This window comes from Myodes glareolus, chromosome 6 (assembly GCF_982192425.1).
Source record: "Myodes glareolus chromosome 6, mMyoGla1.1, whole genome shotgun sequence".
NCBI lineage: Eukaryota > Metazoa > Chordata > Mammalia > Rodentia > Cricetidae > Myodes > Myodes glareolus.
This window is the reverse complement of record NC_142031.1, coordinates 14,513,716-14,802,073: the sequence shown is the minus strand read 5'-3', so window position 1 is coordinate 14,802,073 and position 288,358 is coordinate 14,513,716. Positions and strand designations below refer to the sequence as shown.

The 288,358-nt window shown below is 51.4% G+C and overlaps 1 protein-coding gene across 1 annotated transcript; it reads right to left on the bottom strand.

Moving 5' to 3' along the window:
• Positions 1-57,989: 57,989 nt before the first annotated feature.
• Positions 57,990-281,437, bottom strand: Igsf21 (immunoglobin superfamily member 21). The gene is made up of 10 exons (XM_085690366.2): positions 280,892-281,437; positions 188,311-188,423; positions 137,922-138,043; positions 96,702-96,820; positions 69,988-70,103; positions 66,690-67,164; positions 59,898-59,983; positions 59,217-59,409; positions 58,864-58,902; positions 57,990-58,217 (listed from the first exon to the last, which is right to left on the bottom strand). The coding sequence occupies exons 1-10, from the start codon at positions 280,962-280,964 to the stop codon at positions 58,144-58,146; spliced, it is 1,410 nt and encodes a 469-aa protein (XP_085546492.1). The 5' UTR covers positions 280,965-281,437; the 3' UTR covers positions 57,990-58,143.
• Between the last annotated feature and the right edge of the window lie 6,921 nt (positions 281,438-288,358).

Here is a 288,358-nt window from a genome sequence, read left to right as displayed (position 1 = left end):
TGAGAAGAGGGTTTGTCTCTCATGGTCTGCAAGAGGAGCGGGAGAGTCTACCCTGGGGTGGGGGGCGGCTCCAGGAAGGTCAGAGCACAGAGGGAGAGGGGAAGTCAGGGCTGAGCATTGCTAGTCGGAAGGTCAGCAGCCACGATTCATGCAGAGAAGGCAGAAGAAGGAAGGCTCTGGGGTCCCTGGAGGCAGCATCTCCCTTCCAGGGTGTTAGGATTCTAGTTCAGGCCTCCATCTGCAGGTGAACACACGCTAACTAAAGGCCATAAATTACAGACTTTTTTTTTTTAAAGTCTCCGTTTAGAGAAAACCGAAATGAATAAATGAAGACAGAAGTGAAATTAAAAGATAATTGGAAGCTTATATCGGGCTTCTGTGGATGCGCCTGCCCGCCACCAATCTGGTCTCCTGCGTGCTCAGGCAGGATAAATTGAGAACTCTCATGGTAGCCCCAGGGGAAGGCTGAGCCCCCACGTGGATGCCACACAGATCAACAGGCCCATTCTGAGAAGGCAGTTTTGCATCCGCTAGGACTCTGCTGTGCCCAGCTCAGTTTTCCAGGGTGGAGCTCGCAACCCTGTTGACCATGGTGGGTTAAACCCTGAATAGAGAGCCCAGGACTGAGGAAGGTTGGTGTGGAGAATGAGGGGTGGGGACACTGGAGAAGCGTGGAAGACAGATGTGTGCCCTCTTCATGTACAGTGCGTGCCTTCATGTGCCCAGACACATGAGGAAAGGTGTGGGGGACCTTAGGAGTGCAAAGGTCAGAGATGAGGTAACCCTGGTTTTGCCAATGGGGAAACTGAGGTTCAGAGTGTATGGGCCAAATGTGGGGGCTCACTCCTGGAATCCCGGCACTAAGCAGTCAGAGGGAGGTGAATTCAGCCAGCTTCAGTTACATAGTGAAACTATCTCAAAATACACACACACAATCATCCTCTCAAACCCTCATAAGTTCAAAAGAACTCACACTCAGTCACACACACTAACTCACACATTTATATACTCACATTTAGACTCAAAAATGAACAGCTTGTGCCAGAGGACCCGGGTTTGAGTCCCGCCTGGCGCTAATAGCTCTAATAACGATCGATACATCGATAGATCAATAATTGATCATTATCAATAATCGGGGAAAAAAAGTTTGGGTTGGAGAGATGGCTCAGCGGTCAAGAGCATTGCCTGCTCTTTCAAAGGTCCTGAGTTCAATTCCCAGCAACCACATGATGGCTCACAACCATCTGTAATGAGGCCTGGTGCCCTCTTCTGGCCTGCAGACATACACACAGACAGAATATTGTATACATAATAAACAAATAAATATTTTTTTAAAAAAGACTCAAAAATGCCAGGCAATGGTGGTCCACCTTTTAATCCCAGTACTCAGAAGGCAGAGGCAGGTGGATCTCTGTGAGTTCAAGGCCATCCTGGGCTACAGAGTGTGTTCCAGGGCAGCCAGGCTACACAGAGAAACCCTATCTCGATAAATAAACAAACAAAAAAGAATCAAATTCCTTTGTGTTCACAATACTTATACACTCAAATAAACACTTCTCACACAACATTCACCCTCACACACACACACACACAGACACACACGCTTATTGAATCACACTTTCAAACATTTATAAACATCCTCACAAACACACTCGCACATCACAGACATGTGCTCACACATACCTTTTTACACACTCACAACACCCTCAAATATACACATGTTCACACTAACACACACGCACACACATTGTTAAACAATCACACTCACAATCACACAACCCTCAAACTCTCTTCCTCACACATAATCATAGTCACACTAACACACTCTCACACATGCATAATATTGCACACTTAGGCACACACTCAAATGCCAACACAGTCACAGAGATACATGGAGTCTTGCATATGCGCAATTCCCACACAGACTCACAGCTCACATCTATACACATTCAGATATATACTCTCAGATGTATACAAGCACAGTCTCACTCACTTACACACACAGCGACATGAATTTACACATACACAATGTGTGTGTATACACACTTGCCCTCCACACATATTCTCACATTCAAAACATACACAGACTCTCACAATTCACACAAGTGTATTCAACAGAACCACATGAAACCACACCATCGTTTACACTTACACAATCTTACACACTCACATCACACTCACATAGTCACAGGGACACAGTCTTTACTAACATGCTCTGACACACTCGTGTCTGCCCACAGAATCACATTCTCATACACTTGTATATACATGAACTCACACAATACTCGCTCGTGCCTTCCCGCTTACACTGACACGCACCCACACAAAATCATATGTACAACCACACACAATGGGTCTCTCACACACAGACCACACTGCCACACACCATCACACACTTGTGCACCCACACACTTGCACCCTCACTCGGTCTCATGCCCATGTTCTCTTGGGCACATCCAATGGGTGCTGGGGTTATAGATGCAGGTCGCTGTGCCTGACTTTTGACATGGGCGATGGGGATCTGAAGTCAGGACCAAGGCTTCTTCAGCAGGCACCACACCAAATGAACCATCACCCCCGTTAGAGATGAAGACATTGCAACTCCTAGGAGACAAGAATGCCTCCACATTCAAGGTCTCTCGCGGAAGTTAGTTTCTTCTTTGACCTTGGACCCACACACGCACTTGGACCATAGACTGTCCACGTCCCAGGTGAGTACAGATCAGCAGCCGTAACACCAGGACTCAGGAAAGGACAAGGCATGCTGTGGTTGGTGAAAGGGGTCCTGGCCTGGAAAGAATTTCCAAGTCTTGCCATGAAGGGCTGTGCTGCTTAGATTTAGGAAATAAAATAAGCGCAGGTGGTGTGTGCCTGTGAATTTGATGGCGAAACTGACTGTGAAATTCATGGTTGCCATAGGAGACAGCAGCCTGTGCCCTGGTGTTTTCTTCCTGGGGCGGAAGGAGGTGAGGGCAGGAAACATCTTGAGTGGGAGCACGAGTCAGTCAAGTCTCCCTATGTGGCCAAGATCCCTCTTCACTGTGGACTTGGAGCCTGAAGCCACGCTAAAAACAGTAGCCAGAGCAGCGTTCACTGGGTTCCTTCCACCATTTTGGCTCCAGGCTTGAAGGAGCTGCAGACGCCACCTCCTTCAGCTCTCAATGGCCTGGCCAGGCTGTAGATTTACCTAGTCCGCTGCTGAATAAATCATCCCACGAGCCATTCTTGAGCAAGTCTTGCTAATTGCCCCAAAGAGCACAGCCTAGAAGCTGGTTAGCATGATAGACTTGGGTTCCACCATTGTCCCCCAAACCAAAAAAGTCTTCTTTTTAGATCCTGAATGAGTCTAGGGAGGGACCAGAAGTACCCAGACAGATGTCCAAGTCACCATGACCCTGAAGATCAACTGCACGACCCTGGAGATTGAGAGCACCTGTGCTGTCCCCCATCCTGAGGCAGTGGCTCCTAGATATTTGAGTTCTTGTGTGGTCTACTTCCTTTTAAATTTATTTATTATGATGATTTTTAAATTATCTAAAGTGCATAGGTGTTTCCCCCACTTGTACATATGTGTACCACACACATATGCATGTCTGGGGACTATGGAAGCTGGAAGAGGGCAGTGGATCACCTGGAACTGGAGTTACAGATGGCTGTGAGCTGCCCTGTGGGTGTCAGGAACCAAATTTCCGTCTTCCGGAAGAGCAGCCAGTGCTCTTAACCACTGAACCATCACTCTAGCCCCGAGTTTTATTATTTTTAATTGTGTGTAGATGCATGTGTTTATATGTGAATGTGAGTGTAGGTGCGTGCATGTGTTTTTATGTGCCTGTGAGTGCAGGTGCGTGCATGTGAGTGCAGGTGCATGCATGTGTTTATATGTGAATGTGAGTGCAGGTGCGTTCATGTGTTTTTATGTGCCTGTGAGTGCAGGTGCATGCTTGTGAGTGCAGGCGCATGCATGTGTTAATATGTGCATGTGAGTGCAGGTGCCTTCAGAGATGGTGGAGTCCCTGAAGAGGGAGTAGTAGATGGTTGTGTGCTGTCCCATGTGGATGCTGGAAACTGAACTCAGGTCCTAAGAAAAGCAGCCTTGGCCACCGACCCATCTCTCCAGCCTCATTTCCTTTCTCCCTCCCTCCCTCCCTCTCCTCTCCCTACCTTCCCTTCTTTTCCCTCCCCCCATCTTTCTATACAGGGTATTTTATAGACCAAGTTGACCTCAAACCGGTTAAACAGCCAAGGATGGCTTTGAACTTCCGATCCGTCTGCTGTCACCTCCCAGGTATTGCTTGTGTGGTGCTAGGGGGATCGAACCTTGGGCTTCCTGCATTCTAGGTAAACTCTCTACCCACTGAGCTACCTCCAGCCCCTGCGCCCCGTATCAGGAACTGCTGGTGGAAGTGTTCCTCTGGGCCTCAGTGTTTCTCTGTCCCTCAAACAGGTGTCATGGTCCCCATTTTGTGGGGTTGTTTTTCAGGAAACAGGTTGGTACGACCTAGAGGACTCACGGTGCCAAGCAGCCAGTACACAAGTGGTCTTGGGTAGGTGATGGGTTAGAAAGCAGTGCCCAGTCCTATGTCGCGGGTCTCCTGGACAGGATTTCATATGGACTTTCTCCCATGAATCTTCGCGCCTGCCCAGAAGGCAGAACAAACTCAGACACAGATGATAGATAGGTTGCTTACCCAGAATTGCACAGTTAAAGAGCAGGCAGTTGGGGGAGGCAAGCCATGAGCCTCCCAGGGCTACAGACTTGTTCCCAGCAGGGTGGCCTCCTCCTGATGTTTTGGTCTTGTAACCTCCTAGCCAGGACAAAGATGGTTTAAGGAGACACTGCTCTCACTCTGGCTACCAAACTATTGAAACGGTGAACCCTGGGATCCTTGGAATCTCAGGCTGGGAGAAGGGAGAACCTAAAGCTTGGGCCAGCAAAGGAAGAAAGTGTTCTTCTAGGAAAGAGCTTTACAATTTGTCAGACCACCTTACAGGAGAGGTAATGATGAGTCAACAGTGGGCAGGACCGCAGCTTAACCTGGACTCCTCAGATGTACACATCTGTGGCCTCTCCCTAAACATTAACCTCACATCTGGACCCTAGAGATGGACTTGGGGCTGTTATTGGATGTCTTAGTCCCTCTTCCCGATACGGCCATATTGAGAAAGTCTCTGTTTCCTGTTTTTACTATTAATTTGGCTGCTTTAGTTGGCTTGCCAGGAGCAGGTGGCTGAGTCTGGCTTGCTATGGCACAGGCTGTCTGTCACACCCAATCCAGTTACTGTCCTTCCTCTACAGGATCCCTGATGCCTCCCACCCCGCCACGCTGGCCAGCTGCACAGCGCTCCCTGGCCTGGCTCTTCTCCCAGACGTCTTAGGACACCTTTCTTCGGTTCCAGCCTTGCCTTTTCTGCCACAAGCTGGCTGCAGAACGTCCCGGGGCTCCCCAAAGCCTCTCCAATCAAATCTAAATGGCTGGTCCATTCTCCCCAGTCCCTGTGATGTCCTGGCCTCATTTGTCACTGTCTCCAAATACCCGTTCTGCTTCAGCCAAGCTCATCTGTTTACTGCCCCGTTGTCTCCGCCACCACACGGGCCATTTCTCTACTCACGGGGCTCCTCCCCGGATCTTTGCTGTACCACATTCACATTGGCAAAATCCAAGCTTGAAACTCATTTTTGTCCTTAGGGCCTCACACCAGGGCAGAAGTTCTCCACTCACTCAGACCCAGCCCTTAGCCACTCTGAGTATATCCTTAGGTGCCGGGTTGTGGCTGCAAAGATGAATACTCATGGAAGATTTTGGAGCAATTCTGGAAGGCTCCAGCCCTGTGCTAAAGGCAGGCACACATTGAATTCTTGAGCAACCCATATCGGATTGAGCTCCTCAGAGGGGTGGTAAGGTTTGAAGTATGAATTTTGGATTTCCTTTCTGCATGAAAAGGCCAAATAAGTTTAGAAGCACTGCATTGAGACCCCTGGGCCTCGATTTCTCCATCTCTAAAATGGGGCCAGTGAGACTTGCTACTAATGGTTGCTGTTGCAATCAGTTAAGGATACTGTGCCTTTGGGGTTCCAGCATCCTGTGGAGGGGCCGGGGAGGCATCCATAGCCAGAGAAGCAAAAACTTTCTGGGCTCTACATGACATTAAGGCTTTAACATAACACAGGTTGGCCACCAGATCTGCTCCAGGCCATTGTAAACCAATGCTTTGCAGAGGGAAGGTGCAGGGGGCAGAAGGTAGAGAGTGTGACTAAGTGAGAAGAGGAATAAGGGCTGCAGGGGGGACAGCCTAGACGCTGGCCTTGTGCTAAACAGCAGAACCTGCATTCAACCAGGAGGCAGCAGGCTGCAGAGGGGCCTGATCCCATGGGGACTTGATCCTTTGGGGACCTGGTGCTGGCAATGGAGGAACGTTGCTGAACACCTACTATGTGCCAGGCCTTTGTTGGTCAGTCCTCATGACAGGCCTGTAGCAGACATAGGACCAGTGTCCATTCAGTTATGGTTCAGATGGGTTTTCCTGGACAACCAGAGATATTTTATTTCCCAGACTCCTTTGCAGCTGGACAAGAGGCCTTTGGCGGAGTCACAGCCTGAAAGGGACAAGCCGAAGTGACCAGGTGGCTGAGTCCACAAAGGGAGGGGCGATTGTTTTTCACTCTGTCTCTCTCCCTCTCTCTCCTTCCTGGTGACAGGAAGTCCCCACCCCACTGCTACATCCCCAGTCCACCTTGAAAATAGCCTACTGTTGACTTAGTCACTGAGGCACTGAGCTTGCTGCTTGCAGAAGCGTCTAGATTGATATGGAATTCTGTGGTGGGGGTGGGATGCGATGGGAGCTGAGTTTTAAAGGATACATGAGGCCCTCTCAAACCACATCTGTTTGTACAAAAGCAGGAGTTGGGTTAATGGGCCCCTGTAGAAGTGGTCAGAATGAATTCCTAACTGGGTGGAATGACAGGGAATCAGGCAAACAGTGGCCCTTGAAGCAGGAAAGATCGAGGTGAGAACCAAGGGAGGTGTCTGAGGAGACGGCTCAGTCTGTGAAATGCTCCCCATGCTCCGAGTTCAGTCCCCAGACCTCATGTAGAAAGCAAGTCCATGGGTGAGCACCTGCAACCCCAGTGCTGGGAAGGGGAAGGCAAGAGGACCCCGGGCTGGCCAGTGTAGCTCATCAGTGAGCTACAGGGTCAGTGAGAGACCATGTCTCCTAACTGTGCTGGAGAACAGTTGAGAAAGATACCCGATGCTGACTTCTGACCTCCACACACATGCACACACATCAGAATACACACACACACACACACACACACACACACACACACACACATACACACACACGAGAGTGAGAGAGAGAGAGAGAGAGAGAGAGAGAGAGAGAGAGAGGAGAGAGAGAGAGAGAGAAAGAACACCTGGGAAGTAATTTATTTATTTGTTTTTTTGGTTTGGAACATTCCAGAAAAACCCAGGTCTGGTGGTTCCCTCAGCAGTCACCAAGCACTGGAAGGAGACCAGAGAAGTAACAGCTATGCCTGAGGAGAGGGGACAGTTTAAACCACAATCCCTTGATCCCTTGTTCAAGGTCCCCAGATACTACCCTAGGTGGAGATTACTTTTGGTTTTCTGGGTCCCAAGTTTTAATCATTTCACGTTCAGTAGCTAAAAGATAGCATTCGGCTTGTGCTTGTGGCTGCCTGCTGGGTGGGTTCTTCCCATGGCCGTCTAGGTGGAAGCAGATGCACACTGCCCATCTGACACTGTGTCTTCCAGGGCAGTGGTTTCTATCTGTGACACCAGCCTGCCTGCCTGCCTGCCTGCCAGCCTGCCTGCCTGTCACAGTTCCTAGGCAGCCGCCTCTCCTCAGTCAGAGCTTCTCCAAGCTGGAGTGACCTCAGACAGCCCAACCCTGGGACTGCTGGTGGGAGAGCAGAGCCCATGCAAAGGGGTGGCTTGCCCCAAGTCAGTGTGTCTGCCAGGACCATTGCTCCAGGACCCTGCAGGCCTCACTTACTCATGTGCTCTGGGATGGATCTACCCCTTGGTTTCTGCCCTATTCTCCAGATAGGCACCCCCTAGCTTCACGAAGGGGAAAGACCCAAGAGCAAAGAGACTTTGTCTGAGTCTTTTCCAGGAAGTGGAGGAGCTGGAGTTCATGCAAACTATTGTTCTCCTGCAGGATTCATCTCTCAGGTGCCTTCCCCCACCCCACCCCCAGGAGCAGCTGAGACAGAGCCAGGCAGAGGAAGTGACACAAAGCCAGGCAGGCCATGCCCGCAGGCAGGACCTGACTCCTCCTTGGTTGCTGATGAACACTTGCTGAATAAACAAATAAGGGTATTGATGCCAGACCAGGAAGTCTTTTAACAATCACCAGGGCCATGGGCGTGAAGAGCCCAGGACAGAACTCTATGATCCCTTTAGGAACTGAATGGCTGTGAGCCTGTGTTCCCAGAGCCAGGATCCAGGGGGAGGGTGGGAAGGTCACGGACAAAGGGAACACCTGGCCCTGACTCTGGGAGACTCTGCTTTGCCCAAAGATCATGGCGGAAGGATAACCTGGCCCAGCCTGCCCAGAGACTCCAAGATAGGAGCCAGAGTAGGTGCAGCCACAGAAGGGCGAAGGTGAGTGTCCATGGCAAGGACGGAGGACAAGAAAGGCTGAGCTTGCTGAGGTCTCTGAGGTCAGCAATGCGTTCTTTCAAAAGGCCCTCAGGGAGCACGAGGGGCAAGCAGGTTGTGCGGAGTTGGATGTCAGAGGAAGCTGAGAACAACCAACAGACGAGGTCGGGAATACGGTTTGGCTGGCGACGTGCTTGCAATTTGAGGGTGAAGATCTGGCTTCTATCGCCAGCACCCATGTAAAAGCTGGGTGTGTTTGTGTCTACCTGTGTCCCCAGCAGTGAGACGGCTGAGTCAGGAGGATCCCCGGCTCGCCAGCCTGCTCAGCGAACTCCAGGTTCCAGTGAGACACTGACTCAAAGTACAAGGGGGGCAGCTCCCAGGGAACTACACCAGAGGTTGACTCATGGCTTCCACACATGCATGGACCTCAGCCTACACACACACACACACACACACACACACACACACACACACATACACACACACACACTCTAAAAGACAGCAAAGCCACATGCTCCTAGGAGGGTTGAGCAGATTTGAAGAATAGAAATCTCCAAATTCAAGATCACCTGCCATTTGCTTCAAAAGCAAAAGCAGGCGGTGGTGGCACACACCTTTAATCCCAGCACTCGGGAGGCAGAGACAGGAAGATCTTCGTGAGTTCAAGGCCAGCCTGGTCTTACAAGAGCTAGTTCCAGGACAGGCTCCAAAGCTACACAGAGAAACTCTGTCTTGCTCCACCTCCTGGTCTGAAGTGAGTGGAGAGCTGGCTCTTCTCCTTTTGCCTGCAAGCCCCGCAGCAGGACCCTTCCAGGGACAATGGTGGGCAGTCCCAGGAAGGTGTCCAGGCTTTCTGCTCCTAGGGTCCCTGGTTCTGCTCCCCTGTGACAGGGGCTGCACTGGTCTTCCAATTCTAGAACCTGCTCCTTTTGAGTATTGAAAAAAAAAATCAGCACAAACAAGGACAATCATAGCCAGCCTTGTGCTTCCCGGCTCTCTAAATCCTGAACAACAATTCTTAGGGTCACATGCTAGGATGACTCTTAGGGAAACTGAGGTTCTAAGGAGCTGGATGATATGGAGTAGAAAGAAGTAGAAAACCTAGATGTGTCTGAAGTCTGCAGTCCCTACAGCACCTGGATTGAACTTCAGCTGATCTGTAACCCCCAAACTGGGCATCAGGCCATTGTCTTTCTGTGGCTGAGTTAAGGCTGGACTAGGATGGTGGCCAGCCACAGCAACCTGTAGAACCAGTTTTTCTTGCTGTGTCTTAGCTGGAGGCTGTCCGTGGGTTAGACTGCTTTTCCAGAACTTTCTAGACACACAATCTCCTTTTGTCTCTGTGTGCTGGGTGTGGATGCCTCTGTCAATGCCTCTGTCACCTGTACAGATTCATTGTGTTGGGGGCTAGGGAGCAGCTGTATGACTGGGTGGGAGTTCCCCAAGCTAGAATGGGCATTGCCTCTCTCACTCACCTTCTGAGGTTGCCGGCTCCAACTCTTTCCATGTTGGCTGCAGTTTCTATCTCTAAGTCGATGTATCCGTGATGGGTTCCTGTGGGTTCAGCCATGAATATGGAGTAGGTCAACCCAATGGTGGGTCGGGTGTGTATGGGCACTGCTCAGAAAAGAAAGGGAGGAGTGAAACTGTGTGTGCGCACACATGTGTGTGCACACGCGTGCATGTTCGTGCGTTCGCACGTGCTGATGGAAGAATTGGGTGTTCTCAGGTCTGATGGATTGTCACCTAAAATAAAGATGATGCTTGAGTGTCGCTCAGTGGTTAGACCACTTCTCTAACATACATAAGGCCCTGGGTTCGAAGTCCAACTCTGACAAAAAGAAAGAGAGAGAGAGAGAGAGAGAGAGAGAGAGAGAAAGAAAGAAAGAAAGAAAGAAAGAAAGAAAGAAAGAAAGAAAGGTGTGAGGGGTGACGGAAAGATCCCCAGATGGACACTCAAGAAGCCAGGACTTCATCCCAACTATAGGGCAAACTTGCTATGTGTCCCTGGGGACTCTGCAGGCTTTGGCTGTTTTAAGCCACTGTGTCAGAGATACCCAGGAGTGACACTGAGATACCCGTTAGGGCTAGCAAGATAACTCAGTGGGTAACGTGCCTGTCGTTCAAACATGAAGACCCGAGTTTGGATTCCTAACGCACACGTAAACAGCAGAGCGTGGCGCTCACATCTGCAATCCCAGCACTGGGAGAAGGAAGAGACAGGTGGCTGCTGGGAACCCAGTGGTCAGTCAGTCTCGCCCATCAGAGAGCATCAGGTTCATTGGGATTTTGTCTTTAAAAAATAAAACAGAGAGTGTCAGAGTAAGATCTCTGGCTTCTGGCTCGACATATGCACACACAGGCATGCACACCTACATACTAAGCCAACACACATGGTCTACATGCATACACATATAAGATATCCCTCTGTCCAGAACTCCTGTTATTATTTTTCCCCAGGGAAGCAAGGATATCTTGCTGACTCCCACTCACAAGCCCCTTTTCCATCTTAGCCTACCACACACCTGGGTTCCACACCTCAGTCAGGTTGGACTCCGAAAACTCCCCAGATCCTGAACCCCTGGCCTGCAGGGCTGGTCCTCAGCTGGGTCTGCAGGTGAGCACCCACACTTCTGCATCTCTGTGGGGTTGAGGTTATGGTGGGATTCCCACCCTCACAAGGCCAGTGGCTTCATTGGGCCTTGGAAAGCAAGATGTAGGATCCTTCTGTAGGGACAGTGGCGTGAATACTCAATGGCGTACAAAGAGAGGACCCCTAGATCGGCCCAGGGTGGGAGGATGGAGGAAGACTTGTTTGCACAAGGCCTTCAAGACCATGAAGTCCCCAGAGCAGCACATGGGGAAGATGGGAGTCGTCTGTGAAGAGGGAACAGGAAGAGTAGCTATGGGGAATAAATAAATGCAAGCAGGAGACTGTTATCTCCTGCTGTGAAAGCAGACCCATAGGCAGTAGCTGGGGACACACGCCAGAGGTGGCTCTGGTTTCAGCTCAGTGAGTGTTTGGTGACTTCTCTGCATATACTAGACTGCATATAGTTCTCTTGCAGAACTCTGAGGGTGCAGAGTGGATACTGCCTTTGCTCTATGGGACCATGTATGTAGCACAGACATAGAATTTATTCATCCATCAATCTATCCAACATCCATCCACCCATCCATCCATCCTTCCGTCATCTACCCACCACACACTTATCCATCTATCTATCCATCCAAACACTCATAGAACCATTCACCAAATGTGAATGCTGAGTGCTATCCTCTGACCACAAAGATAATTCATAAGTGAAATGGATAGAGCCTTGGTGGAACTCCGCAGCCCAGGGCAACCAGCCCTTCATCAGAGGCCTGCTCCCCTGAGGGAAGGGCCCCACTCAGGTAGGCTTCACAATGCTCCTCCAGATAGAAGCCTCCAATGGAATGTTATGTTGTTTAGCCTCAGGGTCCAGAGAACCAGGATGACTCTGCCTTCTTGCAAATGTGACCTATTGGACACAATGTCTTCATAATCTGATTCCCACTGTTTATTATCCTCTTTGACTTCCTTTGGGGATAAGTAGAATTTACTGGAAAATGTTTCAAGCCAAGGGAAGAGAGAAGGAGGCAGACACGGGCAGGAGGATGAGCTGAGTTACACTTCTGACTTCTTAGAGGTCCCAGTGTGTCCTCTGGGGGCTGCGGCTCTGGGAAGGCCCTGCAAAGTGGTCCCAGCTAGGGCAAGAGAAAGAGACTCCCCAGACTAAGCAGGAGCCTAAGGACTGTCTCCTTTGTGAGCTGGCAGTTGCAAAACTGCCTCATTGGGAGGAGCACCTAGTCTCAGCCTTGCAGGGGGTGACCTAGCCTGTAGGACACACCACAGCACCAAACTCTAGCAGAGACGAGCTGACGTCTTTATTTGTTTGTGACATGTCTTACGCTTTATTGTTGCTGCTGTTTCATGTTGCCAGGGATCAAACCCAGTATCTCAACGATGGCAGCCAAGTATTCTACCACTAAGATGGATATGCAAAGGCTTTGGGGTAGCTGGAAAGTACATTAAGCAAGGTCTACTTGGGTAGCCAAGGTTAGCCTAGAACTCTCCCTTCTCCCATCTTCACCCCTCCAGAGTTGGGATGACCCACCTGCGCCACCACATCTGGCCAGGAGTGTGAGTAAAATGGCAAGGAAAGTTGAGGGGCTTGACACCAGAGCGAGAGAACAAACGTGGTAATGAACAAAGGCGGAAGGGGGTCAAGCCATGCACAGGCTCGCAATGAGATGTTGATGTCACAGGGAGACCTTGCAGACTCTGCTGGCTTTCAGGGGGCCAAGATTGAGGCTGGGGCGGGATTAATCTTAAAAAAGAGCTGGTTGGTAGAATAAAACAATTCTCTAAGGCTGATCATCTGTGCCAGGTACCCTGGAGCCCTTCATCTCCCAGAATCCCTTGTGCTGGAGTAGCCAGGAGCCTGGTCCAAAAGGAGGAAGCTTGCATGGCCAGCCAGGCTGTGATCTGCGCTCAGACAGCCTGGTGTTTGGCCCCTCGCTCTTGACTGTGCAACTGAGCAGTCCCTCAGCAGGCGCCTTTAACCTTTTGACATCACAACATGACATTGTCATTAACAGAGTTCAGGCTTCAGAACCGCATGATTAAATTAGAAAATAAAACTGCAGAAAGAATCCTTACAATGTCTTAAGTAAGCTTAGGATTTTATGTTGGGCTGTGTTCACAGCTGTCTTTGGCAGCATGGGACTTGTGGGTGGAGGGTCAGGGGTGCCTTCAGGGAAGCAAGACTTGCAGGCAAAGCTGGGCCCCAGCTGGGTTTGCTGAGTGAGTATCTCCCAGGGCGAGGCTCCCTATGGAGATATGATCCTCGGGAATAGGCCGCAAGGATCCCCAAAGCATTTCTGAAGGATTTCAGAACACTGCAGCCTCCCCAGTGGGAGCAATGACAGGCTGAGAGGCACAAGCTTACCCTGGGGCTGGAAAGCAAAAGCTCCCTCAGTACACAAAGCAGCCCCAGGAGCCTGGGTGCCTCTAATGGAAAAGTGTGTGCGGTGCTTTGAAGATGATAGGGTTGTCGCTATTTGGGCTTGACATGCCCACCCCCTGCTGGGTGTCCTGTGTATGATGAAACAGCACTGGCGAGCTAAGGCCAGAGAACAGTGCAGGGCTGCCTGTGTGTATCTGTCCAGGTAGAGCCCATGGAGAAGCTATAAGTGGAGCCTGAGTTCCCAGTACACGAGACAGTCAATCCATGGCCTCACAGAGACACAGGTATCGCTGGACCTGGGTCTCCCCTCAGTGTGGTGCTATCTTGTTTGTATTCTAACAAACAAAGCTTGCCTGGAAATCAGAGGGCGGAGCTAGCCTCTAGCTAACCATAGAGGTCTGGAGGTCTGTACAGACAGACAGGAAGGGGTGTGGCTGGGCAGGGAGAGGAATATAAGGTGGGAGGAGACGGGGGGGGGGGGGGGGGGGGGGGAGGAGACGGGGGTGGGCTTGCTCTCTTTGGTCTGAGGATTTTGCTTGTAACTGGCTGCACTGCTTCTCTGGTCCTTCAGCTTTTACCCTCTAATGTCTGACTCCAGGTTTTTATTATTAAGACCGATTAGAATTCACGCTACACTCCAACGCTCCTGACTTGCTCGCGGTTCGCAGACATTGGAGCCCTTGCTGCTTTTTGTTGGGATTGCCCTTCCTCCAGAGCCTTTCATGGCTCCTCCTTTGCTTCTTTTGGACATTGGTTCTATAGCTCCTTCTTAGAAAAGACTGCCTTGACTACCCATGACAGAAACATGATACCTTATCCCTCTTTAAAAAGAAAAGGGGTGTGTGTGTGGTGTGTGTGTCTGTGTGTTCCGGTGCCCCCCAAAGCTAGAAGAGTCAGACCTTGTGGGGCTAGAGTTATAGGCAGTTATGATCTTTCCAACATGGGCGCGAGGAACTGAACTCAGGTCCTCTGCAAAAGCAGTATGTGTTCTTAACCACTGAGCTATCTCCCCAGCACCCCTTGCCCCTTTTAACTGAAAGCAAGAGAACCCAGAGTGTTAGCTGACCAAACAGTTAAGCAACAGCGTGAAGACTGCTTCCCACCCTGCCTGAATCAAGGCATGGTATTCCTGTAATCTCAGGCCAGTGATGCGTGAATAAGGTGTGAATGTCTTCAGGGCTTCTCCTGAAGGGAGGACTGTTGGCCTCTTCCAAATGATCCTTCTGGCAGTCTACACTGAGGAGAAGGTGGTGAGACAGAGTGAGTGCTCCCAGGAGGCACAGTCATGACCTGGAGGAGGAGCAGAGCCCTGGTGATGATGAGACAGAAAACTTAACAGGTTTAGAGAGACAGCTCAGTGGTTAAAGAGCATTGGCTGCTCTTCTAGAGGACCTGGTTGGGCTTCCAGCACCTGTGTGGGATGGCTCACAATAACTCGTATAATTGCCTATAATTCTAGCTCTAGGGCATCCGATGCCTTCTTCTGGCCTAAAGAGATATTGCACACAACATGCATGTTGAATATACACATACACACACACATGGGGGGGAACTGGTGGGGAGGGAGGGATGGATGGAGGCAGGCGAATAAACTTCAGTGTGCTTTAAGCACCTGTCAGTTTGGACTGTGGCTACACCAGATAGGCTCCTACTTTCTAGAACCGTCTAAGAACCTGATCCAAAGGCCCTGGCATCTTGTACTTTCCTGATGTTACATCATGCATTTACCCTATTTTCTTTTGATATTGTGTGTCCCCTGCCTCCGGGGTGCTAGCCAGGGGAGGACAGGGACTTGTCTCTTCCCCTGTTCCCTGTCCCCAGCTCAGTACAGGTCCCCCAAACACTCCTGCAAACAAAAGCTGAGCATGCGCCAGACACTTGGCTTGTGGCACTGGAACTGTTAAGCACCATGCTCTTTCCAGAACATTCTTACCCTGCTCAGTGGAAGGGAGGACGAGAACTCGGAACTCAGGGGACTTTCAGAGAGCCCCAGGTCCTCAAAGTGGTCAAGCCAAGATTTAAACACAAATCTGTTTTTCCAACAAATAAATTCCTCTCTACTCCCCAAAGCAATTATGAGACTGTGGCTTTGGTAGAAAAAAAAAATCCAGGCTCCCACAACTCAACAGCAAGACAAATAAGCCAATTAGAAACGGGCAAAAAGCTTTAATAAATATTTCACCAAACAAGATAAACAACGGCCAATGAGTAAAGCACAAGACACTCAACACCATTTGTCATCAGAAAAAGCAAAATTAAAATCACAATGAGAGAGAGAGACTTCCCACGGGTTAGGGCGGCTCTTTAAAACAGAGAACCAGTATAACCAAAGGTGTTTACTGCCAAGCCTGAAGACTTGAGTTCGATCCCTGGAACCCACCTGGTGGAAAGCGAAAACTCCTGAATGTCGCTGTCTGTTACACACATGAGACGACACTTGACCCTCTTCATGCTCCACCTCTGATTTTAAGATGCAATTTAAAAAGCCTGAAAATAAACAAAGACAACTGTTGGGTGCAATGGCTGGTGGCACGTACCTGTGACCAGGAGGTGGAGGCAGGAGGATCAGGAGTCCAAGGTCGTCCTCTGCTACACAGCAAGTTCAAGGCTAGTCTGAGATACAAGGAACCCAGTCTCCTAAAACCAAATTCAAACAAACTGAAGCAAACCCAGATCTTACATGGTGCTGGAGCAGTAGAGGAAGTTGGAATCCTTATACAGGACAAGAGGGATTGCACAGGGGTTGCTGCCTCTCTGCTTATGACTAGGCAGTTTCTCTTTTTCCTTTCCTTTCCTTTCCTTTCCTTTCCTTTCCTTTCCTTTCCTTTCCTTTCCTTTCCTTTCCTTTCCTTTCCTTTCCTTTCCTTTCCCTTCCCTCTCTTTCCCTTCTCTTTCCCTTCTCTTTCCCTTCTCTTTCCCTTCCTTTCTTCCTTCCTTTCTTCCTTCCTTCCTTCCTTCCTTCCTTCCTTCCTTCCTTCTTTCCTTCCTTCCTCCCACCCACTGTGGGCGGCACCATTTCCTGGCTGGGATCCTGAACTGTCAAAGACAGAAAAAGGGAGCTGGGCAGCAGAGTGGTTTCTTGAGCCGCAGGACTCTGTAGACCTGATAGGTCTTGAGGATGCTGTATTGTGGCCTATTTTTTTTTTTTTTTTTGCATCCTGAAGCGGTGTCGTCAGCATTTTGTTTTGCTACTTCAAGTTCCTGTAGGCCCCTAGCAGCACACTCTTCACCCACCAGAATGTGTTTGCCTTTACTGGATAGTCTATTCCTTCTGTTCTCTTTTTCTCAGTACAGCATTTTCAGACTCCCTGGCAGGGGAGGAGGTAGGTACAGCCACCCCCCTGGGTATGTCTGGCCTGTGCTGGCACACCTGACCTCATATTGGTTGTCCATCAGCTAGAGGAGGGTCAGGAGCTGGGGCAGCAAGCATCTGCCCAGAGCTCTCCTGCACGTTCCCCGTTACGTCCTTCAAGGCCACACTGTTCTTAGGCATTTTGTGGAGGACCCAAAGGCGGTGGACTGAAGGTAGTCTGAGTTCCCTTGGAGACCGGCCCATTCCCACCCATGCTTCTTTCTTTCTGCTCCTGGCTGCTGTCAAGGCAAGGACAGAAGACTTCTATCTGCTCAGTGACATGCTGATGTGTGCTTCAGAGAATTGTACCAACCCCTGCGACTTGGAAGGGCATGGGGCTACAAGCCTGGGCTGCTAGGTGAAGTCATTCCCAAACCTTCCCCCGGACAGATGCCAGTCCCCAAGGGACCCAGCTCCTGGAAACCTGTACCCCTTTTCATTTGCATCTCAGGAGGTGCTGGCTGAAGCAAGGCGTAACCTTAAACCAACCCCCTCATAATTGTCGAATTTTCTTAACAAAGTCGATGATTTGAATTTTAGTTAATTTGCCTTTCGTCTGTAGCATAGAGGGACCCTCCTGATGTGCCTTGGTTCCCAAATGGAAAACTACTGGTCCTGATCACAGAAAGGAAGATTCCAGGGAGGTCCAAAGGACCCTTGGAAAGCCCCTTCCTGAAAGCCTCTGCACTGAGACAAAAGACGATGTCCTTGATTTTCTAACGGGCCTAATAAATATTAAGACCCCACCTGAGCATTGATGGACAGTAGGTGGCACTTGTAGGTCAAACACCCTGACACAGCAGAGCAGTGTTCATCGGATCCAGCTCTTTTCTCCTCTCGGGACCTATAGATGACTGTATTTGCCCGATGCTCTGATAGCTGGGGATCATGTGACTTATTCCAGTCAAAGGAATGCAAGTAGATATAATAGAAGCCAATCTTAGGCCAAAGCATTGATAAAAGCACACGTGGAAGGTAGGGATGTGGTTCAGTTGGCAGAGACCTTGCCTAGCTTGCCTAGTGTGCAGGAAGCTCAGGGTTCAATTTCTAGGATAACATACACTGGGCACGGTGGGCACACACCTGCTAATTGAAGATCCTGGCTGGAGGAGGAGAGTCAGAGACAGGAAGACCAGGAGTTCAAGGTCAACTTCAGCTACAAAGTGAGTTAGAGGTCAGCCTTGGATATATGGGAATTCTGCAAGCTCTGCTTTTCCTTCCTATATGTTGGGGTAACAGCATCACAAAACGAGGTCCCTCCTCTGACCCTGGACCCCTGAGTAAATGGGACAGAGACGCCTGCGAACCTGCACCGTATGAGTGACACGGGAAGAGGATTCTTTTCCATGCCGAGCCCCAAGACCTCAGGTGATCTGTCACTGCAGACTTGCCTGAGCTGTCGGTGACCAACGCAAGTCCCCAGCCCTGGGCCATGTCCTCATAGGTGGTCACACCTTCTGCCTTAGTGGCTGACATGGTGTCACACTAATGTAGAAGGTCAGATACAGTGAAGAAATTGCACCAGCCTGAGAAGTCCTTTCTGCCCTTCTGCCCTGCTGAGAGCCTCAGGGCTGCACACTGCCAGGTTCTAAGAGAAACAGGAGAAAGGTGCCTTTCGTTGGTAATAACTGATTGTTTTAGCGGTGAGTCCTGATGAGGGTTGTCTTAGTTAGGGTGTCTATTGCTGTGAAGAGACACCAGGACCAGGACAACTCTTATAAAGGAAAGCTTTCAATTGAGGCAGTGACTTACAATTGCAGAGGTTTAGTCCATTGTCATCATTGTGGGGAGCATGATGGTGCGCAGACAGACATGGTACTGGAGACGTAGCTGAGAGTCCTACATCTTGCAGGCAACAGGAAGTCAACTGAGTGTCACCCTGAGCTAAGCTTAAGTAAAAGAGACCTCAAAACCTGGCCTACAATGACACCCCCCCTCCAACAAGGCTGTACCTACTTCAGCAAAGCCACACCTCCTGATAGTGCCACTCCCTATGAAGGCCAACTACATTCAGACTACCACAGGGATCTATGAAGTCTCAACTTCCTCTTCAAAGTCCCCTGCCCAGCCTTCTCTTGGACGGCCCTAAGTAGGCTTCGACTGCTCTGTCCTCTCCTCAGGAAACACACAGAACTGTGGCTCCCAGGTTGTCAGGACTGGACAACTGGACAATAATTAGAGATTATTCCTAGAGATGGGAAATAGGGCTTATGCTGGCTGAATTTTCAACGTCAACATGGCTAGGCTGTGGTGCTTGGCTGTTTTGTTAAACCCTAGCCTGCATTTGTCTATGTGATTGAAACCACAGCCTGCGTAGATTCACGGCTGATAGTTGCAGGTACTTATCCAGAGTGTCAATCATACACAATTTTAAAGCCATAACTTACAGAGTAGCTCACAGATAGTCTGTGAGCTCTGGACGTTGCCAGCTGGGCCTAAAACAGAAGCCTAAATCAGAAACACTTCTAAGTAGAAACAAGCAAGCAAAGAACACCAGCTACAGGAATGGAACTCAGGGCCTGCCATGCCAGGCAAGCCCTTTTACCCCTCAGCTATACTCAGGTCTTCTGTTTCGTTTCGAGGGGGCTCGCTATGTAGCCCAGGCTGGCCTCAAGCTTTCTTTTATTTTTTCTGCATCTCTTTGTGGGTATGTGTATGTGTGTCAGGGTGCCTTCTGAGGCTAGAGGGTGCCAGATCCCTGGAGCTCCATTCCAGGCAGTGTGAGCAGCCTGATGCAGGAACTGGGAACTGAACTAGATTCTTCGCAGCAACAGTATGGACCCTTAACCACCGAGCCATCTCTCCAGCCCAAGGCCTCAAACCTTCAATCCTCCTGGCCTAATGCCACACATAGAAAGCTCACATCCTGTACAAAATAATTTAAAATATTTTCATAAGATAGCGTGACACACTCTTGCAACCCCAGAACTTGGCTGTGGCAGGAGGATCATGAGTTCAAGACCAGCCTGAGCTACATGAGACCCTCTCTCAAAAACTTTTATACACACACACACACACACACACACGTGTGTGTGTGTGCTGCCTTCAGGCTATGCCTTTCACATGCAAGGTAGTCATGAAACATAAATGAATTTTACTCTTAAGTTTGGACTTCCTCCCCCAAGACACCTTATTAATTATGTATACATAAATCTTTCAAACTCTGGAAAATTCCAAATTGCTCTGAGTCACAAGCATTTCAGATATGAGATACTCAAGCTTCACTATATAATTCCAATTTTACAGTCAAGGAAACTGAGGCCCAAGAGATTACACACACTGACCAAGGTTATGGAGCCACAGGGAGCTAACCCCAAGGTGCTCGCGCTCTCTCTCTCTCTCTCTCTCTCTCTCTCTCTCTCTCTCTCTCTCTCTGTGTGTGTGTGTGTGTGTTTTGTTTTACAAGACAGGGTTTCTCTGTGTAGCCCTGGCTGTCCTAGAATTCTCTCTGTAGACTAGGCTGGCCTAGAACTCAGAGATCCACCTGTCTCTGCCTCCCAAGTGCTGGGATTAAAGGCCTGGGTCACCATGCCCAGCTAACCCCAGGCCTCTCTAGTCCACTCTGGGAAACACTCTATTCTGCATGTGCTGCCCAGAGCCCAGGCCTTTGCCTAGGGTGACCGGGCATTTTAGTGCCCTTCCACTAGGTTGTTTATTCTTGTTCCTATTGTCCTGTTAACACAGCAGCTCCCAGGGGACCCTGTGGTCCCTTCTGTAGGTGGAGACCAGCATCTCTGCCTCATGAGGAATGGTGTGGCGATTTACGGGAGCTCACAGGGGAAACACCCTGTGAGGCACAGGAGCCTTCTTCACATTCTTTGGATTTCCTACAAAGCCTCACAAGAGCTCTTAAAGGCACAGCCTTGGCCAGTGGGAGGGGTGGTCATTAAGCAAGTGGAAAAAAGCAACTTGGCATTCTTCCTCCCTGGGGTAGGTGTGGGGAAGCCACCAGGTCCAGGGCCTTGGCTTGGAGCGACCTTGAGAGCTGCAGTGTGATCGGGCTCTTTCACAGAGAGATCTCAGAATCAGGGTTGCCTGACAGGTTGTGCAGGGGTTCTCAAAAGGCAGAGGTGGCTGAGTGAGCACCAGCCAGGACCCAGGATGAGGGTGACACTGAGGTCAGTGCACTTTAGCATCCTTACACTGGCTCCAGGATGCACCCGCCCCAGGGATGAGGACCATGGCTTGAATGTGCAGCCACAGATCCAAGAAGAAGGGAGAGATCCATGTTCCAGCTGCTGCTCGGGTGAGGCCTGTGAGTTCATAGAGGCCTCTGAATAGACGCCAGCTGCTGGGGCTGCTGAATGGAGGGAGAGATGTGGGATTTTAGGATGCAGGGTCCTCGGCAAGTAATTGCAGCTACTCAGGAGGCATAGGAATTTAGAGTCACCCTGGGCAATAGAGTAAGACCCTGTCTAAAATTAAGACTTTAAAAAATATGTAAAAGGGGCTGGAGAGATGGCTCAGAGGTTAAGACCTCTTCCTGAGGTCCTGAGTTCAATTTCAAGCAACCATATGGTGGCTCTCAACCACCTGTAATGAGATCTAGTACCCTCTCTGGCATGGAGATCATGGAGATGTACAGGCAATAGGAACATTCTATACTATATATATATATATATATATATATATATATATATATATGAATTAACCAGAGGGCGTCGGCACATGACTTTAATCCCAGCATGCAAGAGGCAGAGGTAGGTGGATTTCTGAGTTCTAGACCAGCCTGGTCTACAGAGCAAGTTCCAGGACAGCCAGCGTTACACAGAGAAACCCTGTCTCAAAAGAAAAAAAGAAAAAAGAAAAAGAAAAAGAAAGAAAAAAAGCACTAAATAATAAATAAAAGAATTGTGGGTTCAGCAAGTCGGCTTAGGGATAAAAGCACTTGCCAAGTAAGCCTGGCAACCTGAGTTCTAGCCAAGAAGCCCTGGTGAGGGAGCAGAAGGGAAGCAATTTCACAAGGTCGTCCTTGCTCTCCGTATGCATGCCGAGGCATGCGATGACTTACACATAGATAATATATGTATTTTAAAGAGTGCTGGGGATGCTGCTCCTTGTGTGCTGCCTTCTGGCCAAGGACTTGCAGCTTGTGCTGCCTCACAGCCTGGTGACACCTCAGCAGGACAACTCACCGTTTCTTTAACAAAGCAGTGACCTTAACCTTTGCTAATCTCATTTTGAAAATTCCGTGTTTGCTGGGCGGTGGTGGTGTAAAACTTTAATCCCAGCATCTGGGATGCAGAGGCAGGTGGATCTGACCTCTGGATTCGAGGTCAGCTTGGTCTACAGAGTGAGTTCTAGTACACCTGGGGCTGCACAGAGAAATCCTGTCTCAAAAATCAGCGAAAAAAAATAAAAGGAAAGAGAGAAAGAAAGAAAGAAAGAAAGAAAAGAAAGAAAGAAAGAAAATTGCATGCTTTTTTTCTCCCCTTTCCTTTTCCTTTCTTTCTTTTTCTTTCTGCCTCTACCTCCCCAGTTCTGGGGTCCCAGGCATAGACTGCCACTCCCAGCTGATGCAAAGCAGAGACATGAACCCAGGGCTTTATGCATGCTAGACAAGCATTTTGCTCAGTGAGCTGCATCGTCAGCCCCTAGAACCTTGCTTTAAACAAAAGCACGTGATCAACTACTCTGACTTTCTTGGGATACAGAGCACTTGAAAACCAAGACCATCTGAGGGAAACTAGGGGTTAGTTGGATCATTCTCACCTGCCTGTGGCAGCCAGACTGAATAGATATGTCTATTCTATGGTCAGGCCCGAGTCTGTCTGATCACCACTATAAAGCTAACACCGTCAGGACAAGGGCTTTGAAGAAGGGTGTCAGGCTTGCTCCAGTATACCTCTGAGGAAGACAGTGGACACAGCTGGCTCGCATGAAGCCCCTAGCGGCCTGCTGGACACCGCTCTCCATTACCTCAGTATGTTTTTCTCGTGATTCTCCAGCGTCCTGTTGGCAGGCCTGCCTTCTGAGAGTGGGACTCAGCTGATGGTAATGTGTGCAGAACCCCTCCGCTCTAACCCAGGCCTCATCTGCAGGGTGTGAGGACTCGGGAGCCTTCAGGAATCTGAAATTTTAGCAGGTGCTTACTGCGGCCAGTCATGGTTGTTGTCTGTGCACAAGTAGGGAAACTGAGTCTCAGAAGGGAGAAGAGCCGGCCAAAGTGATCATAATGAGCTGTAGAACTGGGGCCTGGAGGGATGGCTCTGTGGTTAGGAGTACTTGCTGTTCTTCTAGAAGACTTGAGCTTGGTTGCCAGCATTCATGCCAGGCAGCTCCCAACCGTCTATAACTCCAGCTCTAGGATTCGGGTGCTTTTGGGGTGCACTTGCGTCCACATTAAAATTAACTAATTAATTAACCGAAGGGTTGAGGCTAAGCAGTCAAGCCAAGGTCACCAATCCCTGGCTCCCACACAACTCAGTGAGTGGGGTGCATAGTACTCAGTCTCAGCCCCGACAGGGACTTGGGGGTGCTCAGGCTTGAGTATCAAGGCTGCCTCGCTCCCCACTGCAATTCCACTCTCCCAGAAGCCAAGGACACCCTGGAAGAGCCGCGGATCAGCCTCCCAGAGCAGTAAGTTTCATTTGCCGGAGTTGGAGCCGCGCCATCCACCTGCTTGAGGAGCCGCTAATAACGGCTGCGTTTTAATGACGTTAAATTAGCTGCAACAATATTGAAGCTCCGGAGGCTCCTGGAATTGAGTGGGGCGGGGGTGGGGGGGGATGAATTCCAGAGTGTCTTTGCCTCGGAGCTGGGAAGGAGGAAGGGGAGGGAGGAAAAGGGCTGCTGCAGACAGGAGACCAGACGACAGGATGGAGTCACAGTTCAGATGCCTAACCCACTCCTTGACTGTGAACCTTTCTTTCAAAATAAACACAATAGCCACGCTGAGAATCATAGCTGGCAGCTGATGGCTCATGAGTTGCCAGGCCCTGGTCTAAGTGCTTCCCAAATGTTCACTGATGGACCTGATCTTTATGTCTCTGAGGTACCAGGTCAGTCTGCACTGGTGGCCGTTAGAGAACACGAGCGGACTTGCCCCGATTTTGAGGGCTGTCACACAACATCATTTCTGCCTTCTTCCCTGAGTATGCTCCAGCCTCTAACTGCTTCCATACCCAGAACAGAGCAGAAAGGTGTTGAGGAGGCGACTCAGTTGGTAGAGCGTTTGCCTGTACAAAGGCCTGAATCCCATCCCCAGCGCCGCTGGGTGTGGGGATGCACAGCTGTAATAACAGTCCTGGGGAAGGAGAGGCGGGAGGAGACGTTCAAAGTCATCTTCTACTACAGAACAAGCACGAAGGGCCAGCCTGCGATGCGGGAAACTCTGGGTGACGGCTGGGGTCAGTTGTCAGACTGAGAGGATCCAGAGTCACTTAAGAAACAAGCCCCCTGGTGGACCTGGGAGGAATTGTGTGGATTTGGTTCTCCGAGGTGAGAGGACCCACCCTGCAGGTGGGCAGAACTCTTCGACCTAGGATCCTGGGCTGCAGGAGAAGGAAGAGTGAACATTACTAGGCTTCCTTTGCTCGCCCTTGCCTGACTGTAGAAGGCTGCAAACTGCCGCAGCTGCCTCAGGCTCCTGTTGCCTTGCCATCTCCTCCATGATGGACTGGAAGCGGATATAAACCTCCTCCCTCCCCACCGCCAATTGCTTCTGGAAGGGCTTTTTATCCCAGAGACAGATAGGTAGCTAAGACATTCTACCTCTCAAAATAAGTACGTCAAAAATAATAAAAGCATAAAATTAAACATTAACATAGACAAGGAGCTGTAGCAAGGACCCCGGGTTTGAGGTCTCGTCCTGTCATTCGCAGACCGTGTGACTGGGGCAAGGTTGCTATGCATTTCTGGGCTGTGCCTATATATGTGAGATGCAGCAACACGCCCTTCCCGTGGAGATCCCAGATGCTCAGTTAGATTGCGCGTGTAGAGTGCGCAACACAGGGTCTTGGCAATTAGCTTCCCCATCTCTTACCTCCACATTCAAGTCTATCTGCACAGCCCCTCATATCAGCTTCTAAGAGGGGACAGGCCTACAAACTATAAAACTATGAAGATACACCACCTTCCAAATACAGGAACATCTGGGAAGCTCAGTGCACAGGGCTTTTATAGATAGGGAAGGGAGAGACGTTCTTGTGACAGAATGAACCTGAAAGCTTGTGTTGAGTTGTTTCTAGGTGTATGGCTTCAATTTTAATCCAGCTGGTACATCACAATTGATTCCTGGATTATTTTATATGTATGTATGTATGTATGTATGTATATCCCTGGGATATATATATATGTATATGTATATGTACATAGACACCATGTGAGCATACAATGGCAGGTACCTTGAATCTCCACTTTTTTTTTTTTTTGAGGCAAAGTCTTTCACTAAACCTGGAATTCCTTGGTTTTTGTTGTTATTGTTGTTTGTTTTTTGGGGTTTTTTTTTAGGCCAGCTGGCCAATAGGCCCCAGGGATCCCCGTCTGACACAGGCTGATACACTTCCTGTCTGACACTCAGCTTTTCTGTAGATGTTGGGGATCCCGACTCCTTATGCAGTTCCGCACCGAGCCAGTTCCTCAACCTACAGAGTTTTCAGAGAAATCTTCCATCTGACATGGTGCCGAGGATTAGGAGCTTCCCGAGAAAAGGTGGCGGGAGGACGGCAGGCGATGAGTGTCAGGTGAGTATGAGTAGACAGTGCAGACACCGTGAACCTGGAGAACACAAGGCTGTGGAAAGTGACCATAGGGACACACCACCTCAAAATATGACTATGGATCATATGTCCCTCTGGCAAAATGGCAGTTTTGAGCTGGGTCTTCTGAGAGACAAAACCTGCCTTGTTTCCGGCTCTCCTTCCAGCCAGCCCCAGCCTCCCTCAGCCTTTCTTTTTCTCTCATTTCCATAAACTTGGGTGTTGAGGCCAGAGGCTTAAACGTCCCTGGAGAGCCACTCTAGAGAGTTAGGGACTCCTCCCAGCATGCAACAGGAACAAACGTCAATCAACTGCGGTTTGTTTCTCTCTTGTTAATCTGTCTTTTGTTCCTGAAGCCCCAGTTAATGACTACAAAGGGAAATGAGGAAATTATTTTTCTTCACAGTAGTGGGAATTGAGGGTAGAGGGGGTCAGACAGCTGGGGCTACTGGAGCCTATTGTACTCCCTGAGTGATGAACTGGTCCGGCCCATCCACAGATACAAGCAGGTGATCCAGTAAAGAGAAGACACCACAGGGTCCACATCCTGCTGACAGTTGTCTTGTGGTCTAAGTGAGGAGTAAGTACTTTTCAGCAGAAACAAAGCACCTGCTTCATGCCTTCATTTCAGGAAGCTGTGCCCTGCAGGCCGAAGGGAAGAAAAAGCAAGGAGCTTTGGTTAGACTAGACGGTGCCGGAGTGCTGGAAGTCTTTCTCCCAGGGGATTGTGGGTAGAGTCGGGGGGGGGGGGGGACAGGAGAGCATGCGCAATACACACCCCTCACATCTGTTCAGGTGAGCAAGGGGCGTGGCGGGGGTGGGGGGAGAAGATAAGGAGAGCATTTCAAGGTTCTTGTTTGTTTGTTTTTTGAGACAGTATCTCCTCGTGTAGCACTGACTGTTCTGGAATTTGCTATTGGTAGACCAGGATGGACTAGAACCTAAAGAGATCTACCTGCTTCCAGCACGTCTCTGTCTTCCCGGGTGCTGGGATTAAAGGTGTGTACCAAGATTCTGAGTTTCTTTCGTAGGCATTCAGGCTTGGGGAAGGGGCAGGTACCAGGATGAGTGGAGCTGGCTGGGTCGGCATCACATGGGGCCACCTGGAGGTGGCTTTGCCATTTCCCAGGTCCTTCATGGGAACAGCAGGTAGATGGTTGGTTGGTACCTTAGTCAGGGTTATTAAGGCTGTGATTAAACACAAATAGTGAGGGCAGGAACACAAACAGGGCGGGAGCTGATGCAGAGGCCGTGGAGGGGCACTGCTTACTGGCTTGCTCCTCATGGCTTGCTCAGCCTGCTTTCCTGTAGACCCCAGGACCACCAGCTCCACTCACAATGGGCTAGACCCTCCCCATTGATCACTAATAAGAAAATGCCTTATAGCCTATAGCCTGATCTTATGGAGGCATTTTCTCCATCGAAGTCCCCTCTTTTCAGATAACTCCAGCTTGTGTCAAATGGATATAAAATTAGCCAGCCGACTTGGAGCCTTTTCGGGAGAAGCCCCAGCTGGAGTTTGGGTGGAAGTTGAAGCCACAAGGAAGGATGAACCTACAGAGCAAGGACAGAACCTTACCAGTGGGTGGGGGAGACCCTCCTCAGCCCAGCCTCCCGGGAGGGAATGACATTTCAGCACTGGTGATTCTAATTGAATTTAATTGTCTCCTCCAAGTTACGCTAAAACCTTTTCAAAGTCCCCTGAAATTAGGGACCATGGATAACAGCACTCCTTGGGGGCTTTAATCCATGTCCTCCCCAGAACAGCGATTAATATTTTACAAGCTAATCATATCTTTCAGGCCGGCTGTCAGCAGAAGATCCGCTGTCTCTCATCAATAATAAAGTGCTCCCAGGCCCTCACTCCGAAGCCTCCTGCATAATTCACCTAGAAAACCTCAAACAAAGGAGCCCACGGCCCAGGCTCCTAATCGGTGTCCTTCCCAATTATCCACAGAGTGGGGAGGGGTTGAGAGGGGTGGGGCGGGGCGGCCTGGGGAGGGGTGGGGAGGGTGGGCAGGGAACATAAAATCTGATTGATGACACACATCTGGTTCTTCTTTTTAGCATGCACTCACCTGCCTCTGCCTTCTGTCGTCCGTGTGCAGCCTTCCCCCTTCCACCTCATCTGTACCCATCTCCCTCTCTACCCTGCCCTTCGTTGTCCTCTGGTTTCTTCCTAATCACAACATTGCTCATGGTCTTGGCCAGCTCCTGCCCACAGCATCTGAGGAAGTCCAATGGATTACCATGGTACCCCTCAGACAGATGAGTAAACTGAGGTCCACTGCTCAGGGTCACAGCTGTCAGACAGAGCCCATAACATCCCAAGCCTGTGCTCTTCCCCTGTGAGTCTTGTGCCAAGGGAGTGACATACCTGAGCATGGAGGCTAAATCAGAGCCTCTGACGTCTTCCCTAACAGCCGCAGACAGCTTGCCCCTTGTCTTAGGGGGTGGTAGTGATTGTGTACAGAGCTATCCATGGCTTCCCTTAACCTGCGGTTCCATATCTGGTTCCAAATATCAAAACCAAATAGGCCAGGGGCAGGGCGAACTATGGGGAAGTGGAAAGGGTTTGTAGAGTCTCTGGCCTCCATTCTTGCTGGGAAGCTCAACTGGGCATATTTCAGGGCAAGAGCTGTTCGGGTGCCAGAGGACACTGGAGCCCAATTTCCTGCGTTCAAGATTTGAGCAAGAGTCCAGAAGGCCAGAGAGCGAGGCTGCGGGAGCATGATGGAGTCCAAGTTCATCTGAGCCATCTTAGTCCATGGAAGGAAAGCTGTCTCCTCCGTGGACGCTCTCTCATGGCTCTCTAGGTCTCTATGGCTGTCTCCAAATTTGTCCTGAACAACAGCACAGCCTGATGCCTGGAACCTGATCCCAACTTGCTGGGAACCGTTGCCCATCTCCTTCCCATTTGTAAGGTCAGCTGGAAGGAAGGACAGACAGAGGAACAAGTGGCAGCCATTCTAAGGAAAAGCTGTGTGAGGAAGGGGATGTCTCTGGTATGAGCATTAGAGCCCCCCATCTGTTTACAAGTTGGGGTGCTTATGGACAGAAAGAGGATGGATGGGAAGGAAGTAGAAAAGTTTTCTTTTTGACCTATGTCGCTAGGGGTAACCAGTGTCTCGTCATGGGCAAACATCTCTCCTCCTTGGCCATTGCTGGGGGCAGGTGGTGTCGATAGGATGAGAGATCAACAGTTTGGAGAAGTTACTTCAGCTGTAAAACCAAATTAGTCCTGAGAATTGTCACAATTCAACCGAAGTGGAGGTGTTGTACAGAATGGCATAGCCTTAGCTAGCACCATCCCGCCTCTGTCTTATGCCTGGGCTAACCCAGCAGAGATGGCCTGTTCGGTTTTCCCCAGGCACAATGGGTCAGAGAGAGCCGCAGGCTGGAGAGTGGAGCGTGAGGAGCCTGGCCAGTGTCTGCTGCCTTGGGTCTGTTTCTTCAGGGACACCGGTGGCCTTAGATGGCTTTTGGCCTGACTCCCTGCTCCTTCATGGTTGCCTCGTGGAACATATGTGGTAATCCTGAAAGTCAACTTGTCAAGGCTGCTTAGCAGAGGAATTGAGGCCATGTGGACAGACTAAGCACAGCCCTCAGATACTCAGGCTCAGTTGCTTCCCTGGCCATGGTCCCTGGTACCCCGCAACCCCCCCCCCCCACACACACACACCTTACTGCATACTGCCACAGATAGCCCCAACTTGCAGGCTTGGCTTTGAAGGACTTTGTAGTGTAGCGCCTCCTCAGATTGCCCCGCCTACTGCTTGGACCCTGAACCCCTTAGTTCTTGTCTATCACACCCATTTTAGATCCCACAGCAGAGGCCCAGAGAGGGCAAGTTTCTTACAAAGGCCACACAGGAGCTTAGGAACAGAGCCCAGAGAGGTGACTACGTGATTTGGTGAGCCAGGGAGTCTTAGGTTCAAATCCTGACTCAGGGCTCCATCCTCTTCAGTGAATTCTATTGGTGCTTCTTCACCCTTTTATTCTCAAGTTCTCTTTTAAAGATGGGATGCCGTAGAGGGGTGCGGCACCTGCCTAGTGAGAGGCCCTGGGTCCCACCAAGATCCCTAACATTAAGAAACAAAAACAAAAAGAAGTGAGTGTGTGAAGACGACCCCCAAATCTGCCTCGTAGGATCTAGGGGCGGGGAGGAAGATGGCACCTTGTCAGGCACACAGCGTGTGGTCAACAAGTCCCACTGTGTTCTTTGACCGCCTTCGGTGACAGATTCTCTGGGCACCAACTCATGGAGGTTCCCTGAGGGACCTGCTGCTATGTGCCAGAGGTTAACATCTGCCCGTGGATCAAGCTAGGAAGGGTGCCCGTGGACAAGGAGAGGCAGGACATTCACCCTCCACCTGAGGGCCTGGCCCTGCCTGCTCCTGGCTCTGGCAGGTGTCCCGGCTTCGGGATCCACTCAAGGTGACTCAGCACCTCCCGAGCAGTAAAGAAGCAGAGGAAGGCGGTGCCTTTAATGCAGTGGGACCCAGTTCCAGCCTAGAAGCGACATTTGCATTTAAATGGAGGTCTGGAAGTCTGTAAATCTGCATTTCCCAACCGCAGAGCCCTAATGGTTGTTTAATCATGTTTAGATGAACCCCCTGGAGCACCCGGGGTTGCTGCAGTGAGTCTGAGATCTGTTACAGAGACTGAGATCAAACAGGGCTCTCAGGCGGAAACTCTTTCCTCACACACTCTGTCCTGGACAAAGCGGTCATTCCCGATGTGCACTAAGCCTCCGCCCCTGCCAGGAGGGCTTTCTGGATTACTCAGAAGTAGGACTGACTCCAAAGTCCCCCAGCTTTGCCTTCTTACTTCTGGAAGAGGTAACGGTATTACTGAGTTCTTCCCCTCATTGACTCCCGGCAGAACCGGGCATTCCTGGTTCCTGGATCACCTCAGAAGAGGACAGGGCCAAGCCTGTAAAATGCCTGGAATGAAGTAGGACGTTTTAACCCGGTGGTCAGTGTAGCTCCAGGTTGCCCAGGATCAGCCTTCCTGGGACTTGCTTTGTGACTGTGAGTCTTGGCCTTTCAGCTGGCCTTGAAGGAAGCTCATTTCATAGCACCTCGGTTTCTCTGGGATGCAGACCCCCTTCAGACTGACAGGAGAGTGTTCAGCTCACTAACAACACCCTCCTGGGGTCTCTTTTTTTTGTCATTGAGTATGTCCAAAGTAGGGGTCAGGTTCGACTTGCCCTCCATGGTTCCCCAGTGTGGGCAGCACCAGGTGGCCCCACTGTCCCCAGGACACCTTGAGCATCCTGTCATCTAGTGGGGTCCCCATCACACTCTCATCTTGTGTGGGAAGAAACAGTATATGAGAGGGAAAGCAGCTTGTTTGAGGTCACCCAGTGCTCAAGCCCCATGGGTACTAGGCACCTGGGGCCGGTGGCTTGTGCCTGGGGCCGGTGGCTTGTGCCTTCAGCTGCCTCCCAGGCCTCACACCTGAGCTCCACGGGAGGAAGGAAGGGCTCAACTCTGCTCTATCTCTAGAGTCCTTGGCTCTTGGAGCCCCACTCTGAGCACTCAAGCTGCAGGTAAAATATGGCTTGGGGGTGCTCAATCCCTATGCCTCCCACTTTGGAAGTTGGGGTCTGCTCCTCCTAACCCCTACTACCTGTTTAGACCTCAGACTTTGAGACAAGCTAGGTGATCTTCAGGGGGTACCTGATGCTTTAGTTCCCTGAATTACCGGTTGCTCTCACCAGGGACAGCCAGGTTGGGTGGGTCAGCCAGGAGCCCCACACATGATTCCTCAAGAGCCGCCGTCTGACTGCAGATGTAGATGGCTCTGAACACCACCCACCTGCCCAGCCTCCGAGGAGAGGGGCAGCTGAAAAGTTTCTGTACCCCGATAATCCTCTCCGCCAATGCAGCAATCCAAATCATACCAAATCAAACCGAATTTTAAAAAGTCCAGATTTAATGGGTAAAACACTCCCAGGTGACTTTCTGCCATCTCCCCTCCCCCGAGAAGAGAAGGAAAAGAGACAGAAAAACCACATATCTGTTTTCTGGTGGATAGTTTAAATACCCTGTGAGAGTGGTTTTGAGCATCTCTGGGAGTGTGGTCATCATTTGGCAGGCTTTTTGAGGTGTGGCAGAATTTGAAGAGAGATGGGAAAGGGGGCTTTGGGTGGAGCTTCTACCAGAACATCCCAGACTCTTTGGGTATATGGATGCCAGGGACCTTCCACCAGAATATTCCACACCTTTTGGGTATATGGATGCCAGAGTTAGGGTGGACCTTCCACCAGAACATTCCAGACTCTTTGGGTTTGCTACATCACACTGGAGGAGCTGAGCCCCATGTATAAAGGAAGAGTGACAAGGTTCAAAGAAATGGGCAGACAGCACTGAGCAGGGCTGGCACATGCTCAGTGCACAGCCGGTGTGGCTCTGTCTACCTCAGACTGTAGAGTTCATTGGCACTGAGCAAGAATGGCGGTGGGGACAAGGTCCAGGCTTTAGGGTGGCAGTTAGGGGGAGTGGCTGACAAACAGCTCCCTACCACCGTCACCTGCCATCTTACCATTCGAGACCCGCCTCTGAGCCCCTCTTGCCCAGGCGCTGGGCTGCTGTGAGGAATTTGCTCTGACATCTCTATTTGCCCTTCCCTTTCCTCATCCGCTGTGGGCCCCTGTCCTCTTGTCTTTTCAGACAGAACTTCTACGGAGCGCTGACTCTGCTGACTCTGTCTTCTCCCTAGCTGCCCCAGGCACAGACTAAGTGCTTAATGAGCACTTGGATACATTGTTACTGGGACATGTACAGTAGCACCCAGAATGCCGTGTAGCTCATCAGTGTTCTACAGTTTAAAGGCATAGTCCTTGACATCACACAGGTCTGGGTTTGAATCTCAGCCTCGCTCTTATTAATGTCAGGAAGTAACCAGCACCGAGCAAGAGCTCAACCGTGTGCCGTGTGGGTTTGTTGACTCTGGATCCGCAGGATCTGGGCAGACAACTATTCGTGCCCCTTCAATGCTCTCAATCAGGACATGGTAGACAGGGCTAAGATTGGGGGGGGGGCGCCCAGGCTTCAGTGAAGGACCTTGAACTCCTGCCCCTCTTGCCTCCACCTCCTTAGAGCTGGGATGCCAAGCCTGCACCACCATCCCTGGCTTATAGAGTACTGGGACTTGAACCCATGGCTTTCTGCATGTTAGGTAGGCACTCTACCGACTGAGCCACAGCCCAGTCCATCCTCGGTGCAACCAAAGATACAGGTGAGAGTTGGTCAGCCAGGTCTCAGCACCACCTTTACAACGTAGCCTTGACACAATTGGCCCATACTGTCAGGAGGGTCACCTCTCACGTCCCATTATCTCTTCCCCAGGTCGTGGTCCAGCCCTGCCCAGCTCCTTGGCCTGACACAGTTGACTGGAAATGTGTTCTTTCTGAGCCTCCCCCCCTCCCCCCGCCCAGACACTTTCCCCTCGGAAAAAGCAATTAGACCGTGTTTACCGGAGTGCGTGGTTGCAATCTGTCGTTCCCATCATATCCTGTGCACTGGCCCACTTCTCACTTGCTTCGCTTAGGCCTGATGGGAGATTTGCATAAGCAGTAAAAATAGAACTGGGGAAAAGCGGGGGAGGGATCAGTGTGCGACCAGAGAGTTATGAGTACAGCCCCGGGCATATGTATGAGTATGGGGGAACTGATGGTGGGTGCGGGGTCTTCCCTAACTCGGGTGGGGGGCTTCTTGTATGATTTGATCTTTTGCCTCTGTTGTGTGGGCAGTCAGTCCCTATGAGAAGCCCTGTTAGGCTCTATGCCGGAGGCTCAGAGCAGCTGGAGTTCTCTGCGACATCCCCGTCGCTGCCTACAGCCCTCAGTAGCTCCCTGGTGCCCCGTTCACTCTCTCCTGTTCCTCCCAGGGGCAGAATTGAGGGCATGCGCGGGATCCCCACTTTGGGCTCAGTTCCTGCCTCTAGTTTTCTCAGAGTTGTTCCGAGACGCTCCAGGGAGCAGGAACATGCGTCTAGGTGTGCAGTGAGGTGGTGTAGAAAGTGCCAGGGCACAGAGAAAAGTCCGGGACAGATGGGCATCACGGCCATTGACTCCCAGCTGTGGATGGTGGGTACCAGTCCTCCCAGGACACTGTGAGAGACTGCTTGGGAAAGGCATTGGCATTATCCCTCGGGGTGAACCGAGTGGAAAGGCTCCATCCCTGGTTGTCAGAACCGCGCCCGCCCTCACCCCTCTCCATGGGTTCTTACAGAGGCTATAAGGCGGCTTTGGCCAATGAGACTCCAGTTTACTTTGAGCTTCCCCATTGGCTCCTCCCACAGAGGTTCTGGGCGGGATGATGAGGCTTGCTTAGGATATCAGCTTAATAGGATATCAGCTCACCAACAGCTTTTCTCTATAGCTCCTCCCTAGGAGCCTCTTGGCTGAACCCTGAGACTTTGCTTCAGCCTCTGGGACATAGGCAGACATGAAACTTACTGAGGTTTCCGGAGGTGGGAAACTAACTTTAAACCAAAGATCCTGTTGTCTCCTGTATCTCTCTAGGCAATGACGTCCTCTCAGACAGTACTTCTCAACCTTTCTAACGCTGTGACCCTTTAATATAGTTCCTCACGTTGTGGTGACCCCAGAGGGTAAAATTACTTCGTTGCTACTTCATAACTCCATAACAGTAATTTTGTTACTGTTATGAATCATAATGTAAATATATCTGACATGCAGGATATCTGATATGTGACCCCTGTGAGGGGGTCGCTTGACCCATGGGGCCGTGACCCACAGTTTGAGAACCATTGAACTAGGGCTGGCAAGTAAGAAGCTTGGTATCTTCTGCCTGCTGGAGAGGGAAGCCATACAGAGGAGACTGAGGTGCCCAACCCACAGCTGCTGTTAGCAACAGACAAGGAAATAAATGGGATGTCATGGACCATCCAGTCCAGGGGAGTTGCCAGATAACCGCGGAAGGCTGGGTGACAGCTGTGACAAAGCTTCCATCTGTGCCACCCAGAGCAGATAAGCCAACAGGTGTGGTCAGCCGCCAGCGGTAGATACCCGACACCCCCAACAACGCCAACCTCTTACCTGATCCTGGCTGCACCAGGGCCTGTACCACTTACCTAGTTGCTTCCACCAGTCACCCTACAGGGAAGTGAATATCCAAATGAAGCTCTCAGTCAGGGAGGTGTCCTCTCTGAGGCAGGCACCCCTGAGTGGTGATGCAGCCCAGCTGCCAGTGGCTTCCTGCTGAGTGGTGAGAGGAATGATCCAAGAGGCTTCCTGGAGGAAGCCATTCTGAGAACTGAGCTCTAGGTCTCAGACTAGATCTCTCCATTATCTAGACAAGCACCTGGGTGGAGAGAATATCAGATGGATGCATAAATAGGAACAGAAGGTGGGGGAAGAGAGGAAATGGCTCAGAGAACAAGGAGGGGGGTGTTGACAGAACAGGACTGGGACCGAGCAGTGGGGTTAGGGTGCTGCAGGGGAGTTCCATGCAGTAGGGGTGGAGGTTTGGGAGACCAGTTGGGACCCCAGAGCCATACAGAGCCAAGGAAGACTGAGCAGGGAGAGATACTTTATCTAATTTATTGTAGAACGGATGGCGCTGGCTGCCTTGTGGAGGAAAGGCCTGGAAGGCTGAGGGGGATGTGGGAGGCTCTGAGGTCCAGGCAGAGGGGACAGGGCTTGGGATGGTAGGTTTGGCAAAGAAGCAGGTGCTCACAAAAGGGAAGATGGCCTCATGACAGATAGGAGGAGGCCAGCAATGATTGCTGCAGCCTCCAGTCTCAGTAAGATTCGTTCTTCTCTCATCTGGAAGTGTCTCCCTGTGAGCTTTCCCAACACCCACCCAAGGACTCCAGTCCAACCTGTCTGAGTACCAGATGTGTGGCTATTTCTTTTTTAAAAAAAGTTAAAACGTTTTTACTTCTCTATTTATGAGTGTATATGTGAATGCGTCCGGACACACAGAGCTCAGAGGACGCTTCCCTCTCAGGAACCTGTTCCCTCTTCCCCGCTCTGGCTGGGTTCAGGCATTTAAACTCAAGTCCTTGGGCATGCAAGGTCACCTTCTTCATTCCCCCCTTCCCCCCAGCCATCTGGTAGGCCTAACTGATTGCCTTTCCGTCTTACTGAGCCTCTACTGACCCACCTGTAAAATGGAGGTGTTTCCGGCAAGGTGGGTTTGCAGGGAGCAATTTTCAGCTGGAATTTTTCTGCACAGGCAGAAGGGGCCAGCCTTAGATTGGAGGGAGGCCCAGGGAGACAGTAGGGCCTGCATCGCTCTCTTCTCTCCCCTCCTAAAGGACAGCTTGGGGCTCTGGGGCTGTAGGATCCCCACTTGTCACATAAGTGAGGAGCTGTCCCAAGCCTGGGGGTGGTGGCCTATTTTCATCCATGAAGCCACGTAAGAGGAGGCAATCTTTTATTTTTTAAATTAAATTGAAAAAGTTTTTTTTTTTGAATCTTTGAAATGTTCAGAGTGGTGGCTTTTTTAAAATAAAAGAAAGGAAAGATAAAGAAGCCTTCCAGATCTTGGGTCACACTGGGACTGCGCGGTCCTGATGCCATTTGAAATGACTACTGTGGGCGTATATCCAGGGACACGCTTTGTTGTGGGGAGAATCCCAGGCCTTGTTATAGGGGTCACCCATGAGAGCCCTCTCTGGAGATCTCTTCCAAGGAACTCTGGGCAATTTGGATTCTCTGCTGTTTCGCTTGTCAAATCCGCGCCTTGATAAAGCTGGTCTCTGACGCCTCTCAGAGAACGCACGAGTACATTTTGATAATGTTAAAAGCATTCTACAAACGTAAGGTTCTGTTAGCAGTGGCCGCCATGCCTGGAGAGGGGAGGTGATTTTTTTCCCAAGGTCACAGAAAAAGTGAATGGAGGAGCCAGAAAGAGAAGCCCAGGGCCCTTTGATCCTCAGGGTTCAGCCGCGGAACCAGGGAGGGAGCAGAGGCAGGAGCCAAAGATAGGGAACGATAAGGAGCCCTGGGGTGGGAAAGGGACCTCTCATCAGCTGAGAGTCAAGATTCTAACCCAATTAGGAATCCTTGCTGTGAAGCTGGACAACTGGAGACAACTGGCTTTTTATACAGAGATCTTTCACATAAGATTGTTAAAGTAGCTCGGTCAGACGGCTCAGTGGGTAAAGGCGCTTGCCGCCAAGCCTGACGACCTGAGTCCAGTCCCTGGAACATGGTGGAAAGAGGAAAGCGACTCCTGCATGCTGACCTCTGACCCCCATAACCACACCATGGTGTCTGCTCTCTCTCACGCACAAATAAACGCCATCACTGCTTTTAAGGGAGCATTGCAGGAGCAATGACCTGCTCTTGGAGCCCTAGCGCGCATGGTCTCCCTCCTTCCTCTTTCAGAGGGAAAATGTGATTTTTTTTTTTTCTAAGTTTCTCTCAACTTTCTGGCAGCTTGTTCCAGATGCCAGGAAGATGTTTCCGGAAATGCCGCTGGAACTAAAATCCGAGTGCATGATGGACCAGGTTAATTTTAGGGCCCGTGGCAATATGTGGCATCTCCCTCCAGGATTGCTTGGATTAATGAGTTAATTTAGTCCAAGCTCCCAGTGTCTCAGGCCTTTGGTGCTGAGGGCGGAGATGTGAACTGGAGATGGGGAAGCTGATTCCGCACAGAACGTGTTTTGGGACCCTCGGGGACCTCAGAAAGAGGCCTGCATGCTCAGCACTGCAATTAATTAATGATGCTAATAATGGTTCTATGGTCAATCCCAGTGAGAGGAGCTTGGGAAGTTGGGTCCACATGCCTAGAAGACCTACATTAACTGCTTCAAGGATGGGAGTGGGTGGGTGGGCGAGGCAGTCCTGGGGAATGAGTGGGAGGGTGGGTGGGTGGGCAAGGCAGTCAGTCCTGGGGAATGAGTGGGAGGGTGGGTGGGTGAGGCAATCCTGGGGAATGAGTGGGAGGGTGGGTGGGTAGGCGATGCAGTCCTGGGGAATGAGTTGGTGGGTGGGTGGGTGAGGCAGTCCTGGGGAGTGGGTGGGTGGGTGGGTGGGCACGGCAGTCCTGGGTAATAGAGCGGTGCCCCTCTGAGCTGGCAAAACAAGAGGACCAAGCACAGATGGTTCAGCTGGAACCTCAGCCATGGATAAGTTGTGTGACACGGGCTGGTTCCTTGGTCTGAGTATGATGCTAAATCATGACTGTCAATGCAACAGGATCTAGGATCACCATGGAAACATATCTGAGCACATCTGGGGGGGGTTCTAAACTAGCTTCATTGAGGTGAAAATATCCCCTCCATACTCCCCAAAATGTGGTGAGCACTGTTTCATGGTCCTGGGCTGAATAAAAAGAAAGTGAGTTGAGCTCCAGTCTTTACCCATCTCTCTCTTTCTTTGCTTCCTGACTGTGGATGCCATGTGGAGGCCGCCTCATGCTTCTGAAGCCATTCCTTCCCCACCGTGGTGGATTGTGCCTTCCAACTTTGAACCCAAAGAAACCCTTCCCCCCTTAGCTGTTTTTGTCTGGTAGTCTGTGACAGTAACAGGAGAAGCAGCAGATGCATCAAGCCTTCCTCTCCTCCTCTGCAAACGATACCAAAGCTCTCTCTCTGTCTCTCTGCCTCTGTCTCGGTCTCTCTCTCTGGTGTTTGTTTCTCTGACTCTGTCTCTGTCTCTCTGTATCAGTCTCTCTCTGTCTCTGTCTCTCTGTCTCTGTTTCTCTATACCCATCTCTCTCTGTCTCTGTGTGTGTTTCTCTGTCTCTATCTCTGTCTCTCTGTACCGTCTCTCTGTCTCTCTGTGTCCATCTCTCTCTGTCTCTGTCTCTCTCTGTATCTCTCCCTCTCTTTTGGAGTCATGAACATGGACTGAGTGGCCAGTGGTGCTTGGCCCGCTGTCCTTGCGCTCTCGGTACATCTCGGACTCCTTCCTGTGCACTGATACTGAGCGGGTGTTTCCTCACCCACACTTTTCACTGAAGTGTGGCGCACTCACAGCAAAGTCAGTCTGCCATTTTTGTTTCTAATCTTAAAATTTATTTCAATCCTCCCAGGACTGAAAACATGACAGAAAAAGAAGGAAAAAAATCTGAAAGGAATTCTAAAATGTTTTGCTTTGATTGTTTTAAAATAGTACTTCAGATGGTTTCGAAACAATTTAAGTCTCCCAGATTTCAGAAATGGAGTTCCCACCAGTCCAGCACCTCCTGTGATGCCTCCGACAAACAAAGGCAGGTCAAACTTGAAGCAGAAACCGACTGCACAGTTGTGTGTGTGTGTGTGTGTGTGTGTGTGGTGTGGTGTATGTGTGTGGTATATGTGTGTGTGTGTCCAAGGACACACAACCTTGTGGTGTGGCAAGTGCAGCCATCTCACTTTTTTTGAAACAGGATCTCTCGCTGAAACTGTATCTCGATGGTTAGGCTAGGCTGCCTGGCCAGCAAGCTCCAGGAAACTCTTCCCTCCTCCCCGGGCTGGGGCTGGGGTTACACGGGCTGGGGTTACACAGGCTGGAGTTACACAGGCTGGGGTTACACGCATGCACAAGCATTTTGTTTTACAAAGACTCTGGGCCCCAAACTCAGCTCCTTAAGCTTGTGTGGCAAACACTTTACCAATTGGGCTGTCTCCCCAACTTTTGGTTCCATACTCTTAACTAGACCTCAAAGCAGGCAGCTCAGTGGGTCGTATCAGAGGGGGACAACCCTGTAATCAGCACCCAGACTGAACAAAACCATCGTCTGCACCCCACATTGCTCCCCCAAGTCCACTCCCGGGTCCATAGTGGAACTTGACCTCCAGTACCTGGGGTGACCCTGTGAACCTAAGTCCTGTCTCCCCATTTCTGCTCTTCTCAGTTTCAGGTCAGCGTCATCCTGTATTGGCTGTCACTCTTCCCACCCCTTTGCTTACACAGGATGTAGGGACACAGGCCCTGTCCCATCCCCAGCTAGCCTACATGGAGCTACTTCCTTTGGGCACTGTTAGGAGATTACCTATGTCCCTCCTCCACCTCCCACATCCATACGTGGGCACACAACCCTAAGGAGCTTGGACTGTGACTTTCAGGAAGGGGGTGAATTCAGGAGGATCAGCTGTCACCCCATCTTGGCTGTGGGACACTGGCCACAGAAAAGGATGCTGGGAAGGACCAGCACCTCCCAGATTAATATGGCCCCCTCAGGAGAAGAGCCTCACAGCATCGGAGACCTGAAGAGTTCTAGGCCTGGCATATAAGAAGGAGGATCATTTGCTTTTGGGGTAACCAGAGTTCAGTGATTAAGTGAGATATCTCAGACTCAACCCCATCTGTGAGTTCAACCCCCAGGACCTCAGGATGAGTATTTGAAGACAACTTCTTTGAGAAGTAAACTAAGGAAAATGAGGTCTTTGAGGGTGGTCCTGACCCAACAGATAGAACTTTAAGTAGGAATTAGAAACCGAGCGTAGCCACCTGTAACGCCAGCACTGTGGGGGAAGGTGGAGAGGTCTGAGCTAGCCTGGGGTACTGTGGTGCCTCATCTTGATGTTCAACTTGACTGGATTTAGAATCTCATGGGAACGTGCCTCTGAGTGTTTCTGTGAAGATGTTTCCAAAAGGGTTGAACCGAGGAGGGCAGATCCCGAGTGTGGAACCCCAGTCCAATAAACCGGGGTCTTGACTGGATGTGCTGTCGCCAGTCACCGCCACTCCTGCTGCCATCCGTCCCCCGCAGTGATGGGCTGCGCCCTCTCCAGCTACTTTGGTTGGGTGCTTTATCTCAGCCGTGGGAAAAGTGAACCCGACTCACAGTGAGTCCCTGCCCTCCAGGTCCAGGAATGCGTGTCTCAGTCTTTCTGTATGGCAAGGCCAGACGTCCTACATCCCTGAGTTTCTTCCCTCCCGTGGAAGGGACAGGGACAGGGTGGCAGGTGCCCACTGGTATGTTTTGTGGGACATAGAGCAAATGGTGAGGTGCATGATGACAGAGTCTGGGTCAGGAGCCCAGAGGAGCTAGGCGGGAGCAATTTTCTGAGGTCATTGACAAGCAACTGGTTTGGTGGTGACTGACAAGAAGGTGTGGTCAGACCAGAGGGCCCTGTCCTCTTCCTGTGATCATGGTCACCTTGGCTTCTTCTCACTATGTACAGGTGTGCCGTGATGCTTCATCAGTCAGCTGCCGCTATGGGACAAACATCTCTGCAGCTCAGACGTGTTCAAGAGCGCTCCAGCCTCTGCTAGTCTGACTGGCTGTACTCATGGCTGAAGGTGCTGCTTCATTTACTTACCCCTTGACCTCTCTGGGTTGGGAAGTATTTACTGGACCTTGGTTGAAGTTAACCTTTTCACAAAAGAAAGACTCCGCCCACCCCAAAACACTCAGAAGTCGCAGCTTGAGCCCACTGCCCTCAACAAATCTCATTAGGACATCATCTCAAGCCAGTGTCCTTCCTTAGGGTCGCAGCTGACAGCCCCACACAGACGGCCTGACTCATGTTCCCCACCGTCTCCCACTGCTGGCAAGACCCCACCAGGACCTGAATGCGTGTCTGATGTGGGGTTCCCCTCTGTATGCTATGAATATGTTTTATCGCCATTGGTTATTAAAGAAACTGTTTTGACCAATGGTTTAGCAGAGTAAAGCCAGGCAGAAAATCCGAACAGAGATAGAGAGAGAAAGTAGACAGAGTCAAAGAGAGGCCATGTAGAAGACGCCAGCCAGACCCTTACCAGTAAGCCACAGCCTCGTGCCAACACAGAGATGAATAGAAATGGGTTAATTTAAGGTGTAAGAGTTAGCTAGAAATATGCTTAAGTTAATGGTCAAACAGTATTGCAAATAATACAGTTTCTGTGTTATTATTCGGGTCTAGGTGGCCCGGAAACGAATGAGCAGTCTCTGCCTACACATGTGTACTCTGCTCACTTCTCCAACAAGTTATCCAGAGAGTATGGTTACATGTAAGCAACAACAAAACCACTTGAGCCACAGTGCTGACCTGTGTCTTGGTGACCAAACGGCACTGAGCGGCTTCTAAGCTGACCCAGACTCCTGGAAGTCAGTACAGAAGGTGTTAGCGGATACTGCTATCACCCGGCCACCTGCCACCCCTGAAACCCAGGAAGAATATTCTGTGATGTCAGCGTTCATCCCCTGCATCAGCACCAGCAGACTCCCAGAGCTTGCAAAGCCACTCCCCATTCTGTCAGAGCGGGATGCCCAGGTTGGCCTCTCCCAAGGAACTTTCTGGGAGCCTTATCTACTTATCCACAGTCAGAGCCTTGAGACCACGGCCCCTTCCCGGGGTGTCTCCCAGGCATGCTGGTTCAGGCCAAGGAGGAGAAAAGCTGCCCCAAGGCCCCTGGCACACACCTAGGCACAGTGCTGAGTGGCGAGAACCCACGTGCTCTCTCTGTCGCAGCTCCAACCCGCTGGCTGGCGCACTGCAGTGAAACCACCTTTGACTTAATATATGCTAATTAGATTTTAATGGGATTCAGATTTCCAACAGTAGTACAGCGTTAGCCATGGTAAGTTATAATCATATCTAATTGGTAATTCTAACATAACAAATTTCTTGGATAAATTATTCTTAGTTAATAGTCCCCCAGGAACCACACACACGCACGCGCACACTTACACACACACATGCACATGCACGCACGTTCACACACACACATACACACACACACGTCCCTATTTTAGGGGAACTCAAGGGAAAAAAGACAAGGTCAAATCAGGCTCATGCCACTGCTGAAGCCTGGTCTCCTTCAGGCCCCCACCAGTACCATCCATGGATACCCTAAGCCATCAGAAGCCAGGGCTGTATGCAAATAATGCAGGACCTAGGTGCACGTGACACACATCCAGACTACTGCTTTTGAGGGAAGTGGCTGCAGCAAGGCCCATCCTTGGACCTTAGCACAGAACTAGCTCTTTGGGTTCATCCTGGCTATAGGGATCCCCTCCCTGCAGAGCTGGAGCCCCTCAGAAAAGTCTAGACTCCAGAGAGACCCTGCTGAGTTAGCACCTCCTGTGCTGAGCTGGGCTCTATTCCCAGATGAAGGTTGGGGTGGCCCCCTAGCCTGGGCAAACCCTGGGAGGACCTCTGAGAGTGGCCCAAAGCCTGTCTCCCTGCAGTGAGATGGGCTGCGGTTGCTCTGTACACCCACAGGTAATAGCTCTCTTTCCCTGCATGTCACTCTGTCCCACTGTGTCTGCCACTGGCCACAGTGTGACTCTCTGCCTGCCCCTCTTTGCTGGCTGGCTGTTTTGGGGGCCTGCAGAGGGTAGGTGGGTGGTGGGGAGGTCTGTGAGCATTACCCGAGGCTGGGAGCAGGAGGAGTGGAAGGAAGCAGCAGTGTGTGGGGGGGAGGGATTCTTCGAGTGCCTGGGACTCCTACCCAGCTCTCCACATGCCAGCTGCACTGTGCCCTGCAGGTCACCGCCTGTTCCATTTGCTAAGTGACAGGAATTATTCCTATCTTCTGCTGCTGTGCTGTGGACAGGCACAAACAACCCTGTAGACAACCTGGGTCTGTGAATGTAAGTTCTCCACTCTAGGTTTTTTCTTTTCCTTTTTTCTTTTGCAGTGCTGGGGGGGGGGTGGACCCAGGGTCTCATCCTCTGTGCAAGCAGTCTATCACTGAGCTACATTCATGCTCCCCCACCCCGCACCCCGTGTTCTTTCTTCTTCTCTATTCTTTCCCAATTCAAGGGCACAAAGCGACCTTAGGGGACAAGGAAGGAATCTTATCTCTGATCTGATTAGGGAATGGAGATTAACGGTGGCACCTCGGGCTGCGACAGGCATCGTTTATTAGGCCCTGCTGCACTTTAGACATTTTCTTAAGTTTTAATAGTCACTCTCTTATCAGCTTCCATAGCAACTGCAAGAGGAGGAGGATTGCTCTTCCCACTACTTTGACAGACAGGCTCAGAGACAGTGTAAATGGTCTGAGGACACACAGTTAGTCAGCAGCTGCATTGGGATTTGAACCTGGGGAAGCTGGATTTTAGAGCTCAGTTCTTTAGCCACTGTGTGGGGTTCTTTAGACACACCAGTTGGGGGACCGCCAGGACACGGAAGAAGCCACAGCCTTGGGGCAGCACCCAGGGAGAAGGAGGAGAGGAGAGAACATTATGAGTGCTGTCCTGGGGTTCTCCCTAGGGCAGCAGAATTTCCTGGGGTATCATCTCTACCCACAGATGAGCCTCCACTGTCTGTGTGATTGTGGGCAGGTTGCATAACCTCTCTGAGCCTCTGTTTTTATCTATGAATAGAGAAAATGCCTTCTGTATGCAAGATTTCTCGGAAGATCAGGATGGAGGGCACACATCTGTGGAGAGTTGCCCTGCACGTTCCCAATTATGTCTCTACTTGTGTTCATGGAACTTTGTAAACACAGAAATATTGCGGGAGGAAGAGGAGAGGGGACACCTGCAGACTGAGGGCTTCATGTCCTGACTGGTCATCTTTTAGCAGAATTTCCATGTGGAAGATTTGGGCTTTCCCAGGACTTTCCTTCCAAGAGCACCAGTTCCATTCACAAGGGGTCATGTCGCAGAAGCTCAACTCTTTCATCCCACTGCCTTGGATTTGGTGGGAATGCACATTCCGAACCTGTGACTGCCCCACCTCTCTGCCCCAGGGCCGAGGGGATGCTGAGGGACACTAGCAGGTGCTATCTTGACCCCTCAAAGCCCACAGGGGTCACCCACAGTCTGTAAGCTTGTGTCTTCCTGGCAGAAGCCACATGAGATTTTACTGTGGTTTCAGGTTCTGCTCAAGGCTCGGTGGGGGCAGCAGTGCATCCAGACTGTTGGATAGGTGGTCCAAGGAGAACACTGCAGAATCTCAGAGCTGCTGGGACCAGAGTACAGGCTGTAATACAGGATGGGAACTCACACGGCACTTTCTGGGCTCTTTTCTCAATTCCCACTGTGTACGCTGCATTCCGTAGACCATCCAAGGCAGCTTCTTCATCCCAGGTCTGGTTTTAGGGTAGGCCAGACCAACATTGCCAGCCATGTAAGGCTTCAGTGTCTGGGCCTGCTGGAGTGGTGTAGGTAGATGGGATGGCCCAATCCCAGAGCTGCCCCACATGTTCAGCTCTGTGTTCTTTAGCCAATGGCAAGCCTCTTTGAGCTGTCACTCACGAGTCTGAGACACGGGGCCATTATCTATCTTCAGAGCTATCGAGATAGAGTGTGAACAGTCAGCGCTTAATGAGTGCTAGTTGCTTTGAAGCAAATGAGTTCCTAAGCTACAGGATGCTGCTGTGGCGTGGGGGTGTCTCTTAGCCCTTGTGATGGCTGTTCTTAGTTGTCAACGTGACTACATCTGGAGTTAACTAAAATCCAAGTGGCGGGGTACACCTTGAGGGAATTTTTCTTTTAATTAAATTATTTGAAGTGAGAAGACCCATTTTTAACCCAGATCTTTTGAGGTGGGAAGATTCACCTTTAATCTGAGCCGTATGTTCTGCTGGAAGCTTATATAAAGGGCGTGGAAGAAGGAAACTATCTCTCTCTCTCTCTCTCTCTCTCTCTCTCTCTCTCTCTCTCTGTGTGTGTGTGTGTGTGTGTGTGTGTGTGTGTGTGTGCCCCTGCTTGCTCTCGCTGGCAAGTCCATTCCTTGACTGGAATTAGAACCTGCTTATTCTGGTGTATTACTGATTCTGGTGTATACTGAAGACAGCAAAGACATCAAGCCTCATGGACTGAAAAATTGTTGGATTCTTGGATCTTCTGTTAGTAGACAGCCATTGTTGGACTAACTGGACCACAGCCTGTAAGTCATTCTAAAAATATGTATTATTCTTATCAGTTCTGCTCCTCTAGAGAACCCTGACTAATAGATTTTGGTATTATTAGAAATGGTTCTAGAGCAACAGAAGTATAAGGATGGATATTTTAAGTGTTTTGGAATAGGTTTTCAAATATGCCAACACTTACAATTCCTGAAGCCACTCCTAAGAAACTCAGAGATTAGTGAAAGCCCATGGTGTAGACTATTGTACAAACCTAAGGACACAAATACATTTTATTATCCTGTAGACAGAAGTTTCTATCCTGCCTGGTTCTGCAGCCATTCAGTTCCAAAAAAAACACACAGAGCTTATATTAATTATAAACTGTTTGGTAATTAGCTCAGGCTTATGATTAACTAGCTCTTACAACTTACATTAACCCATAAATAATTCTTGTATATGTTTAGCCATGTGACTTGGTACTTTTTCTCAGTAAGGTATTCTCGTCTTGCTTCCTCTGCCTCTGGCAGGTGACTACATCTCTGCCTTTCCTCCTCCCAGAATTCTCTTAGTCTGTCGCTCCACCTATGTTTCCTACCTGTCTACTGGCCAATCAGCATTTAATTAAACCAATATGAGTTACAATTCTTTACAATGTACAAGAGCATTATCCCACAGCATTATCCTGATTCACCAATTGTGAGAGGCAATGGGTTTGGTCACTCTGTGTAGAAAAAAAATTGATAATTTGTAGAAATAGAAGGAAAATGATGATGCTGGTTGGTCACTCTTGGCACCTCTGGATAGATAAACTGATAAAGGAAAAGAAAGGGCCCTGTGATAAAAATCAACCAACTTCAAGCATCTCAGGATCTGTCAGCAATGAACTCAGCTGTCAGTTCCAGATATGCACAGTCTGAGCTTTAGACTCCAAAGTTTTCTGAGTGTGCCCTGAAAGAGAATCTTCTCTCCAGCAGCCACAGAGCTCAAGTTGCAGAGATGAAACTGAAGCCCTCATTATAAGGTTGGCTGAATTACAGTGAAAATTCAAGTCCCAGCCTCAGAGGGTGTCAGTGATTAAAGTAAGGGCTTTAATTGATAAAGAGTGGGAATTAGGAGCTTGGGATGGGGATGTGTGGGAGGACCCTGTTGAGGCTGAGAACTCTGATTTCTCAGGTTTTCAAGGGTTTATCTCAGCTGAGGAAATAGTCTTTCCACCCTCAGCGATGTACTCACACCCCACCTCTGGAAATACTGCCTTTGCCACCTTTGACTGGAGAAATTAATCTGTCATTGTCTGCTAAACCAGCAGTGACTTTGTCTGAAGGAGATGCCAGCCGAGGTAATACTGATGCCCGCAGGGCCCACCTACGGTGGCCTCTAGACCTATAACCAGACATAAGGCGAAGCAGGTTCCTGGAGGAAGACAGAAAGTGTAGTCTGTGAGGAGGAACACTACAACACTAAAGAGCTTAATGAGTCTGCTGATTCATTCAAGCAGAATTTGGGGGAATATGTATGGGAATAGATTTTAAGGCTACAAAATAATGATAGAAGGGACATAAAACTGAACCAGGCAGAGTTTGTTGATACGGGCCCACTGAGGAGAAACTCTAGGTTTAATATGAAATCTTGCTCGGTTATGAAAAAGGTCTCAAAGGTTTGTGTGAATGGTTGGCTGAAGCGTTTGTTGAAAACTGGCCTGCTGAAAACTAGTTGGAGAAGCCTGATAGCCCTTGGCTTAGTGTTGATGAGGGGATTTTAAGGCTCAGGGAAACTGCAATGCTAGAGTGGGTACCCTGTGTCAAACCTAATCCTCCGCCATGGGAAGGCCCAGAAGACATGCCCGTCACTAATCCTGCAAGATGCAAAATGGTGAGAAGGCACTGGCACATTTGAAGAGTTTTGCTGCCGCCCTTTTTCCTTGTGCCAGACCTTAGGTTGGAGAAGCTGCTGCTCAGCTGGATGAATTAAACGCAATGGGTTTAATTAGGCCCTGAAGTAGCAGGGGCCAGGTGGTAGCACTGACTCTCTAAGTCAAGGTGATCGTAGTTAGCGTAATAGGCAGCATAGTTGAATCTTTGTCCGTAACGGCCGAACCTGTAATGGTCAGCCCAGGAAAAGTGAATTCTACGGTGGCATGACTCATGCAGACCTCTGGCGCTGGCTAATGAATCATGGGGTTTCCAGGCATGAAACAGATAAGAAGCCTACTACATTTTTGTTTGATCTGTATCAACAGAAAAATTCTCAAGCCAATGAAAGAAAGGAGACACTGGATAATGGCAAAAGGGATCTTGGCCACAAACGTAAGGGTTTTACTGCTAGCCTTTCTCCATTTCTTCCCCAGAGGGGCCCACGAGGGCTTTTACAAGGGTAATAACTGTACACTGGGGGAAAGGCAACTATCAGACTTTTAGGGGTCTGTTGGATACTGGTTCTGAATTGATCACACTGATTCTGGGAGACCCCAAGAACCACTGTGGCCTTCCAGTTACAGTAGGGGCTTGTGGAGGCGGGAGATTGATTAATGGAGCTTTGGCTGGAGTCCACTCACAGTAGGTCCAGTGAATCCCGGAACTCATTCCAAGGCTATTTTCCCCGTCCCAGACATACTTAGAGACAGACATACTTAGAAGTTGGCAGAATTCTCAGATTGGTTCCCTGACCTGTGGAGTGGGGGCTGCTCTGGTTGGAGAGGCTAAATGAAACCCTTTAAGAGTCGCCTCTGCCAGGGAACATAGTGAATCAAAACCAGTTTCACATCCCTGGAGGAACTGCAGAAATTAGTGCCCCCATTCAGGACTTGAAAGAGGCAGAGTGGCGGTTCCCTCCCCATCTCCCTTTGCTCTCCTAGCTGACCATAGCAGAAGACAGTGGAGAATGACGCTGACTGTTGAGAACTCAGGTTGTGACCCTCATTGCAGCTGCTGGACCAGATGTGGTGTCCCTATTTGGGCAGATTAGCACACATCTCCTGGTCCATGGTAGGCAGTTATTGGTTTAACAGATGATTTTTTTCTCAGTACCTGTCCATAAGGAGGACCACTAGAACAAGTTTTTCTTTCTGTTGGCAAGACCAGTAGTATCCCTTTACAGTTTACCTGGGGGATAGATTAACTCTCCAGCCCTGTGTCATAACTTAGAAGGGATCTTGACCGTCTGTCTCTTCCACAAAATATTGCACTGGTGACATTTTGCTGACAGGACCAAGTGAGCGGGAGGATGTGACTACTCCCAAATCATTTGTAGCACATATGCACGTCAGAGGATGGGAAACAAATCCACCAATACTCAAGGGCCTTCTACGTCAGTGAAATTCTTAGGAGTCAGTGGGTGGGGTATGCAGAGACATTAGTTCAAAGGAGATAGGTAAGTCATTGCGCCTGGTCCTCCCACCACTAAGAAAAAAGAACAATGTTTATGGGCCTCTTTGGATTCTAGAGACAGAGCTTGTACTCTGGCCCACACACCAAATGACTGGGAAAGCTGCTAGCTTTAAGTGAGACCTGGGACAGGAGAAGGCTCTTCAGCCAGTCCAGGCTGCTGTGCAGGTTGCCCTACCACTTGGACCACATGATCCAGCAAGACTCAATGGTCTTTTAGGTGTTGGTGGCAGATGGGGATGCTGTCTGGAGCCTTTGGCAGCCCCTATTAGTGAATCACAGAAGAGCCCTTTGGGATTTCGGAGCAAGGTTCTAACTTCATCAACAGACTATTCTCCTTTTGAAATACAGCTGTTGGCCTGCTATTGGGCCTTAGTGAAAACTGAATGTTTGACAATGGGCCACCAACTTGCCTAATGTGACCTGAACTGCCCATCATGAGCTGGACATTATCGAACTCATCAAGTCCTGAAGTAGGATGTACACAGCAGTAATCTATTATCAAATGGAAGAGGTATATACTTGATCGGGCCCTCCTGAAGGCACAAGCAAGTTACATAAAGACGTTGCCTAAATACCGTGGTTTCTACTCATTGCAGTGCCATCTGGTGTAGGAGTTCCTTCTGTTTGCGTGTTGCTTTCGTTGCTTAATGAATAAAGAAACTGCCTTGGCCTAGTTTATAGGGCAGAACTTAGGTAGGCGGAGAAAACAAAACTGAATGCTGGGAGGAAGAAAGCAGAGTCAGGGAGAGACACTATGGATCTTCTGCCTGAGATGGACGCTGGTTAGAATCTTGCTGGTAAACCACAGTCATGTGGCGTTACACAGATTAATGGAGACGGGTTAAATTAAGAAGTAAAAATTAGCTAATAAGAAACTAGAGCTAATGGACCAAGCAGTGTTTTAATGAATACATTTTCTGTGTGGTTATTTTTGGGCTAAGCTAGCCCAGTGGCTGGGAAGAATAAGCAGGCCCTTCCTTTGCAACACCCATCTGCTGCCAAGCACTCACCTGTAGAGTGTTCGCTACAGTCGATTGACTAAAGAAGAGAAGTCTATGGCCTGGTTTGCTGATGGTTCTGCAGGCACCACCCACAAGTGGACAGCTGTGGCATTACAACCCTTTTCTGAAAGAAATCAGTTAAGGGAAATCCCAGTGGGCAGAACTTCGGGCAGTACACATGCTCATACATTTTTTCTGGAATGAGAAATGTCCAGATGTCCAGCTGTTCACTGAATCATGGATGGTAGCCAATGGATTGGCTGGGTAGTCAGGGAATTAGAAAGAGCATGATTGGAAAGTTGGTGAGGAAGACATCTGAAAAAGTGTATGTGGACAGATCTCTCTAAAGGGTTGAAGGATGCAAAGATACTTGTGTCCCATGTAAATGCTCATCAAAAGTGATTTCAGTTGAGGAGGAGTTCAATAGCCAAGTAGATAGGTTGGTCCAGTCTCTGGACAGTAAGCTTCTTTCTCCAGCCATCCGGATCATTGCCCAATGGTTGCATGAACAAAGTGGCCATGGTGACAGAGATGGGGGTTATGCATGGGTTTGACAACACTCACCAAGGCTGACCTGGTTACAGCTGCTACCGAGTGTCAGAGCTGCCAACAACAGAAACCAACACTGAGCCCCAGATATGGCACTATTGCCCAGAGGTGTCCAGCCAGTAACCTGGTTGCAGGTTGACTACATTGGACCGTGTCCTCCATGGAAAGACAATGATTTGTCCTTAGTGGAGTAGATCCTTATTCTGGTTACGGATTTGCCTTTCCTGTATGTAATGCTTCTGCCAAAACCACCATCTGTGGACCTCTAGAATGCCTTATACACCATCATGATATACCACGCAGTATTGCTTTTCACCACTGAACTTACTTCACGGCAAGAGAATGCAACAGTGGACCCACAATCATGGAATCCACTGGTCTTACCATGTTCCTTACCGTCCTGAAGCTCCTGGCCTGGTAGGATGCTAGAATGGTCTTTCGAAGATGCAGTTACAATATTAATTAGATGGCAGCATCCTGGAGGGCTGGGTCAGGGTTCTCCAGAAGGCAGTATATGCTTTGAATCAGTGTCCAGTATATGGTCTGGTTTCTCCCATTGCCAGGAGTCACAAGTCCAGGAATCAAGTGGTGGAAAGGGAATTGTTCCACCCATTATCACCCCCAGTGATCCACTAGGAACATTTTTGCTTCCTGTTTCTGAGACTGTAAGTTCTGCTGGCCTAGAAGTTTTAGTTCCAGAGAAGAGAGCACTATTGTCAAGAACCACAACAAACATTCCATTGAACTTAAAGTTCAGACCCTAGCCACATTGGGCTTCAGATGCCCTTAAACCAACAGGTCAAGAAAGGAATAAGTGTTAGAAGGGGTGATAGGTCCAGATAACCATAGGGAAATTGGATTGCTTCTCCTCAGTGGAGCTAAGAAGGGTGTCTGGGGTGCAGGCAATCCTTTAGGTGCTACTGTGCACTGTGATTGAAGTCAGTGGAAAACTGCAACCACCTAATCCAGGCAGAATGACAAAGGCACGGGCCCTTCAGGAATGAAGGTTTGGGTCACTCCTCCATGAAGGAAGCAAAACCTGCTGAGGTGCTTGCAGAGGGCGGAGGAAATACAGAATGGGAAGTAGAGGAGGGTAGTTTTCAATATCAGCTAAGGCCACGTGACCATTTGCAGAAACAAGGATTATAGTTGACGTGAGTGTGTCTGTCATATTTTGTTAAGAATGTATTTGTACAGATGTTTGTGTTTTCTTTCTTTGATGTATCGTGTAATTTAACATCAGTTAAAGGAATATCAGCGGTTATATTTGAGATATTAAAAGAATGTCTCCCAAGGGGCATTGCCACCTATTCTAAAATTTATAATGCGTTAGCAGTTGAATAAGGGATAGTTATATCATGTTAGGCATAATTATGACCTAGTTAAATATATAATGTCATTGCAATTGCACGTGGGATAGTTATATCATGTTAGGCATAATTATGACCTGGTTATTGTTTTCATTTGGGAAGAAGATACCATCAGGGGATATGATGGTATATCAGATTGACAAGGGGTGGGCTTGTAATGTCTCTTCCTGGTTGCCAACTTGGCTATATCTGAAATTAAGGCAGCTGCATGCAACACTCTGGGGATTTTTTTTCTTAATTAAATTATCCAAAGTGGGAAGACCCACTTTTAATCCAGATATTTTGAGGGTGGGAGATTCACTTTTAATAGGGGCAACATGTTCTGCTGAAAGCCTGTTATAGAAGAAGGAAGAAGGGACATTTGAGAAGGTATCCCCCCCTCTCCTTTGTCTCTCTGCCTGCTTGCTCTCACTGGCAAGTCCATTTCTTGACTTGCATTGGACCCAACTTCTATAGGACTCAGGAATATGCTGAAGACTGGTAGAGATATGCAGTCTCATGGACTAAACTACTAGCTTCTTGAACCTTCCCTGGGTAGACAGCCATTGCTGGATATATAAATTCATTCTCTCAGTTCGGTTCCTCTAGAGAAACCTGACTAACACAACCCTCAAGACTGGCTTGTTGACTGTCTTGCTGTGTATACCTCTTCGGTCATCCTCCATCGGTAAAGACCAAGGCCACCCCACCCTCCATCAGTCACCCGACACCACCTCCTTCCTCATCCCCATAGCTGCTCAATTCTTTGTCGTCAGCCCTTTCTCCCATGCCCAGCTGTCTACCTGGGCAGGTGGCTTGCTTGCTCTCTCTGAGATTTCCCACCTCATCAGAGGATAAGGCCTGGAACTTTCGGCCAAGCTCCAGGGGTAACCCTGCTTCTGTTCCAAGGGCGCAGAGTTCCCCACCCCAGGACTTCCCACATTGTTCTGCTCTAAGTGCCTTCTGTGGTGCTGATGCCCAGCCTTTGTTCAGCTGGCACCCATGGCTCCCTGTTGTTCAGCACAGATCACACTAGTTCATGTTTGCTGCATCCTTACTGACTGCTGGGCACGGCAAGAAATACTTTGGCTTCATGTCTTTGCTGAGATCTCTGAGGGCAGTGACAGGAAGATGGGTACCCCACTTTCACAGAAAAGGAAACAGAGGCACAGGGAGGTGAAGAAAGGAGGTCGAATAGCAGAGCTGGCGGGGACTCTGATGTCATGGAAGGAGCCATTCCTGAAACGACAGCCCGACTGTTTTCTGGGATGCTCCACTTAATAGCTCACTCCTCCACCGGCCATGGGTGTCAGAACTGGTTCCATCTTAGCTGGGCACGGGAGTGTTCCGTCCCTCCTGCCTGGGCCCGGCTCTCTCACTTTCTCTGCAGCATCTCCCTGTGTCTCTGCTTTTTATTTTTTATTTTTTGCATTACTGTGATAAAATACGCTGACAAAAGCAATTTAAGGGGAAGAGAGTTTATTTCAGCTCAAAATTCGGAGTTACAGACCATCACAGTGGAAGATGTCCCAGGGGCAGGAGCTCAGGGTTGCTGCTCAAGTCTCCTTTCCATCCAGTCTGCGCTCTCCCATCTCTGGTACTCTCTGCCCCTCTAGCTCTGTCCCTTGTCTCAGTTCTGTCTCCTGTTTTCTCCACTTCTCTTGGCACTTCCCTCAATGCTGATTGGTCTGTCCTCTTTCTGTCCCCCCGGAGCTCAGGTGGCACCTTTCTCCCCAACTCCTCATGCGTTCAAGAATCCAGCTCTCTCTGTAACTGACCCAGGGCAGCCTGATTCACGATGCCCCAACAGCCCTTGATGACTGATATCCTCTCTCCGTCTTTGCCTCTCCCACATCCCCCACCCAGCTTGTTCCTCATTTTTCCTCGCTCTCTTACCTGCCTTCACCCCACTTTCCTTCCCCTTCAGGTCCCACCAGCAGGTCGGGGCTCCGGAAGCAAGTATTCCTGATACCGGCCTATGCATCTTGCCTGAGTGGAAATGTCCAAAACTTTGTCATTTCCCACGGCATAGCCAAATCCCAAGGACCCTGGTTTTTGTTTCCTCTGTGCTATGTATACATAGACTCTTAACGAAACCCACAGATTTTTCTGGATCACGAGATGTCCTATGTGGCTGTCTTGTGGGGTCCTTAGAGCCTTGTCCACTGCTCCGTGTCTCCCACAGACAAGGTGACTCAGAGTGGAATTTGTAGCCAGGGTCACTGTCACCTTTAGAAGACTAGCAAAAGCGCTAGGTAGTATAGAAAGAAGCCAGCAGTGCCTATGTATAGGGGCCTTGGGGTGATGGAGCAGGTGACTCTGACTTGCAGTGGGCCTGTGGGTCCAGAGGCTGCTGTCTTGGACTGAGGAGGGACAGCGGCCACAGGCTTGCAGCAGACAGACAGCCAGAAACTAAGTTTCAGGCTCCAGTCTGGAAGGGACAACAGAGAGACACAGGTCATGAATGTCCCCGAATGCTTGCTCCAGTGGGGAGGGGACCCCAGGTGCTGAGTATGGACAGCTGGCCTGGGAGCACCTCTCCCACTAAGTGGCTGCAGCGGCTGCACATACCCGTGACACTTGTTCATGAGCCCAACTCAGAGATGAAGAGAAAACGAAGCTTGGTTACCCTTCGCAGGTGCGACTTTGGAGGTGGGCCTGCAGCCATCCCTACACCTGCTGGACACACTTGAAATCCTCCGAAGATCACGGGGGATCTGTGGTGACAGTAGCCCGGGGCAGGAGAGCAGCAGGGGCCTCAGGGAACTGTGGCTGGTGAATGGGGAAGGATGAGCTCACTGGGACCTGGTGTGGCAGCAGCTACGAGTCCAGCCGAATTCTCTGTGCTTCAAAGGGGTGGTGGCCTCGGGGAGTCGGGCACAGAGAGCAGGAATCTGAGATCTTCTCCCACTGCCCATGTGGGTCACAGCTGAGGTACCTGGGCGAACGTGGGGCCACCTCATGGAGGGGTAGAGCTGACTTCAGTTGCCCCTCTGATCCTTCAGGACAAGGCCACCCCCACAGGACAGCATCCCTGTGGGTGTCCCCTCCTCACTCTACTCCTCCCGCGGAGCATATGGCACAGAAAGTGGCGTGCAGCCCTTCTAGCGGGCTCAGCATTCCAAAGGGTGGGGCCTCTTAATGGCAGAACCTACGCAACCTGGCCGGTTTCTTCTCTGGTCCAGCTCAGGCCCTGGCTGGGGAGACTTGGGGTTTGTGGGATGGATGAAGGCACCCACGGGAGACTGCTCACAGTCTCAGCTGCAGCTGGGCCTTTTCGTCCCCTTTTCCACCCTAAACAGCAGCCTTGCAGTCCTTGTACAATGCCAAAGCAGATGGCAACCCCTGCTGCCTCGGCCCTGGAGCCTCTCGGCTAGCCCCCCTTCCCCAGCCCTCCACCACTTCCCACGGTTCATCTGCTCACTACTGAGCTATTGATGCACTTCAGGGGTCAGTGGAGCCCAGCAACCCTGCTGCTAATAGGGCGAAGCAAGTCCAATTTCACGCCTACGTGGCCTTCCCTCTAAGGAGGCAAGGAGAGAGAATAAACCTACGTATTAAAATTTCTTGGGAAAACAGAAACCTCTGGAAGTAGGGGCCTTACATAGAATTGCTGGACAGCGGCGGCGGCGGCGGGGGGTGGGGGGTGGGGGGTGGAGGGGCAGTCGGTTCATGTGAGCCGAATCAGGACTTCGAGGAAGAAGGAAGTAGGTGAAGGAGGTTGATGGTACTGTGTGGTGGTTGTCTGCTCGGCTATCTTGGATGTTTGCACACAGACGGGCGTCTGAGAGAATCATCAACTTCACTACTGTTGCTGACTGACTGGCCAGACTGGGGAAGGTAAATATTTACTGTATCAATCATTTGTATCCGATGTATTTCAAGCACCAATCGGTGGGCAGAAGAATTTGAGCTTAAATGAGGACAAAAAGGCACAAGGGAAAGCCAAGACTCTGGAATGTCAAGTTCAACAGTTGATTTGGGGGAGGTGCTAATGCTGAGCCTCTTGCAGAGGACCCGGGTTCAGTTCCAAGCACCCAGATGGCAGCTCACCAGGGTGTGTGACTCTGGCTCCAGGGCATCCGGTGCTCTCTTCTGGCTTCCTTGAGCACCAGGCATGCATGCAGAACACCCGTACACATAAAAGTAAATAAATCTAAATAAGTAAGTAAATGGCTAACTGTTGGGTTGAGGAAGTGGCTCAGTGGGTGAAAGGGTTGGCCACATAAGCATGAGGACCTGGGTTTGAAACCAATGAGCTCATGAAAAGCCGACCATGTAGTAAACGCCTGCAGTCTCTGAGATTACAGGCGCAGGGCACAGGAGAATCTCCTGAGGCTCTGGGCCAGACAGCCTGGTGTGCAAAGCAGAAAAACAAGAACAAAGGTCTTGCCTTCAACAAGGTGGAAGGCAAGGACCCACATCTGACGTTCTTTCCTGACCTCTACAGGAACACTGTGGCATGTGTGAGCCTGTCCACACACATATGAGAGCACATGAACACACATGGATGCACATGTGCAAATATACATACACACATGCACACACATGGAAAGTAAAACACAAAGGCAGATTGTCTTTTCTGAGATAGGGTCTCATGTAGCTGAGGCTAGCCACAAACTTACTATGTAACTGAGGATAGCCTTGAACTCCTGGTCCTGCAGAGCCCATCTCCTGAGTGCTGGGATCATGGTCCTGCATCCAAGCCTAGCATAAACTTCAAGTCAGAACTAAGGGCTGCTGTATCGTTCTTACCTGCACAATCGTTCTTACCCCGCTCTTGACTCTATATCCATGTGACCTCTCAGCTCCCATCAAAGGGGGCTCTAGTTTTATTTTGAATACAATAGAAATGGTGGTGTGTCAGCTTCCCTGGGGTCTCCCAAGACCTGTGTGCTTCAGCTCTCTTGTTACCCCACCCTCACAGAGCTGACCCTGATAGAGCCTGAGAGACCACCAAGCACAAAGCTGAGTCACCTTAGCCAAAGCCACTGGGGGCCAGCTCACCCCCAGGGACCCCCCCGCTCTTAGGGTCCAAAGGAAGATCCAGCTCAGAGACATCAGATCCGGTCCAGATCAGCAAGTCCTGCTCAGGTGCTGAGGGCGGGACATGGGCATCTTTGGAAGTTATGATTCTGCTTGGGGCAGTGGCCTTGGAGCCATCTTCTTCCATCCGGGATGCTCGAGAGAGCAAGGGTGTTACTGTTCACTAGAGGTGGGAGAGGGTTACTCAACAGCCTCGGACTGTCTGTGAGCTCAGGATAGATCTTCAGGGTGTTTAGGGTGCGAGACTCAGGCTCACCACAGCATGCCCATCCCATACCACTTTATACCACCCTGACCCATGCCACCCTACCGCTTCTGATATGCCCCAGCTTCCATCATCTTTGTGATCCTGGGAATGGGCTCAACCTCATCTCTCATCTGGCCATGGGATGTGCTTTGGCTCAACCAGGGTCCACAGACAATGAGCCAGGCAGAGGCTTAGGTTTTCCTCACATTCTGATGATTCCCCCACGTTCTAATTAGGATAGTCATTGTCTCCCTTAGGTCTGTGTACACAGGCCTGGTCCTAGGATGGCCCTATTGGGAGGTGGTGGGGTTGTCAACAAGTGGAATGTGTTCTCAGAGGGGATGTGGGACCTGGTCTCTTCCTTCTCCTCTCTGCCTGTCCCCTGCCTCCCAGTGGATTGCCTCTGCAGCTCCTTAACCCCTTGCCAGGATGTGTGATCTCATGAGCTCTTCAGAACTGAGAGCCCAAAGAAACCTTTCCCTTTGATAGGCAAATTGTCTCAGCTGTTTTGTTACAGTGATGGAAAGTTGACTGATACACATGGAAAGAGGATCAGAGGTCAGGTAGCTGCTGTCCCCTTTGCTCCAGCTCCAGGATAAACAAACAAGGAATTTCATAACTCCATAGTGGAGACCAGAGGCCAGTCTGGAGTGTAGCCTGCAGCAGGGGTTATGCAGGGGTGAGGAAGGTCTGTTACCTGAAGCTAAGCTGTCTGGTGAGCCTGGATGAGGACATCTGGACCACTGCTATCTATAAGTAAGTATCCATGCCTGCTGTTGTCTGTTACCAAGATGTGGGTTGACTTGTTAGGCAGCAGTATTGTAGCTACAGCTGACGGTTACATTTTCTACAGCCATTCCCCACACCTGGCTGTTTTTAAGACTGAATAAGACAGGAGCTGCATGTCTACCCATCCTCAGAGGAGTGCAAACTTTGCATTTCCTTTGTCATTCTATCTCTATGCCTGTCCCAAGAATGGATGCCAGGAGGTACCCAGTAGCTACAACTAGACTAAGGAAAGACAGAGCCAAACACCAAGGTGGGGAAAATTGGTCCGTTTGTTTTAATTAAACCCAGTGAAGAAGCCAAGACATGGGCAAAGACTAAGAACAAGACTGGAAATAGTTTAGAAAAGAAATGAAAATCGATCGCAGAGATGCCAGGCCGCTGGAGTGTCGGGAGGAGGCGGCATCTTCACGTGAGCTCCAGGACCACTGTCAGGGCAAGCACCAGGGTGAGCCGGACGCCAGCGAGGCCAGAAGCAGAACCTGTGAGAGGCAGAGGCGGTGTCACGGCTGCAGCCTGCCTGTGTGTTACAGGGGGCCTATTGGTGTGAAACTGAGGATTTTCAACCGATGTTGAAAAATGGTTCCCAACAAAGATGCTAGGGGGCAGCATCGGGTGATCAAACCTCAGCTCTGCTGGCTGCCTGCCATGGGTCCGGTGCCCTGTATCCCATACAAGCCTGCTGGACTGAGGCCATCAGGATGGCCCAGCAGGCACCAGGAATGGGATGCTTCATTGAGAACTGTGAGATTCACTGTGTATGGGTAGTGTCTGCACCCCATGAGTGGTTCTAGGTTGGGGTGGCTGAAGGAACAGCCTGGGGCATCTGACTATATTCTTAAGTGTCCCATGGAGTTGTCAGAGACCCACACCATGGTCAGCACCAGACACAGTTTCTTGGGGTCTGGATAGCAATGTGAGGGGACACACTTGACCCCTGCTATCCCATTAGCTGTTTGGGAGTATAGTGCCTTCCTTGCTTAATCTTGACCCTGCCTGTCTGAGGTGATGGCTTCCTGAAGGAAAGGAGGGATCAGGGGAGACATGTTGGCTTTAGCAACAGATGCTTTCTGGGTGCCTTGAAAAGCACTCTCTTTTAAGGGTGCAGTCTTGAGGCTGGAGACTTACCACGGGAGTCCTCTGTTCCTCTTGGGATATTTGGGTTTTCTGTCAGAAAGAAGCAGAGAGAAGCAGAATGGTTGGCGCTGAGTTCTGAGCTTGTAGGACCTTCCCCAGGTACCCACTATGTGGCATTGTATGCATTGGGATGGTGCTCCCCCTCAATCTCTCCATATCCGACCATGTTACAGAGGGGAAAAGAGGCCTGGCAGAGCCGAGATGTGAACCAAAGTCTCTCTGATGATAAAGTTGTTGCAATTTTAATCAGTGAATAGAATTATCTCACTGAGGCAAATTTAAGGGTCTTTTGAGGACAACTTTGAGCCCGGCCCTATCCTTGGGTGGTCCTGTAGGGTCCCTACCAAACACGATGAGCCGAGTATGTGTATCGGTGGAGCCCAGTGGATTCTGGGCAGTGCAGCGATACATGGAGCCATTGAGCTCGGCAGGAACCCGCTCCAGCACCAGTTCCTTCCCGTCAAACTCAGCGCTGCCATCCAGGAGGCGGCTGCCCACTCTCGTCCACGTGAACATGGGTTCTGGGAAGACCTCATTCTGCGGGCCAGAGCAGGAAACAGTGGAGTCATCGGGGAGCACGCTGCCAACACAGGAAGGCCAGAGGCTTTCCAGGCCCCCGATTCTCATCCAATAGGCTTCAGGTAGCACCTTAGAACCCCAGGAACGAGGCTGGGGGTGTAGCTTAGGTGGTAGCATGCTTGCCTCGCACACACAAAGCTCTGGGTTCCAACCCCAGCATCGGATAAACTGTCATGCCAATAATCCAAGCACAGACGAGGGGGCGGGAGGAGGGTTAGAAGATCAAGATCCTCCTCAGCTAAATAGGGAAATTGAAAACAGCCTATCCAATAGGAGCCTAGGTGGTGAGGACTCTCAGGGGTTGGGGCTAGAATAAACGCAAAGACAGAAGATTGATGTGAACTGCATTTGCTTGTGGGTATAGGAGAGTAAGCCAGGAATGCTGGTCCATATTGGATGTCTCTACCCACCCACCACTCCACTCAACTACCCAGAGAGAGGCTGACCTGAAATCCGTGGACTAGAATCCTCACCGTGTCCCCAACCCGGGCTCTGCTGGGTGTCATCACGATTTTGGGTCCTTTGGGAGCAACTGTATCAAGAGAAAGAGGGGTGGTGGGTGGGTGTGGTCAGCATGGAGAATGGGGCGGGCCAGGAAGCAGAGCATGTTCCAGAGGTTGGTGTCCTAGACACTGGCTGCTTCTCAGGAGTTCCAAGGGGGCTCACCCATTCCCCCACCCGTCATGGATGCCTCCCTCCATATTTCCTACAGCCCTCTTTTGTGCTCCACCCCAACTGGGATCTGGGGATTCAGTGGCACACAGAAATGCATGGGTCCCTGAGTTTGTAGGTAATGTCACACACGCCAGTGGGGGAGAAAGATAACGACACCATCCATCACTGTCCCCTCCGTCCAGCTGAGTTCACAGAGGCCCACTGTGCTTTGCCAAAGGTCACACAGAATCCTACTGCCAGGGGATGTCTCAGAATCTCTGGGTGGAGGTGCGTGAACAGTGGGAAGGTGCCACCTCATTCCCTAGCCGGCCTCTGTTCTCCCTGCCTCTGGTCCTGTCATGCCCAGTCCAGTCGTCCTCAGCGGCTTTGTATATGCTGAGGAGACAGGATGCCCTGGGTACCCCTTGCCTGTGGGAGGTCGACTGTCTGGGCTTCTCTTCTTCTCAGGGTGGGGGGACGGGCCCACGCATAATAAAGAGGCTTGTCCGAGGTCCCTGCAGAGTCAATTACACATGTTTCCTGACTCCCCGCCCTCATTAATTCATTTGTTCACTCATTCAATAGTAATTACTGAGCTGGCCATATGTCAGGCTTTGGAGCAGGGCTAGGGACTAGTAAAGGGGACAATGATTAAAGTCAAGTGTCTGCAACTTATCCGCTAACGGGGGAGATATTTAATTTGCAAACAGACTCAGCCAAACTATGACCTGTAGTGTGTGCAGGGTGCCAGTGGAGGTGGTACACAGCTCGTGTGTGTGTGTGTGGGGGGTGCAGTAGTCACAGTGTCTCAGAAAACTGAAGTCTACGAGGAAGGTTCCTCAAAGCAGAGGAAGCATTGAGGACACGGTCAGTCAGAGAGATGGCGGGGCTGGGGACAGACTCCACAGAATTTCCAGGGCTGTCCCCACTTAGCTCACAATGGAAATCAGAGCAGCAGGCAGATGTGAGTAAGCTCCAGGCTCTGCCAATCTCGCTCTCTGAGAATAAGACCAAGGCACCATTAATTAACCACAAGGAAGACATCTGAAGGACTGCCTGGGCAGAGGGAAGGGCCTGGCCTGCTGAGAGGGAGGGCAGCTTGGTGAGGGGAGGAGAGGATGCTTCCGCTGCTGCTGCGTCCACCTGCCAGCTGCATGGAAGCAGCGCTGGCCGGGGACATTGGAGAAGTTCTAGTCTATTCGGGAAGATGACAGTCCTGGAGGTGGAAAGGCTCCGCCTCTGAGCCATCCCCCCAGACTTCACCTCTGAGCTATCCGCCATCCCTCCATGACTTTTGTCCGACATCTACAGGCTACGTCTTTCATTCAACACTTCATATTTTGTCTCTTTTCACCTTCCAGCCTTTATGTCCTGCAAGCCCAGCAAGGCACAGAGGCTAAGGATCATTCTTGCCTCCTCCAGTTTCTCTTGGGTGCCATGGAGGAGGTAGGTTAGCAGATGGGAAGCCCTAGGGATGGTAGGACCCCGGGTTGGTCTGCTCCACTGCCAGTTTCAACCAGCAGAGGGCGTGGAAGGGCCTCCGTTGCAGGAGAAGGCAGGGCTTGGAGGTCAAATGTTTCAGCAGAGGCTCAGAGCCCAGGGCATCTAGCCTGCAGGTCACACAGTCTTCTGGGCTGCCCTGTGCTGTTTCTAGTGGCTCCTATGTGAAGTTGACCCTGAGGAGCACAGAGGGTGGCCTAGGAGGGGTCTGCTACGCTCTTGTCCCTCGGAGCTCCCCTGAACAGGGATGTTTGCAGATATCTTGGAGTTCCCGCTCACGTCCGTCAGGGCTTCTGGGCACCCCTTGCCAGCTGCTTGCACCGTCCTACCCCACCACCATCAGGAAGTCCATTTGCAGCTCCTGACAAGAAACACCTGGTCCCCTGCCTGCTTTGAGAACACAACCCAGAATGCCAAGCAGAGGTGTATCCACAGTTTTGGGGTTCACTTCTCTCACCCTGGCTAGAGCACAGAATGTGAGCTCAGGCCCTCTCAGGCTGTGGTGTGGAGTGCCAGCTCTGTCTGTCTGCTCACCTGTTCATCACCTGCCTAAGAGAAACTCTGAAAATGACAATGGGGAGAGGGATGAGGCCACAGAGTGAAATCCTGGCTCAAAGGAAGGCAGAAATTCCCATTATACCCCCACCTGTGGGATTTTGCTGTCTGTGAGGACGGCATGTGTGGACTCAAGGAAAGGCTCCTCTTAGACTCCCATGGAATTCCAGAGTCTCATTAAGACAGACACTCATCCATCTACCTAACCATGTACCATCTACCCAGTTCTCCCTTCCGTCTACCCAACCATCCACAATCTACCCAACCATCTACCATCTACTCAACCACCCACATCTACCCAACCATTCACAATTGACTCAACCATCTACAATCTACCCAACCATTCAACATCTACTCAACCATTCACAATTGACTCAACCATCTACAATCTACCCAACCATTCACAATTGATCCAACCACCCACAATCTACCCAACCATCTACCATCTACTCACCACCCACATCTACCCAACCATTCACAATTGACTCAACCATCTACAATCTACCCAACCATTCAACATCTACTCAACCATTCACAATTGACTCAACCATCTACAATCTACCCAACCATTCACAATTGACTCAACCATCTACAATCTACCCAACCATTCACAATTGATCCAACCACCCACAATCTACCCAACCATCCCCCATCTACCCAACCATTCACAATTGACCCAACCATCCACAATATACCCAACCATCCCCCATCTACCCAACCATTCACAATTGACTCAACCATCTACAATCTACTCAACCATTCAACATCTACTCAACCATCCCCCATATGCTCAATCATCTACCATCTACTCAACCATCCACCATCTACCCAACCATTATTTATTCATCCATCCATCTATCTACATCTCATCCATTTATTCATCTATCCATCATATCTACCCATCTATCTATCTACTATCTACCCACCCAACCAACTACCCACCCATTCACTCACTCATCCATTATGTATCCATCCAACCTCTCCACCTATCCTCTCTGTCCATTCATCTATCCATCTAGTATATTCATCCATCTAACCATCAAACTTTTCCAACTATCCATCCATCCATCCATCCATCTTTCTTCTTGTCCTTCCTTCCTCTATGCCTATTCATACATTCAGTCCAATCAATCCAACCAACCTTACAATCCACCTATTTACCCACCCACTTTCTCAATCCATCCATCCATCCATCCATCCATCCATCCATCCACCCATCCATCCATCCATCCACCTATCTACCTAATCCATCCGCCCATCTATCCCTTCCATCCATCTATCCATCTACTCAACCATCCCTCCATGTGCAATTGTTGGGTCTTAGGAATGAGGTGTTTATTATGTTTGAATATGATATTTGGATTTGAATATTTGGATTTTCTAAGGATCAGTACCATTTTATACTACCGTGAATGATGCAGGAGTGTTCTGATGGTTCTGCAGCCTTATCAGGATTTGGTATTGGCAATTTTTAAAAGTTTACCCAATCCAGTAGTTATGCATGCTATCTCACTGAAGTTGTAGTCTCCATTTCCCTGATGAGTCAGTGTTTTAATATGTCTACAGGTGACTTTAAAAGTCAGATATCATGGGCTGCAGATGTGACTTAGTCAGTGGCTGAGCACATGCCTAGCACACGTTAGGCCCTGGGTTTGATCTCCATTACTGAAAACAAATTTTGGTTCTCTCATGTATCTACTAGTGCCTTTCGGTTTTATAAGATTTTCTCTTTTTATTGTTTCTAATTTTGTTTTGAGACATGACTTATGTAGCCCAGACTGACCTCAAGCTACTCACATAGCTAAGGATGACCTTGAACTTCTGATCCTTCTGCCCCCCACCTCCTAAATGCTAGGATGAAAGGCAGGCACCGCCATGTCTGGCTTAGGTTTTTGTTTTATGCATCCTGAGTACCAATGTTTCACAGAGGACTGAGAGAATTTCCCCTTGTTCTCATCTTTTGGGGATGTTTTCTTATGAGCCAAAGATTTGAATTTTGATTCAGTCCCATCAAACAATTTTCAATTTTTCCTCTAGTGTTTTTATTTTTATATTTTATGATTGCTTTAAGGGATGTTGGCTACCTCAGCTCCATAAAACATTTTTTTCCATTTTGTTCCAGAAGTTTCATGACACTAGCTTTTACACTGGAGTCTATCAATCATCCTCAGGTTAACCTGTGTGTGTGCCAGGCAGGGGCCAGGCCCGCCCCTCCCTTTCTCATGTTCTCTTGTTCCAGGGCCATGTGCTAGAGAACTTATCTTTACTGTCCGAACAGCCTCGGGGGTCTCCGTCAAAATCAATCGAGTTTGCCCGCAGGTCTACTTCTGGGCTCTCCTCTCTGCTTCAGCCTAGAGTCTACACCGGAGGGTCTGGACAGCTGTTACCTAGGTTTTGAGCTGATTTTTTTTTTTTTTAAACTAGATCAGTTGGAATGAAGAATAGTATAAGGCAAACAACCAAAATCAAAACAAAACAAAAACCAGCAGCAGAGGGACCAGTTTGGAGGCCATGCTGCAGTCCAGGGGTGGGTGCACAGTGCTTGGGTGGGTGGTTACGAGAAAAGGACGAACAGGGTAGGTCTGGGAAGCATTCTGAGGCTTCGTGGCCTGGCGGGAGGTGACCTGGACATGAGGAGACCATGGGAAAGTGAGTAGCCCTGACCAATGAGAAGAAAGCATTTTCATACTGAGATGGTTTTCAAGGCTGCCCCCCAGAGAGTCACAAACCCAGGAAGAGGGCCTTGAAAGAGAAGTAGCCAACCGGAGGGACCAGGGAGACCCAAGCAGGCTTCCTGGAGGCATCCCTGGAAAGGGAATGCAGGCGAGAGCAAGGCCCACTGCAGAAGTCAAGCCCAACCATTGGTGGCCTGCTCTTCAAAGTCCCTGCTGGGTGTTGTTTGAATTCTGTGCCCCAATTACCGCTTTGTTCACTCCATAGCCTTTCTCAGAGTGTGGGGGCCCTCCCTCTGCCAGGTCACACTCATGGCTCAGTGTGCCCTTGACCACAACCCTAGGTAGCTTACACTAAGGCAGTGATTAAGGAAGTGGACTCTGGGAGTGTAAAGCCCCAGATAACCTATCAAAGTCATGGAAAACCCAGGTCCATCATCTAAAGGATAGGAGTAAGGACAGCGCCCTCAGTGGCCACCCAGGGTACTGCAGGGATTCAAGCTGGGCTCCTAGTATGGGATTACACCGTGGTTGCTGGCCCGTTTCAGGCCAGAAAACAGAGGCCGAGGGCAGTCTAGGTACAAACAAAGGCTAGCCCAGGCTAGCCCATTCACAGCGGGAGTCCTGGATATCCTTTATGTCTCCACTTCCCAAGGTTCATAGTGTGACCGTGGAGGCACACTACTTGTGGTTGGGCCGACCTTTTCCTTCTTTTGCTGGGAAAGGTGTCCACAGAGACCATGAGGTGAGGGGGTCCTGGGGCCAGGGACAGAGCAGGTCTGGCCAGGAGTGGCACACACGCTGGCCGTTAAAGGCTTCAAGGGACTTTATTGTTCACCTCTCTTTCTCGGTGGGGTTGGGATAGTACGTGATTTTTATGGGCAAAGCAGCCAGCGTTCCAGAAGAGATGGAGGGTCCAGAGAGGAAAAAAGGCTGGCAAAGCAGGAGGCTGAGGGAAGCGTCTGGGCAGGTTTAGCCATGTCTATGAAACGGATAAAGACCTGGAAGGTATCCAGGGAGGTTACCGTTGAGTCCTCCCTAAGAACCTTAAGCAACTCAGTGAACCTCTCTGGGCCTCAGTCTGCACATCTGTGGTCTGGGACAATAGCCCTGCCTGTTCCGCTGGGTTCCATAAACCTTTGCTCAATGAATAGAAGGGAAGCAGTACATGGCATTCAGGCGTCTCAGAAAACAGCCCCTCTCTGTAGAAGCTGAAGGAGCCTGCAACCACTAGGAAGGGTCTTTGGGGACTGACTAAGCCAGTCAAGGGCACCTGGCTTTGGGGGTGTCGAAGGTGCCAGCAGACAGGACTTAAGAGCCCTGTTCTGCTGTGTAAGACCTAGTAGCTCACTGGGCAGTGGTGGCACACGCCTTTAATCCCAGCACTTGGGAGGCAGAGGCAGGCGAATCTCTGTGAGTTCGAGGCCAGCCTGGTCTACCAGAGCTAGTTCCAGGACGGGCTCCAAAACTACAAAGAAACCCTGTCTCGAAAAACAAACAGACAAAAAAGGAAGTAACTCAGGACCAGTAGCTTAACTGGAACTTCAGCTTTGCTTTTCTGAAAAATGAGACTCCGTGTTGAGCTTCTACTTGTGACCAGCAAATCTCTACTGAACACCATACTCTTAACCCTACCTAACAGGTACCCCACTGACCTCTCAGAAACTTCCATTTTCTCCAGTCTAACAAACAACCTTCCCAAAGACCCCTGGCTCTCCCCTGGGCTGATCTGACTCCATTTACTTCCCTACCCTGGCTTCCAGCCGCCCAAGTCTCCCCCACCCCCCACCCCCCACCCCATTGCAGGGTTACAACCTCTTATCTCTGAAGGACTGCCCAGAGCCTGCTAGGTCTTACCTAGCGTGACCTCCGCCTGCATGGGCATGGACAGCGCTGGGTGCTTGACCTCACAGCTGAAGAGGGCCTCATTATCTATCTGCGGGTTGAGGGTCCAGGTGAGCAGGGCTCGCACCTCCACCGTGCCATCGCTGCCTGGGGTGCGGCTGTGGCGCAGGAAGTAGACGGGTTCTGCGCTGTGTACCCAACGGGGGAACTCGCGGCTCACTACTGTCTCTGGGATGTTTTCCGTGGTGGGCTGCACGAAAAGGCTGGGGTCCTGGGTGAGAGTGCGTGAGGGACGCTCCGTGTAGGGACGTCCAGCCCGGTATTCAGTGTCTAGGAGGGACAGTGACTTTTGCATTTTGGTGTCGTCCACATCTCGATGCAGAAGGCCGCGGAAGGGCCTGCTGTCCTGGAGGGGGCCGGAGCTGGTTGCCGGCAGTTCTGACAGGGGTACCGCATCGATCAGTTCCCCATCCCGTTTGAAATAAACCTATAGTTGTAGGCAGGACAAGGGAAGGGATAATGAATTGATGGTTTCCTCTCAGAATGGATTCTCAGAAGAGCCTGGGCCTCCCACTCCCGTTCTTCTCCCTCACTCCCCTGGAGAGCTATGAGCCAACATGGCATGATGGGAATACACACAGCGCTGGAGAGAGATGGCTCAGCCTAAGATCATTACTGACAAGCTGGGGGAGACTTTTAGCCTCAGTTTCCCCACTTGTAAAGAGAACTAAGACGATTGACTCCCGGGAGCCATTAAGTGACTTCACTTAAATGAAGTCACATGGGGAGATTGGTTTTAGATACCACTTAGCTAGCACCTGGGTTCCAGCATGGTCCATGGCTGACCCGGGGGCATGAGGATGAGGAGAGAATGTGCGGGGGGGGGGGGGGAATGAGCTATGAGACAAGGAAGACAGAAGGAGGTGTGTGTGTGTGTGTGTGTGTGTGTGTGTGTGTGTGTGTGTGTGTGTATTCTGCCTGCTCACACACTTTGGCAATTTAGAACCTGCTATGCAGAAAACAGGAGCCTGTGTGGGAGACAGCTAGGTGTGGGGCGTGAGGCGAAGAAGCCATAGTCTCCCTTTCTCTGCTAATAGGGAATTCAGGTTTTGAGAGGCGGCATTTAATTTAATTTGCTGTCTTCTTATTTTGGTACATGCACCCAGAGGCCTTTGGGGATTGGGTGTAATTTTTAATAAATCATTATAAATAAATCGATAGGAGGCAGGGAGAGAGGACAGGAAGCGCCATGTCATGGTCAGGGACTCCAGGGACTCTGTGGGTGCCAGAGCAGAAGCTTGGGGATGGGTGGGTGGGGGAGGGGCTGGGGAGCAGGTAGGGGTGCTATGTGGGTGTGGAGGACCTGTCAGAGTTTAAAACTCCACTGAAAAATCTGCACACAATGGTCCGCTTTGGGGGTTTGGGTTTTCTTTTCTTCTCCTTTCTCCGCTTTTCTTCTCGCTGTTTTTCTGAAAAGTGCTTCAAAAGTAGGTTTGTAATTTATATCAAAGAATTGCTTTCAAGTTCTGCTGCTCCAGACAGGAATGTCAGGGAATGAGGATCTCTCGTTATAGACAGAGAGGGGGGAAAGAGAGAGAACGAGAAGGGAGGAGAGGCCAGGAAGAACAGAGCGAGAGGGGGGGCGTTTGTTATCGTCTGAAGTGACAGCCAGAAGGTGAGGTGGGAAAGGGCTGCTCTCCTGTAGCCCCAGGGCCAGGAAACCCTCCCCTCAGGTCCTCCTTTTCCCAGAGGAACGACCAGCCTTCCTGATTTGGGGGAGATTGGACATCCTTGTGAGTTCTGATGGGGAGACTTGGGAAGACTCATGAACCGTGACTTCAGCATTCAGTGACTCTGAGGCCACCTTTGTCATCTGCTTGCTTGAGACTGCAGCGTGACTCTAAACCTGCCCACTGAGCCCTGGCCACAATGCCTCCATGCCTCACTCTCATGGCTATAACTCTGTGCCTCTGCACCCCTGGCCCCTGACCTCCATGTCTTTAACCCCATCCCCTGTGCCCTATAACCTTACCCCAAACCCTTATGTCTCTGTACCCCTGACTTCTGACCTCCATGTCTTATATCACTGACCTCTGAGTCCTGTACCCTCACCCCAGACTCCCATGTCTCCATACCCCTGATCCCTGCCCCCCTCCCCCGTCTGTACTCCTGCACCCTCCCCACGGGGCCTCTCTACACATAGCCACTCCCCTGTCCTACAGCAGGCTCTGGCGTCTCAGGTTCTGAGAGGGGCTAGTCAGATCCTCAAGTCCTACCAGTGGCCAGCACATGAGAAACGGTCACTGTGAAGGAGGAGGTCACTTACCTCTCCATCTGGACTCTAACTGCAGGTCCTCATTGCTCCAGCCTTATCCGTTCCCCACCCCCACCCCCATCAAATCCAAGGAATGTGTGGAACTCACTGGGTAGAGGACTAGAGTGTTCTAAAATGCCCATGGTGGAATTTCCTCCAAGTGTAGCTCCAAGGCTCTGGGCTGGGTGCACAGAGATGCCCCAGTGACCTTTGAGGGTTTTATATCCCCACATTAGAAGTTGGCCACATGAGGTTTCTTTGAGTAAACTCCTTGGACTTGTATCAAAACTAAGACGGGGGGGAGAACTCTGCTCAGGATCAGTCCTGAGGATTGATGGGTGTGCCCAGAAGCACACTTAAACCAGGAGGAGCTCATGGGTGCTCACCCTTCAGCATGACTGAGAACCCCACTCTGTCTTTTCTCCTGCCCCCTTCTCTCTCTCTCTCTCTCTCTCTCCATTCCCCTTTCCTCTCTTCCTTTTGGGGGGCTTTCTAAACCCCATGGAGGTTTGGGAGGAGCAGTGGGTCAAGGTGAGAACATGAACTTGGGACCCATATCTATGGAAATATCAGGGAGATTATGCAGAAGATCCTTCCCTCCTCTGGACTCCCATTCATTGGTCCCCATCCCCCTCTGGACCCCATTTATTATTCCCCATCCCCCTCTGAACCCCATTTATTATTCCCTATCCCCCTCTGGACCCCATTCATTGGTCCCCATCCCCCTCTGGACCCCATTTATTATTCCCTATCCCTCTCTGGACCCCATTCATTGTTCCTTATCCCCCTCAAAAATCTAGGGTACTCAGAGTGTACTGGGTGGTGGGCCGTCCTGGAAGACCCTCATTGTGAAGACCCAGAATTGCAGGGTGGGGCAGAGGAAATGAGAGAGGTGCTGAGCAGACCACTTCCTGTCTGAGTACAGAAGTGGTATCTGAAGAGGGCTCAGGGAGCAGGAGTCTTGGCGAACTGAGGACTTGGGCCCCAAGCACTTACCATGGGCGCTGGCTTCCCTCCTGACACGATGCAGACCAGTGTGAAGTTCTGGGCCTGGTACCGACTGAAAGGGGCAGGTGAGTCAGCAGCCACAACTTCGATGGAGGTGGGAGGAGCTTCCAAAGGGAAGAATAGGAGACTATGACTCAGTTGGGGGACTCAGAGTTCTGCTAGGCACCACAAAAGGGGCTGCTGCGGGGTTGACTACAGCAAGCATGGCGACTCTCACTGGGGACACAGGAGACATCATCTTTGAACTCTGTTTGGGGCAGGCTGTCCATTCTTGCTTCCCTGGTCTTGGGCCTGTGCACATTGGTTGGTGGGGCAGGGGCGGCATACAGCATACAGCAAGAGAGGCTGGAGACCTTGCCTTCCTGCAGGGGCTTTTCACCCCAGTTGAGTTTAATTAAGTTCAGCAAGCATTTCCTGACACCCGCCAGGTGTGGAGGCTTGGTGCCAGGGGCCCATTGCTGGCATCCAGCCAGGAGGCAGATAGAGTGCAGAGACGCCTATTGGTGGATGAGGGTGGCAAGCATGGGGCTGCTCTGTTTCAGGACCCAGTGAGACGGAGCCAGGTATGAGCCATCATTTCATTCAGGCAGCCACACATGCTGGGGGCAAGAGAAAGGAAGCGAGCAGGGAGCTTGAGAGAACAATAGACGGAGAATTGTAATTAAGTGGAAGATGGCTCCAAACAGATGGTAAGTGGGGTAGGAATTCGGGGAACGGAAATGCACACCAGAACACTTCAATTACCCAGAAGTTGCAAACTCCGCAGTGTAACTTTTACAGAACAGCACTGAAAACCAGCTCGTACAGCAAGAATCAGCCCACAGCCAGCTTCCGTGAGCTGACTCTTCAGCCCCACCATTGGCCTGGGAGGTGGGTGTGCTATTCCCCTTCTACAGACGGGAAAACACGAGATGTACGGAGAGACCCCAACTTATGTAGTCAGTGTGAGGTAGAGTGGAGATCCGAATGGTGGCAACCTGGCCCTGCAGCTTAGACTCTCTGATTGTCTTGTTAAGTAGCTTTGGCTGACCAAGATCTGTCTATATAGAACAGGTTAGCCTTGATTTCTTAGTGATCTACCTGCCTCTACCTCTGTGTGCTGAGATTAGAAGTGAACACCATCAATGCCTGACCCAGAGTCCAGATTCTCAGGCAGCTAATCCAGCCTTCAAAGAGGCCGGCGTCTGTCAGTACCTCTTTGCCCAAGTGCAAACTCCAGTGGCTTAGAGTTCTCATTCCCTGACTTTGCAGCATCTCCAGAGGCCTGGTGGTCCAGTTTCCTAGGGAGCTGCTTCTAGTCCTGTTGTCCCAAGGCTGAAGATTCTCCAGCCAGAGTTCAGTCTGAAACACTGTGCCCTGAGCTCACTGTCTATGGTCCCTGTCACCTTTAGTGTCCTTCTGACATATCTTTCCCCTCTTCTTCCTGCACCTCCATCCGTAACTCCATCAGTCACCATCTCCATCTTCAGCTCCGTTTCCATCACCACCCCTACCTCCACCGTTATCATCACCTCCCAGCCTCATTCTCATCTTCACCTCCAAGATGTGCCGGTTAAAGTTCACCCTCCAGAATGCTGCTGCACCAGAAAGGGAAGGTGGACTCTCCAAAAATCACCCCTTCCCCATGTCACTGGATTAGTTAAATTCTCTGTTGCTGAGGTAAAACGCCACGACCCAGGCAACTGATAAAAGAAGGTATTAACTGAGCTTATGGTTCCAGAGGGTTTGAGTCCACGAAGGCAGAGCAAAGGTGTGGCGGCAGGAACAGTGGAGAGCTCACATCTCAAACCCTAAGCTGGAGGCAGGGAGCACACTGGGAATGTCAGGAGGCATTTGAAACCTCAAAGCCCACCCCCAGTGACGCACCTCCTCCAACAAAGCCACACCTCCTAATCCTTCCTGAACAGGTCCACTAACTGGGACCAAGGATTCAAACGTGAGTCAGTGGTGGCCAGTCTCCTTCACACCACCACAGACAACTTTGCTGAGGTCACACTGAGGAGAACATGCCTGACAGAACTGCTCAAGCAGTAAATGAGCCGGTGACTACAGGGCCCCTGACACGCCCGCCAGTCATGTTAATGAGTGCTGCTGGCTCCACTACCTTTTTGCCAGGCTCATGAAGGAATCTGGAGCCTCCTGCACACCAGGCAAGTGCTTCACCCCAGAGGTACACACCCATCCCTGCCTCATTAGAAAGAAGGGTGCTTAAGATGGACTGTGGATTCCAGACCAGAGCATTCAAGATTCAGAGACCAGCCATAATACCTGTCAACTGTGTGACATTGGGCAGGTGACTTACACTCTTTCCCTGTGTTTGCTTACCTGCAAAATGGAAGGGGCCTTGTGGAGATTCAATAAATAGGACATGCAAAAATATTTTGGAAGTATCCCCAATAATAGCAATAACTGCCCTTGCTGGCAGCCCTCCCTGGTAGTTTTCTTTGTTTTAGGCTGCTCTGGTCTCTGCTTGTATGAAGTTTAGCAAGGAGACCATGAAGTGCTTGATGCGTGCATGCTTGACCACAGCAGGCACCTGTACCCTGTAGCATTCAAGCTCCCCAAATGGTGCGTGTTCAAGTAAAGAGGAAACCAAATTTCAAAGACTTAAGTTTTAAAAGAACATTGCAAGATGGCTGGAGAGAGGCACATACACTCATGCACACACACACAGAGGTACACACAGCAGCACACACACACACTCATGAACATACACCCATACTCATGCACACATACAGATGCACACATAATCATGCACGTACACAGTGGCACATACATACTCATGCATACACACAGATGCACACATAACCATGCACACACAGTGACACACACACTTATGCACATACACAAATGTACACATACAGTGACGCACACATGCATGAACACACACACTTATCCACATACACAAATGCACACACTCCTAAACACACAGATACATCTTGTTCTAGAGCCCTGCATCTGACCCATGCAGAGCATGGGAGCTGTGCTCCATCCCTGTCCCCCTGCCCCCCAGCATTTCTGAGCATGTGTGAACAGATCGTCGAGCTCATAAGACCACAGTGGTTGTATGGATGATGACACACAGGAGCTGCCAGCATCAGTGGACACTTGCCCACCAGCATCTCCCAGGCACCGTGCCCTGGGAGAATGTCACTCTACATTATGCCCCTGTCGCCCCTTGGAAGGCTGAGTGCAGCCAGAAAGCTGTCTCCACTCTGTCGCTGTGTCCCTTCTCCTTCCCTTCCCTTGACTAGGCCCAGCCCTCTGTCCTAGACAGACCCCTGCTTCCTAGGCTCATTGCCAGTGTCCTTTCACCCTTGATCTCCCTCAATAAATTCCCATCCCAACCTCCATCTTCACTTCTTTTCCTGTCTCCATGCATCTTCGTCCTCACCTCCATCTTAACTCCCTCTCTGCTTCCATCTGAATTTCCATCCACGTACAGGCCCAGCCCTGGCCCCACCTCTGCCTTCAACTCTGTCTCTGTCTGACCTCTGCCTCCATCTACATCTCTTTCCATCTCCACTTCTGCCTCTACCTCCATCCTCCTCCCTCCCCAGACTCCTCCATCCCTTCTTCGACCTCCACCTCCACTTCCCTCTCCATCTTCGCCTCCATATCATGTTACATATCAGTTACATGTCATGTAACTGAGGCACTCCTTGAACTTGGTATGTAGTAGAGGATGACGTGATCCTCTTGCTCCTACCTCTTGAGTGCTGGTATTGGAAGTGAGCTCATGCCAGGTTTGTATGGCACTGGGATCAAATTCAGAACTCCATGCATGCTAGGCAAGCACCCTATAAACTGAGCTACACTCATAAGTCTCTACCACCACCACCCTTTTTTGAGACAGAGTCTCATTATGTAGTTGACCTGAAATTACTATGCAGGCCAGGCTGGCCTTGAACTCATAGAAATCCCTCTGCCTCTGCCTCTGCCTCCTGAGTTCTGGGACAAAAGGTGTGTGCCCCCATGCCCTGTTCCCATCTCTAGTTTTAGCTCAATTTCCACCTCTACCACTGTTCTCACCTTCTTCCTATCCCTGCCTTATTTACCCTCCCTCCCCATCCCAGAATCCAACCCCATCTTCAGTTTCATTTCCTTCCCCAATAGGCCTCTATCAAGGTCAAAACCAAACAGCCTTTTATGGGTCTTGGGCCTGAGATCAGTCTCCGTTCATCCAAAGACAGCCAGCCAGTGGAGAGCACAGCCGTAAAGTTCCTGGGACCCCCTGGGTAAGAATAACCCCGTTCAATGACAGGCTCAGAGTGAGCAGTGTGTAGGGGCGCCTGGCCATGTCCCGCTGTACCCAGGCAATGGCTAATGGAGAAGAATCGTCATTGGAGAGCCTGTTTCATGCTTCTTCCCACGCCTCTGCTACCTCCACTGGACAGTGGTGTCCAGCGCTCCCGGCAGCTCTTTGGGGACATCTGTAAGGGGCACAGCCGTGTATAATCAAACCCTCTGCATTTTGTGCCCTGCTCGGAAATTCCCCAGATCCCTCGACTGCACCCCACAACCACCCAGCCAGCAGGCTTTCTGGCTTATTTCTCACTTTGTCTTAAGAGGAAGGCTCTGCTTCTGGAACTTTCCTCGGTTAATTCTGTGTGCAACTGTCAAGGCACAGCAGCTTCCAACCAGACACCGCCTCACAGTCCCGCTAGCCTCCATCACCCTGTCCCACGGCCACGGAGGGAGGCAGGAGGTGAAGTTATTTTAGACTCAGCAATTCATATTGATGGAGTATGGTGATGCTCGGTGATCCATTTTATGAAATTAATCCTGAAAAATGGCCTGTCTGTATCTCGCAAGCGGAAGTTTGTTTCGGGCTCCGTAACTCACTTGTGAGCTAGGGCAGCCACTGGCTGAGCTCTGTAAATTATCTCTCGGTCTTTGCAAGGGGACACAGTGAAGAAACACCAGCAACACGGGCAGGTGAACTTCCCGAGGTGTGTTCACCTGTCCCCCCACCAACTCACCTTCCTGTAGTGGTATATTATTTGTATTTGATAAATAAATCTTGAAGACCAGAGGCAAAGCTAAAGCCACTAGAGGTCAGGCAATGGTGACAACACCTTTAATCCCAGGATTTGGGAGACAGAGTCAGATGGATCTCTGTGAGTTCAAGACCACCCTGGGCTACACAAGATCGATGCAGAGACAAATCCAGGGGTGGTGGCTCACACCTTTAATCCCAGTGCTAGGGAGTCACATGCCTTTAATCCCAGCACTGGAGGGAGTATAAAATGGGAGGAGAGAGAGGCTGAGTCTGCTTAGTCTGCACTCACCCAGCCTTGGTAAAAGTAAGACTTCTCCAGTGACTTGACTGCTTTGCTTTTCTGGTTTTCAGGCTGAACCCCAATTTCTGTCTCTGGGTTTTTATTATTCATTCTACACCCTCCCTGTCCTGAGGTACCCACTTTAACAAAAGCAGAGCAGAGCTCTATCCCCAGACTGGGTATCAATATCCTTAGAGCTTTGGACCAATCAGCTGCCACCCCCTCCAGCGTCAGCCTTCCTGTCTGTGCAATGGGTTGGTTCTGACACATTTGCCAACATCCCAGCTCCCGGGTTTTTTGAGGGAAGCAGAAGAAAAATGGATGTTCTCTTATGAGAGTGTGGGATGCTGAGCTGGCAGAAGGGTTGTTTTAGCTCTCATCCCCTCTTCCTGCAGCCCTTCCTCTTGCCTCAGGAACACTATTGTCTTCAGGGAGGGATCCTCCCGCCTACCCTCCAGGTACCACTCTTTGAAGGTGCTGAGCCTGCTCCAGTCCTGAGAATCATTTATCACAGGGAGGGCATCAATTAGATTTGGGGGAGGGGCGGGAAGAAGGAACGGACAAGTTCAAAATTATATTATTTGCAAAAAATCCATTCTTCCTCTCAGCATGCCTGCTCTATCGACTGCCTTCCTTTTCAATCAGTGCCCAGCCATTATGCTGTATTTCAAACACCAGAAAACTAGCCTCTAATATAAGTGTCCATGAATATACATGTCCCGTGTGGTCCACCTTCATTTCTTTCTTTGATTTCTTTATCTTGTGTCTCTGCTCCTTTTCCATTCTTTCCAGTCTCCTCTTGCTTCACGATGTCACTCAGTACAGCGGTTCCTCCAGGAAGTCCTCCGAGCTGCAGCTTCTAGGGCAGCCCGGCACAGTCTCCCTACCTCACCCTGGGCCTGGATACCTTCCCCTTCTGACTCCGTAATCTCGCAAGGCTGGCCTCAGGTGTGGCCTCCTCAGACAGCCCTCCAAACCTGGCAAGGCCTTTTCTCTGGATGCCCAGAGCTGGTCACCCTCAGGCTACTTGTCACAGAAGCTCAAATTTTATTCCTGTTGGTGTCTGTCACTTCTGTGAGCACAGAGGACACCAGCCAGGCTGTGACAGGGATCCCAGGAGACCCTGAGAGCATCCTGGGCAAGTCTGTCTTCATCTCCATCACATACCCACCCTGTCGCCATGCTCCAAACACACCGAGCTTGCCTTGCCCTGTCCCGTTCTTCCCTCCCTCCCCTCCTTCCTTTCCCAAGCACCCAGAGAGGAGGACTCTTGCCTTCTTACACCACACAGGATCACTCCAGAAAGGTTTGGACCATGGGCAAATGGGGGAAGGGTCCAGGTGCCACACCCTCCAGTCCCTGCCCCATCTAAAAGAGTGGAAATCTACTCCCTACTCTTTCCCAGTGAAGGTTCCCAGTAGAAGTGGATCCTGCCAGTGAAGAAATAGGAGAGGGAGGGAAGGGCTCAAGTCTGCAGTTTAGGGAAAAATTAAATATCGAGCTGAATAGTCACAGTCCCATGCAGGAGCAAACACAGCAAGTCCCCACACGGAGCCATGATCAGTGACAGGAGAGAGACAGGGCAACTGTTCCTACATAGACCACAGATGCAGAGCTGAGTCCCCCGGCCCCCTCCCCTTTAGCTGTGGAATCCCTGGACTGAGGCAATGGTCAGATGAGGGGGGTTTCGTCCCAGGTCATTGCCAGCACGGACACCTGCTACCCTGGGGTCTTTCTCACTCTGAAATGGGGACCCCTCTGGGCTTAAGCAGGAGCCCAACCACATCAAGCGTTATCTGCTCTCCTGAGCCTGCTCTGTGGAGAGCTTCCGGCAGTGCCCACTCATCTGCTTGCTCCCTCCCCTGTGATGGGTGGCAGCCAGTTGAGCTGGAAGCTTGGCCAAGTGCTCTGGAGAGCAGGGCTACCCCGGGGGAATAGTGAGGGAGCAAACTCGCACTAGGGAGGCCAGCGCGCGGGTGTGTGTGTGTGTGTGTGTGTGTGTGTGTGGGAGGCGGGGAGGGGAGAAACCCTGCCCACACTTCAAGGGGAGTGGGGTGCTTCCTGTTGGATCCGGACTGTCACTCTAGAGCTCTTTTGATTGTGTGTATGTGTGTGTGTGTGTATGTGTGTGTGCGCGCGCGCCATGGCATGCAGAAGGATGTCAGAGGATAATTTGTGGGAGCTGGTTCTTCCACCTGTGTGTCTTGGGGACATCAGGCCATCAGGCTTGGCAGCGAGAACTTTTATCTGCCGAGCCATCTCACCAACCCTCCAGAGCTGTTTCTAAACCATGCCTTCAACCCACTGGTTCTCCAAATGTGTTCCCTTGGACCAGCAGTGACAGCATCCTCCGGGAGTCAGTCACCACTGTAGTCCTTGGGCCCCTTCCATACCCAGCTGCTGGACTTTCTGCTCCTCCAGACGACTCCAAGGCGAGTTCCAACGCCCCAGCTGCTGCCTTGGCCTGGGTAAGCTTCAGTGGCTTCACCCCTCAGACGGCCTGTGGACAGAGGGCTTGGTACATAGTAGATGCTCAGTAGACAGTGGGAGAGGAAAAGCAGGCTTGAGGGGATAGGAGAAGGCCAGTCTGGTCTGCCAAGTATCCACACACAGGGCTAGGATCTCCCTCACCCTCTACACTGACTGGATTCAGGACTTCATGCCCCAAAGTCCCGCCTCCCACAACTGGGGCAATTTTCTAGCATGCCTGGATTGACTGCTTGTCAATAACCCAGGTTTTAGATTGGCCTTCAAGGCTGCCAGTCTCATGTCGTAGATCCTCCTGTGGTCCTGGGGTTCTTTGGCCTGAGCCTCGGTGACCCCGTCCAGTCCCACACTGCTGCTGTGTTTTGCAGAGAGACTGCAATAAAGGCCTGCTGTGGGTGCAGAGGTGAAAACTGGGGGTTGCGCGACAGATTCATTTTATAGCAGCAGGGCTGGCCAATTTGGGGGGCTTTTTCAGTACACCCCGCAGGTGCCTACTACATGCTAGTGCAGTTTCACCCTGTGCCATACACACGAGTATACTAGCAGCTTCTGGAAGGCTGTGGAAACCTGGGAGGTGCTGGAAGAGCAGATGCATATTGAAGTCTCCTCCACTCCCATCAGAAGGCTGGGCTGCTGGCCTCCAGGAAGTCCACTCAGGAACACCACTGTCCCATTAGCTGAGATACATCTCTCCAAACACACGCAGACCCTCGGTGTTGGTGACTGGGAACAGGGCTCCCCGCTGCCTAGATGCACAGGACTCAGGAACCCCAGGTGGGAGGCTGCAGTCTTGGCTAGGAGAACTGTATGGCTGGGTAGCTGGTAGGACACGGGTTATATGGGCACTGTCTCTGGGAGCAACTTGAGCACCTCAAGATCGAGATGGATGGTCCCTGGCTTAGGGTTTCATCCAGGAGAGCAGTTCACAGTCAGTAGAGTCCATTCTCAGTGGAATTTGGGTTCTGATCTTGCCCAGGGCTAGGAGTCTTCAGGGTGTCTCTCCCGACTGGACCACTCTCGGGAGGGAAAGGACGAGCATTCAGTGTGTGGCCGCTCGGCTGCCACACATGGACTCTGGCCACTTTTGCTCTCTTTGTTATTGCTCTTAACCACGGAGCCATCTCTCCAGCCTTATTTCTTATTGCACTGGAAACAAAGCTGCCGGGGGGAGGTCAAGGGCTAAAGTGTGTGGGGGCTTTGACTCTGATCTCTAGATGGCTTCCCTTTCCCTGTCCTCAGTTTCCCCATCTAACCAGTGCCACAGCAGACGATGGTTGAGGGGTCATGCACACACCCACCTTCCATAGCAGTCAAAGCTCTCTTGGCTGCCCACCCGTTCAGCCCTCTGGACACCCTCAGTCTTCCGGAAAGAACCATGGTGGGTTGTTCGCCTGTTCCTGACCCCACACACCAGCAAAGACCCTTCCTTCCCTGCAAGGTGAATTATCTGGGCGGCTCGAGTCCACTGACTTTCACATCCTATGAGCATTTTAGGATTGATTTCTAAGTTGGAGGCAAATAAGTTATCTGTTTGGCTTGCTGTTCATAATGCAGTTTTCTGGAGGAGCTGCAGGGTGGGTATCCGGTGGGAGGGGTCTCCCACACTTCCTCTCCGACAGTTCATAAGAAAGTTCAATCAGGGTTGGGGAGCTTAGTGGTTAGAATGGTTGCCACACAAACATGAGGACTCTAGTTGGGGTCCCCAGAATCCGTGTAAATGCCAGGTGGAAGTGGTGGTTTGCCTGCAATTCCAGCCTCAGAAGGCAGAGTCACAGGATCTCCAAAGCAAGCTGTGGTGAGACTGGTGATATCAGTGAGCTCTGGGTTTGATTGAGAGACCCTGCCTCAGTGAATGAGGTGGAAGAGCATTTGAGGATGATTCCTGACATCAACCATGGGGCTCCACATGCACACATGTATGTGCCCACACACTGCCAAATATACACACACACACGCATATCCCACCACATACACACACACACACACACACACACACACACACACACACACACACACACACACACACACAGTGGGAAAATGGGGGAACATTGAACCATTGTTAGCATCCAGGCATTATGCTGGCCTGCCCTCGGGGACCTAGAAGAATAGGTCACCAACCACAACCATTCCCAACGTGCGTGTGCTTGCTAGCATTTCAGGCATCACGCTAGCCAGCCCCCAGGTTCCTCAGCTTTAACCACTAAGGGCATCACCTGCACGCATGCGTTATCAGCATTCAGGCGGATACCTGGCCAGCCCTGGGTCCTAGGGCTGTTATGTTACTATGTAGTCTGTGTGCATGGGCTAAGACCACTTTTTAAAGCGAGTTCTGCCCGTTCCCCATTCTTTTTCGTGGTGCAGGTCTTTGCCTCTCCCAATCCCATGCTTCCCCCTTCTCCCTTAATAAACCTCCCGTGTGAGAGTTCTCTTGTATGATGTTCCTTCTCTCCTTTTTTTTAACAACCATGAATGTAGAAGGAATGGCGGGCTGCATTCCCGCCAGCCACCCAGCTAGCTTTACCCGAAATAATTACACGGAAACTATATTCTTTTAAACATTGCTTGGCCCATTATCTGTAGCCTCTTATTGGCTAACTCTTACATATTGATCTAATCCATTTCTAATAATCTGTGTAGCACCATGAGGTGGTGGCTTACCAGGAGGATTCTAACCCGCGTCTGTCTCAGAGAGGAGAGTCATGGCGACTGCCTGACTTCCCTTCCTCCCAGTATTCTGTTCTGTTTACTCCGCCTACCTAATTTTCTGTCTGATCAAAGGGCCAAGGCAGTCTCTTTATTGACCAATGAAAATAACACATAGACAGAAGGCCCACCTCCATCACATGAATACACAGGCGCCTGTCACTCAGCATCGACCCTGAACATTCCATTTCTACCTCTCTCTTGGATCTGTGGAAGAACCAAACAAAGTTTTATTCTAGAAGGTGCCCCACTACAGACCAGGAGGAGGGGCTTGGCTGGAGCCCCAACGGTCCAGGGTCTCTGTATGCCTTCATAGCCTTCCCAGTCCTTCCAATCCTTTCAAACAGTGCCACTCCTAAGTGACTAAGGATTCACATCCAGGAGCCTATGGGGCCATTCTTATTCAAATTACCACAAGCAGGGAACACCCCTGTATGCTATAGCATAGGGAGGGAGCATGCTAAGTACCGGGGCTTCAGTCACCTGATTCACCTCTGATCTAGGAATCTGGCTGTTTGGAGTCATGTCTTGATTCTGACACTCAGTAGTTAGGTGACATTGGCTGGTCGCTTATCTTTGCTGAACTTCAGTTTCCTCATCTGTAGAATGGGACCATCATAGTATGGGCTTTACGGGGTGGGGTCCTGTTGAGCACTATATAAAGTATTGAGACACTTGGTTGGCACCTGCCGAGAGCATGGCTAGTATCACTGATTGCCCCTTCCCACGTCCCAGCATAGAGGGGTGTGGCGGTTTGAATAAGAATGGCCCCATCATATATTTGAATTCTTAGTCACCAGAGAGTGGGACTATCTGAAAAGATTAGAAGAATTAGGAGATGTGGCCTTGTTGGAAGAAGGGTATCACTGAGACCGGACTTTGGGGTTTCAAAAGACCACACCAGGTCCAGATCCTCTCGCTCTGCCTACAGACCATAACGTAGCTCTCAGCTACTGCGCCAGGGCCTGCCTGCATGCCACCATGCACTCCGCCATGAAGATAATGGACTAAACTTCTGAAACCAAGCGAGCCCCGGTTAAGAGCTGCCTTGTCACCGTGTTTCCTCCCAGCAAAAGGAGGCTCCACACTGCCCTTCCCCTCCTCCATCCGGCACCATAGGATGCTTCCACGGCTAGAGCCAGCACCCCCCAGGAAGCAACTCCTGCTGGGATGTCCACGCCCATCAGCTTCCCCCATCACACCCGTTCCCAGTCTTCCAGGAACCTATGTTTCTGCCTGGCTCCCTACCAGTCATGGACTCCTGGAGGAAGAAACTGGGCCTTCCAGCCCTGTGTCAGTCCTGGAGCTTGGAGGTCAGGACACGGCACACGGCAGCCCATGGAACCTTTGAGCCTCAGTTTCCTTTTCTGTAAAATGGGAATAATCCTACTTGTCTCCTCATATCAGCCGCTGTGAGACTACCCCTGAAGAACTCTGCCCAATGCCCGGCTCACCACAAGCCTGTCAGCCGAGGCTGTAGTGACTGGGAGTAAATGAAGGAACTATGCCTCCTCCTACGCAGACGGGGAAACCAAGTCCAGGAGTCCACTGTGGTCAGATCAGCAGTCAGGACTATAAACCTCAGGGCAGAGCCCACTTGCAGCATGAGCTTGGTCTCAGCTTCCCCTTCAACACACAGCGCCAGGATTGTGTTTCCCCAGCCCACCTCCCCTCAGGGCTGCAGCTGGCTTCCACACCGCCAGCTTCCCATTGCTCCAGCTCCAGACTCTCCTGCTTCTCAGACGGCTTAGGAAGACAGAACCTCAGCCCTCTTCTCTCTTTACAGCTCTGGGCCTGAGGCACAGCAGTTCGGACATCACCTATCACTGGTAATTAAGGGTCCTGTCCCAGGGAGGGGAGTTTACCTTCCGTCAGAGACACTAAATCCTGCTCCCGGTGGAATAAAGCATTGTGCTGACCTAACACTTGTCAGGGCTTAACGGTGCTCCTGCAGACATGCTCAGATGGGGATCGGGAGGCAGAGCAAAGCACCTCTGCGAACAGACAGTCACTATGGGTGGCAAGATGCAGACGGTCCAGAAGGTCGGGGGGGGGGGGGACTTGGATGCTGCAGCCACTCAGTTAAAAAGAGATGAGCTTTCTTTGTTTGTTTGACTCCAGAAGGCAGGACAGGCATCTCAGTGAGAGGCCATATGGAAGTTTCTGGAATGAGGCTATTGGGCTCGCAAACAAACTCTGCCACTGACTCACTGTGTGACCTTGGTCATGATATATAATCTTTCTGGGCCTCAGCTTTCATAGCCGCTGAAGTGCCGGAGGCCTGTGCCTCAAGGGTTGTGAGTTACTACATTTAAAGTACTTAGGGCAAAGTCTGCCACTGATAACCACACTTACTTGTTGACCCAACTGGCCCTCCGTAGGGAGACTAGGACTCATCCCTTCAATGTAGCAGGAGTGCAGGAGGTCTGGTAGTAGGAATGTAATTGTCCCCCATAAGCTCATAGGGAAGTGGTACTGTGAGGAGGCGTGGCTTTGTTGGAGTAGGTGTGGCCTTGGAGGAGGTGTGTCACTGCCAGGGCAGGTTTTCAGGTCTCCTATCCTCAAGATATGTCCAGCATCTCAGTTCACTTCTGTTGCCTGCAGATCAAGATGTAAAACTCCCAGTTCCTTCTCCAGCACCGTGTCTACCTGCGTGCCACCATGTCCCACCATGATGATAATAGGTTGAACCTCTGAACTGTAAGCCACCCCAACTAAATGTTTTCTAAGAGTTGCTGTGGTTGTGGTGTCTCTTTACAGCAATAGAAGCCCTAAGATGGGGAGGGGGAGCTTGCAAATGTGGTTTGAATTAAAAGGAGAGCTTGTGAGATGAGGGGACACATGGCTTGTTCTCTTCCCCTTGGGTGCTGAGCTCCTCGGGGAGCCGAGGGTGCCCTGAGCTCTGTGGTTCCAGGGGGTCTACAATTTGATCAAGCTGTCTGCTCTCCCACTCACAATCATGGAAGGAATTAAATCAAAGCACACCCAGTGTGGGCTTTGACAGCCACATCTCCATTTTCGGCTTAAGCCTCAAGTCCCCTGTGGAGAAAGAATGGCATCAGAGGGTGACTGAGTGCCAGCTTGGTATTCCGAACTGACTCAGTTTCCCCTGGACCCTCACCTGTTGACTCCCAGTCTGCTGGAGTACCAGCTGACAGCGTGCCTGGGCATCTCATGCTGTTCATAGTGAGAAGAGGCTTGGTGTCTGGTGGGGACGACTTTTCACCCAGTGGCCATCTGGCTGTCATGCTTCACCCCTGGCAGAATATCTGCTGTCCCACTTCCCTTGAAAGGTCCACAGGAGGAAGAGCTGGATGGCTGAGGGGATGAATGTGCTGGGTCTGTGAGAGGTGCCCAGTGAGCTGCTGTCAAGGGCACCCTGACTTGGCAGAGCTATGTTCTCAGAGGGTGGGTAGGGATTCAAGGATCCTGTGCAGAGGCATATAGCAGGCTCAGACCTTGGGGGCTGCAGCTGGGAGGTGACTGTCCTTGCTAGATGACTCGGTTCACTCTGAAGTGCTCCTCTGAGTTCAGCCCCATCTGTCTGCCTATTCCACACTGCTGCTCAGCCGGTGGCTTTGGCGACAGAGGCCCAGGGGCGGGCACGTGGGTGGAGGGACACCAGTCCTTCTCCAGACCCCCAGCTGGTTCCAGGCCCTCAAGACAGCAGTGACGTGCTCTAGACATGCTTGTATCGAGCTTGGAGGGCCTTGGTCCACCTTGCTTGAGTACTCTGGCCTGCATCCCTTACTCTGGACCCTCACGGCAGCCACGTCGAGCAGCTATCTCAGGCCCTGCACTGCCCTTCTTAGAAGATCTATCCGGTCAACAGGAAGAAGGACTGGAAAGGTGCCCAGGGCATCCATTCCATATCCCTGAAGCTGAGCGCACTGACCGAGGTCTCATAGTTGTCCTGGCGCCTTCTCCGAGAAACATCTCAATCCTGTGCTAGGTCCTGCTAAACAGTTCCCGCCTGTCCCCTCTCTCCAGTTGGTCCCCGTGCCCGAGGGCTGCTGTGCAGAACGATCCTTCATGCCCAGATGCTTTCCTTACTGATCAGTCCTGGGTCTGGCTTGTGTGGTCTCAACCTTTTCTATGACTACTCTGCCCCATCGCAATAGTAGTGTGTGGTGTGTGAGCCAAACGTTTCAAGCAGGCTGAGTGCTTCCTGTCCACTCACGGCCACCATGATGTCTGTACCTTGCAGCAGCCCCATGGGAGAGGAGACCTGGAAGAGACTCACTCAGAGAGGAAGTAACAGGGAGTCTGGGTGGGGTACTGGCTCCATGTGCTTCCATCTCTTGGCAGCCAACACACTGTAACACCCTGGGAGGGGATGGAGTTGCCACCATCCTGCTGAGACATCTGCCCCCAGCTGTTACCATTTCATGCAGCTGTCACCTGCCCTGCTGAAGCTGATGCTAACAGGGGAGAGTGCTGGTCCAAGGGGGGAAGGAGAAACTCCTTCCTTGTGAGCCTGGGCCACAAGACTCTATTTATTTGACAGTCACATGCTATATCCCAACAGGGGAGATGGTGTTGCAACCCCCAGTTAGCAGGAAGGAAGACTGAGGCCCAGGGAAATGAGGTAATATTCCAGGTCACACGCTCCATAGAAGGCTGAAGTGGGGGGCTCAGTGGTGAGGCAGGGGGATAGAAAATAGCAGAGGAGAAAATATCAGAGAGCAACACAGGAAAGGCGATAGAGAGAAGACCCAACCCTCTCTCTATGGGGGCTGTGTTAGCCAAGGAAGTGTGCTCAGAAAGTCTGCATTTATATGAACTTGGGAGGAATGAGTATGTTAATGACCCACCAAAGTCATTGGGGACTTTATCTCACCCCTTTCTTGCTCTCCTGCAGCCAAGCCACAGGTATGGCATGACATAGTCCCAAACTTCTTTGTGTCACCCTTTAATGAACTGTCCCCTCTGCTGTCTGTACAGTTCTCCATGCGATGAGAACTCAGCCTCTGCCATTCAGACTCAGCCCCCATCCACACACCTTCACAGGGAGCCAGCACACTGCCCTGGCTTCCATACTAGCGGGTTCAGCGGCTCTCAACCTTCCAAATACTGTGACTCTCTAATACAGTTCCTTGTGTGGTGGTGAGCCCCCAAAATGCTCCCATTACTACTTCATAACTAATTCTGCTGCTTCTGTGAACCATGAAGTAAATATCTGATATGCGGGATGTCTAATATGTGACCCCTGTGAAAGGGTTGTTCCACTCCCCCGAGGGGTCGAGACCCACAGATTGAGAAACGCTGTCCTAGCTGTTCTACCCTACCCAGACCTGCATCCCCCCGGGCACATCTCCCTCAGCTTGGTTTTCCCATTTGTAAACTAGGAAAACAAATGACAGACTTCGCTTAGAGAGCTGTTACCCAAGATCCAGCCGGTGCATGCCTGGTGGCTGATAAACACAAACTGCATCAGAAAATGTATACCCAAACACCAAGCCCTCCGTGTCTCTCATTGTAGGTGTCAACCCCCTCTGTTAACACAGAGTAGTAGGAAGGGGGACAATGAAAGGGGAGAGAAGTCACAGATCTGGCCTCACCAGGATTTCTGGTTGACCCAAGACTCCAGGGGTTTCTGAGGCAGGAGGTAGGAGTTGGGGTTCACAGCCTGACTTCCCAGTGCCTCTTGGTTCTGAGTTCTCCCCAGTTCTCTGCATTTCTGGCCTGGATTCCAAACTGCCACATCTTCCTCCTCTGTAGAGCACCCAACCTTGGCTCCTTGGGTCTGTACTTTAGAGATTGCTTAGGGCTGGTTTACTGTAATTAGTGTGTGCCCAGTGGGTGGCTCATCCCCTTAGGCTCCCAGACAGGGGCTGGAGTCCATCATTTTCCTCCCAGCAGGCATCCTGGGATGCGTGGTCCTGCTGCTGTGAGCCCTGCCTCTCAGCAGCCCCTGCCAGGAACCTCGGAGTGGTGCCCACCCACTGGTGGGCCCCTAACCCCCTCTCCTGCTCCATGAGATGCATACATTTGAATGCTAGGTCCCCAGTTGGTGGAACTGTTTGGGAAGGATTAGGAGGGGCTGTTAGAGGAGGTGTGTCACCGGAGGCAGCCTGTGAGGTTTCAAAAGACTCAGTGCCATTCCCAGTGTCTTTTTCTCTCTGCCCCAAGGTTGTATCTCAGGAGATGAGCTTCCAGCGATTGCCTCAATTCCACACCTGCCTGTCTCCTGCCATAGTCCCCACCATGATTGTCATGGACGACTCTCTGAAACTGTAAGGCCAATTAACCCTTTCCTCTGTAAGTTGCCTTGGTCATGGTGTTTTGCCACAGCAGCAGAGTAATAAACCAGACAAGAGGGAATTCTGCAGACAGCACTGTGCTCTAGACACCTCTAAATAACCCGTTTGGGGAATTTGCCTTTCTCCTCTGGGCTGATTCGACAAAAAGCCTGTGCTCTGGCCAGACCTCAGGGAGGCAGGTTGGTCTCCATCGATCCTTAGGAACTCCTGGTTTCTTTCTTCTGGAAGCCTCCATCTACCCAGGGCAAGCTTCTCTCTATGGGGAAGCTGGAGGAACTGGCTATTGGGGAGCATCCTGTGAACCCAACGCCAAACTCACATGACTGCCAAGCCAATCACACGTGTGCATCAGGGCCAACACAGAACTGTGAGACAGAATGCAGAGTTCCAGGAGCTAAGGGCTGGATGGGGTGGAGGGGGGAATGGCTCTGCGGGCAAGAATGCTTGAATCCAGATTCCAATGTCCACATAAAAAGTCAGGTGTGGGACTGGAGAGATGGCTCAACACTTAAGAGCTTACTGCTCTTGCAAAGGACCTATCTGCATTTAATTAAATCCCCAATGACCCTATCAGGTAGCTCACAATTGCCTACAACTGCAGCTCTAAGGAGATCAGGTGTTCTTTGGACCCTGTGGATACCTGCTTGCAGGTGGTATGCATAAGCTCACACAGAGGCATGCAGAAATTAATTAAGTAAGCAAACTTAAAAAAAAATCCAGGCATGTGAGAAACATGTGTGTGTGTGTGTGTGTGTGTGTGTGTGTGTGTGTGAGAGAGAGAGAGAGAGAGAGAGAGAGAGAGAGAGAGAAATGTGGCTTGTCCCACTAAGAGACAGTATTTCATAAACCTCCTATATTTTGCCCAAGCCCTGGACATTTCTGAGACTTGATTCTGACACACCCTTCCCCTTCCTACGTCAGATGGTGAGGTACAGCCCCCACCAGTGGGGTGAAGTACAGTTACCACCTGAGTAAGAATCGAAACTAAGAGGCCTTCCTACCCTAGAGCGGGCTTGGCAGCTGGATTCAATGGGGTGGATAGGTGCCGCAGGAATTTCCTGGGTAATCTGGACCCCCTCCCTCTCACCACCAATAAAATAACTCAGTATGCGCTGTCTGCTCAATGAAAGAGCTAAAGTCATAAAAACTCTTAGAAGAAAACTATGTGGTAAATTGTGCCTGGCATCAGTGAATGGCTCACTAACTGAGGCACGAACACCAGGGCAGTAAAAGAAAAGCAGATCAAATAGAATGCTGGAATCAAAGGCTTTTGTTCTGCAGAGGTCACCCACTGAAAGTGAAACCCAGGAAAGGGAGAGGGATGTACAGATCAGATAGCTGAGAAGGGACTTGCACCTAAGGAGATAAAGGACCACAACACAGGAGCAAAAGGTGTGAACTGGAGGGTCCCAGGGGAGGTACTGATTCCATGGCCTAGAGCCTCCTGCCTGAGGCACAGTTCAAACCTGCAAAGAGGTGCCACCTCCCCCCACCCAGGGGCCTGCCAGGACTAAAAAGACCTCTGGCTTTTAGTAACGAGTACTGGCAAGAACTTGGAGGCGCTGGGTACTTCATACACTGCTGGGAAGCATAAAACGGGCGTGTTGGAGTCGCACAAAAGCCCAGTGCTTGGGAGGCTGAGGCAGGAGGATTGCAGCGAGTTAAGGTAACCTGGGTTACAGAGTGAGACCTTGTCTCAAAAACACTAATGAAATAATAACAAAAAAACAAAACAATGGCAGAAAAAGAAACAACCCTCCACCCTCAACCCCCCTCCCCAAACTGTATAGCATCCATGAAAACTTTCCACAATTCCCTTAAAAGGCTTTGAGTCCATTCACCATTTGCTTCAGCAATACGCTTCCAGAGGAGAAGGCAGAAACTACGGTCATTCAAGAACTCATTCACAGGTAGTCACAGCAGCACAATTCAAGAGCGCCACAAGGTGGGAACAGCCCAATGCCTTTCCAGACAAAAGATCCATGAATAAGGGAATCCATACAGTGGGCTACTGCTTAATGCTAATATACAATGAAGCGTTGCTGCATGGCAAGCCATGAATGAACTGTGAGAACACTCATGAAAGAAGCCAGTCACAAAAGCTCCATATATTTTATATGATTCTGGCTGTTTGAAATACCCAGAGTAAGGAACGCTGGGGGGAAGTCGGATGTGCGACCATGACCACAAGATTTCTTTGGAGAATGATGGGAACATTCCAGAACTGACTATGGTGGTGGCTGCGGGGCCCTGGATGTAAATGGGACCCCCTACATGATTGGCTGTGTGGATCACCACTCAATAGAACCATTGCATGAAATGGTAAGGAGGGTGGGTGTGAGTACCAGCCACAATGAGAGCTGTGCAGAACACTCTGGAAGACAAACATGCCAGGTGCCACACACTGGCACTGCTCGTGGGTACTCCAGGTATGGAAAGCGTTTCACTTTGGCCTGGGGGTCCAAAGGGTCACTCCATCTGCCATCTTTATTGGAAATGGGGGGATCCCTGAGAGGAGGATTGCTCATGCTTGCTCTTGCCAGTACCTCATGTAGCCCAGGCTGGCTTCCATCCCGCTACATTATAGTTGTAGTCTATATAACATAGACTTTAACTATATAGCTATAGGTGAGGGTGGCCTTGAACTCCTCGGACTCCTGAGTGCTGGGAATATAAGAGAACTCCCATATCCAGTTTGTGTGGTGCTGGTGATGGAACCCAGTGCTTCGTCCTTGTTAGGTGAACATTCTATTCACTCCAGTTCCCCAAGAGGAGTTCTCTTGACAACCTACCAAGGCCTTTTTGTCTGAGTTCCCGCTGCTCCGTAAGCTGTGGATGGTGTGGTGGTTTGCATAGGAATGCCCTCCATAGGCTCATAGATTTGAACACTTGGTCACCAGAGAGTACACTATTTAAAAAGATTAGGAGGTATAGCCTTGTTGGAGGAAGTGTGTCCCTGGGTGTGGGTTTTGAGGGTTCAAAAGCCCAAGCCAGGCCCAGCGGCTCTCTCTTCCTGCTGCCTGTGGATCCAGATATAGAACTCTCAACTACTTCTCCAGCACCATGTCTGCCTGCACAGGGTCATGTTCCCCTGCCAGGATGACAATGGACTAAACCTCTGAACTATAGCCAGCCCCAGTTAAACGCTTCCCTTTGTAAGAGTTGCTGTGGTCATGGTGTCTCTTCACTGCAATAGAACGCCGACTAAGACCGGTGGTTAGTTATGGCATAGGATAAGTCTTTGCTTCCCACCCCCTCCCCCCATTACTGGCTGGGGAACGCAGGCAAGCAACACCACCTTTCTGTTTCTCTCTGTCAGAGGGAAAGTGGCAGGATTGCCTTTTTCAATGCTTGAGTGTCCTCAGGAGAACACACGAAGAGCCGAGCTTGTTATGTTAGGGCTTGCACAATGGCGGGTGGCCATGTCACTGGGAACCCAGAGCGGTGGCTTCCCAGCTGCAGCCTCCTCCCTCTGTGCTCCATTACAGTCATGGCTTAAAGCTGTTTCCCCAAACATATGGTGAAGTCTTAAGCCTTAATCCCTGAGAGTGTGACCTTCTTGGTGTAATTAGGTTGAGATGAGAGTGTCCTGGACCAGGGCGGGTCTTAATCTAATGACTGGTGGCCTCTGAAGGAGAAAGTGTAGGGACTGGGGATGTGGTTCCATAAGTAGAGTGCTTTCCCAGTGCATGCAAAGCCTTGGGTTAGATCCCCAACATGTATGTGGTGGTACACGCCTATAAACACCCACCATCTGGGGGCAGACACAGGAGTATCAGAAGTTCAAGGCCATCCTTGGTTCCAAGCCAGCCTGAGCTACGTGAGACCCAGTCTTAAAATAAACTCTAATAAGATAAAATCAGAAAGAAAAAAAAAGTAGACAAGGTGGCACAACCTTGTGGAAAGAAATACCACGTGGCACAGAGACCGATTCGCATGAAGGAGGACTGGGTCACGGAGCAAAGCCATGAAGGCCGTGACAGTCACCAGCGACCAGTCACTGGGACCATAGTCTACCAGCTCATGGTCACAAACTCCAATGAGCACACTTTTGAAGGTTCATGTGTGGATCTCAGGCTGTGTCGTCCCTGTTGAAAGGCAGGTCACAGGGTGAGGATTCTGCCTTGCTCTACACTGGACTCCTAGCCTAGAACAGGGTTGGGGCTGGAGGCTGCTGAGAAAGGGACTCTCGAGTGGCCATTGTACCTTCTCCAAATGCCATCTTCTCCAAGGGGCCCTGTTCAAAACAACCCACATCTCTGTGCTGGTCCCTGACCGCTATGCCACATTTGCACACGCTGTGTGACAGTGTGGCACAGGCTCAGAACCCACATTCTGGGCTGCACCTGAAGTCCGTGGCACTTTTGTCCGTTTTCTTCCAGTGCACAGGATGGTACCTAGAAAGCGTCACAAACGTGTCTGACTTTTTGACCTTGCCATATGACGCTGTCATCTACAAACTGCAAAATGTATCTCACAGGCTTCAAGGAAGTTCCAGGTCTTGGTGGGCCACATCCATAACTATCCAGAGCCACACACCCTGCCTGTGGGCTGAGGGTTGGACATGCTTGCTAACTGCTCACTAAACACTTGCCAGATGAAGATTAGACGAGAAGTGACCCAAGGCAGACAAGGGAGTCATATTCTGATCTCTTTGGACAAAAAAGACCTTCTGGGCTCAGCTGGTGAAGCATTTGCAGAGAAGCCCTGAGTTCTATTCCCAGTACCTCATACAACCTGGCATGGTGCATGCCTATAACCCCAGCCCTTTGGAGATGGAAGCAGGATGATTAGAAATTCAAGAGGCTGGAGAGATGACTCAGTGGTTAAGAGCACTGGTTGCTCTTGCAGAGGACCTATGTCCAATTCTCAGCACCCACATGATAGTGAGCAACCATCTGCAACTCCAGTTCTAGGGGACCTGGCGCCCTCTTCTGGCTTCTGAAGATAATGCATGCACATGCTTCACAGACAAAACACACACATAAAATAAAAATGTATACATTTTCTTAAAAGAGAAGGTAAAGGTCATTGCTGGATACACACTGAGTTTGAGGATAGCCTGGACGACATGAGACCCTGTCTTCAAAATAAGACATTATGCATTATTAACTATTAAATACTATTTTTTAACTGGAAAGGAAGTTGAATGATATATCAGAAGAAGACACTAACTTAACTGGAGTTTGTCCCCAGGACTTCAAGTCCAGTGCACTGCTAGGAATGGTTGAGTGGAAAGGGTTGTTCTGGGCAGCAGAGGGGAGGTGTGAGGGAAGAGGAATGGAGGCAGTGTGGATGTTTGCTCTCCCACCTCTAAACTGCTATGCTGCAGAATAATCCTTCTGTACACTGTGACTATGTTTTACTCTCATTGGTTAATAAAAAACTGACTGGCCAGTAGCCAGGCAGGAAGTGTGGGTGGGACAGCCAATCAGAGTGCTAGGAGGAAGAAGGGTGGAGGCAGTGAAGTCGCAGGAGACCCAGAGGGAGCAAGAGATGCACAAGGACAGGTAAAACCCTGAGCCATGTGGCAATACATAGATTAACAGAAATGGGTTAATTTAAATTGTAAGAGCTAGTTAGTAATAAGCCTGAGCTATCTACCAAGCATTTGTAATTAAGCCTATCTGTGGTTACTTGGGACTGGCAGCTGGGAAAGAAAACTCCACCTACACTCCTACATCCTCACCTGGGTACCACAACCCCACCTGAGTCCAGTGCCAGATGCTCCAGCCTGGCCTCTGTGAGTGAGGCCTCTGTCCTACACCCTAGGATGGTGGGTATTTGGGTTACAAACAACCTATGACAAAGGTAAGGGGTGTTCCCTTGGGAGTATGAATGGAGTTAAAGCTGCTGGGTGTGAACAATGCAAGCCAGATAGGACCTCCTAGCCCCAGGCTCTGTCACTCATAGGGCAGGTCTCTTAACTCTCAGGGCCTTTGCTCCCTGCCCTGTAAAACAAGGACAACCATGTCAATAAGAGCCCTTGGAGGGTCATGTGACAAGCTTTGGCGTGTGCACTGAGCTGGGACCAGCAGAGGAAAGATGCTATGACCTGAGGGGGCACCCCGGCCACCCAGGAGGAAGACTTCAGCCTCGACAGGGGTGAAGAGCCCAGGCCTCATTATGTTTAATTGCTTGTAACGCAAGCCCCTTAACACGCTCACCCCCATGACCTGCACCTCCAGGAAGCAGCTTTACCATCCTCCCGTGACTGTGTGCAAGCAACTTATTCCCAGAGCCCAGTACGCAGCTCTCAAATTGGCTCACGATTTCTCGGCAGCTTGGATAAAAACATTTTAATGGCCGTGTGCAGCACACACCCTGAGTGTCGCTCACGGGCCTCCCAAATGTCTTTTCCTACCACATAGCAGGATATGATAGGCGTGAAATTACAGCCGCTCTTTCAGGTTTATCTCCACCCAGAGGCCTCTGTGAGATGCTGTGGCCGACCGACAGCGTGCGGTGACTTTGATGGAGGTGGCCTGGGCCCTGTCCACAGTCTCGGCTCCTCTCCTCACTATCCTGGGAGGCTCTCTGCACTCCTAGATCTGGGGTCCCATCCTGCCTCACTATTAGCTGTCACACCCTCATGATACAAAGGGGACCTGGGCATTGAACGGTCTCTACTCGCTTGGAGGGTCTCCGAGACACCAAGAAAGGAGCCAGGCATGGTCAAAGATAAGATATATTGTGAGGGCCTGTAATTTTGGAAACTGACCTTGGCACAGACATATTTGAAGAAAGTTGTGGAGTTGGGGGAAGCATAATTAAAAATAAACAAAAAAGCAACAAACAAACAAACAAAAAAGCCTCTCAGGGCTGGGGAGGTGGCTAACAGGTTAAAGACCTTGTGTTGCAAGCATGAGAAATGGAGTTCAAATTCCCCAAATCCGTGCAAATGCTGGGTAGGTGTGGTGGCCCACCTGGAATTCTCCAGAACAAGCTGGATAGACAGACTGGTAATAGCAGCAAGCTCTGTGTTTGATTGAGAGACCCTGCCTCCGTGAATAGCAAAGAAGGGCAATTGAGGATGACTCTCAGCATCACATGCAAATGCACCCACGTACATGCACTCATCACACAAGCAAACATGTACACACACAAACATGGAAAAATAAAAGTAAAATCTCTTTGAGCTGGGTAGGAGTGCTCATTCTGTGGTCACTACCCTGTGGGAATGCTGGGGCTTGGCCTTGACCTAGCCTCAGTGTCTCTGTTTTTCTTATCAAATAACAGTCGTCAGGACAACAAAGCCTGTAATACTCTGGCGATCAAGGAGAGCACAAAGGCAGTAGTTAAAAAAACCTGCTGTGGACACGTGAAGACTGGAGTTCGAATCCCAGTACCCCTGTTTAAGCTGGATATGCTCTGAGTGTGCCCAACACAGAGGCAGAGAAAGGAGGACTGTTGGGGCTTGCTGTCTGCCAGTCTAGCCACAAACTCAAACTTCCAGTCCATGGAAGGAGCCTGCAACTGGGCCAATAGTTATAGAAGCACCTGATGCCTTCCTCTGGGCTCTGTGTGCACACATGGGCAAGGACACCCAACACACCTATCATCATACCCCCCCCCCCCGCTCCAATTTTGATTGACAGTTGCTGAGGCACTGGGTGCAGACCCCACAGAAAGGAAGGTATACTGTCATAGTGACCTCATGGGTGGGTGGCATGCAATGCCACTGAAGGGAAGACTTCTGCAGGTGGCATAAACAGCGGGTGGCTGCTGCCCTTCTCAAGGCTACCGCAGCTCCTGGCTCCTCCTCCCCGGTGAAGTGCAGAGACAGGTGGACTCTAGATAGGAGGCCCTGGGAAGTCAGAAAGGCAAAACACTCCCACTGTCCCTGCTACTACCAGAAGCACTCCAGGCTTCCAGAACTTTCACTCCTCGGATGACTCATAAACACTGTAGTCTACGAAAGAGGCATCTACAAAATATTCCTCAAAAGTCCAGCTGTGTTGCTCAGTGGGTGGAGCATGCGCTTTGCAATCATGAAACCCTGGGTTCAGTCTCAGCACTGGGGAGGCAGAAGCGGGAAGCTTAGGAGTTCAAGGTCGCCCTTGGCTAGACAGAAAACTAGAGGTCAGCCCGGGCTACATAAAATCCCGTCTTGAAAACAAAAATAAACAAACAAAATGGGGTTCATGATAGTCTTTCCTGCCTGGTTAGTTGTAAGGATGGAAAGACATGGTCCGTGGGTATGTGTGAGCACCTGGCTAAGTGCCCAGTGGTCGCAGAGGGACTTGGCCTCCTCTGGGGCCCCCCATCCTAATTAACACGTCCTCCTTCCCGTGTCCTCTTTGCCCATTGCCCTCCTCTACTTCCTGCCAGCATCTGTCAGACACCTGCCATTGTATTGCTTCATCTGCGCCTGTGTCTGAGGCCTGGCTCACACCCTGCACTGCAAACACACCAAGGACCGGGACGTAGGTTTTGTTCAAAGTTTGTCCCTGTGTCTGGGCCCGGAGCAGGTGCCCTGGATGCTCCATAAACATTTGATGAGTAAATAGTGGGACCTGTCTCTCTCATTGAACTGGGAGCCCCTTGATGATGCAGGCTGAGCTGTGTTTCTTCCCTGGGGTGGTCAGCGCAGGGCTGAGCTCTGAGCATGCTCTGTCAGAGGAGCCGGCCGGTCTGCCCAGCAATGCCACCTCTCCCCAAGCCACGGTGGTGGGATCAATGTTGCTCCGGAGGTCTGGCCTTTGGAGGTTTTCAATTTCCCTAGATCGAGGACTTTCCGCAGGGCCTTTGTGTTCTCATTGATTGCCAGAGTATAACAGGCTTTGTTGCCCTGACAAATATTATTTGATAAGAAAAACAGAGACACAGAGACTGGGTCAAGGCCAAGCCCCAGCATTCCCACAGGGGAGTGGCCACAGAATGGCGGTTCCTCTGGCAAGAGCATCATGCTGGTGGGACTTCTGGAGACCACTCACAGCAAGGTCTTGCATTTCCAATGGGGAAACTGAGGCTGGGTGAGGGTTGATCCAGCCAATGTCACATCAACTAGACACAGATACTAGTACTCTGTCCCCTGTCACGGCTGCACAAATTAAGGCACAGAGCCAGGGTGAGAGCCCTGGAGCCCCATACTCAACCCAGAATGTTTTCTGACTTTCTGGCCTTTCTACACCCCTAGAAAATGATGGGGAAGCTCAACCAATCACATCTGGTTAGGGTGTGGCCACCTGGAGTCCGAGGTAGGGTAGGTAGGCGCACCCGCTCTCAGACCTCCCATTCTGGTAGCGTGAGTCCCCCCGCTCCTTTTGTAATTATTAAAAATGTAACTGTTGTTCTTGAGCTGGTCTGGTTATTTATCGTACCGACCAAATACGTCAACAAGAAAAGCCCTGGGAGGAGCACGGGGGAGGGTTCGTATTACAGCTGAGGTGCTGGGCTCCTTCCTTTGAGGCTCCTGGGCAGTCATCACCTGTAGAAGATGCTCAGGGAACGTGCTTCTCAGGGCTTCTGCTGATACAGCCTTGGCCTCCGCTGGGGAAAGCAGCTGCAGTGGCCACAGACTCAGGGCCTCCCTCCGCTAGCCATGCTATGCCACAGGGCCTACAGCTGTATGGCTCAAGGGACGACATCCCCTGCCAACCTTCTATAAATGTGGCTCAGTGGCTGTGGTAGCCTGCTGTCTCAGGACAGCAGTCATTCTTTCCTCGGTGACTCATTTAGTCTAATCCATAGGCAGCCTGTCACACGCCGAATACATGAGGATCAGGGACAAGGCACAGGCACAGGCTGGGAAGAGAATGGGTCCTTAGCAAGAGGCTGTTGGGACCAGGTTCCACAGTCACAGCCTTGTCACAGTCTGACCTTTTCCTCCTCCCAGCAGTAGATGGGAGAGGGTCCCGTACACAAACCACAGGGATTTGACAAAGGGTCCCGGGACAGTTCCTGTGAGCCTGCAAGTGTGTGCATGCACACGCCCACGTCCCTCCTTCCCGAGTCACTGACTCACCCATGACATTGAGGAAGATGTTGCCTGAGGCGAGGACCACCTTCTCCCTGGTGGCTCTGTCGTAGATACCCACGTGGCATTCATAGGGACCGTTGTCTGAGATCCGGACCTCAGGCAGCCTGCGGGGGAGCAGGTGAAAAGGTTAGGCTTGTATCACAAGGATGAGCAGACAGTGTGCCAGGAGGCCAACCCCCATGCACACTTGTTTCAGGCTCCACTCATCCACTCGGTGAAGACTTTGCACACCTGTGGTCTGGGCTGGGAGGATGGGCGGCATTTATGCAGCACCTACTGTATACAGGCTCTGTGTCCGGTGCTGCTAAGGGGGACAGTGAGTGCTATGTTTGCCCTGAGCTAAATCTGTGCCCAAGAGCAGCTGCTGGGCTGGTCATGTGACACTCTTAGGATGCCCTGTGGGTGACGCAGGTTTCGAGGGTGACTACCAGCATGAGGCCTGACCCCACTCGTTCCTCACAACTACCATTGTCTTACTGTTCTATTACTGTAAAGAGATCCCATGACCAAGGTAACTTCTAGAAGGAAGCATTTACTTAGGGGCTGGCGTATTGTTTCAGAGGGTGAGTCCATGATCATCACGGTGCTGAAGTAGTAGCTGATCTGAAGGGAGGGGGCATGGAGAGAGTCTGGGCCTGGCATAGACTTTTGAAACCTCAGAGCCCATTGTAGTGACACACCTCCTCCAAGGCCACACCTCTTAATCCTTCCCAAACTGTTCCACCAGCTGAGGACCAAACAACCGTTCCCATGTAACCTATCACAGCCACAATACAGGGGTTGATCACTACATTCCATAAAGAGGAACACTATGGCACAGGACAGTCATGACTACCCCACCTTATACAGCTAAGGTGTAAGATGTCACCATGAGACCTTGGAGTCCTGCCTTCATACTGCCATACTGCCATGGACACCATATGCCCAGTTCCAAGGACACCAAAAGAAGCACAATTATGTTTCTGTCTCCAAGGAACCCCACGCCCCACCCCCCGGACAGGGACAGAGGAAAACTGACCAGTGCTCACACTCATGCTTCAATATGTGTGCTTAGCAGAGGGTAAGAGGACTGAGGGTTATTGGCTCTGCCTCCAAGGTCCCCAGACCTATTGTGTGGGAGTCCCCCCTAAACTTCCTTCTTGCCTTTGCATTGGAAAGACTCAAGAGCAAATATCTCAGGCTTTGTTCCCCATTGAAGTTGGTCTTGGGGCTGGGGAGATAGCCTGGACCTTTTACAGAGGACCTGAGTTTGGTCCACATTGGATAATTCATAACAATTTATAACTCCAGCTCCAGGGGAATCTAATTTGACATCTCTGACCCCTCATGTGCACACCCACCCCCAAGACACAGAAACACATAGGCAGATTAACACACACACACAAATACACACATGCATGCACACACACACAAATGCACAAACACGCACACGTGTGTGCACACACACACATACACACCCTTGGATGTTGGGAGGGATGAATCAATGGTTAGGAACATTTGTTGTTCTTGCAGAGGACCCAGGTTCTATTCCCAGCACCCATATGACAGCTCATAACTAACTGTAACTTCAGTTTCAGGGGATCTGACTCCCTCTTATGGCCACTACAGGTACTGCACACACATGGGGTACATACATATATGCAGGCAAAACACTCATACACATACAATTAAAAAACAAATCTAAAAAAAGTCTCAAATCTGATCTCTTGTAATTTTTCACTGTTTCCTCACAACACACAGACAATTGAAGAGAATCTGTCAACCAATCAATGTGCAGGGTTCCAACAAAACTTTATTTGTGATTATCAAGCTTTCTGCCACTCAGAATGTTCATGTCATAGAATATACTCACACTTTTTTTTCTCCTCCAACCGTTTAAAAATTGTTAAAACATTCTCAGTTCACAAGCTGTGTCTAAACAGACTGGAGTCTGATGACTCCTGTTCTAGATCTTTCTACAGGGTCTACAGGGTCAGGTCATTCTAGAATAGATTGGTATGCCATTCTTTTTCCTGGGGTATGGTCATAATCAGGGCACCCCTTTCTGCTATCTAGGCTGCAAAGAACCGAGTTCAAATGTTGCTTCCCCCTGTGTGGAATCCATGGAACTTTGGGAAAGCCATACCTTTGAGTACCCTCTTTCTTATAAAAAAATGGAGATGACACATCCCGGGACTGAGTGAAGACAGACTTCGAGAAATACTTGCTAGCACTGCACCCACCTGTCCAGAGGCCATGGGTGACCCTCACCCTGTGATGCCCCCAGAGGAGAGAATTCCTGCCAAGGAGTATCCAGGAACTTTGGTCAGCAGAAGCCTCAGCCTGGTACTACACTGGGCAAATTCAGATCTCATCACATCCCAACCTATACTGGCCTCTTTCTGAGCACTCTGCATTTCCAGAGCAGGGAGAAAGCCAGGGGAGACACCCGTATTTGTTCATAGTCCTCTGCCACCTAAGCAGCCTAGCCCTCCTGCAGAGGCCTATGGTGGGAGGGGAGTGGAGAGGCCTTTATCAGCTCAAGGTTCTTCCCGGGCGGGCGACTCCTGAACTGGGAAGCTCCTTCCGAGCAATCCTTCCTCCCCCCCCCCCCCCTGCCTGCTCCGAGCTTCTCTTTCATCTTGTAAGAGCAGCTTAACCTCAGGTTCCAGCCTGTCTCAGCTTCTTTTGCTTATGAGTCACTTCTATGCCCCCCCACAAACCACTCCCCCCCCAGGCTCCCAGCCTCTTCCTAGGCTGTTGTCACTTTGAGCTGAGCCAGCTCCTCTAGCAGCCCCTCCCTCGCACAGCGCCCAGCACTCATTAGCATAAACAACACCCTTATTTCCATAGACTCCACAGAGGTTGCCATCTGGTCTCCTCACTGTCAGGAGGGACTGAAGTGTGGGAAGCGCCCTTTCCGTGGGGGGGGGGTTAGGAGTGATGCTGCCCCCGCCCCTTCCACTCCTTCTCTCAGAAGGAAGTGCCTGCCTTGACGGTGGGAACAGCAGGGAACCTGTCTCCCCTGGGAATGATTCCCTTTGTAATGCAGCTAGATTGAGAACAGCGACGTGCTGGCTGCGCCTGGGAGCTGAGTGACAACCACCCTAAGTGACATGTTTCGGCTATCCTCACAGGTGTCTATTATGCAGTCGACCTGCTTAAGTGACTTTCGAGGGAGACAGGTGCAGGGGGTGTGTAAAGAAACGGGCTCAGGGGATGGGCTCCCGGGTGACGTCACCAGATAGTAGGGGCACGGCGGAGGCGTGCAGGTGACCAACCCGTGGGCGGCTATGCAGATGTGTTGATGTGACCCCAGCACTGGGGACGTGTTTGGGAGTCACTCCGCTGATGACATGCTCAAGTAACGGTAACACAAGCCATGTGTTTGGGTGATGTGTGGTTGACACCTCGCAGGTGGTGTGGGAGACAGCTCAGCGGACACGTGGTGGCACGGTGCTTTTAAAGAAAAGACAGCTTCCCATCTGGGCCTGTTCCCACAGCTCCACTCGGTGCTCCTCCCTGGGCTCCAGGGTTTCTGCCTGGCCTGGCTGGACCGTTAACCAAGAGCATTCGCTCGGCACAAGCGTGACGGTTCTCATGTCCCACGCTCCCAGGCAGTGAATGGATAGGTTCTGGGCGTCCACCTCTTCTCGAGTCCTGAGCTGCATTGTTTCCCCTTCTCCACTCTGTCCCTGCCCCCGTTCCCTCCTGCAGCCAGGCTCAGGATTTAAGTGGGGCTTCTCTGTACCTTTTAATGCCCCTTCCCTGCAGAATCCAGACCAAGTACTCCCCTCTAAACCGCTCTGAAAACCCGCTTTCAGCCTTTGGAAGAAAATGGCCAAGAACTTCCCACAGAGCCTCCTCAGCTACCACAACCCCTCCCTCCCCTCCCTCCAGTCACAGTCCCTCTGTTCTTGGTCCTTTCTTCCCGCGTACACCTTGTTCCTGCTTTATAAGATAACATTTTTACTTCGGATAATCTTAAATCATGGGAAAGTAGCCAAGATAAGAGAGTCCCCGGACACCTTTCTCCTATCTCAGCTACCATCTGAATCCAGACGCAGCCTCATCCCCAGGCTCGGCCCGGCTCTCATCTCCGATCCGAAGCTGCCAGGTCACAGCTTTGATCCACACCTCACCGCCTGTCTCCTTCATCAAACCCTGAGATCTTGCTTCCACCGTTGTCCTCGGAAAGTGGATTAAGTGGCCCAGAGCCCACCCCGCCCCCAGCCCTGAGCCACATTGATCCGGAAGGCTGGGTAGAAGGTCTTCCGCAGGCAGCAGGGGGCCGAGGGGGTGGGGAGGAGGCCGCTCTCATCGGTGATGGCCCGAGATCAGATCGATAAACTATTAATAACCACGGCGTTTGTGTGCAGATAGGGGCAATGCAGTTTAGCGGCTGGAGTTTACTAACACTGACGGCGTCTCTGAAGGGCGAGTAATTGTGTTTGTGAAAAGCTGGGAACGGGGAGCACAAGTGTTGCCTTTGCTTGCTGTTCTGAGCCTCATCCTGGGGAGGATGAAGGCTGGACACTGCAGCGTGGAATGGGGCGGGGACAGGCACCGAGGGCCACATCTGCACACAGACTTAGACCTACTGTGTGACCCACATCTAGACCTACTGAGTGAACCACATCTAGACCCACCATACGTCCAGGTATCTCAGTCTATCATGTACTCTGATATTTGGATAAGCTGTGCACCTCAGGATCCAGGCCTACCATGTGGCTTGGACTCTAGACCTACTGTCTGCCCTGATCTATGCTTATGGTGTCTAGACCAACTATGTGCCCTAGCATTTAGACCTACTGTGTGCCTCTCAAGGCTGAGCTTGTGGTGGTGTGGAGATATTCACCAGCTACTTTATCCGTACTCCGAGAGTCTCCCTCTTATCAGAGCCTGTTGAATCAATAGCGACTCCCAGCTCAGTCTCAGCCCCGATTGGGACCTCCCAGGAGAGCATGCGACTTCTGTCAGGCTCAGGGCACTACCTAGGGCTGGTGCCTCATGAGTATCCAGTGACATAGATCCTAGAGGCAGGTGGAGTTCCTGAGCCGCCTCTGCCAGGAAGGCTGCCCTGACTGCTCATCCTTTGTGTGGACAGACCCAGCTCCCTCCCTTCTGTGTCTGTAGCCACCTCCATCCACCTCCCTTCCCAGCCCAGGGGGCCTTTCCAAAAGCTTCTTGCCTTCTAGCTAAGTGCTCCTAAGTGTTTGGGAGACATGCCACGGCTGTTAAAAGCCAGAGTCTCTGGTCAACCTGGCCAGCTTGTGGTGTTGGCAAAGGCTGTTTGGCCTTCCCATCTGATGATTGGGCGTGACAACAGTGGGTGGGCTTTTAGCCCCAGAAGTGCTGGTCTGTACAGATTCACAGGGGAGTGTTCTCAAGGAGCATTTCCCCAACTCATCAACTCCTACAGCAGGGCTATGATCTCCCACTGCTGAGACGAGGAAACTGAGGCACGCAGGCATGATGTGGCATGATGCTAGCTAGTCACAAGGTGAGCAGGTAGATGCCCTGGTGTGAACCGAAGCCAGAGGTGGCAGATGGGGGGGGTCACATGCACTCCCTGCCCCCTCCACACTCTGCCCTTGCACTTCCCTGAGCTCCTCCTGAGTGATTTGGCCTCCGCTGCCCTTGTGTGTTTCTATTCTGAGCCTGCCACCTCCCAGGTAACAAGAGCCATATGCTTCCTCCCTGCTGGAAAGAGAAGGATGGCTTTTTGTTTCCCTAAATTCTCTGCTCTAAGCTTTCAGGGAATCCAGGGTATCTCACATGCACCTTGTCAAGTCCTGGAAGGCTTTTAGCCTCTCTGCTCACCTTGCCAATCTTGGCTTTGATTGGCCACAGAGAAGAGCCTCAGACTCTCATAGAATACGGGTAGTGGACTTAGGAGCCCTAGCAGGCAAAGGAAGGCCAAGTGTGTGGCCTCCTTCTGCCTTGCTGGGGAACCAGGAGACCCAGCGATTAATCTTTACAAAAACTCAGTGAAGGAGCACACAAATGCACACAGAACTGAGCCAGGCAAGTTCTAAGTGCTTGCCCTCCTGCTTTCTCCTATGCCATTAATTGATTAAAATTTTAAGACAAATTATTAAGCCACCGCCTCACACTGTTTTCAATGTTTAGTCTATAGCCAGGAGCCAGACAGAGAAGCATGCTTGAATGGAGACTCTGGGAACTTGTTTTGCTGTCTTGTCTGCATGCACACCTCCCTCCTCAGAAGAATTGAGTTGGACAGTAACGAACCTGCCTCAGGAACAAGGTCATCATTTTAAAAAAAGGTCAGCCCCACCTTGTGGCCTCTGGGCCTTTTGCGATGCTCTAGGTGAGTTAGCATTGCTCTGCACATCTTCAGAAGCCTCACTGTCCTGCCGGGCTTTTCTATGCTTTGAATTTTTCTACATTATTATTCTTTGTTATTAATTACGTGCATGTGTCTGTTCGCAGGGGTGCAGGTGCCCAAGGAGACCGAAGGTGTCCGATGCCCCTAGCAGGAGCTACAGGTGGCTGTGAGCCAGCTGTTTGAACTGGGGTCCTCTGGAAGAGGAGCGTGTGCTCTTAACCACTGAGCCATCTCTCCAGTCCCCTATTTTACTAGCTGCGTTTTTGTTTCTTTGTATGTGTGCATGTGTTTGTGTGTGCTCACATGTATGTGGGTGCACATGGGTGCGCGTGTATGTAGAGACCAGAGGTCAGCCTTAGCTACTGTTCCTCAGGAGTCAGACAACCTGTGTTTTGAGTCTGGGTCTCTCTCACTGGGACCTAGCACTCTCCAATCAAGGGAGGCTGGGTGGCCAGTGAGCTCCAGGGATCTTCCCATCTCTGGCCTCTCATCGCCGGGATAGCAAGTGTGCACCACTGGGCCTGGCTTCTTATATGGATGCTGGGGACCAAACTCAGGTCCTCACGATCGCACAGCAAGGGCTTCACCAACTGAGCCACCTCCCCAATGCTTGCTGGTTTTAAGTTTTGTCCTGAGCTTTACTGAAGTGCAACGGATGAACTTCGGTGTTGGTGTATTTAAACTTGACAGACTTCACAGCTTCCAGCATATTAAAACTAGGGCTACCATCAGCATAATGACCCCCACGCATTGCTCCCAAAGCTTCTTCACGCCTTTTTGCAAGCTACTTTCCCAGCCTTAGAAGACCTCAGATCTGTCTGTCCCTGTGAAAGCCACTGCCCAGGATTTGCTATAAGTTGTCTTCCAGTGCCTGCTGCCTTTTATTGGCTTTCTGCTTCTTCAACAAAACACCTGAGACAATCACCATAAATGAAGGCATGGTTTATTTTGGCTCTGGTGTTCCAGAGATTTCAGCTCATAGGGTTTGGCTCTGATACTTAGGGGCCTATGACAGAACACTGCAGCTATCCCAGAGGAGACAAAGGAGGAGGAAGCAGGTCCCACTCTCCCCTGTAAGATACTCAAACACCACCCACCAGGCCCCACCTCTTAAAGCTTCCACATTGGGCTGGGAGATGTCCGTGGGTAAAAGTGCTTGCTGCCTTTGATTCCCGGACCCATGTGAAGAGCTGGGCACAGCAAAGTGCATCTCTAATCCCAGCATTCCCAGGGTGAGGCAGGAGGCAGAGACAGGAGGATCTCCCAGAAGCCTGTGGGACCACTAGTCCGGAGTGTGCTGCCCAGCAGCAGAGGCAAGAGTGACAGTCCTTCGCTGTGGTGGAAGGAGAGAGCTGACACCTGAAAGCTGTTCTTCAGCCTGCATACGTGGGCTGAGCCACATGCACTCACACGCTCTCCCCACCTCTCTCATTGCTCTGTCTCTGTCTTTGCTACCCTCTGCCTCACGTACATATACTAAAAAAATATTCTTTTTAACTGGGCATAGCATCAAACTGGGGGCAGAGCCTTTAACACACAACTTCCAAGCCTCTATTATCTTGCTATACACATCTGGGTGACTCTGTCCACACCAGCTCCTTCCTGGTCATGGCTGAGTCACATCCTATTGCGTGGCTCTGGCTATGAGTGTCACCCCACCGTCGGGCATCTCTATCTCTTTGCCCACTGACATGCATTTACATTGCTCTAGGTTCTCACCATTAGGAACGCAGCTGCAATACATCCTCGGATACTTGCTTTCATTTCTCCTGGGCCATCAAGGAAGGACAGCATGACTGGTGTGTGGCTCACTTTAAAAGTCACGGCCTGACTTTCCTCTAAAGGGATCAGACAAGTCCCCCTCCCCACATCAGTGGCTTTCTGCCTTTATTTTTTATTTAAAACTTTCGTTACATTTATTTACCTATTGTATTGCATGGGTGTGTATGAGCATATGTGTTGCATGACACGGGTACATGTGTGTAGAGGTCAAAAGACAACCAGAGGGAGTCAGTTTCCTTCCACCACAGAGGGTCCTAGGAGTGGGAGGACTCAGGTTTGCAGGTCTGGCAGCAGGCACCTTTACCTGCTGAGCCAACTTCCTGATTCTCTCAGGTTTAATTTTTATTTTAAAGCGTATCATTTTGCACGAGTGAGCGAGTGTACATGATATGTGTTGTGTATGGGCGTGTGTGGCGCTCAGGGGACAACTCTGTGCAGGCATTTGTCTTCTGCCAGGAACGGGACTCAGGCAAGCACCTTTACCTGCTGAGCCAGCTCATCGGCCCGAGCTCTGCCTTTCTCTGTATGCTACTCAAGGGCCTTCTAGAAGCACCCCTACCTTTTCTGGACATCCGATCTGCTCCTACATCTAAGGAGCTGTTTTCAGCGAGCTTTCCACTCAAACTTCAAGCCCAGGTGGCAGCAGATGTGTGGCATGGGTGGAAAGGCTCCTGGGCTGTGGGCGAACCCCAGTGTGCACTTACCATGCCCGAAGGCCCGGGTTTCTGGGGTACCAGCCAGACAAAACAAAACTTAGGAGAGTGGTGGGATCTGCGGGTTTCTCTATGAGACTCAAGTGGGTTCTTCTGCCCTGTTCTGCTCCCTTCTTTGCACAGGTAGGGTACATTCGGGGACAGGCTTCTTTCCTCCCTCCATCTTGAGCCTCTCTTGCATGCAGGACCTCTCTTTTCTGTTCTTCCTTCCCGCCAACCTCCCCCAGCCCATCCAGCCTGTCCCACCAGTACCCTGCTGCCATGGTGATCTGAGCACGGGGATGCAACCCATCCCTTCCCACAGTGCAGCCTCCTCCAGGCTTCCTTCCACAGAAGGATCAAGCCCAGGCTAGCTGCAAGCTCAGATCTGGCTCAGGCCCAAAAAGGAGGATGGAAGGAACAGATGGAGAGAAGAAAATGGCTTGTGGCCTCACATCCCTTGCCAAAAACCCAGCAATCGAATGAGGAGACTCTTCAGGACCAAACTTGTATAATGCACTCTATTTAAAAGGCATTTTGTAATTCAAACGTCTTCATTTATACACACGGCACCTCGTTGCGGGCTAGGAGTGAAGATTCAGGTAGCAATGGGTCCTCTGAGGCCGAGCTTTAATGAAGAGATGAGAGCGCCTTTTCATTTGGACAGCATTGTTTGCATGGAAACAGAGCCTCTTAGGGGATGGGAAGAGTTCTTTCTTGCAAGTAGGTTAAACACACCCCCTGCAATCTTATGAGCCCAGAGCCTGCCAGGGCTCTGCCATCCCTCATCCCTGCTGGAAAGAGACCAAGTGTGAGGTCATGAAGTTTTTACAGCTCTTGAAATCACCAGGCTTCTTCCATTGGCTGCTCTGCCCCCACCCCAGTCCCCATGTCTCTCAAACACCTGCTCTCTCTTTCAGTTCAGGGTCATGCCCTCTGATGCTGATGCCCGCTCTGCCCGGGCGGAGAGACTTGGTGAGGCAGAGCTAATAAAAAAAAATGGCTGTAAAGTCTCTGGCAGCCTTGACTGCTGTTGGGTATTTGCTAATAAGAGCTGCCCACTTCTTGTTAGAAAAAAGGGGTGGAGTGAGGTCCTTGCCCTGCTTCTCATATTTGTACCTGTGCAATTGGAAGAGTTGGATGGGGAGCTGGGAGTGGTTCAAGGAAGGACCAGTGGTCCAGACGTGTAACTGCTCAGCCAGTTCCAGCTGTTTCCTATCCTCCCAGTCTCTTACCTTCCTCTCAGAGGCAACCTCACTGTCCCTCCCAATGCCCCAGACCTGGGAGGAGACAGACTGGCTACTGGTGGGAGCATTAGACCCAAGGGAGATGATATCTGGGGACAGAAAGAAAAGATGACCACAGCTTAGCTGGGAATGGAACTCCCCAGTGAAGACCTCAGGAGGATGCTGAATGCATGGCTTAACCCTAGGCAAGCACAGGAAAACCCCTCCCTTGGAGTTCTGCCAGCTAAAGTTGGGGTGAAGGCTTTGCACAGGCCCTCAGAGGGAAGCAGAGGATGCAGCTGGCCAGGAAACACATTCGGAGTCTCCTTGGCTCTCCTTGCGATCTGGGCTTATCCATCTGTTGACGCTTGCCCACAAAACAGTCCAGGTGGTTCCTACCCATGGGCTTCTCCAACCCCCAAACTGGAACCTAGAGCTTAGATGTGCTTGGATCCTAACAGGTGCCAAGGGACAAGATTAGATGGCAGATGTCACAGATCTGCAGGGGTCGCCTCAATTGCAGAGGCTGTCACAAAACTAATCACATATACACTACAGCCTCCATCCTGCTCTCTGAACCCTTTCTATTCCTATGCATCTCTGCAAGCTTCAGCGCCTCCTGGCTTTCATGGCCCCTGGAGGTGGTTTTGTGCTTCAGCCTAGCCTAGAAGAAGCAGATTCCAGACCCAGGCTGAGCACAGCCTGTCTGATCTGACTTGACTAAAGCCACCTGCAGTCACCCTCCACCACGGTGTGGGTCTATATCCCTGAGCTACTTGGCAACAAAGAGGGAGGTCTAATTCTCAGAAGACAGGGCAGAACAGTCTAGAATTAGAAATGAGCCCCACCCCCAACACGCAGTACACCTCTGTGACACACCTTGATTTTTCTCCTTCAGAAAGCCCTTTGCAAAGAGATCCATGGGAGAAGAGTGGATTCATGAAGGAGACATAGGGCAGAAGACAGACGGGTGAAGAGGCTGTCCCAGGAATTGGGAGGATGCTTCAGTAGGCAAAGTGCTTGCCTTGCAAGAGCCTAAATTCTACCCCAGAACTCATGTGGGAAAAAAAAAGCCTTGATCAGATGGGGAGCATTTGTAATCCCAGCACTAGGGAGTTAGAGACAGGAGGATTACCGGTGTTGCGAACTAGATTGGTATGATAAGTAACCAGGCTAGCTCAAGAGTAACAGGAACACTTTAATGGTTAAAGAGGGGAAATTTACACTATAAGAATGAGAGTTCCGGGGGCTGGAGAGATGGTTCAGCGGTTAAGAGCATTGCCTGCTCTTCCAAAGGTCCTGAGTTCAATTCCCAGCAACCACATGGTGGCTCACAACCATCTGTAATGAGGTCTGGTGCCCTCTTCTGGCCTTCAGGCACACACAGAATATTGTATACATAATAAATAAATAAATAAATAAATAATTAAAAAAAAAAAAAAAAGAATGAGAGTTCCGAAATCCGATAGGTCCAGTGGGCACCGCAAAGAGAGAGCACGCACCTGCATCTCCCGGTTTTTCTACCTGGGCTCCAGGTGGCCACACCCTAACTAGATGTAATTGGTTGTTAGTTTCCCCATCAACCCGGGGTTTGATGGCCAGTCTACGCTAATGGATGAACTCTGGGCCAATGAGAGACCCTCTCAAAACACAAGGTGGATGGCACTAAGGACCAACACTGAAGGAACAATACACATGGGCGTGCACACAGAGCCTGTCCCTTGAGCAAAGGTACCTGTCATATAGGCATGGCCTGTAGATAGTTTTGTCCCTTCCCTACCAGACCACCTAGTACATGCTCATCCAACCAGGGTGGCCATCTAGTCCTGGGGGTCCCAGCCTTGCCCAGTTTCAGCAGAAAGCCCTCAGGTCCAGCATGCCAGAATAACTAGCCACCTAATGCTTGACAGGCAGAAACACTAAGGAGAGGGGTGTGGCTAGCCCGAGGCCAGACACTGGCCAGCAGTGGACAGAAAGAGGTCAGGGCCAGCCACAGGGCCCAGCAGATGAACACTCCCTGGAGGTACCTGCGGAATGGTGGCAGGATGTTGATGTCTGATGATGGCATCAGGAAGCCCTCCTACAGGGGTGGACGTATAGTGGCAACTAGGACCCCATGACAGTGGTTGCTATGAGTAGAGGTCTCCATGAGACAGGCGAACCTGTGTTCTCACACAAGCTGATGAGTTTGGGTCCACTTTGTCCCACAGCCCCTTCAGAAAGGACAAACATCGCTTAGAGCTGTTGGTTTGGGGATGGCAGCCCCCTCTCTCTAGCTATTCCCCCTGCAGGAGTGAAGGGAAGGCTCTCCTCCCAGGCACTAGAGGTTTTATGAAACAAAATAGCAAGGAAGAAACAAAGACGATGAAACAAAGTAGCAAGGAAGAAACAAAGACGCTGGGCCGCTATGAAGCTAGACACAAGGGCACACACTGATAGTCTCAGCAGCTCAGGAGGCAGAGGCAGTAGACTCTCTGGAACCCTGGAACCTGAAGCCTACACCCTAAAATGAGAACCCCATCTCAAAAAAGCAGACAACCAACAAATCAATAGGTCTGGGAAATGGTTCATTTGGTAAAGTATAAGGATTTGAGTTTGGTCCCCCGGAACCAACATAAACATATCTGGGGTTGGTGCGGGGTGGTGCGTTTGCAATCCTGGGGCTGGAGAGATGGAGACAGATCCCTGGGTCTGGTTTGCCAGCCAGGCTAACTTAACCACTAGAACCCAGGTTAATGAGAGGCCCTGTCAGTCCTGGCCAATATTGAGGACGGACGCCTGAGTCTGAGCTCTGGTATCATACCATATGCACTCCACCCGAAGGCACATCTACACACCCCTGAGTACAAACACACTCCAACAAATAGGGAACTAGAAAACAATTCGCTGGTTCTTGGGGACATCAAGAAAGGTGGATGTCCAATGACACAAGGAGGGTCAGGCGCTGTGTGCCCTTTTCATGGGGGACAGGAGACATGGGAAGTCCTAAAGGCAGTAACTGATTCTTTCTTCCTGAGACAGGGTTTCTCTGTGTAGTCTTGGCTGTCCTGGAACTCACTGTGTAAACCAGGCTGGTCTCGAACTCACCAAGATCCACCTGTCTCTGCCTCCCTAGTGCTGGGATTAAAGGTGTGCACCACTACTGCCTGGTTCTCAGTAACTTGTTTTTAAGGAAACTGGGGGGCTTGACAGAAACCAGTCCTTCACAGATGACGCCTTTTGTTAGTGAGTGGGCTTTGGAGACAGTGGATGACGTGTGTGGACATTTTCCTGCCGCATGAGTTTAGTTAATATGACCTCAGGGAGTGGACAAAGACTTTTGCTCTCTGTGCTATTGGGTCTGATCTTTGGGCACACAGGAACAATGGAGCAAAATCTGCTTCAGCAATGGCCACACCCAGGTCAGACCAGACCTATATCCAGCCATGGCATTAATGACTACAGGGATTATGCCCCAGTGTGATGCCAAACTGGGCACAGGTGAGGTCTAGCCTCAGGTGCTGGTAGTAGGCTGTCCTGGGGCCCGAGCTGCTCCTGCTGGGTACTCAAGGCTTTATGACTGATTTGGATCAATTGGGCAGGGGCGGACCTGTTCGGGCTTCAGAAAAGCCTGCCTCCCTGGGAGCCTTGGTACCATTCGGTCACCGCCTCCTCTTTTCTCTCCTTTCCTGGCAGAGGCTGTGCAAGCGCCTTTCCCGGAACCTTTAAAACCTACCAGTGCAATTTTCACCCTTTAAACCTGAGAAGGGTTTCTAGCTGCTCTGTGGGTACCGGCCCTGAAGGCATCTATCTAATCGCATACAGGCTGGCTGGACAGGGGGCGGGTGATGATGGAGAGGGACAACAGGGCAGGGACATCTAGAGAGGATGACCACCAGGCTGTCCCTTCCTTGCCCTCTCTGGGGACCTTTGGAGGACCTTCAGCTGCCACAGGTGGAGGATACTAGCAGAACTGTCCTGGAGCATTAGGCCCCTTCACTAAGAGTTTGAGGTGTCTGATGGCTATGGCTCTCTGGCCAGCCCCTTACTCTGCTATCTGAGGAGAAATACCCAGAGGGGGCTCCCTGGGTACAGACAGTCTCTGTCAAAAAGGGCTGTCTGAAGTGCACAGCAGGAAGCTGGGTGGGACTGTGCACTCTGAACCTTGGCTTTTGCCTCTTAAACGGAAGAGAGCCCTATGTCCTAACCCTGAGTGTGAAACTCCTATGGTAGGGTAAGCCTGGAGGACACCTCCTTCCCACCTGAGGGGTATTCTAGAGACATGGGCCATGTTTTGCCTATGGGCAGCCTGGCCAGCACCTGCCTCATCTTGGAAATTCCCATTTTATTTTGCCCAAGAAAAACCACAGAGAGCCAGTCTGGGGACTCCAAGTCCAGGAGGGACCCTGGGAGGAGACAGACTGGAACCACTTACAGGCCTCGCTGCTCTGGTCTGTTATCTGTCTTGACCCTTCCTGCTTTGTGTAGCTGATACCCCCAGCCTTGTACCCTTTCCTCCCCTTCCTCATCCACTCTCTGCCTCTCCTGCAGACCCCACCCTGCCTCTCTCTTCACTGCCTCTCCTCCTGCCTCTCCCGTTCAGACCCACCCCACCTCACTCCCTGCCTCCTCCTCTCCAGGCCTCTCTTCCTGGCCTCTTGCTGCTACCATGGAAACCATTTCCTCCTCCAGGTCCTGATGGATTCATTTAGCCCCTCACGGTCAGGCTGCTCATGCCTGCCGGCTCCAGGCAGCAGGTGGCGGTGGATAGGAGTACGGTGGGGGCAAGGGATCACAAGGCCCCTGCCCTTTATTCTTCACCCCGTTGCAATTGGGCCTGGCAGGCAGTGTGGGGCACAGGCTCCACAGGAAAAGACACTGGGTAGAGACACAGACTAGAAACTAGGCAGCTGGGCAAAGAGAAATCAAACAGAGGGTGCTGGGTATCGAGGGAGTCAGAAAAGCCAACGGTGTGTGTGGCCTACTGGCCGCTCCTTCCTGTCCCTCGTGGCTATTCTGTTTCTTTGAAGGCTCTGTCTTTGTCCCCAAATAAGCCAGTAAGAACAGGTATAAGGAAGGTAAAACCTGTTGACGGGAGTTGGTGGTCAGCAGAAGAAAGGAAGTGTGGGGAGACCCTCATCCTCCCTTCTTCCTTTCTATACTGGTTATCATGATGACTTTGCTCAATGAATACAGCCACACACCTATGTGTGCGAGGCCAGAATGAGGTCACCCGTCCTCAGCACTCTAGAGGACACAGCGTGCATTGTGTCCCTGAGCCTCTGCTTCATGACAGTCCTCTGTGAGGACTTTGAAAGCTGAACTCTCTGCTCCCCCCCCCCACAACCTCCGGCTCAGCCACAGGACAAATCAGATATCGGAGTTACACTGGAAGTTTCTGTGAGTGGGGAACACCCAGGTTACTGATGAGTGTCCTGGGACAGGTTATCTAGTGTCTGTGCCTTTCTCCCATCTCAATCTTCATGGCAGCCCCAGGAGGAAACTGAGGCACAGGAGTTTCTCTTCCGAAGGAACCATAATCCCCAATGTGATGGTGACAACCAGCAGGCCTGCAGGGGGTACTGTTAGGGTAGATTCTTGCCTTCCTAACAGAGGCCCAGAGAGTTTCTCCCAGGGGAAGGTATGGGGCCAGTGACTGGAGGAACTCACCCATTCAGACCAGAGAGAGTCGCAAGGCAGCAGAAGAAACACAGACCATGGGGTCATGAGGCAGAGGATTGGGCTTCTATGGGAGTCTCCTGGCAGCCTCAGGAGCCTGGGGCCTGGTGCACAACCTGGCTCTGCCTATGGTCACTGTAGGGACCACACCTTACTTTTGTTCCCGAAAGTCAACTCTAACAAGACACCTTCACACGAACTCCTCTGATATGGGACAAAAGCACCCACAGGCCATTCTACTCAGCACCGGTGGACAAGGGATCAGAAGATAGGCTCAAAGGGAAGGGGCCTGACTCCTGGCCCAGCAGCAGGATGCCAGGGCGGCACATTTCAGAGCAGGCTTCTTGGGAGGGCTAGGTAAACCTGATGCAGCCCTGCTACATGACTGTTAATCATCTCAGCTGCCTGCAGGGACACAGGTTCTCACGACACAACCTCAAAGCCTGAGAAAACCCAATGGGCAGCCATGGCATCTTCGCAACGGGTACCCGCCCACCCCCAGCCAGATCACGATGAGAGCACTGGTTGAATTGATTGGGGACAGTGACACTGAGAGGCACTGTCAGAGGTCACTCGGCTAGCAGCTGGGGCAGGAGCGTGGGTCTGGGAAACTCAGAAGTTCACAGCGCCAAAGTTGGGGGTGGGGGTTTGTGGTGGACCATGGGGGAGACAGGGTCTGTATGGGACCAATTACTCAGATCAGTAAAGCAAACCTTAGCTCTGCCTGCCAGCCCCACTGCAGCTGGGCCTGGAGCCCCGCAGGAGGCCTTTCCCAATGAGGTCAGCTGATGGGTGACCCCAGGCCGAACCCAATTCCTGCTGCTTCATCAAAGCCAAGCTAAAAACAGCCTGGCTTTGGCAGTGGAAAATTGAAACTCCCAGTTCCCTCTTAAGACTCTTAAACAGGTCATCCCACCAAAAACCCAATCCTTCAATCTGCGTTCTGTTAAAAAGTAGGGCAGGCCAATTACATTTCACAGTCCTGAGCTACGCGCTGCCAAAGGCAGAGAAGGGCAGGCCGGGGTGCCCAGGGCCACAGCAGATGGGAGACAGGGGGGCCTCGCTAACCTCTCCCATCAGCCTCTTTGTCAAAACAAAATTAAAATGCCTGGACTCTAGCCGGCACCGAGATCCCATCCGCGGTAATAGGTATTTATCTTAGCGTGCTTGGCACTGGGCTCTCTGCCACGGGGAGCCGGAAGCTGAAAGGTTGCTGGCTTCTTGGTCTGCCTCTGACAATGAGCAGGGCGCTCAGTGCTGGAGGAGGGAGAGCATCCCGCCATTCATTTATTATTCCATCAGCATGCTTTTACTGGGCACCTACTATGTGCCAGCCTGCCTTAGGGCCTGGAAATACAGCCGCAAATAAGGAAGATTTTAAAAAAAAAATAGTGATCCCACTGTCCAGTCAGATAAGGTGACTCACATTAATAATCCCAGTGTTGACAAGGAAGAGGCAGGAGGATTTCTCCAAGTTTGAGAAAAGCCTGGTTTGAAGAGCAAATTCCAGGGTACTTAGGGCGAGACAGGGAGAGCCTGTCTCAAAAGCTAAACCCAACCCAACCCAACCAACCACTGTCCACTGGAGCCCACGGTTTAGGCGCACATGGCAGATATATGCAAAGTAAGCTTTAAACATATAAACCGGGGGCTGGGGGAGATGACTCAGTCAGTTAAGTGTTTGCCTGTGAGCATGAGGACCTAAGTTCAATTCCCAGGACCCACGTAAGAATGCCGGGCGTGGCGGCCTGTGCATATGGAGACCTGTGCTTGTAATCTCATTGCCAGGGAAATAAGAGACATGAGGCAAGAGACGAGGCTCGCTAATCATCCAACCTGACCCAATTGCCGATTTCAAGTAAATGAGAGACTTTCTCAAAACAAGGATGATGGCTTCCGAACAGCACCTAAGGTTGTCCTCGGCCTCCACACACACATACATGTAAACAGCTTGTCAAATAGCATGATCATATTACATCCTATAGAAATAAGGACTGGGCATGGGCAGGGTGTTCTGAAAGTAGAGGGGAAACCTCAGTGGGTGGACCCAAGAATAAACTCCTGATTTGAGGGGTGGTCCTGTGACAACTGGAGGCACGCATGGACGGAAGCAGCAGTCTCTATGTTTATATTAATAGTCTATATGTTTATATTAAACCCCACACGCTTTACTAGTCATTCTTTGGGCCCTCCTGTCCTTGTGAGTTCTTTGGAACAACTTTCTGAGATGAACAACACTGTAAATTCCCAGGATTGGCAGGCGCTGAGAGGCCAGGGCAGAGGCTGGTCTCAGGCTCGTGAGTACCCAGCCTGGGAGAGGTAGCCGCAGGATTCAGCATCTCATCTCTTCACGGCTACATGGGCAGAGCATCCCTAATAGGAAACTCTGGGATCTGAGGTTCGGAAGTCTGGAGCTTTCTGAGCACCCGCGGAACACCCCTGTGGAAAATCCGACACCATGGAAACTTTGCTCCGTGAACAAAATTGTTCAAAAAGAACACTATAGCAGAGAGCTGCCTTGGCTCTGTGTATGTCAGGAGACCGGGAAACATGGATTACATGCTTAGATTTGAGGCCCATCCCCAAGATATCTCATTAATACATATGAAAATATTCCAGAATCTGAGAATTTTCCAAACCCACAACAATTGTGGTCCCAAGGGTTTCCGAGGGTGATTCAGCCCACAGTTACTATGGATACATGCTGGCTGAAATGAAGACTACATTTCCCAGGCTTGCTTGTAGCAAGGGATCATGTGAGTGAGGAGAGAAGTTAGGTACAAATTCCAGAATATTCTACCCCCACAGAGACCGTAGGCTTAGACTCCGTCCTGATAGGGTGGGGTAATGGGGGCTGGTAGAACCCTTAAGAACTGGCAAAGAGAGAAAGGAGGTTGGGGGGGCTAGGGAGTATCTTCAGAAGGGAGACTGGGACCTTGTTCCTCCTCTTCCTGCTCTCTTTTCACTTCCTGGCCTTGGTGACCTGAGCGGCTTGCTTCAACACACACACACACACACACACACACACACACACACACACATACACACACACACACACACCATGTTCAGCCCCACCATAGGCTCAAAGGGTAGAGGCAGGAAACCATGGACTGATAGCCCAAGAAAGCTCCGCCTCCTCTGAAATTGTCCTTCTCAGGATTTGGTAACAGAGAAAGCTGACTGAGACATTGGAGTACAGATGCAATGGCTGGAGCTAAAGCAGCCGTCGCAAACTTTGAGGAGATGAGGAGATCTTGACAATGGAAATACCAAGAGGGAAGTGACTTGTACCCCTGACACACTGGAGCCCTAAGATACATAGGAGAGAGAAGAAATTGGCTTGGGTTAAACTTTCTTTTCTTTTCTTTTTCCGTCCGTCCGTCCCTCCGTCCCTTTCTCTCTCCCTCCCTCCCTCCCTTTCTCCCTCTCTTCCTCCCTTCTTCCCTTCTTCCCTCCTTCCCTCCATTCCTTCCTTTCTGTTTAACCTCGAACTAATTCTACAATGCACTGCTGTGGACAGGGCAGATCAAGGAGGCCATTGCTTGATTTAAAGCCTCTATTTCCAGTGATTGGGGACTATAATTTGGAAATAACCACTAAAGAAAGCTGTGTCTTTAACCTCCTAACAGAGATCCGACACATACAGATTTTCACGTGAAATTGCTCGATTTTCCAGAGTTTGTTATTGATTCAATTAAACAGAAATAATCGATGTGAATCACACAGAACTTGACAACCGACCTTCCAGTTCCTGGCTGGTGAGGGAGGACTCACAGGAGACCAGGAAAGGGCAAGAGAGGAAGAACCAGAGGGGTTGGGTGTTAAAGTGGGCACCCCTCCACAGAACTGGGAGCAGTCATGTGTGCTTCCACTGTGTGTCCCCTGGGCTCAGCCACCTGTGCTCTCACTGTGTGTCCCCTGGGCTCAGCCACCTGTGCTCCCACTGTGTGTCCCCTGGGCTCAGCCACCTGTGCTCCCACTGTGTGTACCCTGGGCTCAGCCACCTGTGCTCTCACTGTGTGTCCCCTGGGCTCACCCACCTGTGCTCCCACTGTGTGTCCCTTGGGTTCAGCCACCTGTGCTCCCACTGTGTGTCCCCTGGGCTCAGCCACCTGTGCTCCCACTGCGTGTCCCTTGGGATCACCCACCTGTGTTCTCACTGTGTGTCCCCTGGGCTCAGCCACCTGTGCTCCCACTGTGTGTCCCCTGGGCACACATTGTTAGAGGGAGTCACTTGGATTCTACCCAAAGCTAAGATAGAAACAGCTTTGCTTAACCAAGCACACTCTCACACATGCATGTACAAACATATACACATTTGCACACATATGTACACACACACGACCATCTCGTCAGCAGAGACAAGGCTTTCAGAAGTGAGCAGCGGCCAGCACTGACACACCACTCAGCCAAAGCCCCTGCCATCTGTTTTGTGTTGAGAGCCAGGATGGGAGAAGGGCTCTGTGGCAGTGTTGGGAAGCTAAGAACAGGGGAGGGAGGTGAGCCTGGGAGCTGTCACCTCTCATTGTAGCGACTATGCCATTTACAGCCTGGCTGGCCCTACAAAATGCCAGCGCCTGGGTGTGGTGCAGCCCACCGTCCTGCTGGCTGTAAAATCTATTTAACACTCTCACTACCAGCTTCAGGCAGGTTAAGCTAGTGACCCTTGTAACTGCCTTGGAATTCAACAGACAGGGGAAAAGTTGAGGCCCCACCACAAGGGGGCGCCATGACCATTGCTGAACCCCACCTCTAGGAGGCGCTGTGACCGGGGGCAGTTCAATCTAATTTGTAAAGTTCAGCTCTCTGCTGCCAGCTGTGCAGGAGTGAGAGGGCGGTGTGAGAAAGACTAGAAGTTTCTTTTCCTTGTCATAGACCCTGGAGTAGCCTAAGTGAAGATCCTGGAGGAGCTGGTGATTAATAGCAGCCACAGATTACTCAAGACTGTATGAGTTCTGAGGGCTTGATTTGTGGGATGGTTAGTCCTCACCCTGACCCTGAAGAGCAGGTACGAGATGCAAGGGAGACCCCAGGGAGTGGTGGAAAGAGATGTACAGGGGGTGGAACCAGTTGGCATTTGCCCCGCAACTAGCGCTGACATCAGTACATGATATGGTGCCACATTCTCTGAGTAGGTTCAGAGGGAGCTCAGGGAGAGGCAGTAGTTGGGGAAACTGAGGTACAAGTTGCACATTCTGTAGAACACCCTAAGAATGATGCGTCCCCCTCCAATGTGAGGCAAATGAAATTAGACTCTTCCCAGCAACCCTGAGAGGGGTTGTGGATAAGAAGCAGGGGCAGTGGTGACATCAGGCACCTGACTGTAGGGCGAGGTATGGGGGCTCATATGTCATGGGGACAGCTGCCCATACTGGTGCTGGGAGACTGAAAGGGCTGAGACACGAAAGCCCCCCTCTGAGGTTCTGAGCAAGGGAAGAGTGGTTGCAGCTTCTGGCAAGCTTAGGGAGGTTGCCCTGTCAAAAGGAGACATTCCTTCCCCAGTCTTCAGCTCTGTAGCTCATGCGCTTTGGTCGTGGCACTGGCCAGGCCCATGCCAGGAAGGAGAGGCCAGGGGATAGCTCTGCCTTGACAGGGCCAAGATCCCCAAGGCCTGGCCCTGCTGGTTGGCATCTTGCCTGGCAGAACCCAGACCCAGAGACTGGCATGGCTGACAACCCCAATTGGCTTCTGTCACGCCTCAGGTTTGGGGTTGGCTTTGGGTCCTGATTTCCCATCAAAGGCTCTGCCTTCCAGAAAGAGAGCAGAAGAGGAGCCGGAACCCTGAGTTAGAGCATGCCTGGACTCTGCTTCAAACCTCACAGACTTTGCTATGCCAGTCATGGGATGAAGTTTCTGCTCAGGTTCTCAGCATATCTCCAGTGCAGCCATCCATTTGTCCATCCATCATCCATCCATCTGTCTATCCGTCTGTCCATCCATCTGTTCACTATCCATGATCCATCCATTCACTACCCACCATCCACCCAGCCACTATCCACCATTCATCTATCCATCCATTTACTATTGACCATCCATCCATCTGCTATCTGCTATCCACCATCTACCTATCTAGTAACCACTATCCATACACTATTCACCATCCATCCATCCATCCATCCATCCATCCATCCATCCATCATCCATCCATCCACTAAATACCATCCATCTGTCCACTCTTCATCCATTCACTATCCACCATTCCTTCATTTGCCATCCACTCTCCATTTATCTATCCAACTATCCCTCTACTCTCCATGCATTATCTCTTCATTAATCCATGCACTAATCCTTCTACCTAATTGCCCATCTACCTACCCACTCATCATTTACTATTCGTCTATCCGCTTACCATCTATTTACTGTCTATCCCCTCATCTATCCACTCATCTATCTTATCCATCCTCCCATCTTCCTCTAGCTACTTATCCATTCATCAACCCATGCATCAAACAACCACCCATCCAACACCAACTACTTATCATCTACCCTTCTGTCCAAAGACTCACCCACCTCCATCTACTTGTATCTACTCATCTGTCCATACACCATCCATCCATCCATCCATCCACCCATCCATCCACCATCTACTAATCTTCTACCCTTCTGTCCATACACCTACTGTCCACACAGTAACCATCCAGTCAGCCAGTCAGCCACAAGCTACTATCCCTACCTCTATCTACCTACCTATCTACCCAACTATGCACCCATCTTTTTGTTTGTCCATCCATCCAGCTTCTTCCCTTCATGTAATAATCCCATTTAGTTTATGTACGTCACTCCACAGTGCCTAGGGTAATGACTGGGACAATGGTGACAAGAAAGTCATGCTCCCAGTTCCAATAGAGTTTGCTTTCTAGTGCTGCAGGCAGGAATGGAAGGAGCCACCTAAGCACACATCAGATTAACAGTGTGGTGGGCATGGAAGGCTTACCCAGAGGAAGTTCTACCTAGCAGGACAGTCAGGCAATGCTTAGGAAGAAAAGGTCCTGGGGACAGAGATCCCAAGGTCTCCACAGGGTCACTGATGACAGCCTGGTAGAGGTGGGAGAGAAGGGTAAATGCTGTCCTGACTGGGATCCCCCCATGCTCACCTAACTTCACTGCAGCCAGCGATCCCTGGACACCCCCCTCGGCCTACACCTCTGCCGTGCATTCCCCCCAGAAGCTGATTTCCTCTTTATCCAGCCTCATCTCAGTCACTCACCAACTATGACCTCGGGCTAGTGCACTCAGCCCTTTTTCCTCCCTCACCTCCACCAGCCAAGTAAAGATGACCACTGTGGACTCCTGGGATCTAACAGTCATCTCTATCAGGCGCCTGCCCCTGAGCGCAGACATAGCCTGCTTGTCCAGCCCTGTGTCCTCCTCCCAAGGGTATGAACACCTCCCCTGATCTCAAAGACTGGGTCTCCTAGCAGGCAGGGTCACCAGTTGTTTGCTAAGGTGGACCTATCAGTCATCTACATTGATATGCAAGAGGCAAGGCATGCCAGTTGTAGAGACTAAAGCCTATCCAGGCCCCAACTCTACTGTGCCATGTTCTATATGGCCCTATGAAGGTTGCTTGATCCCTCTGATCCACTCTTCTCTCTTCCAAAGTGGGGCTCATCATAGATGGAACCATGTAGGGGTTTTGGTCAGAACCCTAAATGAATGTCCATAGACATCAGAGCACAGGTCTCACACGGTTCCAGGGACATGTGCCACCCAAAATTTGTGTCCTGTTTATCTGCGTGGATAGCCTACAAGATTCACAGACAGAACAACCTGGCCAGGCAGGGACAGCCGCTCTTGGCTAGGGACCAAGTCTCACACTACAGAGCTTCTTTGCTTTAGCAAACCCTGGATGGGCTTCCCTCCCAAGGAAGCAAATGCATGAGAATGGACTCCTGAGGTGCCTTCAGTTCTACTGTAGTTAAAATAAGTCAACCGAATGTTTACAGAGTGAGTTATGCCTTATTAGAGGCATGGTGAGCTGGGGAAAGTTGGCCAAGGCGAAATTTGAGAAATTGGCCCCGACCGGGAAAGCAATTACGGCGATACTTTAGCGTGTGGTCCTGGCCAGTGATATTTTCATTTGTCTAATTTATTAGTTTATTAGCTTTGTGGTGAATGGGGAAAGTTACGCCACAACATGGGCCTAATTTGATCAAAGCCAAATTTTCACATCATCCCTAGATGGTCATTACAGGGGGGAGGGGGGAAAGAGACCCCTGCTTAGGAACCACATCCAAGTTTTTCAGTAAGATTCAGGGCAGAGTTCCAGGGCTCTGAGTTACCAGCTCAGAGCATCACAGCTGAGAGTGAGGGTTTGCTATCCACGCCGGCTCCTTGCCTTTTTGGCGTGTGTCTCCAGGCAGGTTCTCGGCAACTTCAGGCCTTGGTTTTCTCCCTCTATGAAATGGAAGACAGGACAATCTCTACCCATGTGATGAAGGGGAGCCCTGGATAGCTGGATTTGTGCACAGCTGTCTCCCTGAGCCCAGCACCATGCCTGGCCCACGGTCAGCTAGGGTCACTGTTTCCCGAAGGCTTGAGGCTCACACACCACTCACCTGGAAGTCAGTACTAAACTAGCTTATTTCTTCATGCGCCTTGGGCCAGCCCTGGAGACAGCCTGTCTCATTTCTGCCTGTAAGCCCTCTGCAAATAGGTACCGCCACTGCCATCTCCACTTCGGGGATGGGGAAACTGAGATCCTGAGAGATCGTGACTTGCTCAGGGCTGCACAGGAGTTAGTGGCAGATCTGGGGCTCAGAGCCTGGGGCTCCAGAAAGATTGCCATGTTATCTCTTGTGATAAACATCCATTATGTATTGGTTTAATTACATAGCTGTCCCATAGGTACTAGGAGGGAGCTGCGTGAAGGGTATTGGGGTAAATCCTGTCACTGTGAGCCCCATCTCTCTTATTTGACCTCTCCCCCACTTCCCTCTTACCCCCCTCCAGCCTCACTTTTCTCCACCAGGTGAAGTCTCACACTGGCCCCCCACAACATCTTCAGGGAAGACTCAGCCCCACAGATGCACAGCAAATGGGTCCAGGCTGACTCAGTGGAGCACATAGGTGGGTTATTGGGCTCCTGCCCCTGAGACGCCATGGGGCTTCTGTGCCACACCAGACTCCGTCAGAGGAACTAGGGTTGCAAAGGGAAGATGGGAACACCCCCAGACCCAATGAGGTCACCTTCCACGGGGGAGGCAAATGTGGACACTGAGAGCTGGTGCTACAATGATGCCCACAGCTGTGCTCTGCGGGGACAGAATAAATAGTGTCCCTTTTAGAGATGGACCTGTCTGAATATGTCACCTCCTATGACAAGAGGGCTTTGCAGATATGATCCTGCTGGATTGCCCAGGTGACTGATGGGATCACAGAGGTCCTTGCTATGGAGAGGTAGGGGAGCAGAGTTCAGTGGGTTCAGGGAGAGCCAAGAGGCAACAAATTGGGAGTCACAGGTCATAGGCTCCAGCCTAGGAACGGACACGGCAGGTGTTTGATTTCTCGGTCATGTGGTACTAAGTCGACTCTTCTCATTTTTCTTTTCTTCCTGAGTTTCACATAGCTCAGGCTGACCTCAAATCTGATATTTAGCCAAGGATGACCTTGGACCCCAAAGCCTCCAATGTCCAAGTCCCATATGCTGGGTTACAGGCATGCATCACTATGCCCAGTTTATATAGTGCTGGGTGTGGAATGCAGGGCTTCATGAATGCCAAGTGTGCATCCTACCAACTGAGCCACAAGTCCAGCCTCAAAGATGCTTTGTTCCAAGCGTGCATCAGTATGGGATGGCAGGCGTGGCCAGAGTCTGGGACAGTGGACACCTACCGAGTGCCCAGCTCCAGCCTCACCAGCTTGTCATCCGTCAGCCTCCTTCAGACAGCCCTCCAGGGCCCCCAGCGGCTGCTGCCTCATATTAGCTTCTCCCTGCTCACTGCAAACACGGCATGGACAGCCCCAGGCAACCTTCCAGAAGATAAGGGTGGATCAGAGAGAGGAGAATGAAACAATCCGTTTCCAGAGAACAAGCCATTGAGGAAGCTTCTGCTGCACCAGATCAGTGAGTAAAGGGTTATGGGGAAACCAGGGGCACTGCAGAGATGATTTTACACACACACGTATGCACCCCCCCCCACTGAGGCACACACACAGAAGCATACACACAGAGGTATACACATACACACACATACACAGGCATACACACACAGGCACAGGCACACAGGCATATACACACAGGCATACACACATGCACACACAGGCTCACACACAGAGGTACACATTCAGCGGCACACACAAGCACACATACACACACACACAGGTGCACACACATAGGCGTACATACATGTACACACAGGCACAGGCATGCACAGGCATACACACATGAGGTGCACATACAGGGGCACACACATACACACAAGCACACACATACACACAGGCATACACACATACACACAGGCATATACATACAAGCACAAACAGGCATACATACATATGTACACATACAGAGGCACACACAGACATACACACACAGGCACACACACACACACCATGTATGTTTGAGCCTGAGGTCGATGTTGGGTGTTCTCATCTTAGTCTTTGAGAGAGGGTGTCTCTCTGAACTTAGAGTTCTCTGCTTAGGTTGGATGGGATGGCTAGAAAGTCTCAGGGATCTGCCTGCCTCTGCCTTCCCAGTACAGGGATAATGGACGTGTACTGCTGTGTTCAGCTTTTTATGTGGGTTCTGGGATCAAATTCAGGTCCTTACGTGTGTACCACAAGCGATTTACCAACTAAGCCATTGCCCCAGCCCAGGATGTTGCTTTAAGACAAGGAGGCCAGGGAAGGTCTTCCCTCAGAGAGGGGACATCGGAACAGAGGCTGTGGAGAAATGACGGAAGGAGCTGTTTGGACATCTGGGCAGTGCTTACTCAGGGGGTCTGAAGGTCAAGCTGGCTACGGCTCACTGAGCCTTACCAGCCACACAGTACCGAGATCTGAGATGCTCTGGAGTGGCCAGTGAGTAGAGGGTGCAGGGAAGACTGCCACGCTCTGCCAGGGCAGACACCCCCAGGGGCTGCTGCAGTCAGAGGTGGGTTAACTCTGGCTTTAAAGGACAAAGGTTTTAAGAGGCAAAGTTGGGACGGAAACCACATCAGCTGCCTTCAGCAGTGAGCCACTATATAGCCAGAAGAGAGGTGCGTGAAGGATGGAGACCATCTCAGCTCTCACGTGGGCTAGCAGGGGTATGGACAATGGGCACACACTGGACAATGGGCACACACTCTGGTAGAGCATGAGACCACATGGTAGGTTGCGCCCCAGAGATATGTTGAATTTCTGATGACTATGTTTGCAAGTGTGACTTCACTGGAAACGGGGTCTCTGCAGGTGCAGTGATGAGGAGGCCCTGGATCAGAGTGTCCTCCTTAGGAGAAAGGTGGATAGAGACAGAATTCCACAGAGGAGATGGCCACATTGATGGAGACAGATTGGAGGAAGACAGCTACGGGATGGGAAGCAAGGCAGGCTTTCCCGGAGTGCACGGGGAAGCACAGCCCTGTGACAGCGGTAGGTCCTATTTCCAGCCCAGGACTGAAGTAATAAACTGTTGTTGCGACACCACGAAGTTTGTGGCATTTTGCGACAGCCACTCTGTAGCAGAAACCACAGGGAGCTTCTGAAGAACCTGATCACTTGTCTGGCTGGAAAGTCTGCTTGACTTCCTCTCCCAGGGACATGCTCAGATAAACCAAATGCTATGTTCCAAGCGGCTTTGCTTGCTGTTGCTCAAAAATGGAAGCCGTGATTCCAACGACCCTCTCTGCGAGCATGGATAAGACACACTTCAACAAATCCGTTCAGTGGGATATTACACAGCAGTGACCAACGAACCCCTGTTCCGTACAAACAGAGACAAAGCTGCCAGACATTACAGTGAGCAAAAGAGGCCAGACCTAGAAATTGTGTACCACAAAGACAGAATATAGAGGCTAAAAAGATGCCAAGGTCAGAGGAGTTTGCTCATCTAGAGGGGAGGAAACTAGTGGTTTGGATGAGAACGGCCCCCATAGGCTCATTCGTTTGCATCCTGGGTCTCCAGTTGGTGGAACGGTTTGGGAAGGATTAGAAGGTGTGACCTGGCTAGAGAGGGTGTGTCACTGGGGCTGGGCTTTTGGGATTTAAAAGATGCAGTTCATTCCCGGTGTGCTGCCTGCTTCCTACTTGCGATCAAGATGTGAGCACTCAGCTCAGCTGTTGTTTCTGCCACGCCTTTGCTCCGTCATCATGGACTCCAACCTTTCAGAACCATAAACCCGATTAAACACTCTCTTATACAGTGCCTTGGTCATGGTGTTTTGGCATAGCAGTTGGAGAGTGGTTAAGACAGAAACCCTGTGAGGGTGATGCCTCATAATATTTTATTGTGTACATGTCACATTTTTGTAAGGTAATAGGAAAATGAAGAGATGGGAACCACACAGAGAAGTGGCCCCCAAGGGATGCTGGTGTATGGCTCCACTGGCCTCTAGAGGCGGGGCTGGGAGGCCAGAGATGGCCTGTGCATCTGAGCCTGAGGTGTTTGCAGCTGTGGGCAGAACTGGGGGCATTTGGTGCCTACTTGTCCTAAACAGCAGCCGGTGGTACCATAGAGAGGCCGCAGTAAGGAAGGAGAGTCTACACGCTGGCTTGTTTGCTAGGTTCCCTTCAGTTCTCATGGGCTCTGGACCTCCCAGGGCACCCCATGGCCACTACTCTGCACCCTACCCTCCTGCCCGTGTAGAGACAAAATGAGGGGCCATTAGCACCTGTCGGAACAAAGGGATTGGACACCCAGCATGGGAAAGAATTTTGCTGAAAACTCTGTCTCTGAAAGTGATACAGGGTCTGAAAGGTCAAATTATCTGCCTGAGGTTTCACAGCCCTGAAGAGGCAGGTGTGGTTTTCCCTGGACTGAACTCTCAAAGCGGGGACAGTGTGGTACAGTGAGAAAGGGCACCATTCTGGACTCTGATTGCCTGGGTCCAAATCCTGGTTCTACCTCTTGTCTCGCCCAGAACAAGATATTTAACTTCTTTGACCCTTCAGGTTGCTCATCTCCACAACGGGCTAACAGTGGCACCTTTCTTGTGCAGCCCCGGGCCCATGGATGTGTGACATTGGCCTCTCGGGACAGTGAGGCTGTAGAGGCTCAGCTCAGGCTTGTGCTGTAAAGCCTTTTAAGAGACAAGATGGAACTCTGCAGAGACATCCTCTTTCCTCCACAGTGGCTCTGCTGGGGCTGGGTGGGTAGGAGTGGGCACAAGGTGAAGCGTTTTCTTTGCCCTATGGGATACTGAGGCACAGACTTTAGCTGCGGCTTGTCCCTGGGTGAGGCTACCAGCCACTGTCCAGATACCTCCAGTTTGCCATTGCACTGGTGAGAACCTGCCAGGGTTTACCTCAGCTTGAGGCCTGATCAAACCCTGGGCCTACCCTGCAGGCTTCCTGGGTAAAGAACATGGCCTCAGGGGCTGCTGGGCCTTAGGCACACACCCTACCTTCACATCACTCCGTGTCTGGTCAGAGGGAAGGGGCTGTCTGGTTCTTGTCTGGGTTCTCTAAGGAGAGGGTGGGTGGGGACACCTAGGTCGTAGCCAGACACAGGTCCCTATAATGGAGGAAGTACAGCTTATCAGTGGTGCCAGAGCTGGGATAGAGCCTCTGAATAGGAGGGGCAGAACCCAGAAGAGGCTCACCTGCCACCCAGCTGCATTCTTGGAGGTGTGTGTGTGTGTGTGTGTGTGTGTGTGTGTGTGTGTGTGTGTGAGGGCCATGAGAGGATCCTCAGTCAAGATCACGGGCGAGAGCTGGGAGCAGCTCACTCTGCAGGCGCGTGCATCTGCCATTCAGTGGCTTCCCCCACTCTTCCTATTACATTTTATGGCACCTAATTTGTCCTATACAGAACATGGAACACGAGGTAAGGCTCAAAACACACTATAAAAAGCAACTGTGGTTGTCATCCTCACAGGCTTGCTTGCCCAAGGCCAGGGAGAGCATTTGTAAGATAAGAACTCATCCAGTCCCCCACAGTGGCGTGACACCCACCCAGACCTTGCCTCTTTTTCCCAGGGAAGATGCTTCACCTCCCATTTCCCTGCACAGCCTCACCACAGACTGCTCCTGGCAATGCTGGACCTCACCAGCCCACCTCAGGCAGATCCCACAACCTCTCTGAGCTTCATTTTTGACCCGTGACAGAGGTCATAGCAGGGGCTGCTTTGTTGTGACATTATGAGGGTAGATTGATAAATGTGTGAACATGGCGTCACACGTCCCGACGTGACACTACAGCTCCGCTCCTTCAGCCTCAGGACACAGGGCGTAGATGGCTCCCAAGCAGGAAGCAAAAGAGGCAAAGATGTTAAGTTAGAGCACTCAAAAGTCTTAAGTGGGGCTTAGGAGCGGATCAATGACTAAACTTGGTCCTGTGTTCCCCACAGAATACACAATTGCATGGTAGGGAAGAAAAGCAAAGGCGTGCCCTGTGTACAAAGGAAGAAAAGACTGGAAGTAAGTGTGCCCCACCTCCCAACAACACCACCAACATCTGCACAGGTCACTGGAAAGTCGTGGGCATCGGCCTTCCACGGATCAGCCTCTGGCTCCAGCAATGGCTGCGTGCGGCTGCAAGCTACGGAGGCTCTTATTAGCTGCCCCCTTTCCTCAGCTGTGCAGGGAAGCAAAAATGCCCTTCCATTTGTGTGAGGGGCGAGTGGAAACTGAGGCTCAGACGAGCTGTGTGGCTGGCTGAGTCTGTTCTGTCACTGGGCCAGATCCATTGGTTCTCTGGTAGGGGTCTGCTAGCCAGGTCGTCTGCCAGGGCTCTCTCATCTGTATATGAAGTATCTCTCAGTGTCTGGATGTGGAAGTGCTACCTGTTGTCCCCCTGGAAGTCTGGCAGAAGGGAACCAGAGTGAGCAGGTCATGGCCCACAAGGTATGCACATTAGCAGGGTCAAAAGAAAATATTCTCTGGTAAGTCAGATTGCTTGTCAGAGAGCAGCAAACTCAGAAGAGACTGGTGACCCCCTAGGGAGTCAATGGGACCAAGAAACAGCTGAACTGCTTGTGGGTGACCCAGGGGCTCAGGGGACCATCCCTGCCAAGATGGTATCTGATCTGAGATGGGGATAAGAGGGTGCATAGTGAGAGAAAAGCTGGAGCAAATGTCCTGGGATGGCTACAAACCTGACAAGAAGGCCTGGGTAACTGAAGTTTATACGAAGGATCTGGAGGAGCCCAGCCAGGAGGGTGGGTCAAGTAGGCAGAGGTGGGGAAGAGCTGAGCTCTGTGCCCAGAGAGTGTGGGGCCCTTGCAGGGTCACAACAGCAGGTGCATGACATGATGCCCCTTTCGGAAGTCCCTCTGCCTGCTGTGGGCATGGAAGGATGCTGTACAGTGAGGGCCCACGATGCCTGCCTGGAGAAAACCAGAAAGAACCAGAAACAAACTCACAGCCCCTGTGGGCATTAGAAAGCCTGGCCCCTGGTCCAGCTCCATCATCTCTGGGCTGTCTGACCTGAAGCTGTCACTCAACGTCATTTCTGGTCTTTTCTTTTCTTCTATAAACTGAAGGGTTGCCTGTTTTTCCGTCTGTGAGGTGGTGTTTACAAATTGAGGTGATGACACCCACTTTGTACATAGGACCCAGTGGCTCACCAGCCTCAGAACTTTGTTTCTGTCAGTGGAAGTCTGATATGAGCTTTTCTCTTTATCAGCTCATCTGTCCATGACCCATGCTTGTGTCCAGGTATGTCCATCTTTCCATCCATCCATATGTGGATACCTACCCAGTTTCCAACCATCAAATCCCCATCATCCATCCTTCCATCTGTCCATCTACCCATCCATCCTCCATCTATCACCTACCCATCCATCCTTTTATCTAAAGATCTACTTGTCCGTCTATCCATGTTGCCAGTCATCTAACCAATTACCCAAGCATCTATGCATGCATGCATCCATTCACTCAACTATGTACTCATCCACTCAACCATCCATCTGTCCATCCATCCATATATACACACAATCATCAACCCATACATACATCTATATTTACATCCATCCACCCAACTCTCCATCCACCCACTCACCAGTCCATCTTCCTATCTGTCCACCAGTACGTCTGTGCTAGCCCCACTCCATCAGCCTCGTCAAAACTCATCACTACAAATACAATTGCTTTCCATGGCAACAGCGCTTCTCTCAGAACTGGGAAATGTTATTAGGCCTCAATAACATATTAAGAGGCAGGTCTGAACCACCCGGAGCCCCTTCTCGTGTGCTGCAACACCTGCGTGACAAAGACTTTGTTCTGAGCTGTTTACTAAATTAGGCCTTTCCTGGACAGTTTCAGCCTTCAGGTTTTTTTAATACCAGCAATAAAATGGTTATATAATTAGTAGTAAAGCTGGCAGCCTGTTATTGGTGTTTTACTTAGAAGTAAAAAGACTGTGTGTGTGTGTGTGTGTGTGTGTGTGTGTGTTTATGTGTGAGGTTTTCTGACTGCAGGTAGATAAATTATTTGCTATATCAGCAACTCTGTTCCACAGGCTGGGCCATGGAGGCACCGGCCTGGAAGAGACTGGAGTTTGAGTCTTGACTCTGTTGCTGACTTGCTGTGTGATCGTAGAGAAGTTGTGCTCTCTGAGTCGTGGCTTCCCATCTGGAGAATGTGAGGGCTGGCCTGGGTGATACCAAAGGCTGCTGGCAGGCCTGAGGGTCTGGGAGGGGATGGTGGCTCTAAGTGGCATCTGTGTCAATGTTTTGAGCACCTTCTTCCCCACCTGTGTTTTCAGTGGTCTCTTGGTTCTCTCCAGTGCTATAAACCAGTGTGGCACAACGTATCCAAGCAGCGCTTGTAAACCCAGCACCAAGCCCAGTCCTCACCAGTTCCCAGGCCAGGAAAGAGCCCCACTCTCCCAATCCCAGGGCTTGGGCCGTGCCCCAGGAGTCACCTGACCCTCTCCTTCTCATGTCCTCAGCTCCAGTCAGGGCTCAGTCAGGGTTCAGTGTGTTCTCCCAGGTCCACTTCCTCCTTCTGTTTCTGCCACTCCCCTGGGGACCCTTTACCTTTCAGGGGTGTCAAGTTGTAATGAACTGTTTCAGGGGCTCCTCCCCACTCTCAGAGTGCAGCTCAAGATCTCTCCTGCATGGCCCAGAATGTTCTAGACAGTTGTCCTCATTCTGCCTGCTGGTTGGACTCAGCCTGGTCTAGTGTGACCCTGACACCTGGGTTCCTACCCCTCTGGCTAATTTGATGTCTTGGAACTCAGAGACTTTTGTCTGTTTGTTTTTTGAGATGGAGTTTTATTCTAACTCAGATCAGCCTCGAACTCTCAACAGTTCTCCTGTCTCAGCCTCTCAGAAGAGGCTGCTTGGGCTTTGGATCAGCAAGGCTACCTTCTCTGGGCTGCGGTCAGATTCCAGAAATTTGGGCCTGGTTCAGAAGTTGCATTTCGATGGAAGAGTCCATACTACTCCACAACAGCTGGCCTTCCAGCCTCCCCTGGCTCATGACTCAGCAGGGACATTGAGTCCCCACCCTCAGGCTGTCCCTTCTCCAGCCCCTGACCCCGACTTGCAGAAAGGGGTGTTGGCTGCATCACCACACCATGGGAACCATGGGGTCACAGAGAGACTACACCTCAGACAACAGAGTCCAGTCGTCTCTCACTCTCCGCTGTTACCAGTGCAAAGCTGGGAATTTCCACTCCAGGGGACTGGGCCCTGACTTCATGTCCTCTCAGTGCCGCAGTTAGCAAGGAAACTTTTCTTAAATAACTAGTTCTGAGGCAGATGGCACATGGCAGGAATCAAGGCCAGGTTCCCACCACTCACTCAGAGCGCTGTCTAGTGTTGGCTTGTGGTTCCTGACAACTCTGAGGGACCCCTGTCTCTAGGAGACCCTCGGTTAGAGGTGTAACGCTCCCCAGAGGAGAGATGGGGCTGCCCGTTAGTCTCCACCCATAAGCTTGGGGCTTGGGGCAGGCTGCTAGGGAGTCAAGCCACTCTCTCCTCAGCTGAGCTGGAGTCACGTGAAGGAGGCCTGAGGGCTGTGTCACGCAGTGAATGTTGGATTTAATCAGATGGTGCAAGCCAAAGACAGGCTGATTGCAGAACGAGCGGTAGCTACCAGCTCATTAGCCTAACAACCCTTCACCAAACTGCTAGCCGAGCACTGAGGTCCTAGAGACAGCAGTAGGCAGAGGGTGCCTGCCACTCTTAGAAACCAGGCCTGTCTTTGGAGACAGGGGTGGGCAACATGTGAGCCCCTACTTGTAATACCCCAGCTCTTCACCAGAGGGCAGCAGACAGCTTTGTAGTGTGTTCTGCCCCCTGGCTCTATGGATGAATTGAGGGAATGTAGGAAGGTAGAGGAGTTCTGTAAACCCAGTGGTCTCCCTGGGGCAGGTGGGTGGGCGAGGCTGCCTAATGGAAGTTGTGGCCTCAGCAAATACACTCCATTTTCCTGCCTCAAAATGCCTCTATTCTCCCAAGATACAGAGAAGACATGTCCTGGCCCTCCTGCCAACCGTGGAAACAGAGGCAGGGGCTGTATTGCCAGCAAGATGCTGGGACCATGGAGTCACTTACTCCAATCCAGAGATGAAAGGGTCGTACATGCAAGTGCGCACACATGTGTATGCATACATGTTTGCATGCATGTGTATGTGCATGCACACATGTGAGTGAGAATGTGTGTGCTCTACATATAGACAGACATACCCCAGGCAGTTCCAGGGCCCTGGGTAGAAGAGAAATAAAGAAAAATATTTGAGAAAAATCAAAGAAGGCCGATGTCAGGGAAGGAATGGCAAATGTTCACTTTGGGGATGCGTGGAGAGAGGGAAGGAAGAGGTGCCAAGGAGCCGCCTGAACTATGGAGGAGACAGGGGCTGCCCTGCAGGGCTGCTCATGACCCAGGTCAGCAAAGGGGCTAGGAAATGATAGCAATTGGCTTGGGAAGCTGAAGGAAAGACAGCAGGCTTCTTGCCTTAAAGGAAAGATGGATCCCACCTGCTGGTGAGGGACAGGGAAGCAGCTGAACCAAATGAATATCTGAGCTGGGCCTGGAACGCTTCTGGGTGAAAGGGCGGGGGGGGGGGGGTGCTTTCTGAGGAGGGGTCAACACCCTGGGCAGGAACAGGAACAACAGGGACGGAGGAGGAAGGGGCCCAGGAGGGGACAGCTCCATGGGGACCTGGACAACACAGCCAAGGGCTCTTAGGTGGAACTGGATGGATCAGCTGCGGCAGCAGGGAGGCTGGGAAAATTGCATCACTCTCCCAGCATTTGGCTTTGGTTTGGTTTCCTTTCCTCGATCAGAGCATCCAGCAGCTGTGTGTGTGTGTATGTGTGTGTGTGTGTGTGTGTGTGTGTGTGTGTTTGCACGTGCATGTGTGTGTGCACGCACCTGAGTGAAGATACCCATGGGTCTAGACATTAGATCCCCTAGAGCTGGAGTTACAGGTGGTTGTGAGCCACCTAATAGAGGTACTGGAAACCAAGCCCTGGTCCTCTGGAAGAGCAGGCAGTGTCCTTAGCCACTGAGCCATCTCTACAGCCCCTGTCCATGGATCTCTTGCTGCTAGGCTCCACACAGGAGCACGTGGATGGTGTGTGGTGGTGGGCTCTTTAAGTCTCGATGCCAGCATTGGTTTAACACCCGGCTTTCTGGTTCCCTAGTCTAACTCCGGGCTGGAATCAAAGTCTGCCCTGGTAGTTTTGGGGAATTCACACTTTTAGGTAACTTCCAAGCAGATCTCTAGGCAGGTGGTTCTGATCTGGCCTGTTGGTGGTGGCCCGCCCAGCTTTGGCTCAGGAGATGCACAAAGGCAAGTCCCTGAGAGCTCCCCTAGTGTTCAGAAGGGGAACGGCAGCTTCTTCTAAAAAACTTTGACTTTGCCATAGGGACTAGCAGGACTCCTACTATGGTTGAAGGCTGGGGGTTTCCTTGTTATGATTAAAACAGATGTCAACTGTCAAGACTGACATACTGGGAGGGGCCCAGAGTTGTTCTCACCACAGAATTCTCACCTGTTTTTCTCGAGGATCTGAGCTGGGAGAGAGGCACAGTTTCACAATGGCTGCACTGGGTGTGCAGAATCTGGGGTGGCCATCTCCAGAGAGGCGGAGTTTAATTTTGTCCTATTGCTCACGCCCAGCAAGCTCTATACACAGTAGGTACTCAATGTATTCTTACTGAGAGGCAAGGAATGAGTAAGTGAACGGGTGACCACCCAACAGGCAAGGAGTTCCCATTACATGCATTTTTGGGGAAAACGGATGCATTGCTTATGGTGGCAACCAGAGGACTAAGGGGCCAAGAATTCAGGCTTCTAAATCATCGAGACTGGGACCACATTTTCTTTATACTCACGGCAAGACAAGCATTCAAGCAATCCACATACTAACATACAGCCTCAGGGGAAGACGTGTAAGGTCTCGCAGGGCCATGGATGCCCGGCTCTTTGGACTGAGCTGTTAATGTGTCTATTTAAAACCCAGAAGTGTGTTTTCATTAGAGCAGACTCCAGAGGGTTTCTCTGTAAAGACCATTGTCTGCCTACTTGGAGTGGCCTTGTCCCTCTCCGGGTGCCTTCCCACCTCCTCTGAACACACTGTCCCTTCCACTTAGAAACTCTGTTCCGAGATCTTTTTTGTCTCGAAGCCCCTTTTGATTCAGGATTCACTTTCAATGCCGCCATCACCACCATCTCCTCGGCCTGACCAGCTGAGTCATCTTGGCCTGTGTCTGAGCGACTCCTCAGCTCTGGCACACCCCCCCCCCCCCACTACACAGTACCCCTCTCTAAATATCAAGCAGATTCTGGGTGCTGAGGTGGGGAGGATGCACTGATCCCTGGGGGATCCTGCTGCCTGGTGAGAGCATGGGGAGGAAGGGGCAGGTTTAAAGCCCCAACCTCTTTTGTATACCGTGGCTCTGCCGCCTTGGTGACCCGAAACCCATCAGAGCCCTCAGGGACAGTCAGTTCCTTTAGTGTCTACCTGACAGTGTCCACCCGCACCCTACCCTGCTCCCTGCTATCAAAGCCTGGGAGGGTAAGGCTGTGTGTTCATTTCTCCATGGAGCCCCACCCAGGCTGTGCTCAAACAACCAGCTGTTCTCAGCCATGTGGGTGAGAGGACACGTGTTCCCATGTGTTTGTGGGACTCGGAGATCAGGTCCCGCCTCCTCCCTGGATCCCTTTGTCTTTCTTCCCTCTGCTCAGTTAGCCAGTGTGAACTTTCAAGTATGGGTCACAGTGGGCCGCAGCCCTCAGTGACTTCCAGGATGCTGAGGGTAAATTGCTTCTTATTTTGTTGTTTCTTATGCCCTGGCCCTGCTCCATCTCAGGCAGCCCTTCTCACCTCAAGGTCTTCGTGTTTGCCGGGCTGGCAAGTATGAAATGACCCCTGCTTCCTGCCCCACCCACTGATGCATGACTGTCTATACTCAACTTCTCTGCTTGGACATCATCTGTGTCATGCAGTCTCCCCATTCTCACCCCCACCATGTTCCCTGAGACCCACCCTCTCTGATCAGGAACGCCCTTATTTGCATGACCCTCATTTGCATAGCCCCTATTTGCATGCCCTTTATTTACATGGCCCCGATTTGCATAGCAGAGGCTGCACACTGGAAATTGCTTGGATAGCTTAAACTAAACCTTGCCAAACTGTGCCCTGGCCAAACCTGGCCTGTCCTCCTTGCCATAGTGTGTATTATATATCAGGAAACTGCACAGGAGGGACTCACTCTCAACATCCTAAAATACTTGTTCTGGGGGCTGGTGAGATGGCTCCGGGGATAAAGCAATTATTACGGTGGTGTGAGGACTGCAGTCCAGGCTCCCAGCACTTGTAGTTACAGTAGCCTGCCTGCCCGGAGTCCCAGCAACCCTAGAGGCAGACATAGGGCATCCTCAGAGCTAGATTATTAGCTGGACTAGTGAAATTAAATGAGCTTTCAGCTTAGGTGAGAGACCCTGCTTCAGTGTATAAGGTAGAGTGAGTGACTGAGGAAGTGTCACCCTGCACACACGTGCGTGTACCCACACAAGTGAACTTACACACACACACACACACACACACATACACTGCTTTTTGTGGCCCATCACTTTGCATGGTAGGTGGTCCTCTAGCACTTAGTATTAATACTCCAGTACTCTTGCCCTACACTGCAGGGTCCTCTCCTCCCTGCCCAGCCCACCCCCTACTACTCTGGTCTGAGGAGTGAACTGCTCTGCTGCCCACCAGTCCCTTCCCCAGTGCCCGAGTCCATCACACATTGAGGGACAGTAACATGGCCCAAGGTGACACTGCAGGGAGGCACACCTGCACCCCCAGGAGACAGGCACCCTCTCTCTGCCCACCAGCTGCAGACAGGCACGGGGAGTCCCTGGGGCTCCTTGAGGCTCCCCAGGAAATTGTTCTCTGCCGGTTCCTGGTGATATTCCCAGCCTCATTCTCGCCCCTCTTTCCCAGCTGAAGAGGAAGCAGCTCAGACAGCTGCAGAGCTGGGACTCTGGGCCGAGATGCATTAATTTGTAAATATCTTCATTTATATGTAAATGCGGAGCCCGGAGCCCCACCACCAGCCCTAATGGGGCCTTGCTGCCTGCCTGGCACCCGCGGCAGCTCTTTCTCCACTGCCTGGGCATCAGGAGATGCTCCCAGCGCCGTCTCTTCCTTCACTGTCTCCTGGTATCCCCCAAGCATGGTGGCTCTGCTCCCTGGGGTACCCTCTCTGCTCAGGAGCCCCTCGTGTCTCGGCTCAGAAAGAAGACTGCAGAAACCCCACATGAACATGGGGGAAGAAAGGCGCCTGGACCCTAAGCCCTAAGACTGGATCAAGTTGCTGCTACTGTGTGACTTTGGGCAGGTCTTGTACCCTCTCTGGGTCTTGTGTTCGTTAACTGTAAAACAAAGACGGCACCACAGTCTAGGTGTAGGAAGAAGTGACTTGAGATCTAACCAAGTTCATGTCCTTCCAGTGGGAGACCCTTGACCTTACTGAACTTTGACCCCTTCTATAAAGTAAAATGCAGAGCCGGGGTGTAGAGAGCTGCTACCTTTCCAAGTCCCAGAAGCTGTTGATGAGGAGTGTGAGGTACAGAAGAGCAAGTGTGCACACAGAGACTTTAGGGGGGTCTGGCACAAGGTGGGGCTTGCCTTGTGGTGGGGACAAAGGGTTACTTGAGACTCAGGGGTGAACATGCTCCACTCAACCATGTTTAGAGACCAGGAAACTAACTCCAGGTCACCTGCAGCCAGCATCTGACTTTGGGTCATTGGGCATCAATTTCTACCACATTCCACAGTTCAGGAAGATTAATTTGATCAGCCTGTTTTCCAAGGGATGGGGGGGGCTGGTTTAAGGGCAGTAGGTAAACAGTGGCTGTGCTGGGATTTGAACCCAGGTCTTTAGGCACCTGCTGACTTCCTGAATGCCGGTGAACAGGGACAGGGGCATGACTGTAAGAGGTGCATGCATGCGGGAGTTGGGTTTCCTTCTGGCTAAGGGATCATGGTGTGCGTGGGGGTGTGGGGACCATGAAGCTACACCCGTGACTGGGAGCAGTGGGTCCGCCAGTGCTGGGTGCTGGGTGCTGAGTTACCCACCCCTCTCATGACTGTGTTCAGGGAAACCTGGCTATAAGCCAAAGAGTCCCCAGCTGAGGGACTCTGTGACTCCCAGGGCAGTGCTTATTTTCTTTTCCAAAGTGCTTTTTATCTCTGCTCTCATCTTGATGCTAACTGATTTATCCTTGCCATGAGCTGCTTTACAGAAGGGAAAATACAGAGAGGTACCTGCCTGCCTCCTGGGAGCCCAGGGCACCCTTGCTGTCTGCAGGCGCTCCAAGAAAGAACAGCTGGGACTGGGGTCCTAGTTCAGTGCCTGAGAGGGGGAGGGACCAGCTCCTGGAGGAGGGTCAGGACAGAGGCCATCAGGGGCTCACAGCCACCTCCTGAACCTCATTCAACCGGTAGGGGGTCCCAGCTGGATCCCCACTGCAGAGCCAGTAGCGCCTTTGGCAAACAAAGCATTCTTGTTTCATTCTGTAATTTTACTCTCATGCAAACCAAGGCCCCCAACCACATAGGAGTATCTCCAGGGCTTTCTGGGTCCATTCTTTTTGCAAATGCTGTCAGGCACAGATGTGCTACCAGGCCTTGGCAGAGACTTAGTGCTAAGAGCAGAGGGAAGGGTAGGTGAGAGTCCCAGTTGAGGGGCAGAGCTTTGTCCAATCAGGACTCAGAATACTGTGTAACATCACAAACTCACTGGGGTGCCCCTGCTGCCCCACAAACCCAAGTGTCCCAGCCTGGGTTCTGTCAGAACCCTGCCTTCTGAGAGCACCAGGCAATGCATTTACCACATAGTAGGAAAGAGTGCGCAGGTGTGTGCTTGTGTGTGTGTGCGCGTGTGTGCCTGTGTGCAGGTGTGTGTGGTTGTGTGTGTTCATACCCAGCACTACAGTGAAGCTACTTTACACAAGTCATGAGATCCCCTTCCTGGAGGAGGGTGGGGACTGAGGGAGCCTCGCTATCCAGCCCAGCAAGATCTAGTCTGCTAATTTGCTGTTGAGATGGAACAGCCTGAGTGGGGTTCTGAAGACTGAAGAGGAGTTTACCAGGTGACGAAAGGCAGAAGAGGCCCTCTGTCAGAGGAGACTACCATGCAGGAATGAAATACAATGTGGGCCTTCACGGAATGTGTAGGGCTGTGGGCACCCACATATGTAGAGTATATAGGACCCCAGTATGAGGCTGAATTATCTTGATTCTGCAGCTTTTCAGAAAACAGGGGAGGGCTCCTGTTTCCTTGTCTTGCTGCTCCTGACCTAAGAGTCTAGGTGTCCCCACCTGGGGCCTTTGTGACCTTAGGGATCTTGGGGGACAATGATATGTGTTGCATGTGTTTCCTGGCTCTGTCATTGTGAGCTGTGTGACTTTAAGCACAGATCGCGCCCTCCCTGGACCTCAGAGTCCTCACCTGCAGAAAGGGTCTGTGAAGCCTACCCTGCATGATTATAAGAGGAGCTAAGGTCCTGCCTCTTCCTGCCTCTTCCCTCCAGGGAGTGGCTCCGCTTCTGCAGAGAGGCCCCAGATCAAGGAGGGGGCTGCATCCCCTAAGAACAGCGGTTCTCAACCTTCCTACTGCTGGGACCCTTTAATATAGTTCCTCATGTTGTGGTGACCCCCAACCATAAAATTATTTCCACTGCTACTTCCTAACTGTAATTTCGCCACTGTTAGGAATCCTAATGTAAATATCTGATATGCAACCCCTGTGTGTGTGTGTGGGGGGGGGGGGGGGGTGGTCATGACTCACAGGTTGAAAGCCTTTGCCTAAGAGTGTCCAGGGGCTGCTGACCAGGGCTGGCTCAGTACGCCCCCAGGCTCGCCCCTCCCTCTTCCTGCTCACATGCTTGCTGCCAGCTTGCCAGCTCGGGTGGCCTCACCTCACAGTGGACTGGTACACGAGATCCTCCCGCTTGCGGTAGTTCTCCATGTGTGAGTAGTTGGTGGAGAACATGGCGTCAAAGGTGAAAATCTTCTGCTTGATGGTGCCACCATCTGTCACCTGCCACAGAGCAGAGTAGCCACAGGTGAGTCCCTGGTGGGCCCTGGTCACCGCTTTCCTCAGGAGTTCCCCTGGCTTGTCCCTGCCCTTGCTCCTCCCTCCCTCCCTCCTTCTCCCCTCCCTCCCTCTCTGCCTTCCTCTCTTTTTCCCTCTCTCCCTCAGCAGAGGAAGATTTCCACACATGTGCTGCAGATGTGAGCTGCCCCGCCCCATCCTGCCCCACTCCTCCATTATCCACAGGGGCTGCCCGGCTGCTAGACTTTGCTAGGCTTTCCCGGTCTTTGAATCCAAGCACTCCACTGACGGTTTAGGCATTTGTAAAAGAGCCACGGGGCCTGCGAGATGGCTCAGCAGGTGAAGGAGCTTGCAGCCAAAGCCTGACAAGCTGAATTTGATTCCTGGGTTCAAGATGGTAGAAAAGAATGGACTCCTGAGCATTGCCCTCAGACCTCCACGTGCACTGTGGCATGTCCATACACACACACACACGCACAATAAATAATTAAATAAAGCAAATTAATTAATAAAAAAAGAATGGTAGCCTCTGGTCCCGGGAGGCCAAGCTCATTACCTAAGCCATGCCCTAGAGAAAGAGATGGAAGACATGTGTGCTGACCACAAAGAGCACCCCACACAGAACTTCCCTGCCACGTTCCTCCTCCCTCTTGCAAAGCTTGATGTGGAGTTGGAAGACAGCAGCCAGCCTGTGAGTAAGTCTGGCTCTCTTCCACTGGTGCCAGCCACCAGAGCATTGACCTCTGAGCAGGGAGGGGCTGGACTTTCAATTCTGCAAATGCTGGGGACCCTTCTGAGGCCCTGCAGACATGGTGGAGCACTGGTGGGGGGGATTCTGAGGCCCTGAAGGCATGGTGGGCCTTCTGAGGCCCTACAGGCATGGTGGAACATTGGGGAAGCCTTCTGAGGCCCTGCAGGCATGGTGGAACACTCGGGGAGCCTTCTGAGGCCCTGCAGACATGGTGGGCCTTCTGAGGCCCTGCAGACATGGTGGAGCACAAGGGGGGGGGTCTTCTGAGGCCCTGCAGGCATGAATGGAATGAAGCTAGTGGCCTCTTCCTCTCTCCCTGCTGAGTCTTTCCAGGCACCAGGAGCTCCATCCACCACGAAGGCTCTGCTTTGCTGAAATGGCAAGTGTGGCCCGGGTAACTGTGGGCAGGACCAGAATGAGCTTTGTAGAGTGAGATATGGAATCAGGGCCTGATCCCAGAGCATTAGTCAGTAGAGAGAAGACAGGAGAGGGGGAAGGCTAGCTAGTAAGGAGGGGAGAATGGAGGGCCAGGGGACCATCAGAAGGCAAATAACTTGTGGAAAGACAAATAAGCTATATTGCAACTATTTCTGCTTTTTAGTGTTCTTATTATTATCATATATGCCGCACATGCTGTGTGGGGTGACTGAGGAGGTCAGAGGACAACTGGAGAGTCCGTCTGTCCTTCTACCATGTGAATTCCAGGCCTGAAGAACAGGTGCTCTTACCAGCCCAAGACATCACAGCCATTTCTGATAAACCCAGAGAGGTTAGGTCCAGAGTGGTATGGGAATCCAGAAGAGGGGGAAGGGCACTTTCTGAGGGCGGGGAGCACCCACAAGGGCATCTTGGAGGATGTGAAGTCAAAACTGCTTCTGCAGGAGGTGGGAGAAGAGTCAGCCTGGCGGAGCAGGTGGTGGGAGCCAAGGGCAGACGCAGGAGGGATCAGCTCAGCTGCCTCTGTGAAAGTGACTGACTGCTTCGAGTGCCCGGAGTAAGAGGGAGGGGGCCCGAGAGGGTCCTGACAGCAGAGTGCCACCACTGAGGACCTATGGACAGAGCAATGTCCCACCCCCTGCAGACACCAGTCACCAGGGTCAGATTTGGGTTCTGCTTATAACCTCCTCTGGTCTTGCAGAAGCAAGTCCAAGAGGGAGGCCACACCAGAAGCAGCGACCCAGGGACAGACAAATGGGGTCTATCAGTACAGGACGCTTGCCTTTGTTTTTCTGTAGCCACCCTTGGGACAGTCCTGAGGAGGAGGCTGCAAGGTCTCCATTCCACCTGAGTGCATGAAAGCTGGGGAAGCAGGGGACCCCGGTGCTGGGGCCCAGATTGCTGCAGGGTCCTGCTGTTCACAGCTGCCGGAGAGGAGAGCCAGGCCCGTGTGTCTGGGGCTCCCCAGCAGCGGCTGCCCTGAGCACGCGCCTGGTCTCCACCGCCTCCCGCTAATGAAAGTGTTACTCCACACAGCAGCAAGGTATGTGTTGTCACTGTTTCAATTATTTATCTGTTTACTCGGCTGCAGTTTTCCGCTTGTCTCAGCAACTCTATTATAGACCGCGAGCTCGCAGCCTCTCGCCGCTCAGCTGGGCTCCACACTAACAGCCTGCGACAGGGCGGCCTCATGCCTGGGCCTGGAGAAGTAGAATTAACTCCCTGCGGCTCCTCTGGTAGAAGCAGGGGAGGGGGCTGCCAGGGAGGTGGTCAGGGATGGGGAGATGCTGAGAGTGGCTTCCCCAGGCATCTGTCACCCCCGCCCCCCGCCCGAACCAGGAGGACTGGCATTATCAGCACCCAGGCTGCCTTCAACTATGTGTTGGTGGTTTTAGTAAAGCACACATTTAGTGCAACCCAGCCAGCTTCTACGGGGCTTCAGCTGTGTCATGCACTGGCCACATCTGTTACCTGTCCCATAGACTAGGAACGACCAAGAACAAGGACACCTCAGTGAGTACCTGTGGTAGGTGGAAGGATGCTAACACATTCATAGATTTGGTGGCACTCAGTGGGATCAGCAGTAGGACTTTGCCTGGCTGGTTTTCCTATCAGCCCTCACCAAGCCTGTCTGCCTCTCATCGCCATTCTGGACTTATCTAGCTCATAACTTGGTCTGTCCCCTCTGAAGTCGGCTGTATTTTTCTTATCTGTGTATCTGCAGAAGGACCCGGATTCCAGAGTAGGATGGCAGCGTGGAGGAGGAGAGCCGTGGTGTGTGAGAGGGGGTGGCATCTCACTGGCATGAGGCTCTCTGTGCTGGCACTTGCCCGGGAAGGATGCAATTTGGGGATACCCACAGCCTGCTTCTGAGGCTGATGCCTTAACCACCGCATGCCTGCAGTGGACTGAACCAGACAGGTGCAGGGTCTGGGGGGGAGCGGGGTCGAGTGGCTTGGCTACTTCCAAAGTCAGAACAAACTTACAGGGTGGGTCCACCATTCCCCTCTTCCCAGCCCTTCAAGGATTCTTGGCCCCTTAGAGACATCAACGTACTTTTCAACTGGGGCCTTCAACTGGGAGACATTTTCTTAGTTATTTTATTTATTTATTTTATTATTTTATGAATATGAGTGCTTTGACTGTCAGTATGTCTGTCTATCATGTGCACGCAGAGCCCACGGAGGCCAGAAGAGGTCATTGGACCCCCTGGAACTGGAGTTACAGATAGCGGTGAGCTGCCATGTGGGTGCTGGAGACAGAATCCAGGTCTTCTGCAAGAATAGCAAGTGATCTTAATTGCTGAGCCACCTTTCCAGCCCCCTTTCTCTGCCAGGGGACCCGGCATATTCTAGAGATACTCTTGGTTATCACCGTGAAGGTCCTGGCATATAATTAACAGGCCAGAGAGACTGCTGATGCTTTTAATGAAGAGGACCCACCTCAGACGTTTAACAAACTTTTGATACTCTGGAATTGACATGGGGAGGTAGCTTAATCCCCAGCACACAGTAATAAGGCTGGGCATGGTGGCCCATGTCTGTTATCCCAGCACAGGGGAGGTGGGTCTCTCTGGTCAGTGAGTCTGTCCTAATCACTGAATGCCAGCTTAAAAACTAAGATGGAGGGCACTTGAGGAAGGACACAAGGTTGGCCTTTAACACATGCATAATTGCATGCATGCACAGGTGCAGACACACACACACACACACCTAGACACGTGAACATGTTATACACACAAATATACCTATGTCCATGCACTCATACATAAGCATACACACATAAACATGTACATACTCGTGCCTGCACATACCATGAGCATCTACATACATGTGTACATGCACACACAGGAACCTGCATCCCTGTACACGTGTTCACACATACCTGCACACACACGCACATGCTCGCCAAGGTGAGAAACCTTCCATCTCATCTGTATGCCTCCCCCCATGCCCTGGGAAGACAAGCATCATGCAAGTCACTTTGCAACCGAAGGCCCAGCTGAGGACCAGCACTCCCTGCCTGTCCTGCCAGGCTGGCAAGGCCGCCTAACTGCCCCTTGGCCTCACCTGGCATGGCAGCCGCAGCCTGAGAAGGACGGGCAGCAGGCTCTCGGCAGCCCTCTGGCTCCAGCCTTGCCAGCCTTCAGGTAGAGAGCTTTTGATATCCTCCTGAAACTCGCAGCCCACATCGTCCCAATCTCAAATTTCACTCCATTTTTTTTATTACACAACAGAGGAAAAAAAAAATCCGTCAGTAAAACTGTCTCCTCAAATTTATTCACCGGGACTGAGGGTTTTATGGCGAGGAAAATACACTCGCCCCCCCGCCCCACGTCCACACACCCCCACACCCCAGACAAAGCAAGGAAGAATTACCTGAGCCATAAATCCCTGCTTCAGGCCGAGGCGCAGGAGAGCCTCAAGGACGAGCCTGCTTTTCTATGGTTTTATTTACTTTTTTTTTTACTTTTTTTTTTTTTTTTTGGAGACAGTGTCTAGCTGTGGTAAAACTCAGTATGGGGAGTCCAGCCTGGCCTCCAGATTCTGAGAGTGACGGTGCCTCTGCCTACTGAACCTGAGATTCCAAGCATACACCATCACCCCCAGTTCTTAGTCACAACCTTTCTCCTGGGACAGCGTGCGAACTGTCCCCTTATTTATTTATTTATTTATCTATCTTGACTCTTATCTGGGGGAAAGGGACCAGCTGTTTGCTGCACCGCCTGCACTGGGGCTCTATGACGCTCTCATTGGTCGGAGGTTCTGAGCTGAGGCTGAACCATAAGCTGTGGGCAAGGGTGGTAAGTGTACGAGACACGGGCACAGTTTCCATCCTCAGGCAAGAGGGAGGCAGGAACTGTGGCACATCCACAGCCCAACGTGCCCCGTTCAGGATCTGGTCGGGACAGAGCTCAGGCCACAGCCCACCGCAGGATGAATGGAGAGGGCAAGTCTGCGGTGACAGGCATATGCCAAGAGCTACCCATGATGCTCCTGGGGGTACAGAGTTCCTTGAGAGGAAAGGTGACCCCAGCCCAAGTCTTCTTGGAGACGTGTAGGTTCAGCTAGACTGGATTGAGAAGCATCTGGAAGGCTTAGAGAGGCACACGTGTGGGTGTGGGTGTGCCTGTGAGGGTCGTGGTCAGAAGTGCCCAGAGGATTAACTAAGGGGAAGGGCCGCCCTATGTGTGGGTGGTACCAGCCCATACCTAGGTTTATGTCTCCCTCTTCCTCCCTACAACCTCCTCCCTCCCCTGCCCCTTGTCGTCCCCTCCCCTTTCAGGGAGGGTCTTCTCACCTCACTTAACCTCATCTAGAAATTCTCTTGCAAAAATGTCCAGAGCTGGGTTCCTATGATGCTTCTAAATCCAGTTACCCCGACAGTTAAGATCAACCCTCACACACGGGTAGCTGTAACTGTGGAGAATAATGTCCTGAGAAGGGGCCGAGTTCTTACTGTGTGGGCTCAGCATTGCTTGTAAACACAGACTCACACAGATGCAAACATGTTCAATGTATGTTAGGGACAATCAGCTTCCAAGAAGCCACATTGTTGTGTGGCCGGGCTGGGCAGCCAGCACACAGTAGGTGCCTTTAAAAAGGTATTTTCTTCTGGTCCTACCCTGCCAGCCTTTCTGCTATGAGTTCCCCAAGTTATTAGCTATAAGTGTCTCTATGCTGTTTGCTATGCAGGCCTCAGTTTCCCTAAATGTTCCATGAGAAAAATGAGGCCTGGTGGCCTCTGGAGAGTCTGTCTACCTGTGTGGTCCCATCGCTGTGGCTCTAGAGAGCCTGCTCTAAGTGACCTCAGCTTGTCATGACCCTCCACCCCACCATCAGTGCCAGACACACCCCCTACCAGCAACCCTGGCTGTGGGCAGATGGATTTACGTGTGGACTCATAGACGCATGGCCAACAGATGCAGTCCAGCCAGCAGCAGGAGAGCCCACTGGTCAGCCAGCCACATTTTAATTTGAAAAAAACAAATAAGTCCTCAAAGTCAGCCTTCTCACCAGTGCCCCTAGATGCCACCATCCGTAAAAGGGAAGGGAAAAAAAATGAAGAAAAAAAATGGGGGATCACCTCTCTCCTCCCCCAGCCTTTCTCTTTGTGTTCCACAAAACCAATTACAGGTTGGAAATGGCTGTAATAAACTTGATATCCCACTTACGGGCCAATCCCGCTGCGGCCAGGAAGTGTAATAGTGGCGGAGAGTGGAAACTGCGGGTTTGTGGAGCTGTTTAAATTGCCTGCCTACATTACTCCGCTCCTCTCCAGCGGGGAAGGAATTCGCTCTCCTGGAAATGGAGCAGCTGAGGTCTCCGTGTCCTGGGTGGCGCGAGGGAGTGTTTGCAAGGCAGACTTTAATGAACTGATTAGATGTGGAGGAGCGGGTGGCCCCTGGGAGCTTACATCAGCCAGGCACAGGTTCAAGTCCCCAGCAAGGCCACTCATACTTCCTGGCAGTGAACGAGAAAGAATGAGGTTAGCCTTCTAGCACCGCTGAGGGTGAAAAGAACAGCTATCAGATAATGCAAGTGACCGAACATGGAACCAGACTATCCCACGGCCCAGCTCTGAACCTCAGTGGATAGAATGCCTGCTGGTCATGCATAAAACTCCAGGTTGGACACCTATAATCCCAGCACTCATGTGGCAGAGGTGAGAAGATCAGAAGTTCAAGGTCATCCTCAACACAAGGAGTCGGAGGTAAGCCTGTTTACATGAGACCGTGTCTTAAATGTTGTAAGAAATAGGCACACACTTGTGAAACATGTAGGGAAGTAGATACTGCTACTGAATTTCAATTCCAATCATTGCGGAAGACAATGAAAAGCGATTCTAGAAACTTCCACCACGTGACTGTCATCCAGTGGTCCCTTCCTAATGCCACGTGACCCTGCATGTCTGGCATGGAGACAAACACAGACTAAGTTCTCAATATACATTTATTAGCTAAGTGTACCTCTCAGCAAAGGAAGGCATGGGCTTCTCAGGGTACCGGTCCTTAACTACGACTTTTGATGCTTACACCAAGAGAGCTGACCCAAGATGACATAAATCAGGTCAACACAGCTTCATCAGGTGGAATTGGGCCCAGAGCTACAGACTGAATCCTTCATGTGCCTAAGATTAGCATCTGTCTTGCAAGGCTGGACTTGTGCTGAGGTAACTATAGCCAAGCAGATGTGGACAGTGGGGGACTGGCTTCTCACCATCTGGCTCCGTGTTTCCTGTTTTCTCCAGCAGGGCGGCAGCATGGAGCTAGTATTGTCTTCTGTGTGTGCTGGTGGAGATGGGGTGGGAGTGAATGAGGTGTGGCAGAGGGCTGTGAGTTCAAATTCTATAATAGAGTCAAGCATGTGGCAAAGACTCACTCAAATTCTAGAAGTAAAACTGCAGCCAGAGAATTAATGTCACCTGCCCAGGCTGCCTGGCTGGCACCAGGTGAAGTAGACATTTGAGCATGCTTTGCGTCTGACTCTGAGGATTCTATAGAAAGGCCTCAGGGTGGGGGGTGGGGAACTGGGTCAAGGCCAGGAGCAGGACCAAGAAAGGGACAGGTATTTTAGGGGAAAGGAACCTGAACAAAGATGCCTGGGGAGGGAGCGAGAAGCCTGAATGTGGAGGGGAGCCAGGGGACCTCGATGGAGCCACTTAATGGTCCTCTGGGTTTGGGAGGTCAGAGTTTCTAGTGGTCTTATTGCCATGGCGACCCTGGACCACTCTTCCTGTAAAGCTCCTGCCCACCTGCTCTCTGCTCTGGTGGGGAGCTGTCGCCACAGATGCAGGCATGAAGGAGGATGGGTGACAGCCAAGGAGGAGAAGTCAAGAGCCACCCACCTCCCTGGGTACTGACTCCACCCTCCCGTGCCAACTCCGTAAGCTCCCGCTCCTGGCAAGGCTGGGCTGGGGTGATTGGCTTCCCTGGTGTGTGTGGGAGATCCGGTGTTGACAGAGACAGCTGGTATCATAAATTGCCTTGTCTCATCTGGTTATGGTGTGATGGCAGACAGGCGCTCAGGGACAGGACTGGGGAGTGGTGACGGCACAGGAGGAGAGCGGAGAGGTTGCCAGCTTCCTCGTGGGTCCTGGGCTTGCCATGTGGGCAGGTGAGCGGACAGGTGTGATGGCTGTACTAACAGTAGGGGTGGGGAGATGGTAGGGGGCGGGGAGCCAGCTCAGTCAGGTGGGCATGTGCACAGATGTGAAAGCCTATGTTCTGGGGCATGGTAGGGATGTGACTATGGGGCTCAGACGTACTGAGCTGCCAATGACGTGTGTGTGTGTGTGTGTGTGTGTGTGCTACATGCATGTATGTGTGTGTGTGTGTATGTGTAAATGTTTGTACTTTTTAAGGCGAGTGGGGCTTGTGCATGTCTGTTTGTGACACGTGGTGGGTGTATACTCTGCCCCCACACAGTGGCAAGCCCAGTTGTTATGTTCCCTCCTTGATCTATAACTCAAGGAGGAGATACTGGAGATAGCAGCCGGGGCAGGGTATGTAGATTTCGGACGACGCCAGTCTGTTTCCACAGGAGTGAAAGGGCACCAGGCTGGCTGTCCCTGCACCTCCCACACCTAGCAAGAGCCCCCTAAGCCTTTAAACTCCACCAGCTACGTGAGGGTCACACGTCACCTCCTGGGTACCCTCCTCCCCATCGCAAACAGGAAGCAGGAGACACAAAAGGTGCCTCAGGGCTGAGGCCAGGCACTGGGGTTTCAGAGCCCAGCGCAATCACCAGGACCACATGCTCAGGGAGTCAGCTGGAGAGCATCATGACTCCCAGGATGTGGTGTAAGAGCCTGAGCTGGGCAGCCACAGGGAGCAGCGAGGCCCTAATCCACACTGCAGAGCCCAGTGGGGTTGCGTTTGCTCTCTGAGGTGAGAGCGCACTTCTAGATCCCACATCTCCCCGCCTCGCTTTCCTTAGCTGTAAGTCAGGGGTAGGAGCACACCCTGAGGGCACCAGAAGATGCTCTGGGTTCTGTGTGGTGGGGAGTCAGGACTTGGGGAGAGTGGGAATCCCACTGTCAGCTTTGGGATGTGGCACTGTTGACATCGTTTATGTCACCAAATGGAGATGGGGAGTCCCCCAAAGCTTTAAAGAGGCCATTACAGAGTCCAGGGATACCAACTAGTCCCCAAACTGCTGTAGACACAGTGGATCTCAAGCTAGTGCCCAGACCTGGGGAGAGGTTGTGAGAACAGAGAAGAGATCGCTTTCTGGGTCCTCTTTGGGGCCACTAATCAGATCATCAGATCTTAGGAGCAGGCTGGGTAAAGAGTTGAACAGAGCCCTGGTTGGGTCCTAGCTAGTCCCAGGATTTGGGTATCTGTGTGCAAGGCTCTGTCACAGAGCCCTACAGTTTCCCAGTACTCGGCCCCCAAAGCGTTGTGCCATCCTGTCTGAGAGCACACCTGTGTGAGGACAGCTGCCTGGCTTGAGCCAGTCAGGACAACTGGTACCATCGGGAAGGATGCCCGTCCCTGGGGAGGCCCTTGTTGGGACAAGGTGGCTGGGCCCCCATGCTCAGTGGTGCTGCAAACAGTTGGGCCATGTCAGCAGGTCTGGCTGCCAGCAGATCCATGGCCGTGGCCATCAGCAGCCCATGCCAGCCTGTGCACCTGCTATACCAGGGCAGATACACTGCAGACAGTGTTGGCTGGCATCTCCCGCCCTGTGTAATTAACATGGCATCGTGGGCAGCTCAGCCAAGCGGAGCCTGTCCGCCTGTCCATCTGCTGGTTGCTTCCGGGGACAGGCCCTTTAACACAAGCTCAGCAGCCTGCTAGGGAGAAAAGAGTTCTGAAGGGATCGCTGAGGACCTGGGATCCACCTCTGTTCAGCCACTGGCAGGGCATGCTGGGAAATTTACATTCTACCTCTTGGCCTCAGTTTCCTCATTTGTCCAATGGAACTGGGATGGCTGGTTTCTTTGTCCTATCTGCCATAACGAGGTTTGAGCAATAGGTAGACTTCGGGTGGCAGGAATCTACAGTTAGGGACCACATCGGAACTTGCAGGTTATCGTCACTTATTTCTCATCCAGAAAGAATGCCCTGGGTTTCTATTCTGTGCCAGAGACTGTTTTAGGAGCAAGGCTGTGTAGCCTCTCTTCTTCCACAGTCTGCGTTGTAGTGGGAGGAGTTGGACAATTAATCAAATTAAAGAAGATGGAAGAAGCCTATTAGGTAGGGAGAGAGGGAGGGGTGTCCTCATTTGGCATGGATGGGTAAGCATGGCCCATCAGAGTGGATGACTGAGCTGCAAACTCAAGAGAGGAGGCTGGGGTCCTCTAGAATCAGTCCTGGGGACAGCCCTGGATCAGGAGCGCCCTCCACACTGCCCAGATGGGGAATCTGAGGTGCTGAGCTCTGGGTGAGGCCCTGTGACTTTGTGTTTCGGTTGCTGTTCTTTGTGTCTCAGCATATCCAAACATCCAATAGAGTCTGGGGGATGTAAAAGCCAGCCTCGGTCTACCTGGCACCTGACCTCTGTACTGAGACAGAAGCCTGTGGATGAATCTGGTCTCTGTCTCTTCTGGTATCCACCTGCCTCACTCACTGGACCCATTGCCTGGTAAGGTGCATACATCAGTTCGCTTAGCGCCTAAATCTCCTGCATAGGTGCCACAATTTAGAGCATATAGTCCATTAATGAGTCTTCTTTTCTTTTGAGATGATATTTACATGGAATGAATTGCAAAAACCTTCAGGGCCCCTTTCAAGCTTGTGTGTGTGCGAGCGTGTGGGTGCGTGAGTATGTGTGTTGCATGTGTGAGTGTGTGTGTGTGTGTGTGTGTGTGTGTGTATGTGAGTGTGTGCACCTGTATATGTGTGGGTATGTGAGCACAGAGGGCAGCCTTGGGAGTCACTCCTCAGGTCAGTCTGTCTGTCCTGTTTATTGAGACAGGGTCTCTACTGGCCTGGTCCTTTACTTAATAGGCCAAATTGGCCGAGCAGAGAGCGTCTAGGGATCTGCTTGTCTCCAACTCCGCTCTTACCACCCCTGGAGTCACAGGGGTGCACCACCACCACACACAGATCTTTGCTTAGGTTCTAACAGTTCAAACTCAGACCCTCACACCTTACCAACTAAGTCATCTTCTCAGCCCAGACAGACTCCTCTCCGAGGTGGACCTTGTGGACCAGATACATTAAGAAACTTGCCTCATGGCACGATACACAGCAACACATTGATTACAGAGCTAGTCTCACCCGGAATCCCTGACTCCCTGCCGGAGCCCAGAGGGTAGCCCTTGTCCTATAGACCACAGTGGAGATGACTCTCAGCGTCTTTGTGGGGAGGGGTACACAGAATTCCCACTGCCCCTCTGCTCAGCAGGGGGCATATTCTTCTAGTGAGAGAGAATTGGAGAGTTGGGGTGAGCTCTTATTATAAGAATGCTGTTCAATAAAAATCACTCAGCATATTAAAAAAAATCTTTACCTGGCTTTGAACAAACACTTGGTATTATTACAACCAGGAAAAAAAATCCCATTTTCTTTTCATTATAGGTCTGGCACATTTTGTTTTCTTGTTCCAAGAGCAGAAAAACTGCATGGACAGAATGACTGAAGAGAGGGTGCAGGGAACATGTTGGAGTAGAAGTATGCAGCCTTGGGCCCACGTTCCAGATGGACTGACCCCCTGAGGGATGCAGAACAGGCATCTACACTGGGAGCTTCAGATTCCCCACCTGTAAAATGGGGTGTGACAGCGCCCTTCCCAAGGTGAGGAAAGGACAAAATGTGTGGCCAGTAGTCACTGCCTTGTGTGACCTCTGGCCTCAGGGCCTGGTGAGAGACACTTAGGCTTGCCTCCAGCCACCAGAGACCTACAGGCAACACTTAGTGGGCCCCACACTAGAAAGCAAGTCGCTGAAAGAGTCAGGCACAAGTAGCTAGGAGATCGCCTGAGGGTTACGTTTAGGGAACGTGGGTCTTCTGTAAAACCTGGGTGGTAAGAGAGATGGTGCGGGGCAGGGGGTCAGGAGGGAAAATACCAATCAGAGCAGCTGTCAAGGTCCGGCAAGGGACACAGTTGTCTGTACTGAGCCTGTACTGAGCTCAGTAACAGAAGGAGTTGTGGTAGTATCTGGAGTCAGGTCACATGAGGTCCTATAAGGAAGTTGGATTATGTTCTTGCTGTCATGAAGAGACACAGGGAGGTTTAAAACAGAGGCCTGGTATGTGTGGCTAGGAGATCTCTTTAGCTCTTAGTGGGGAAAGAACTGTGAGTTGCAGTGGGGGCCAGAAATCCTGACCAGGGGCTCCTCCAGCGTGGGAGCAGACAGCAGCTCCCACCAAGGCATGAGTGAGTGGTCTTGTTGCTTCATCCTGTGTATTCCTGTCCTCTGAGGAACTCCAGTGAATGTCAAATGCCTGGTGGGACCTGCAGGCTCAAGCACATCCAGTATCTAGCTCTAGATGAGGGGAGTATGAGGAGACCCTCCCCTACATCCTGACAGTCAGACCTTGAAAAGAACTTGTGGCGTCTCTGCTCACTGAGGTTCAGTGTACCCCAGATCACTCAACCCATGCCAGAAGGTTCAGAAGGGAGCTGGTCTGGTCACACAGACAGGACAGCAGCACTGTCGTGGTATGGGCAGCAAGAGTGCCCTCTGGAGAGAGAACCAGAGGCAGGACTCTGCACACAGTCTCCGTATACATTCACTACAGCTCTCAGAAATAGGATCTGATTATTTGTAGGTGTATATATTAAGGCTGTGGCCATGTGGTGAGAAGATGCCACCGGAGAGCCCCACCTTTCACAATGGCCCCATGGAACATCTTCCACACAGCCCAGTCGCTTATGTGACTGTATTTCCTTAAGGCCCAGAAGTCAAGGAAACTCACAAGTCTCAGGAAGTTCCCCAGACTTACAAGATTCCAAGACTCCGCCCCTAAGTTATTTCAGCAGGATCAATTGCTACAGTAAGGAGACTTAAGAAGAACTCACTGCCCTCAGTTCACACAGGGAGCTTCAGAGATGGGACTCTGGCGACAAACCACACAGGTGGGAGTGGACTCTTGGTGATGCCGGAGACATTTTGTAAGTAATGCCAATAAACTCTCACTGGATTCAATTTGGATTGTTTCTTTGGTCTGTACCCTGCCTGGAATGTACAGACATCTGTTTACAACTCTCTAGGAAGTCTTAGACCCCCTCTCAAGATGCCCTCTGCCACGCCAGGCACTTGATGAACATGTCAGGGTCATTGGTGACCTCGGATATCTTACAGTGACCCGTGGATACCTGTCCAGAGCCCCAGGAGGCAGAACTATCTCCATATAACACAGGGGCCACGGGCTTCAATTAAGGCCTCATATCTGAGGTTGGTGGGGCAGCCACGGTGATTATGGACTGGTCATCTGGCCACTCTGGGTGTGCGGGGAAGACAGAGATTGGGAAAGCAGCAGGATGGAGATGGGTGTGCAAGAGCCTAGAATAGCTTGGGATGGAAGTAGTGACCAGAGTGTGGAACCTGCACATTTAAAGCCTGGTAGACAGGAAAAGGGAGATGGACCAGGCAGTAAAGTGCCTGTCATAAAAGCATGAAGACCCGAGTTCAAATCCCTTGCAGAAGCTTGTCACAGTGGTGCATGCTAGTAGTCACAGCCCTTTGGGGATGTTAGACTCCCTGGGGCTTGTTGACTAGTCAGTCTAGCTGATTCAGTGAGCTCCAGATTCAGTGTGAGACCCTGCCTCAAAATGTAAGGTGGAGGGCTGGGGAGATGGCTCAGCAAGCAATGCTACACAGATCTGACAGTCTGAGCTTGGTCCTGGATCCCAGGGAAAAAGGTGAGAACTGACTTCCAAGGGGGTGTCCTTTGACTTTTGCTAACATGCGGGGACACGAACATGCCTCCACACAGACACAGGCACAAGCAAATAAAGTAAGGCGGAGAGCAATTGAGGAAGATTTGACCTCTGATGTTGACCTCTGGCCTCCACATGCATTCTTCCACATGTATGTGTGAACACATATACAGAGACAGAGACAGAGACAGAGAGAGAGAGAGAGAGACACTGAGAGACAGACAGTCATTCACCCAGGAGCCTTCTGAACTGAAACTGGAAAAAGCCTAGGCAAGCTGTCACGAATTAGCTACCTTAGTGCTACATCCTCCATGAAGCAGAGAGGCTGACACTGACGTGACAGGCCCCATTGTGTAAAGGCAATGCTTCTGCATAGCTGTCAGGAGCTCAGAGATGGGACGATGTGTCTGCTAACAGATACCGCATGCAAGTCCAGGAAGGCTCATTCTCCACCTCCAACCACACGAGGCAGGCAGAGAAGCCATCCTTCAGTGCCTGCGTGGACTGCAATGACCTCTCGTTCTCACACTTCGGCACCTTTGGGGCCCGGTGTCCCAAGATGATACAGCCCCCGCTTTCTTCCAGGCCTATTCTGCCTGCAAAGTAGAGCCTGGCAACCACCCTGCCCTCTCAGGTAAATATTGACATGTCGAAGGTACGGCCTCAGCAGGAGAATGAGGTGTGATTGGCAGGACGGCTGCTGGGGCATCAAATCCACACAGGCCAGCACGGGGAGCAGTGACTGACAACTCTGATGGCACCAGTTGGGGCAGTTTCTTTCCCTTTGATAAGCCTGACATGAGGGACCTGGGGTCTGCAGGGAAGGCGAGAGGAGAAACCACCTGTCACCAGGTCAGCCTGTTTTCAGTGTGGCTGAGTGTCATTCCCATTCCTGCCGTCAGACATTGATGTGAAGTCATTGGTGGACTCTAAGCAACCATGAGTGATGTTCAGCCTGGCCCTTCTTGATGGTGGAGACACATGCCAGCTCGGGAATGGGATCCTTAGGTAGATGGGCAGAAATGGTGACTACCTTCCTGGAGCATTATGGGATCAAGGGAGGACGTACCAAATATAGAGAGCACTGAGGGGAACACAGGCAGCTGAGGATGCTCTCTTTTCTGCCCCCTCTTTGCTAGATAAGCCAGGGTTTGGAAAATGCATTAGTTTTGTGTGTATGTATGTGCATGCTCATATGTGCTGGGCTACACATGTGTGTGTGTATGTGTGTCTGTGTGTGTGTGTGTGTGTGTGTGTGTGTAGGACAGGGATGATGAGGAGGGGTATAAGTAGGTCTCTCCTATCCATAACATGTGAGTCAGGAGTTCAGAGAACAACAAGGAATCTTCCAGGACGTTAGAAAGCCCCTTGGCTTATGCATGAGGAAAGTGAGTCCCAGAGAGCCCCACTGACAGTGCTCAGGCAGCCTGGCTGAGCTTGCCAGTGTATGCAAGCCAGTGTGACTGGAAGAAGGCAGCTGGTACTGAGGAACAGGGTGCCAACGCCCAGATGTGCTCCCAGATGGCTGGAACACTATGTGTCCGCCTAGATCTTCCAAAGATGACCAGTGCAAGTCAATAGAATAAGGCCTGGGCACAGCTCAATGTAGCTATTGCTGACTTTTCCCATCACTGTGAACAATATCTGAAATGAGTGACTTAGAGGAGGAAGAGTCTGTGCTGCTCATGGTTTGAAGGTTAAGCCCATCATGGTGGGAAAGGAATGGTGGCAGGAAACGCTTGGGTGTGTGGCAGTAGGAACCAGAAGCTGCTGGCTCACAGCCTGGCAGACCAAGAGGAAGAGATGAGTGTTTGTGCTCAGCTGACTTCTCCTCTCCCTCTTTGTGTTTATTGGGGGAACCAAGCCCATGGGATGGGTCTTCCCATATTCAGAATGGGTCTTCTGGTACTTCCCTAATCCTCTTTAGAAACACAGATACACTCAATGGTATGCCATCACGAACGCCCTGACATTTCTAGATCTATCCGGGCTGAGCGTAGCTCAATATGTAGTTGGACAAGGTAGCCGCCATTTTGAACTCCCAGCAGATGGAGAAGGAGGCCAGCTCACCCATTCTGCTTGTGGCCCATTGCTTCAAGTACCTATTACAAACTAGGCACAGAGCTTGGAATTGCATCCAGCAGCTGGTACAGCGAAGAAAGAGGAGGCCCTCCCACCCTGCAGCTCCTGTCTGCAGCCAGCCAGACAAATGTCCTCACGGGAACCAGAAAGTACCTGTCTGAAGCCCAGAGTCCCACAGCGTTGACAGCAACCATTTTACCTGCTGCTGTAGACACTAAAGTGACAGGGGCAATGGTGGCTTTCAAATAACCCCTTCCATGAGATCAGTTGGGACGTCCACAAAGGCGGGGTCTAAGGTTGCACAACTGAGGGACCCAGGAGGGCCCAGACTTTGCAAAGCTGAAAGAGTAGAGACCCTTCGTGATGTGGTGAATTGAGACCCTGCTTCAACTTTTCACCCCTCCTTGTCCACACTCAGTGTCATTCACCCCTCCCTAGAGAGCCATTCTCTGCTTCCTGACCAAGTTACTGGCTGGCCATGGAACTGGAAAAGATGAAAAGGTAACCAGAGGTCACCAAACCTCTCTCAGTCTTCAAGGACAGCACACAGAGCTTCCGATATACCCACAGGAACCTGTTGAGCTGTCAGCTGGAGGCCGACAGGGGACAGGATTGAGCCACCGCTGATGTCCCTGTAAGGCCAACCTGGGCTAGCCAACAGTCAGCCAGCCCTAGACATGTGAGTGAGCACAGCTGCCCTAGCATCCCCCCAGACGGGTGAGCACAAAGCACCCATTGCTACTGCTGCCTGCCTAGGCGGCTCCGCAGGCATCTGCTACACAGCATTACCATGGCAACAGATAATGACACATGGGTGGTCAAGAATCTGGGTTCTAGAGTCCAGCAGCCTGAGATGAGCTCCTGGCTCCCCCAGAGATGGGCTGTGTGACTGGGAACAACGTACTCAAGCCTCTTTGAGCTTCCATCTCCTCAATTGTCCGATAAGAATAGCGACAGACACCTGGCAAGGTGTCGCAAACATTGAATAATGGGGTCACATCAACTACTTAGAATAGGACTTGGCACACAGCGAGCAGCCAGCAGCATTGGCTAGTAATACCATGCTACTGTAGAACCTACGATGTACATTTCAGGGTTATCTCCTCGAGGGCTGCATAGCCTATGAGACCAGGACTCCCTCTGCTAATCTGGCCCCATGAAATCCTTAATGTTTTCTCTGTTCACCTTTTCCTCTCTAGCTCAGTACAGAGTCCCGCTAGAGAAATGCTAGCGAAGGTCCAGATCTTGGACATAGCGGATTGGCTGGGGGCCTCTGTGTCCGCTGCTCTGCAAGCTTTAGGATGAGGCAGTTTGCCGGGGGAAACTTCTGTTTTGAGCTCCCTGACTGTGTGGATCTGGTGCCAAAAAAAAAAAAAAAAAAAAATCTCTGTAAAGAGCAGAGGATTCAGCCAGCAGTGTGTGGTGTGGGGGCGGGGCGGGGTGGGGAGGCAGTAAGCACGTGGGTGGCAGTCAGGATGGACACCCTTGCCTCCAGCTGCAGTGTGGCTGGCACCAACCGGCAAGTGGGCAGTTCCGGGCACAGCACTAACCTTGAACATGGAGGCTCAGAGTGTGGGGGAGGGGTTAGGACTACAGCCTGAGGGGGAGAGAGGTAGCAGGGTGGGGAATGAAGCTGCGGGCAGGTGAGACTCTTCCCAGATGTCATCAGATGCCAATTCACACCCACATCTGGAATGCAGGGAGCCAGGAGCATTCCAGAACTCAGGCTGTAATCCTGAGTGGGGAATACACACACAGAGGCACAGACAGACAGACAGACACAGACACACATACACAGAGACACACAGGGGGCTGGGGGGAGGCGGAGGGCTCACTCCATAATCGCCCACACTAATATCTCTGCAGCTGAGCATCTGGACGGCGGCATAAGTGAGATAAATAGAGACCACGAGAAACCTCCCGTCGCCAGGCTGGGCTGACGTCAAGTGCAGCAAGCTGGGCTCAGTTTTGCCACCAGATGCCCCCCTCCCACCCAACCATCTCCTCCTAACACTCTGCCTTTCAGTTTTTAGACTTTTGGGGGCTTTCAGGTTGCAGGAAAGGATTCCGGCTGGTAAAAATAGAGGAGTTTTGACATATGTCAATGGCAAATCACATTTACTGGCATTCAAAAGACGTCTGTCACAGGGTAGCTGCCGCTCGGAGGCTGGATGGACAGCTGCCCCCTTCCTCTGGCAGAGGAGGGGAAAGTGGGGCGGTGTGTCACAGTTGGTCAGAGAGGGGTTATGGAGGCGGTAGGCTGCCCTCAGAAACCTCTGGAACTCAGGGCCTCTCAAGAGATGGCTTCGGTTTATGGTTTCTCCCAACACAGAGCCAGCCACCTGTTGCAGACATAGCTTCCATCTGTCTCCAGATTAAAAGTGCCCAGGTTCACAGACCTCTGATCCTCTGCCCAGGTGTCACCTATCCTCCTGTCCTGTCAAGAGGTCCCAGGAGGACTTGCTCATGTGCATTCTGCCCGTTTCATAGCTGGAAAAGCCAAGGCATGGCCCATAGCACCCAGCAACCACATGGTGCACACGCTCCGTCTGCACAGCATCATCTGTAGTAATGGCGACGGATGCTAGCTGGGCATTTCTGTAGACTGGTGGGGTTCATGCAGGAGCAGGCATACTACAGGTGGTCCATAAATGCTTCCTTCTTGCTGGTGGGTCTCAACACAATGCTGGTGGGAGGCAGAGATGGATACCCCACTGGAGATGCTAGGAGAGGGGAAATGGACCATCCCCTTAGAAGGGAGGGAGGGACCCCCCAGTTCTCAGAATTTACAATAACGAGCAAGGAAAACAATCACTTTATTTAAATGAGTGAAGGAACGATTTGGCCTCTCCGTGTGAGAGGAAGCAGTTAAGGGGTTTATTTTATTTTGGGTCCTAATAATATTACAATCTCCAGGCCGGTTATTATCCGTCACTTTTCAGGGAAGATTGAAAAGAAAATGGTTTTATCCCCAGCAATTGTGAACCGCTCTGTCTGATGAGTTGTTGTTCCCACTTAGATAGTACACGCAGCCCTGTCAGGTGACCTGCCCGGCTGGGTGGCTTTGTTTAACTGGGGGAAGAGGAGAGGGAATAGAGAAGGATGTGTCGGGAGTCGTGGGGGATGGGAAGGCGGTGAGAGCTGAGAGCTTCCTGGGTTTTGTAGGGGGACTGGCTGAGTAGTCAGCTGGGCAGGCCCTAAGGACATTGGAACCTACACTTTTAAATTAATTTTTAAAAAAACTTTGCATGCATGCATGCGTGCGTGCGTGCGTGTGTGTGTGTGTGTGCGTGTGTGATCTATTCAGTCGCAAAACTGATTGGACTTGAGACGAAAACCCAGCAAAATTTCAATGGGGATGGATATATATTACTGTACACCTACTATGTGCTGGGCATGTCCACCAGGAGGTTTCTCTCCTGAAGTCCTCCATCCTCAGAATTAATTTCCATCAGAATCATTTAGGTTTAGGGATGAGGAAACTGAGGCTCAGAGAGGTTACAGACTTGACCCAATCATACAGGGACAAACCAGGGACAGGATTCAGGCTGGAATCCTCCGGCCCAGACACAGGAGGGGCTGCCACCCCTACACAGGTCAGCACAAGCCCCCCCACCAGAGGCAAACCTCCCAGAAGTTCTTCTCAGCTTACACTGGAGTGGGGGCAGACACCAGCTGATGGGTCCTCCCGGGGGTGAGGTCAGGGTGGCTTCTGTGCCCACATCACCTGGAAGTGTTCTTGTCTAGAAGGTCCTGGGTTCTTAGGTCTGCTGAGTCAGGCTTTCTAGAGGGAAGTTCTGGAATGCTCTTCTTCTTCTTTTTAAAAACATTTCATCATTTTATGGGCATTGATGTATTACCTGCACATATGTCTGTGTGAGAGTACCAGATCCTTTGAAACTGGAGTTACAGATGGGTGTGAGTTGCCCAGTGGGTGCTGGGAATCGAATCTGGGTCCTCTGGAGAAGCAACCAGTGCTCTTAACCCCTGAGCCATCTCTCCAGCGCCTGGGATGCTTTTTAATGGGCCTCCTGGGGGTGATTTTTAAGTGTAGTGAAGTTGGAGCAGCTACACTAAGACAGCTCTGGATGCTGCCCTGGGGGCTCAGCAGCCACCCCTACCTAACTGGCAGTCTTCACTCCCCACCCCACCTCTCCACCCCTCCTTCATCTGGTCTACCCCCACAGCTCTCTCGGGATCAGATTCAGAATAAATTGCTGGTGCTCAGATCTCTGTCTCAGAGGTCAGCGACTTCATGAGATGCCCTCCTTCAGATGGACACACCCAAGCCCTTCTTGCTGTGCCTCCTGAGATCACAGGGGAGTGTCTCTGGAATGCTGCTGCTGACATTTCTTCTTCCCCAACTCTTCCTCCCCTCCCTCCTCCTCATTTCTCCTCTTTTCATCTCTCCCTTCCTCCTCTCCCTCTCCTTCTCCTCCCTCATTCTTCTTCTCTCCTTCCGCCTCCTCCCTCCTCTCTCTCCTCATCTCCCTCCTCCTTTGCATCGCTCCTCCTCCTCCTCTTCCTGTTCCACCTCCTGACATCTAAGAGGTGTGCCTTCCCAGCCAGCCATCATGCTGCCTTGTGTGTCATCTCATGTAACCGTCCAAGGTCCCCCGAAGCACTTGTGGTCCCTATGGGCTTGGTGTGGAATAGCTGCAGGAATGGAGTATGGATGGGTTGAGGTGACATGGCGTAGGGGCCCCTCTCTGTGCTCTAGCCGCTGGATCAGCATGTATGACTGAGGATATGGTTCTGACAAAAGCCAGGCCGCTCCTGTCATTACTGTAAAGGACCCCACGGAGTCCTCAGCCCTGATACCTCCCTCATACAGGTGGACATGACCACCGGCCAAGGCCAGGATGGGTTTCCATGGTGACCAGGCCATAGTTTTGAGGAGGTTGGCTATCTTGCCAGAGTTCCTGGATCTCTTGGATGCTTTCTGGTCTTGGGTCACTGGACTGGCCACCTGCCCTTTCCCGTGATGCCAATAGAAAGTTCTTTTAAGATGCCACTGCAGATTTATTCCTGAGGGTCTCTGTGCCCATCCACTTCGCTCCTTCAGCCCCAGGAGGAAAGGTTATGATGGCTAAGAAAGAATGCCCCATGGACCAGACACCTTCTAGGGGTTTCTCTGAAACACCCAGCTATCAGTGATGGTGGGTGGGGAGTGTTCTTACAGCACCAGAGAAGGAAGGAAACTGAGACCGGATATAGAGGGGCAATCACACACGTCTAGCCAGTGACAGCTGGTGTTCACACAGAGTTTGCACAGTATTGGGGCATCACCCTCCCTGGCACTGGGGGATGCCAGGTCTGTCTGCAGAGCGCCTCCTGCAGGTACCCTTTCACCATCCCTTTCCATTTATGGCATTACAGGGTCTCTGTCTCTTCATTTTTTTTCTCTATCTCCCCTCCAATCCCTCCTTATTCATTGGCTCCCTCCCTCTGCCAGGAATGGGCATACATGCCAGCATACATGTATACAATTTCATGCACACACACACACACATGCACACACAGTCCTGCACAGTCCTGTCAAGAGAGAGGTCCTCAGTGAGGTGCACAGGGGCATCCAGAATGCACGAGGTTCTGAGGAGGGTGAAGGACACTTACAAGCAAACTGTCACCGAGGGATGAGTGAGCATCATGTCCTGGCCCTCTCTGTTCTTCACTGTCATCACAGAGGACCACAGTTTTGGACACCACCACTTCTATGCCACAGTCCTGGGGCAGGGTCGAATGCCAGCTTGTATTTAATACCATTGGGTGCTTTCTGTTTCTTTGAATCTGGCAGCTCTTTTCTCTAATCCTAACACTGTGATACGGGTGTGGATCTGCTCACTTTACAGCTGAAGAGACAGCGGCTCGGAGTGGCCCCACTCCACACTTAAGGTGCCAACCTACCCGGGGCCGGCTGCCCCCAAGCACAGGCTCTTTGCAGTACTCGAATGTCACATCCCCGGGCCTCCAGGCAATCTGGCAGGCACCCAACCTGGGGTGATCTTTTCCCCCATTTTTGCTCTTTTATTTATTCACCCAGAGGCTCAGCAGCCACAGCCATTTCCCTTTCTTTCAATATTTATTAGTGTTTTACCTGCTGTCAAAGGGACCCAGCAGAGGTAGAGGGGAGGGAGGACGGCGGAGCCAAGCCAAGCCTGGCTCCTTGTGTTCTCTGCCCGCTAGGAAGTCAGAAGAGTTGCGGGGCCCTAGCTCTAGTAGATTGCTGCTGCAGGACCTGTCGCTGGGAACAAGGATGTGGTGGAGAGACCACAGTGAGTGATCGGTTTGGTGCCTACTGTAGCTTTTATTTGCACAATCCCACTCACCAACGTGCAGTGAAGCTTGTTCTCTCTCATGAAATGGGTTCCGGGCCCGTGCAGGCACAAACACAGGCCCCAGGACACAGCCCAGTTTGAGCTAACCTATACTTCACACCTCCCTCATGAAAGGGTGCTCTCCTTGAAGGGTGAAACCGAGGCTCTGGTAGGCTTCTCCTTTCCCAATCCAGTTCCTCCCATCATTCTCCCTGGCTTTGCCCAAAGTACCAGTGACCAAAGTCAAGGTCACCGGAAGCTCCAAAGCTAGAGACCACCTCACCTGTCATGTTCACTGGGCCCATCCTCCTGCCTCTGTGACTACATTCCTCAGCGAGACAAGACAAGCCTAGCCTGGTAGCTTATACTTGTAATATCAGCCCTGAGGGAGGAGAAACACATTGAGATCAAGGCTAGCCTGGGCTACAGAATAAAACAAACAAACAAAACATAAATCAAGTGCGCAGAAGGGAAGCCATGGGGATGGAGGTGGGATGTTGTACAGAAGGGGCATCTGGGGAGGGAGAGGGGCCCCCAAAGAACACACCCTTTTGGATTTTCTCCTGTTGTTACCTGTGATTCACAGTAAGTAGCTCTGGGTGGTGTCCTGTGGGATTGGCACATAGTAGGCCCTCAGGGAAAAGGCCTGTACCACAGAGTGGGTCAATATTCAGTGTTTGCTGATGGGAACTGAGCTGTTAGTCAAGACTTCAGTGGAGTCAGAGTTGGCTGATTTCAACTTCAACCAGGGCTTGACCTTAGATCTAGGAACCCCCTCCCCCCTCCCCATCTTCACCATCACCCAGGGAAGGAAGGGAGCCTGTCCTAGTAGCCCAGTCCTTTTTCAGGGCAGTGAGACGAGAGTGTGTTTTATCTCTGTGTAAAATGAAAAGCATTGTCATTCTAAGGAGCCTTTTCCCCTTCCTTCCTTCTTTTCTTCCTTCCTTCCTTCCTCCCTCCCTTCCTTCCTTCCTTTTTTTGTGCAGTTTCTCCATGGGGTAAGTCCTTCCTTAGCTCTGACTTTCATCTCTCTCCTGCTGTGGTTTGGTGAAGGGGTTACGTTCCAGGAGGCACAGGCAAAGGCATCCTGCATGACAATGTCACTACTGGTCACAAGGAGTGTGAAGATTAAAAATAATACGTATGACTTTCTTTAAAAAAAAAAAAGCCTCCTTCCACTTTCAACGGCTGCTCAGAATCAACAGTATAATTTGCTTGACTGCCCTGGTCCATCGGCTTATCACCGAGGGCCTCGCAACTCCAAGAGGGGAGGATTATGCAAATAGAAAATCAGCTTGCAAGAAAGTGGGCTAATCCAATATTACCGAGAGCAAAGAGAAGCCACTGAGACGGTGGGATGCGTAGACAGCTAGCAAGTCCCTTCTTGGCAGGAACCGGAGCACGGGAGCCAAGGGAAGGGATGGTTCTGCTGGCACCCGTGCTGGGTTCGGGAAAGGGGAGCTGGCCGCCATCTCCCGCCTGTTCTGAGAGGTTGGGGGGAGCAGGGATTTGACAGGCTTTGTTCGAAGTCTTTAGGAAGTAATGTTTTGCTGGGATGGCCTCTCCTTCCCAGAGGCCTGGCAGACGGAATGGGAAGAAAGGGCGAGCAGCCAGAGAGAAGACTCTTGGTGAGCTTCCACAATGGACAGACCTGACACGCTCCAGCAGGGCGGACAGAGCTTAGAGGGTCACAGCAAGGCACTCAATCCTGGAAGGAGCCCAGGGCACTGGCTGGCAGTGTCTGCACGAGGCTGCTCCTCTGTGACCACCGAGAGTGGGAAGCACCATGGACAGCCCTTGAGCTACTCTGCTGGGATGGCAGGCAGTGTCCATACCCAGCTTTGTGGCCAGGAATCTAAACGCAGCTCCTCATGGTTGCATAACGAGCACTCGACCAGCTGAGCCATCGTCCCAGCCCTCCATCCACTTCTCCCCAGCCCTCCATCCACTTCTCCCCAGCCCTCCATCCACTTCTCCCCAGCCCTCCATCCACTTCTCCCCAGCCCTCCATCCACTTCTCCCCAGCCCTCCATCCACTTCTCCGCTGAAAGAGGACTGGGGAATAGAAGTACAGACCTGGGCAGGACCTGGCCTGTCACTTTCTCTGGGGTCACTGCAGGGCACTGATGAAGTTTCAGGGCCAATGAATGAAGTGAGTCAACTCTCCAGTGTCTAGAAAGTTCCAGCTACAGTGCAAAGGGCACAGGGGAAGGAGCCATGCTCAAACATAGGTACTAGACAGGCACCTAGGTGTGTGGGGGGAGGTAGAGGGATGAGTGGGAGGATGGATAGATGCATACATGTGTGAGTGGGCAGATGGATGGACAGATGGTGGACAGATGGATGGTATAGAGGTGGGTAGATGGATGGGAGGGTGGATGGATGGATGGATGGATGGATGGATGGATGGATTGATGGATAGATGGGTGGATGGATGAATGGATAGGTTGATGGATAAATGAATGGGTGAGTAGATGGATGGATATACGGAAGATGGATGGATGGATGGATGGGGATAGATGGGTGGATGGATGATGGATGGATGGATGGGTTGATGGATAGATGGGTAGATGGATGAAACAATATGAAGAAGGATAGATGGGTGGATAGGTGGATGGATAGGTGAATAAATAAATGGATAGATGGGTAAATGGATATATAGAAGGATGGATAGGCAGGGGCATGGTTGGCTGGGCAGAAGGACACATATCTGAGTGACTACTATGCTCTTGTGGGCTCTAGTCACAGACAGAGTCTCTTCAGAAGATTCCAGAATGAGGTGGCACCATGAGAGACACCTTGCTGGACCATCTATGTTCGAACACGGTGTAGGCAGCAGCCTATCTGATGGTCAGTGAGGAATTCTCAGACCATTAATGAAACTGAAGAGATCATTCAATAGAGAGTCCTTTGTGAGGGATTTTGTATTAATGGCATCTATGAAAGCAAGAAGAATGGAGATAGTCAATAAGAGACAGGTCCAGGCCAGGCCAGTCTAGGTAGGAGGCATAGCTCTGGAAACCTGAGTGGACAGACAGAGATGTTCTCAGGGGACGTCAGAAGGGGGAAATGGAGACCAGTGGGCTTTGAACGCAGACTGCCTCACAAATATGCCATTCCAAGATCCTGCTTACTCCTCTCCCCACTTTTCAGCCTTAGAGTTGGCAGCAGAAACCCTGAAACCACCTGCCTAGTTTCAGTAATAGCCAGAAGAATGGCTTGTCAAACTGACCTGGGCCTCAGTTTTCCCATCTGCAGAATGGTGACAACAGAGCCAGGGGTGGTCTGACAGATCAGAGGTCATATATAAAGAACTTAGCACAGCGTCCAGGGCAGAGAATAGCCTGGTTGTCATTCTAGATTAGCTTCCTTGGTTCTGCCTTTGCTTGCAAGGTCTCTGACCCAGGTGTCTGACGTCCCCTACCCTCCAATATTTGACTGAAAACTTTCAACAGAGAGCTTCTCCAAGTCCCTAGTTCCACGATACCTTTCTCTCTGTGGCAGGGACACATAGAGTCCCTGCTGGAGTAAGCGCATGGGGGGAGGGAGTGTGGGGGATGGTATTGTGGACTTATTGTCCAAGTCTCCCCTCCAGACCAAATGTGGGTAATAAAGTCATGTTGAACTGCCTGGCTCTTTAATTGGTACTTTGGCAAAGGATAGATTCCCTGTGAAGCATTAAAAGGCTTTAAAAGTCTCTTTATTGAGCTGCCTCTGAGTGCCCATGGATAACAACGGGGCAATAGGGCCCAGCCTACAGCTCCCTGAGCAGAGCCCCAGAACTGGGTAGGGCCCACACAGTTTCTGAGGGCTCAAGAAGAATTGCCAAAATTCTGGAACCTGATTCCGTCTCCAAGGACAGCTTTCTCTCTCCCACACTCATTCAGTTTGACTCAGGACAAACGTCAGAAGCCTCTGCCTTTTTCGAGACAGGATCTCGATGTATAGCCCAGGCTAGCCTTGAGCTTGAGATCCTCCTGCCTCAGCTTCCAGAATGCTGGGATTGTGGGTGTGCACCACCACACTCACCAATGCCACCAGGAGAACGGGCTGGTCGGGTGACTCTGGGAAGCGTGGCTTTGCTGTGGCTCCTGGGGTCTCTGGCTGCAGGTCTGAGGGTGTTTAGTTATACCCAGGCCTCATGGCTGCACCGTGGAGGAGGATGTGGGAGAGAAGCCCTCTTGGTGAAGGGTCATACTTCTTATGTTCATCCTGATTCCTGAAGGATTTGACCAGATAACAGAGTAGAAGCCTGGAGACCACTTGCCTGGCTCCAGCAGCACCAGGCAAGGCAGAAAGACATGGGCAATGACAACAGCGGCACCAGGGCGGAGGGTGGTTTGCAAGCTTGAAGGTGACACATGAGACACTTAGTTCTTGGGACTCAGGATAAGCTGATCTGCCTTTGTATGTAGGTTGTGAGGGGCTGGGTTTTGCAGCGGGGCTCAACGTCCCCTGTCATTCTCCTAGGTCCATCCTTGAAGATATTCCAGGGCCCACTCTGAGCTTTCCCTCCAGCTTCAGCATGCCCTTTTCACAACTACATGAGGCTGGCATCCCTCATTCCTTCCAAAGAGAGGTCTGGGGTTCAGGGAGAGAGAGAATGAGAGGGTAAGTAGGCAAGGTGAGCAGGTCCCATTATGGCCGCAGGACCAAACACCCTCTTTCCCTTCCCTCAGGTCTCAGAGAAGACACTTTAGCCTCAGGAGTTTCCCCAGCTGTTTGTGCCCTTGGCCTTTCTGAAACAGAAGAAATTTGAAACTTACTACATTGCAAGGGAGACCCAAGAGACACCCAGACTCAGGCCCTGTTTAGACACTGATCACCTCTGCAGCAGGCTCAAGTCCATAGTCACCTTTGGGGCACTCCTTCCCCTGACAAATGCAGAGAGACGACACGAACATCACTAAATGCCACTCAGGTGCTACACTCCGGGGTTTATGACTGTCACATTTGGCAACCTTTCTGGGAGAATATCTCTGCCTATTGACCTCACAGAAGTAGAGAGAAGCCATTTGGGGAATTTCACCTCATCATACAAAACAAGAGGACAATGTCCTCATTGCGAGGAATTACTATAAGAGTTCTGCAGAGTGGAGCTTCCCAGTTAAGCATAGCAGCAGGTGTCCAATGATACTGAACATCTGTCTGCCTCCCCACGGCCACCAGTCACATGCAGTCACCATCAGTCCTGGCTCTGGAAGTCTGTCAGATCCTCACAGCCCTCCTCCCCACATCCACCTCTGACCTCATCACAGATGGAGCTCTGAGCTCACCAGACACCACTGTACCAGCTTCTGCCTGAGCAACTAGGAAAAACCATATTTTCCAGACTCCCTTGTAGCTACTGCCAAATTCCGGCCAGTGGAATATGAGCAACAATAACTTAAACTGTTTCTGGAACCACAAAGCAAACTGTGGCTTTCTTGTATTTGTGTAATACCGTTTTCAGACGGCCTCTATGCACACTGAAAGAGAAGATACGTTAGTTGGTGTCTTTGTTAGTTTCTATTATGTGATGAAACCCCGTGACCATAAATCACTTAGGAAGAAAGGGTTTATTTTCGTTTATAATTACCAGGTCACGCTCCATCACTGAGGGAAGTCAGGGCAGGCACATAAGGCAGGGACCCAGAGGTGGGGGCTGAATCAGAGGTCATGGACGGCCTCACTCCTGATGACTCACTCAGCCTGCTTCCTTACAGCATCCGGGCTACCAGGCCAGGGGTGGCACCACCCTCAGGAAGCTGGGCCCTCCCATGTCAATCATTAAACAAAACAACAACAACAATGCCCCACAGGTCAGTCTGGTGGGAGCATTTTCTCAACTGAGATTTCATCTTCCAAAATGACTCTAACTGGTGTCAAGTTGAAATAAAACTAGACAGTACAGATGGAATGGATCTCAGAGCCACCTCACTGGGGACAGCTGCACCTCTGACCTTGTCGATAAGAAGTACATGGTATACCCTGCCACTGAGGTTGGGGGCTGTTTTGTTAACGTGGCACCGCCTTTACCATCCTGATGCACAATCCCTTGTTGTCCAGGCTCTGCCTTACCGCCAGAGAATTCCTTTGGGAATATAAGTCAGAGCCTATAAAATTCTTCAACACAGGGGCTGGGGCGATGGCTCAGTCCATGAAGCGCTTGCTGAACAACCACGGGAGCCTATGTTCAGATCCCCAGCTCCCACATAAAAGCTGAACGGTGGCCCTTGTCTGCAACCTAGCACTGGGGATAAGGCAGGGACAGGAAGAGACAGGTGCACGGGCAGCCAGACTAGCTCAGTTGGTGAGTTTTGGGTTCAATGAGAGACCCTGCCTCCAAAAGTAAGTGGAGATCTGTAGAGGAAGATACGTGACCTTTGGTCTATGCACACACACACACACACACACGTACACATGCATGCACGCACACACAAGCATACGCGTGAACACACGCACACACCTTACAGACCTCCCCAGGAAGTCCCCAGTCCCACCGTGTTAAGGATGGACTCTACCTGGCCTGCTGTGAGACAGCCAGGGCTCTTCTCTGACTTAAACTCTTTCTCCTTTGCCCCTCTGTGTTCCAGGCCCAGGGCTTGAAGTCAACAGTATGACCAAGCCCAATCCTTGGTTAGGTAGCCCCTCTGCCCAGCATGCTCTCTGCCGTTATCAGTTCCAGCTGTCAATTCTGCAACCTCTAGAACGATTTGGGAGATGGACCCCTAAGCGGGCCTGTGTGGATTATCTTCATCATAGGTTAACTGAGGTGGGAAGGCCCACCCACTGTGGGTGGCGCCATTCTCTATCTGAGATCCTGGACTGTGTAAGTGGGGAAAAGGAGATGGGGCTGGAGAGATGGCTCAGTGGTTAATAGCATTGCCTGCTCTTCCAAGGGTCCTGAGTTCAATTCCCGGCAACCACATGGTGGCTCACAACCATCTGTAATGAGGTCTGATGCCCTCTTCTGGCCTGCAGACATACACACAGACAGAATATTGTATACATAATAAATAAATAAATGTAAAAATAAAAATAAAAAGGAGATGAACAGCAACAGCAACATCATCCAACCCCGTGTCCCTGGGTGTGGATGTGACATGACCACCGTCTCACACTCCTGCTGCTGTGGCTTCCCTGCCACCGCTGCCGTGGCGGACCCTGTGGTTGAACTGTGAGAGGGATTAAAGTCCTTTCTCCCTTAAGTCGCTTTTCTCAGGGTGTTATTGCAGCCACAGGCCCTCGGTCTGTGCATGGCTCTCTCCTTCTCACCATACAGTTCAGTAGGTGTCAATGTCACTTTCCCGACTGCCTCCTTTCTGGCCTTGCCATCTGAAGAACGCTGTAGCTGCTCCCCATCACACCATCTTCAATTATCTGCGCTGCGCTTATCACCGCCTGCTATTTTCTTGCTAATTGCTTAATTAATGGTCTGTCTCCTTACCCCACTAGAGGAGAGATTCTGTTTGTCTTATCACAATTATACTCTGGTCCTAGCATAGTTCCTGGCATGTGGACACATTAGGCAGACTGTAGACAAGGAGCATTAACTTCTCTCCCTCTGTGCAGCGTCACCCTGTACCAGAACCAGAGGACACGGAGCCCCCACAGAATCCCAAACCAGCGGCGGCAGAGCTCAGATTTCAGCCGGCCATGACTGGCTTTGCAGCCATCTTTCTGCTTTGTAAGTTTTGAACCTCTTTATAAAGGAATTAAAAAAATTCTACGTGTGTGTGCCAGGGTTGTGTGTGCTTGTGTGTGTCAGGGTTGCACTGTGTGTGTGTCAGGGTTGTGTGTGTTTGTGTGTGTGCCAGGGTTGCATGTGCATGCATGTGTGTGTATGTATGTGTGTGTCAGAGTTGCGTGTGTGTCAGGGTTACATTGCATGTGTGTGTCAAACTTGCTTGTATCTGTGTGTCAGAGCTAAGTGTGTGTGTCAGAGCTGCATGTGTGTGCGTGTGTATCAGAGTTGCATGTGTATGTATCAGGATTGCATGTGTATGTGTGTGTGTCAGAATTGCATGTGTGTGTGTGTCAGGATTGCATTGCATGGGTATGAGGATTTTGTGTATGTGTGTGTGTGTGTGTGTGAGGGTTGTGGGTGCTTGTGTGTGTGTGCTGGGGTTTTGTGTGTGTGTGTGAGGATTTTATGTGTGTGTGTGTGTGTGTAAGGGTTGTGTGTGCTTGTGTGTGTGTCAGGGTTATATATACATGTGTGTACATTGCAATCAGAGGACAACTTTGAGTGTGGATTTCGGGAACTGTTCACCTCCTCTGAAGCTCACTAATTAGCTAGACTGGTAAACGACTGAACCCCAAGGATCCTCCTGTCTCTACTTCCCCGTGCTGTGATTTTTATGTGGATTCTAGAAATCTAACTCAGGTCTGTTTGCTTGTCAGGCAAGCACTTAACAGACTGAGCCATCCGTGATGGTTACTACTGACTGTCAACTTGACAGAATCTAGAATCATTGAAAAGACAAGCCTCTGGGCACATTTGTGAGGAAGCTTCTAGACTAAGTTAACTGAGGTGAGAAGATCCATCCTGAATGTGGGTGGCACCATCACATGTGCCAGGGTCCTGGACTGAATGAAATGGAGAAAGTAAGCTGGGTACCAGTCTCTGCCTCTCTCTGCTTCCTAACTGTGGATGCTGTGTAACCAGTCACCTCAAGCTCCTGCTGCTGTGCCTTCCCTGTCATGATGGACCGCATCCTTGAACTGTGAGCCACAACAAACCCTTCAATACACTGCTTTTGCAACAAGACAAGTGACTGATGTACCATCATCTCCCACCTCATGAGCCGTGAAGAGAAGGTAACTGGGGCTTTCGGTACAACACAAAGAAAGGAAGTGTTCTGTGTTTAGCAATTTCTCCTGCTTCATGTAGCTCCTGCCTTTAGGGGTTCCCAGACTGAGGGAGGAGGCATGAGCCTCTTCTTCTGAAGGAATACCCTCACAGACACCTAGGGCAGAATTTTCGCACTGGGAACCATGGGAGTTGTTCTGAGTCACTTAGAAACAGTGTACAGGATGGATGTATGTATCAGGGCATAGAGAATGGATGGATGGGTGCATCAGGGCGTAGAGGATGGAGAGGGGAGAAATGAGAAAGAAGGATGAAGGAACAAAGGAAAACAGGGACTGAAGGACAGATGGACACGCAGAGAGGAACACGGAAAGAGCACTAGGTTCTGCCTTTCCTACCACACCTCAGCCATGCTCTTTCCCAAGGCAGTAGAAGGAGAGCACACTCCCGGAAGAGTCAGGAAAGGGCTCTGAATCCTCCAAGACCTAACTGGCAACAGGAAGCGAGGCTGAGGCCACAGGAAATGCCTGTGGTCAGGAGTGAGTGTGGCAGGGAGGGACATAGGCTCAGATCAGCACCAACTCACCTTGCACAGGGCTGCTGCATCCTCAACCCCAGGGCAGGCAGGACGGGAACAGACCGAGCAAAAAGGCCCACGAAAGAGGCAGTTGGCTGCTTTGTCAGTATTTTCTCAGTCCTGCCCTCTGACCTTCTAAAAAGCCACAGCAGCGAGCTTCCCGGTTCTAATGGAAAATCCCAGCATCACTTTCTACAGAGGCCACTATCAATCAGGCCACCAACCTCCACCAGTGCTGAGAGAAGCCGTCCTCTGAGAGCTGCCTGAGCCCCGGAGCTGCGTGAATGCCGGGAGACCTGAGGGGGGCCTCACTCCGGCAACTTTGCTGGAATCTCCCCAATTGGCCAGCTCGGCCAGGTCCTGGGGTGTGCACAGATTCAGCCACTCCCAGGGGAGCAGAAGAGAGGCTGGCACATTTCAGCCTGGGAAGCTTTTAATCCCAACAAACCGGCTGGGTTTCTTCTTCAGGCTCTGTGGGTAGTTGTGCCCCCTCACCAGTGTCCCGGGTCTCAGAGACAGCCCTGGGCTTTTTGGTTTTATTTCTATCCGCTATTGTATCTAGGTGTATAGGAGAGAAACTAGGGGGTGGGGACAGGTCTGGCTGTTGCTTAACTGTCCTGGGTTTTGAGGTCATGGTGAACTCAGTCTGAAGACAGACTGAAGACACAATAGGCTACAATAGCTGTGTCTACATTGAGCACATATGTATTTTTTTCTTCTTCCTGTTTTTCCTTTCTAAAGATTTTATTTATTTATTTATTTATTTATTTATTTATTTATTTATTTATTGTGTGTGTGTGTGCATGCTTGCATGTGGGACTGCATCGGATCTGCTGGAGCAGGAGTTACAGATGCTTGTGAGCTGCTCTATGTGCATGATGGGAACAGAACCCAGGTCCCGTGCAAGGGCAGCAAGTACGCTTAACTGCTGAGCCTTCTCTCCAGCCTCTTGCTGTTTCTTAAATAAAGTAGAATAACACAAACTAGAAACACAGTGGTTAATTATATTGTCAGCAGGAGCAATCGAGAGGTGACTCAAGCACCCGGGGGACTGTGCTGGTTAAACACAGAGGGTGTGGCGTTTTACATGTGTGCTCATGTTTGTGTGTGACTGAGCGTCACACACACTCCACGGTGCACACATGGAGGGCACAGGATGGCCAGTGTCGGTCTCCACCTTCTGTTTTGCTTTGAGACAGGGTCTCTCTGTGGTTCACTGCTGTTCCCACAGGCTTCTGGGAATTTTCTCGTTTCTGCCTTCCACCTCCCTGTGGGAACGCTGGGAGGATGAACCTAGGCTGGCTTTGCGTGGGTTCTGGAGCTAGGAGCTCAGCTGCTCACACTGGCATGACAAGTGCCTTATGCCTGGAGTCACCTCCCAGCCCTGTTGTAGACGAGACGGGAAAACTCGGGTCACAGAACACGTCCTGGAATGTGTCCTCTGTGAGAGCGAGGAGCGAACATGAGGGCTAAATGAGAGTGTGCATGCAGACGCCAGGCCACCACAGCCAGCACCATGTCAGCTCAGTCATTCCAGCTTGACCCGAGTCTTGGTATCGCCACTGTTGAAGGGAGACGGTGACATCACAGAATCATCCAGTGGGGTGATGCTTCAATGACCAGATGTAGGTCAAGTCTTAGAGTGTTCCTATAAACCCCCTGCTACAAAGGGGAAGCTGTAGGGAGGCCCTCCCAGAAGGATCTCGTGATTCCCTCGGTACCACACATGGGTCTTCCTTCATTTCCTGAGGAAGGGCCTTCAGGGACATCTCAGGGACCTCACTTGTGGCTCCAGATGCTCACACCCCACTCTGGCAAGGACTCTGGGAGCTCGCTATCGAGGGATAATTGATGCTTTCAGTCCAGGTAGGCCCCCCTCAGGTGTTCACACCCCATTCTGGTGAGGACTCCGGGAGCTCGTGATCAAGGGATGATCAGTTTTCTCAGTCCAGGTCACTGCCCAGATGAGCAAAGTGTTCACTGGGTGGGGCTTTGCATTGAGTCTCCCAGGCAGGGCTTTGGCAGCACTGTGGAGGAGGGGGTTGTGTCTGCTGTACCTGTCCCAGGATAGGTCAGTCACTCAGATGTGCCCTGCCAACCTGGCAGAGCTAGCCCTATCTGACCACTGTGAGGGAATGAGAAGATGGCTAGAGGGAGGTCTGGGGTCAGAAGGGCCTGGGGTCAAATTCTAGCCAGGTGACTTCTGAGAAATCACATCTTATCCCTGAACCCGAGTATTCCCGATATCTTATGGTGGGCAGGATTAGGTGAAGCCCAGGTAGTTCTTGGGGCTCAGGCTCTCCTCCTTAAGCAGGAAGCAGCTTCCTGCCTTGGCTAGAATGAATTTGCTCTGATGTCCCAAGAGTCTGGGACAGGGGGCTGCACCCAGGAAGCCCTGAGCCTGAGGAGTCGGATAGCAGCCCTCTGCTGCCTATCAGGTGCACCAGACACGCTGTCTCAAACCCACATGGGAGCTGGACTTGAATGGATGTGAGCTGTACCAAGCACAGGGCCCAGCGATTGTAGCCTGCACGGCACCAGCCACCTTGGCCTGCCTGGTGGGCTTAAGTCAAAAAGCTGGCGGTAAGATGTCAACCACCATCTTTGGAGGATTCAAGAGAAATCCAAAGGGCGTCAGCCAGGAGTGGGGGTGAGAATCAGCCAGAGACCAGAGGTGAGGGTTCCAAGAATAATTAAGGCAACTGGGGCTAGGCGAGGGGGATGACAGGACCCAGGCTGGCAGGCACGGGCTCTGGGGAGAGGAAGAAGCTGGTCAAGAGTGATGGGATGGAGAACCAAGACCTCACGGCAGCAGGAAGTCCAGGGCTGAGGCAGGAAGAGGCAGGTGGGTGGGAGGAGTCCTAGTGGTCACTGAGACGCCACCAGTCCCAGAGGTAGGAGAGAAACACAAGAGGAACCCAGGACAAGGCCAGGCTACAGTTCTCAGAGACCATTATGAAGTTTTAAGATGAGAACATATACCCACCCGCAAGTCATTGCCAGCTCTGGCTACTGTGATTCCAGCTTCTTTTTCCCCTCTGGGTCGAGGTTAAGTTACTCATGTCTCTCAAAGAGAAAAGGTACCCATAAGGAGGGGGCCTGACCAGAGGGCTAAAATGTTCGAGTCTCGACCAGCTTCCCGGTGACTTTGGGGACCCCTCTTTGGACCTTTGCCCTCAGTACGGCAGCTGAAGAGATGTCGCCGCTCTGCCCTGACAACGGGTGGTGGGAGCCAGAGTCAGTGAGCCCGGACCAGAGCCTGGCACATAGAGGGCGTTCCTCACATTCATGTTCCCAGAAAGTCTCAGGAGCAAAGGAGATGGCATCAGCTTGGGAAGACAGGGTGCTCGGACTAGTCAAGGGGACAGACGGAAAGCCAAAAAGTCAAGCGCATCTCATTTGTAGACTAGATAAAAACCACACACAGAAAATCAATAGCCTCGCATTCTTCCATCCCAGAGACCCACAGAAAAGCCAACGAAACAGGCTCCATTTATAATACTAATAAATAAGTACCGGAGAGTTCTTTTAATTTGGGACACTAGATATTTGTTTAGTGAAATTATAAAAACCCAACAGAGGCTCCATATTAGGGAAGCCATCAACATAATCCATCCCATTAGAAAATTAAAGGAGAAAAACCATATGATTACTTCAATAGGTTCTTAAGGAACATTTAATTAACTTTTCTTATTAAAAATCTTTAGGAAAATTGAAATAGAAGCTACCTTCCTACGCATGACCAAAAAAAAAAAAGTATTTATCAGAAATCAGCAGTAAATATATGTAAGTTAAATAATGAAATCCAGGAAAAGTTTTGTTGTTGTTGTTGGTTTTTACAAGAATCCAGGAAATTTTAGACAACAGAATAAGTCAAGAAATGACAAAAGAAATTCAGTAAGTCTAACAATCCTGCCTACCTAACGTGTCAGTTACTTTTCTCCTGGCGTGACACCATGAAGAAAGAATTTAATTGGACTCATGGTTTCAGGGGGTTAGAGGTCATGCTGGCAGAACAAAGTCATCCTGGCGGGCTAGCTGAGGGCTTACATTCTTAATCCACAGGAAGGAGGCAAAGAGACTGAGAATGACATTGGCACCTGAAACCTCAAAGGCCGCCCCCAGTGAGGTGCCTTCTACAAGGCCACACCGCCTAACCCTCACAAGCAGTTTCAGCAGCTGGGGACCAAGTATTCAAATGTGTGAGTCTATGGGGGCCATTCTTGTCCTAACCACCATAAATAGTAAGATTGGTTTCTGAATGTATGTATGTATGTATGTATGTATGTGTGTGTATGTGTGTATGTATCTATGTGTGTATGTGTGTGTGTGTATGTGTGTGTGTGTGTATGTATGTATGTGTGTATGCCTGTGAGTGCTGGTCTCCTTGGAAGCCAGAAGAGGATGTTAGGACCCTTGGTGCTGGAGTTCTAGGTGACTGTGGACTAGCTGATGTGAGTCCTGGGGAATGAGCTCAGATCATCTGGAAAAGCAGCAAGCACTCGTGACCTCTGGGCCATCTCTCCAGCCCACCATGCAGAAACCAGGGCACAGAGAGGTTAAGACACTCGCTAGAGTCACAGAGAGTCTAACAAGAGTCGCAACTGGAACCTGGGTGCCCTGGCTGCAGAACATGAGCTTTTATAACTTGGGAGACAACGCTTCCTGTGTTGGGAAGAGAGGGAGGCCACGGCTGTTTTCAGCTGATGGAATTACAGAATGATTAGGAAAGCAGAAAGGGAGCCCGCTAATAAGTGTCCTCGTAACATCTGTCTGAATGATTGACCCGTACACGTTTCCTTCCTTCCCCTGGGACCCTAGTGTGCTGTGAGGGACACAGTGGGCTTCTACAGCTATCTGGTAGGGGATGGGGACAGGTCAGTAGGGCTGCGGGGCAGCCTGGGAAGAGCTGGGGGGTTGTTCAGTGACACTGTGGACCCCTGATCAGCCTGCTCCAGCCACAGGGCTCCCTCTGTGTAGCTGGAAGCCCCACCCTAAACCCTTCAACCACCTACCTTCCACCACCTTCCCCCTGTGCTTCAGTGCAATGTGAGGACCCCTACCTGGGCCCCGTGATTTTATTCTGTAATACGAAGCAGTTCTAGGGGTTGGCGTTGTCCTGACTCAGATGCTGAAAGACTCCATGGTTGCTCATGGACATGGACTTGTGCAAAGGGAGGATGAGCATGGAAGTAAGGGTGCAGTTAGGGGGTAACCCACTCCGAGAGGTGACCAAGGCTTCCACGAGAGATGGATTCATAGCAGGTGTTTAGAGCTGACCGGATGGAGAATATATGGGTGGGATAGTGACAAGGGAGCCCAGAGGACAGAAAATACCCTAGATTTCTGGCTTAGGAAATCTGTGGGTGATGATGTCATTTGCTATGATGAGGGAAAAAGGGAAGAGTGGGCTGAGGGGGGATGCAGAGCTTCACGGTAGCCGTGCCAAATGGGAGATACTTGTCAAATATCTCTGTGCAAGGACAGCGACTTTATAAAATTGGATGGTGGCATGGCTTCTGCTCTTAGCCGTCTTGGATCATCCCTCATGGATTTTGTCCAAGTCCCACGGCAAGGATGCTGAATATCATGCACCCTGATCATCCCTTCCCTCCCCAGCCCCTCGCTGAGCACCCAACGGAGTTGAGACGGACACCCTCAGGCCCTTTGCACCTCCCTTCCCTCAGTGTGACACATCTGTCCCAGCTCTATACCAGGCACTCCTCCCTATTGTCGGGGCTCCGTTATCTGTCCCAGCAGAGTACAAGCAGGGACAATACCTCTGCATGAAAACCCAAGCTCTCTACTGATGCTTCTTCTCCACCGGGAAGGATGAGGGGTGAAGTGAGGAGCTGGGGGACCACCCTGGTTTCCAGCTCACAGATGTGCTTCCCTCCTGTCTCTCCAGGTTGTACCTTGAGTGATCTGATATTCGAGGAATAAGCAGGGTTAGAGGGGACTGTGTGAACCACTTAAGGAAATAAACAACTTCCCAACATCCGCAATTATTTTGGAAGCACCTGCTCTCGTATAATTAATGTGCCAATTAAAATGATTATTATAGCCGTTAAAGTATATCCCCCAAGAACTGCGGCTTCGCAATACTTGTTTACACTCATTGGAGTCATTCTACCACCTTGCAGGAGAATAATAGCAACAACAACAACAACAATGCAGCTTCAGCTGCTGAGTCTTCTCCTGAGCGGGCTTTCTGTTGACCCAGGCTCCCGCCTCCTTCCCGCTGGGGGTGGCTGCGGTCTCCGTGTGTGTTGTGCCTCCATGAGGAGTCAGCTCTGGGCAGTCATGCCCAGCATTTTCTAAAGGAGCATCCAGCTTGAAGGAATCTATGAGGACAGGAGGGGAGGGGCGCATGGCGACTGCCTCGCCACCCTGTGCTCGTCTCAGGCTAGATGAACCATGCCGCCTGTGTCTTCCTACAGGAGGAAAGCCATGTCTCCCCCACATCCTTGCTTGAAGTTGACAGCTTCTTCATGGGTCTGTGCCTCTGCAGACAGGTGGCTCTAGCCAAGCAATGATGACAACAGCCTGAAGCCTCTGGCCAGATCTGTACCTCCGCCCGTGTCCTCTTCTTGGCTGTAGGGTGAAAGCAAATGGCCCAGAAGCCTTGGGGACCTGTCTGTGCACAAAGGCGACCAGACAGGCCAGTGTTCAGATCTCCCTGGATCTTGCTGGATGTGAGACCTGGGGCCAGTTAGTTTGCTTCTCCAAGTCTCATTGTCCCAAGCTCTTGAATATTCATTCACAGGTGGCTAGTAAAACACCCAGCATCACCACGGGTGACCTATGCTATGGTGGTCGCATTAGTGGTGGCTATGAGGGAGTCAGGGTTTGAACCCTGTCTTGTCAACCTGCAGACTCCTCCTCCAGGAGGTTCAGCACTTCCTAGGACTCCAGCCACATGGTTGGGAGTCGGTCTTTGCTTCCCCTAGCAGTGGAGCTGGTCTCTGGGCCTCCCAGACTAAGATTCCGATCAGCCATTCTCCAGTTTATGGTCTGGGCAAGCTACTTCATCTTGCTCTTTCTTTGGGAGCTCCGGGAGGCCTCTGACACTCCAAACTTCTGTATCCATGGAAGAAAGAGCTCACGGTGGGGAAGATGGAGACACAGACTGGGATTGGGTACCGATGGGCAACGGCCCGAGATCTGTGGATGGCACTGGATTGGCTTAGGGTGATAAGCCTAAGCCACAGACAGAGATAAACTTTGTCAGGGCCACAGGTTATGAGTCCTCGTGACAAATTCCTTCCTGTCTCCTTTCCTCTCAGCTGCTAGGTATGGCTGACCTTAGCCCTGAATGTCCACTCAGAGGACACCCTCTCTGGATAGTTCTAGCCAAATAATCATGGTTCCCAGAGCATGCAGAAGCCCCTCTCCTGGGGGGGGGGGGGTCGGGAACCATCCAGACACCTGCTTTCTACAGAACACTGTAACCATTAGTTAAGCTGCCTAGCCTGCCTTCCCCACCACCATGACACTCTAAGCAGTGGAGCCTGAAAAAGTCCAGAGCCCCAGATCAGAACTATAGGGAGCAGCTCATTCAGTGTCCAGCTGGTTAGGAGCCTTCCCTTTGCTGTGCTGGCAGGTGGCCACTCTGACAGGTGCGCAGACACGTTCCAGTAGGGAACCCTCCCTTCCCAAGACACCCCATCTGTGGTTGGACAGCTCAAACTGTAATAAAATTTTCGCTTGATCAACTGAAAATTAGCTTTTACATTTCCCCCAGAACTTCCCTCCTCCCATTCTCCCTTCCTCCATCCCTCCCTCCTTTCTTCTTTCTTCCTGGCTCTGGAGGTGTGGAGACAGGGGGATCCCTATTGCTCACCAGTAGCTAGTCTAGCTGTACCACTGAATCCCTGCTCCCTGGCCAGGCGCATTGAGAGACTAATGTTGAGAGGGATTGAAGAAGACACCGGATACTGCTTCTTATCACCCTCCGCTCACCCATGGGCAGGTCTTCACTTCCCCATGTGCGAGAGAGAAAAGCTAGGATACTGGGCTGATCATCCTGCTGTGTGGCCTTGAGCCAATTGCCCCCCTTCTCTGAGCTCTCAATCAAAATACACTTTCCCTCCCAGCAGCAGGCAGGAGGCTGTAAAGCCTATGTTGAGTCATACCGCAGGCAGCTGAGGATCTACCTCAGACAAGGTCGAGGAAGAGGATGCAAGGAAGAATGAAGGATGAGAATCGGTCCCTGGGGTGACCCTGAAGCTTAGCCCTGAGGGAATGTCAGCATTTGCCAGATGGAAGGAGGAAAAAGCACCCACCGTGGCAGCAGATGCAATGCAGGGAGGTGGCGAGGTAAGTTGGCACAGCCAAGGATGAACCATATGATCATCCAGCGGTGTGCCCACTAGGAACCTCGCACGCAGCAAGGCTGGGTCCAGAAAGACCTGGCAACTGGGTCAGGTGATCTTGAACTTGACCCTGAAGGTGATGAAGAGCCTTTGTGGGACACGTGGGGCAGAGAGGGCAGCAGTGTACCGTCACGTTTGTGTGTGTTCTAGAAGAGCACACGGCAGTGGCTGTCGGGAAGGATATATCACACACCGCCAGTGGGGCTTTGCACCCAATGAGAAAGGATGGTGCTGGAGGAGCAGGGCCCGTGGAGGGAAGGAGCGGGAAGGAGCTGGATGGAGCTGGATGGAACCGGCTTTCGGAAACACTTCAGGTCTGCTGTGGTGTTTTATTTCTCTGGTGTGCTGGAGTGGAAGTTCGTCTTTAATCCTTCTCTGACAAGTTAAGTCAGCCCCTTGTCATTTAAACCCAGCAGGGCGTGAGCCGGGCAGAGACATTGAAAACCACACTTAGGGCTTAATCTAGCTTGGTTTTCCACCAGCTCAGAGGCCCCGCAGCAGCTCAGGCCAGGACTCCCACCTCCAAAGGAGAGCCACGCAAATTTAGTCACACAAACCTCATCTTGAGGGTGCCCTGGCTCTCCAGCCCGGGTCCTCTGAGACAAGAAGGCAAAGCAGGGGCTGCCGGCCAGGTGGAAAGGAAGCAGCAGACTCTACTATTCACCTGGGATTAACCTTGAGTTTTACAGGAAGAATCCTGAGGCGCAGAGAGGACGTGGTTGGCCCAAGGCCACACAGCAGGATACTCTGTGCCAGGTGTTGGCTCTTTTCTCGTAGATGCGGTGGGTAAAAATGAGGACACGTCCCAGACAAGCTCAGCGATCACCCTATTGGCCTTGGTTTCTCTAAACTGCAGTCTTCTCTCACCATCCAATAAGAAAGCCTGTTGTTGTGAAGTCCATGTGTGGGCCAATAGAACATCCTGATATTTGTGAGTCCATGCCAGCAGTTGGCTCTTCTTTTTGGCCGCTTGGGAGCCAAGAGCTCTTATCAGGCCCGAATGGGGAAGGGAAAAGATCTCGTTGTCGCTATCGGGAACTTGATCTTAATCCCCAGGAGCAGAAGGATTTTTTTTCCTGGTCAAAAAATTCCTCTCCTGGTGCCAGAAAGGCAGTGATGAACTGCCAACATCAAGCTGTCCTTTCTTTCTTTCTTATCTCCCTCCCCCGGCCCGGAGCAGCCATGTGCAAACCCAGGCTGATGGAGCCGGGGCTCTGGCAGTGGCTCTTCCCACCCGTGCTGATTATGGCACCCGCCCCTCCCTGTCTTGGTCCCTGGAAAACTCACGAAGCAGCCTAACAGATCCTACCTTGCTTATGTACATCCTGAGTTTAAACTTCACTGACCCACACCGCAGATTTCGTGTTCACTAACCACCCACCCAGTCACACGGTACTGGAGTTCCTGGGCTTTGTGTTGGGGGGAGGGGCATAATAGGGAACCTTTGAGGATCTAAAGTCTCTTGGTCTCACAAAATTGTACTACACACGCGAGGGAGATAACTTAGTGAGCACAGTGCTTGCTTACACACACATACACACACACACACACACACACACACACGGGGCACACCCGCATGGACACACCCACACATGGTGAGCACAGGGGCTCAGCTGGCATACTCTAATGAATGCCATTGCAGTGAGAGGAGGTTAACTGTTGCAGGATTGGGTTTCTGATGGAAGCATGCATTCTGCCACTTGCCCTCTTGGATGTAGAAATGATCTTGCTCCTGTTGCTGTTTGGAGGCAAAGAGAAAGGGCCCCTCCAGATGTGGCCCCATACATAGCCTTGCGCTTCCCAATCTCCAAAACCATGAGTCCAACAAACAGTTGTTTATCAGAAACCTTGGTTTCTCAATGACAAGGGTTCATCAGAATATGGTTCTAAAGACATAAAAGTGGAAGAGATGAGCCGGGCAACAAAAAAGACAAGGGATCTTATGATTGTATCACCTCTCAACATTGCTGCATTAGGGGTTAGGTATCAACTACATGAACCTTGGGGGCCTCAATTAGCACCCCTAGGCTTGCCTTGGCCCAGAACTTCTTCTGCAGCAACAACTCCATCACCATGTCTTGGAGGTACTTCAACTTAACGTGGCCGGCACAATTCTTGGCATTTTTTCCTCCTCCAACCTTCTCTCTGTCCTCCCTGTCTCAATAGACAGCAACTATGACTCTTACACAGTTGCCCAAACCCCATAGCCATGAGCCATATGGAAGCCCCCCACTCACCATCAGTGGCACAGGTCAGCAAGCTCCAACCCTACCACAAATCATAGGCAGAAGTTCAAGGTCAAACTCCTAGAATGGTCACAACCTCAAGGCGACACCCTAGTGGGTCCCATGCTTTCCCCTTGCCCATAATGCATAGAATGAACTTGCTTGTCCATCACCGTCGTGGTCTTCACCCAGCCCCAGTCACCTCTGATATGAGTGACCTCCAGAGTGACCTCTCTGCTGCTTCTCCTACTGCTCCATTCTATGTTCCACTAGTAGAGATTGATGATGCAAGCCAGCCGGCTTAAAATTTTCTGTGGTGGGCTGGTGAGATGGCCAAATGGGCAAAGGCTCTTGCTGTCAAGCCTGAAGACCTGAGTCCAATTCCCAGGATCCGCATGATGGAAGGGGAGGACCAACTCCCACAGGCTATCCTCTGACCTCCACACGACTGTCATAGCATGCATGTGCCTACACACACATACACAAGTACAAACATAAAAAATTAAAGCCTTGGGGCTGGAGAAATGGCTCAGTGGTTAAGAGCACTGACTGCTTTTCCAGAGGACCTGAGTTCAATTCTCAGCACCCACACGGCAGCTTACAACTGTCTGAAAATCCAGTTCCAGGGGATCTGACCCCTTCATACCAATGCACTTAAAATAAAGATAAATAAATCATAAAATTAAAAAAAAATAAAGCCTTTAGCGTTTCTTTGTGGTCAGAAACCACCTGGAGACCTAGCTCTCTAGGGCACAGGCTGGACGTGAACTGACCCTGACTTCCTTCCACAAGCTTGTTTCCTGTTCTCTGACAGCCCAGCACAGGCCCTCGACTTGTGTGCCTTACTTCCCTGGAATATTCTGCCCGCTTCCCTAGGCATAGGGACTTCCTTGCTCCCCTGGCAATCTCAGTTTCCTGGAGGGTCTATTCTTGATCACAAATTCCTGTCCACCCCACAGATGATTTTAATCATATACACCAGACTCTTTGATGCCTAGAATCCTTGCTGGTGTAACTTTTAAACTCGTCCCTCAGGGAGCTACATGAATGAGGAACTATGGTTCCACATCATGGTGCACCCTCAGTGCCTAGAACAATCCCGACTCCAGTGCCATATCCCACGGTGAGTGAATGTCGATTACACAAGCAGATTAGATCCCTCTTCCAAAACCACCAGAGTCATTTGTCAACTCAAGGGTACCACAGTCAGCTGGGGAACTGGTTACAAAAATATATAGCTGTCCTGGCTCCAGCATGGAGAGTCTCAGATCCACAGGCTGGCTTCAACTTGGGCAACTGCTTCCAGGAATGAGGACCTTTGAGCTCACAGCAGCAGCACCCAGGGACAAAAGGGGGTGTCATTGTGACTGTGTGGGATGAGCCCAGAGGTGGTGATCCTCCCTAAATCCCATCCATTCTTATTCTAAAATTACCTTATCTGGACTTCTTAGGTAACCAGAAAACATGGTGGAACAATGGCTACCATTTATAGAGTAGATTCCACGGTGAGTCTAGGATCAAGTATACCCATCTATGCCCAAGAGCACACGGGGTTTCTCAAACATGCACCTCCAAGTTTAAGTCCCAGGACTTACTGTAGACATTCAACTACTAGTCCTTCCTTTGTCTCTGTTGCCTTTCTGGCCTCCAAGCTCTGTGCTTTCCCTCTCTGTCTGTAAGTGGAGGAGAATGCAGGGCCCAGTGATATCATTTGTATCTCAGAACAAACACACCCCAGCCGCCAGCATCCACAGCATCCACGGGTGAGAAGGTGAGATGAGAGGATGCAGAAAGGGGCCAGAGAGATGGAGAGGCGGCTCAGCAGTTAAAAGCTCTTGCTGCTCTTGCAGGGGGATGGGTTTCATTTCTAGTACTACCTGTAACTCCGGTTCTGAAGCATGTGATGCCCTCTGGCCTCCTTGGGTACCTGCAGATATGTGGTTTACATAAACTCACAGAGATGAGCATACATACACATAGCAAATAAATAAATAAATCCTTAAAGAGAAAAGGCTGCAGAAAGCAGAGCCACGTGTCCATCTCCTTCCCCCTCCATCTCCTTCTGTGGCATTCTTTCCATGGCCTCGTAACCTGTGTTCAGAGCAGATCTTGGGAATAAATAGTGCAGGAAGAAGGCAAAACAAAGATGCGGTGATAAAAACTGCCATGAAAGGTTAAATTCCCATGATTCCCTGTGGTTGCTTAATGGATTTCTATGATATAAACAGACCTTTGGCTTTGCCTGCTGGGCAGGCGACCCCCAACTAAATGAGTTTAGACAGGATATCCTAATAAGAAATGTGCCTGGTTCCCACATTCCACCAGGAGTCTGCAGAGACCTGCACGTCTCCAGACAGACAGGTGCTAGTGTCTGTGGACACGTGTGTTGTGCGCTCTAGGCAGGAGACTACACGGATGGTCTGTGAATGTGTGTGTGTGTGTGTGTGTGAGTGTGTGTGTGTGTGTGAGAGAGAGAGAGATACAGACAGATAGACAGATAAACAGAGACAAAGACACACACACATACACACACAGAGAGAGCATGCAAACATACACATGCACACACACAGAGCATGTGCACATACACATGCTCAGAGAGAGAGAGAGAGAGAGGGAGAGAGAGAAAGAGAGAGCATGCACACATACATGTGCACACACATACATTGCACATACATGTGCATATTCGTGTGCATAAATGTGGGCACGTGCCTATAGAGTCAAGCTCAAGTGTTGACCTTGGCCTTTCACCTTGTTTGAGATGGAGTCTTTTGTGACTTTCTTCTGCCTCTCCTGGGCTAACTGACCCTCAAGCATCAGGAGATCCCCTTGTTTCTGTCTACCATCTCCCCATAGGAGCTCTGGAATTACAGAAGCTCATGCTACCACACCTGGCTTAACTGGGTTCTGGGGATTTGAACTTAGGTCTTCACACTTGCATTGCAAACTCTTTTGCCCACAGGTCAACTCTCCAAAGTTCAGCCTCTGTTAATTTATCAAGGTGACTTTGCAGTAGCTGCCCAGAATCATGGAAACAAGATACAACTTTTATGCCCGAGGTGGTCAGAGGAGGGTGTATCTAGAATTTTCTGGAGAAGTTGGGGGATGTAATAGGATCTGAAACCCAATATTTTGAATATCCTTGGTTTCCTTTCCTGAAAAACAGAACTCACAGTATTATTTGCCTCGCAGTGACAACATGAAATTGAAGTGTAAAGCCCTTGACCCTGTGCCCAGCTCCCAGGAGTGGCTCAATGTCACCCACTTAGGTTAGCACTGATCCTATTTTTAAACATGACCCCAGGGGACAGGAAGGACAAAATGAACTTTATTGTGTAATACTCATCAAGAATAAGTTCTTTCTTGGGCCCTAAGGTGGGAGGACTCTTAGATGGCCAGCTCCTACTGACCGTGTATGGAACTGCACCTTCACACGGTTAGCTGCTGAAGGTTGCTGGGAGAATAGGAAGAACTATGTCCAGGGCTTGCAGATGATACTGGGAAACTCCAGTCTAGGAGAAGAACCCATACAACAGTGGAAAAGTCCCAGGGAGATGAGAAGGATGCAAGCCTTCCTTAGGTCACAGGACAGACACCGCACTACCGGAGACCCCGAGTCTGACCGTTTTCTTGACCTCTCTCTGTTTTCAGATGTATTTGAAGAGGGATAACCAGTTCCTTCCTCCCACCCTCCCTCACCACAAACACACATGCTATAATGATGATATGTCACAAGATCAATACAACTCACTTTGCTGGAACTCACTGTGGCGTGAGTTTGCCAGGAAGTGAAGAGGCTCCGTGAAGAGCCAGCGCCATGCCTTTGACAGGCAAGCACAGTATATTCTAGAGACTCCAGTGGGGAGGAGATCTGAATGTCAGAGGCATTCTGGGTTCCAACAGACCCGCACAGAGACAGGAATGTTCTATTTTTGTTCCGTTGCAATCTGATGCCACCGGCTCTGTGTGGCAAGTGCTGGAAATGGCTCGTCTGGATGAATGGGGGGAAGCATTTTGCTTTTTAGTTTAAATCAGAACAGCCATGTGTGACCAGTGTCAGCCACATGGATGATGCAGGTTGGCATGGGGGAGGGATTGGGGGACGTTCTGACCACTTGTACTCTCCTAAGACAATCTGGTAGTTTTGGCATTTTCACCAAGCTAGCCTGAGTTCCATCCCTATTAGCGAGACCTCAGGCAAGGTATCCAAGTTCCAGCTACTTCTCCATCACTTTTCTTCCTTCTAGGCATCCCAGATGTCTAGCCAGAGGTCAGAAAGTATTATTGACTCCCCAGTCTCCCCCAAAGAATCAATCTAATCTATTCTCTATGCTTTGAAAAGTCTCTCTCTCTCTCTCTCTCTCTCTCTCTCTCTCTCTCTCTCTCTCTCTCTGTGTGTGTGTGTGTGTGTGTGTGTGTGTGTGTATGAGCGCACATGCTCACACTCATGTGCATGTGTCTGTGCGGTGCTGGGTATTGAACCCAGAACCTTGCACATGTTAGGCAAGTGCTCTACCACTGAGCTACTCACTCAGGCTTCTGTGCCTTGGGGAAACTAATGATCTATTGCACAGACGCTTTTCTAGAGCCCAGCAGAGCTGCGAGACTTAACATATTCACTGGACTGCTCAGTGCCCATTGGGGTGAGCGAGCCCGGCAGTGATGGCTCATCACAATGCCCCTGCTTTTCCCTCCTGAAGGGTTTGGAAGCCTGGGCCTGGCTGGGCCTGTGGGATCTATTCATAGCTTTCTAAGCCAGGCTCTGTAAACTCATTCAGGAGTTGGGGGAGGCAGGAGGAGGGAAGTCACAGGGGCCTGGAAGCAAAAGGCACTGGGCAGTTTGCTGTTTGTAGCCAGGCTTCTGGAGTGGGGGAAGGATGGAGGCAGGCTAAGGGGGCTGGTCCGGTGTGTGGAGGGGTGTTCATCGGAGAAGGAGGCTGGGACTTTCCTTGCTGCCTCTCCCATGCCCCCTGGAAACCCTGCCCAGCCCCAGGTCCTGGAGCCTCCACTTAGGTAGGTCAGTTCTTATCTCTCTCTCTCTTCAGCTGTCTCTGTGAGAAAAGAGGAAGGCCAGAACAGCAGCAGTCAAAGGGGAGAAAAAGCTGGCAGCATGGAGCATCTTTCCTGGAATTTCCTTCTGCCCCAGCCTCAATCCTCCCCATCAGCGGCAGAGCATGTGGGCTCTTCTGGTCCCCAGGAGAGCAACCAGACAGCTGAGCCACCACCCTGTCCAGCTCCAGAATTAAAAAGGCCCCTGGCATTTGGCTCCAGTGGGTAATTTGCATACGATTTGCATACATCTGCATCCTCCCATGCCAGAAGACTTCAGTCAAAGGATGTGAAATGAAATAAGATAAATTAGTACACTCTACTGTAGCCCCATACATAGGGCCTGACACCCACCGGAAATATAACCAATTCTTTAAGTAGTCAAGGCAGGGATTAGGTTGGGCTGGGCAGAAGTTAGGTGGAAGCCTCTGTCCAGACTGGAGACTCAAGTTATACTGTGCCTCAAGCTTACAGAGTCACAGGGACACTCTGTGCACGGGCCTAGTCAGGCCTGGTGTTGTCTCTCCTCTGGAAGTTGTCTCTGCTGGAAGACTATACTCTCCTCTAGCATGTTGACTGCTGGGGGGTGGAGGGGGGAGCATAGAAGGCTATGGGGCCCCTTGACTCTTCCAAGCCCCAACTCTACCCCACCTACCAGGGACCATTCCTACCAGTCCATAATGCCTTTCTTCTCTCCTCCCTGATTCTACCCCAGGTAAGGGAGGATGAGATGTGACCACAGTGACAGCTAGCAGCTGGGCTTATTCTCTCTCAGGTTCTCGATGTTGACCGTCTGTGACAGTCAAGCAGCCCCCATAGCCTGTGGCTCCACAGATGACAATACAACTCAAGGCTAGGCTCCTGCAGGTCTGGGCCGGTTGGTCTCCCTCTCCGAGGACTGGGGACCATGGATCCAAGATTGCAGCTCTCACTTGTAGGGCATGGGTGGAAGGCCTTGGAGCTGGTTCCAAGCAGAAGGGGCTATGATGCTGAGATGGGGACAGCCTTGGGTTCAGAAGAGCGTGGCCAGAGTCAACGAAACAACACTCATCAGCAAATGATGAACTAAAGACATTCAAAAATTCAAGATGGATGGCAAGGAAGGCACTGAGGAAGACATGTGAATGATGGAGGGAGGTGGTGGAGGGCGGCCTGGGTGGGACACTGAGGTACCCAGGACTTCTTCCTCTCACCCCTCACCCCAAGATTCCAAGCTCTGTGGGTGAATGCCAGGCAGAGTAGCCAAGGATGCTCCTGAACTTCTGATCCTCCTGCCTCCACCTCACAGTGGTGGGACTACAGGTATGCATTGCACCAGGTTTTACACAGCGTTGTGATTCTAAACCAAGGCTCCCTAAGAGCCAGGCAAGCACACACCCACCCTTTACAGAATGCTTTCTATCAGGTATCTTTAACTCTGAGGCGGGAGTCCACTTCACCCACATTCTATTTCCACATGGCCCACGAACAAAGCATGGTTTTTACTTTTTTTTTAACTGTTCGATATAGGGGAAGAAGGTATTTTTGGGACACAGGAAAAATTATACAAAATTCAACTTGCTGGCTTCCATGCACAGCAGGTTTGGGGACGTGGTGTGCCCTCTCGTTCCCACATTGTCCCCAAACAGTGTGGAGGAGCCGCGACTCACACTCTATGGTTGGCAGAAAGGAACACGTTTACAGTCTTGGCCTTAACTGGGAAATGATGCCCAGGCTTAGATCCCAGGAGAGGAATCGTCGGGGCATCCCTGGTTATGTTCTCACAGTCCAGCCTCCAAGCCTGCCACCCTTCTCAGGAGCCCAGCTCCTGCTCTTTTAGGAGCTACCAGGCTGGGATACCCCATTCAGACCCACAGAGATTCATTCCACCAAGACCCAAAGCTGTTCTTCCCACGGTCACCATTGGCACCTGGGTGAAGTGATATTTCATTTATATTTTAATAAATAAAGCTTACCTGAAGGTCAGAGAGTAAAACAGCCCCACTAGTCAGCCTTACAGATCAGGCAGTGGTGGCACACACCTTTAATCCCAGTAGCTACACTAGCTTGCCGTAGACACCGGGAGGTGGTAGTGCCCGCCTTTAATCCCAGCCCTGGAGAGGATTATAAACCAGGAGAAGACAGCTCTCAGACACAGTCTCATTCTGAAAATCCCTGGAGGCAGGATCAACATTTCAGACTGAGGCAGAGGTAAGAGTCAATGGCTGGCTGTTCTGCTTTTCTGTTGAATCCCAACATCTGCCTCTGGGTTTTTATTAATTGTGCTACATCTGGGCACCTGGGTGATTCCTGTACATCTTGAGCTACTTCCCTCCTCAGGCCTAGGTAGCTGGTGCCAGGCGCCAGGCTGGGTCTCATGCAGTAAGCTGAAGTGGCAGAAAATATCTGACATGCACCATGCTTTTTGGTTGTTTAAGACAGACTCTCACTATGTAGCTCAGGCTTGCCCTAAAACCAGCAAAGCTCCTGCTCAGCCTCCTGAGCTGTCTGTGCATCACCCCACTCGACTGAAAGGCATCTCGAAAGACAGGAAGCCTTCCTGTCCTCTCTCGCACTCTGAGAACATGGCCAAAGCACCCTGCTTAGGAGCACACGAGTCTTGTCCCCAGCCGCACACAGTCCCTGGGGCTTGCACTTCTCAGTAACTTCTCTGGGGCACTGACAGAGCCCCGGGCTTACCAAAAACACAGAGAAAACCAAAGAAAGAAAGAGAGCCAAGGGAAGCTTAGGGATGGCCAGAACTGAGGATACAACCTTGCCTGTGAACTCCGTCACAGTCCTAGTTCACAGAGACAGCCATAGGGAACGACCACTTACCCGGTACCACACGATCTCGCGCATGCGGCCGTCTGTCTTGAAGTTGCACTTCAGGGTCACTGCATCCCCAGCCACCACAGGAGGAAGGGGCTCAATGTTCACTGTCAGGTAGCCTGCAGAGGGAGGGGGAGAGGGGGTGAGACAGGCAAGCATAATGGGGAACTTAGCAACTCAGGACCACTGCCTACACCGAGCTACACCCCCAAGTTCCAAAGGGTGTGGTAGGCAGACCACTCCCTCCTGGCAACCCTTAGCAACTCCCTGTCAGCGACCAAACACATCCAGTCCTTCCAGCCTGAACTGACTTTAGATGCTTGCAGTAAAGGCAGCCTATGCTGGGATGAACTTTGAAGGGAATACCCTACATTCCATCTATGCGTATGCATGACTGGCCATGCATATGATTAGAATCATAGGCATTATAGGAAAGGACATTCATGTGAATAAAGGTGCCATAGTCCAAGCCTATAAATCAAAGCAGAAAACTACCCTCACCCCACCCCAACACTCAGCTCCCTCCTTTTCCTGAACCCTCAGAAGGAGAAGGGGTGGGCCTCCTTCCTCGGGAATGACTCACTCAGAGCCCTGATCTCTTGACCTGCACTTTCACGGTACTGCTGAATAAAGTCCCTTCCTATTTTGGTATTTATATGTAATTCTTCAGTTCTTTGAGTAAGACACCGAGAACCTAACAATACGTAGTTGGGATGGTGACCGCTATCCTGTAACAGGAAAGTGAGGAGAGCCGCTGAACGGAGGGCTGGGCCTCCCATGCAGAGGTCACCACTCAGTCTTCACCTACAGGAAGGGGGACAGAGTTGATCTCATGATCACTCCCTCTCGCTGGCATGTCCTTTCTGTCACTTCCTTGGCTCCCATAGATCCCTCTTACTGAAGAATTTTCTCCACACGTCAGCCTTCTGTACACAAGACCCACAGCGGGCCAGCCAGGTGGTTAAGAGGTAAAAGCACCCACTGGGCAAGCTTGACAGCCTGAGTCCAATCCCCAGAACCCACAACTGAAAAAGAGAACAGACTCCTGAAAGCTGTTCTCTGACCTCCATATACACCATAGCACACACGTATGTACACAAACCACACACACAACACACACACATACAAACTATACACACACATACATACATACACACACAGGTTGACACGAAAACCACAACTCTGATTTCAAATGGGATAAGAGATAACTTATCTGAAGTCAAATATGGTTGACCACGGCCTATGAACACAGATTTAGGTTACCCTAAATTTCATGGTCCAACAGAAGCAGTTTCATGAAGTTTTAATAGTAACAGAATAAAGGAGAGTCATGAGCCAAGGCACTTTCCAGATACCCTGGTGGAGACATCAGAGGGACTTACAGCAGAGGGGGCCTCTGTCGGGGGCAGATGCCCTCTGGCAGTCATCTGAGCTCTTTGGTTGGGGGAAGCTCGTGGGTTGCTAAGTTAATGCATTTTCCAAAGGTTCCACTTGATATTTGGTCAGACACAGAAGCGGGAAAGGGCAGGGGATAAGTGGGGGCTAGACACCCCCAGGGGAGCTGAAATCAGGCTTTGGACCTGCGACATCCCCACCTCTCCACCTGTGGAAGGTTTCATTTCTTTCTAGATCCTTTGTTTAGACAAATAAGAAATAAATGTTTGAGACCCTCTAAGACCAAAGGAAAAGGCTGGGGTCCAACAAGCTGGGAGCAGTGACACACCAGGCTGACGATTGCCCGTGGCTCCAGTTACTGTGACTAAATACCTGGTGGAAGCAACAAGAGGGAGGAAAGGTTCGCTTTTTGGCTCCTGGACTGAGAGGGTGCAGTCCCTCAAGAGCAGGGTGGCGGGGGGGGGGGGGAGAGGGGGGAGGAGCTGAGATCTACTGAGGTGACAGGTTACAGCTGTCCCTTGTCACATGACACTGACCAGGAAGCAGAGGGCTCCAGCTGGAAGTGGGACGGGACTGTAACCTTGAAGGTTTCCCCTTCCAGTCACCCACTTCCTCCACTCAGGCCCTGTCTCGTGAAGATCCCACAAACACCCCCGAAACAGCACCACCCAGTACCGACCAAGGGTCAAACATGAGCCTGCATGAGATAATGGGTTTCTAGGGCCTGCAGACGAGGGACCACACACCCCAGTGTCTCCAAACCACTCTGTCAGGGAGGCCCCTTCTGAGACCCCACACAGGTCCCTGAGGCACAATGGGATCTGGTCCACCCACCCCTGTTCTGGCTTCAGAGTCTCTTACTCCAAGGAATAGGCCCTGAGACACCACCCCTGGCCTCTTTAACACCCAGCAATTGTACCCCATCTGCCTAGACACTTAAGGGAGGGCAGGTCTCGTGCTTGGTCTTGGGGGAGCCCACTACAAGCTGACTGGTTGAGGAGGAGTTTTGGATATCTGTATGTGCTTCAGTAGCCACATCTTGGGGGTACTGTTGCCTCCACACACCCCCACAGTCCTCTGTGAGATCTCCAGCACATGCCTCTGCCTCCCCACCTCCAACTCAGAGGGCCGCGTGCCCACTGAAACTTGGTGGGGACTTCATTCTGGGGCTGACCACTCAGGCTCGTTTGATGGGCTTCCCACTGCTGATGTCTGCCTATTGATTGACTAGATCAATCCAGTCCAATCGCCTTAATGAGAAAAGCAGCCAGGATGGGCTGGGATTTCAATTGTGCAGGCGACCTGAGCGGATCGAGCCCCAGGGGCCTGACCCTTGCATGTAGCTTAATGGTTCCAACACTCGGAGAGGCAAAAACAAGAGCAGACCTCAGGGATCAATGTGGAAGTGGGAATCAAATCGGACCTGCATGGCTACAACTCCAGAGCGAGGATTGAAGGCAGGGGCTCACTCTGGGACCCTCGCTAATGTAAGCTGCAGTCAGGTTCATGGAGAGCCTCTGAGGCCATGGGGTCCAAGAAAGTAGCCACCATACCATTTTGCAAGGCCGATCTTTGAGTTGTCTTACAACACAGTTGTTCCCGTGCGGCCCGAGTCTGAGAAACAGGGTAATATAGATGGCCCATGTATTCTGAAACATACAGAGAAGAAAAAGAAACACCACATGTCCTCGCCACTCGGAATCATACAGCGGTGGGGTCGGGGAGGCTCTGAGAGGGACAGGGAGGCTGGGCACTGCGTATGTAATCCAGGTCCCGAACTGCAGCCAACAAGGAGGCCTCCTTCAGTCGAAAGGACTACAAGCCACTGGGGTGCTCCCGGGCAAACCAAACCTGTATGACATGGTAAATATGGCATGTACCAGGCACTGGCTAAACATGTCACACACACCCAGCATGGCAATTCTCAAGAAGAGTACCCTTTCCAACGCCTTACAGAAGAACAGAGAGGTATTGCCCATGGAGGGCTGAGCCAGCCCCTTGGAGTCAGTATGGTCGCACCTAGATACCAAGGTCTTAGCACGGAGATTAATTACCCTGGAGGGACAAGCAAGGGGATGGGGATGGGGCTGCCTCTAGATCAGACAGGCAGGCAGCAGGTGTTTTTGCAGCAGTGCGTTTTTAAGGAGCAAAGAGGGGAAGTCTGAGTTAGAATGAGTTGGTAAGTCCTGATTGGACAGGCTAGCCAGTGTGGCCAAATAATGAATTTTGGTTGCTGGACCTTAGTGTTTTGATAGTTGGACCCTGGTGATCAATCTCAGGAATGAGTCAGTGGTCAAATAAGGGAATAGACCTTAAGGGCTAGTTTTAGGAATGCAAGCTAACAATTTAATAAGGGAAGGGGCCAAACCAGTGGACACCATATTTGCCATGCTCAGCCCTGCTAGAGAGCCCTTCGGTCCTAGTTAGGGTTTCTATTGCTGTGATGGAACACCATGACCAAAAGAAGAAAGGCTTTATTTGACTTCCACTTCCAGATCACAGTCCATCATTGGAGGAAATCAGGACAGGAACTCAAGCAGGGCAGGAACCTGGAGGCAGGAGCTGATGCAGACAGAGGCCGTGGAACGGAACTGCTTATTGGCTTGCTCACATGGTGTGCTCAGCCTGCTTTCTTATAGAACCCATAATCACTAGCCCAGGGATGTGACCATCCACAATGGACTTGGTCCTCCCCCGCTAATTAAGTCACTAATTAAGAAAATGCCCTGCAGCCAAATCTTATGGAGACATTTTCTCAATCGAGGTTCCCTTCTTTCAAATGACTAGCTTGTGCTGACATAAAACTTGCCAGCACATATGTCAGCTGCCAGGATCACACAGTACAGCTGGGGTTCACACTCAGTTCCTTTCCACTCAAAGGCACATCCACCCCATGATGTCACAGACTCTCCAGGGACAGCAGAGGTGAAAGAATGTGCGAGCAAACTCAAGTGACCCCGCAGCCTGTATTTTTCTTTGTCTGGAATTCCAGGGAGTAGGGGTGCGGCCAAAGAAATCACAGAGCAGTCCAGTTACTGATCCCACCAGGCATGGCTTGATCACCCAGCCCCTTTTCTCAGTTTTCCCCCTTTTGAAGTATAGACAGGTGATGAGGGATTCCTCTCTGTATGCTGTGCATGCCATTGGTTAATAAAGAAGCTGCTTTGGTCCTATTGCAGCGCAGAATAGGGCAAGGCAGGAATTCCAAGCAGATAGGGGAAGAGAGAGTAGGCAGAGTTGAGGAGATGCCATGTTGCCAACGCAGGAGACAGATGCTGGATGGAACCTTACACAACCATGTGGTGATACACAAATTAATAGAAATGGGTTAATTTAAGACGTAAGAGCTAGCTAGGAAGACGTTGGAGTCATAGGCCAAGCAGTGTTGCAATTAATATAGTTTCAGTGTGATTATTTTGCATCTTGGCAACCGGAAACGAACAAGCAGCCTACGCCTACACACAGAAGCTGAGCACCACCAGGCCAGGTAGGCAATGGGCTCACAACCAGAGGTGGGAGGAAAGGCCCGTGTCTTGCATGAGTGAGTGGATATAGAGCATGGGCAGTTGGTCAGGGAGGACCACTATTTGCTGCTGAGACAGGAGAAAGGTTGTGGGTGGGGGTGGAATGAGCGTGGTTGCAGATCTGGAGATGGAGTTGAAGTGTGAGCAACACCAGCAAATGATGTCAGAAGTCACGGGGATCCCTGGGTATGACAGAGACCAGCCTCCTGCATGGGTGGGTGCAGCAAACGACTGTGACAGGGGAGGTGCTGTATTAGATGGACACACTGGTACGTGGGTCTCATGGACGACTGGGAGTCTCTAGAGATGGAGCTCTGACTTCCACTTCAGGCAGCCAATTTCTGCAGCCAGCGACTTCTGAGAAACGATTGGGCAAGTAAATAATGACACCTGTCTCTCCTCGGTGGGATGGCTATGGGGTTTGGGACAGTTGGAAATGATTGTTAACTTGACCGAATCTGGAGCCACCTTGGAGATGGGTTTCTGGTGCTAACTAAAGTGGGAAGATCCACCCACTGTGGGTGGTGCCATTCCCTAGGCAGGGGATTCTGGGCTGTAGAAGAGTAGAAAAATCTAGCTAAGTGCTAGCGTGCATGCATCCCTTGCTTTCTTCTGACCAGAGATCAACGTGACCAGCTGCTACAAGCTCCTGCTGCCTTGACCTCCCCACTGTGACCAGCGGCTATGAGCTCCTACTGCCTCGACCTCCCCACTGAGATGGACAGGGAGCTGGGCTAAGTAAAACCCTTTTTGCCTTAAGATCTTTTTCTCATACACAGCAGCAGGATGAGAAACTGAGACAGGCTGGCCTGCTGACAGCAGCATCTCCCTCCGTCACGGGGCTGATGTTCTAGCAGACAAAGCCATCATTGATTATCAATGGAAAGCCATCAGAAAGTGATATGTGTGGGGAGGAAGGATCTATCAGGGCAATGCCAAGGAGAGGAATGGGGGAGAGCCCTTCAGAACAGGACTTCCCAGCAAGCTTCTCTCGAGAAGGCTGAAATAATGGAACATGTGAGCTAAGTAGGCATCTAGGGGAGAGCATGTGAGACAGGATAGAAGCACAACAGAGGCGTGTGGGTGGGCTCCAGGCTTGACCCATGGTAGGAAATCCTAGCAAACAGCTCACACACTGAATCAAGTCTCCAGCAGAGCTTCAGTGGAACTAGGGTAGAATAGAGTAGACTATGGCGAGTGAGAGGCAGACGGTAAGGGACATGCATAACACAAATCTAATTGGTATTAATAATAAAAGCCCAGAGCCAGATATAGGGGTTAATGCTGAAGATCAGAGAAGCAGAGCGGCCAGCAACTAGAGAGTTCTTTTACCTCTACCAGTGCTCAGACCAAAGGGGCGATCCTGTCTTCAGATTGCACTGTGCTCTTGTCTCCTCCTCCTTATATTGCTCTCTCTGCCCAGCCATATCACTCCTGTATGCACCTCCCTAGTGCTGGAATTAAAAGTGTGGGATCCCAAGTGCTGGGATCACCTTTGTGTGAGCTCTGTTTCTTTTTTAGACAGATTCAATCTTGTGTAGCCCAGGGTGGTCTTGAACTAACAAAGATCCCTCTGCCTCTGTCTATCAAATCCTGGAGTTAAAGATGTGTGCCACTACTCCCTGGCCTCTCGTGGCTTAGCTATGCACTCTGATCTTCAGGCAAACTTTATTTGTTAAAACACAAACAAAACATCACTACAGACATGTCCTCTTCTGGTGCGGTACCATCAGGGCCAGTGGCTTCTCAGTGCTTCTCCCAGGCTCTTGGCGGCTGCGCCCCCTCAAGTTCAGGAACAATGGGTGCTGAGGGTGCTGGACGCCACACTCTAAGGAAGGTAGACCTCTTGTGCAGAACTCTTTGGAATTTGCCCAGCATCTTGGTTCTCCTGTTCCTATTAGCTGGGGCAGCAGTATGAATGCTGTAGGTAGCCACAACAAAAGCATGCTAGAGTGTGACTGTCCACCTGCCTCTCTTTATGGTCATCCCCAGGGCACAGAAACAGGATGATAATGAGGGCTGATTTTCCAGTTTTCATAGCTGCTCATGTCTCTGTCTGCACAGGCTGTGCTCTTCGGAACTGGGAAGCACTTTGTTCCACGATATGTGGATGACAATGGTGGGTGGAATTTGAACCCAGGTCTAACTGACTTTCTAAAGCCAATCTCTCCCCACTCCCAACCTTTGCCACCACCCAGAGCAGAGTCATGGGACTCAACCAGGTCCACCAAGACTACCCACCCCCAGTTTGCAGGTTCCTCGGTTGCTAGGGCATCATCGTTGGAAGCCGATTTCAGACCGGCACACAGCTAGTGCAGGGCCAGGCCAAGCATCATTTATTACCACTCCACAGTGGCTTGGCAGAGCATGGGACCTCTGTGGAACTGTTTCCTTCCGTGGGATACGGATAAGGGTCCACTGAGTTCAAAAGAGCAAAGACAGGTGTGGGCTTCACTCTCCCCAGTTACCACCCATGTAGGAAGTGAAACCAACCCTTTGGGCCTCTGACCTCTGGCCTCTTCTCTCTCTTGGTCAGTCCCAGGAAGGAAAGACATAGGCCAACATCTGGACAATAGTGTAAAAGAAGATGATGCAGTGGGGCTCAAATGGTCATTCATGCCTTGAGATCTGCATCTAGGTGCCTTGCTGAACCCCCATCTTGACCTGGGCAGGATGGGGTGGGGCAGAGGCAGCTGAGCAGGTGGGGTAGGGACAGAGGCTCATCCACCAGCCCAGGGCATTGAGAACAGAGAGGAGGGTGCAGGGATCTGTATCTGGTCCTAGCCTTGTTGCTGGACCAGCTCTGGGTACCTCAGGCGTGTGCCCACTGATTCCGAATTTCCTTATCTGTCAAACAAGGGATTTTTAAAGCCTTTCTGCTCTGCAGAATTCTTCCTCAGATGCCAGCTCAGCCTGATCTGGTTTGGATGCAGGGGCCTGGCTGGAGCACATAGCCACCTTCCTTCCCACACACCCCACATCACTGGTCTGACAAGTGTATCCACCAATTACTCAGACCCCAGTGGTAGATGGAATCTGTGATGGTGAGCATTAAACTCCCTGTCAATCAGCTCCGATGCCTGAGTCCTGCTAAGCCCAGCATCAGGTGGACTGGGAGCAGAGCTGGCTGCATCCTAACTAAATAGTTCTTTACTGAACACAACCATTGCTTTCCCCTGACAGTGACATAGGCAGAATAGGTGAAGATACATTTAGTGCCGGGTGGTAGTAGTGCACACCTTTATTGCCAGTACTTGGGGGAAAAGAGGCAGGTGTGTCTCTGTGAGTTCAAGGCCAGCCTGATCTACACAGGAACTATGGAGAGAAACCCTGTCATGAAAACCAAAACCAAAACCAAAAAAACAAACAAAACCCAAAAGATACACTCCCCCCATCTCAGTAGGAAATGACTGTAGCTTCCTTGGAAGCCTAGAAGCATTGTAGGGTCACTCTCTTGAGTGCCAGGCTCAAAGCTGTGATCAGACTTGGTTTAAACCTGACTCCACATGGGACCAGCCAGCAAGGGAGCCCAGAGAAGCAAGGCCAACTTTAGCTTGATCCTTGTCTGTCCTGGTTGGTGCAGGACCGAGGATAAGGGGCTTTGCACAAGAAACCTGAAGAGATTTTTGCAGACTGTTGAGTTGCTTTTCCCAGCTACAGCTTCACCTGGTCCATGAGTGAGTGACCTTGGGTAAATTACTACAAGCTCACTTTCTAGTTAAGCATGCTGGCTAATGCTTGCAATCCTGGCACACCAAGGTGGAGGGAAAAGGAGGATCCGAAGTTCAAGGTCATCTGTAGTACTTAGTGAGTTCAAGGTCAGCCTGGGTTAAACCAGGTCCCATCTCAAAAACACAAACTGACTATGGACTGTTTCTGTCTGCCATCACCCATACTTGGAGATCTCACAAGAACAAAATAAATTGTCTTTCTCTTTGACTGTTCCATAGTGAATGAGGACGAAGGTCCCAGGGGCCCCACAAGAAGTGCCTTGTCCCTTTTAAGTCAGGACTACTGGTGTCCTCAAGTGTCCTCCAAACTGCCTCTGTTCATGTCTTCTGGGCCAGGTCTGTGACAGCTGAGCACCCAGGGACTTCTCATGGCTGCAGACCAAGGACTCCTTTCCAAGGAGAAGACCAGCCCTGGATAGTGAGTGCCCGTCCAACAGCCTCTCCTCTTCAGGATGCTGCACAACATGGCCATAGGGGCAGCAGGAAGTGCAGGGCAGAGAAGAAGCTAGGGAACAGGCAGTGGGACTCACTTACAGCATCCCAGGAAAAACTTTCAGCATGACAGGCTGGGGTCAGGGAGCAGTGGTGACTGCTTGAGGGGTATGACAGGTCAGCAGACACAGGGTGACAGGTGATGCTACCTTGGGGTCCCTAATGCCACCCTGTATTCCCAGCAACCTTGATCTGGACCATAGTCCAGCTTCTCCAGGTAGCTCTTGCTACTGAGCTCCTGACTCCACACCCTATCTCATGCCCATGCCAGGAGCCTTTGCCCAGAGAGATGCAGTCATCCCTTGTGCCTACCCCTGGCAATAGAAGACACAGCATGACCTGACTCATGACTTGGATGCCTTCTACACCCTCAAAGGACAAGGTCCCAAGTGATGGGGTGCTTCCCCTGTTTCTCAAGCACCCACTTCTTCCTAGCACACTGCCTTTCTCTTATCCAGTGAGACAGCAAGGCCTGGATACTCTGTTTAAGACACACAGAATCCAACAGCCTCATCCCTCCATCGCCACCTCCCTGGATCTAGCACCACCACCCACTGACTACTGTAGCACACTCTCAATTGGTCCCCTGGCACCAACTCTGCACCCACCTACCACTCCAGCTTTAACCCCGTCACCCTCCACTTGTTCTGTGCCCCTTACTCACAAGAAGCACCGCTGATGTTTGAGCCCACTCAGCATGCTCCCACCTCAAGGTCTTTGCCCATGATGCATCCACCTGCCAGGGTCATGTGGCCTTCCACACACAGCCCCGTGCCTCAGTTTTCATCCACGCATGCACCTTCTCTTTAGAGAGGTCTTTCCATTAACATCATTGTGTATGGAATCTCATCCTGTCATTCTCTAATGCTTAACTCTTAACCTGTTTCTCCAAAACATACATCCCTGCCTGTCTCCATTTACTCATTCGTCATGTTAGCATCACCGCCCCATACCATGGGTATCTCCATCTCTTCTTCCCTATTCCTAACATCATCTCTCCTGATGTCTTCAAGCTCACTGGTCTCTCCTTGTCATCTCTATTCTCTCCATCTCCAGGATCTCTTATACTATATTTTTTTGAGGAAGGAAGTCTAGGATTTTTACTTGGGAGCTGGAAAGTTCTCTGAGCATTTAAGAGTACACATGGTTTTGTAAAGGATCTCAATTTCATTCCCAGCACCCATGCTAAACAGCTTACAACCATCTGAACTCCAGCTCCATGGGGTCTGATGTCCTTTTCTGGTCTCCAGAAACACTTGCACTCATGTGCATGTGCACAAATACACATGTGTGCATGTGCACATGAATGCGTGCACACACACACACCTAAACAAAAAAAATCTTTATAGTTTTTATTTGGTTCTTTATTTCTTTGCTTAGTGTTTTAAAAGAAAATGCTTGTTTTAAACTCCCAAATTGCTTGTCTCAGCATTTTTAAAAATTAGTACCCACAATCAGTGACTTTCTAATCACTATGACCAAATACTTGCCCAAAGCAAATTTAGGGGTGTTTCTTTAGGTTTACAATGTGAGGGTGTATCCCATCGTGGCAGGGAAGGCATGGGCACTGGAACTTCAGGCAGGTGGTTATAGTGTATCCACATTAGTGTATTAGCCCTCTTCTGATGCTGTGATACAATGTATCTACATTAGGATATTAGCCCTTTTCTGATGCTGTGATACAATGTATCCACAGTTAGTGTATTAATCCTTTTCTGATGCTGTGATACAGTGTATCCACATTAGTGTATTAGCCCTTTTCTGATGCTGTGATGAAACACCAAGACAACTTTTAGATGAATGAGTGTATTTGGATTTAGGGTCCAGAGGATAAGAGTTCATCATGGCCAGGAAGCATGGCAGCAAATGGCAGGCATGGTCCTGGAGCAGGACACTGAGAGCTCACATCTTGAACCACAAGCATAAAGCAGAGAGAACAAACTGGAATTGGCTTCAGCCTTAAACTCTCAAAAGCTATCCCAAGTGACATGCTTCCCTCAGCAAGGCCACACCTCCTAAATCTCTCCCAACAAGGCCACCGACTGGGGACCAAAGAAGCCTATGGGGGACACTCTTAAACCACTAAATTCAGGAAGCAGAAGGCAGGAAGTGGGGCTGAGCTATCAAAGTTCAATACTTGTCCTTAGAAATTTACTTCCCCCAGTCAGACTCCACCTCCCTTCCACAACCTTCCTAAACGGCACCACCAGCTGGCGCCAGTATCCTGTGGGGACACTCACATTCAACACACGAGTCTGTGGGATGCTCACATTCAATGCATGAGCCCGTGAGACACATTCAGTGCAAGAGCCCATGGGATACTCACATCCAACGTACGAGCCTGTGGGACACGCATCTAAACAGCAGCAGTCAGCTTCTGCTCATTGCTGCCACACAATCCCCTGGAGCCATTTCTAGACCAATGACTTTGGCCTTATGAGTGCCAGTCACCTAAACCATCACTCTTTGACTCCAAGCAAGTCAGCAAAGAAAGAAAAGCAGCCTGAACTGTCTGTTTCTCCACCTCAGGACAGGGACTGTGTCTGCCGGCAGATGAGGGCATCTTGGTGGGCAGGGACCCTCTCTGCTGTTCTGGGTGAATGAGTGCTGAATGATGCAGATGGTTCAGAGATGACCTATTCTTTGGGGAACCAGCATGGACTCTACTGTGACTCAAAGTAAGAGGACATGTGGACTGGGAGTTGTTGGGCCTCCACCTGCTGGATTTAAGGCTGGTGGGGCATGGACCATGGGAACCAGGGCCACATCAATTCCTGATGCCCCTCCCCCTGATGAGGTCTGGGATTTATCTCCACATGGCAGCAAGAGAACTCCATGTATTATCACTCATGAGGAAATGAGGTCACCCCTATCTCATGAAGATAAATATCATATTGCAGAGCCACCGACAGCCTCCCTGGGTTCCTGTGCTGCGTAATTACTGTCGTAATAAATATTATTACGGGGAACCAATTACTGCAAGCACACCTTACAGACAGGTACATGGGGTTCTATGAAATATGCCTTTCAGAGTGAACTCACAAGTGCCCCCAACCACCGTCTCTGACTGCAAAAGAAAAGAGAGGCACCCAGAACAGAAAGCTACCCATTCATCAGTCTTGGGACGGCTGGATCAAAACTGCCTCTCATACACTCTCTGCTCCATTCTACCTCCGTTTGGGAACATCATTCCTCAGGATCCTGCAATGCAGATTTCTGTTCTGTAACCTGCAGATTTGCTAATCTCTTTTACCTCCACCCCTGGCGCTTCAGATAGTTCTAAAATGCAAATACTGATGCCCTGTCTCTGCTTAATATCATTCAATTTCCCCGCCCCATTGCCTTCCAATTCAGGATCAAGTTCAGAATCTGTCAAGGCCAACTGGGCCCCTGATGAGCTCCCCTCTCCCAGCCCCTCCAACTCAATCAGTCTCACATCCTGCATTTGCTAGCCTGAAACCTTGCCAGGAGTTCTCCCAAGCCTCCGCCTCTACCCTGTTCTCCTTCCTCCTGTGGGGTTTCTTTCTCTGAGCTCAGCTAAATGGGTCCAGTCATGAATATCGAGGTTCAGCACTATGCTCTCCCTGCCTGGTTTACACCAGACTGATGCTCCCTTTTAGGAACTCAGAGTGGCTCACTTGGCATCTCCACCGGAGCCTGCCGTAATACCACTGGATATACCACGTGACTCTCCATCCTCAGACATGGCCAGCTTTCTGGGTGACGTGGGCATGTAGTGACTGCACCAGTATGATGTTGAAGGACACTTTCCCATTACACACACACACACACACACACACACACACACACACAAACACACACACACACACAAACACACACACACACACAGTGTGCATGTGCCCTCATGATCTGTATGACTGGGAACAGCTCTTAAATTGTCAGGGTTTCATACCCAAGTCCTGCTTTGATTTTCCATTGATCTAGAGATGAAGCTATGGCCCCAGGAAGGCTCAGCTAAAGCACCTGCCTCATCCTCCGCCCATTCTTGGCCCCTCTGCCTTTTTTCATCCCGAGACTCGGCCACTTTGAGTTATTTAGCCCTCTCTAAATACAACAGGCTTCCAGCAGCGAACAGATCTCTGCACCTGCCATTTCTTCTGCTTGGAAAAACATTTTTTCCATCCCAATCACTTCACACTTTATCATGCCTTCAGGTCATGGCAAAGACACTATTTGCCCTAGAGTTCCCTGACTCATGCCTCATCTTCATCCTGGGCAGAGCCTCTTGAATCTGGGTCAAGATCCCTTCCACTGCATCTACCATGATCCTAAAACACAGCACAGTGACACCCTTTCCAGCCAGCCACTCTGTCTCCCACAGTCGACTATTTGCCTTCTCAAGGTCAAGTGCATGTTCCCATTATTACGTCATCATGTTTTGCAGCTACTGGCTAACTCAAGACAAATTGTATGGCCAGGGCACAGTGACACACATATATAAACCCAGCTCTCTGGAGGTGGAGCCAGAAAGGTTGTGAGTTCAAGGCCAGCCTGAACTGCATCATGATAATCTATATCCAAGTAGATGAAACCACAGATGAAAAGACGTTTTCCAGACCTCCTTGCTGGGCAGCCCCACCCACACTATGTGATTCTGTTAAGGCCTAATGTTGTTGTTGTTGTTGTCGTTGTTGTTGTTGTTGTTGCTTTTTTCTTTTCTTATCAATTGCCCCTTCCCATCCTGGTCAAAATCACTATGTAGCTGAAGTTGACCTTAAATGTGTCATGCTACTACCTCCATCTTTCAAGTACTGATATTGTACACTTGAACCATTAGGCCTGGCTTATACAGTCCTAGGAATTGAACTCAGGACTTTAGGCTTGCATGGCAAGCACTCTATCAGCTGAGCCACATCCCAGATTTTTTGGCACTGTGTTTGCCACTGCTATCTTATTCTAGGTAAGAACATCCAGAGGAGAAGGCACAGCTTATCTCACTGGACTCCTGGTCCCTAATGTCCCCGAAGAAGGTCAGGTCGGCTCTGGGCCCCTAGGGACCAAAGCACTTTCAGTCTTCTAGGAATGTGCTTGATACCCTGAACCCTCAGTACTTCAGCCTCCTCGACAGAGCCCCCTCCCTGTGATCGCCAGCCAGCTCATCAAGTACCCCACGTCAAAGGCAATAGATGTTTGGAAGCCTGGGTGTATTAATGTATTATTCATGGTGTATGTATTATTTATCATTAGTTTGTTTATTTATTATTAATTTGTGCTTCATTATTGATAATGATGTGGTTATACTATTAATAAGGAGACCCTGGGGCTGTTCACAGACACCTGAGGCTCCTCCATTTCCCCACAGAAGCTAAAGTGAGGGACTTCCCTTCCCATTTTACGAAGAGGAGACACTGAGGCCAGAGGGGGCAGGCCTTGCTCAATGCATCTTTCTGCCTCTGAGGTGTCTGTCAGGAAACATGATACCTGGGGGAACTCTTTACAGGGCTACAGGCGCAGATGCCTACATACTGTAGCTGCCACCCTTGGCTCTGTCCAGACCCTGTGGTCTTATGTCCATGCCAGGCTCTCTAACCCAAGTTTATGTTGGAATGCTCACACCTCTCTTGTATGGAATGCTTATTCTGTGGCACACATGTGCGTTTCTGACCCACACAGACTGTTATGTGCCTAAGTACTTGCACACACACACACACACACACACACACACACACACACACACACACCAGTATTCAGTCAGGAACACTTCCCCAGTGTTCCTTGCAAATTGGCTAGGCTATATGAGCAAATCCTAAGTCAGGGCAATGCAACCATCAGCCTGTGTCAGAGAACATGCAGTCCCACAGGTTCTCTCTTCATTGCCACATGGATGGAAAGGACTGGAAGATGAGGAGGAGGGCGTGGTCACAGCACAGAAGAAGCCCAGGCATTTGTGTGACTTCCAATAACAGTGCACACAGCAGGTGTTCAGTAGCTTTGTGGTGGGAGGGAGGAGGAAATAAGAAAATTAGTAGACAGATAGATCTAATCTGTCCTGGGTCAGGACTCCTCAACTGGCTTTCCAGCCTCTAGGGACATTTTATGATCCATGTGGGAGCACTGAGTCCAGAGCCTCGGGGTCACACAGCGACTTGCCACTGGCATCTCTCTGACTCTTTCATGTGAACCACCTGCTTTCCAGAGCTTTCCTGTGTCGAGGGCAGATAAGGACCGCCATCTCTTCATCTCAGGTCAGGTGAGGCGGGGAAAGACCTTCTCGGATGTGCTACAGATGTGCTTATGAGCAGCCATGGTCACCTACGCTGTCTCTGTGCTGTCTGAGTCCCAGGGTGGGGCTGTGCATAAGGCTGGGGAGGCAGCTGGACACGGGAGGCTGTGGGTGGTCAGAAGAAAAGAAGAGAAAATGCTCAGCTGACATAGATGACCAGACTGAACTGGCCTTCATCTGCTGTGCTCAGACGGCACATGGTGACTCCTCTGGGCCTCAGTCATCTCGGCTGAGAACTGGGCCAATGGTGTTTATTTCTCAAGACCAGTGGTGAGGCTGAGAAGGAAGAGGATGGCATTTTGTATGTTGTTAGGGACTACAGGGCTCAGAGAGGATAACCTCGAATTTGGGAACGATACAAACCAGTGACAGCTTCTGACTCTTCCATGGGCTGACCATGCAGCCCTGGGGGAGTCATTGTGAGGACCCATGCTTCAGTTTCCACCTCTATCATATGTAGATTACTCTCTGTTTTGTACAGCTGGCAAGGGAAAGGCAAGAAGATAAACAGGCAAGCTGCCTAGGGCTGTGCCTGGATACAGAAGCTGGCCTTCACAACTGACCTCTCTGTGTCTCCGTTCTCCTTCTAGTTAGATGTTTTATGGATTGGCATGTGAAGGCTCCAAGGAGAGCAGATCCAGTGTCCTGGATGTCTCAAGGGCCCATAGAAGTTACACTGTCCTCATTGGCTTCCCGCCTAGAGATTCCCAGAGCAGAGGCTATAGGTGATCTATCCTGCATCCTCAATTTTTGCTTGCATCCTCTCCCTTCCTCTGCATCCTCTCTCTTCCCCTGCATCCTCTGCCCTCACACTTGTCCTCCACCTTCCTTCCCCTGCATCCTCCACCCTCACACTTGTCCTCCACCTTCCCCTGCATCCTTTCCCTTCCCCTAATCCTCCACCTTCCCCTGCATCCTCCACCTTCCCCTGCATCCTCCACCTTCCCCTGCATCCTCCACCCTCACACTTGTCCTCCACTTTCCCCTGCATCCTCCACCTTCCCCTGCATCCTCCACCTTCCCCTGCATCCTCCACCTTCCCCTGCATCCTCCACCCTCAAATGTAACATCACGGGGACTAACTCATGAGCCATGGGAAGCGTCTCCAACTTGGAATAATAAGTTATTACAGAATATCTTAAAAGAAAAATAGTTATTACTCAAGAAACACAGAACAAGCTAGGATATAAACTGGCCTTAATAAGTAAAATGAGGCAATTTAATGAAAAAAATTACAATTTAAAATAGGCCTCCATTAAATAATAATGCCTCATAAACACAGAAGTTCTTCAGCATATAAGAATTAATTGCCAGGACTTGGAAGCTGAGGGCAATGGAAAAGGATCTTTCTTTAATGTTTTTGTCTTTTTTTTCTTTCTCTCTCTCTCTCTTAAAAAAGCAACTGGCGTTGCATGGGATTACCTCATTCTTGCACCAAAGGCTTAGAAATTTGAAGAGTTTGCTTGGTGACAATTCTGTTTCCTTGACCCTGTTATTTTAAGATGTGCTCTGAAAGATGCAGTTTGTGTCTGTTCCAAATGAGCTCATGTGACCAGAGTCTCTTGATGACCAAATGGTAATGGGCCTGCTTTTCTGATTTGCTCTCTCTCTCTCTCTCTCTCTCTCTCTCTCTCTCTCTCTGTGTGTGTGTGTGTGTGTGTGAGTATATAGTGTCTGCATGTGTACATGTTTGTACATGTGCATTTGTGTGTTGGGGGTGGTGTGATTGTGTGTGTCCACATTTATGCATGTGTGTGCATAAATTTGCATGTGCATTTGGAGGCCGGAGGACAATGCTCTCCACCTTTTTTTGAGACACATCTCTCACTGAACCTGGAGCTCTTTGATACAGTTCAGCTAGACTGCCTGATCAGGCACCCCTAGGGATTCATCAGTCAGCTTCTGCCTCCCCAGTACTGCGGTAACAGACACACACCATTGCACCCCACTTTTATATGAGGACCAACCGGTCTTCATGTTTGTACAGAAAGCGCTTTTACTACTGAGTCATCTGCCCAGCTCCTAAGTTGGACCTCATTACTGAGTGCCTGACGCTTCTGCTCTGTACTGCAGTTGACAGAAGCACAGTGGTTTTCAGGCAGGGTGAGTTCTGGTCCCCAGGGAACATTTGGAAATGACTCAAAGACACCTAGAGGGGCACTATTCTGTGAAATAGCTCATGGGATGCAGGGCAGACCCAGATAACAAATAGTCACCTGGTCCCAAATGTCAGCAATACAGAGTCTGAGAAGCCCAACCCTGAAGGAGGCAGTAGACTTCTGGGGTGGTGAGGGTGTGGAGTAAGGAGTCCCCTGACACAGCAGAGAGTCTCCAGAACCCAGGGTCAGCCAAACGTGGAATTCCCAAAGTTCACCATAGAGAGTACACCATCACAGCCTAGGCAAACTTCTCCATCCAAGTGGATCAGTTCCCACCTCCCGTAGGGGCACCCATCCTGACCTCTGAATGTGTAGCGATTGTGTAGCAATTTGGTAACCTGGGAATGATGTGAGAAATGTCCTTTGCGGTCACCTTTGACAGAAGGCGTCCATTCCACCAAGAAACAAGCCCACTGGGGCTCCCTCCTACAGGGAGCATCTGAGACTCTGTCCTCCAGAGAGCACCAGCTCGTTCCTCCTCTGCAATCACACTCAGTCTGCTCGATGGGAGAAGCAATCTGCTCTCGATATTAATACTTTATTAGGCGCACGCAGCCTGCAAGATAAACATCAACCTATTATATTTGCTCTACGACAGAGCGCTCGCCTGTCCCTGGAGGTTCCTCAGGTCCGAGCTGGCTGTCACTGGACTTCATCTTGCTAGAGGCCAAAGTCCAGATGGCAGGTGTTTCGCAATGAAGGGGACAGGCCTGGAGCGAGTGGGCTGGATAGGTAAGCTGGAAACATTTGGTCCTGTCCTGCAGGTTGTAGGCTGCCTGCTCCTAGTGACATCTTGGGGCTCAGACAAGAATGCTTGGGCCAGGCCTTGAGCTGGGGATGAGAATTCAGGGGCCGGGCAGCGTGGTCCAGCAGCTGTCCCATGACACTTGGACTTCTATGGACAATGAGCCAACTGTGTGCAAATCTTGGGGTGATGGGTGGATCCAGACTAACCTGTCCTGTGATGGCCACAGGCTTGTGATGGGGGTGGGGTCAATGGAGCAGGTTCCTTTCCATCTATTAACTGGCTGTCCCCTCCCATTGCCAGAGATTGCAGACAATGCCACTCACCCTGTGGTAACCACTTCTCCTTGTAGGGCAGAAATGACAAACTCAGAGGGCCAGCCACCACTAGGATAGCCTCTGAGCCCATCCCCCCTCCAGAAAGTTCTCCTTCCTCAGTCCCCACAGCTCCCATTGCAAGGACGATGATCTCTGTCCCTGCTGGTCATTAAATCCAGTTTTTTTTTTTTCCTTATTGACCCCATGTAAACAAGGTAACACAGTCTGGAGCCTTCATGGGCTGGCTACACTTTCTTAACGGCATGTGCCTGACATTCCTGCCTGCGAGGAAGTTTCTAGACAGGGTTCACTGAGACAGGAAAACCTACCCTGTATGTGGCAGCAGCACCCCACAGCAAAGGGTCCATGGCTGACTCCACAGGAGGAAGGGAGCTGAGCACCTGCATCCACCTCCTGCCCCTGTCACCACGCCTTTGCCATCATTGTGGGCCGTATCCTTCTTAAACAATGGGCCCAGAAAACCTTTCCTTCCTCTTTAAGTATCAGGGATTTGTCATAGCCCAAGAGAAGTGATGGTGACAGCAGTCCTGGACGGGGAGACCACCCCTGGACAGGAGGGTGAAGGTTGTTCCTGCTATATCAGCCCAGTTCCATCCCTTCCTTGGGCGGGGCAGGAGGAGCACTCCACCACCTCTGCCATCACTCATGGCAACCCCGCCTTATACACTAAAGTTTCCCTTAGGGACATGCCCATAGGCCACTTGCATTAATAGGAGAACACTGCCCCAATCTCTCCCAGGAGCTCCAAAGCCAAACCCACCACTCCCCCGAACCATGGCACTGCCTCTGACCCCATTCTATCTCCCTGAGTGGCCGAATCCACGTGCACCATGCCTGGCATTTTGTGTAGATTTTGGGGATGTGAACCCAGGTCCTCCTGCTTGCAGGGTACAGACCTGTACCCGCAGAGAACTGAGCCATCTCCCCAGCTCCTACAATAACTGTTGACCCAGTATGCATCAAGTACCCTAGTCACCAGGGGATGACGTACAATAGACAGGAGGCTGTGCACAGGCTATGAGAAAACTCCTGCACCACTTTGTGCAAGGGACCTGAACCGCTGTGGTTGAGGCCGGATCCCTGTGGTTGGCCAGGGACGACTGCCTGCTGGTTTATGTGGCCCCAGCTTTTCCACAAGATGATACTTTCTGTTCCTGCTTTTTACTGTCAGGCTACAGCCACTCCTAGACACGCAGAAGTGCTTTTAAAACACGCGTTGGGAGGGCCCAACAGAGACTGGCATTGCCGTCTTGACTTTATAATTCGAGATTTTTCTTTCTCCACTTAGAGGAACTTCCACACATGAGAATCCTTTCCTTGTAAGCGACACTGGACCATCTGCCATGTGTGTGCAGGCGGAGTTCTCGGCCCCTTTCCCAGGACTCTACACTTTCATCATGAAGTGTTCTCCTGCCATGAGTGTTCCACCATCTATCTTTGCTAGGGGATAGTCCTACCCTCAGTGGGCAGGTCTTTCCACCCCAATAGATAGTAATAAGATAATCTCCACATTCAGAGGTCTAGCTTCCAGATGATTCTCAATTCTATAAAAATTAACCACCACAGACTCAGTCCCAAGCAAAATTATTGAGGGGACACCTGATGCAGATCTCTGGCGTCTACGGCACGTGCATATACACCTGTGTGCGCACACACATACACCCATCCATCCACACACACACATACAGACACACACTTGCATGTATGGAGACATAGTAGTAGGGTCATAAGAGGCCTATGTGACCAGATCAGCCCACTTGAAAGTGGACACTGTTCTTCCACTTGGAATACAAGGGGAGGCCAGAGAGATTCAAAGTCCAAGGGCTCCGCATACCCTCTTCAGACACACAAAGAACATGCAGCAAAGGAGCAGGGATTTCAGGCCTGTACCCACAGAGAACTGAACTCTGCAGGGACCCCAGTGGGTTTGTAATGGAAACCCATGCTCAGAGCCTGGATGAAAGCCCCTTAAGCTAACACAGGCTTGATTTTAACGTTGTGAGACCAACAGCGGAGGACCGAGGGAAGCTCTCCCTGACTTTGAATCTACAGAGCGGTGAGATAACAGACAGGGCTTCTTGAAGTCAATCTGTTTGGATCCGTCAATCTATTTGCTACGGTGCCACAGTGAACAAATACGCCGTGTTGATCCAAGATGGGAGCAGTCTGCTGATGGATCAGTACGATTGTGCTGCCCTAGTTCCGAGCCTTTAAAGTAGCTCCCATCATATTGAACAGCCCTGGTAGTGTCACAGCTTGCACACCAACCCTACTACTGTGTGTGTGTGTTCGCGCACATGTGTGCACATGAAGGTACAGATGCATCTGCTTGTGAAGGCCAGAAATCAACATCAGGTTCCCCCTACATTATCTCTTTTGAGACAGAGTCTGTGGTAGTTAGTGTCATTAGTCATTTTGACAGAATCTAGACTCACCTGGAAGACAGACCTCTGGATATACTTAGGGGGATCATGCTGATTACTGTCAACTGAGGTGGGAAGATCTGTCCACTATGGGTGGCACCATTCCCTAGCTGGGATCCTTGACTGTATAAGTGAAGAAAAAGAGTGTTCATATACATTCTTGGCTCTGCTTCTGATTGTGGAGGTGACATGACTGACTCCCTCAAACTCCTGATGCTGGAAATTTCCCAGCGTGGTGGGTTTTACCCTTAGTCCCTTTCTCCCTTAAGTTGATTTTGTCAGAGTATTTTATTGTAGCGACAGGAGAAGGAACCAAGTCAGGGTCTCTCACTGAACCTGGAGCTCACTGATTAGCTATCCTCGATGGCCAAGGAGCTCCAGATACCTGGCTGTCTCGACCTCCCCAGCGCTGGGACTCCAGACACACCGGCACAAGTTTTTACATGTATGCCGGGGATCAGAACTTGTTTCTCATGCTTTTGCAGCAAGGCCTGACTGAGGCAGCTCCCCAGCCTCCTGATCACAGTCTTACTTACTGTTTCATTGCTGTGAGAAGACACCATGATCAAGGCCACTTATAAAAGAAAACATTTAATTGAGGGCTTGCTTACAGTTTCAGAGGGTGGGGAGCATGGCGGCATGCAGGCAGGCATAGTGCTGGAGAGTAGCTGAGATCTTACATCTAACCTACCAGGAGGAGGAGGCAGTGGGGTGCAGTGGGCCTGGCATGTGCTTTTTTGAAACCTCACAGTCCAAGAGACACACGTTCTCCATACTTCCTAATCCTTCCTAAACAGTTGCACCAACTGGGAACCAAATACTGAAGTCTATGAGCCTATGAGGGCCATTGTCATTCAAACCACCACACCCTGCTCTGGCCACTCCCTCCATCCGGGCTCCATTACCACCTCAAGCTCGCTCCCCACTCTGGACCTTTGCAGGTGCTGTCACTGCCCCCCTCCGGGACCCCCTCATCCCAGCCACGCACACGGCCGACTCACCGTGTTCTGCTCTCTCTTCAATGTCAAGTCCCCACAGATGCCTTGACAGCCGTGTCTTCACCTGCCTTCCTGCTCCCAGAAATCGCTTTATTCTTTACGATGTCTCTGCCTGACTGTACTTTAAGTTTATCTGTTGTTTATGGCCAATTACGTACACGCTTCAACCCCCAGCTAGAATGTCAGTTGAGAGGGATGGGCCTCATCTTCCCTCACGGCTGCATCTCTGCTTCGGGGAACCATATCTGGGGATGGTTGGCAGTGGCTCGCAGGGCCGCCAAAGAACTCACGTTTTGCCTCATGACGCCTGCGCTTATAGCAAATGACAAATGGACGGAACGTTCCCTACATTAAGATAGATCGTCCCCCACACAGGCTTCCCAAGGAGCCCTGCGGACAGAATTTGAGCCTTTCTCACCAGCCCAGACAGCTGTCACTCATGATTTCTCTGAAGTCCGAGTCCAGGTTATGGTTGAATTAAGACCCTTCCTGTGGGTCACCTTGAATCTCAACCTCAAGCCAGCCCTCTCCTGGCTTGAATGGGACTTCCAGGTGGCAGTCATGCCGGCTGTTGACATGCCTGAGCTCTAGGACACAGATTTTCATTTTATCCCCAGAGCAGAGCTGTGAACAGAGCCGTGGACACACTAGTGTTGTGCTCCAGTGGACTTGCTCCGTCTGGCTGCATCTCCAACCTTCTCCTTGCCAGAGAGATACGCAGAGAGACCCATATGACAAATACCGCTCCTCACTCAGAGAGTGCTTGCCACGGAGCAGGTAGTTCCCCAAGTGTGGGTCCATCCTCAATGGCTTCTGTCCTCTGTGGGCTCAAGTTCATGCTGACAGGGAAACTCACAGGAGTAATTAGATAAAAAGCAAAAGCCTTTCTTTCTTTCTTTCTTTCTTTCTTTCTTTCTTTCTTTCTTTCTTTCTTTCTCTTTCTTTCTTTTTTCTTCCCTCCTTCCCTCCCTCTCTCCCTCCCTCCTTCCCTCCCTCCTTCCTTCCTTCCTTCCTTTCTTTCTTAAATTGGAACTTCGTGACTCTTACTTGTTGGGTATAGATGTGTTCTGTTTTTTGCAGTGTGAACCCCAAGCTTCTCCAGCTTGGCCCAGAGGCAGGGAGTCTGCCAAGTTCTCAGAGTGTGGGCTCCAGCCTCAGGCCACCTTCGGCAAAACTGAGAAGGGAATGCTGACAGCAGCAAATCGGATCTTTACACCACTGAGAGACAGTTCTCCACAGCTCAGCCTGGCGGCAGGAGGTTGTCTCCAAAAGCCACAGTCATGCCCAGGCTCCTGGGTGATACCAGGCAGGGGGTTTTCTCCTCTTCTGTGCCGCTGATCTAACCTCACCGGGAGGAACCAGCTGACCTGATTCGGGGTCATCTATTGGTCACGGTCACACACTGCTCTGGACCTCTAGTGACACTCACATGTCCTGTCTCCCCTTCCCCCAACACATGACCACTGTCCTAAAAGCAGGAAGCCAGGGGTCGACCAGAAGCCACATAAAATACAGAAATGCAAGCCTCACCTGGTAAGGCAAGCTTGTGTTCCAATCCCCTGGGAGGATCTGTGTCTTGGTCCTTGTTAGATTCACTGGGCTCATGGGGGAACAAAAGTGAACTTCACAACAATGATAATGAGAATCACTGGTCCTGGTGGCTGCTGGGAGGGATGCTGGGAGACCCAACTGCGCACTCCACTAGCGTGTGCCCTTGGGCAAGAGCCTACTACTTCCTGTGCCTCAGTTGTCAGCCACATTCTCCCTGCCGCTGAGATGGGTTGGTTACAGAGCACAGAATGGAAGGAAATGGGCTCAGGGCAGTGTTCAGCAAACTGCCGCCAGAGTCACGTCTTGGCACCACGTGTTGCCCTACCCTGGAATGACTTCTGGATCTTCAAATGCTTAGGGTCCTGGTGGTCACACCAGTGCCCGCATGAGCTCTCTTGTTTTGCTTTCTGGCAGACAAATCCTAAAATGGCTACCATCTGGTTTGCTACAGCCGACAGTCCCTGACCTCAGGATCAGAATCTGTTAATGCTGGAGGCTGGACTCTGATCCTTTCCATCTGTCCTCTTCCACACAGCCTCTGTCACGCTAGTTCTGAGTGGATATTCTGGTTCAGGATGCAATGTCCCCCAGAGGCTCCTGTGTAGCTGCCAGGAAGTGGCATTGTTCTAAATGATTGAACCTTTAGGAAGTGGGGCCTAGCAGAAGTAATTAGGCCACTGGGGGGGGGATGGCAATTGAGATACTGGAACCCCGACTTTGGGATGTGAACAGTTTTCTTCTAACATATGCTCACACCACGGGAGCCTGGCTCTCTCACCAAGGAAAGACGCCTGAAACCGAGAGCCCAAATAAACCTTCAGTCTTCTTAAGCTGTTCCGCTCAGGTCTTTTATCACACGCAGAGAGCTGGCTCACACGGCATCAACATATTGTAATCATTTCTTCAGCAGTTTTCATGGAGCTCCAGCTGGGGTCTGGTCGTGTTTCTGCCGTAGGTCACAACCGAGGACATAGTCCTACTAAGTGCTAGAGCCTCCGACAATAGAGCCTCGCACTAAGTGCCTTGGCAGGGGACGCTGGAGGTCTGCAGTAAAGGTAGCCTGATAAGAACACTCCCCGCAACATCTAAAGTCTGACTTCTCCGGAGAAAGTGTGTGTTCCTGCCCAAGGACTCTGACCTACCTTTCAAATCCCACCACCACCAAACTGCCAGTCACATCCTGGCCTCCCAGCTTTCCTGTAGCTCTGCAGAACTTCAAAGGGTATCCAAGTTCAGAGCCCAGCCAAGCATGGGTGTAGATGGCCAGACATGGGGCACCTCCCCCATGATGACCTGTACTGGAAGATGCATGCTGCAGTCACCCTGGGGTCCTTTTTTTGGTGTTTAAACATTCCCCCAGCCTCACAGGGACAGCTGCAATAGACCCCGAGTGAGGGATGGAAGGGCCTCCAATGCATCGGAGGTGGTCAGTGAATGGCAAAGAGGAACCAAATATGTCAGGCTCCCAGCTATGTCCAGGCCTGACCCTCTGCAAGGCCCAGCCATGTCAGGCGTACAATTTTGTCCAGCTCATTGACTCTGAGTACATAGGGCTGAAATAGGCTTATAGAAATATGGGTGTTTACAGTCTCCTGCTCATCATGGAGAAATTGACATTAGAAGAGTACACGATAGTGATCATATGTAATTTGTGGCATGTAAACAGAGTGAAAGTGAGGCTGGCGGGAGGCAGCAAGTGAACGGCTGGAGGCACAGATGCAATCGTGCAGGGGCTCGGAGCTCTCCAGTACCAAACTAGCTGCTCTCACTCTGGGAGTGGCGCATGGTGCAGGTGACCAGGTTAACTGAGCTCTTTGTAGGTGGTGATAGCCCACTTACCAGACCCGAGAATAGATGACTGGGCCGTCATTACCTAAACTGTGTGTTTCTAGGGTTGGGTATAGGAAAATCTAGGTCTCAGAGGTCAAAGTTAAAACCTACACCATCAGTGAATGGAGATGCAAGCAAGAATGGGGTAAGCCTCCACCCAGGGGCTCTTTTCCCCTGGGGCAAAGGGGCAAAGTCAGGCATACCAATCCTTCCCTGGGTCTCTGGGGAAGGAGTTGGTTCCTGGGTCTCCCAGGCCCTCTTCTGATACCCACCACTATGAGAGGAAGGGATATGGTAAGCTGGTGTGGCCGCAGTCACCCAGCTCAGTTGAGGACCCTTCTGGGGGATTTCTAGTTGAAAAAGTTATTTTTGCAATCCTAGGGGGTAACCATGTACCTTTGTGGCAAAGCCTCCCAGTGAGCTCAAGTCTTGGAACAATTTGCCGCTGGATGAATGCGCTGAGCCCAGATCTCTGGCTCCCCGGTACTCATCTAAATCTCAGCCTGATTCTTCCCTCTTGCCTAATCTCCTGGGAGCAGCAGTATCCTCCGCAGCCACACTCAGTGACCGACCCAGCCCCATCCACAGACGGCATGCCCCTTCCAGCCCTTGCCCAGGCCTTCCCTCCATCCCAAGTGTCTGTTTTGCCCTTCAAGGCTCCGATCTGCCGGCCCCTCAAGCGCTTTCCTACTCTCCCCAGTGTGAAAGGGACACTGTATCTTGGCTTCTGTAAACGCTCCTCTCTAGTGCAGCCCCCGATGAGCTGAACAAACACCGTTATCTGTTTACACACCCTTCTGCCACAGAGCTGCATGGGGCCGGAGAGTTGAGAGAGGATGCCAGGACTCCCAGGGACAGAGATAAGGAATGTGAAAGTTCCTATAGGGAACCTCCAGAGACAGGCTCTTGTCAAGGGCCACAAGGATCCAGGCAGGTGGGTTGGAAGATGACATTGTGGGATGAACTGTGTCCCTCAAAAAAATATGCCAGATCTCTCAAAGAGGCCCTTCTCTAGAAATACGGTCTTTGAGATGTCAGCTAAGCTATAGTGAGTGAGGCTGGGCCCTAATTGGAGAGACTGACCTTATGAGGAAAGCACAGACTAAAAGAGGTGACAGAGGCCGGGCAGCCACAGGCTGTGAGACACCAAACACTGCCACAGATGCCAAAACTAGAAGTCAAGGAAGGCTCTGTCCTCACAGAATCCACCTTGACTGTTGACCTCCAGCTGCAGAGCTGGGGTCATGAACATCTACTGGCTCAAGCCAACTTTGGGGGTAACGTGGAAGGAAGAAGCAGCCGGACACACCCCAAGTGCCGTCCTTCCACTAGCTCCTTGCACTGTGGTTTCTCTGACGTTCCTTTGTCCCCAAGGCAGCTGGGCTTGTTACATGTTTTATAATGAAGACGTAAGACCCAGAGAAGGGAAATGACCGTTGAAAAGGAGACGGAGGTGGGACATGTACCCGGATCCCAAGCAAGCATCCCCACCTTGCAACTGACCCTGTTTCAGGATTCCCCAGCCACCAGGGGACACAGAGAACCCACATGCAGGTGAAGAGTGGGGGTTTGGGGCCATCGCTGGTTTCTAGAGTCTCCTTGTGTCCCTTGGTCCTCAGGCCTCCTCAGATGTGTTTCAGACGATCTAATTGTCTAGGGATGGATTTCCGAGGATACCAGGGAGAGCACCCTGAAGCTGTAGGCCCTTATCTGGCAGTGCAGTGGAGTGAGCCCCTGGTGCCACGCAGCACGGAAGCGAATGGTGGTTAACGTGGTTCCAGCAGAGATTACCCTGCATGGCACATACAACAGAGACAACTAAAAGGAGTCGGGGCTGCAGCTGTGGCTGAGGAGATGAAGTTGAGGACCGTGAGGGGGCACACTGGGTCACCAGAGGCTTCACTGATCTGAGTTGTGGACACCAATGGTGCCGGGCATGAACAGTCTTTAAAGAACTTGGCTTTGGGAGGGTCTGGCCTGTCTGTCTCATGCCTCTCTTTCACTGTCTTGGAGGCGCTGGGTCTCCATTGAAGGCCTGAGGGAAAGAGGAACAGGTAGATGGGAAATAAGGGCAGTCCCTGAGAGCCCCAGCAGGCCACTTCCCTGTGACCCACAACATTGCACTGGTCCCTTCTCATATGTAAGAGCATGATGTGAGGATCCAACTGAGACTCAGGCCACATCGGCAATCCTTCCCCTCTCAGAGACACTGGCAGGTACCTACTGAGACACCGTTTGTGTGTTCCCAGCCAACAGACACCCGCCTCCCCGCCAGGGACTAGGATGTCTCATCTGGGAGGCAAGCTTACATTAAAGGGGGTATCAGCGGTCACACTCCCTGCTCCCCACGCCGTCCCTGCCTCCTGTCTAGGAATCAGAGACCCCGACATTCAGCTTGTTCTGAAAGCCACCCCATCCTCAGAGAGATGTAAGAAAAGACTCCAATTCTGCCACTTGAGTCCTGACTCCTCTTTTCAGAGGCCCTACTGTGTTGTTGTCGTCTGTCTGTCTGTCCGTAATGTAATAACTCTTAATAAATTTCTTACTCTCCAGTAATCTGCCTCAGTGTCCCCTTGAGCCCACATCTGAGACCGTTCATTCTCCAGCATGTGGCTGGCCTTATCCCTGCTTTCAATGGTTACCCAGCCATTGCGAGCTGTTGGCTTTATCCCAGGGTTGGGGGGGACACTGCTGGTAGGCCCTGGGCAGTGTCCCAGGCCTCCCTGAAGACCCTCTAGGGTTTTACATTCTGGTCTACACCTAAGCACAAAGAACAGTGACTAATCCCTTGCAGATCAGGAACCTGGCCACTGAGGTAGCCGTCCCCTTCCCTGACCCCTGAAGTGGAAAGTGTTCTTCCTCAGGAGGGCAGGCAGCTGGGCCTTTTGCCTGAGTTTCTATCCCATAAATCTCTGTTGCTAATTTCCAGAGGGTCAAACGACTTCAGGGACACTTGAAAACAAGTTCTTAAGCATCGTTTTGCGAAGACCTAGAAAACTCTATAAGGGATGATAAGCTTTCTACTATCTGTAAGTGATTGAAGGGCTTCAAATTCTTAGCACCCCCTCCCCCTTATAAGTCAGAGAAATCAAGGCAGGCAAGGTTAGGAGATGGGCCACATAGTCCAGCTGAGATGAAGACAATACTTGACAAGTAGTAACATGGACAGGGACGTTCCATATGTATGATAGTGTTCGGAGCCCTTGTTTTGCACAGACAGCCCCCCTACTTCATCTGTTTTAGTTTCTTCATCTGTTTTTCTGGGTGAGATGGGAGGAAATCGAGGTTCAGAGTGGCCAAGATACTTGCTCAAGGTCACACAGCCACTGAGTGTCAGAGCTGGGATTTGAAAGTACTAAAGCCTTTAGAGACTGATTTGAGTGTCCTGTGCCCCTCCGCCCATCCTCCTCCCCCACTCAACTTGTGCATGGCTGCTGGGAATGATGCTGCGACTGGGGAACCTCCAAAAGTCCATGGGCACCTAAGAAAACCAGCTAACAGAACATCTGGTCTGTGAGCTGCTTCGCTGGAATCAGAATATGAGAGATGCTAATTCAGGGAGGGTTTCAAGTCCAGAGATGTCCACGAAGGTGCCTAAAGTCACACAGCTTCTGTGGGTTGATGGAGAGCTGAAGCTGAGGTCGGCCTTCCTCATGGGCTCTTATACATCCTGCCTCGAAGGGACCTGTCCCATGCCTGGGCCCAGAACCCACCCAGCTCACCGGCATCTCCCTGTCCAGCTCTAGGCTCGGCATCCTGCAGGCACTGGCATGGTTGGGTTGCCTGCCCATGACCTTGGAAAGGGACAAGAGTGGTTTTAGCAATCTAAACACACTCCTTCCTCGCCTGGAGACGCCTGACTGTTGAACGATTTGTATGCTCTGAGCACGTCACCTCCTTTCAGGAGACAGAGAGGCTGCCTGAAAAGTCATTTTTCAGCATTTGACACAAAGTCTCTTTCGCTCTCTAGCGAAGCCAGATAACTATCAGCAGCTGGGCCGATTAGAAAAAAATATATATACCGGGTACCGGGAAGCCAGGGAAATCGCGGAAGCCAGTTCGTCCTTCCTCCTACCCTGCTGCAGACAGGCAGCTGCAAGGCACCCCTAAGCTCAGCCCTGCAGAGCTAGGATGCCCAACCTCCAGGGGACAGCTCGGGGTGGCGGCACTGGCCTGGGATGAAGAGGTGTGAGAACATGTCCCTGCCGTAGTGCTGTGTTACCTGGGACAAGTCACTTTCTCTCTGAGCACCAGTCTCTACGTCTGTCAAACGGACACCCACTGGTGCTGCCGTGAGTTTTAGCTGACCCATGCGTGGGGTGGATACACAGGACCTAGCGATGGAGAACTCCCTCTACTGCCCCAGACCAGCTCCTGAACCCTGGAGGTCACCTCTAGAAACCCAGGGTCTCTGCTGTGGAGCTGTGGCTCTCTTGCTGACAGCTAACCTCTGGGTCACTCGCTGTACCCACAGATCTGGCAGGAACTCAAGTTCAGACTTTCCCCCAGCCACAGGGTTAGGTGGAGTTCGGGGGTGGGAGCCGGGGTCAGGGCTGAACCCAGTTCCAAGGCCTTAGTGACACTCTGTTCTCTCTAGTCTCCACACCTGGTCAGTCCATTGGTCTCTTTCTGGTTCTTTAGGGGCAGCTTCCTCTCTGGGCTTCCCTGCCTCTGGTCTGCTCTCCTCTGCTCTAACTGCAGATCTAAGGGCCTTTAGTCTCCAGCTTTAGTCTCGTACCCTCCCCACCGCAGCCCTGTGTTAGCAAGAATAAAGCCGTCCACTTCACCGAGACTTTACTCTCTCCCTTCCCTTCATGTTTCTGCCACACCCTTGGGCCTCAACCAAGGTGCTCTTGGCTCTGAGGTTCTGAGCTCTGGTTCTTGCCGGAGGGCTCAGCACCTGCTGCTCGCTCCTGTAGGGGTGACCTTTCCTCTCCTCCCCCTTAGCTGCTAATGCATCAGCACGCTGGCTGCCACTTCTCCCAGAAAACCTTCCTAGCCTCCCTCCTTCCTACACTAGATCTGGACCCAGCTTCCTGCTGGGTTTTATGGACCCCTGAACTCACGCCCCTCTGCCCCCACCACCCTCCAGCGACCAGGTCCCCGCCACCCAGGTGTCTCTCATTCCCAACCTGGCTTCAGTTTCCTGAGGCGCCACACTAAAAGCTCTCTGTGGGACAAGGGGAGTGGCAGCACACCCACTACACACCACTTCCTGCATTGGGCACCAGCCTTGAGAAAGCCAAGAATAGAGAGGCCAGGTGAGCAAGGGAGAGGCTCGGTCAGAAGACGGAAGACGGGAAGAGAAACACACGGCTAAGAGATACGGGCATCAAGGGCCCAGAGGATGCACACATTCAGCAACGCACGGACTTTGAGGGTGAAGCTTAGAAGGTAAGACAAGCAGAGAGGGCTCCTCGGTCCAGCAGCCTGTCTGGCTTTTCTAACTTCATTCCAGCTGACCTCCTGCCCCAGCAAGTTCCAGCCATCTGTGTGTCCCCACCCTGTTACTCAGCTTCCATCACAAATGGTCCTTCTTTCTTACTGGCCCCCTGGGCTCAGTCCCCGCTGGCTTCCTTATTACCCAGTCTTCCTTCACTCCGTCCAAGATGAATATGGAGGGCTCCGTGCTCTCTGGGTCACCCCGCCTGCTGTTGCTGTTGGGTGAAAATGCTAGGAAGACCAGACCTTTCCCACTCTGGTACCCAGGGCCTGCTTCCCCCTTCCAGATGCTCAAGCGAGATTTCCAATAAATGAATGGAGTCAGTGGCCTGCACCCTGCATTTTTCCAGAAAGGTTCACGCGCCATTTCCTATACAATTCTCACCAGAGAGAGATTGCCCAGACATAAACCAAAATGGAAATCAGCACGTGGAGTGGGCAGCCAGAGGGTCCTGGTTACGCCTCCACAGCCCCACCCTTCTGCATTCCTAAACCCAATGCAGTGTGCTCGCAGTAGGTGCTGAGGGGTGCAGGAGCTAGCACAACGGTGAACCCTGAGGAGGCCAATGCCGTCTCCGGGATTCCACAGCGGTCATAGACCAGGCTCCCAAAGACACTAGGTGGGGAAGGTGACAGAGCAGTACCCATGTTGTATCAGTGGCATACCAGGCCTGGTTCTCAGGGCCGTGTGAACACATGAGCCCACCAGAGATGCCCATCAGCTCTGGGCTAGGTCTCTCTCCCATCTTCTGCAGCGGGAAACTGAAGCTTAGGGATTGATGAAGTCTCTTTGAAGAACCATCTGTAGACTGACATTAGGCTCAGAATCCCACTCCCATCTACAGCAGGAAGGCCTGGGCCAGTCCAGGCCAGTTGTGTCCTGCAGTAACTCATCCTGGCCTTGTCCCCATTGCTGGAGGCCCAGCTGAGTCAGCAAATGGTAGAGCTGGCCCCCTTTAGGCTTGCTGACCCTTAAGCAAGAATTAGGTGTGGCCAATCTTTCCCGCTGCTGTCTGAAGCCAGGCAGAAGACAGAATGCTTCCAAGGATGGGAGCCATTGGCAGCCCTAAGGAATCAGGGAGGGCTGGAGTGGCCTGCTGGCTCTCAGGACAGGTAAGTGCCACCTGTTTGCCACCAAGTAAGGCCACACCCTCCAGGAGGACCCATCCTTGCCCTGCCCTCCCCCACTCAGCTGCCCAAGCAGGAATCACCTCCTGTCCCTGGAACAGATGCCAGGGTTGCCAACAGATCTGAGCCAATGAACACGGGGCGGGCCAGAGGGAGCCCCAGACAGATGCCAAGTTCAAAGGGAATCACAGGGAAGCAGTGACAGTGAGGAGCTTAGCACAAAAGGGCCCGGAGTGACAGGAGAAAAACAGGGCCAGATGGGCCCGGCCTCCCCCTGCCAGCAAGGCAGTCTCAGATCAGTTCAGCTTGGGCCGTCGGCTCCAGTGCCCCTGGCAAGGTCCTTCTCTGCAGCCTGCAGATGCTGTCTCCTCTGCCTGGGACACATGCTGTCTGCTTCACCCCAACTTCCCCAGAGTCCACAGCAAACCGTAGCTGAAGCTGCGATCTACTCAGAAGTTCATCCTCTGACCCTGTCGTTCCTGCGAGCACAGCACCCCACAGTTTGTAAGGCAGTTTTCACACCTGCTGCATCTAGAGTCCCTTAGGAGAACCTCGTGCCATGGGTACCATTCTTCCTACTGGACACAGGCTATTCAGAGAGGACAGATGACCAGCCGGGAATCGCATAGCTCAAAAGCATAGCAGACAGAAGTGGGGTTCTGGAACCTTCATTCTCCAAGACCAGGGCTCTGGCCCCTTGCAGAGGCCTTTGTGTATAGTAACTGCTTACCAAATGATGGGAGAATGCAGCAGATTGATGGTGTAGTTGTTGCTTTCATTTTCTTCCAGAATCTCCCACTGCTGGGCTCCTAGAAGCCATCAGCCACTATCCCCAGCTGCCCTCTCTCTTTGGGGAAGTGAAGGGAATCGGAATGCTGAGGATTCCAACACTGCCCACACCAAAATGATGTCAGGCCTGGCCCCAGTGTCCCCAGCTTTCTCAGTGGACTTGCCGTAGTCCACCCAGGGTCCCCCACTCTCTCTCCCCAATCACAAGTCATGATCAAAAGAACAAAGCCCCTCTGGGAGCACCCTGACTCCGTCTGGGAGATGGCATGATAGCAGCCATGTTTTACAAGCTCAAATCCGCGATAAGGCTGGCCAGCCAGCCGCCTGGCTCTGGAGAGATAAGCCAGTGCCTGCCTCCCTCCCAGGGTCTCACCAAACACCCACACCAAGGAAGAACACGGTATAAGAGCTAAGGTCTGGTGAGTGCCAGTTCCAGCCCCCACGACCAGCACCACTGTAGACAGCATCACCTCAGGGACAAGGTTTGTGGACTCCTCTGCAAACAGAGGAAGGAGACAGTGGTGTGAACTCAGCAAAGTGCCAGAGATTTCAGGAATGTTCAGGAATACATGGTGTGCCCGGAGTGGTGCTAAGTACTCTCTCTCTCTCTCTCTCTCTCTCTCTCTCACACACACACACACACACACACACACACACTCCTCCCTCTGTACACATACATACATGTCCACACATGGCTTACCTACCTCCACATGTCCGGGGACAGGTGCACTAATGGTCTCATTCTACATCTGCGTGCTAGGAAGGGAGAGTGGAAGGATACTTGGTCATGGTTGTCTGATATGGAGAGAGCTCTTTGGAAAGAGAGCAGAGAAAGAGCTGTGTGTAGGGGCATTCTAGGGCTCTCCTGAGTTAGCAGCTGTGAGCCAGGGAGGAGCAAAGTGGGCAGGGGCAGGGTGGTCCCCCAAGAGCCCATAGAACAGAGCCAAGGTTGTGTTGGTGGTCTGAGAGGACCTTTACATAATTGCTGGACCATGATCAGTGGTTAACTGTGGGCAGCTCTCAGACAGCGGCCTGTTCTGGATAGGGTTGAGAGTGGTTGGTCATGGTGACCATGTACCACCCAGATCACATGATCACCAGGAAAAGTAGGTGTTAAACAGGAGCCCGGGCGTGTGAAGCTGTCTCTCTGAGCCAAGTGTTAGTATCTAAATTTAGTTTTGTGCTCCAGAGAGGGGGAGGAGAAGGGAGAGAGAGAGAGAGAGAGAGAGAGAGAGAGAGAGAGAGAGAGAGAGATGGAGCTACTGTAAACCAAGAGCAGAGGCCACTTTGGCTTGCTGACCCAGCTCCAGCTCTACAGGTGCCCTACTGTGTGATCCTGAGCCTCAGCTCCCATATTAAAGACTAGGTTAATCCCAATAAAACCTCACGTGGCTGTTGGGGGGACTTTCTCCAGGAAGTAGAAAAACTTGCATAGGCAACTCCCATCAGCTGGATGGGACTCAGGGAACTGGGCCATCTCTGTTTTCTCACAACATCACCTAGTAGAGGACAGCACATATCAGCCCCCTTCCCCTCGTGCTGAGAACTTCCAAGAGGTCCCTAAATATCACTGTTACCAATTTCCTTCTTTACTTTTTCTCCCTGCATGGATTCCTATTTCCTTTGCTACGGTGAAGTCCTGGGTCCCAGCGAGCACCTCTCTGCAGTGATCCGATCAAAGGCCATATTTTACTGGCTGGCACCTACCGGAAAACCATACTTCACCCATGATCCGGCGGTAAAGTGTATTTCCAAGGTGGAGATGGAAATTCATGGTTTATATCTCACGGCTCGAGATCTAATCGCCGGGCAATATTTCACAGGTGGGCTCTCATCCCAGAGGTGTCTTTATGGCTGGAGGAGCAGAGTGGCTCGGCGTGGCTTCCTCCCCTCTTCTATCTTTTACAAATGTGTTTCTATGTTTAGAAGGAAAAAGTAAAACTCCACAAACAAGTCCTAAGTCTGCTATCAGAGGCGGCGTCTCTGTTGTGTGGTGACTTGCTGTCTTTGTGCTCAAAGACTACTTGGGACATTTTGGGGAGGGCAAGTCTCCATTTCAGTCTCAGCCCATATCCAAGGAGGACTTTGATTTTTTTCCATTCATTTTATTCCCCCCCCCCAAAGATTTATTTAGGTGCATATGTGTATGCATGTACACACATATATGCAGGTGCCAGAGGAGGTCAGGAGAAGGCACCGTACCCCATGGAGCTAGAGTTAAAGATGGTGTGACCTGCCTAATGCAGATGCTGGGACTCAAACTTGGGTCTTCTGTGGGAACGGTGGGTGCCCTTGGCCACTGAACCATTTCTTGAGTACTCCCTTCATCCTGCTTGTCCCCTTTCATTTGGTCATTTGTTCAATCAGCAAATGTCGTTCATGTTGTCTTAGCTTTGAGAACTGGACTTGGAGCCAGAAATCCAGAATGTTCTGCTCGCTATCCACTGAATGTGTCAATCTGGAACGTATACAGCAAAGCCATAGCCCCCAGCACGAGCTGATTTGGAGGTGAAGCCTTGAGGAGGTGAGGTCATGGGGGTGGTCTCTGTGGTGGGATTACTGTCCCCATAGGAGGAAGTCGAGAGCCCACACCTCCTATCTCTTTTGCCCTGTGAGGACACAGAGTCAAGACAGCCATCTGCAATCTTGGAAGAGCCCACATCAGGGACTGAACTGCAGGTGTTTGACCTTGAACTTTACACTCTTGAGTTGTGGGAATGCAATGTTTGCCCTGTGCACTGCTGGGCTGTGGCACAGCCCCAGAGCTGTCATTGTGTGGTTTTTCTTAAGAAGCAGATATGAAGCCAGAGGTCATGGGAAAGAACACAGAAGGAGGACCATGGGCCCCAGACCCCGGGGAAGTCCCTGAGCCAGCAAATGTGGGAACAGTGATCTGAAGGACCAGTAGATGTCACCCAGAGGTGACTGGATGATGAGAGGAGACAGAGAAGCAAGAGGCTCTGAGACCGACTGGAGTCAGGGAGCTCAGAGAGCCAGGGAAGCCTGGCAGGGCTGGAGGCAGCGGAGAGCCACAGAAGTAAACGGGACCTTGAGCTTGGCTCTGGGGCTGGTTTCTGGCTGGCTTTAGTCTCCTGTCTGTAAAATGGAATGACATTGGGGCTTTTTATGGACTTTGGGCCTTATTGTAGAAATCGGAAAGTTCACTAAAGATGGAGAGAGGACCATAGGACATTTTGGAAAGACCTTGCCATCAGTTGCTGTAGGGGAATGATTCTCAGACAACAGAAGGAGTAGCGGGGGAGGGGTTGGGGCAGATGTAGACATCTAAGAAAGAAGTCTGGATAGGGGTCTGGCAGCTCCCAGAGGCGCTGGAGGGCTGCTGGCCACAGAGGGAGATGGGAAGCAGGGTGGGGGGAGGAAGGAACGGAAGAGGGATGAAGAGAGAGAGAGAGAGAGAGAGAGAGAGAGAGAGAGAGAGAGAGAGAGATGGAAAGTCTAGAATCCATTTCCCAAACACTTAGTCACTCTCTGCCAGGACGTATTTACCTGGTCCCTCTCCCTTTTTGTTCTTCCCCTGGTCATAGCACCTTTCCTAAGCCAATTCTGAGCCAAATAATCTTAGATGTATCACCCATTTTATGGGTGACCACATAAAGTCACTCATTAAACCCTAAGGTGTCCTGCCTGGGATTAGAACCCATAGCCTGTGTACAATGAAGCACTATTGTCTTAGTAAACCTCTAAAGACGGCTATAAAGCAGTGGCTCTCACCTTTGGGTTGCAACCCCTGTGGAAGGATTATTATGTGGAAGGGTCACATATCAGATATTTACATCACAATTCATAACAGTAGCAAAATTAAAATTAGGAAGTAGCAAAAAATAATTTTATGATTGGGGGTCACCACAATATGAGGAACAACTGTATTAAACAGTTGTAGTGTTAGGAAAGTTGAGAACCACTACTTTAAAGGGTTCCCTCATGTTGAGAAAAAGAAACTTGGCACACATTCCACACACGGGTAGATGGTGGCCAACTGTTTGTAAGCGGAGCTGGCCAGGGGAGGGTATGCTCCTAGTCCCAATTCTCACTTCAAGAAACACATGGGTGTGGAACCCTGTCACCACCACACACACATGCGCATGTGCACTCATGAGCATATGCGCGTGCACACACGTACACATACACAAGCTTGGACAGATGTTTGAGCGTGCGCTCTTGAGGCTCAGAAATTTCTGCTCTCTGGGCAGCCTCTTACACCCTCTTTGTAAGACAAGAACCCCATCAGCATGCCAGCCTGTCATCGGCCTATGGACCACGGGAGCCCCGACATGTGTCTCATCTGACTCTCATTCAGGGAGAATGATTAAAGGTTCAGCGGGATTAATTTACGTAGAAAGATTAAAGCAAGCAAATCTCCCAGGCTGGGCTTAACCATGACTGAGATCAGGGACCTCGGGGACATTTTCTAATATTTGAACAGAGTGGAGACCCTGGGGAGGGAGAATGGGAGAAGGGGAGGCTCAACATAGGGAAAGGAGGGCAAGAGGGGACCAGAAATGATGGCGAGGGTGAGATTGGAGCATCCCTCGTCATCTTTGAGATCCTGGCTGAGGCAGATGCTCAATAGATGTACTGCCTGAGCTTCATGGGTATTGCACAGTTGAGCAGGCCTTAGTCAGTGATGTCTGACTCTAAAATAGGAAACGGAGGCACACAGGAAAAGTTGTCCATCCAAAGAAGTATAGCTACTAAGAATCAGTGTGCCGTTCATCCTGACCCTGAGCCACCGTGTCCTGCCTGGACCCTTGTTCAGAAAATCTCAACTTACTCCCTTCCCCCTTCCCCATCTCATCAAGCCAGAGCCCAGTCATGTGACTTCAATGGGATGGCAGGGACAAGCACATTTGAAGCATGCTGCTCCTCGCAGACCCTGAACATGGCTCAGCCCGCAACCTTGAGCTCAGACAACTGGACCTGCAGTTCAGACAGACCAGCAGAGCCCAGCTCCAGTCACCGCCCCCCACCCGCTATCAACCTGTGCTCTAAGAATACATGAGAGTGTTTTAAGCTGCTGAGTTTAGGGCTGGCAGTCACACTGACAACGGACTTTCCCAGCACTGCTAGCTTTCCTGTTCACCTCTGACCTCACTCCCGTCGGTACTGGTGGCCAGCTTCTCATCATTCCTGGGAAATTCTTTCGATGGCCATATATCTTGTATGTATATATTCATTTCTTTTCACAAGCTACCTTGAGATGCCACCTACATAAAGCTTGCTTGTTCACAGCCATGGGCCTCCTTACACACAGTGAGTGAGAAGGGGATGACTCCCGGATCTGAGAGAAAACTGGTGCCTCAAAATCCATGGGCTGGAGTCTCACTTCTGTATTTAATTATATAGAGCTGATTTTCTGAGCCAGAGTACGGCAGAGCCAGGCAGCTTCGTTTTCACTGAACGCCCATTCATGAGAGGTCAGAGCTCTAGTGAATTGTGTGTGACAACCACCTACCCACCATTCATCCTCTCACCATTCCTCTAACTACTGATCACTGAGCCAACTCTCAATCCATTCATATTTCCATCTATCCACCCATTCACCCATCCATTCATAAGCTCACCCACCTAACCATGTATCCTCCCATCCACTCATTTTTTATCCATACCTCTATCCATCCACTGTTCACCCATCCATGCATAATTCATCTATTCACCATTTATCTATCAATCTTCTCATCTATCCATCCATTGTTGATCCATCCATCCATTTATGCTCTCATTCATTAAAACACTCATCCAACTATCTATCCATCCTCCCATCCACTCATCCATCTACTTGTCCATCCATACACCCATTTATCTATGCATTCATCTATCCTCTCATACGTCTATCCAACATATATTCATTTATCATTCCTTGAACAACTTTTTCTCACCCATTATCTGTTCATCTATCCACTCACCCATCCATCTATCCATCTATCACCCATCTGTCTTTCTATCCATTCATCTTCCCACCCATCAATCCTCCCATTGATCCATCTTCCCATCCACCCTATCTATTCTCTGATCCTCATCCACCCACCCACCCACTGATCCATCCATCCATCCGCCCACCCATCCAGCCATCCATCCATCCATCCATCCACCCACCCATCCATCCATTCACCCATCCACTGATTCATCCATTCATCCATCCATCCATCCACCCATCCATCCATCCATCCATCCACCCACCCACCCATCCATCCACCCACCCAACCATCCATCCATCCATCCATCCATGCATCCATGCATGCATCCATCCATCCATCCATCCATCCATCCATCCATCCATCCATGATGACTAAGACAGTATAGGTAGATGTTCATTTGAAACTCAGGAGTCACATAGAAGAGGTGAACTCCCAGGTACCAGGACAGCCTGTCCAAGGAACACAGGACTCAAGAGCAGCAGAAGGAAATGACCCTTAAAAGACACATTCCAGAAATTAGGAACTTTCCATTTTCTAGTCAAGAATCTGCCAGCCAGACATTCCAGATTTTTCTTCAACAAACGGAAGGCTCAGACCCCACAAGCATGGGTTCCTGGGATGGAACATATTTTTGCAGGCCCAAATCTGAGTCCAGGTTTGAAATGTTCTAGCTGGGTGACATTGGGAAAGCTTCTTATCTCTGAGTCCACCTTCTTCATTTCTAGCAGAACTCACCAAATGCAATGCGCATAACCCGCTCCTACTCAGTGTGACTGGATGAGACACTGCCATCGAGATGAGAACTTGAGCTCAGCAGAGGCCTCACAAGTGCCTAGGTCTGGGGACTTGGCCCCCTGGAGCCATAAGTCCTCCACACTCTGCAGAGATGGGACTAAGGTAACCATCCCTAGAAAAGGCCTCCTCCAGCCCGCCAGCACCTGCTATCTCTGAACAATTAGTGCACAGAGAAGGAGCTGGCATTTTTCCCCCATCCCAGGGTGTGCCAGGCAGAGCCAGTGTCCATAGAAGGAAGGATCTGAGACCTGAGGACAGGATGCTGCTGTTCCGGTTCCTAGAATCATACTCTATCTCATTTAATGCTCCCAACACTTAAAAGCTCCCATTGCCTTCGTTCCTTTCAGGATGTGGCTGCTTGAGCCAGAGGACCCTGGACTGAGGTAGCATCTGGGTCACTGTGTGCTACACTCCAATTAAGTATACCCTGTCAACATCTGTAGCACAACCTGAACCAAGCAAGAAGCAGAGTTGGGTGGCAGCTCCGTCTCATTGTGTGGCAGAGCAGAGCGATCAGGCTGCACGGAGGAAGGAAACATGAGGTAAGTGTCTCAGGATGGCAGGATCATGAGGACCCATAGGTGTCAGGCCCTAAGCTGGGACAGGAGGAACAGGGGCAGGGAGAAGGGCCAGCTGCAGCCCAGTGAGAGGCCAGGTCGAAGGCAAGATGCACTGAGACTACAAGGGTGGGTACCCCGGGTGTTGGCCATTTGTCCCCTCCCTCACAGGGGAGTTAAGGCCAGAGTGAAGCTGGCCTCTTAGTTTCCGCTCTTGACTGGCGTGGTTTCCCAAATTCCAACCAAGAGCCTAGAGTGCTCAGAGACAGACAACAACAAGAACACTAGAGAGGGAGGGGAAACTGAGTCACCCTCCTTACAGCCTCACCTGTGGCACCTTCCAGACTCCTTTTTTGCTCATTATCTTGGAATTTTCTTTTCTTTTTTTATGCATATGTGCACATGCATATACATACAAGAGTATATGTATGTTTCTCTGTGTGTATGTGCACATATGTATATAGGTATGTGAGTGTATGTACACATATGTATATAGGTATATGTGTGTCCTCTGTGTGTGTGTGTATGTGTGTGTGTGTGTGTAGCCCAGTAGTTAATGTTGTGTGTCATTCACCAGGCACTGTGCACCTCAGTCATCTGTTTTGTGAGGCAGGGTCTCTCACAAGCCCAGAACTCTCCAGCTAGGCTGGGCTGGTTTACCTGTCTCTGCCTCCCCAGCATAAATACACACAACTGTACTGGCCTGGCTTTTTACATGGGTTCTGGGGATCAAACTCAAGCCCTCAAGCTTATACAAGAAGCACTTTACTGAGTTTCTCCTAGCCTCACATCTTGGACTCTCTCACAGTGTTCTATCATGGGCAGCCATTGCTGTATTGACTGCAGTTCCTTGGGCCATGAATCTGCTTCAGTATCCCCAAAAGTAGATAGCACCTGCCCAGAGTGTGAGAATTGTACAGGCCAAAGTGCCAGGAGCAAAATCTGTTGTATCTAGTGCCAGACATACCTCATTCATTTGTTCATTCATTCATTCATTCACTGAGATAGAAGCTAAGGACTCAGAGTGGATGAGATCAAGGGAATATCCTCACGGGTTTCAACCAAGTGGACTATGACTGGAAAGCCTCTGTCTTGCACACAGAGTCCCTATATCTTCCCTTATATCCTAGGTACATATTCGTACATACTGTAGTGTTAGGAACTAGTAAGCTTCGAGAAGAAAAACAGCAGAGTTAGAGGCAGTAAGGGCGTGGGGAGGGGGCTACTTAGATCAAAGGGCAGAGAAGAATGTCACTGGAAGGGAGGCCTCGAGGAGATGAAGGAGCCAAGTGCTCCAAACCCAGGGGTGGGGGAGTTCCAGGCCCTACGGCGTGAGTGTGCAATGCCCACCACAGAATCACAGGCTAAACTATCTGTCTTCAGCTGGTGGAACTATCTTGGGAGGGTTCCGAAAGCTTGGGGAAGAAAACACGGAGAACACCGGAGTGAGTGTACCAGTGGGGGTTCAGGTAGGGGTACCTTTGAGGGTTGTACCAGCCCCTGGTGTCCTCCTTCCGGTCTGCTGCCCACTCACCATGAGGTGAGCAGATTCCTCCCACACTCTCCTGCCACTATTACGCCCAGCCATGCCAGGGGCCCAGAAACACAGAACCATGGACTGAACCCCCTCAAGCCATTTGCAAACTAAATTCCCACTCCTCCACACCATTCCTGTGAAGCTTTCAGTCACGGAGACCAATGTCTGAACGGTACACTAGTGAAGGTGATCAGACACCAAGACCTTGAGTCTTGGGGGTACTAGGTGGGTTCTAGGAGCCCCAAGGATCCCTCTGCCCAGCTGTGAAACAAAGAGCCCAACTCATGCTAATGATTGTGTTATCCATAGTAACTGATTGTGACTTAATGTTGATTTGTGATGTCGGCATGAAAGGCGGGACCAGCTTCCCAGTGCTCCCAGCCATTAGGCATTTGGCCTGTCCTGAAACTTTCCACTCTGGGACAGCCTTCCCCATTTCCCTGATGGACCAGGGAGGCAGTGCCTCTGGCAGGTTCCTGCAGAAAGTTTTCCATTCTGTTTCCCTTGGACGCCCAGGTTAGCCCATGTACCTGTGGGTGGATAACTAGGACCCAGCCTGGCTCATGGCTGTCTTCACACCGCAGCACTAACAGAACATACACATCAGCACTGTTATGTGGGGGAAGGGCCCCAGAGGCCCCAGCAGGCAGCAGCTCCTCTCTGGACTCTGGGGTGGGAATCTACTCCCTGACAGGCACTGTCCCTCCATCACAGCCGGAGCCTGAGGCTAGAACTCAGACTAGACACCTGTTGAGCCATCACCAGACTCTCAGAAGTCACCTCTGCCACCTGCCGGCCTCCTTGACAGATGGAGTCCCCGCGTGGCTCTGACAGGACCGGGTGACCGATGGGCTGTCCTCATTCCATGCTCAGCGGCGTCTTCCCACCGAGGCTGCCTCTGTTTCTTGCCAAGGCCCCCCCTCCCTTCCCCTCAAATCGAGAGATGCTGTGATTTAATATTAATATTTATTCATGTACTCAATTCTTTCCCTGTTAAATAATTTCTCAGCTGTCGGAGGCTTCTGAAGGCTAATTTAAAACAGGTGTCATGGTTATCTAACTTATGCCCTCCAAGCCTCAAAGAGAAGGGGCGGGGACAGGCATCCTTGAGCTTAGAGCCCAGTGCTCCACCTGCACCAGGGCCTAGATGCACCTGTCACCGGGTAGGGGGGCAACGCTCCAGGGGAGGAAGCAAGGAGAGGTACCGAAGGTGACCCCAGGGTAACATCAAAGGAGCTGAAGCCACAGCAAGGAATAAAGAGGAAGAAAAACAGGAAGAAGTACCCCACCTCCCTTTTAGCTCAGGCTAGCCTTGAACTCACCACCCTCCCATCTCTGCTCCCAAAGTGCCAGCATACACCCGGTTGTGTTCTCTGCAATTGTCAGTATGAGCCTTTTGAACCGTTTCTAATTCCCTGAGCCCAGAGAAGGGAAATTAAGGAAACTGAGCAAGTCCTTCAACAGCAGGGGCTGATAGCAGTAAGGGGGACTGGGGCCCCAAGACAGGCATTTGGCTGAAATCTTGATCCCTTCTTGGGGCAAAGGACCTTCCTCAAGCTTCTATTTTCTCAGCTATAAGTGTAAAAAAGTGCAGGTTATTGTTAAAAGTGACTTGAGGAACTCAGCAAATTCTGACTGTGCATCTCTGGGCTGTCACTAGAGAGGGGAGAGGGACCCTGTGGCCTTGCACATAGTAGGTGTTCAGTACCTCTCTCTCTCTCTCCCTCTCTCTCTGTTTCTCTCTGTCTGTCTCTCTGTTTCTCCTCTCTCTCTCTCTCTCTCTCTCTCTCTCTCTCTCTCTCTCTCCCCACCTCCCTTCTTCCTTCTCTCCTTCCCCCCTCCCTCTCCTCTTCTCTTTCCTTCCCCACAACCTCACACTTCAAGGTCATAGATCACTCACCTGATGGGAATCCAAGTCATCACCCAGCGCTAACAAGAAGAGCTTGGTAAAGCATAAGAGCTGCCCCACACCTTTTCTTCCCTGCCAGCCTGTGGTCATCAGTTGGAGGCTCTTGGGGGTTTCTTGGTCTTTATGACCCTTGCCCCTCTAGATCCATACCCTGACTCTGGGGCCTCTCTAACTACCCCAGCAGCTTACTGAGTGTCACTTTCCAAAGGGGCTGAGCTCCTTGCTTGTCCAATCCCCAAGCCTCTAGTTGCCCTTGCTATATATAAAGGGTTCTGCCTGCCTAAGCAGGGTGAGGAGACGGCATCCATCATTCCCAGTGCCACACAAACAAATGAGGCGCAGGCACGTCATCAAGCACACTTGAAAGCATGAGTCAATGGGGACAAAGCAAGACAGGGGAACACCCACCAAGGTCAGTGTGTCAAGGGTCACGAGATCCATTTCCTGTGGACCCGTGTGCAAATCATAGAGCTAGAAGTCATTTCAGGTCCCTGTGAGGACTGCCCATGTCTTCTCTGGGTAGGAACCAAACCCCAAGGTCCAGCTGCCCAGTCCTGAACTTTCTGGAAAGTGTCTACCACTGGATTATTTCTTTTGGGTTGCTTCTAACTCTGGTCCTCAAAGCCACCAGAGTCTCTGCAATTATTTTTTTTTCCCAAGACAGGGTTTCTCTGTGTGTTGCTTTGGCTGTCCTAGAACTCACTCTGCAGACCAGGCTGGCCTCGATCTCATAGAGATCCACCTGCCTCTGACTCCATGTGCTTGGATTAAAGGCATGTGTCACCACCACCTGGCACGCAATCACTGTTTTTTACAGAGGGGTGTGTCCCCAGAGTTCACCTGTAAGCCAGTTTCCAGGATCAAGCTGTTCCCAGAACAGCTGGGCGACCAGACATCCCTGAGACCATCACGTTTGCAGCACCGACTTGGTGCGCGAACCCACCGCTCCGCTGATGCGCCTGCTAAAGAGAAGCAATGCCATGGCCACCCTGTTCTCTTCCTATTTCTATGACGAAATACCCCTGATGAAAACAAGCTTAGAGGAGGGAGGGTTTATTTCCACTCGTGATCTCAGGTTGTCATCCATTCCGGGGACATCAAGCAGGAGCCTGAAGCAGTGGGTCGCATCGCGTTACAGTCAAGAGCAGGGAGAATGGTGCACACGTGCTCACCTCAGCTAGCTTTCTCCTCCCCTAGACGGTCCAAGGCCCAACCAGGGCAAGGTCCCACCCTTCTTCAGACTGGACCTTCCCACAGCAACTAAGGCGGTCAAGTCAGTCTCCCACAGACGTGGTCAAATGATCCCTCGTTAGGAGTCTCTCCCCAGTCGGTTGTAGGATGGGTCAAGTTGGCAGTTAAAACTAGCTACACGACTGCCAAACGTGGACGAGCCTGGAACAACTAAAGGAAGTGCTAAGGTCAAGGCCCACAGTGCTCTGTAAACCCTGGGTGTGACTACAGACATCACTATAAATGTTACAGATGTCCGCAGACTGGTCGCTGGAGTCCCAGGACGGCCCCTAAAGTTCCGTTGGCTCCCGTTCCCTTTATGTTTACAGTTGGCGGTGACTTTGAACACTATCTCCTTGGGGACCTGCTGGGATTGAGCCCCTTCTCACCCTTGGAAGGAAGACAAAACCAAACTCGGTGTAGTGAGGTGGCTGTGCGGGGGCGATGCTGGCAGGACAAAGTGACTCTTGCACCTATCACATAGCCCTGGAGGAAGGACCCCAGTGTGTTCTGCCCGATGTAGGTCTCAGGCATCATGTTTCAGACCTGCTGGGGAGAACTGAGCCATCCTCACCTTACCTGGCTCGGATCTGAGCCACACAAATACAATATTCTATACCAATACTCAGCAGCCAAGGGCAGGTCCTGTGCAGGCTGACCCACCCTCACCCAGGATTCTTGTACACCTGGCTGATTTGGGGATGACCCTCATAACCAATGCAAAGACCTGGAAATTGTTGGGCTTGGTTATGGCAGGCAGCTACCTCTGTGGGAACCAGGGTGAAAATTCAGGACCAGTGTAGGGCTGATGTGAGTCTCGCTTCCTTCCTGGGGTAAGAAGAAGGCACAAGGGGGGCTGAACAGCTTTGCCAGCAAAGAATCCCCTCCAGGCAGACATGGGAGTGTGGACTCTGTGAAGTTAGGGGAAGGGAGGTGGCCAGGACACGTCTACCCTTAAGCAGCCTTTTGAAGACACCGTGGCTTGAGGAGGGATGTGTGCCCATGCATGCGTATCTGTCCTGCTCTTTCAAACTCGGATATTTCCCACTTCAAAGCCCCCAGCTCCTCGGCAGCGACAGAGAGGGTGGTAATGAGGCATGAAGGTTTGGGACCAGAGAGAAAGAGGGCTAACTGTCCATCTGTGAAGACCCTGACGGTGACAAACAAGTGGGGTTCTGCAGGGCTCGGGGCTCGGGCTCTCTGGTGACAGAGTAGGAGCCCTGGGCCACGTGTCACCTCTGGTGAGCAGCACAGATGGTGTGTGATTCTTGCAGAGAGGAAATGGGATGCAGAGAGCCACAAACACTCCAATTTCAGGAAGGCAGCGGCCCATATTTGGACGATCCCAGATGACCTAGAGTCACGGTAGAATACTACTCAGGCATACAGGAGTCAGGGGAGCTTATAAATTCGTACCAATATGGGGCTGAATCTGAAATGCATTGTGCTAAGAGAAAACAAGCCAGGTCCCCAAGATACAGGTTGTCTGGTTCTATAGTAATTCTAGAAAAAGCCAAACTTCAGAGACAGAAAGCAGCTCCGTAGCCACCTGGGCCTGGGGTGAGAAGAAGGTACACTCAAAGTCAAAGAACTGGTGGGGTGGGCTTTTTCCGCATCTCAATAAAAATGCACGTGTGCATGTGAGATGCATGCATGTATGTGCATGCGTGTGACCGAAGGTGCATGCATGTCATGACACACATGTGCAGGTCAGAGGAATAGCCTTGTGTTGGTCTCTACCTACTGTCATGTTTGAGGCAGGGTCTTTTGCCGCTGACACTAGAATAAGGGGAAAGAATGAATGTGGGGCACACGGGAACACACACAGGCACACACGCGCACACACACTGCTTGTCACACACAGAGTGCACATCTAAAATGAATCCTGTCAGGCCAGTGCTGGCATCTCAGCTGTCCCCTTGCAAACTGGGTCCTTGGAGAAGTGACTTCCTTCTATGAGTTTCAGTGGCTCGTGACCAAAGTGAGTCCCCCAAATCTGTGCACTAAGCCCCAATCCCCAAAGTGACCACACCTGAAGTCAGGGCATTAATGAGATCAGGAGTGTGAGGCCACATTTGATAGGATTGGTGGCCTGTGAGAAGAGGCAGAATTCACCCCCTCTCCCTCTCTATCTCCCACTTCCTGCCTGTCTGTCTGCCTCTGTCTCTCTGTCTCTCTCTCTCTCTGTTTCTCTCCCTCTCTCTCTCTCTCTCTCTCTCTCTCTCTCTCTCTCTCACACACACACACACACACACACACACACACAGACAAAGACAAAACAAGAATCACAGAAACAACCCTGCCACACTGTGATCCCAGACATCCAGACCCCTGTGGAGGGGTCCCAGACTGGCTGAGACAAGCAGCAAAGTCCTCACTTCTGCTGTGCTGCTCTGAGGTGAAATACACCTGTGACTCTCTCCAGGAATAATCGGTGCTTAATAAACTTTAATTAATGCAAGGTGTAAGGTAGCTACTTCTAGCTCAGGTAACAAGAAACCCAACAGGAGGTTGACAATGTCTTAAACGATGCTGAAAATGACCTCACATCAGTATGTCTGAGCTTGGGGATTCCAGGACTAATGTATTCACCAGCCCAGGCCCTCCTCAAGGTTCCGGTCTGCTCTGTCATTTTTTCCTGCCTCCCTCTGCCTGTAAGCTTAGTTCACCTCATAGCAGCAAGATGACCGCTGTGGTTCCGGTCTCCGACTGGACACAGCAGAATACAACCCAGTCCAGAGAAGAAGAGGGGCTGTTTCCTCCCTCCCAGGTGTCTCCAGGAGCTCCCTTGCAGGACTCCCACCATTGGTTAGAACTGTGTCCTATGCTCATGCTACAACCAGTTACAGACATAGGAAATTGTTTTTGCCTTCTGCCAATCACAGTTAAGTCCTGGGGGCTGCTGGGAGTGCTCCCTGTGGGGCCTGACTCTTTGACCACAGATGGAACTCACTGATTCTGAGGTAGTTCTAGGAAAGATGGGGAGTCCTGACTCCCCAAACGTCTCTGATGGGATCTCCATTCCATTTGTCACAATTGCTACCCTGACCCATGCTCCCACACAGAGCCTTCCCCAACAGGCTTGTGTAGCCACCTCTTTTTCCAGACCCATGCCTACCTTCAGCCTGAGTCCCTTCCTCTCCTACTCCTTGCATTCACCTGACCACATGGGGCAGGAGATCCTTCCTGGTGGTGCCGACCTGCTCTGATCTCCCAGTTTTCTGAACTGAAGAACACAGGTCGACCAAAGAGCTCCAAATCTGTAGCCCCTGAGAACCACAGACAGATGGTAAGTTGCCCAAAAAAGACCAACAAGATTGTCCCAGCCTTCAGAAGGGCTGCATGGTGGGTACATAAAATATGGGCTCTGTAGCCTGGCACTCTGGGCTCAAACACTGCCTCTGACATTTGCCGTGGGATGAAGATGATGAGCCGCCCCATGGGGTGAACCTGAACCTGAGTCCTCTGTAAGAGCCATCCCTACAGTCTGCATTTCTATACTGACAGCACCACTCTTTCCCTGACACCCCAAATGAGTCATTTGTTTTTGTGGGAGCCACAGATATGGCTTGCTCCACCCTGGCAGAAGTTCTACTCACTGTCAGACTCCTTTGAGATAATACAACCCCCATCCCTCAGCTGGACGTCCGACCCTAAGCTCTACCTTCCTTCATGGCCCCCTCTTGAGTGCTGTGGGACAATGGTTTGTACCCTGTCAATTGTATTTTAATAAAACGCTGATTGGCCAGTAGCCAGGCAGGATGTAGAGGTGGGGCAACAAGAACAGGAGAATTCTGGGAAGAGGAAAGCTTGGTCCTCAGTCGTAACCCAGCCACAGAAGAAGTAAGATGTAACTGCCTTGCTGAATAGGGTACCGAGCCACATGGCTAGCATAGATAAGAATAATGGGATAATATAAGTTATAAGAGTTAATAAGAAGCCTGAGCTAATAGGTCAATCAGTTTATAACTAATGTTGACCTCTGTGTGTGATTTCTTTGGGACTTAATTGTTGCGGGAACCATTAAGAACAGAAACCCTGACAACATTCTCCAACAATGTATCCTGTGACCCAGTGAAGGATCCCCAAGGTTGCATCACACCCATTTCTGGGGCTCCTCATTGACAAAGCCACCAGGCAGGCAGGTCCCAGCTGGAGGTTCTACAACACCCCTCCCCAGCACCCGTAATCCTCACACTTGCAGGTCTGACTGTGTACCCCAAACCCTCCAGTGCCCGAGTCACCAGCTACCAAGCACACAGCACGTGGACCACAGTCATCAGCTCGTCTGTCTATTTATTTGGAGACATGGTTTCATGTAGCCAGAGTGGCCTCAAACTCGTTATGTAGCTGAGGATGACTTTGAACTTCTGATCCTCCTGCCTTCAGCTCCCTGGCGCTCAGATCACAGGTGTGCCCCACCATACTCTGTTTATGCAGTGCTGGGGACCAAACCCAGGGCTTCAGGCAGGCTGATCAACAACTCTACCCACTGAGCTCTAGCCACAGCCATGGGACCCATTTTATTATATTTCGAGACAGGGTTTCACTCCGTAGACCATGCTGGCTTCAAGTTTGCAAGCTTTCTCCTGCCTCAGCCTCCTTAGTGCTGAGACAACAGGCATAGCCCCATATCCCATTTCTTTCCTGTGTTTTTGTTTCCCAGCCAGTGAGGACACCCATCCTGGTATGCAGGCAGCACCCATGTTAGCGGACGCTGCAGACAGTGGTCTCTGAGCACGCTGAGTCCTTCTTAACCACTCTCTCCACCCTGGCCTGATGTAAGGTCAGGGCCCCATGACTCCTGACAGCCAACACAGCTGCTCCACACACTGGCTCTGCTTCAAGTCCTACCAGAGGGGACCTCAGCCTGGGGCCTCCTCCAGGCCACTGCGATCCTTCACGGATCCGAGCCTCCAGGGAGGAGGGAGCGTGAATTGCTGAGCAAACAGCAGTTTCCCCGAAGCCTCCGTGGCTCATTAAATATTGACAGTGTCCATTGCCAAGTGCAGCGTGGATGTGTGTGCAGCTTCTGGGTGAGCGCTGTGCAAAGCAGAGAGCCAATCAAACGCTCAGCTCCCTTCCCGGCTCGCCTCTCAGCTTGTTCGCATAACTACCCGCACCATCCACGCCACCACCAGCCCAGAGCTTGGGTTTCTACAGGAAACAGTTGTGCCTGTGAATCCTGTCTGTTATAAGCGGGTGACCTGGGGCCTGTTCTGGGGTTCTCATCCGTGAATGGTCAGAACCTACACCCTGCTATAAACCCTGTAGGAGACTTGGCACCTCGCATGTGAACCCTGACAGGTGGCCACTCTTTCCTCAGCCCGACCACCAGACTACCCCACTGACTAGGGACCATGAAAGGAAGGGGGCTAGAGATCAAGCCACTGGCTCTTCTGGAATCACCAGCGGCAGTAACATCTGGAGACCCAGAAATTCAGCTCTTGATCTATTGTCCAACTCTCAGTGTCCCTTGTCCAAGAGGCGACAGTCCTGGGGGCCGGCCTAGGGTGGACGCTGAACCACACTTTGATGCTACTGCAGTCTATTTATGCAACACTGCACACGGGCTTCCGGCCGAGTGTGTGAGCGGCTGGGTAGCGACTTGAGAGCCGCCATCGATCACACCAAGAGCCTTCCTGGGCAGTTTGCAGGAATGAGAGGTGAGTTAATGGCAGTGTTTAAGGGTTATTATATGTGAGTTAACAGCCTTGTGGACTCCTCTGGCCGTGGAGGGATATGGAGAACAATTGTTAGCAGTGGCCAAGACCCTCCCCGGAGTTCAGCCATTTGCGGTGCTTCGACGGTTTCTGATACCCACATGAATGCCAAGGCAGCAAAAGGACCCTCTCTCAGTCTGAAAGCATTTGGACCATGACCCTAAGTCTGCCATCTCCTCCCTGCAACCCACAAAGGCCTACAAAATACAATATTAAAAGCAGACCTCCGGGAGGAGACCGGAGAATGGGCTCAGTCAGTGACATGCTTGCCAGGCAAGCGTGAAGACCCTAGTGAAAAAGGCGGGTGTGTGACACACGTCTGTAAACAGCACTGGGAAGACAGGTGGGTCCTGGAGCTCAACAGCTGCCGAGTCTCATCAAATCGGTGAGCGCCAAGTTCAGTGACAGATCCTGACTCAAAACATAAGTTGGAGAATGATAGAGGAAGACACTCAGCATCAACCTTGTGCGTGCATGGACGTGGGTACACGTGTGCATGCACACACACACACACACACACACACACACACACACACACACACCTCACACATGTCTTCCAGAATAAGGGCTTTGCGTCTTACCGGGAGTAGGGAGAAATACAAGGGGCCCATGATGGCATTGGTCCTGGTATCCATGAAAAGCAGCTGTACATTTTAGGGTGGGCCCTGGAAGCATGTAAGCCCCCATCACAGCCCCTCATGCTATGGGGGACAGTGCAGGCTCTGCTGGGTCAGCAGGGAAGGCAGAAACAAAGTGACCTCTGTCCTCCAGACCATGAAGGTGGAGGCTCTCGGACAGATGGGAAGTAGGGTCCTCCCCCCGCCCCCAGAGAGGCAGCTGGAGAACCATGACGTCCAGCTTTGCTGAGGGAACATTGTCCCTGACAGGCCAGTGGGCAGGCAGTAGGCATCTTCTTCACTCAGCCACCCATTCCAAGATGTTTCCAAGCAGGCACAGGCATGCAGACCTCCCTCCTCTTGCTTCCTGCCTGAACTCTGCTTCCATCCTCCTGACTGAGTCCCACTCTATACAGCCAGGCCAGTGATGCACCACATGTGAGCGTCAGCAAGACTCAGAGGAGACAACACAGAGCCACCAAAATCCTTTCCCTCCCATCATCTCCTGGAGCTACCCTGGGTCTGTCCCTACCACGTCACAGTGACTTCGGGCTTCCTCCACTCCTTCTTGGCTTGCTGCCCCCTGTGCCAAGCTGAACTGTCTCCCTGCCAGTGTGGTGTCCTCCAGGGAGCCCTTGATTGGTCATTGGTCCCCAGTGAGCAGGCACGAGGGACGTTAGGCTGTATTTATTTGCTTTCTTCATTCTTCCTACAGGCAACCAGGGAATTATGGCCTGACTCCTTCCATGCCCTGGGAGCTTGATAAATGCCAGCTTCAGTTCATCAAGACAGTCCCTATAGCCACTGCCCACGAGCCTCTCCCATGCCCCAGGCTGGGAGCCCCACACTGAGCAGACATCACCTCACTCTGCCCGGCAGCCCCGCTGCCAGCTATCTTTAGCTCATTTATAGAGACTCTGAGATGCTGATGGGGCAAACCGATGCCCAAGGTCACTGGACTGCCTGTCGGCGCCAGGACTTCAGGCCAGAGAAACTTCAAAGCGGCTGCATCTTTCCCCAGGAGGCCCATGCTCTCAGAAGATAGGCTGAGGGGAGGGGGAGAAGCAGAGTTTTCTGTAGTAGATGCAACCTAGGTATTCAAGTTCAGAGATCTAAGAAAGTTGTTCTGTGCCGTGAATAAGAAAACCACACGGGTGTAAAGAGGAAAACAGAAAATATGTGGAGCACTGGTATGGACTGAACTGGGTGACCCTGAATTCCCGTATTGAAGCCCTGACATCCTCAGGACCCCAGAAGGTGACTACACTGAGATACAGGCACTTAACAAGGAATTAAGTGAAAATGAGGCCACTAATATTGGCTCGAATCCAGCGGACTGTTGCTCTTAACACACGGGGAAAATATGAACACACAAAAGAGTGAAGACACTGGAGGAGGCAGCGTAAAAGAGGCCATCCACCAGCCACAGAGAAGAACCACAGACAAAAACCAGCCCTGTCCACACCTTGGTCTTGAACGTCCAACCTCCAGATCTGGGAAAGAAATTTATTTCTGTCTTTTTTTTTTTTGTTTTAAAGCTTGCATTTGGTGTCTAGTTATGGCAGCCCTGGAAACTAATGCAGAGCCCTATTGCAACAAATACCCTGAATATATAAAAAGTTCCTGGAAACAAACAAGAAAGGGAGCTAACTGTGAAACACAGGCAAAGAATTGGAAATAAAATCACCAAAGAGAAACGCAAATGACTTTTGCATAGGAAAAGGTTTTTATTCTCACGCAGGACAAATATCAACATCGGGGTGAGTAACATAGTGGAAGAAGCCAAGGGGTAAGAGGAAGAGATTGATGTGGTAATATATTTCATTTGTATTTTAACCAAAAAAAAAAAAAAAAAAGCTTGCCTGAAGTTCAGAGAGTAAAACAGCCGCACTGGTCAGCCTGACAGACCAGGCAGTGGTGACACACACCTTTAACCCCAGTAGCACACTAGTTTGCCATAGAAGCCAGGTGGTGATGGCACATGCCTTTAATTCCAGCATTCAGAGAGGCAGAGGCAGGCTGACCTCAAACTCACAGAGATCCGTCTGCCTCTGTTTCCCAAATCCTGGGATTAAAGGTGTGTGCCACCACTGCCTGATGTTTAGACAAACTTTATTTATTAAAACATAAATAAAGCATCACCATAGATTGAGGTCCCAATGTTCCCTCCATTTTTTCCTGGAAGCCTCTCCAAATTCCTGCTTCTTAAAGGCGCCACCACCTCCCCACCATGCCCTGGCCAGAGACCAAGCCTTGAGGGCTTCAGGGAACATTCATCCGGACCAGGGCAGTCTCCTGGGAACCTGGGTCAAGCCTGAGGCTTGTTAGTACTAAAATCTTGGGCAGGTTACTTGCCTCATCTGTGCCTCAGTTTCTCCATCAGTAAAAGGTACAATAACCACTTGTGAGCTGCAGTGTGCCACACAGACAGAACTGCGTTCTCTGTTACTGTAGTCAGTCTTGTACCAGCACTGTTCTGGCTTCCTGCTGACCAAAGGCAACTTGGACAAAAAAAGGGTTTATCTGACTAATAAATCTAGGTCACAGTCCATTGTTGAGGGAAGTTGGGGCCGGCAGCTGAAGCTGGGCCTGCTTGCTCTGCTACACAACACAGCATTAAAGGAGAGGACTCACTCACAGCTTAGGAAGCTTGCAGGGACCATGGAGGATGCTGCTTGCTGACTCCATCAGGGCTCATGCTTGGCTAGTTATCTTATACAGCTCAGGACTGCCCAACCATGTTGTGGGAGAATTGTCTGTATTCTGTCAATCATATTTTAATAAAACGCTGATTGGCCAGGCAGGCAGTATAGGCGGGAAAACCAGACAGGAAGTAGAAGTGATGCAATGAGAACAGGAGAATTCTGGGAAGCAGAGAAGTTCCTCAGCGACTCCTGCGCAGAACACCGAAGAGGCAACATGTAAGCTGTCACACTGAGAAAGGTACTGAGCCCATGTGGCTAACATAGATCAGAATAATGGGTTAAGATAAGTTATAAGAGCTAATAAGTAGCCTGACCTAATGGGCCAATCAGTTTATAATCTTATGGAGTCCTGTATGTGATTTTCTTTGTTGCTTGCTGGCTGTTGGGGTACTGGGAGGGACAGAAACCCCAACAAGCCGGCCCCTCATGTTACACAACCAGAGAATGGTGCCACTCTTAGTAGGCTGTGCCCTCTTGCATCAGTTAATGATCCAAACACAATCTGCACCCCAGACACGTCCCTAGGCCAACCTGACCTGGGCAATCCCCCACCTGAGACTCTCAACTCTAGGCTGTGCCAACTTGATGCCAACTAGAGCAGGCAGGTTCTTCCTTCCCTAGTTTCTGCTTGTTTCAAGTCAAGCAATTCTGCAAATCAGCCGAGTTTGGACCTGATGAAAGTGACAACTAGCAATGTGTAAATGCTTTTCATTCTCGCCTGTTTCCAGATCCTGAGAGCCAAGCTTGGTACGGAGACCGGAAGTACTTTCCCTGGGCAAGACAGTCTCCTCCACACCCCTGGCAACAAGGTGGTGCAGGGGGAATTTGCCTATGCCTTCAAAGCTGGTGATATGGATAGAGGTGGGGGAAAATGGGGACAGAGCAGATCTCTAACTCAGAACCTGGACTCAACTTTCCATCCACTATTGCAGAACCAGGGAAATTGCCTAAAATACACCTATACAATAATCCTGGGTCTGGAGGATCTCCCCCAAGCCTGATCTGATGCCACACAGAAGACTCCACCCACCCAGAGCAATGAAGCAAGGTGCATATGCAGATCAGCACCCTCCCCCACTGTACCCTGCTCCCCTCAGGCCTCCGGCCACATCCCTGCTCACCATTCTTGCTGAGACACCAACAATAACACCAAAACCAACACCTTTTCTTGAGCTCCTACTGTGTGCCCAGCACTTTGTTGCGCTCTGTCTCTGCAGTTACCTTGCAGGGGGGTCCCGTGACACCCCTTTTGAGCAGAGCAGGAAGCAGCTCAGACAGGCATGGGAGACTGGTCCAGAGTCAGCTGTTAGGAACGAGCAGAGTGGAACTCATAGAGTCTGGCCTCAGACTGCAGTCTCTGGAACTCACATAGTCTGACCCCAGACTGCAGTCTCGGCCTCAGGCCACAGGGAACCTCTTCAGCTCAGAAGTCACCACAAACTAATGGGATCTCATTAGCTTCACCACTCAAGAACCCTGCATGCCTAGCTTCAACTCACTCTGCATTCAGTTCTAGGCCTCCTCCGAGTGGCACACCAGACTTTCCGTCCCCCACATGCCTCTGGCCCTCTAGAACACAGCCAGGACTCCCCCAAATCCAAAGATTTTGCTGGGACTCATCTCTTATCTTCAAAATTTTTCTTTGTGTCCTCTTCTCTCCCTTCATTCTAGCCTGGGAACTGAGCATTCTTTCATAGCCTTGGCTAGCTTCTGCATCAAGGAACAAGATCAAAATGGATGCTGATGGAATATTTACGCTCCAGACCCTGTGCTGTCCCTGTCTCACAAAAGCAAGCCCTCTAAGGAGCCCTCTCTAGTAGATGAACAATCTGTGTCTCAGAGAGGTTATGCGAGCATTTCCAAGGTCACAAAGCTCCAGAGCGGAAGCTGAGACTCAAGACTGGGTGTCTTAAGCCCAGAGGAGAGAGTGTATCAGAGGTAGACGGTCCTACAGGGTTGGCATCCTCTATAGCCCTTCCTTTGCTGTTCCCACAGCTCCAGAAGTTGCCTCCTCTGGGGATGAATTTATATCAAGCAGCCCCTGCTGTATACAGTGATTATTCTGTAGCACCTGCTGTATACAGTGGTCACACTGTGGCTGCTGGCTCTCCCCTCCTGAGCTCAGTAGGCACTGTGAGGCCTTGGAGACTCTGGGTGGAGAAGGACAGCCACGTTGAGAATGGAAGGCAATGTGGGAGGGAGGGGCAGCATTTCCTCCCTTCCCCGGGCTCCTGAAGTGGAGGCATTCAATATCTCCAGTGGAGGGCCAAGATACCAAACCCCTGCAGAATCGTAGGTCAGAGATCCCTTGGCTATTCCCAGTCACCTACAATCCTTGACTAGTGGCCATGGTGTGGGGACACACTAGCCACAATCAACTTCCACCCTGCCAAACTCAGCTGTTCCCAGAAGAGCTGCTCCACTAGGGAACTTCTGCCATGGTACCTCTTGAGCCCCAACCTGGGTATGCATACCTGCCTAGCATGTCATGGCTGATAGAGACGGGCCTGCCAACCCCACAGTGACTCTGCACAGAGCCAGGAGGTTGAAGTATAGAATGAAAAGCCATTGCTCCTATCCCTGGGTGGTGGCTAATGTGACTTCAGCTGGAGCGACCACTGTCACCCTTAGTGAGCATGCTTGGCGCGAGCACTGCCCGCAATTCTATCCCTCAGACCAGTGGTTCTCAGCTTTCCTAACACTGCAACCTTTTAATACAGCTCCTCACATTGTGGTGACCCCCGACCATACAATTATTTTGTTGATACATGATAAGCTATAATTTGATACTGTTAGGTATCATAATATAAATATCCGACATGCAACCCCTGGGTTGAGAATCGCTTGTCTTAGACCAACCCACGCCCCTTAATGAGCCCCAGCAGGGTCCCATCCTTCCTTTCTGCCACACATGTGCTTCCCTGCCCAGGGAACCAGTTCCCTCCAGGAAGCCAATCCACTCCTGTGTCTAACAGCAATATCTTCCACTGAGTATTCAACTGTGAGTCCTTCTGTGTGCTAAGCCCTGTCCTGGGTCTGTGGCTTAGATCTTCAAAGTCCTCCCTAAGGCTCCTGTTTTGAGCACTTGGTCTCCAGGCAGCGGGACTAGTCGGGAGACTGTGAAACATGTAAGATGGCCTTGCTGGAGGAAGTGGGCCCCAGGGACCCCGTGAAAGCGATGCCAGGCTCTGGAGTCTCCTCGACACTCTGTTTCCTAGTTATCCACGACGGGAACAGCCTCCACCAGGCAGCCCTGCCGACAGAGACTAAGCTGCCCTATCAGGCCTTCAGTGCCGTGATGGACTGAGCCCTTCTGAAGCTGATAGGGAACAGAAGGGAGGGGCAGGGGCTCTTTTGTATTCTGTACTCCAAAGAGACACCTGGCCTCCGCACTGTAGAATACAATCTGCAGACACATATTGCCACTAATTTATATACATATAAATTTATTAATTTATATGTGTATGACACATTGTCACACACACACACACACACACACACACACACTGTTGATGATGTGTTTTATTTATCATGGATAATCCTTCCCAGCCCAGACGCCACTGGAGGGAACAAGGTTGATACTGGCAGACACTGGACGAGTCTCAATAAACACCTGATCCTTGCCAAGTGTGGGCAAGAGCAGGAGGGGCCCAGGCACTGCAGGTCTCAGCAAAGCTGCAGACCACCTGAGCAGGGGGTGAGTCTGAGTGAGGTTTGATTGGCAGCCTTTGTCCCCGCCTCCTCTCTCCCTGTACAATCTGGCAGCCGCGATGAGATGGAACACAGATTTTTAGGATGCTAATCCCCTGTCGTCTCAGATCCCTATCTTCTCTGAATAAAGCACGGCTTAAAGAGTTGACTCCCATCTCTACTCACTGGCTTGTGACAGCTGCCACGGGCCAAATTCTAATTTCAAAACCACAAATTACTGAACCACCCTCCCCTCCTGTGAGTGGTTCCTTTTGACCCTTATTACACTCTGAGAGAGAATCCAGTGAGACTCCTGGTATGGAGTGATTGTTTTCTTTCTTTCTCTCCCCAGGGCACTCCTTCCCAGAGAGTTTGTCCTCTCTGCTCCTCCCAGAAGACCCAGAACACTCCTTAGTGTCCCCCGTGGGGACCTGGACCTGGTCCAGGTTTGGATGCTTAGGGCTGGGGATATGACTCAGTGGGTAAGAACACTTGTTGCACAAACATGAGAACCTGAGTTCAAATCCTCACAACCGTGTAAAGATGAACGGGTCTGTAACCTCAGGGTTGTGGAGAAGAGATGGGCGGATCCTGGGAGCTCACCAGTCAGCCGCCTAGCTGCCTAGCCCAGTGCTTCAGAGTTAGTGAGAGAGACTCTGTCTTGCAGGAATACAGAAAAGAACAGTAGAGGAAGATATCCAACATCCTCCTCTGGCCTGAGTGCATAGCTGCTACACACACACACACACACACACACACACACACAGGGAGGGGGGAGGAAGGGAGGGAGGGAGAGAGAGCATGTTCAAAGGGAAGGAGAGGCCCACATCAGCCCATTGACCCTCTGTGTAGAATCCTCTGTGACTCCCTCTTGCCCACCTGCTCAGGAACCTAGACTGTACTCTGAGCATGCCCAGCAAGCAGATCCAGCTGGAACCAGGCCCACTTTCCTTGAATAAATGTGCCAAGTAAACAGTGGGTTTCCAGAGCTGTCCAGGACCCAGGACACAGGGTCAGCAAAACAGAACAGGCCCTGGGGAACTCTGAATCGGATGGTCTTAGTGAGAGCTCCATATGACAGACAAGGTAATGAGGGGTTGGATGGAAGCCATTCAACCCAGGGAAATACCCCTAACCAAGAGTCCGGGGATCAAGAGTCTGTTTAGGGAGTATGCCGCAAGCCAAGCCCCGAGGGTGGATGGCAGATTGCCCTCTGAACCTGCTGCCTCCCCTCTTCCCCAGACCCCCCCCCACTACTTCCTTCTCTCCTCTAGGTTTCCAGGCTGCCCCCACCTCTTCCCTACACACTCTGACTTCCGGACCCCTTCTCTAGCAAACCTCCTTTGATTGCACAGCCCTGCTTATTGTCCCTACCCTCGAAGAGCAGGAAGCACAGAGAGGGTCAGCAACCGGATCAAGGTCACACAGTCCTAAATGTCACAGCAGAGGGCTGCTGGCCTGGTCCCCTGAACAAGGACAGACTGGGAAGGTGTCGAAGATGCTAGCACCCATAGCCAGACGGGACAACATGGCTTGGGCAGGTGGGCAGCAGCAGCTCAGACACGCTGTCAGGAGGATATTAACAGGCCATCCATCCAATTAGAAGCCAGTAATTAAAATTCCACTTCCCTCCTAACACATAGTATTAAACCAAACACTTCATTATCCGCCTCTTACCTTTCTGATTAGCATGAATGGGGGAAAACTTGAGAGCAGGCAACACTAATTAACACCTGGGGTGCCTGGGTCTTGTGGTCTGTTGGTAGTGTCTGCCCTGGTCCCGGGCTGGTCCTGTGCAGGACACAACGAGGGAGGGGCCCTAGCAAGAGGTCCTGAGGTTGGGTGTGTGTTTGGGAAAGGCATTTGGTTATTCCAGGGTCTTTGGGTCTGATGGAGGAAGCGTGGAGCTTGCCTTCAGTGAGGGAGCCCATTCTGATGGTGGGGAATGATTCTGTGGGTAGCTCCCCAGTCTGATGGGGGAGGCTCAGGTCCTGCCCTTGTAGAGTTCCAGGCTGACGGGAGATGTACAGTTTCTGTCCCTATACAGTGCCTGATGGAGGTGACACAAGGGGAATTCCACATGCAGTGGGGAAGATGCTTGCCTGTGGAGATCTGTCCACCAGAGGTGATCTGGCAAAGCAAAAAAATAAATAAATAAATAAATTTAAAAAAAAATGAGTCCAGAACCAAACGAGAACCAAATCTGTGACCTCAAGAAAGTTACTTAGCCTTTCCTAATTGTTGTTTCCTCGTCTGCAAAATAACCACTTAGTGTCCATTAGCCCGGCAGCCCAGGGAGGGAGGTGGAAGCAAACTGGACTGATTTCCCAACCACTGGCCTGACCCAGAGGGGCAGAAGCCAGAGCAGTCACAGCCACGGCAGGAGAATGACATGGGAGCCACAGACAGGAGCCAAACCCCTGCCTAGGGCGACTACAGATGGAGGGCTGCAGCAGAGTCCCACAGAGTCACAGCATGGGAACTGGGCAGTCACGGGGCAAGGTCTCTCACTGCAAGGACATGGAGCAGGTGCTTCAGTTCCCAGGTCAAGGGACAGAGGATGGAGCAGTGTCAGCATCTTTCAGCCCCCCAAGATCCAGGAGAACCAGAGGCTGGCGCTGTGGAGGAGGAAGGCAGCTTAGCAGTGGGCAGAGCTGGGGTGCAGCAGAGGCTGGCAGAGATGGGGCACAGCTCAGAGATGGACAGAGCTGGGGTGTGGCTCAGCGGCAGAGCGCCTGCCTAGTGTGCAGAGGCTTCGGGTCCCATCCCCTCCAGCACTGGAGATACAGAAAGTTGTGGAGTCAGGAGGTTCTCGTGGGACCTACTGAATACTGGAACCAGGTCTCAGCATAACCTTGCCACCTTCCTGTCACACTGTGAGGACTTGGAAGGAGATGGAGGTTAGTGGAACCCAGAGCCACCTAGGATTGTCCCCAGTGGGGACGCTGCAGCTCCCTTCTGTGTTCTCAGCATGAGGTTCTGCAGAGGCTCGGCAGGAGAGGCCTCCACCGGGGTCCAGGCCTGGGCTCCATGACCTCAGCTTCACTTTCCTGAAGGCCAAGTTCAGGCAGAGCCAAGTTGGCTGGGATGGGTATCTTAGCTCTGACACCCACTTGCTGTGCATCCTTGGGCTCATTGCTTAGTCTCTCTGAACCCCCTCCTGGTTTGCGAAGAGGAGGGAGACATAACATAGGGAAGGTGAATACATGTGGTCTGCCAGGAGTTTGTTTCCTCACTTCATTGAGGTTGTGCCTTAGACAATAGAAGAGCCGGTCTCGGTCCCAGGCATGGGCTCACCCAGTCGGAATGATGTCGTCATGGTGGGAAAGGACAGGCATGCCTAGCCCCTGCCCAGGGCCTTGGAGGGGCCTGGAACAGTGGACTGCTTACTAGACCGGCTCCTGCTGGGTAACTATTTACACAGACTGCCATCGGCGGACATGAAATTATGCGTGTGAGCACTAATACCTCACCTTTCACCGGCCCCGTGTCGCTCATCAAAGCACAACCCAGCATTAATCAATTAGCCTCCTGGCCTTGCACCCACTCCTCATTAGCTTCCTCCTCCCCCGGCTACAAATGAGGCACACCAAGACACCAAGGTCACAGCGTGGCTCCAGCATCCGGAAAGCGCAAAGCTCTCTGCCTCCAGGCCTGCCAGAGCGCTTTCCCCATGCCCACCATGCCAGCGCAGTCCGCCTTCAGCCCCCAGCACAGGCTCAGCCCTCCTGGAGTTTGCACAACCCTGCAGCCTTGGGCAGGGACTCAGCTTTCTGACTGCCCAGAGCCCCTCCCACTCAGGGGCTCCACAGCATCACCCATGGAGAAGTGGGTGAGCTGGGACCAGCCACTCTCTGTGCTGCACCTGGTGTTGGGTGGGTTCCTAAGAAATTCCCTGCAGTAAGCTGTGCACAGAGACCGGGGGGGGGGGGGTTCACTCCCATGCAGTCATGCTAACCAGGCATCATCATCTCCTTGGTACCCAAGGTCACACACAGCACAAAGAGGACAGAACCCTCACCTCCTGGCAGTTCCCACGGAGTGAGGGTCTGAAACCCCCCCTGAGCTGGGTACCTAATGCAACCGTCAATCAGGCCACAGGGGTTACAGCTATGGAGCAGGCAGGAGACACAGGAGCATCACCACACATGCCCAGGGACAGAGTCCCTGCTTACAGGCCCAAGTCTACCCGCTCCCCTTTTTCTCCCCTAAGGAGCTGCTTTGGAGACCCTGATCCAGCAGAGCACCTGCTCAGGTCCCTGTTGGGGACCAGGCTGCATGGAGAATACACGCCCCATCTGAAGGCAGATGCACAGACAGGCCACTGTGGTCATGGGACAGTGAAATCTCATCAGCAGGTCTGTGGGTGACACAGTACCTAAAAAACGAGAGATTAGAACAGGCCTGGGAGAGGACATGAAGCCCTTGGGCCCAGGCCTGTTTTGAATGTCAGTGTCTCGTAGAGTGAGGTGAACTCGGCTGGGGAATAAGATGGAGCCACAGGGGCTCTGAGGCGTAGTGATGGACTTTCACACAAGACTTGAGGGTGGAGGTCTACATGGGGGCTCCCGCAAAAGCTGAGCCTGCGTTAAACACACGACAAGGCCGCAAGACTGATGAAACTCTCCAGTGATGCTGGAGAGTTGGAATGTTGCAAATCCTAACCAAGGTGTTTTCAGCCCTCTCAGTCGGCATCGGTTGCCCACCTGTTTTTAATGGGACACCCTTCTGGCTATCATGTAAAAAAAAGCTTTGGGAAAATACAGACTAACCTTCAGCTTCCACCAAAGGCAAAGGATGCCTTCAGCTTCCCTCTGATGCCCGTGGCAGTGATTTCCCGTAACCTGCCTACCTCAGGTTTCTAATGATGTATCTGAAAATGCCTGCTTCTTGTTGCTGCTGCTGTTCTATTAACTACAAGCTCTTCACTGAACACGGGATTTGGCGTGACCTTGATCTGCATCCCTAGCTGCGGTCACTCATACCTGGCTGCAGAGTCAATCACCTCCTTTTCCCTGTACAGGTCGTGTGGCCTCCCTGACCCGAACGGCCTTATCTACAAAGATGGATGGTAACCCAGTCGCAGGCTGGGAGGAGAGGAGCAGCCAGGCCCCGCGTGGCTCAAGGTGAGAATCCAATCACTGCGGTTTAACCAGCCATTGCTGTGCTGGCTGCAGCTCCCTGGTGGAGGTCAGGTGCCAGGGCCCAGTGAGGACAGAGGACTCGGCTCAGGCTGGACATGAACCGGATGCAGGGCTCGGTGGGGACAGGGATGTCAGTGTGACCTCTGAAGTCAATGCCAAGAGGCAGCTGGTCACATGGCAACCCCAGTCACCTCCTCAGTGGGGTAGGCACGGCAGCAGGACCCTGAGACAGCCGGTCACATGGCAACCCCAGTCACATCCTCAGTGGGATAGGCACGGCAGCAGGACCCTGAGACAGCCGGTCACATGGCATCCCCAGTCAGGAAGCAGAGAGAGATGGATGCTGGTGTTCAGCTCACTTCCTCCATTTTATTCAGCCCAGGACCCCAGTCCATGGGACAGTACCACCCACATTCAGGGTGGGTCTTCCCACCTTAGCTAACCCAATCTAGAAACTTTCTCACAGCCATGACCAGAGGCTTGTCTCCGAGGTGAGTCCAGATCCTGTCAGGCTGACAACTAAGATTAGTCAACATCTAAACTCCAAATTCACGTTTGCTTTTCGTGTAACTCTGACATGGTCTCGTGGTAATTTCATGCCTTATATGTGGATGGATGGACAGATGGATGGATAGATGAATGATTGTTCATTTGCAGTGTGAAAGGAACAAGGGTCCCATGAACACTGAGCTACACCACCAGGCCGCATACAATGAGCTTAATTATTTTGTGCACAAAACCGTATCCTGCTGTGGAATTTTTCCATCATGATTTTGGGCTGGCACTTGAATTTGGGACCATTTTGGATTTGGGGTTTTTGGGTTCCAGATGCCCAGAGTCTACATTCTTCTCAGGACTTCACTGGAGTTTTCAGAGGCCTCAGACCCTACAGTAGACTTAATGACACTTTACAAGTAAGTGATAAGGGGGGACACTGGACCACAGTCACATAGTTGAGGAAGAGTGGGTAAATGAAGCCCAGGAGAGCCTACTCCAGGAGTTACCCTGCTAAGAGCTCTCTCCATGTGTGGAGCTGACTACTGAGCCAGGCAGCACTGGGGACACCATTGTGCCAGGCAGACATCCAGCCAGCTCCGTGAGATGCATCATCCCAATTCCGAGCAGGAACTGTCCTGTGTCTCACAGAGGCTGGTATTGACAGCACCAATTAGTGATTTAGCCATGCAATCGAACGCCCGCACTTATCGGATATCCCTTCTGTCCAGTCACCTTCCCTGTCACACAGGGGCCTCACCCCAAGATCTGTAGGAGCTTCCAGCCCTGGCTTCCCAAGCACCCCAGTCTCCCTTCTCCCAAGCACTCCTGTCTCTAGGCATCAGTACCCAAGCAGCCCCAGGGCCCTGCAGGTGGCTGGTCTGGGTCCGAGCACTGACTGGCAGAGCTCGGGGCACGCATGTAGCACACACTTCGCCCCTGTTGTCCCAGTAAGATGCTCTGCAGGCCACTACAGACCCGGAGCCCTGTCCCCGGACTCAGTCTGTTGGAGACCTGGGGATAAAACCGCATGCCTTCCAGCAGGCTGCCTCCCAGAGCCCCAGGCATGTCTGCTCAACTCAAGCCTTGGGCTTCGGGTCTGAGCTTGTAACAAACACTGGTCCTTTTGTGTGGGGTGGCCGCTCCACACTGCATACAAACAACCTCACTCGCAGACGACAACAAAATGGTCCCCAAGTGGCACAGATTCGCCTCATCCACGTCTTTGCTTCCATGGGTTTGGCCTCTGAGACTCCTACTGGGTCTTGCTCACTCGGGTCCATGTTCCTTTATCCTGTCAGCACACCTTGCCCTGGGCACTGGAGACGTCACAGAGAGTAAAACAGACCAGCTCACGGTTGGCATTGAGACTCAGAGCCTGCCTGCCAAACAGAACTGTCGGTTCAAATCCTGGATCTACCGCTAACCAGCTGCGCCACCTCAGGTAAGACACCTAAAGTCTCTGATGGCACAGCTCCTCACAAGAGGTGTGGGGGAGACAGCCAGGGGACCCTGAGGGAACCGAAACGGTAAGTGTGTGGGTGAGACGAGGGAGGGGTAAGGTCGTAGATGCTGCAGCCTGCAGGCTGGATGAGCTGCGGGATTAGGAGTACCACAGCCTTGGAGGGTTTGAGCTGGGAAGCAATCGGATCTGATTTACATTTTAATAACGTGTCTCTGGGCACCACGAGGAGCTGATATGGAGGGTGAGAGTGGCAGCCAGGGCCAGCTGGGAGGAAGCAGGAACGGCAGATGGTGGTCTGGGTTGGGGGCGGCAGTGGCAATAGAGAAAAGCAGCCAGATTCTGGATATGGGGATGAGTGGGAAGAGGAGACACGTGTGGACCCCGGTGTTGGCCTCACTGTGTGACCCTGATTCGTCACCTAACCTCTGGGCCATGCTCTTCTCATTTGACGACCTGGAGGAAGACGCATGACACTCGTGGGATCTGCTGGAGGCTGGCTAAGGATGGGAGAGGTGCTAGGAGGAGGGGAGTGAGGGGTGGGGTGGAGAATATCTGAGGGTGACCCCAATTAGACTCTTGAGATCCTCCATGGCTGCAGTCTTGGCCACGGCACAGGCTGGCTGGGGGACCCCACTCTGCTCCTCCCACTCCAATAGACAACAGGAACCCCCTCTCTGCCAAGCGCCAGTGGTGTGGGATAGGAGCAGCTACCCTCCACTCTCACAGCCCACCCTGATGGCTTGCTCGCTGGAAGGTCTGAAGTGTCCCCTGCCACAAGGGTCATCTCCAGGGCATGGCCAAAACTGACACAGCGATTCCACATGGAACATTCTACCCAAAACAAGGATTCTCACTGGGGGCTCTGAGGCCGACTCAGCAGCCAGTCTGGCTCTTCTAAGCTTGCAAGGAAGTGGGCAAGTGACAGAAGTGAGAGCCCCTGGCATGTCACACCTCCAGCTCTGCCTGGCTCTTCACAATGCCCTGCATGCTCCCAACAGCATCAGAGAGGGTGGAAGATCTTCTCAAGGTTGCATAGCACAGCCAGATTCAACACTGGTCCACCCAGTCCTACAAGACCAGGCTAGGCTTTTGTCCCTTCCAACCAAGAGGTCTCCCCAGGAGGAAGAGCAGAGCTTAGAGATGCTAGAGCTGCCTCCTCCGGCATCTGGTCTGTCTCCTCCCAGAGCCATTTGGGGGCCCAAGGACACACTGAGGACATACAAGCCCTCTTGTCCGTGTCCGCAGGGGCTTGCCTGCATGCAGGCTCACGGTGAACTTGAACTACTGACTGCCCTCAAAGCTGACATGAGGAATATTACCATCTTGGTTCCTACTTACCCTTCTGCAGGACTTCAAAACATCTACATAAATTATGGCTATATTTATTGCCTGTGTGTTGTTGGGCACAAACAAATGTGTCTTGCAGGGGGAAGGTCACCCTTTTAGGACCTTTGCTGTCACCATTCCCCATGTCCAAGGCCCAGTGCCAACTGGGGCAGCAGAGCCCACACTGCCAGGCAGGGGCCGGATGCTGGGCACAGGGAGGAGGTGGGTTTACGGTTGAGTTTCCACCCCGGCTTTGCTATTAACTTTGAATGCCTTTGTGTGTCTACAAAGTCCCCCAGGTGGTTCAGGAGGATGATTCCAGGAAATTGGTGGTGAAAACAGGGTAATGGGTGGCTTTTAGATACCAGCGTGAGAGCCAGGGAACAAAGGCCAGGGCAGCCTTGTCCCTGGACGCAGGGTGATGACTTCTAAGATGGAAATCTCCCCGTTGCCCTCTGCTTTCCCTCCAGTGGGCAATGTCCCCCTGCTCAGGCCGGCAGGTGGGATAATGACAGCCAGGGAATGCGCGATTTTCTGTTGTGTGTCTCAAACACGCTGATTACCACCAGCTTTCAGGCACCCTGCCCCCTCAGAATCCAAAAGCAGTTTTATAAAGTTGTCTCATCCGAGGCTGCGGGAAGCCTGGCTTCCCAGACACTTCCTCAGCCAGGACAGCAGCTGCAGCTGGGCCACCCTCACCTCCATCTGGCCACCAGCCTTGAGGGTCACAGATAGGGAAACTGAGGCACAGAGAAACTGAACACCTCCATCGGTCCCTCAGAGAAGGGACCCCATGGAGCTTGCGCCCTGCCTGGAACAGGTCCCCCTTCTATACTGCATCAGGGGAGCATTGGTGCATGCCTGCAGATTAACCAGAGGCAGTGATTTCACCAGCTGGGTCAGGGCCCCGAGCCTTCCCACCAGAGGCCAGCAGAGTGGACACTGGAGACCCAGACTAACTCCAGCATCCCATCCCAAGCCAGGGTTTGATCCCTGAGTTCTTGTTCTGACAATGAACAAGTGGCCAACCTCTCTAAACCTCAGGGTTCTCGTTTGTAAAATAGAGACAGCGTGTTCAAGCCGGGCTGCTGCAGAGACGGAAAGGGCCTCTCAGGGTGGGTGGGGTGTAGACTATGCAGGGTCTACGCTGGACATAGTGTGTGTGTGAAGTCGTGGCTGCAGACTATACAGTTCTATATGGAACTGGAGAGACAGTGGGTGGAGCCAGCAGAATTTGCTGCTAGTTCTCCCACTTTTACTGATAAGTAAATGGAAGCCCAGAGAGGTGAAGCCATTTGCTTCATTTCTCCAGGAAGAGCAGACAAGGAACAGGACCTCTCGGGCTCTCTCAGCTGAGTATCTCCCTTCCCACCTCCTCTCTCTCCTTTTCCTGTCTTCACTGCCTGCGCTATGGCCTGGGCTCTGGGTTCCTCTTACTCCACCATCATTCCACACGCAGCCAGTTGAGAACCAGATAGCCAACCTTGCTAATCTGAAGAGCGAAAAGTGCCTTCTTGTGTCTGACCACAATATCTCTTGCTCTAAAGTCAACTTGTCCTTATTAACAAATGGGGCCTAAATCACACACACACACACACACACACACACACACACACACACACACACACACACATGCTTTACCATAGATGTCTCTCCTCCCACAGACGTCCATCCAACTGGCCTGTAGGCAGTCAGGTCCAGTGCTACTGGGGAAGCTCATGGCCCTTGATTCTGAACCACTGTAGCTCTCAGCTCTGGGATGGATCCCCAGACAGAGCTGATCTTACAGTGAGGCAGGGGCACAAGAAGTGTCACAGTGTTGGGGAGCAGGCACCGGCAGGCACAGTTAATTTAGCCCATCCCACAGTTGAGGGCACAGGCCCAGAACAACTGTTCAGTCTGTCCAGGCTCACACCCTAGCACACAGTGCAGCCAGACTTCAACCCAGGGTTCGGCTGAACTTCCAGATGCACCCCAAGCTCACCTTTTGCCAAGCAGATGCCAGCACCAGGCTCCAGACTTCCAGCTTCTAGAACTGCAAGCCAAATACACTTTTATGTTGTTAATAAATAACATAGTCTCTGGTAGTCTGTTGCAGCAACAGAAATCAGACTGGCAGTTACCAGCATGCCCCAGGGCCTTCCCACAACCACAACCAGCTGGTTGACCCTTGTGGGAGAGTGAGGACCTTGAGAGACACCAGGGTGTCAGAGGGAGGGTGGGACAGCTCAGAGGCCATGCACCAACTGGGAGACGTCACCCAGGAAGCCCCGCAATCTTCCAGCCGTGGAGAATTTGAGAGTCCCTGGCTCTCGTGAGGGTGTCCCAGGCACAGATCCCCAGCAATGGGTTCTGTGAGTCAGCCTGCACCCCAGTTCTGTTCAGTAGTCACACTCCTTCTTGGAGGAAAGAGTGAATTTACTCACACAAAGTGTTTTACAGAGGTTTAAATGTCACGTGCTGGGTTACATATGCCACAAATCGTCTTAATTGAAAGGAATAAAAGGATCTTCAACTGGGACCATCCCCGAGAATCAAGAAAATATGGGCTGAGCTCAGGAGGGACTAAGGACTCAGGAGGACTGGGTCCCATCGGGGCCACTGTCAGGATAGAGCTACCGGCCAGCATCCAGTGGGCATCCCATAAAAGCTCCATGATTGGCAGCCTGATTCCTGCCTAGTTTACAGACCGTGGGGCTTCCCCTCTGTACCTCAGTTTCCCCAACTGCAAACAGAGCAGAAGCTTAGAAACCATACTGGGTACCCTCCCCCCCGACACACACAATCTCACCCAAGAGGAATCTACCACCTATGTGCTTGACTCGATGTGGGGCCAGGCAGGACTTTGCACTCCAAAGTGTCCCTGGCCATCAACAGGTCCCCAGTCTCTTCCCTCCACACTGCAGCTGCCTCCTGGAGCCACTGCTGAAGATACCAGTCATGTCCAAATCCCTGCATCTGGCTCTGGTTTGAAGGGAACCCCCAGAGCCTGTGACTCCTGAGAGTGACTCCTCTGTGACCTCTGGCCCTGAAACTTCTCGGGCCTTGTCATGGAAGATGTAAAACCCACACCAACACAAAACTGCTGCTGGGAAGAAAGGTGGCCTGTGGCCTGGGAGGGATTATGTTGTATCCATGCAAGATACGGATCTTAAAGCTCACTGATGCTAGCGCCCATGTGTTAATCCCCGTCTCTCAGCAGCCTTGATGCTCAGTCCGAGCCCGGGCAGGCAGTTGCAGCCTTACTGACTAACTCTGTCCTTCACTTGCTATGTGGCCTTGAGTCAGTGCCTTAACCTCTCTGTGCCTAATGTACTCATTCATAAAATGGGGGAAACAATAGGCTCCAGCAGTGTTTTTAATGCCGATTAAGGATATTAATATTCATAAGGCGCTTCAGAGCTTGCCCAGCACACAGTAAGTAGTACATAAATATTTGTTAAATAAATATGTCTTGCTTACTTCGAAGGGTTGCGGTGGGATCATCAGATGATAAACACGTGAAAATCCACCCTCCGTGGTGAAAATCCATGCAAACGGATCACAGCTGTGAACTTCATTTAAGTCTCTGTTTCCCCAAGGTGGCTCCCATCACTATGCATTGGGGTACTGGATGTTAGGGGTCGATTCAGAGATCTCCTACATCCAGGAGGATCCACTGGCCAGAGAACCACAGACAGCTCTAAGCAGGACAGCAAGATCAGCCACCGCCACCCCTGTTAGTGGCTGTACCAGGGGTTCAGTCGCCCAAAGTGTGAAGCAGGAATAATGAGAGTTCATTTCCCTCAGGGCTGAGGGCAGCACTGGGTACAAGACCCAGACAGCCCTAGTCCTCCGGACATAGCCAGGAGCTGTATGCAGGCTTTCCTCATCCTTATTACCTGGATTTACTGAGGCCCAGGGCTGAACTGATGAAGAGCCAGGGCTCAGGCACCAGGGATTGTCAGGACCCCAGGAGATGAATGCTGGGTAGTTGGACAGACTTGGTGGTGTGCAACAGCAACGCTCGGCCAGAAAGGTGCTGGCCATATGGGTGGGCACCCAGCTTTGGGCCAGAAGAGGCAGCAGGTGTTTATCCAAAGGCCCTAGCTGGACCTAATGTGTTTGCCCAAACGCTTACTCACAGATAAGAGGCCTGGAGATGAGCCGATAAGCTGGGAGTAATTAACTCACCCCAGGGGGAGCCACAAAGTCATCCCGTAGAGAGATGCTACTCAATCCACACTCAGGGCCTTTGGGCTCACAGGTGATGGGTGAATGCCTAGCTCTGGAGGGGCCTGAGTGATGGCTATGCCTTGGCCTGTTGTACAGTCTCAGTGGCTGGCAGAGGGTGGACAGGGCTATGTCTCCACAACTGTGTATGGCCTCCCCAGGAATTGGAAAAAAAGGGTGGGGTCAGGAGGCCTCAGAAGGGAGGTGTGGCCTTCCATTCACCCGTCCATCTACTCGCTCCTTCATTCCCTCTCTCGCCTATTCCCTCCTTTTCTTCCTCACACATTCACTCATTCATTCATTCATTCATTCACACATCCAGTCACTCCCGATTCCAACGACTCGCTCGCTCCTCCACTTATCTCCCACCCTTTCTCTGTCACCTCAGAGCACTGCATGCTCCCCAGTCGCTGTAGCGTCCACTCTCCGGCTGGCACCAGTTCCTTGGAAGGTGGCACACTGAAGCCCAGCACATGGTAGGAACTGGGCAGTGACCTCCTGGGTGTGAGATGGGTCTCGCTTGGTTCTCACCTCCAAAGAAAATGCTCCCAGAATGCTCTTGGTGCTCGGAATGCCCTGGCTCTCGAAGGAGGGAGACATTGTGTGCGCATCAGGGACAGATGGCGTCAACCTTCAGGGACCCCGTTTGCACAGGAACCCTGTTGTTGGGCCTAGGCTGTGGGGAGAGAGGGAGAGTGTCCGCCTTGGGGATGTGTCACTAGTGGCTAAGGTGAGGATCACAGTTCCTGTGTTCACTGTGTGCTGTGGTGGCCAGGTGCAGGGGACAGTCTCACGTCAGAGGCGACAGGGGGATATTGCCAGTCTTCTAATAGGCCCAGGTCAAGCACCCTACATCAAAAAACCTGAAGTCCAAGATTCTCCAAGGTCTGTAACTTTCTGGAAGGTGTGTGACGACATAAGCGGAAAATTCCACACAGCCAAACTTTGTCTGGTGCCTGGAACCACTCTGATCTTGTCTGAACTTCCCGGTGGGCTCCGTGTTTAAAATGCAGATGAGACAATCCAATTCCAAGTGACAGTTTAGACACCAGTCCCGTCTCCAGGGTGGCAGACTAGGCAATGCCAGTCCAAACCCTGAATTCTGAAAGCATTCTCACCCGAGCATTTTTGCGGGGTGCTCAGGCTGCACCCCAGCTAGCCATGCTCAGCAGCGCTGGCTCAAACCCCATCTGCTCACATGATGTGATCCCGTAATGGGGAAGGGCTGTTAGAAGCAGATACTGCGGGCTCAGAGAGGTGGAGCCATTTGCTCAAGGCCACACAGTAAACGTGTGTGAGTTCATTCTATCACTGTGTACACACAGTTTCCCCCAGAGCAGGCATCTGGGAAGTCCAGGTCTGGAGGCAGATGCCCAGGTGCTCCAGTCAGCAGAGGTAAGGTGGGACTGGTGGCCCCGGCTCCCCTGCTCCAGCCCTGGCCTGAAGGCTGGCTTCACTCCCAGTCCTGGTGAACCTCTGCTTTCCCTGCCCCCTCCTTGACAGAGGCTCTAATTTTAGCCAGCCTCAGAGTCAGATGGAGGGAGCTTTTAAACCCGGACTGACTTATGCTTTTCCTTAATTGCTCCAAAAAAATGCTCTGCATCTTTGCGGGAGGCAGGGTGGAGACGGCTCTATTTAGGTGAAGAATTTAAAGCTAAGTTCTTTCCAGCCTGGCAAAGAAGAGGAACCCACTTCACTTGTCACTGGGGTCCCCTCCTGTTCCTGCCTGCCTAATCTATATTGTCTTTGTGCTTGCTCTGCTGGCCACTAGGATAGGAAGTAGGGACCACCAGAAACACTCTGGATGGGAGGGTGACCACAGGACACCTGCCACGCCTGCCACGGCACCCTCCATGGCCTCAAGTACAGCGAAATGTAGAGGAGTAGTCACAGCTGGCATGTGGTGGGCAGGCAGTTTGGGTTGTCGGGGTTCTATCAAGGAAAGACTGAGGGGGTTCCTTCCACTACCTTGGTCACCCCTCTGCAGCAAGTTGGGATCACCCAGGTTGAATGACCTCTTCAAGGGTGCTTACAGAGGACCCTGCTCCTTAGATAGGCCATCTGCCGTTTGCACACACACACACACACACACACACACACACACACACACACACACTCAGAGGCAAGACTCCAGCAGTCTAGTCCTTAGGCAGGCTGGGCCCTCAAGGTCACAGACTGGCAGCAAATCCCAGGAGAGCCTCAGGGCCCTGTGGAATGGCCAGGTCTCCTTCTGTCCACTGGCCCATGTGCCTCTCTCACGCTGCGTAAACACTGTACCTCCTCAGTGCTGAGCGCTGGGGCAGCAGATACTTTGAAGCAGAGGAGTCCAAGCAACAGAGACTCTGGCATGACACAGAGCCAGCAGCAAGAGAAGCGTACGGTTCTGACTACAGCAGGGTCAGAAACCCATGGCCACCCTGGCGAGGTTGTCTCCACTTGCCCCGTTATCCCAAGCCTGCACCCTGGGGTGACAGGTGGCAGAAGGTCAAGAGAAGAATATGGTTATAAATCTTCAAATAATTAGGAAAGCCTTTTTTCTCTCTTTCTTTTTCTACTGGGCAGAAAGCAGGAAGATACGGCCCCAGAAAAGGGCATTAGGGTTGCTAGGTGGACGGAGCCTGGATCCCTATAACTGTGCGGAGGAAAGCCAGCTGCAGTGGGCCCTTGGATGAGCAGAAAAACAGACAGCAGGTGAGCCCTCTGAGGGCAGCTGGAGGCTTGCTTGTTACAGCACCACATGGCTAACTGCTACACCCTACAAAGAGCCATTCTGTGAGTGAGGGAATGACTTAATTTGACTTTTATAACAACCACGTGTGGCAGCTGTTTCCCATTTATATACTGGAAAACCGAGGCTGAGGGAGGTGAAGTTACTTGCCCAGGGCCACACAGATGGTAGATGGGGGGGCGGTCCAAGACTGGCATCTGATTCCCATACCCAATATCCAGATGACACACTCACAGCAGGGAGTCGTGGCTGGAGAAGGAGATGCTACATCTTCCCTTGTCTCTGGGTACAGAAAAGGGGTCAGGAAGTCAACCCTGAGCCACCAGTACGTCTCCTATTCCTAAGACACATGAAAAGGAAAGGACAAAAGCCCATTATTGGTATCCTGTCCCCGAGCTGGGACAAGAGATTCTCTGGGGCTGTGCCCAATTCCTTAAGAAGTGGAAAAACCTTGGATGGCTTTTCCTGATTCACAGGGAGCCCTCGTCTCTTCTCCTGGGGAAAGGGGACATGACAGGGTGGGGGTGGCGCAGTGGGTTAAGCATTTTTGTGAGACTGTGAGTTTGAATCTCTGGAGCCCGTGTGAGCCGGACATGGTGGTGTGTAACTGTGACCCCACTTCTCCTGTGGTGAGATGGGAGGCGAAGGCAGGAGAACCCCCAGAAGCTCTGGGGCCAGCCACTCCAGAATATGCAGTGTGTTGGGGTCTCAGAAAGATGGAAGGTGATTGCCAACACCACCACCCCCACCTCTGCATGCATGCTATGCACACGTGACCTGCAATCATGCACACAGACATGCCCACTGTCCTAAGTTGTTGGAAGGCCGTACTATTCACAGTGGCATCCAATACCCGCCAAAGTTCTGGCCACAACCCTATCCCCTCCACATTCATCAGCCAGTCTCTCAGCCTCAGCCCTTCACCAAGAAGCAGGCATAGTTTAACTTTGATCCTGAACTTGAGTAACCCTGGGCACAAGTCAAACCCAAACCAGGCCATGCAGATGAACTCAGAGCCATCCATTCCTGAGGAGGTCCCAGAAGGGCACACAGTAGGGGTAGATCCTTGACAAAGACACCAGGAAGCTGGGCAGAGTCCCTCTGCTGACTCCCTGCCTGGAATCCTCCCATAAGGCATCCCCCACCTCTCGAGCACAATAGCCTCCCCCTCCTCGGCCCGAGTGAGGCTTCTCTCAGCTCCATCACGCTACGCCACTAATAAGATTAAAACGTATCTCCTTCTCACAGCATCGATTCATAGCGCTGATTTACCACTGCTTCTCGGCTGCTACAAAACGGATGTGCCGGCCGACACCTTAATCTCTATCCATCTCACTGCCAGCAAATAACTGCTAATTAATACCTTTCTGCTTCCCATCGCCTGCCAGCTCCGAGGGACGTCAATACATATGGGCTCCCAGCCACCTAGCCCACTGTGCCCTCCCTGGGGCCGAGGGGACCCAGAGGCCATCTGAGGACCCAGTGGAACTGATCAGGCGAGGGGTAGATCGTCAGTGCTATAGCTCTGCTCCCACCCCATGAGACACACTCTAGCAGGAAGCAGAAGAGGAGTCAGAAGGGATAGATAGACTCCAGGGGAACCCAGCTCCCCCAAAATCAGCACCCCAGTGGGGCTTAGTTTCCTTATCTGCCAACTAGACCCACTATGGACCCATCCGGAGTAGGTCCAATCTGTGTTTGTGCCCAGGTTCTACTCTGCATTTTTGGACTCAGAATGCCTTGTTTCTGGCATCCACGGCCAAAAGAGCACCAGGGGCTGCAGGTGACAGTAATGTGGATGTCTGCGTAAGGATTCCCTGAGAAGGGGTCAGCAACAAGCACACACCTTGGCTAGGTGGAGCTGAACTCTTCCCATTTCCCTTCCTCCCCTTGTTCAGTTCAAGGACACCGCCTCTGAGAAGCCACCCTGGATGGTCCCTCCTTCCATCCCAGACCCTTCACTGTCTCCTCTGTTCACTGCAGGGCCACAACCAGATATTTACAGCTGCCTCATCTACTCCATTGTCAGTCCTAGGGTCCCAGTTAGTGCCACATCAGCTGACACATGGTAGATCAGTCAGTGATAGTTAATCAAGCCAATTGTAACAGATAATAACAACAACAGTAATAATACGGAGAGCAAGACGCTCCCTCCTTCCTTCTCCCAAGACACCTCCAGTCCTTCCAGACTCCACAGACACTGCCACCACATGTGTTCCGTGGCTACCAACAAAAGGACCACAGCCACCACTCTCCATCACCCCAGCAGCATCTTCCGGGCAGTGGGGAGAGGCTGGCTTCCCAAGAAGATATAAACAAATGTTTGTGCTTTCTCGGGGTCCCAAGCGCAAACTCACACGTCGCTGGGTGGGCACCAATCATCCCTGCAGTCATTAGGGGACAGAGAGTAACTCCTCTTGGGACAGGACACTGGTCTGGTCTTGGATTTGCAGAGAGCCCGAAGGAAGGGTCATAAACTAAAGACTAGGGGCATGTTCCTTGTGCTGTGTGACTCTGGTTTGGGCCTTCGGTCTCTCTGAGCCCATCCTCCAAATGGCTACTACAAGACCAGATGCGTTAGATGTGTGAACACCTCGCAGGGCTCTCTCTCTAAATCCCAGAGTCTGTGTGCATCTGCAGGGTTCCCTCCTCACAGCAGCCCGTAACATGTGGCTCAGGCCCTGCTCAGAGAGGAGGGTGGGAACGGCCAGCAGCTGTGCCAGCCAGAACCAGCTCTGGTGCTCTTAATAAAACACAATGAAGCGTGGGATCCTAGAACATTTCTGCTAATTCAAGGCTCCCATGAGGTGAGGCAGAGCTGTTGGCTGGCAGTGAAGAAGGCGGGGCACAGGGGTGTGTGTCTTAGGGAGGGGTGTGAAGATAGAGAGGGGTGTCTCCACAGCAACCCACATGATACTGTATGGGAGGTGGGAAGAATCTAAGTGGACCAGGACAACTCATAGCTCCCTAAGCCCTACTGTCCTCATACAGAAGTGCTGAGAGAGGATCCCAGACCTGGCACCCTGAGGCTGAGACCTCCCCTCATTCTCCTGTCTTCATCCCTGAAGGCTTTGCCCAGCTTTGCTACTTCCCCATGCAGGAAAGAAATTCCCATCAGGAATGAGCTGCCCGTAAGCCACCATCCTGATCCATGTACCAAGCTGCCATCATGACCCCTGTGCCACCTCCCAATTGGTACCATGGTACCCAGTGGGAAACTTGGGGTTCCCAGAAGCACAGTCTGGAAACTCTGAGCCAGTCAAGTACTGGCTACCCCTTCCTGCTTTCCAAGGCCCTCTCAAGGCCCCATCTGAGTCCCTGTAAACTCCAAGCCCAGCCTCCAGCCATATGGTCCTGCCAAGATGACCGGGGTGTTGCTCTTGTTTGCAGCTCCAGCACCTGAAGCTTAGTAGATGTGCAGCAGTCAGGACCCTCCCCCCACTGAACCCCACATGTGGCCATTACTCCTTCTAACCTTCTTGCTACTAGTAGGGTACCTCTCCCCACTCATGGAGACCTTTCCTCTCTAGTATTGCCCTTAAAGAGACAGCTCAAGAGGAAAGCCTCTACCTTAGTCTCATTCCCCACATGTCCAGTGCCTGTTGTGCCATTTGCAATACGGTGGGAAGTCAGTAAATGCTTGTTGGAGAAAGATGGGTGGGTGGATGGATGGATGGATGGATGGATGGATAAGAGTGTAGATAGATGCATGAATAGAAAGATAGGTGGGCAGGTGGATGGATGGATGCATAGATGGATGAAAGGATGGGTAGATGAATGGGAAGACAGATGAATAAGAGTATAGATAGGTACATGATAGATGGATGGGTGGGAGAATGGATAATGGGTGTGTGTACGTATGTATGAAAATATAGATGAATTAAAAGATGGGTGGATGGGGTACGTAGATATGAGTGGATGAGAGAATGAGTAAGAGGTGGATGGATGGATGGATGGATGGATGGATGGATGGATGGATGCATGTATGCATGCATGCATATATGGGTGAATGCTTGGATGAATGTATGGTAAGATGGACAGATGGATACAATACACAAGTGGATAAATGGATCTACGGGCAGGCAGACGAATAGAGCACAGAAGCTAGGATTCTCCCATCCTTGCTTGCTTGACTGGATTTGAAGGTCTAATGAACCCAACCATACCTCTGGGTGTCTCTGGTGTGAAGGTCCTACGCTCCTGGTGAGCAGACACACACCAACTCCCCAAACTTTGCAGATTACTGAATCATTCCAGGGTGCATGCTAGGGTATAGAAGAGGGCCTGAAGATGAGTCATAAGGCATTATTGGGCTCCACAGTGTGGAGCATGTGAGCATGGCAGGTGACCCTCAAATATTGAATGAATGAATGAATGAAGTGATGACTCAGAGAAGACTCTTATCACATGAGAAGGACTCAGTGCAAAGGTTGTGGGTTTGAACAGAGGGTTTGGCATGTACAAAAATCAAAGTCCTAGGGCAGCTCAGTATGGAAAGGCAGACCTTTCTGTCTAGTTTTGTGTGTCCCTAGTGGCCCTCCTTGTATGCAACCCCTCCTCCGCTTCTTCCTCAACACGAAACAATGGGTTTCCTTGAAGTCATGCTCTCTGGGGTTCTAGGAGGAGGAAGAGTTGTCTGTAGAGCCTGTGTGCTGTCACCCATCACCACAGACCCTGCCTCCCTTGTCAACCACACACCTTCCCAACCCCACCCTACCTGTCTTCTCAGCTTCATATGACACACTAGATATAACCACACACCCTGCCTCGATGACTCGTTTCTGTGAAAAACAATGCTGATTAAGTAAAATCCTTTAAAGTTTAGAGACCTGGGTTTCATGCTTTCTACAGGAATCTGTTAGCCATGTCCTATAAAGAAGTAATAATCACGAGGCCAGAGACAACAGTGCACAGGGAACATCTCTCACTGATGGAGATGCACAGAAGGGCAGGCCCTGCGACCTTCCCAGAGGCCCAGCCATAAGATCCTGGAGCCCCAGCGCTCCACCAAGAGCTACATGAAGTCTGGATGGAAGGCTAGCAAAGATCAGGTTAAACCAAGTGAACAGAGAGACAAGCAGGCAGAAAACAGGACCACGCACTAGTCATGCTACCTTGAGAAAGTGACTTAACATCTCTGGGGCTGCAGTTTCTTTTGTAAAAATAAATGAAGATTCCATACTAGCAGGTGCCTGTTAGGAAGATGCTATGGGAGTGATTTCAACCAGCCGAGAACAGACACAGTGCTGGGCACACAGAGGATGCTCAGAGGACATTTGCTGTTGGTTCCACTTGCAGTGAACCTGGGCCTGGGCAGTCTCATCTTGGACTGTGAGTCCAGAACTATCCCCTGGTACACACGGGTGACAGAGTACTGGCAACCATTGGTCCCAGAGGACTATTCAGTGGGAAGATCCTCTCATGAGTCCCAGGATGGAGCTGCGGATGCAGCTGCATCTTAGTCCCCTGTCCCGCTGCTGTGATTAAAACACCCAGACAAAAGCAATTAAGAGGGAAAGATTTATTTGGTTTTACAGTTTAAGGACGCAGTCCATCATGATGGGGAAGTCATGGTGGCAAGGTGTGAGGCAACTGGTCACATGGCATCCACAGTCATGTGACCAAGCAGGGACATGATGAAGGCTGGTGCTCAATTCACTTTCTGCTTCTTGTTCTACCCAGGACCCCAGGTGTAAGTGTGTCTTCCCATCTTAATTACCTAATCAAGGCAGTCCCCTGCTGTTAGGCTGAAGGTTGACCTAGCCTAGATGACCCCTCACAGATGCCTGGGGACTGGTCTCCTAGGTGACTCCAGGTCCTGTCACATTGACACCAGGGACTTGCAGTTCACACCAGGGAAACCACCTCATAGCTGGTCTCGCTGACTGCCACTGACGCTGTCTGGGACCTGCGGTGTGTCACACCCCACCCCATTTCTCTCTCTGCCTCCCGGAACTCCAGGCGCCCCAGGCTCTGTGTAGACAAAGTTCTCCGTTTTTTGCAGCTCCTATGTTTTCCATGTAAACTTCTAAACAATCTTCAAGACCCGGTCATGTGTGGCCCTCTCTAGTTATCTTTGGCTTAGACGTAGATTAGTGATTCCCCAGCCTGTGTCCTCCGTGGACTTGGTGGCTCTCCCCATTTTAGACTTTCTAATAGTAATCATTGATTTGTGAGTCTGTGTCCACTTGAGGACAATGATCTTAATTAACTTTAGCCCCACCTGGAGGACAGGGTCCAACCCAGAGCTGATGCTTACAGACCGGACAGGTCTGCGCTCCAGGCATGCATGGCAATTGCAGGGTCCCTTGTATCTACTCTTGAGAAGGGTCCTACAGGGGGTGATGTTTCATCTCAGGACTGCGGTATCTTGAGCAAGTGGCTTAACCTCTCTGAGTCAGTTTTTCCTTCTGTAAAATGTGGGTCCCTGCAGCTGAGGGAAGCACCCGCTGGGTCTTTAGGAGCCCTCGTGGACACAAGTGGGCTAGTCTTCCACACACACTGCTGTGGAAGATTCCATCCTTCAGCACTTCAGGAGAGTGGATGAGAGGGTTAATGGAAGCGGGATGTCTCCCAGACATCAGCTCCTGAGGCTCAAGACCCCTAGACTGGGGAGACTTCCCACCAAACCAGTCCTTCTCGAGGTCCCTGCAGCCACCTTGAGGTCAATTAGGAGCTGTGTCTTGGAGAACGAGCCACACAAGTGTTTGACTATAAACCACTAGGCATTCAGTCAGTATCGTAAGTCATACACTACGCTCTGCGCAAGACAAATGGAACCATTTCAGCTTGACTTTCAGAGAGCCATCATGGGAACAGTAAGGGCAGGATGTCCAAGGACAAAGGTCACAGAAAGGGGACTTGGGTTGATAGCTCATCTGAGTGCAAGGAGGAGCGCACCCACCAGCACTCACTATTAGGCGAAATGGAATTCTTGGATGACCTAGCTCCCTGCCCTAGGAGCGTGGACAGAGACCAGACACAGAACACAGAGTGGTCCTTATTCAAACAATTTGAACAGTCTGGTACACAGAGAAAGTAATAAGTGTGGGACTATCACCTGCTCCCCAAAGTGGCGCCAGACGTCCTGAAGGCTCAGGACACAAAGCCAGCTGGGAGGGGTGGGAGGGGAGGGACGTGGCGCGGTGGGGGGGAGAAAAGGTCTGGATCAGAAGCAGAGCCAAGGGCAGGGCTAGCTGCATGGAAGGCCATAAGTCAGCTTGAGGCAGGGGAGTTCTGTCTTGCCCCCAGCACTTCAGAGATGGTGCCAGAGAAGAAATTGTTGCTGGCATTTGTCACAGCGAATTTTCGTCGAGCACCGTGTGCACCAGTCTCTCCTGAATTTCAACTGGCAAAATTAGTCGGCATCAAAGTCAATTTGAACCTTCAGGTAGATGGGGGAGGGGCCGGGGCCGGGGAAGTTGCCGGTCAGGAGGAAAGAGCTGGAGCAGGGAAGTGGGTGGGCTAGGGATGAGACTAGGGATGTTCTCAGACTTTGGGGCCAGCTTCTCCCTACTGTTAGCACTCTAAATAAAAACTTAAAGTAGAGGAAGACTACGCACCCCACCCCCATGAGGCTCACTCACAGGCATCCTCCCCTTACCTGCGTCTGTGAGGCAGAGTAGCCACTGGGGAGTACCTGCTTGGAGTAGTGAGGTTGGAGCCTGTTGGTGATGGATGTGGCTTGGGTGCCACACGGCAAGAGCCAGTGGGGATGTGAGGAAAGATGATCAGAATGGATCTAAGAAGAAAGGACATCTCCGTGGGAAACAGAGTGGAAAATAGACCGGGAATGACGAATCAGTGCACCCTGAGGTGAAGTCATCCATCAGAGAGACGGCCGGGGATTAGGGAGGCCCAGAGTTGGAAGAACACATAGCCGAGGCGGTCACAGCCCAGTGTGGAAGCTGGCACACCCCATGCACACTGACACACTGCGGTGAACTAGAGAAGCCAGGGGAAACCTGTCACGGGCCCTGTCACTGTGACACTGTGAGCGTATAGTTAGCTTACCAAGCTCTGCCTACATCTCCACCACCATCACACCAGGCTACCACAGAGCACATCCTCCCCTGACAAATGGGGAAACTGAGGCTTGACGGGAGTAGATGCTTCTCTCATGCTGGCAGTAAAGCCCACTCTGCTTTGGCTGTGTGCCAAGCGCCTCAGAGGCTGACCTAGGACTTCCAACTGTTGCTCAGTGGGCACCAACAGCGGACTTCTGGGCATTTTCCCCTCTTTAGGTCCCTGACAAGTCCCTTCTGCCCAGGCCACCATGCCCTCAGGCAGCTTCTATGCCTACTGCTTCCTGGTCTTCACAGTTCCCCAGGCTACTGGGGACCCAATCCCTGCACAAACAGCCCTAAGAGGGCCCCTCCCCTGGGTCCCCTATGTCACCTTGAGCACTCACAGATCCTGCAGGCGGTGCCCCTGAAGCCTCAGCCCATTCCTTGTCTATCGAAGGCTCCCGCCCCACCCAGTGGCTCACACTCACATTCCCCACCCCCTCCGCAGACCACCTGATCCGTGCCACCTGCTCTGAATTGCACTTAACATTTTTCTTTAACTCCCCTTGTTATTTACTTAGATAAAGCCACTTTAAAGAAAGAGAGAGCGAGAATTTAAATCATGGCCCCAAATGGCAAGCCAACACCAGTTGCTTTAAATAGACCAAGAAACCAATGACAAAGAGAGCCAGACTGGCACGTGAGGCATCTTGCTCCCTCTCGCTTATGGAAGGCTGACAGCCCCAGTGATGGAACTCTGCCTTCCACAGGGCCCTGTTATGTAGCCTAGGCTAGCCTGGTACCTGCTACGTAGCTCAGGCTAGCCTCCAGCTCATTATCTTTTAGTTCAACAGGGAGGCTAGCAGGTGGGGGCAGAGATTTCCAGATGGGTGGCATCCCCTGAGGACAGCTGGAAAAAGAAAAGATACAAGAGCACCCACCCACCCCCGCCCCACTTGTTGTGGCAACACCTTTCTCCATCTTAAAGGAATATGGCACAGACCAATCCGTCAGTGGGACCTGCTGAGGCAGAGACCATCAGCCACCAGCCCCCATGCCAAGCGGCTTGTGTGGTCACTGGATCTGAACCTTGTTGACTCAGTCTAAGGGACACTGAGAAACTTTGCTTAGTGTTTATCTTTGTATGTGGGTGTATGTGAGTTTGTATGTGTGTGCATATGTATGTTTGCATGATGCGCTTATGTGTGTGTATATTTGCATGTATGTATTCACGTGCATTGTGTGTGTATATGTGTATGTGTATTTATGTGTGTACAGGTGTACCCCCACCCCCACCCCATGTAGGTGTATGTGGAGGTGTGAGCTGATGCTGGACCTCAGCTGAAGAAATGTCTTTCTTCAGTTGCTTCTCGAGACGCAGGTCCTCACAGGTCCTGGTGGCCCTCCTTTGTCTAGACTGTCAGGTCATCCAGCTCCCAGGACCCACCTGTCTCCGTCCTTCCTCCCTCCAGCCCTGGGGTTATAGGTGTGCGCCATGCCTGGATTTTTCATGGGTTCTAGGGATCCCATGAAAGCACTCTACCCACCAAGCCATCTCCCTGGCCCCACAGCCTTGACAGTCAACGGCTGTGGCCCTAGACTCTAAGTCCTATGAAGGCCAGAATTAGTTCATTCGTCCTTCGGATTTCTAGAACCCAACATGGTGCCTGGTCCAGGAGCCATACAACCTTCACCTGCTGCACAAAAGGGCAGAGGAAGGGAGGATGGAAGGAGAAAGAGGGAGGACCAGGGAGGACCTAGCTGGCTCCTGAGCCAAGAAGCCACGCCCTGCAGCCCTGGCTATCCTGGAAGCCACTAACCCCACCCACTCAGACAGTACCAGCCTCAGGATCCTCCACACCTCCTTGCCTCTACCTTAGCCCACCTCAAGCTCCTCAGTCCGGCGGCAGGCCCCAGACCCCCACCCCCGGCCAGACACACCGCTTCCCCTCCCAGCAAGCAGCGGCCCACTTCTCGACAGCAGGAGAGAACAAAGAGGTCTTTGTGAAGTGGCCATCATGGTCGCCCCACAGTGCTTCTTCCGCCCCTGCGGAGACAGTAGGTGCCCCGTGACCATTAGCAGCTGTTCACCTGCTCCCTGGAGCCAGGCACCTGGCCTCTGGCTATCACATACCTTGAATTTCTGCTTGATGAAATACCAGCCAGGCTGTATCAGACAACGAACCATGAGTGCCAACTACAAACGGGGTTCCCAGTCCCCTGCCTACCCCCAGCCTGGCCTTTGTGCCCCCAGAGTCTCCGCACTGCCCATCCAACCCAGCAAAATGTCAGGGCAGTCCCAATGGACACCTTCCTTTCAGGTGGGGTGTGAGCAAGCCGGAAGGACAGCTCGGGGGCTGCTGAGATAATGGGAGAGCCCACAAGTAGTGACAAACAAGGCCATCAGGGGAGCCTCTGCAGTAACAGAAACAAAAAGGCAAAGGGGACTGCTTGGTAAAGGAACCCAGCGGCTCAGCTGCCCCACTCCCTGGCGGCTCCTGTGATTTATGAGGCTGGGGGCTGCCCCCAGCAGACTTGGACTGCTGCCAAGTCTCCACCAGGCACTAGAGGACCCCGGAAATCTTCTCACTTGTCAATTCAGGGATGGGAAGCTGGAACATGTCCCCTGCATTACTCCTGTGCTTAGGAGAGCGTCCTTCTCATCCCTTGCTTCTAAGCGTGTCTTAGTAACAGGGAGGACAAGCCAGGTCAGGCGCACAAGCCTGAGGTCTGGATTGTTGAGAGGCTGAGGCAGGAGGATTATGCAAGTTCAAAGCCAGCGTGGTCAATTTACCAAACCCCAGTATCAAAAATAAGAAGTGCTGGGTGGTGGTGGCACATGCCTTCAATCCCAGCATGTAGGAGGCAGAGGCAGGAGGATCTCTGTGAGTCTGAGTCCAGCCTGGTCTACCTAAAAAGTTTCAGGACAAACAGGGCTACATTGAGGGAGTCCATAAAAAAAAAAAAAAAGCTGTCTGTGGTGTGGCTCGGAAGGTCACTGTGCCTATCACACACAAGGCCCCGAGTGCTGACATAGGAAAATGATCAAACTACTGGAGGAAGAGGAGGAGATCGCTTCTCTCCCCTCCGACTCCAATACTCTGCTGTTCTAAGAGTTTGGAACTCTGGAGGTTCTTTGCAATGCCACCATGGTTCTGCACTGTGTCAACCTGGCTGGGCCCTGGACAGGGGTTCCACCACTTTCTGAGAGCCAGGAGTTGTAGATCGGATGCACAGTCACATCTCGTGTATCCGATCTACACCAGGCACCAAGACATCCTCGCCTCCCCTGGCAAGCCTGTCCCATCAGCCTTACACAACTTGTGCCTTTGGGGAAACCAAGACCAGGAGCAGTGACTGCGGCCTCGAGCTCATAAACGGGACACATGTTGGAGACAAAACATGACAGGTCAGATGCCTGCTGAAGGCTAGAAGTTTCTCCAAAGATAGCACCCTCTCCCATCAGTCTTGGCTGTGGCCTAGACTGTGCAGTCCTAGAAGGCCCAGTCAGGACCTTGGCAGCCATGGACAGTCCCCAAAAGGGCAGCGTATCTTCCTAAAGGCTACCTCAGCCCTGGCAGCCCCACAACCATTCATCACCCAGAGAAGTTCCAGAGAGCTCCCATTTACAGGGTCTAACTCACTTTGGCTCCCAGGCTCCAAGAGGAAACCAAATCCTGGGCCTGAGTAGCAGCAACCTCCCCCTGCTGCCCATCCACAGTCTGTCCAGTGCCAGTCTGGTCTCTGGCCACTCCTTTTGGCTCAGTGGTATAATTTTGTTCTTGGACCCCTTCTGCACTATCAGGGGTATCAAACCTCTTGACAGTGAAAGACAGTGTAATAAAACCACACATATACACACACACATATACACCCACACCCACACATGCACACACATACACACCCACCCACACATACGCACATACACACACATCCCCCCACATACACACACATGCACACACACGTACACACATTAACAATACACATACACACACATACATACATACACACATAAACAATACACATATACACACATACACACATGCACACATACACACACACATACACACACATAAACAATACACATATACACACATACACACATACACACATAAACAATACATATACACACATACATACATACACATACACACATAAACAATACACATACACATACACACACATACACACACATGCACACACATACACACACATGCACACACACATGCACACACATACACACATATGCACACACACACACACACACATGCACACACACACCTTAAGGCTTTGACTTAGCTCATGATGTTGTGTCATATTTGTAGCCATTCAAAGCTGTGTGACTGCGACTTTGGGACTCTGGACCAAGAAGTAAACAAAGGCTTACTGTGTCCCTGTCCACACAGCCTTCCTCGGCCAGCCCTCTCACCACCGGGCCCCATTTCTGCCGCCTGTTTAATGATTCACTCTCTCTGACAACTGTTTTTAAGCCGAGAGGTCCTGTGTAGATAGGTGTCCACACCCTGGGGATCTTTCATGAGGGTCACGTTAGGTCTGAGGTGGCCGTTATTAGTGGATGCAAAGTCAGCCTGCAGTGGTGACAAGCCAAGGATGGGTGAGCCCTCGTAGCCTGCCAGAAACTTCCAGACCACAACCCCAGGCCCCATTGCACCAGGAGTGTGTCATGGAAAATCTCCCTCCATCTTCCAGCCCTTGCTTTTTACTTATTTACATTTATTTATGTGAGACAGGGTCTCAGGTAGCCCTCACTGGCCTCAAACTACATAACTAAGAATGACCTTGAGCTCTTGATTCCCCCCACCCCTGTCTCTAGGATAAGGTTGCAGGCAGGTGTCACAATTCCTGGTGTGTGTCACCATTCCAGGGCCTTGTGCGTGGTAAGCCAGCGCTCTAACAATGGAGCCACGCCCCCAGTCTCCTGCTCTTGCCCCTTAAAAGACAAAACAGCTAAGACTGAGGTGGGCAGGGACAAGTCCAGGAACACTGTGCCAGGCAGTGGCCTTCTCTGACCCCAGTTCAAGTGAGGACTGTAACTCATGAGCACGGGGTACTGGGCCATAGGGATGAGAAGGAGGTAGACCCAGCAGGCCTAGGTGTCCTGCCCAATGTTTTCTAGCAGGTTCTTCTGGAGCCCTTGTGGTGGCACTGACCCTTTCAGGGATATCAAAATGCCCCCCCCCACAGTCAGTGGCAAATTAGTAACAGGAAACCCTCAGGGCTGAGGAGGGCCAGGCAGAGAGAGGCCTGGAAGAGCTGCCCCCCCTCACTGCAGGGTGGCCTTGGACCAGCCACAGGAGCTACCAAGTCTCATAGCCTAATCTGCAAAATGGAGATATTGTCTCACAAATAGGGGTTCCAGGAGGGTGTAACACAAACTGCGGGTACATCTGTCTGGTGTAGTCACTGTTCAACAAATGCTTTCCACCCCCTTTCTCCTTTCTTTTCATCTCCAACATCTGGCACCAGCCAAAGGCAGTGCCCTCCCCGCTCCTGGGGAGCACACTGGCTCCGCCCGCCATCTTCTACCATTGACTGGTCTGTCCAGACACCGGCCAGAGTGACCGTGTCCTGACGATGCACAAAGCTGGACAGGAGGCACATTCTCACACTTCCGCCAGTGGTGGACAGAGCAGCATCAGGAGACAAGCCAGGACCGGTGTCTGTCTGAGCGTCAGGCACTGGAAAACATCATTCATTCATCCAGCGACCACTCTGATGATCTGCCAGTCTTCTGCAAGAGAGACTTGTTCCAAGAGCAGAAGGCTTTCCCGGCCAGGCAGCTCTCTTATCTATCCAGACTAAATCTCACATGCTATAAACCTTGTCATGTGCTGTCTGTAGAAGCAGGAAACTGCCTACTGGCTCCTCTAAGCAGGGGCATATGAGTTGAAAGGTTAAAAGTGACTTATTGATCCAAATAGCCCAGTTCTGAGCATCACTATGTGTTAGGGGAAGTTGCAATAATGAGCAGAAACAAACAAGTCCCCCATCTCACTCAGCAGAGGTGACAATGTGGGTCTCAGATGGCACTCAGTAAGGCTCTGGCCTCCAGGGAAAGGCAGAACATAGAGATGGGACCAGCCACCTCTAGCCAGTGGACCACATGGTCTTCCCAGTGTTACTGAGAGCCATATATAGGATCCAGGGCTGTTCTTTTCAGGAAGTTGACACCACCTCTAGAGGGTTCCAGTTCCAGAGGGGGTGAGGAGGAGACTGGGGAGATTCCCACCCAACACCTCCCTCTTGAGCTGAATGTGCTAAGAACACAGGGGACCCACACACACACTGGAACCCTCAGGATCTCAAATGCCTCTGCACTGTAAGTGGCTCCATCTCAGCTCTCTTCCTGAGAGGGAGGCAAGCCTCACCAACACCAGGGTCTGGGAAATGACAGAGGGTAACTTCTGAGGGCTTCATTGGCAAGAGGAGCCATCTAAGCGGTTCTCTACCTTCTTCGTTTCACAGAGTGTTCTGGTTCTATCTGATGATCTTGTCTCGGGGAGGCCTGACCTGAGGGCCACACCTGCCTATAGCTGAGGCCAGTTCTTCCCCGAAGACACACGAGTGCCAGGGGGAGAAGCTCTGGCTGGAGTCATGCCACCAGGAGGGCTCCGCTCACTTAATGGCATGTAGTTTGTAAATGATTCTAAATTAAACCCAGAGCAGATCTGTGTGACTAGAAGGTGAGAGAGGCTGGCAGAGATGCCAACACAGATTCCTTCTCGGGCTAAGACCCTGGGCTGCACAGCGACTACCTCCAGTCCCTCACTTTGCGTCCAGGAGCTCCTTCTGAGGAGCCTTGACCAGCCATCAGGCCCCCCTCTTGCCTCTGATCCACTGGAAACATACAGCGGGACCTTGCCACCCTGTTTATACCTGAAACTTATTCTTAAGAATGGACATCTGCTAGGGGTGACACCATACTCTTCACTGCCTGTGGTTCAAATGGAATATCCGGCACCTTCAGCACAGACTCCAAGGGGCCACATCTGCCTTAAGGACAACAGTGCAGCGGTGTGGGGACTGCTTCAGACCTGGCAGAAACTCCAAATCTCCACTGATGAAAAGATTCTCAGCTTGTCTGTTGTTTTAAAGGGAGGGGTGAGTGGGGGGGAGGAGGTAAAGGAGCTGGGGAGGGAAGGAAAGAAGGGAAGAGAGAGGGTACAAAACAGGAGGAAAGGAGGGCAGGGGAGGGGAGCAAAGAGAGTGGGAAAGGAAAGGGAAGAATTTAGAAGGGAAGGGAGGGGGAAGAAGAGGGGAGGGAGGAAAAAGTACAGGAAGGAAGGGAGGGTAGGGAGGAAAGAAGGGTTGGGAAAGAAAAGAGAGAGGTTCATCTCTTCAGAAACATGCCCCCTCCATGCACACACACATTGGGATGAGGTCATGTTTGTTGGTCTCTTTGCAGGTATACCCTGTCCCCGGCAGATGCCCACTGATTTTCTTAATGATGACAGTGTCTACCAGTGACACGCCCTCTCCCATCTGTGCAGATGAATATACTGAATAGTTCTCTTTCACCTTGAGTTTGGTGAAGGGTGAAACATGCAGACAAACCTGAGTCCCAGGGAAGTAGGGAGCATCAATCTCCCGAGGTCAAAGAGCCCAGGCTGGGAAGCAGACAGCCCAGTGATGGCCCCTGCTCACCCCTTACTGACTGGGTGACCTTGGCAAAGTCACTTAACTCCCCTGAACCTAGGTTTCCTCCTCTGCAAAACTGGGACTAACTTTATGCCTCAGAGGGAGTATATGACTTAAAGGAAATGTGAAAGAAAAAGCACATGGCTGGAGCTCTCACAGTCCTTCCCTCCACTAAGCAAAGACTCCACCTCCCACGGAGATGTAAGCCTCATTATGGCGGCTGCTTCCCTGCTTGGTCAGGTCCACAGCACCATTCTGCACACAATATTCATGGGCTGAGTGTACAAATGAGTGTTTGTTGGGCTAGGGAGTATCAGAGGGACAGAAAGGAAAGACAGGCTGCTGGTCACCCAGATCAAGAACTCTTAGGATCCTTAGAACCAGTGAGCAGAACCACTGGCCTCCCATCTCCTCATGACTGACCTCTGCAGCTGAAGTCCTGGATGGCTACAAACCAGAACATTCCCCTAAACCCCATCACCTCCTTTCCTCTCTGCCAGACTTGCCAGAGTAGAGTGAGACACAAGTGTATGAGTGATCCATCTTCTGAAGAGTCAGGGGACCCAGGCAGAGAGGCATCCTTGAGAGTGTGGTCCCCCCCACCCCGACCACTTATCCCCCCACCCCACACGGCCTTGGCTGGCACACCCTGCCCACTGGAAATCTCTGCTGCCAGAGGGAACAGTGGAAAGAGAGTCTGGGGCAGGGCCAAGAGGGAACTGGAAGGAGCTAAGCTTCTGTCTGTGATTAATCTTGAAGAGTGGAATCTCAGTTTCCTAATCTGTAAAAATAGGTTTGTGAACCCATCTTGAGGCAGAAATGAGGACAGATCACTACAATGGAGGCTATTAAGTAGAAAAGTCAAAATCAAACTACCACTGGATTCCAGCTAGGATATCTGGACAGGAGTGGTCTTGGATTTTCAAAATGCATACATATACATACATACATGCATACATACATACACACACATACATACATACATACATACATACTGTGAACAAAGACAATTTCAGGTCTGGGCACTGGCCGAAACCAAACTAGGTCAGCATAAAAGCACAGCACCCTCCTTAAGGCACTGGGATTTGGGGGCTAGAGGTGAAAGTCACAAAGTTCATTGAGCTCAGAAGTCAAAGTTGTCCCGAGTCTGCCTGAAACCCCCATTGATAGTAATTCAGTAATTCGACCTCCCACGAAAATGTTCTTGAGTGTGGAAGGGGCGGGACCACGGTGACTGGATGGTGGATTTGGGTTCCATAGCCAGTCTGGGTCAGGCCCCCCCATTCAGTCCCCAGCAGTGGATAGAGACACGCAGAGGAGTGTAGTGTCCCCGCGCGGCAGGGGGTGAGATGGGGGGACAACAGAAAGAGGACTATGTGTTAAGTGTGTTAAGTCCGCATACCTGCTCACAGCACGGCAGCCCCTACAGTTATGAACATGGAGCCAGCCCTCAGACCACACCTGATGACACCCAGCTGCCCAACTTGTAGAGCCGCCCAACCCCCATGGACTCCAGCAGGCCAGGTGCCTGGACCCTCTTAGCTCTAATTAGGTCTGCCCAGTGCCCACTGCTTTCAGTGGAGAATGTTCCAGAGCTGAACCAGGCAAGCCCAGAGCCTCATTTCTCCCTCCACCTTCTCAGCCTGATGCACATTCTCTCTTTAATGTGCAGTTTCCTTTTGCCCAGTTCAGGCTACTTCAGGGAGTCCCTAGGTGATGTCGGAGCCCAGGGAAACAAGGCCTCCTTGGAAGGGCCTGATGCTGGAGGCCGGAGAGTATTGCGAAGGTACTTCTCCAACTCAGCCTTTTTGCTCTGCCACCACACTGGTCGTACCCGTCCCGCGATAATGACGGTCTTTGTCTTCCGGGAGGGCCAGCGTGTTTCTGGGTGTGCTGCCTGGAATCTACCCTCCCATCTCTTCCCAGGCATCCCCCTGGCAGGTGGCTCCGAAAAGCTACACCAGGTGCACCGATAGTGGGCATCGAGGCCGCCTGTAGGAAATGCGCCCTCCTCCGGCACAGCCCGCCGGTCACGCCTCGCGAGGACTCTCTTCGCGATCCCGCCTCCAATAATGGCCTAGCCTAGAAAGGGAAAGTGGATCTTTCCCGGAGGATCTCATGAGGAGGAGCTTCTGTCGCCCCGGGGTCCCTGCATTCAGCACAAAGTTTCGAATCCGAGAGATCTGGATTTGCAGAGCTGAGAAACGAAGTGTGCTCCCACCCGCGAGTTCCGGTTTCACGCGTTCACCCGAGTACTGGGAGTCAGCGCTCCCCGCAGCCGGTAGAGGCTAGCTAGCGAGCCGACCTGAGGCTCAAGTGCGCCCGGATAGCTCTCCGCAGCCAAGCCAGAGCCAGGGCTCGCAGCTCAGTCACCAGCTCACAGGGTGGGGTCCTGACGCAGTCGGGGATCCCCACCCGGTTCTTTCCATCCCCTTTCCTGCTTTTTTTCACTATGCGCATCCCAGGTTGAGGGAAAGGGGTGCTTCCCGTCAGGTCCCCAACCCCCAATCCCGCTCCCTCCAGCGTCCAGGTGAGGGCTCCAGTGCCTTTTTCCACAGAGTCCTTCACGCCTTCACGGTGGCGCTGGGACCCGGACCCTCCCACATACCCTCTTTCCTTCTAGAGGCATCCCAAAAGGGGGAGCCCTCACTCCCAAAGTTACAGCGGGATGTGACACGCTTCCGAAAATCTTTGCTGGTATTGAGGACAGGAGGTACAAAGTACCTTGGGGTCAAACCAGCCCCTCTCCCGTTGCCTATAGGACCACCTTCCAAGACTCAAATCCTCCCATCAATAGACTAAGACTCGCCAAAGAATGAGGGCGTTGAAGAGTGTAGGTTATTTCAGGGGCACGCCCCTCTCAGGACAATCTCAGAGCTCATATAGGTCCTTCCCAGTATGGGGGACAAGGGCCATGGCCTAAATGGGACAGAGGCCAAGGCTCGGCTGGAGACAATGATTTCTCTTCACATACTCTCTCCCCACCCACGGCGGGGAGCCCTACTCTGGTTGTGGCTTGACTTGGGGAAGGGAATCTGTCTCTTAGGCCCTTTGGAATCCCCACCCATGACTCTTGGTTGGCCCTGCCTCTGCTCTGCTGGACAGGCATCTGTCCCTGTTCCCTGCTGGAAAGGTCGTCAGGTTTGGCTTCCACATCGTTTAAGACCCACCAGAGGGCAGTGCTGGGCAGGATGCCCCTCCTCTCAGGCAACCCCAACCCGGGCACCCCAAAACTGCCCAGCACTGCTGGCTCTGGGCAACCCTTTGAGCTCAAGTTCCCTTCCATTTGGTTCAGCCCAGTCTAGGGCCAAGTCCATGCAGGACACACACACTGCTCGAGCCGAGCCGTTGGACCCCATCCAGCCCCAGATGTGGCCAGAGTTCTCTGCACAGCCGAAACCCCAAGCTCCCACACACAGCACCTGCTCCCAGACCACAAGCTTCTAGGACCTGAAGTCCTATACTTCCACGTGTAGGCAGGCACACGCCTGCCCCGCAAATCACAGAAATATAGTCACCAGCTTTTTACATAGCTCTCCAGGGGCCAGCGAGCACACCCGGGGTACACGTGAAATGCCACACCTCACAATCCTCCTCCTAACAGGCTCACACATGCGGCGACACTCACTCACATACTTCATACCCACACGCAGGAGTTCACACCCCCAAACACTCAGACTTTCTCTCTCACACCTCCACGTAACTGATTTAGACTCTCCGATACCCCTCACAAACACAGACCCACACACCATCACAAGGCACATCTAAATGTACTCCCGTGCCCTCTCCACACACGACTGATTCTCGGACACTCACATACAGACGCAACAAAGACACACACACACACACACACACACACACACACACACACACACCCTGACACAGACCCGCGAAGGCTTTCTCCGAAAGACCCATCTTCTCTTGTCAAGCTTCGCTGCACAAAAGCCCCTACTCCAGGACTGTGCCTGCTGCCCGAGACTCGCAGAGCCACCCGGGCCCGCGCCCTTCTCGGTCCCCGCGCGCGTCCCCTGGCCCCGGGATTCCGCGGGCGCCCGCACACTCACCGCGCGCCAGGTCCAGGATCGCGGCTAGCAGCAGGCAGGCAGCGACGCGGCGGAGGCTTGGAGCAGCTCGCATGGTGCCCAGGAGCTGGCAGAGCTGGCCGGGGCGGCGGTGGCGGCGATCGTGGTGGCGGCTGTGAGTCCCCTCGCCATGGGCTCAGACGCGCTTGTGACCCGGGCCGCCGGCCGTGGCGGTGACGAGCAGCGCGGGGCGCCACGGGGACGTTCCCATGCTACCACGGCCGGGCCGCCAGGCTGCCCGAGTCTGCTCTGGGCTGTATCGGGCTGCCCCGGGTTGTTAAGGGCTGCACCACCGGGTTGCTCTGGGCTGCACTAGGATGCTCCGACTGCACCAGATGCACTGACTGCACCGACTGCGCGGGGCTGCTCTGCGATGCACGGACTGCTCCGGGCTGCACCGGACCTAGCTGGGTCGTGCAGCTGCTCCCGGCTGGTCGGTTGCGCGCGGCGCCCAAGGCGGCAGTAGTCGGATCCGTGGCTGCAGCGGCGGAGTTTGGAGCCGAAGCTCTGCCGGCGCCGCTGCGCTGTGCCCCGCGCTCGCTCTTCTCGAGCCCCCTCCTCTCCCTCCTTCTCCGCCGCCCCGCCCCCAGCCCCCGCCCCCCGTGCCACTCTCGCCGCTGTATTCTACAGACTTTTCTTTAATCCGTTCTGGGCTGTTCGGCTCTCGTCCGCTAAGCCGATTTATTGCAAAGAGGAGAACTCGCCCCCTCCCCCTCGGCTCCTACCCTCTATACCCCCCCCATCACATTACAACTGCTTGCTTGTGAGCCGCATCCACCTATACACACACACACACACACACACACACACACACACACACCACGCTTTGCTCCACCCGAACCCGCCCCCCCACTACCATCTCCACCTGACGGTATCTCTAGACGTCCCCTTTCATGATCTAGATGGATGTAAGCACCCTCCCTCTAGGAGAGAGATGCTTTCCCCCCGAGACAGGAGGGAGCGGGGTCTGTAGGTTCTCAGGGCTGGCTTTGACACCACGAATGTCCTCCTTAGGGGCTTCGGGGCTTCAGTGTTCCACAAATAAGGGATCCACCCCCGCACCCTGCGCAGCTGCATTCTGCATCCAGGCAGGACCCGGCAAGAGAGGTACGACTATCTTAGGGTCTACTACCATATGAAGAGGAACCAGGTGCTCTTAGCTCTTGCTGGGCGGGGAGTGAAGCTACACAAGGGACCAGAAGTTAGACTGACAAGATCCAGAATGACCAGTAGGACCAGGGGGTTAATCTGGACCCAAAAAACCAGGACCCAGGGCTCATTATACCAGGCTCTCCTGGGGAGTCCCAACTCCCCTAGCTCTGCTAGGCGGCTGCATCCATTTGTTACTCAGTTTACTCCGATGGGCAATGGGTCCACTGCCAATTCCACTGGCTGTGGTCCTTGGGAGAGAGGTGAGCAGTGAACAATGGTTTGGCAGATACTGGGAAGGACGGTGCCAGGATGCCCCAGTGACCTGCTCTCTTCCTTTGCCCTCTGCAGCCTCAGCACGTGGCCTCCCAACTGCAACTCAGACTTGCCCAGCCCCTCTGCTCCTTGGGAAGGAGCGATTTGCATTTATTTAGATCTGAACGCATACGTTCACCTGACAAGCTTTAGAATGATCCTCTCAGTAAAATAATAATAATGATCGTAATAAACCCTTATAAATAGGTGTTTGATTACAGTTTGTCCCTACGTGGGTATTTTTTTTTTTGAATCAGACTAATTGGTTGCCAGCCTGATTGGGCTGGATCTGGCTTGAACGCGGGAGTCTTGGGCCTTTATCCTTCCTCTGGCTGTTCTTTGCTCCCTCTCGCCCCTCCCCCAAGGCTCCTCATCTCCAAGCTGCTGAGGGTGAGCTCGAGGGCATCTCTCCCAAATCCTCTTGCTGGCCTAACCCAGCAACTGGAAGAGCACAACCCTTGCTCATTTGCTCCTGCCAGTCCCTCCCTTCCACCTCTCTGCTTCTGCCTCAGGAAAAAGCTACCCAGGTTTCCAAACCCTCTGAGTGAGAGGCTCCCTGCCTGAGGAGCACCAAGCCAAAATATCCGCTTACACACACCTTACATTGGAGCTTACAGGAAATGCATGCACCGCTGTGTGACCATTGCTGATCTCGGAACCCAGCGGCACTAGGAGGCAGCCAGGTGGGGGAAGACAGGCAAGAGTTCCTCAAGTGAAGGTTGCCTGCCTAAGGCTTCCTGGTTGCCCTGCCATTGGGGGATGAAAGGAGCAGTAGTGTCTGTAACCCCTGCCTACATGGGGGATGCTCCCCATCAGCCCCACTCTCAAGCAGCTGGGATAGAGCCCTGGGAAGTTTCAGAGGGCCAGGGAGTTGCCTCCATGGAGTCTTCTGAGAACAGCATCTATGGGGAGGGTAGCCAGGAGAAAAGGTTTGAGACCAAGGAAATGTGCTGTCTTTACTGAGAATCTTAGACCTGGAATTTGGACCCCTCAGTGGACCCACCTTCGTTTCCAAGTCAATGACTAGCCACACTGTCCTTGAACATTACCCTGTGTAAAAAGCACTGGTCACCTTCAGCAGTGACACATAGCAGGTCTCCACTAAGTATTGGATGAATGGAAGAATGAATGGAAGGTTGAATGGGAGAAGATCAGGGGTTTGTCCCTTATCTTTGAGTTCAGGCTGGTCCTCCGTGGCAAGCTGTGATCACAAACCTCAGCAGCCCAGGACTGTGAAGCTCAGCAGCGCCCACCAAAGAAAAGGCATCTTGCCCAGGTGCAGAGTTGGTTCCCCCAGAAGGGACCAGGCTGCCAATGCAGGCCTATTACCATATGGTAATGATAACAGCAACAGCTCGCCTCCCAGCTCAGCCAACAGCCCCGCCCCTCCAGCTCCATAAAGCACAGCTCTGGAGTCCTTTCTTCTGCTGCACTGAAAGGCGACTCCGAAGCGCAGAGAGTCAGTTAGCAGGAGGCACGGGGTGACTTAGCAAAGGAAAAGTCACCCAGGGCAGCCACGGGCTTTTAATTTAGTTTCTGTCTACTAATGGATCTGCCGCCCGGCAGAGGCAAGATTTCCATTTTGTTGTCCTGGTACTCAGACTCATGAGTCACAGTGGGCCACGCCTCTTCCTTGGGCTCTGGTCCAGTAGGCGCCACAAGCCACTAGGCAGCCAAGGTGCTGCTATTTGCCTGCCCCCAGCATTCAGCCCGCCCTGGACCTCTGTCCTTGGTGCTGAGACGGGCTCTCCCGACAGAGGGTGCTAGCGCACAAAGCAACCTTCTCCGCCCCACTCCAGGGGTGGCCCCTGCGGTTCACGAAGGGGCTTCTAGTTAGCTTTCATCCTGGAGAGGGTACCATTGACTCTCGCAGACTAGTTTCCGAGAGGTGGGCTTAGCAGGTTTGGGAACAACTGCTTGATGAGGTAAAGAGTGTGGGGACCCGCCCCTGTGCTGGGTTCTGGCAGAGAATTTTGCGTGTGAAACAGGGAGGCGTCAGTGGGTGCTGGTGTGACTCCTATTTTAAAGATGAGAAAACCAAGGCACGGAGAAGTTAAGCAACTTTTCCAGGACACAGCTAGTGACACACCCAGGTTCTAAGTCAGGATGCTCTCCAGGGCTAGAGCTCTTACATACCCTCCTAGGCCAGCACACACCTACAATAGCCACACATGTATACATGAGAGCTTGTTTGTGAATATACACACGTGCCGGATGAAAAAACTTGCATGAGTCCATTGCATCCATTTCTTTTATCCCACAGGCTCATCATGGAAGCACTCCATGGCAGCTTTGTGTATAAATAATTTATAGATAAGGAAACTGAGTCTCAGAGATGCCGTAAGAATCATGAAGAGTAAGCAGGGCAGGGAATTCTGAGGGGACAGGTATGTGTCCAAAGGATTTCTCTCTCTCTCTCTCTCTCTCTCTCTCTCTCTCTCTCTCTCTCTCTCTCTCTCTTCCTCCTTCTCTTGTTACCTCCCCATCTCTCCCCCCCCCCGCTTCTCTTTGTAATGTGGATGAGCACCATCAGGACACATCCCAGGCGGACCAGCTCTTTATTGTTTGCCTAAATTAAACACAACTGGAAGTGAAGGCATGACCCAAATCAACTGTGAGTTGGCCACACGGAATTAACTCCCACTTTATGTCCTTAACAGACCTGGCCCATCTATGCTCTCAGGCTTCCACACATCTCCCCAGAAGAGGACCCCACAAGCTCTGGTGGGAATCTCTGGAGATGTACGTGGGGGTGCTAGCTATTATTCACCCAGAGGGAGTTGGAGGCCAGCATGTCCCAAAGTGGGTTCCACAGACCATTAGCAAGCTTGTAATGAAAATTCTTCGAAAGAGGGTTCCATGGCTAAATCTGTGTGGGAAATGCCAGAAGTTCCCCTGCAGTCCACAAGAGCATAGCAAAGGCTCCAAGGAGTCCTGCAGTTCTTCACCTGTTTCTAGCTTTATTGGGTGAAGTCTGCCTTTGTTTGACAAGCCTGTTCTTATCAATTCTTACTAACACTTGTGCCCCAGGATTCTATGGGTGGCAGGGTGGGGAGCATGGCTCTGGACAAACCTCTGGGTCCCTCTCTAGACAGGTGCAAATAGAAATGGCCACCACCAACTGATGACATGTCCTCCCACTCACTGGGTGCAGCCTGCTGGGTGAGGCGCTTTGCTTATACTAGTTGAGCCCTGCACAGTTCTGTGTATCAGATTCCATCTTAAGTCCATCAAATAGGCAAGGAAGTGGAAGTATCAAGAATGAAGTCGTTGCCTAAGGTCACCTGCCCAGTACCTGGTAAAACGGGCACCTAAAACTAGGATGGCCTCTGCTTCCAGATCTGTTTCCCAGCCCATTCTCTCCAAGTTGCCCCACTCACTCCAGTCTCCATGCTGCAGCTGGAGATGTCTGCTCTCTGTCCTCATGGGGTATTGTAGGCCTGATGTGTGCAGGACCACAGATGATTCATCTCTGATCACTTGTGCCAAGAAAGAGAGAAAGTGACTCAAGAAAGTGACTGTTGGAAAAGAAGGAAGGAAGGAAGGAAGGAAGGAAGGAAGAAAGGAATGTATGGGTGATTGGATGGGTAGTTGAACGGATGGATGGATAGACTGTGGGTAGATGGATGGGAAAATGGATAAGAGGATGGGATATGGGTGAGAAGGATGGATAGATAGATAGATAGATAGATAGGTAGATAGATAGAGGAATCTACGTATAGTTGGATGGGTGGATAAGTGGATGGATGGATGGATGGATGGATAAATGGATGGATAAATGGATGGATAAATGGATGTAAGGACAGTAGGTAGATAGATAGATGGGTAGGCAGATGAGTAAATGAATTGTGAGACTTATTTAGTGATGGATGGATAGATGAATGGATGGGTAGTGGGATGGATGGACAAGTAGACAAACAGATCAGAGAAAGGCTTGGTGGATATGCACAAAGCAGGTGATGTGAAAGGATGAATATAGATTAGAAACCATCATCAGGATTTATTCTTTTCCCTTCCACTGCATTGTCTGGCTATGAAGGAGCAGGCCAGCAGGTACTGGTCATTACCAGAGGTGAGAGCAGACGCAGTCAAGTGACTGAAAACATGGGCTCTGGGCTTGAGCTGCCTAGACTCAAATCCTGGCCTCAACTCTCTGAAAGGCGATTTCTAACTGGAAGATAGGAAGGATGTACTCTCTTCCTATCCAGTGTGAAAATGTGAATTATCACATTGCTATATCTGCCTGGGCTAGTCTCTTCCTCCTCACCTGTGACATATGGATGGGACAAGAGTGACCAGGGTGGCTTGTAATCAAATCAGATGATGCTGATACCGTGAGGATCGGCTGTGGCTCTTAGACCTGTACCTGGGGCAGTCAGCAATATGTGGTATTAAAATGACCAATGATCCGGTTGAGTCTATGGTCCTTAATCATCCACCCAGCCTCTGCAGTGGAGAGGGAGGAATTGGTGGACTACAGTTGGGAGGTCTCAAGAGACTTGCAAAGTGTTGGCCATAATCCGAAACCAAGGTTGGGAGCCAATTCATTTCCCCCTTTACACTTTACAAATTATTCCATCCATTTGTGGCTTTAGACTCTTGTCTCTGGATTATCACTTCAGGGGTTGAAATCTGAGGTCACTCTTAGACCCTCCCTTTCATACGTTCCCTACCACGCTGCAATTTTGCATATTACCAATAGGTGGCGCCATGAAACATGCGATTTTTCCCCATATTTTTAGCCTTTTGAATCATAAAATGAATCAGCTTCTTGGTACACAAATTTCTTAGGTGTCAGTGTTTCCAAGACGAGGTATGATATCCCCAGACATGCTCCTAGTGAGTCGCCATTACGTGATGGACGATGAAATACTGTGGATGAGGAAACTGAGGCCCAGGGAGAGGCTTCCCGCAAGGTGTGTGGAGGGGCACGCTGTTCCCACTAGACAGAAGAGCAGAGCTTTTCCCACCATGAATCTTGTCCCCCCGGGTCTCACTGAATGTTCCAGAAGTTCTCGGTTCACTTTACCGTGTTCTGTGAGACCTCTCTTGTTGCTTTTCATGCAGGCTCCAGGTTCGTGGTTCCGAAAGTCAAGAAGAGAGTCTGACTATCCATGTTAGCATGTGATTGGGAGCATAATGGTGTGTCTGCCCAAGGCTTTGGTTAGTTACAAAAGGCTCAGGGTAAAGCCCCACAGCCTCTGCCTGCTACGCAACTTGTTTTCTGTCTTGTATCTTCAGGTCCCAAAGTGTCAGAGAAAAATCCCATCCGATTTCCAGTATGGACAGGTAGATAGATGATTTTTTTTTTCTGTAGGCTTCATGATTCCCACTGGGAAGTGGCAAAGACCGGGCTGACTCTCCGTGACAGCTGGCATGGACTATTTCCTCCTCACCTCCGTCTCACTCCTCTTTGGCCACTAATGAAGCAGAGGTGTCGTTTGTGGCACTGGGCCAGGCTTCCTGAATGAGGTGCAACCCTGAAGCTCTGCAGGTGGCAGGTTAGCTAGGGAGGGAGTTGTGTGAGGGAGGAATCACTCATAGGAAGCCTTCCAGACACACCACTCCACATGGTCGCCATCTAAGAACAGCGGGCAGCTAGAGCCTGGGCGGGGAGGTCTCTGGTCGTTGGCTCTCTCTGGAGACTGCTCAGAGCCATGTGCAGAAGAGAAAACTGATGGGGGAGATAGCAGTGAGGACACACTTTGATTGACCTTGGGATCTGGTGATGTTTGGCATTTGATCCATTCAAATGACCAATTCTTAGACCCCAGAGTTCATGCCATCCTGGTCCCTCACTGTCGTCACACTCTGCTCTGGGTAGGTGACAAAAACCGTCCTGCTGACCCCAGCAGGTGACTCGGCTTTCCCTTCGTGGCTGGTTCTTGTCCTTCTGTCCATCCCCTCTGTCAAGTGGAGGGACCGACTGTGCAGAGAAGGTGCTGGTGAATCGGGCTGGGAGATTTTCCCAAAGACGGAGGCTAT

Bases quoted from the DNA above. Each gene is read 5' to 3' on its own strand.
- Igsf21 (XM_085690366.2), bottom strand. From the start codon at position 280,964: ATGCGAGCTGCTCCAAGCCTCCGCCGCGTCGCTGCCTGCCTGCTGCTA. The intron at 67,165-69,987 runs GTAAGTGCTTGG...CTACAACTATAG, and splicing joins GAGGGAAGCCAGCGCCCATG to GTTTATTTCAAACGGGATGG. The intron at 58,218-58,863 runs GTAAGTCTCCAG...TGCCTCTCACAG, and splicing joins AGGAACAGAGGACTCCCGTG to GTTCTGCTTCTGGCCTCGCT.